The 232587-nt window shown below is 41.9% G+C and overlaps 4 protein-coding genes across 7 annotated transcripts; 2 read left to right on the top strand and 2 right to left on the bottom strand.

Annotated features, from left to right (window-relative positions):
- Nucleotides 1-11262: 11262 nt before the first annotated feature.
- On the bottom strand, nucleotides 11263-86511 carry LOC129329053 (netrin-4-like). Its single transcript, XM_054978451.1, has 10 exons — nucleotides 85517-86511; nucleotides 76237-76778; nucleotides 60119-60382; nucleotides 37598-37724; nucleotides 35151-35339; nucleotides 28402-28615; nucleotides 27278-27414; nucleotides 23493-23561; nucleotides 22141-22311; nucleotides 11263-14446 (listed from the first exon to the last, which is right to left on the bottom strand). Exons 1-10 carry the CDS (start codon nucleotides 85641-85643, stop codon nucleotides 14292-14294), a joined length of 1995 nt encoding a protein of 664 aa, XP_054834426.1. The 5' UTR covers nucleotides 85644-86511; the 3' UTR covers nucleotides 11263-14291.
- Nucleotides 86512-90459: 3948 nt separating this feature from the next.
- On the top strand, nucleotides 90460-154442 carry UROC1 (urocanate hydratase 1). The gene is made up of 20 exons (XM_054975836.1): nucleotides 90460-90731; nucleotides 108370-108500; nucleotides 109766-109859; nucleotides 112310-112369; nucleotides 115292-115420; nucleotides 117069-117130; nucleotides 117730-117796; nucleotides 119306-119449; nucleotides 121613-121701; nucleotides 122619-122681; nucleotides 124829-125008; nucleotides 128229-128326; nucleotides 130291-130363; nucleotides 131936-132057; nucleotides 137256-137326; nucleotides 138103-138201; nucleotides 142929-143028; nucleotides 144473-144554; nucleotides 152132-152231; nucleotides 154183-154442. The coding sequence occupies exons 1-20, from the start codon at nucleotides 90606-90608 to the stop codon at nucleotides 154327-154329; spliced, it is 2037 nt and encodes a 678-aa protein (XP_054831811.1). The 5' UTR covers nucleotides 90460-90605; the 3' UTR covers nucleotides 154330-154442.
- Nucleotides 154443-166209: 11767 nt separating this feature from the next.
- ZXDC (ZXD family zinc finger C) lies at nucleotides 166210-182260 on the top strand. Of its 2 annotated transcripts, XM_054978189.1 has the most exons (10): nucleotides 166210-167479; nucleotides 170621-170773; nucleotides 171382-171460; nucleotides 172176-172306; nucleotides 174404-174574; nucleotides 175534-176219; nucleotides 176924-177008; nucleotides 179013-179167; nucleotides 179794-179895; nucleotides 180206-182260. In XM_054978189.1, exons 1-10 carry the CDS (start codon nucleotides 166285-166287, stop codon nucleotides 180290-180292), a joined length of 2844 nt encoding a protein of 947 aa, XP_054834164.1. In that variant the 5' UTR covers nucleotides 166210-166284; the 3' UTR covers nucleotides 180293-182260. The 2 variants fall into 2 exon arrangements, 1 of the variants encoding a protein (XP_054834164.1); XR_008596904.1 differs by lacking the exons at nucleotides 179013-179167; nucleotides 179794-179895; nucleotides 180206-182260 and having other exon boundaries at nucleotides 175534-176368; nucleotides 176924-177009.
- Nucleotides 182261-183601: 1341 nt separating this feature from the next.
- Nucleotides 183602-223165, bottom strand: CFAP100 (cilia and flagella associated protein 100). Of its 3 annotated transcripts, XM_054977247.1 has the most exons (17): nucleotides 222944-223165; nucleotides 221971-222077; nucleotides 221180-221338; nucleotides 216057-216140; nucleotides 213466-213572; nucleotides 210424-210616; nucleotides 205576-205643; nucleotides 203914-204077; nucleotides 203133-203213; nucleotides 197591-197775; nucleotides 195181-195355; nucleotides 194476-194542; nucleotides 189867-190018; nucleotides 189170-189305; nucleotides 188746-188948; nucleotides 185756-185849; nucleotides 183602-184387 (listed from the first exon to the last, which is right to left on the bottom strand). In XM_054977247.1, exons 3-17 carry the CDS (start codon nucleotides 221244-221246, stop codon nucleotides 184274-184276), a joined length of 1890 nt encoding a protein of 629 aa, XP_054833222.1. In that variant the 5' UTR covers nucleotides 221247-221338; nucleotides 221971-222077; nucleotides 222944-223165; the 3' UTR covers nucleotides 183602-184273. The 3 variants fall into 3 exon arrangements, with proteins under 3 accessions (XP_054833222.1, XP_054833221.1, XP_054833223.1); XM_054977246.1 differs by lacking the exon at nucleotides 221971-222077; XM_054977248.1 differs by lacking the exons at nucleotides 221180-221338; nucleotides 221971-222077; nucleotides 222944-223165 and having other exon boundaries at nucleotides 213466-213606; nucleotides 216057-216136.
- Nucleotides 223166-232587: the final 9422 nt, after the last annotated feature.

Below are 232587 nucleotides of genomic sequence, written 5' to 3'. Positions count from 1 at the left end.
TGAACAGAGCATGGTTTCCAGTTCTGAAAAACACCAGGCTAACAAAACATTCTATCCCCAACAATAGCCCTGCAGAGAAGATTAGCACATCAAGTACCAATCCATATGCAAAAGAACCTCCTCAGGATACAGTGAAGCCTCCCGCCATTAGCATTCCACACCCTGGGAAACTCTTACAGGATGACTCAGCTCAACCCCACCCCTCCTGAGTAGATACAAATGACCTACATCTTTTCCATACTGTGACACTGAGAGATCTCTGTCTTTTGGTGCTACACCTCTGAAGATGCCAGCCACAGCTGCTGGCGAAACGTCAGGAACTACAATGCCAAGACCACGGCAATACAGCCCGGAAAACCCACAACAACCATCGTTCTCCGGCCGTGAAAGCCTTCGACAATACATCAAAAATACTAGATGTTAGTTAATTGTGAAAGAATGTAAGGTTTGAAAATAAAAACAAATGTCTGTGTTTTTTTTATAAATTTTTTTTATTGGATTAGACACATATAGAATTTATTACAATCATTCCCTTAAATTTTCCAATTCTAACCCCCTCCCTTTCCCCCCCTTTTGTTGACTTCCAACAGTTTTCCAACCCCTTGTCTATTCTCCCTCTACTCGTTTCAAACTTATTGTACTTATTATAATATACTTTCAAACTCTTCTAAGCTTATCTATAGTAACATAGTGCTATCTCTATTTTCTTCCCAAATGGGTAAAAATATGACAATCTTAACTTATCTTTTTCAATAATAATAATAATCATCATTTTGGTATTCTGTACTCTATCTTACTCTTTCTAAGTACTTCAAACTTTATGCATAACTTCAAATACTTCTATAAACATTGCATACATTTATTATAAATCAATCAATTTGACTTATACTCTATATGATACTCTTTACTTTCTTTTACATGTCTTGTCCTTTTTGATTAACTAATTTCTCCATTATAAAACTATCCAACAAACAATTCATGTACACATTCAGCAAAAGTCTATCAATTAGACCTATATTATGTATGCTAATGTATATTTATTCTCCATTGTACAGTTATCTGCTGACATAAAAAAAATTAATTAAATTCTATCCTTATAATCCTTATGATAGTAACACTATTGATACCCAACTATTCATACTAATCAAATAAAATAATTGCTTAGAATTTTTTCACTTTACTCTCTCCCCCCGGTATAGTCACTCCCCTCTCCTTTTGTTATATTTCAGTAATTATCAAACTGCCACAGTCCTCCCACCTCCCATTTTTTCACCAAATATCGTTTCAGCCTCTCCCAGTCCGTGTTAAACTGTCCCGGGTCAAGGTCTCTCAATTTTCTTGTCATTTTATCCATCTCCGCCATGTACAGCAATTTGTAAATCCAGTCCTCAATAGTTGGCACTTCTTGTACTTTCCATTTCTGCGCATATAAAAGTCTAGCTGCTGCTGTCATGTAGAATAACAATGTCCTGTGTTGTGCTGGAATATCTTCCATTCCCAAGTTCAGTAGCAGGAGTTCTGGGTTCTTATTAACTTGAAATTGTAAAATCTCACTCATTACTCTTATTATTTCCCCCCAGTACTGCCTAGCTACCTCACAAGTCCACCACATGTGATACAGAGATCCCTCATGCTTTTTACATTTCCAGCATTTATTAGATGTATTCAAGTTCCCTAGCGCAATTTTCTTTGGTGTCAGATACCAACGATAAATCATTTTGTAGAGGTTCTCTTTGATACTGGTGCATGTCGTAATCTTCAATGTATTTTTCCACAAATATTCCCACGCCTCCATTGTTATTTCTTTATTAAAATTTATAGCCCACTTCACCATTTGCACTTTAACTACTTCATCTTCCGTATACCATTTTAACAGTACTTTGTATATCTTAGAGATTTCCTTTTTTTCTTCTTGTAGAATTGCTTTCTCTAAATCTGAGTTCTCCATTCTTATCCCTCCCTTCACACAGTCCGAGTAATAAAGATCTCTAACTTGTCTATATTGAAACCAGTCATAATTTGGAGACAACTCTTGTTGCGTCCTTATTCTTATTTTAGAAAGTTCTATTCGCGTTATCTCCTTGTACGTTAAGCACTGTTGTTCATTATCAACCGTTCTCGGATCTATTACTTCATATGGAACCACCCAGGAGGGGATTCCTTCTTGCAGGTAGTCTTTGTACTTCTTCCAGGTTGAGAAGAGGCTTCTCCGAATGTAATGGTGCAAAAACATAGAATCTGCTTTTACTTTATCGTACCATAAGTATGCATGCCATCCAAATAATTTTTTATATCCCTCTAAGGCCAGCAGTTTGCGATTTTTCAGCTTCATCCAATCTTTCAACCATACCAAACAAATTGCATCGTAAAGTCTCAAATTGGGCAATTGCATTCCACCTCTTTCCTTTGCATCCTGTAATACTTTCATTTTCACTCGAGGCTTCCTGCCTGCCCACACAAACTCCGATATTTTCCTCTGCCATTTGTCAAACTGCTTAGAGTCCCTAATGATTGGTATTGTCTGTAACAGAAACATCACTCTTGGCAACACATTCATCTTAACTACTGCAATTCTTCCCAACCATGACAAGTTCAATCTATTCCATTTAATCAAATCCTGCTCTATTTGAGTCCATAATTTCTCATAATTATTCTTGAATAGATCTATATTTTTTGCAGTCAGTTCAACTCCCAGATATTTCACCTTATTTGTTACTTCACAGTCTATTAGTTCCATCAATTGCTGCTGTTTTAACTTGGTCATATTTTTGCATAATATCTTTGATTTCTTTTTGTTTACATAAAAACCTGCCAAGTCTCCAAATTCTTTAATTTTTTCTATTACCTTAGGCATGTTTTCAATTGGATCTTCCACAATTAACATTATATCATCTGCAAATGCTCTGACCTTGTAGGAAAAGTCTTTTATCTTTATTCCACGGATTGCATTGTCTTCTCGAATCTGTATCATTAAAATTTCCAAAACCAAAATAAACAACAGTGGAGACAACGGGCAACCTTGTCTAGTACCTTTGCCAATAATCAGTTTTTTAGTCAACTTGTCATTCACCACAATTGCTGCACTCTGGTCTCTGTAAATTTCTTTCACTGCTCTTATGAATCTTTCTCCCATTTGTAGCTGTTCCATAGTGGCAAACATAAAGTCCCAGTTCAAATTGTCAAATGCTTTTTCAGCATCTACAAAGAAGAAACCAACCTCCTTATCACAACGCCTGTCGTAGTATTCAATAGCATTTATAACTGTCCTTAGATTGTCTCTAATTTGTCTGTTTGGTAAAAAACCTGCTTGTTCTTCCCCAATAACTTCGGATAGCCATCCCTTTAGTCTCTCTGCCAAGACCTTCGCAAAGATCTTGTAGTCATTGTTAAGTACAGAGATAGGTCTATAGTTTTTAACATTAGTCAAGTCCTGTCCTTCTTTAGGGATCAATGATATATTAGCTTCACTCCAGGTATCTGGAATTCTTTGATCTCTCAGAACACCATTGATCACTTCTTTTAATAGTGATGCCAGCTCATTGACCATTACCTTGTAAAATTTAGCTGTAAGTCCGTCAGGTCCCGGCGCCTTCCCCAAATTTGTTGACTGTATTGCTTTCCTTATCTCTTCCTCTGTTACTTCACTGTTCAATTTAGCTCTCCAATCGTCCGAGATTACTGGAAGCTTAATTTTCCCCAAATATGTCACTATTGAATCTTTATTCACTTCTTTTTTGTCATACAATTTAGCATAAAATTTATAGAAAGCTCTACTTATAGCAGTCTGTTCCAGATGCACTTTATTGTCCTCACATGTTTTATTAATTGTCTTTTTCTCCTTTCTCTTCTTCAATTGCCATGCCAAGTATTTCCCAGGTTTATTTGCACCTTCAAACGACTTTTGATTCATTCTTTTAAGATTCCATCCCAATTCTTTATTATTCATTGCCGTCAACTGCTCTTGAAGGATTTTAATATCTTGATAGATTTTCTTTTTCCCTGGTCTTTTCTTTAATTGTATTTCTTTTGCTTTTATTTTTTCCATAATCTCCTGTCTCTTCTCCTCTCTTATCTTTCGAGCTCTTCCATTTAATTCCATTAATATGCCTCTAATTACTGCTTTATATGTATCCCATACCTTGTTGGTTGGTACTTCTCGATTCATATTATGCTGTATGAAGAATTTAGTTTCCCTTCTCAACATCTCCATATTTTCTCCCTCTTGTAACAAGTCCTCATTTATTCTCCATCCTTTCCTCTTAATTCTTTTTCCAAACTTCCACATTACTGGGTTATGATCTGAGCCTATCATGGGCATTATTTCTACATCCTTAGTCCAAAGCACTAAGTCCTTTGAGGCCCAGATCATATCAATTCGTGATAGGGTAGAATGCCTTGCGGAGAAAAATGTATAATGTCTACCTGTGGGATTCTGCATTCTCCACACATCTTCCAAAGTTTCCTGTTGCATTAATGCAAAAAAAGTCTTTGGTAATAGTCCTCTTTTCTTTTGTGCAGTTACTGATTTTTTATCTTGTTCTAAATTTGTAACTCCATTGAAGTCTCCTGCAAGGATTATCTGATCATAAGAGAGTTCATCTAATTGCTTCCTTAAATCCTCAAAGAAGCTCTCTTTTGCTCCATTTGGTGCATAGATTCCAATCACCAACACTTTCTTTAAATTCCATGTACATTCCACTGCTATAAATCTGGCTTCCGCATCTCTAATCATTAGCTTTGGCTGTAGCTCCTCTCTTATGTATAGTACCACTCCCCTTTTTTGCTTTTTTGAGGCCGCTACAAACTCATTGCCCAACTTGCCCAATTTAAGATATTTTACATCCTGATTTCTAATATGGGTCTCTTGCAAGCACACAATATCACATTTTTGTTTTAATAGCCAGTGGAAAATACTTTTTCTCTTATTAGGTGAATTAAGTCCATTTACATTCCAAGATAATAGTTTACACTCCATATTCATAGCCTTGTTGTTGGTAAGTCTTTTTCATTGTCTCTCATAAACTTTTCCATCTCAAATTCAGATCTGATGCGCTTTTTCACTCCTCCGAATTCGAAGGATATCCCCTCCGGTAATTCCCATCTGTATCTTACTTTCATGTCCTTCAAATTCTGAACTAGAACTTTATATTTTTTCCGATCAAGCAGCACCGATCTGGGTAACTCTTTCATGATGATAACCGTCTTGCCATCAACTATCAATGGATCTTGAAACTGCTCGCTCACTATCATTTCTCTTGAATTCCTTGTCGTAAATTGCACAATCACATCCCTTGGTAGTTTCCTCTGGGTCGCCAATCTGGAATTTATTCGATACACCACATCAAGGATAGCCACAACCTCCTCCTCCTCCTTTCCCAGGTATTCAGCTAACACCTCTGTAACCTGTTCTTGTGCTGTCTTTCCATCTATTTCCGGCAAACCTCGAAACCTCAGCTGCTTCTCCATGTACTTGCTCTCCGCAACTGCCATCCTTCCCCTCATCGCTCTCATATCCATTCGTTGCGTCTCTGTAAGATTCTCCACCACCTTCTCAACTACATTAACTTTTTGCTGCGCTGCTTGCAAGTCATTTTGTATTGTTTCCATTCCCTTCTTTACTTCTGCCAATTCATTTTTTACTGTCTCTTTCCCTCACCAACTCCTGTTTTGTCTCCTTCAATTCCTTTAACATCTCCAGAAATTTTTTATCCAGGTTCTCAATAGCCGTTTGCCACTCTTTTTTCGACATCGTGGGGCTTGATTTACCTCGCTCCCACGAGTCTGCACGTTTCCTTAGCTCCGTGGCGTTTAAGTTTATGTCCCTCTAAATTAATTTAACTGTCCCGATTCTTAAAAAAAGCAAAAGATGTTTCAAGAAGTCCAAAATGTCGGGCGTCTTTTCTCTATGGTTTTTCTGTAGTCTTTTTGCAATCCAAGATGTCCTACTTCCTCTCCTGTTGAAGCCAAAGTCCTTCCCTTTTCAAAAATGGCGATTCCCTTCTTCCTGTCTCCAATAAGGGTCGTCTCTCTCCAGCAGCTCTATCACGCACTTCCTGTTTCCCGTCTCTCCACTGCAGCTCTCGCGATGATAGAAATTTTCCCACAGCCTGCTATCACTCTCTGACCACAGGTATGAAAAACAATTGTCCAGTTTCTTTAATAGCTTCATTTAACTTAGTCCTTTTTCTAAACTATTTCTTGCTGGGTCTTCCCCTCATTATATTCCGTCTGTTGCAGTTTAAAGTTTCACTTTAAAAGTTCGTTACTTTAAGTAATCCATCCCAATTCGAGAGATAGTGATCTTTACCTTTTCAAGCGTCTTTCTGGGTTGTAATCACTGCTTCGATCTCAAATTCTTTTCCACCTACTTTTCCCCTGTTGAAGCTTGGGCATGTAGGTCTTATGCCAGCCGCACTGGCCCCGGTTCTGCCGCAGAGATTTTAGCCGACCTGTCTTAGGGTGGGACCTCAAGGGACGAGAGAGAATCCTTAGCGCAGAACCCCCCCTCGCCCGAGATTGACGCGCCCTGAGGTCTTTGAGCGTTCTTTGCCTGTTCTCCGCCTGAGAGCAGGTGGCCGGGGGCTATTTGTGCCCCTCCGGCCGCTGAAACGGCAGCCCGGTCAGCTCTGCACTTAGAGCTGCGTTAGACCTCCATGGATCCCAAACCGGAAGTCGCAAAAAAAAAAAAAACAAATGTCTGTTGAACATTTGCTGAGATTACAAAAGATGCTTCTTTGAGGTAACTCAGTTACCTATTATCCAGTTACAGTGTGTAAAAATCATATGAAATGTGGATCCATTCTCTGTGGCATGTCAAAATGAATTTCTTCATGCTATAGCTCATTGGAAGAATGTTACAATTATTCAATATACTTTAGGTTAGGTAAAGCACTGTATGCTGTAAATCTTTTAAAAAGAGGGTAATGGATTTTCTTTGGTTTATAGCTTACATCACAAAGAATAGAGGCATTGTTTGTATTAATTATTTGTAGGGGAATTTATTAGCTTTTCAACAGTGCATTAAAGTTTGAAATTGGTCACTTGGTTCATGAGTTATAGCTCAAATTCTAAAGATGAAAAAAAATTGGCTCTGGCCATCTTGATGGCATAATAAAAAGCTTATGCTACCAATCAGAATGGGTTATCCCATCAAAACATAATACAGAAACATACATCTTTCAGAAAAACATGAAGTTTTGTCACCTTATTTGATACCAAAATGTCAATTTTTGTCTCTTGGCCCACAGTCTATTTTGGATGAAGTGACTACATCCTGTCCGTGTAGCTAGTCCTTGCAACAAGAAATGTCTTCTTGTTTCTGCTTCTGCAGACTTACTTTCTTTGTTATGGGGAGGGTATGGGGCTGCCGGTTGCAGCGTGACTTGCACCGTTCTGTGCTGGTACATTATATTCCATGACAAATATCTCCTTGCTATTTCAGGGACTTTTCTTGCATTTTGCTTGAATGTTGATGGTCTGAAGTAGGTTGCCATTCCAGGCATGGTAATTATACTTTGAGAATGTAGAATGTCTACAGAAAAATGACACTAGAAAACATGCCAAGTATAAAATCAGCTGGAATAAGTTTGGCTTGCTTACATTCTGTTGATTATACTTTTTTATTTTTGATCCAGACAATAGCCAATATTGGAAGTTAAAATAAAGCTGGTAGACCTCATTCTATTCCCTGAACTCTGTTTTTTAAAAAGTTTCAGAGGACTATAATCTAGGGAAATGCCCTTATTAACTCTCCCCCATCCCAAAACAATGTTTTAGTGCCATAGGTAATCCCATCTCTTATACATTTCTGTTCTTTTTTTGGAACTAGTTTCTGTACTGTATGTATTCTTAGGTTGTAGAAGTAGTATTACTGAACTGTGTCTCATCAAGTGCAACTCTGTTGACTTCTTCTAGGAAAAGGGTACACGGTTGCTGACTCCTGAAAGTGCTAACTACTTTTCAAGTGTGAAGTGTTACACACCTTGACATGTAGTAGTCATTCTTTTAACAGAAGGGATGGCCAAGATTGATTTGATTCAAGGTTACCCAGAAGGTCCATGTCATTAAAATCCAGTTTTCTGGGCCTGAAGCCCCAATAAACCCTGAACTTATTAAACTACACTCACCCAGAGAATGGACACCTCTGATACTTTTTTGTCTCTATTGTAGTTTAGCCTCAATCAAAATTCAACAACAATCCGTAGTTGGAGGCTGACCTTACTTGAAACTTGAAACCCTATCTGCTGGCTGATAACAGTCAAATACAGGAACCCCTCCTGAAATAATCCATAGAAGGCCCTAAAACCACACCATTCGGTAGACTTAGTAATATTCTGGTGTGGCAGAGAGCATATTGGAAAACTACTCAGTCCTGGGAGGTGTATAATATTTTAAAACTATCATATTGGGTTTGGATCAAATTATGTATTAATGGCATTGTAATTTTCTGTATTTGATACTCTTGATTCTATTAAGCAAAGGCATAGCTAATACATATCTCTAGCATGCTCTAAAGTCATGTTGAATCAACACCTATTGTCTCTGACACCTGGCATAACCACTTTACCTTGGTGCTCACTGGGACTCCTTAAAATAAATATATTTTTACAGTGGTATTAATATAAGTAATATTTCAGCACTCGTCTCTTTAGATGAGAGTATGAAGCTGTAACATACACTTGTAAATAAGTCTAATTTTTCCTAGTCCTTTTTTCAAGTGCTGTCTGATACCTTAGCTTTTCACCAGTCAGCTGTTAGTTACTCTTGGAACGGATTACAGCTATTTTGAGAGCATATCCTTACCTAACAGTGTGAAAAGGTTTATCAGTCTGTGTACAGAATAGTCAACAAAACAGGTGTTGAAAGTGCTGAAGTGATAAACATTGGCGCTTAAGCAGGTGACCCGTGTGGATGGAGTTTCAAGTGAGTATGTCAGAAACAGAGACCACTTGCTAAGAACCTCCACTTGAGGGCTACAGAGGACAACTTATTGTGTGAAGCACTTCTTGAAAGGGAGGCTGCTTTCATGGTTTGATACGCATCTGTTTTTCCCCTCTGTGTGTGTGAGAGACAGAAAGAGAAATCCCCCTTTATCGTGCTGGTTTGTTGCCTTTATAGTTAGGATTTGTTATATATAATATTTGCAGAATCTGAGTGTTAACAGATATCTTAATATTTTACAGTAGTATGTGAGCTCCTTTTCTGTGGGTTTATCCAAGGTATTGCTGCTATCCTTTAAATACTATAGGAGCACCATGATGAGCCCACAGAAAAGAAGTTATCCAGTTAGCCTTGTTTGAATGCATGATAGTACAATCCTAATTGAGATCAGTGGGGTTAGAAGGTTGTAACTCAGCTTAGGATACTTTGTTAGCCCCCATTTTAGAATATGAAAGCAGTTCCAGCAAGTGAGGGGGATGGGGAAGCTTCCTCACTACTATAGAACTTCTAGATATAAGGAACAGTAGAATGGATGCAGCACAAAATTTCTGCTTACACTAAGGCACCCTTATTGTATCCCTACTTGCATTTTCACTAATGCAAAGTCTTGTACAACCAATTTTAGGGCATGAGAGAGAGAGAATTGCTTGTAGTCTTCTGCTAGCACAATTGCACTAAGTCCATCCATGTCTAGGGGTGTGCACACACACACCCCCCACAAAAAATGGTTGAGCCAGGTTTTACGAAAACCAGAACAATTCAGTATCCCTAAAATCTGGGTAAAATTCAATAAGATTAGAGAATCCCAGTTTATCCAGTCATTATTCTCTATGGTGAATCAGTGGCTGGGAGTCATTTTTCAAGCAAACACCACCTATTTTCCTGGAAACCAACTCCTCCCTGTCCACTAAAGACCCCCCCCAGTTTTAGGAAGGTCCCATTCTATGGACCCCTGAACAAGGTGCCCAAAGCCACTCTCCGTTGTTATGGTGGGAAAATTTCCAAGCTGCTCTCAGGCAAAACCCACATAGGAAAGGCAGCCACTGGCCAAAGGCAACCTCCCAAATGCAAGAGAAAGCCCAACAGAACCAAACTGAAGCAAGGGAACTCTCCCAGAACCCCAGCGCACCCTGAACCCAGCCACTTTCCATTTCCTATGATGGGAAAATTTCCAAGCTGGAAAAATACACAGGGGCAAGGCAACCACTGGCCACTCCCAAATGCAAGTTGAACTCAAGAGAAAGCATAACAGAAGAAATCCCCCCCCCCGAACCAAGTGAAGCAAGTGGAACAACATCAAACCTGAGAATCATGTCAAACCAGCAAATTCCTCCAATGCCAAACTGAAGCAAAGAACACTTGCAAGCCCAACATGACCAGTGTCATTCACAGAAACCAGGCTGAACCCCAGGGACAAGGGGAACATCATCAGCCCTACCACAGCAGAACCACCAAACACAAGGCAATGGCAAGCAAACAGTTCTTGCAACTTAGTATTAGATGGATCCCTCTCCCAAGGAAGGACTCAGAAAGTGGCGGTGGGGGGGGGGGGCATAATTATGGGAAACCCAAGGTCTGTCTTTAGTCTCTGTCCTCGGTTCTGCAGTCTACACCGCCCCTCTCACTGGCTTAGAGAGCCTCAAGACAGAGCTGCAGGCTACAGCAGCCCTTTATCGCTGACCATCCTGTTCCCTCCCACCCCTACAGTGTTAACATTACACACAAGAACAACACAACAGCATTCCCTAGCTTCATAGTGTTTCTGAGGCTTTGTCTCTGCTTGTTTGTGGCACTTATATGGTGTGTCAAATTCTCTACTTTCCCTAACATCTCTCTGAATCTTCCTGTTTCAGTGGCAAGAGACCACCAGTTAAGTCTCTCCAGTCTGACTCTGCCCAGGAAAGAATAAAAGATAGCCCGAAGAAGCAGCCAACTGTTGTCAATTTTAACCAAATTAACCCAGTTAATCTGGCTCACTTTGATCTAGCTTCCCAGATCCTATCTGGGATTCTTTAATTCGATTTGGCACAGATGGATTTTGCTGGATTGGCACAAATCCAGCTATATAGCTGGATCACGAAAGTTGGATCGCACACCCCTAGTTTCCACTTGCTCATCACTAGGTTCAAGCCATTATCTGCTTTGAAGAACTTTTTTCAGCATGTAGTAAACCATCAATGGTGTTTATCTGGATGGGATGTACACTGAATATATGTAACCTCTGTAGTTGCAGATCTCATCTTCACAGTGCTGTGATGCTTCTCGTATTTCCTGTTCTGTGTTGCTTGGCATTCTCGTAGTCCAAAAGCACTTGAAACAGTATCAATATCTTAGTTTACTTTTTAAATTGAAATAAGAGTACAAAAAGATGGCTGGCAGCCTCATCATTTCTGAGCAATTTACAAAAGTGGATAGTGTGTGGTCCAGCAACTCCCTACTCTTCTCTGATTTCTCTCCCGATGAAGCACAAGTGTTCTGCTTGTATGGAAAGTGTCATCATTTCTCCTGCTGATGATCCAAAATAGAATCAACTACCTGTATATTACCTGTATATCTAGAAAGCTGTAGCCACAGAAGTGGAACGTCTAACGGTTCCTTTGTATGAACAGACAGCCTTGGCTTCAGTAAGACTTAGCTAAACCTAGCTCTTTTGGGGACCGAACATTCCTGGTCAGAACAAAACATGATGAAGTTGTGTTACATTCAGGCAATATAACATACATGTACAGATTATAAAAATGCATCTCACTTGAATAACATTTTGCTGAGAAGGTTTGAGCAGCTAGAAATGTCATCTGCTCATAGATTATCTGAAGTAGCTATCGGATCTTAAACAAAAGGAAAGGCTAATAGTGTGTCAAAGAGCTAGGCCTATTGTAAATTGAAATGCTAGAGCCATGTTTTTAACATCAGACACTTTAACATCAGTCCTCTTAAGCCAGAGCCTGAGCCCTTCTTCTCTTCCACGTTTTTAGGTGACCTTAAATTAATTTGTTTTGCAGCAAGTGAATGGTATTCAAAGCATTCTTCATAGGTTCTAGGACAAATGTGATACCTTATAATGGGAGACTTCTGCATACAGTCTATTTGGTTAATGTAACAAACTTTGTTTTAAAGATGGTTGTTGTGGATTTTCCGGGCTGTATTGCCGTGGTCTTGGCATTTGTTTTAAAGCTCTGGATTAGCAGTCTTTTTTTTTCTTTGGGGGACAGGCCTCTCTCATCATTCAAGTTAAGACCTAAGATTTGTGTTGCTTCACGGTGCCATTCAAAGCATGATTTCTTAGGGTGCGCCACCCAAGTCATTGTAGAAATGCACTCATGGTCTTTAGCACAGATTAATCAATTTATCTGGATTATGTGGTGGGGGTGGGCACTGCATGTTTATAGGTGAAGTTGGTTATGCACAATGCTTGATTGGCAGGAATAACTCTGATGTCACTAACACTTCCTCCTTCTCAAAACAAGGTTTTCAAGGTTTTTAAAGCTGATTGTTTTTTGGGGGGGGGGTTAGAGGGAAGGTGATCATTTTTTTAAAGGGGAGGTATTACACATATATTCAATTATGCATGCATTACTTAGAATTTCTTTAAGAAAATGGCAGGCAGCTTTACAGAGGGAGGGGCAAGAGACTGAATTTACTTTACTTTATTTATGCCCCACCTTTCTCCCCAATGGAGACCCAAAGTGGCTTACATTCTCCTCCATTTTATTTTATTTAAGATGGGGAGAGAGTCAGGCTTGAAGTACAAGGGAAGAGACTGCGGGAAGGCCTAACTGGGATGATATTTAGAGGCTCTTAAGCCTCTGAAGTAAATGATCTCACTTCCTATTCATACAGCTGTGTGTAAGCTTTCTGCATGGAAAACCACAGAAATATTTTAACTGCAGTTGTACTCTGTATAATACTGAAAAGTACAAGTAAATGCTGAGAAGCCATAAGCGCTTCTTTCTTTCCCTCTTCTTCAAGACCATTCTCCTGTGTGCCTGATTGGTCAGGACGTTGAGTATTACCCACTGGTTTCTCCATGCAAGGAATACTATCTGGGTGTTGTACGCCTGCTTGCTTGTTTCCTTTTCCAGCATTAACAAGCAATAGGGACAAGGTGTTGGGCTCCTTTTGGGATCTTCAGGACCCTGGACAAGAGAATCATTCATTACAAGCTGCTATAGCCAATAACAGCAACCAGCTGATGAGTATCTTTACAGGAAAAGACTATGAGAACAGAATTTGATATGTTAACTATTAAATATGATCTTTGAAAGAGTAGGTCAAATTGTCCCTGCAGCTATCCCTAAAGGTAGCAATTGTTTCCCTTCAGTCAGCAGTCCAGTATATCCCATTTGCCACATTGTACCACCACCTGCATTGCTTAGGGCAAATAGTCTTTTTTTAATGTACACAGAACGGTAAGTTGCTGCTGAGCTCTGCCTTGACAAGGTAAAACTGAATTATTTTTAGCAGCAGCCCTTTAAAAACTAGTTTAATGTATTGGATGTTGGTGGGAAGGCAACCTTAGAGGAGGCCCTTGGTGTGGGTGGGCTCAACCTTAAAATCAGATGTAGTGGGGCAGGAGAGAGAAATGAGGTTTGAGAGAATGGAAGCCCATAGAAGGTAAACCCGTGGATCCCTAGCACCGTAAAATTGTCCATTAGCCAACAAGTATATAATCCCTAGGTCTCCAGCCAGCTCTTTTCCCCACTAGTGGAGGAGGAAAGGGGAAATCCATTTTCTGCAAAAGCATATGCTGCTCATGCCCCAAATGTGGAACCCATGGAAGAATGCATCACAGAACCGCTCCTGGTCTCCCTTTAGCCTGCTTCTCTTGCAAAATGCAGACTTTTCTTAAGAGAACTCTGGTGCAAACAACAGAGGGCACAACATACTGGAGTCCAAAGACTCATTCTGACTGTAGACTGTAGACCAACCATAGTCCATTGCATGTCCCAAACTCAACAAATTCGCTGCTTCTTTACAGACACTTTGGGAAATGACCTGCAGAAACAAATACTTAATGCAGCAATCTTACATAATAACTTCAGGTTGATTCTTGGAATTGTCCACGCTCATTGTGGCTTGCAATCTTGTTTTTGGACATGGAGAATGAAAGTTTTGGAGATCTATGGAGGTTAGCCACAATCCTACAAATACTGAAGGCAGGGGGAGGGAGTTGTCCTTTGATTCATGGAAGGAAGAAGTCATGGCACAGGATTCCTGCCTAAACCACATACTGAGAGAAGATGGGCTTGCTGTAAAAGTTGACTTAGCTAGGAATGTACTGGCTGAATGACAATAAGAGAGCTAACTAGGCTGTTCACTGCAATATTTCTAATGTGTAAGGTTCATGGCTTTCACTTTGAAAGGTGAGACGATTTGCATCCAGTTCGAAGCATGTCTGCCACCAGCTTCCCCCAGTGAGCTTTCCAGGGCTTCACTAGGCTGTTCATGTTCACTAGGAGTTTGTTTGTCCTTGTATCTTCCTGTCCTGCTATCAGGTAGTCTACACCTGGGGAAAAAAAATCACCAAAAGTGTTAGAATAAAATGATAAATAGTGATTGCCCTTTTGAAACCCTACAGACACTGTATTTCAGGGGGAGCTGCCATTTCAAGCATGCAAACATTGCTACCTTAATACAAATAACTTTTCTCTTTCACAGTACAAGCTATGCTTTCAAAAACTTTCAGCAATGCCTGATGGTATATAGAGTGCACAAGCTCTAAGAAAAATGTGAATTCAAGTGAATGAGCGTGCAATTTAAAATAAAGGTAGGTGGGAGAAAGGGACTAACAGTGAAATCCTAAGAATAAACTGCTGGGAGGGCATCCTATTGAACAGGCCCAAGTAGAAGTCTGAGTAGACCTGCTTAGGAATGCTCTCTATGGTTTCCAGTTGACAACCCTGCCCTACACATGACAAGTCTAGCCTACTTTTGTGCCCTTGATTGAAATAAACAAGTGAACGTTTTCCCAGCATGGAGATATCCCTTGCTTAGGTCTGTCAGTATTCCTAAAGACTCAGTTACATAAGTTGCTTGAAAAACTGGCACCCTGGGAGGAACTAACTGGGAGGAACTAACTGAAGTATATCCACAGGCTGGGAAATGTGACTTTCTCTCCCTTTTTCTGCTGAAGCCCCAAATGCTCCCTGAAATGCTGTTCATGAGAGACAGTACACTTAGGAAGAGCACTGGGGTGGGGGGAGGCAGACATTTTGGGCTGCTGCAGCAGAGGGAAGATGAGAAAGTGATGCTTTGTGGGGGTGGAAATCCTCCATCCCATAGAAACGCTTTGTGGATCCAAGCTACTGCATTTGGCGCGCACACCCTTTTAAAGGTTGTCTTTTATTACAATACATCACTCCCAAGGTAGCAGGTTTCATTGAGTTAGTAAATGACAGATTCAAACACCTTTAGCTTCTCATTCTTCCTCAACCATTTGCATTTGATCTAGCCACCCTAGTATGTTTGAAATAATGTAATTAAATGTTTCCATTTTAAAGAGCAGTAAGAGTTCTGTATAAATGTCAACCGTCTCCAAAATTTCACCTTTTGGATTTAGTTCCCCAAACTAAATATTTGCATGTGAGACAACATGATATAAAAGTACCCCCACCCCCACCTTTGAGAAAATCTGCCAGATCCCAAAGGCCTCTATTGCCAGTCAGTATTTTCAGCTGAGGAACAAAATAAACACAATGATTGCTGTACTTTAGTGTTCTGATTGGCTGATGAACTGCACTGCCCAAAGGAGCCAGCTTCATCTGTGTGTGCCATGGAACTGGGGCATGGTGGCTGCTAAATGTAACAAATGCTAGTTCTGTATTTTTCCTGGTATAACAATGAGCATCCCACCCCCACACACAATAGTGTAATCATGTCCAGGAAATGCAGCCACTGTTCCTGTCAGATTAGAAGCGTTATTTTTCAAGAGTGAGAGGTACCTGAAATGGGGCTGTTGGAGGGGGGGGAACTCCCTCCCCCCTTCATTTATAGCACTTGCTGGTAAACAGTTCCCAGCCTCTTGCCCCATATCCTGTACAGTTAGTGCTTTTCATACTATAGGCAGAGAAGTTTCTCTTTGTATCCTGCTCTGTAACTGTCAAGCTGAGAGGTGAAAGGGAGGCAGCTTATACTGGGAACAATAATGTCAATGGGTTGGGATATTGGACAAGAATGATGAATGCCATCACCAGCATAACCTGGACATGAATGGCTCAGCTGGGCTACATCATGATCCAGTCTAAGGTCCTTGGCTTCATCTACCCACGGAAAGCACTGATATTTCTTTCTATTTCTCCCACTCAATAAAACTCACCACAGGAGAGCCAGTTTGGTGTAGTGGTTAAGAGCAGCAGGACTCTAATCTGGAGAGCTGGGTTTGATTCCCCACTCCTCCACTTGAAGCCAGCTGGGTGACCTTGGGGCAGTCACAGCTCTCCCAGAGCTCTCTCAGCCCTACCTACATCACAGGGTGATTGTTGTGAGGATAAAAACAACACCCCTTTAAACCACTCTGGATGGGCTGTATAGAAATTGAATGTGGTGGTGGTGGTGGGTGAGCTCAGGGGTCTTATTCAGAGGGTGCAGGAGAGGGGAAGGTCTTGGGAAATAAACACGGATGTCCTAATTTATTGTTTCTTCAGAAAAGTAGACGAGCACATCCGTGGCTGCGACTGTTTCTGCTTCCATGACCTCACTTGAGAAGGTACAATGGCAATATTGATTAGGAATGGAAAGCAAGCTCTATTTAAGTATGAAAAACACAGAACATTTCGGGGCTACATCCCTGCTACTGCTCAATAGCCAGCAATACTCATGGTGTTATCTTCTGTGAACTCCCTCTCTTTTATACACTGAAGGCTAGGATTGCCAAAAAATTCACCACAATAAAAGGCACTTGAGTTCAGGTGGAGTTCAATGGAGCTGTAACAGAGTGCAGATTCTGTTTCAGGGAGTGCTGGAAAATCCCAGAAAATAAGAAACATCTGCCATGCCTATTAGAAAGAAGATGGGTGGCAGAAGGGAGCCGGATGAATGGAGAGGAAAACTCTGACTAGAATTTTGCAAAGAACTGGTGGGTAGAGTTGGACTAAGTGAGGCGCAGGAACAAATCCATAACATAAAATCAACTAGGTGACTGTCTCTGAGCCTAGCCTAGCTTGCAGGGTAGTTTTGAGGATGACACGGGAGAATTTGGTGTACCCAGCTCCGAACACCTTGAAGGTAGGAGGGTAGAGATATAAATGTAACAATTACTTCAAAGATTATGTCCAGAGAGGATATTAAGAATGCCTTTTAAGCTGGTGTATGTTTCTAGTGCAGGGTAGAAAATACAAGAGAATGAATATTAAATCAGATATATATATTCCAACAGCTTTAGCCAATGAGATATTTATATTTGAATGACAGCTGTGCAACTGCACAGTAACTGATTCAACCATCACTTAGAAAAATGGCCAAAGTGCCAGGAATCTGCAGATGACAAAAAGCTGAGATGGAGAAATATATTAGAAGGGGAGGATACAGCTAGAAACACAAATCTCCTGCACATTCCTTCATAGCAGGGTTAGGCATTCAATTGATCAAAACAGAACCGGCCAACTGCCTGGAAAAATAGCATCACATATAATAATTAAGCAAGATTTGGGTCCAGTAATACCTCAAAGACTGAGTTCCAGGGTATGAGCTTTTGAGAGTCAAAGATCCTTTTTCGAAAGCTCATAGCCTAGAAATCTAGTTGGTCTTTAAGGTGCTACGGGATATGAATCTTGCTCTTCTACTACAGACCAACATAGCTACCCTCCTGAAACTATATATAATAGTTAAAATATTTCATAAGAGTTGTTTATTATAGCTTAATTAAAAATAGAGAGCCTTAAACAGATTTTGGAAAACAGAATGTTTGCAACTTGTTTAGCAGGATATTTACCGATCAAATTCCAGCTGCCATGGTGGATAAGGGCAATCCTGAGCATAGTATGTAATTGATTGCCCTTCATGTCTTTGGCTTGCTGAATAAAGCTTACTGGTGTTCTGACAATCAAGCTGTTATGAGCACCAAAAGAAGCAGATCAGCTGTATTAAAGGAAAGAAGATCTGGAAAGGAAAACCAATGAGGTGCTTTCCATTCCCAAAGAAACCAGGTTTTTTATGGCCAGGTAAATCAGGTAGGAGTATATGGATAGCCAAATACTACTCTGTTTGCCTGTCCATAGGCATACTCTTGATTTGCTTCTATACCACAGCATGATACTCTGGAAACAATGCAAGACATGAAGGGTAGCTTTTTGACTTGCTAAATCTTACCGGCAGTCTGTTGATCTTTCCAGCCCTACTTCACCTTTAGAGCATAAAGGGAAAATGGCTCTTTTGACTTGTTTCTACATTTCTGTCTTTTTATTATTCACACAGAAAGCAAGCAAGATTTAAAAAGAAATCCATGTTGTAATTCCATGGCACCACACCATAAATTTAGTTTTATGATTAAACTGTAAGGCCATGAGATTAGATATGAACTTCCTGTCACCAGCCAGGGAAGAACATGCAGTACAATGCCACAGAGACAGTTGGGCCGGGAGCCAGACTGCTGTGCACAGCAGAAAACACTGTCGACTGCAGAGCCAGACTGGACTAGCAGAGGCGAGTGTGGATTATTTCCTTGTCCCTTCCCAAAGACACCTTTCCTCTTACTGAAAACAAAGGGACAGGAAGCAGTACTTTGTGGATTGCCAGAAAGAAAGAGAATGGGGTGTGCACCCAAAGTGGATTAAAGTATTGGGAAGTATGAGATGAGTGTGGATAAACAAATATTTCAGTGTCTCACAGGTCTCTGATTGATACATTAGTGGCTCAGACACAGTGAGATGAAATGAACAAAGTGCTGGACTTGACCTTAGGAGACCTGGGTTCGAATTCCTGCATAATCATAAAGCTCACGACACATTAATAACACATTAAACTTTTCTCTTGTTTGTTCCCAGGTCTGGCTGACAGATGACGTGCAGAAGTTCCATGATCAGAACTCAGTTCCCAGGCACTTAGTGATCATGGCAAACAGAAAAAGCGGGCTTGCGCCTTCTTCTTAGAGCCATTTCCCCCAACTGGAAATGATGCTGGGAGGCTGCTATTTAATATACAAGAAACCGGTGTGGAGGGATGCTTGAGCCCTTCTCCCTGAATGCTGGGATCTGAATCCAAATCAGGCTCCCATCTACTTGAGAACCGAATTCCAAGCACATAACTTCCAAATGTGTTGTTAGTTGACTAGATCAAGGACAGACCTGGAAAAGTGAAAGGTATAGTTCAACCCTCATAGTGTGACCTTGGGCAGGTCACTTTCTCTCTAACTTGCCTCATAGGGTTGGTGCAAGTATGGAATAATCTCATGTATAACTCTTTGGAGCTCTTGGAGAAAGAGTAGGATATAAATATGATGAATGTTACTCCTCTTACCTCTTAATAATTATAATGTGTACTATAACTGCTGCAAAAAATAGCTGTTGTACTTGGCTCTATGTAACTTTACTAACTGGCATTAACAAAATCTGTGATGACCAGCAATGTTAAAACTACAATATAATATGAGGCATGTGTAAACCCATTTATCTGATTCACATTCAAGAAGCTTCATTCAGTTCAGTATCAAAAGATGCTTTTGCTCAAATATTGAGATTTTTTTTTCATAAAGGGCAGAATGTGAATGTAAAAGAATGCCTCTAGTCCTCTGAGATGGACACAAACTCACCCACAAACTTGCCAATACAAGCCCAGCACTCTATCAAACATTATTTGGTTTCAGCCCACAAGGTTGTGGGATCAGTGCTTTTGTGCAAACAGGAAGCCTCTGTTTACTGAAAAACAAACCTGAAAGAAGACTGGTGCAAAAGGTTACTGAATCAAAGGGAGTTGCTGTACCGAGAAACAAGGTGGATGGTGTAATACAACATCAGCCTGGCCTCAAACAATAGATTTTAAAAGCGCTGAATGTGGTTTTGAGAGAGGTTTCACATCTCATATGGTGCACATGAGAGTCAGTGCGGCGTACTGGTTAGAGCATCAGACTGGTGTGGGTGTGGTGTGGGTGTCCTAAATTTGAACACACATGAAGCTGCCTTAGAGTGAACCAGACCAATGGCCCATCTACTCGGACTGGGAGTGGCTCTCCAGGATCTCAGGCAGAGGTCTTTCACATCACCTACTGCCTGATGGACATGCCAAGGATTAGACCTGCATGCAAAGCAGAGGTTCTTCCATTGAGCCACAGCCCCTCCCTGGATTTACTGCATCTGCAAGTTGCAGTGAAAAGATTTCTATGTATGCCCTTGGACGCAGGATCAGATCCCACTCAGGCATAAAGTATACTTGGTAATTTAGAACAATCTAAGACACAGGAACATTGTGAAAATATAATATAGGAGTTAGGGGATTGTATACGTCACTCGGAACTCCTTGGAGGAAGGGTGGGATAAAAATGTAATTAGTTAATTAATGACCCACCATGGCTTCTGGATGAACTGGCTTTATAGGTTTTTGAAGCAACACAAAAGACAGCAAAACTTGTTTGCCAGAGGTGAAAGTGTAATGCTTGAACACACCATGAGTGGCAACACCTGACAGAATTTGTACAGTCATTTAGAGGAAGATTGTCTCAAACTAATCGTAGTAACTGATTAGGTTATAAAGGCACTACTTTTTTCCCCCCAGCCAGTGTGGACGAGTAATTAAGTTACACAGGATGAATCATCTGGCAGTGACTGATCAAGGGAAGAAGGCAAGACAGTTGTGAATCTCGATGGTGCAAGCCTGTTCATTCTAACCTAATGGACCACATAAGTAAACCACGGCATTCTCTGGTCACTTTGATTTTAAAGGGAAGATACGGTTCAAAGAATATTCCCAGGCTTTGGTTTGAAGAACATGGTGCATCTAATTTCCGAGCACAGCAGTTCAGCTGGAAGAAATAATGCAAAATACTCTGTCTCTGTGATGGTGGTTATGCTACAGAACCCAACCAGTCATCTGAAGCAAATTGTACACTGTTTTAATATGGCTAGTTATTTTTAACATTATCTCACACTGACCTAACGTGGAACAAATGTGAACCACCTTGTGACAGGGTAACCCACATGAACATTAAGAGTCCTTTTCCGGAAGACGGGAGGGGGGGGAACTATCCCTCCTCCTATGAATTTGCAATTTACACAACCACAGAGACAATGGAAGCATTGTGTGAAGCAGTAGTCTTTGCAGTGCTTGCTCATCATGAGTAGATCCACTTGTCAGAAGGGCTCCAGTTTGCTCTTTGCTGTCTGAAACGCACTAGAGCCATTACCCACTAAAAGATCTGCATGCGCAGCCCTGCACTGAAAGCAGATCCATTGAAACAGAGTTCATTCTGTCATTTCAGGCACGACTCACTTTCCAAGGTGGAGCTTTAATCAATTATCTGTTCCAGGATTTCCTGTGCTGCGTTTATATGAATCAGTGGCCTGCTGCTCCCAGAGTCCAAAGCATGTTGTCATAGCGACTCTGAATATTATCAAACTGCCTTATGCCAAGTCATGTATTGGTCCACCTAGCTCAACAATGACTGCCAGCAGCTGTATATGTCATCTGGAGCTGGAGCTGCAGTGAATGAACACATGATCTTCTGCATGCTGTACCACTGGGCCATCGCCCATGGGTAGATAGGCTGTGTGAGAGTGGTATGAACCTGGGTTTACTTAGTCTGCATCTAATATCTCGTCTACTACCATTACACTGTGCTGGCTTTCCAGCTGAAAGCTGTCTGTGCACCAGAAGCTGCTGAGGTACTGGAATGGCCTCAGCTTGCGATAACGGACTAGATACACTCATTGTGTCCAGGACAGAATCAGCACACTTCACAGGATTTATTTATTATATTTATATCCCACCTCTCTTTATGATGTACCTAGTTTTCTGCATCATACCTTGTGACTGCAACAGTGTGAGATGCAGTATGTTCTACAGTATGTACTACAAGGAGGTCCTCCACATAGTGCCCTTCATGTACAGAAGAAACTGGATTGTGCCCATGGATTTTTCATGCAGTGACAGCATGTTGCAAAGCACTGGATGAATTTTGTGTACAGCAAGACCTGCACAGATGATGCTTCGGGCAAAAAATCTGCAAAACACTCCTTTTCTGCAGAAACAATGTCACAAACAAAACATACTAACCAGGGTTGAGAATAGGGCATGTACATCCCCTGTTGGTCCAAGACTCCGGATAGATGCTCCTGTTACTCCGAGTGATTTTCACGTTGCCTGATTTGAGAACCTTCCTCACTTTTACTATGACTTCTGCATGAGTTCCTTTGTCATGAGCTGAAAGAATCTTTGCTTTTATAACTACCAGAAAGGAAGAATGCAAACACTGTTAATTTTACTCACGCATCAACTGAACGTATGTTACTGTGCTAATGGGCAGACCTCAGAAGCACCACTACGAGATACATGAAACTTCTTATTAGCAGGAACGTTTGTCTTCAGAGTTCTATCACAGAATTTGGATTTCTGTGCATCTTAGCTATTATTTCTAAAAACAATCAGGCTTATTAACCCTCATGGTAATGGGGAAACTTGTGAAAAGAGTAGAGCTGCTGCATATCTATAGCCCTTCCTTATTGGCTTTCACTCATGTTCTTCCATACATCATGATTTCTCATCCATCAGTAACATTTTTATCTAGGGTTGCCAGCTTCTTTACTGGTTCTTGTTCCTGTGTTGTTAATAGCAGCATCATTTTGTGGACAGCAGTGCTTTAAATCCATATAGTGAAAAGCTTCAGTGACTGATTTCTGCACATTATGCTGAAGTTGAAGGCATCCTAGATCATTTTTTTTTTGCTGGTCAGTATAAAATCTGGTTCTTGCTATCAAAAATGGTCAAAATTCTTCATCGGCTAATGGTTGTGTTTAGAATAAAACTTTAGATTTGTGAATGAATGCAAAATATGCAAAATTTTATAAACTCCCCCTGAATATTTTATATCATGGTGGCTACGCAATGTAAGGTTTGTGGGTGAGATCTTAGCAGCCAAGGCATTAGAAATCTCACGAAGAGGTTCTATTGTTGAAGCTAAGCAGGACTAGTTCCTCCAAGCTATTTGCATGGGGATCATATAGAACATACCCAGAGTAAGACAGATAAAGACGGGGATATGTATAATAAATAGGGTTGCCTGATCTAGGTGATTCATGGGGTAGGGTATGGTGATGTCATATGGAATAGCAATATTAGCAAATAATAGCAAGCAATATTAACAAGTAATGTACAGTAGCTATCATACACAAGTATGTATATAAATCTTAAAAGAAGTGATCAGCTGTTGGGCTAACTGATGGCCCTGAGATGTCAACATTCTGCCTGTGGTCCTGAGAATAAGCCCCAACAATTTAAGCTTTCTGGCTGCAGAATTTAGGTTTCCCTGATCAAGCATTTTATTTTTGGAAGGTAAGCGATCAGAAGAGGTTCTAGTGCTTCAGTATTCTCTCCCATTTAAATGACAGAAAGTGTTTCACATTACTTACCATAGTCATATTTCATCTGGCAGAAATTGGTGACACTTCCTAGTATTCTTTCTTTGCACACACACTTTTCTAGGCAGGAAATCACCAGCCAATATGTCAAAGGTACACATCACATTGTGAAAGAAGAGGGGGAGGGAAATAAAATAATTTTCATGTACATTTTTCATGTACATATTGCTATTTCCTTTAAAATATTTGTTATATATCAGTGCTCCAATTGGTTTAAAATAAAACGATAAAATGCCATAAAATTTACAAACATGTAAATCCAAAAAAATAAGATATTGAACATATGAATTTCGAAATCAGATACTGGTACAAATAAAATCATTTCACATTCTAAACAGCTCCAGACTTTGTCTGTACTTGGACAGGGACACTTTTGAGAAGCAAAGTGCTTCTGGAAATTGAACAGGCTCGTTTCCTTTGGGTCAGTACTAGTACTAACAAATGAAGCCTGCCATCTTCTGCGTGCTTACTTGATGTACGTCCCTTCAAACTCAATGAAACTTACTTCTGAGTAAAAATCCATAGGTTTGAGGGCATATTAGAAAATGATGTCTCTCAGGCACAACTAGATGATCACTCTTACTGAAGAAGAAAGATGGGAGGAGAACTAAACTAATAGCACAATCCTAAGCAGAATTACTTTGGTTTAAGCCCATTGATTTCTTTCTTTCTTTTAAAATTTTTTTTTATTAGGTGAGTATAATATAAATGTTTACATTTCCCAAATCTGCCCATTCTTAATCTGTTCCCCCACCCTTTCCCTCCCCCCTTTCTACTATAGACTTCCAACAGCTTTCCAACCCAATATCTAACTACTCTGTTTAATATTATTTGGCTATTTAGCAAATAAATTGTTCTCTTAACTCAGTTACTATTTCACATCATTGTCCATATTTCCCCCTTGTAATGATCACTAACTCCTCCCTTAATCAAAAACTAAAAATTATCTAATGCCCATATCTCCCCTTTTACGTCCCACTTTCTTTCTATATATTGTTTCAATTTCCCCCAGTCTTTAAAACATTCTTCTGGATTTTGTTCTCTTAGCTTTCTTGTTAATTTGTCCATTTCAGCCATACGTAGTAATTTTTGTATCCAGTTCTTTACAGACGGCACTTCTTGTGTCTTCCACACTTGAGCATACGATATTCTTGCTGCCGTTGTCATGTAAAATACGAATGTTCTGTCTTGTGGAATAATTCCGTCTAAGTTCAAGTCCAGCAAAAGCAGTTCTGGGTTTCAATGGGTTTAGACTAGAGTAACTCTGCTTGGGATTTCTCTGTTTATGTGATGCAAGAGATCTATGATATGGTCTCTTGATGTCTCATTGCAAGTAAAAGTGGTAGTCAGAGGGGGATTCTTTGGATTATAGCTGTGATGGCAGAATGAGCCCCTTCCTATGCCTTTTTCTGCATAGAAATGGCACTCCCCTGCGATTTGATGTGCATTGTTTTAGTGGAGCAAGCCTCAATGCTTTTGATGAGTATTATTTAGAATTGTGATCCTACTTAAGATCTGAAGTCTTTAAATTAACTTAGCAGAGCTCATTATCCTACAAGTGCAAGTGATGTAAGGCAATACCCAAAGTTTTTAATCCCAAACTCTGCATGAAATTGCTCATTTATTTCAATATCAGGCATTTTATGCACAGAGTATATTTTTATATGTTCAAGTGTGTGTGAAGAGCACGTGCTTACCAATCAAAGCAACTTTATTTATAGGGATGATGATAAAGGTCAAACAAGTTTGAAATATATCCCCCAAAGGGTGGCCTGCCCACTAGGCAGACCTAGATGGCTTCCTGGGAGGGGGCAGGGGCATCAAAAGAGGCTTGCCATGAGCAGAGCCCCTGGCTTGCCTCCTCCTACCTTGCCCCTGCAAAAATCAGAGAATGGGCCCAGCCCAGTGGCTCAGAGCACACCTGGCCTAGTGCAAGAGAAGCATACCCAGGCCAGCTGGTATGTCTCATGCTTGTCTTCCCACACTCTCCTGCCTTGCCAGAAAATGACTTCATTTTCTGGCGTAACAGGGGGACACGGGAGTACTCCCCCCGCCCAGGCCAGGTGAGAGGAACTAGAGGGGGCTGGTGGAAACCCTAGTTGTGACTATGCACTCCATGTTTGGTTTGAGATTCATGGGCAAATGAAGATGTCATCATCTTTATGAGTTGCCATTGAACTCAAAGTGGGTTTTTTGTGTGTGTGGGTGGATTGGAATGCATTCATTCCACAATTATATATAACATCTTTATTCCCCCTTTGTGCATGGTCAGATACTTATTTATATTTATATTTATATTTATATTTATATTTATATTTATATTTATATTTATATTTATATTTATATTTATATTTATATTTATATTTATATTTATATTTATGGGGTACCACTGCCATACCTGCAAACAAAAGTATGAATGGGAAACTTCTTTTTTCCTGAGCTATGTATCAACTGCAGGCTGATTTTATGGCAAAGCCCAGGGTTAATAATTGCAGATTTCATATATTTGTTTTTTCAAATCACTCAGACTGTCCTAGAGAGCACGTGTATAGAGCAAGTGATAGAATAAGTTTGATCTCTGAGCACAGCCTAGCTCCCTGGGCAGATATTAAAAACCACAAAAGGCAATGGGGAAGGCAGCACTCTGCGGGCATGACCTCTGTGGGCATGGGAAATGCAACAGCTTGAAGCAAATGGACTTTTCCTGCCTCACTCTCCCCACTCCTTGCAATTGTTTTTGCAATAATGCCTGCCTTTGGTCTCAGCTGTCTAGCTATATTTAAATCATCTCAATGAAGTGGATTTCCATGTTATATTAAAATAGAATGTTTAATCACTTAGTCTGATGAATTTCAAAGTTTCCCACAACTTGTGTTAACGTATGTTATATTGTGCCTCAGCTTAATTTGTACATCAAAACTATCAAGGTTAGTGAATTGCCACACAGTTGCCCATTCTCATCCTCCCAGGTTTCATTTATGTTATCATATCAAACAACTGATTTTAAAAGAGGTAAGTATCTTTGCCATGGAAATCTACAGACTTTAGTCCCCAGGTATCCAGATTTCTGTCTATTTTCAGCCTTTTCTCTAATCAGTCTTGCACCCCCCTCATTTCCCCGCTGCATCCATAACAACCCAGATTTCCAATACCCAGTGTCTATATTAATTTCCATAGTTTACATATTATGCATATACTTTTAATATAAATCTAGCATCCACAACAGGTACATAGAGTGCTTTTTGTGCTCAGCCATTGTGTGCATGTGTTTGCACTTCTGCATGTCTCTGGAGTGTTTGGACATCACCACCCTGGACCCACACTCATCGGGACAGGTGGTATGCTTTATTATCGTGCTCACACTTACCTGTACATCAGGACTCTTAAGAATATCAGGTTCATTTAGGGTAGTCAATATTAGCATTTCCAGTATTGTATGTGTATGATCCTTTATGACATGGAGTGTGTAAAAGTGAACCCCTTGTTCTATTATGTGTAGTCTACCTCTTAGTTTGCACCTTTATAGCAATCCCATTGTTTGTCTATTAGTAGTAAAACCCCATATCATGCTTGAGTTTTTTTTTTTTGCTGTTCCTCAAATCTCACATTAATATAAATCCAACCCACAGGGCCTTGTATATATAAGAAAAGATCCCAATATAAGTTAACCCTAGTGGTGCCGGTCTGCACTCTGGATGTGCTCAGAAGGACGTTTCTGGGGCCAGAGAACAAACACATGTAGCCATTTGGGTAACAGCTAGAACACAAATACATACCTGGATGTCTTAAGGCAGAAAATCCCTGCTCATGATCATTCCATTGCCACTCATCTTCACTTTCATTGACTTGTGTTTGGATGAGGTCAGGGATTCTTCCACCAATGGGAACATCAAAAAAAGCCTGATTGTCATAACTGGGAAGAGGAGAATGGAAAGAGCAGAAAAGGTGCTCAGATTATAGAATGTAACATTTAATCACCAGGCAGCCTAAACATTGAATCTTTGTCATAGCCAATCCCTAGCTAACTTTTATACAGAAATATGCAATTATATAGGCTGGAAAAGACCCCCAAGGATCACTCAGTCAAGCACTGCAGCAGCATTTGATGTATCTAATCAAAGACAACCTTGTCTTTATCCAGACTACTAAGAAGGATCTTGAGTTCATTCAAAACTCCTGTTCGTTCACAACTTTTCAGCTCCACATAAATTAGTAGTAATGGTTAACTTTCTGGCAACCTCAGGATATGGAACTGCATTTTGGAACAACTTTATTGGCCATAACACGCAATTCTGAAGGACTACCTCTTGATCAACATATCACTGAACCATGGCAAGAAATATCTTTAATGGTCATTCATAAAAGCAGTGTATGAAGCTATTGTATCAGATGATGTCTGCAGTAATTATATGATTCAATGAGGCCAACTCCATGTGTTGTCTATATGGACTTTCAGCAGACATGTCCTGGGAGCTCCCTGCTGGGAACTTGATTTCCAGATATGCAAATCTGAATGGTATCATGGCACATGGGAAGAAGAAGCTTCCCCACTATTACCATTTCCCCAACTTTGAATAGCCCCCTGGCGCTGATGTTTGTCCGCTGGGGAAACTTACATATATTGATGCCCACACTAAAGTTTCCTCAGTGGGGGCACTGGGGGAAGGCTTCAGAGGCTTCCTATGCATCATGCATTCCAAACCAAACTGTCCTCAATACACATGGGAACTGAGTTTTCAGCATGGAATTCCAGGCATGCTTCTAATCGAAGGACCTCATTGCAGCCATGTCCTCAACGTGGACTTCGTACCATGTGAATCAACTCTAACCCTTCTTTCAATTAGAGTTAAAAGCCTAGGAAATTGTACCCAAACCTGCTCACAATAAGGAATTTGCATACCTATCAAGACACTCTCCCGTGTGCTTGTCACAGTCCCTGGCACAGTCACAAGGTTGGCAGCCATTTTCTCCAAAGCCCCAGTATCCCATGAGACACCTGTCACATTTTGGCCCTGCAACACCTGGCTTGCAGAAGCAGAAGCCTGTCTTTGGGTGGCATCTCCAGCTCTGGTTGAAGGTTGTGTTCATGGAGCCCACTGGTTGGCAGGAGCAAGCTAAATGAGAAAGTGTGGAATGCAACTGAGTTTTATAATCCCACAGTCATCTATACAAGTAGGACTTCTGCAACCAAACAATTCTTAAATGCAACATGTATTATGCCCAGTATGGAATGTACTAACCATTCTCATGGATCATTCTTAATAGAAAGATTGACAGTGCAATCCTATACAGAGTTACTCCCATCTAAATCGATTGATTTCAATAGGTTTTGAGTAGAATAATTCTGTATAGGATTGCCCTGACAGTTTTCCAGCACAGCCCCAAATGATCAAGAGATGCAAATAAAGTTGGTTAGTCTTAAAGGTGCTACTGGACTCTTTTTGATTTTGCTACTAGAGATTAACACGGCTACTCCTCTGCATCTATGAAAACAGATCTTGGGAAGACACTATAGTTCAGTGGTAAAGCACTTGTTTTGCATGCATAAGGTCCAAAGGTGCTATCTCTGACAAGAGGTGTGCACTTAAAGAAGCATTACTTTCAATGACTGGTAGACCAGACCTTTAGATTCATAAGCTATGTCTACCTCCTATTGAAAATAATAGCCCTTTAAACTTCCAATGGCCAAGGCAGCTCTGCCTCCTCTCTCACCACTACTGCTACCTGCTTGGGGATGGGAGAGGGGAGAGCCTCCAGCTAGGCTTGCTGCTGCTTGGCCATTAAAAGTAATGCTGCTCTAAGCTTTAAAGGAACATTAATTTCAACAGAAGGTAGACCTGGCCTCCAAATCTGGAGGCTGGTTATATTGCCTGTTATTTAGAGCTGTGGTTCTCAACCTGGGGCCATATGGCCTCCCAGGGGGCCCCAGGATATTCCAAGGGGGTCACAGGTAAAAATTTCAGTTTCCTAATAAGAACTGCATGTGTGCATTTTGTGTGGCTGTTTATGCTTATTTGTTCCTTGGCTATTTACAAACAAGACATTGAAATAGCTACCTTCAAGTACAACACCTTTATTGGCATATAAAATAGCTACCTTTATACCGGTAGGGCCACAGGAAGGAAACAAGGTTGGAAGGGGGCCACGGTCGGAAAAAGGTTGAGAAACACTGATTTAGAGGACCCTCAGCTGTTCAGGGGCACATCTTCTCCTCAGACTTTAAAAGGCCATTTTTTTCCAATAGGGATAGACTGGCCTCTGGAGTTCAGAGGCCAAGTCTTCCCGTAAAAATAAAGGATTTTTAAATCTTAAAGGGCCATCATCGCACCATGGATCAGATATGAATAGTGAAAGGCTTCCTGACACAGTTCCAGATATTTCTGATATTTACTGGGGGGGGGGGGATCTGGAAATGTCAGGAAAGACATTTCCTGACATTTCCAGAAAATGTCATTACTAGGAAATGTCAGGTATTGTATTGGGTCAGCTATTTGTGTGATAATTTACAGAGTTGCTGCCTGTCAGAATATGCAGTTCAGATTAACAACCTGAATTAGTGAAAAGCAATTTCACATGAAATTGAAAAGATATAAGCATTTTAGTCTCTTTTAGGATGGATTCATATGTACAGTATTCTGTATTTTTGATAACATTGTTACCTTTAAAATTCCTTAGTAACATTTTTAATTTTTTTATGAGTATCCTTTCAAGTCAAATTTGAAAACAGGCAAAATGGAAAGTAGCATTTTTAGACCAAGATGAAACCCCTAGAGATGCCCTGACTTAGGCACTGAGCTTCTGCTTCTTTATCTGTTCTAACAAGTTGGCAATTTGTGCTAGTGCTTTTCCTGGACAGATGACAATGTAGACAGAATGAATGGCAAGAGGTTGAGATCACATCCATTGGCTCACCACTCTCCAAATGCCCATCTATCTTCTGAACAGATCCTATGCATGTACAAACTGTCACATGTTCTGTGTCTATGGGCTATATTCCCAAAAATTTACAGAGCACAGATGATGTAGAAAGATCTAATGTGCATGTAGTTAGTACACATGTGCACAGATGAATATGTGGAAGTTTGGAGTAAGGTTCAGAGAGCATGGGCCCAACATCCTTCCGTATGTTCATTCTACTTATGCTGTCATTTGCACAAGGCTATTGCCTCTTCTATTACTGAAAATCAACTCTCTCCCCCCTCCCCCCCACATCATTTCTGTGACATGACCTGAATGGAAGGTACAATCCTCAGCTGCTATGCTATCCTACAGATAGTCTGCTTAAATCTCACTGAAGTCAATGGAATTTAAGCAACCCGATTGAACATTGGACTGCAGCCACCCAGACAAACACGTGTGCAATCTGGCTGTCATTCAGCCCTAGCCATTAGTACCAAATGAGCATAAAAAAGATCTGAGATAAGCAATATGACAAATGATAAGAAATACCAGGCCACCTCATATTTATGTGTTATAGTTTTGGCTAAGAATTCTCAGATTTTATAGGAATGCCTATACACAGGAAGTCAGCAAAGCTAGAATCAGAGTGTTCAAATTGTTATACAACACATTTCCCCCCTCATACTGGTGATTAAGAGGGAATGTGCTCAATTATTATGACTAATGCTGAGAGATTCCTTCTGAGTCTGAGCAGTGTCCAGTGCTCTTTTCTTCTTGGGAGCCTGAGGGCATGTTGCAGCTTAACAGAGGGGCTTTGCTTTGGATGGAAGAGCACTCTTAAAGCAGGCTTTCACTAGGGATTAATAAAGTATTTCATTCAGCTTTTCCATTTGCTTTCTTTCCCTAACCTAGTGTCCACTGGAGAGACAGGGAGAGTTTCTGATTTTCCCCCTCCCAAGTATTTCTTCCTTCATTCTCACAGTGGAGCTGAGAACCACACATTGCTCACTCCACAAACATCTGTGCAATCTGCTGTGACAAATTTGTTATTTTCCTCTTCAGTATTTCCCAGCATCAAAACAAGAGCATATTTAGCATGAAGCTTCTTAGCCAAGATAAGCTGAGTATATGCGTTCCTGGTATGTCTCAATTTTCAGGTCTTTAGCTCATGACCTGCAGGATATGTGCCATGTATGAAGAGTTTGTGGTTTGGAGCCAACTGAAGAACAGTCAAGGGTATCTTAGAATGCAAGTTCTATCTACTGAACAGGGAGCAGACTTGTGTTCTCTATAGGAAGGTCTGTACCAAGGGAAAGAAAGAAATGGCAGGCCTGAATCTAGACATAAAAAGCTAAAGAAGTCTGGAGCTGGCTAGCAAGAAGCAGTCCTGAAAAGATGTAAGGATGTGCTGTTGCTCTTTGTACTCAGCAGACCCAAGACACTGGGGCAGAGTCCTAGATCATCTAAGGCAGGCTACAGGCAAGCCAAAGAAGCCTGCAAAGTCAGAATGGGTGGAATCAGAAGTCATCCCCAGGGCTCACAATGGCATGGTCTCTAGTTGCCCACCATTAACGTTCTGTTAGGTGCTAAATCTGCCAGTGCATAGGTTCAATTACTTCCTAGTAGAGATAGGCATGAACCGAAATACGAACCATAGTTCATGACGAATTGGGCTGGTTCGTGGTTCACCAGTGGTTTGTCAGAGCACATTTCTGATGAACCGCCACGAACTTTAGGCTGGTTCATTTGGTTTGTTTTTTGGTTCATCACTGCAGACAGCCTGGCGCCGATCAATCAGTTTCCTAGGCAACAGGGGATGGACTTCCTGCAGACCTTCTGCGGACCCGGAAGTGACAATTTGCTGACCTGGATGTGACATTTTCACGAACCAAACGAACCAGTTCGTGAACTGGGGCAGGTTCGTGAAAGTTCATGGTTCAGGAAATGCAATGAACCATGAACTGCACAGTTCATTTTTTCCAGTTTGTGATAATGCAGTGGGACCATCTACCACCTGAGGATGTGGGAAACATTAAACAACAATTATAGGAAATAAAGATTATCATTGGTCCAATACATAAGGTGATTTTGCCAATGACACTAGGAGCCATCTAGATCTGAGACAAGAGAGGTGATTAAGATTTCTCAATTTTTGTTGTATTAGAAAAAGCTAATTAGCAGTGCCCATGTGCTTGCTTTGAAGACCTGGGAAGGGTCACTGGGGGAGGGTGCATTTAACCCTTTCCTCACAAGCTTTTCCTTCCATAGAACTAATTATAGTTTGGGTGGAGAGCTATTTATATCCTGAAAGAGGTGTAGGAGAAAAGGTTAAACCTTCTTTCCCACAGCATCAAAATAGTCTTGTGGGATTTAAAAAAAAAACATGAGAAATTCAAATTACAGATCTCTTGCTTAACATCTAGTTCAAGTCCTCAAAGCACTTGATGATTTTAAGTCTCTGATTCAAATATAAAACCTATATTGATTAGAATGTATATGTATAAAATTTTTAAAAACTCCAGTTTTTTGTGTATGCATATGCAAACACAAATATTGCAAGATGTAATCAAAGGATCTTTTAGAGTCACAAGGAATACAACATTGGTTAACATGTGCATGACCGATGGTGAAGGTATACCACTAGATGCATTTTTGTTTCATCAGGCATTTATATATTTCCAGGAGATATTGCCTCTGACAGTGTGCTGTGTTTCATAGACATTTAGAAAGCAAACATGTTCCTCATTCTTTCTATACATTTCCAAAGACAGGTCATGCTTTTTTCCTATGGTGCTATCAAAAGAAATGGTCCTTATCTGGTAGCTCCAGATGGGGAACTTTCTGGAGAGTTGGGGTTCAGCCTGGGAGGCTGTACTTTGGGGACAGGAGGAAAGTCAGCAGAGATGTGATGCCCACCCCCTGAAGCAGTCATTTTCTTCAGGGGAACTGATCTCTGGACATCAGTTGTAATTCAAGGAGATCTCCAGGCACAGCCTCAAGGTTGGCAACTCTATCAGCTGGCGAGTGTAAATGAATTTTTTTCTTTTGTGCTAATGGAGTTATATAGCTCAATTTGAAATTCTGTAGTAAGACTTTCTGATATACCAAAATCACATCAGTATTACAGGAAATTACTAAAGTTCTAATTAGTAAAAAGTGGCATTCTGTTGCTGTCATAAGTGAGCACTTCTTCTATGCTATGCATACAGTTTGCACATCTGCATGTTTCCTGGTGCGAGTATGCAATTTAGTACCTGAATTGTTCCTGAAACGAAATACCACTGCATGTGTTACCAAAGACAAAAATAAAATGTCACCTCAATATCAAATACAGAAGGTAAATATTCAGCAAATATTTGAAGTGAAAGTCTCACATAAGCATTCACACAAGTGAATTTTGAAGAGAATGTTTCCGAATAAAGAACTGGGAAGGAAGGTGAACTCTGAGGAAAACAGATATCCAGTTTGACCTCAGCAGACTAAACTATGATTTACACAGGTTGATTCCTCAGAAAGCTTTACTTTGTTGTTCTCTAAGGTTTCTTCCTTCAGTGATTATCTAATAATACATCATGTTGATTACAGAACCTTTGCTCCACTGTCAGACTACAGAACTTGGACACAGAATCTTTCAACCGCTATAAGACTTGAAACTTAATCTTGTGGAACAGTGACTTTACAAAGCTTTGCTTTCATCAAGACTTCTCAGAATAGAATAAAACTATCAGAGAAATCCATAGGTGTGTCACCCAATGTGGTGGGGCACTCCAATAGGTTTTTGAGGCAGCACCTCATTCAGTCTGCTTTCATGAAAGGTTAAAAGTCCATGAGCAGGGGGCCATGGGGGCTGAGCCAGCACTAGCATTCAGGAAAGGCAAACACAAAAGAGCAGAAACAGAGAAAGGGCTGTGAACAGGCAGCTTAAACTCTGTCAGGGTCTTGGCTATGGCAGGAAGTAAAGCATATGTAACCTGGATTGATATATCAAAGCAGCAGCAGCACACTAGAAGGGATGTCACCCAATTAAAGAAAAAATAAAATAATTTTTAAAAATGGGGAAAAGGAGCACAATTTCACAAGAGGAACGACAGACATATATGCCAACCTCAGTCTTGCCCTTCTCCGTGCTTACACAGTTTACTTTTCAGAATGTATTTTCTGTTATATATCTGTTAAAAATTGTACCCTTCTTTGTTCTGCATTTAAGGCAGCTTACAAAAGGTAAAACCATAAAAATATAGTAAATTAAACAGCCAATATAAATTTAGCATTAAAAAAATTTCTACTGCCCCTCTGATAAAAATCTCAGAATACGATTGGCAAATGCCTGACAAAAGAGCGCTGTTTTGCAATGTTCATGTGTTGATCTGTTCATTCGTTGCCTTATTAATTTTCTTTAAAGAGTTTTTAATGCAAAATTTCTCCGGAGATTTCAAGGAATGGATAACATCCCAGGGGGCCAGGCCTAGCTAATCAAATCTGGGCTGCTTACTATTGTGGAAACCCTAAAGTAAGAGATTGCTGACTCCAGAGCTTGCTGCTTGAGAGGAATAGGTACATTATTAAGGAAACAACATGTAAAAGCCATAGACCAGTCAACTTGGATTAGATGTAGCCATGGATGCCGTTTTTAAGCCTTGAAAGGCAACCAGTATGCTTTAAAAATAACTTTTAATGTGAGGAATGGATACATTTTATCTCCACTGCATCTATTCTTCTTTTCTGTTACCCTGGGCAAAAATAACTTACGCTTGCAAATCTCTGGGGAAGACGTGGGTTTTCCTCTATCTCTGTAAAAACCAGGCTTGCACCTCTGGCATCGGTAGCCCTCTGTGTTGTGTTTGCAGTGGTCACAGACACCTCCGCTTTGCTTTCCTGATGCCAGCCAGACACCCAGGTCAAAATGGCAGCTATCGGCATGATTATGACATCGGCACTCTGTTTAGGTATGGGGGTGGAGAATAACAAGGAACACATTAGTACAGACAAATATGATTTATGTGTGATTAACATTTTTTGGCCATGGATTTATTTAGTCATAAGAAGAGAGGGAAATAATACGAGGAAGAACATTTTTGCCTATTGGGTAACATCTCTACTGAGGATTGTTTCTCCTTTTCTATTCTAGGTACCTTATAAAGGTTAGGCATGGTCAGAGGCACGAACCCTTCATCAAAAGCCAATGGGCTCTTGGCCCTTTGGAACTTAGCCCCTAGCTAGCAGCCTGTGTCTTCAGACAAGCCAGCCAGTGTGTCCAAGATCGGCTTGAGATGCACTTGTTTTTTTGTATGTGTGTGTGTTTGCTGTGCACTGGTACAAATACTTAAATATTGAGGCTTCTTAATGAGAGGAGGAAGCCCTGAAAAAAGGTGAGTAAAGAAAACCCAATGACAAGAGCTACTTATTGCTTTTAAACATCCAAAACCTGCGGGACCGTCTCTCCACATATGTACCCCTGAGAGCATTAAGATCAGCAAATAAGAACTTACTGGTGGTCCCTGGCCCCAGGGAGGCCCAGCTGGCCTCGACCAGGGCCAGGGCATTTTCAGACCTGGCCCCAACCTGGTGGAATTCTGCCAGAGGACACCCAGGCCTGCCAGGATCTTATATGCTTTCAGTGGGCCTGTAAGACAGAGATGTTCCACCAGGTGTACAGTTGAGGCCAGTCTTTGATAGTTTTAGGAGCCTCCCTACTGGTCTCCTGCCAGGGGGGGCAAAGTAATAATCTGCCTCCCTATAAGCGCCGTCACCAGATTATTATAAACTGTGGCCCCAACCTACCCCTTCTGTTCTGCTTTGTTTTATACCATGATTGGGGAAATTGGAGGGGGCCCACCATCTGTTTTTGTATGCATTTGTGGTGTTTTTTGGTTTTTAAATGTATTTTATATGTCTTAATACTCATTGAGCATTTTACTATAACCCACCCTGAGCCCGTTTGTGGGGAGGGTGGCCTAGAAATAGAATCAATAAATAAAATAAAATACAAAAGAACAATTTAACAATGGGGGATTTCAATGGTAATACAACTGCTGCCCTTCGTCTATGCTTATCTGCATAAAAGATTGCTAGGTTTTGCATTGAGAGTCACAGGAAGTAGGCCTGCTTTGTTTAGTCTCTTAATTTTTCCATTTTGTAATCATTCAGACATGAGACACTTTGATTCTGCCCCCCCATGTTTGAAAAGGGGCAGCCCAAGAAATGATGATGTTTGAAAAAACATGCAAAAAACCCATTGCATTTAGGAGTTTCACTTGCGTCCTTGTGCAGATAACTATGAACATTTGAAGCCAGATTAATAGGACAACCTTGGTGTTTATAAAGTAATAACAGCTTGAAAGATGTAAAAGGATTTTTTCCATTAATTCTAGTAAGAGAACTGGGATGTTAATAATGCCTTTGGGGTTGCATTTGGCCTAAGGGGGCCTATATTGGTTTTAAAAAAAAAACTAACTAGTTTAAACTGTAATCTCTTGGAACAGTGATTCTATGCATTTGTAAATAAAAGTAAGAATGAGTAGCGACAGACACATATCCGTCCAGGTCACTAATTACTCCATAGTTCTAAAACAAAAGGATCTCTGGAGTTTGAATCTGGATTATGCACACCACAGAGTCATACAGTTCTGAACAGTGTTCCCTGTAGCTGAAGTTTTTCTTTTAGTCCAGTTTCTTCTTAACAAACATTAAAGCAGCTTAACATCTACAGAGGGGAAATCATTTGAGTCTTACCAACAGTTATTAATACATAAAATACATGTTGAAATAGTGGCTAAGCAATTAGGGAAAAAACAATACAGACTAGCACCTATTGATGAAGTGGCATTAAAACAAAACAAAACAACCATTGCAAGTATTGCCTCCCACCCACCCACGCACCCACCCACAGCATACTAAAGCTTTTGGGAACAATGATAAGAATAAAGGGGGAAATCTCTCTGAAGATCTGCTCTGTTCTTTGTGAAATCTTGCAGCGCATCAAGAAAACCAGTTGCATATGAAAGATTATACACATGCACATACTGTGACTGGAAGTTTTCCTTGCAGTTACTTAGCAATCCACTCCCCATCTGCTGCTACAGCATCATAAATCCAGACAGAATGAACTGGCTGTAATAGGGCTTTGCCTGCATGGGGAATGATGTATTACCCTGCAACTCACTATCCCTACCCCCCTCTTCCCCAGACCCACGTACTTCGGCATTCATTCGGTGCCCCTGTTTTTCCATCTCCTGACTCCCATGGTCGGTCATTGTACAATGGTGCACACCTCTCACAATGGTGTCCTGCAGTGTTGTGTCTGCAAACACACTTCCCATGGACCTGCCAAAAGAAGGAAAACACATTCAAGCAACTAGAAGCACTAAAAGGATGGGAGAACTCCAAATGGAGTCCCGTGGCTGCTTTCTCCAAGCATATTGCTTTGACTCTTCAATAGCATTTTTTTAAAAAAAACACAGCCCCATTAAGTCCAGCATGACTAGTGGGGATTCTTATCAATGTGTGGTCTTGAGAAATCGTAGCATTTATGAAGCGACCAACAATTCTTTGAACATATGTAGGAAATGTCTTATGTGTGCTAAGAATAAAAGTTAACAGCTTGAGAGTGCTTCATTATGCTGTTCAGGCTGACAAACTCTTGCCCTCTCCTGAGAGTGACATGGTATGAGCAAAGGTATGCATGTATAGTATTCTCAGGAGTTTTCTGAATTTTTTTTTATAAATGTAGTGTGACAGTACAAAGGAGCACCAATTTATTTATTACAATGTTATCCCACCATTCTCCAAGGGTCTCAAGGCAGCACACATCGGCCATTTCAACATGCCCTTAAAGGGACAGCCCACTCACAGAATGCTGGCGACGTCTCCATTTGCAAAACATTTGCAGGCCATTTGGCTTCCATTTTTCACTGCCTTTTCTGTGACCATGGAAAGTGCATTCTCAGAAAAGGCACCAAAAAAACAGAAGCCACATAGCCCGCAAACATTTTGCCATGGAGATGTCTAGATTCCTGTGGAAAAGCTACTAGTGTTCCGTGAGTAGGTCATCCCTTTAAGGGCAAGTGGAAACAGCCATTGTTTTCCTGTCCTCCATCTTATCATCACAATAATTCTGGGAGGTAGATTAGGTTCAAGTGAGAATCCACAGTGACATTTATAACAAGCAGGGGTCTTCCCAGGCACAGGGATATTGTGCACATTCAAATTACATTGGTTCAGTGCTCAAATTGCTTCTCTAACTCCTGAGTTCTACATAGTGAAAAGCTGCATCTGCTGCAGAATCAGTTTTCCCCAGGTATTTTGTAGGGCTTTCTTCCTGTGCACGTACGCCCATGTTTTTTCAAAGGGGAGTTGATAGCATTTTTTTTGACACATACAATTTTTTTTTCAGTGGAAGCCCTGGTTTGGCCTTTTGCCCTCCCTTTTATTTCTCTGCATGCTGACTGGCTGAATGTCAATGTCCAAGTACTCCCTCCCGCTCGCCACTCCTCCCCTTCAGCTTTCCTTATTGGAAGAAAAAAAAGTTAATATCGTTATGTGTAGTGTTATTTGTGCATGCTAACCTAAACAGTATGAAGTAATTCGACAATATCTGCTCGCCAACACAAGCTGTGGAAGACGACATTTTGTACATTAATCTCCATTTTTCTTGTTTTGCTGTCCAATTTTTTTCCGATGCACTTTTTAAAAATTCTATAAGTAATGTTATAATATTGTTACATTGCAAACAATTTCTTCCCATTTTATGTCTATTTTCTTTTTAAAAAACTGTATCCAAATTCAAACTGACTTCAAGGAAGATCAGTGATCTGTATTGAACATATATTTTGTAACTTAACATGGTCCTCTGATGTCATTACTCAGTTGTTGTGCTACATATGAACATATGGCTGGGAAAAATGTGAAATATCTCAACTGGAACAGCATAATGCCCTCTAACATCCAAGCATTATATAATGTTATAATGCATGTGCGCATGCACACACATTAAGGAGAGGCCTACACTGACGAAAACGCTGATGTCATCAATGTCCCCCATAAAGCCCAAATCAAGAATGGGGCATTTTTCTAAAAGCAGAAAAAAACCCAGACAACACTTCAGTTCGATTCACTCACGAGCACAGTGACATTTACTCAATTCACTCACAAGCAAAATTACAGAAGCCCAAACTTGAGCCAATCTTTGTGGACCAAATACCCAGTAAACCTGCTGTAAGATGAGCATGTGGGAAAGCCCATAGTCTGACACTCTCACAATTAAACTAAATTCTAGTTACTACACTACCAGTGAATTCTGTCGCCACTTCTGACTTCTTGATATGAGAGATAAGAAATTTGATTACTGAGACAAATCAACAGTACAGCTCTACCTTGGGGTAATCAGCTGCTATCCCTGGTCCAAATCCCATTCTTCTAAAGGATACCTGCTGGTTTCCCCCATGAGTTTCTAAAGCGTAGGTAAAAAAGGAAGCAACTTTTGTGGGCTACTTTGAAGAAGAGGCATTGACCATTACCCAATCCTCTCCTTTCAAAGTGCCTGGCAAAATTAATTGCTCACCAAAGCCCAGTTCTCACTGAGGTGATAAAACGGTGTCTTGGGGTATACCGTTTAAGGTTGCTAGGAGAGAGCTTGCATGATTCAGAGCTCCTCCGTGTGAAAGAAAAATAATCAATCCCCACATCAAACTTGATGACATGAAAAGGATTCTTGCCCAGCCTTCTTTATTCCTAACATTTAGAGAGAAACATTTATATCTGCAGGAAACGTTTCTATATGAAAGAGCATTCAGTCATGGACAAGGCCGGTGTCTCCATTGAGGCAGGTCTGGCAACTGCTTCCAGCGCTGAGGCACTGGAGGGGGTGCCAGGGGTGAGGGCGCATGCTGCGGAGCTGGCGGCAGAAGCACGCAGGTGGCTGAGCAGGAGGGATGGGAAGCCACCCGCGCACTGCCCCAGCCACCTGCCACACCTGGCCCACAGCTACTGCAGCCTCCTAGCCCTCCCACACTGCCGCTGCCGCCAGCATGCACCCCTGGCCAGGAGCAGCAGCTGTGGGCCAGGTGCGGCAGGTGTCTGGGGTGGCACATGGAAAAACGGAGCAGGAGAGCTGGGAGGATATGCGTCCACGTGCATGAGCACGCCTCCCCAACCACCCGCTGTGTGTGGTTAGGAACACATGTCAGTGGCGGCAGCACGGGGCAGTCTGAGCGGGCAGCCCTCCTGCCCACCTGCCCTGCAGTCCAGGTGCGTGTGCGTGCATGCGAGGGGGCAGGAGCAGACCTGAAGCTGCCCCCAGCCTCAGGCACCAGAAACCCTGGTGCCGGCCCTGGTCATGGAAGCTTCCATTTTCAGATTGAAGTGGTATAGATCAGGCATGACATGACTTTACCACTTCATGAGATTGAGTGGTAGGCCCAAGGATGATGTCTGCAATTCTCTGAGAAATTGATACTTATATATTGGTTCTTCATCTGGATCTTCAGACATTGATGGTGATGTGTGTGACTAGTTTACCCAAGTTTTTTCATATGTTGTGAGTCATTATCCAAAGAACTGACAAAATTCCAGAGACAGAAGAAGGTGCTATAACTTGCCTTGAGACAATTGCTGCCTCTTAACTTTTGTGTTTTCAAAAGTAATAATGGCCCATCTTGCAGAGTTGTGCTGAGGACTAAGAAAAAATAACTCCCCATCCTCAGTTATACATATACATATGCAAATATAACCAGAACACCATTGTACATGGTAAGACTTTTTTCGGTTTGGTGTTTGCTGTTCCTCACAACTAAAAGTCCTCTTGTGTTACATGTAGGGTTGCCAGGTCCCCTTACCCTCCTGGTTTGGGAGGAGGGGGACCCAGCACTCAACTCTAGGACTTCCTTGTGCATGCGCTTTGCTCATGGATGCGCTTCTGATGCATTCTGCCAGGAATGATGTCATTGCACAGATCCTGGGAGTGCTCCCGGGCTTCATGCCAGATCGATTTGGGCCCTAAACGGAACAATTTTTTAAGATTCAGCCTGGCACAAAGCCTGGGAGCACAATGACATCGTCCCTGGGAGTGATATCATCACACCATGTCAGAAGAGTGTCCCAGGAGGCCTGTTCCTGTGCCTTTTCCCCCACCAGCCAAGTGAGTGGGGGTGGATGTGGAGGCTGGGAGCGGAGGATCCCCTGCCCCTACTAGGGGACCCACGTTAAAGGCACCTTTAACGTGGGTTCTGAAGGTATAGAACCAATAAAGTCGTATCATTGTGTTTGTGGCTTCTTGGACTTCCTTGTTTGTGCTATCTTTGAAGCCACCCCCTCCCATTTTTTTCCCTACTAGGGGACCGGCAACCCTAGTTACATGTACTGCTTCTTTTTTTTAATAATTTTTTTTATTTTTAATTACTAACCTCAAAAACTACAAAAAAGGGAAAAAGGGAACAGGGGGAAAGGGAAGAAACAACATATAAAAAACACACACTACATCTACAAGTATTGCATTCCCTTCATAATACAATTGTTTAAAGTTAAACTTTCTAATATGCTATTAGATTGGTAGATCTTATAAAATACGAACTACAGTCAGGATCAGGTCTTCTCCCCCGCCCCTGCATCTGGGTCGCAGCTCTCTCTGAACAGCTACAGTAGCTGCGCTCACTCCCTCCTCCCCATTCCCCCCTTCAGATTCTAAATCCTCTCCTTGCTGGAACTCTTGATGATTAAACACAAAGTCCCTCAGCTGTACTTCCAATGTTATCTTGTAGGCTTGGTCTTTATAACTGAACCAGATACCTTCCGGAAATAACCATTTGTATTTTATTTCACGCTTCCTCAGAAGAGCTGCAAACCTTTTATATTTGAATCTTCTTTTCCGAGCTAAAAATGGAACGTCCTTCAATATCTTAACCTTGTTACCCAGAAAGTCCAAGTCCACATTGTACGAATTATATAAGATGGTGTCCCGAGTCTTCTTAGATGAAAAATTGATAATAATCTCGCGAGGCAGCTGACGCTTCGTTGCATATTTTGAAGATGTCCGGCGGACTTCCAGAATATCGCTTTTTAACTCTTCTTTAGTTGCCTTTGCGAATGACGCCAAAAGTTCCGACACCAAATCCTTTAAGTTTTCACTTTCCTCCTCCTTCACATTCTGAAGACGCAATACCATCTGAGCACGATCCACTTGTAACCCTATCAATTGATTCTCCAAAAGCTTTACTTCTTTGTTGCTTTCATGAGTACTGCGTTTTCCCGAGCAGACTGCTCTGCCCCAGACACTACGTCTTTAATGGTTTTCACTTCGTTCTCAACTAAGCCAACCCTTTGACCGATTTCATTTAGCTTATCAACAAAGGGCTTCATAGCTTCAACGACCAACCGTTTAACCACCTCTTCAAGAGACTCTCCTTTCCCCTGCAAAGCAGCCGAAACAGATTTGCCCACAGCAGGGCTCTGCTTTTTCGTTGCCATCTTTGGGGGGGGGGGAGTCCGCCAACTAAGTTCCAAAACTCAATGAAGGGGAAGATATCCGAAGCTTCTTAGCTTCAACTCCCACCAACCCTTCACATACGCTTGGAATGACAGAAGGGATTCGCTTACTTACAGGCTTTCACCTTAAATCTGCTTGTTGCCGTTCTCCATGGCCCGGCAGCACGCGATGTGCTGTGCAAGTCTGCCAGCCTCCGTAGGAGCAGACGGGCAATTTACCCCCTGCATCGACTTCAGGGGGCTCTTCCCGCAGCGCTCCGGACCCTGACCCCCTCACTGGGAGTCCTGGGGGTTAACCCTCGCAGGTCAACCACCCGGTCAGGCTGCTCGGGCGCTTCCTCCCGGACCTGCGGAGAGGAGCGTCCGACATGGCCGGGAAAATGAAACCAAATTCGTTACATGTACTGCTTCTTTGCCCAGTCACATGGCATCTCCCATCCATTCCAATATATATAGAGAGAGATATACTCAATCCTGTTTGTACAGAAGGAAGTAGCAATGATTTTGAGCCTGAAAGTGATGTGTTCTAAAATAATTTGGATGTTTTGTGAGTAGCTGCAAGATTTGTGGAATTCTGAACTGAATCTTTCTCATCAAATGTTATAAGAATGAAGTGTATTCACTTGCTCTGGCTCTGCTGCCCCAGGGTAATCAGATATACTTGAATGTTAGCAGAACAAGAAGCGTAGAGAAGTTTGCCAGCCTCCAGGTAGAGACTCTGGAGTTCTCCCAGAATTACAATTTATCTCTATACTACAGAGATCAGTTCCCCTGGAGGAAATGGCAGCCTTCGAGGGCGGACTCTATAGCATCACATCCCCGTTAAGCTTCCCTTGTCAAAATTCTGCCCTTCCCCAGGCACTGCCTCCAAATCTCCAGGAATTTCCCAAGCCAGAGCTGGCAACCCTGTCATAGAGAAGGTCCTAAAAGAGCCTATCTTATACACGCTAAGTATTGTGGTTATGTGGCTGCCCTTTTGGCTCACTGCATATTATATACAAAAGTGGAGACTGAGATTTCATTTCTGACTGTGGCATGGATCTAATCTAAATCCATTTAATCTTGCTACTAATGCCAGTGATATTTCTCCACAGTTGTTTCCTGAAAAATCAAAACTATTGTGTTTCATGTCCACTTCTAGTCCCTGTTCACATCACTACAGGTAAGACGAGCTGGTGAGAGGTGAACATAAAAGGAGGGGGAAATATTGTTCCTTCACACTCCTCTCTCCTGTCCTCAGCTGTTACCAGTTCACTACAGTAATTTGTCCCTCTCTCCACTCATTCCTAATCCTGTCAGATCAAATATGGGGACAGGCTGTAGCTGATGCCATTGCTCCTCTGCAGCCAGCTGGCAGATTTGCTGTGGCCAGAGCGGTTGGCTGCCTCCTCACGGAAGACTGAACACAGACTTCAGGGTATGCATTTCTTTCACTCCCTCTATGCCCTTGGCTCTGGTCAGCCTCAGGGGGGATATAGGGTACAGAGCGCATTATACAGACTGTCTCCAGAGGATCATATAAGAAAGTTGTCTGTATTCAGAATCCTAAATGTGATTAGAACTAAGTTAAAAGGATCAAGTGGGGAGAAGAGAACAATTGATTAACTGTGGCTTCTGAATTTCAATATACTAAAACTTTAAAAAATATATTATCAACAACAGAGACTGAAAAAAGTTGGATATGTTTAAAAGAGAAATAGAAAGAAAAAACTTCTAACACATGCCAAAGATAAAACTCTGAATACTAAACCTTGTGGAATCTTAAGTACTAGAGTTGCTAGTTCTGGTGGGTTGGGATATTCCTGGAGATTTGTGGGGTGGAGCCTGGAGAAGGCAGGTTTTGGGGAGGGGAGGGATGAGGCCTCAGTGAAATATAATGCCAGAGTCCACACACTCCGAAGTCACCATTTTCTCCAGGACAACTGATCTCTGTCATCTGGAGAGCAGCTGAAATCCTGGGAGATCTCCAGCCACCACCTGAAGGCCAGTCCAAACCCCCAAAGCAGCCATTTTCTCCAGGGAAACTGATCTCTGTGTAGAGTTGTAACTCTGTGTAGAGTTGTAACTCTAGCAGATACAGCTACCACTTGGAGATTGGCAGCCTTATTAGGTACATTCTGGTGAATTCAGAAGTAAAAGTTTTGATGTTGAATGCATCAGCTTGATTAATAGACATGAGAATCACAGTAACTGCATTTCTGTTCCTGTTAACAGATATGTTGAGACAGACCTATTGCACTACATTTATTAATAAATTGGAAGTAGAAATAGAGAACAAAACTTGGCAATTTTGTAGATGATACAAAATTGGGAAGAATTGCAAATGTACAAGATACATGGGATTTACATTTTATAAAGTATTTATGATGGCTATTTTAACATTTGAATGGACTACTATAAGAATACCTAATCACAAGGCTCATTTGGAGGGGAAACGCACAAGAACACAGTTCTGGCATTTCCCCAAAGAGGTCACATGGCAGGTGGCCCCGCCCATCTGACTCTCAGCCATTTTGGGCCCGTTTCAGCCTGGATTGGGGCCGAAATGGCCCGTATCGGGCCTCTGATGGGTGGTGGATCACTCTCCTGCTCAGCAGCGGCCTGATCCTGACCATTTTGGGCCCCTTGTCGGCCATTTTCAGCTCCTTTTGCCATTTTGGGCCAAATTTTGGCCCTGAATGGCCAAGATTGGGTCCAAAAGAGCCAGGATAGGTGATGCCAGGGGTGTGGCATATGCAAATCAGTTATGCTAATGACACACTTCTGGTGCTAATAGTGATTCTGCTAATGAGTTATGCTAATGGGTTATGCTAATGAGTTCCTCCAGCTCTTTTTCTACGAAATGACCCCTGCCTAATCAGATTCAGAGGATGCCGTACTAGAATGTCCAGTTATGTATTAACAATGGCTTGGCTCCTAAGCTGTGTGATCAGAATCATGGAAAGCAATTGCATTGTCTCCACCTGTCATTGCAGTCTTTGTGCTAGGGTTGCCAGGGCCCTTTACCCTCCTGGTGGAAGGGGGTACTCGTCTATCCTGAGTGCTCCTGGCTGGCACGATAACATTGCTTCCAGAAGTGACACCATTGCACCCACCGAGTTTAAATGCAGGCCTCTGAGGAAAGGAGGAGGGGGCCTGGGGGTGGAATGAACTGCAGTTTTTAGTCAGAGTGCTGACAGAAAGTGTTCCTTCTAGTTGAGTCAGGAAAACTGTGTGGAGCCTGAGAGTTTTGGAGAGAGAATTAACCAGCCAGACTGACTGGTTGAGTCTTTGGGTGTCTCAGAGAAATAATTCTGGCTAAATCAGGCAAACTGTGTGGAAGCCTGAGAGCCTACTCCGCAACCATCACATTTATGTTCCTATAAATAAATTTCTACTTTTGTTTAAGCAGGAAAGTCCCTTTTACCCCCTCACAGCTATCCTCATGTGCTGACTGTCCGATATTACCTATATCTTTTATTCACTTGCAGTGTGTAATCTGCCTTGGATCTCAGTGAGAAAGGTGGACTGTATGTAAATAATACACTGCTTTTCTATTAAATTTTCAAAGTAATGTATGGCGTTCAAAACAAGAATGCTAGAAATTTTACAGCCAATGCATTCAGTATTCAAACTTTTCATGTTCAGCTATGGCAATCAGACATGAGCTGATCACCACTAGATCTGTTTGGCATGAACAACTCAAATATTTGCCAAACAGGCTTGCATCCAGTTTTTGCAAAACTGCACATATAAAAATGCTGTTGCTCCAAACAGGCCAGCAACCATTAACATCACCAAAGAGTACTCAGATGAACAAGAACAGTAGGGTTTTTTAAAAAAATGATCATTTATGACTGATTTCTATGATTTGTGACTAGGGTTGCTTGCTCCAGGTTAGGACATCCCTGGAGATTAGAGGGATGGAGCCTGGAGAGGGCAGGGTTTGGGGAAGTGAGGGGCCTCAATTAGGGTATAATGCCTTAGTCCACCACCGAGTTCTAGGGCAAGAGAAACACAATTTGTCTCCCATAGCATCCCCACATTTATTTATTTAATTACGTTATTTATAGTCCATCAGGAGATCATCAGCCCCCACCACAATAGTCAATTCTTCTCCGTTAATCTGCTTATACTAGCAGAAAAAATATGAGGTCTTCTCTCCTTCCACATACGGAGAGCATCATCATGATGGGCCTTTAGCAAGCAATAATAAGTAGCATCTTGAATGGGGCCCAGAAGCCAACTGGCAGCGAGTGCAATTGAGCAAGAATAGGACTAATGTGCTCCCTGTGTCCTGCTCTTGTCACAATGCTTTAATTTCTGGAGCCCAATCAAGAATTCCTCTTGTCCACAGCTATGATCAGGATGGTAAAGTAATGGAAACTGGAGATTGGAAGGGGGGGAGGATCACATTGGCTGAGACATTTGTGACACAGACTACTGTGATGCAGACTTTTGTATTCCCATTTGGTTTCACCTCATCCTTCCTTCCTTTTATGTGTACTCCACTTGGCCTTTTTTATCTTGTTGATGAGTGCTTCTGTTGTTGCTGTTACTTCTTGGCTGCCATTTGTATATTGGGGGTGGGAGGGTTATTCCCTTTCTGAATGAAGGCTGCACATTGGAGGCTTCCCAGAACCAGGCAACTGTTGCTGATTTTTGTCTTTGGGCTGCATGTTCACTTTGTAATATTGCCAAAGCTTTTTTGGGCACAGAGATTTGCATGTAATCAACAGTAAGTCATTTGCCAGCCTCAAGGAAGGGACAATTGTTCACAAGGGATTTCTTGAAAAATAGTAAAAATTCTCATCTGCACTGGACTTGGACACAACTTTTTGCTCTGTGAAAAGTGTAATCAGTATAAAGGGGATGAAAGCATTACTTGAATTGTTGTTGATTACTCTAATGAATGAAGAGGAAGCTTGGGACTGTGTGCATGAGCAAGTATGAAAGACCTAGAGGGGTTGACTAAAATCTAAGTACAATTGCTGGGTGGAAGGAGAATTGGGATTGTGATGGAAGACAACGCACCATTCCAGTCTCCATGCACTGATTGTACCTTCTGCATAGATTCTCTGCATGTGCAAAAATACAGGGTACAGAACACATGAAGAAAGCTTATACATATATAGGAGAAAAGCATATCAACACTTAGAAATTGTGGGTGTTACACGCAAGCATACTGCTTCCCCCCACTTGATACTTCGATTGCGCCTAGTTTTTAGACACTTGCACAGTACTAGAGATGATATTTTAATATTTATTTACTTCCTTCATTTATACCCTGCCTTTCTCTCCAGTGGGAATGCAAGGCAGCATACATCATTCTCTTCTCTTCCATTTTATTCTCACCAACAACCCTATGAGGTCAGTCTGGGAGAGCATGACTGGCCGAAGGTCACCCACTGAGCTTCCACAGCAGAGCAGGTATTTGAACAGGGGTCTCCCTTAGAGCAGAACCACAAGTGACGAATGACACAGGTTGGACACTTGTCAGCTTCCCTCAAGTTTTGATGGGAAATGTAGGCATCCTGGTCTAGAAGCTTGGCTCTCTGACTGCTGTCCAATGGACTTTTCAACTGTCACTTGTCCAACATTCCGCCAAGCTGCCTACATTTCCCATCAAAACTTGAGGGAAGCTGGCAAGTGTCCAACCTGTGCCTTTTGTCACTTGTGGTTCCGCTCTTATTAGTCTGACATTCTAACCACCACACTACTTTGGCCTCTGCCATTCTTTCACCTTTATTTAGAGATAACTCTTGGGTACGTGAACAAGGAATTCATGGTGCTCCAGTCAAATACTCTTGCTGACTTGAGTCACTGAAGTCACTGAATTTTTTTACAGAACTATGACTTGGATCTTTAGATAGATAACAATTCTAACTAGCATTGCCAACCTCCAGGTAGTAGCTGGAGATCTCCCAAAATTTCAACTGATCTCCAGGCTGTAAGAAATTAATGAAGAGAGTTTATTCAGGAACTTTGACAGAAAGGAGATAAACAGAATAGATACTAACTACCTCAGTAAAAAGGGAGGAGGGACTTCTGGGGAAAAAGCAGGAAGTAGCCTAAGAATACCAATCTGGAGACATGCAGGAAGGACAGAAGAGAGGAGGAAAGAAGGATCCCACTCTGCCAACTATCTAACTGTCAGACCCGCTGCCCCTTGCAGGTATTCTGCGACTTTTGCCTTCTCTATACTCAGTACACAAGACATTGTATTTCCAACACAGGCAACAGGGATCAGTTCCTCTGGAGAAAATAGCTACTTTGGAAGGTGGCCTCTATGGCATTACATCCCTCTGAGGTCCCTCCTCCCCCCAACCCCATCCTTTCCAGGCTCCACCCCCAAATCTCCAAGAATTTCCCAACCTGAAGCTGGCAACACAGATATTACAGGAATATTTGTTCACTCATCTAGAGATGAAGGAGGTGTCAATAATGCCTTTTATTGCGCAGCAAGAATGATTTCAAGGTCTGCAATGCAATTCTGCTGCTGAAATTAAACTCCCTGCTTGATAACAGATGGCCTGAAGCCTACAATTAAGTTGTTCTAAGTTCCTTTGAGGAAGACGGGGGAAGCAAAATTAGCAAATTAATATTTTAAAAATTTCGTGGCTTAAAAAGCAATACAAACTGAAAGTTAATTTGAAGCCTTTATTTATGATTATTTGGGACTGAATGCAGAAATCTCAAGAGAATTATAGAAAAACTGACCAGCTTTGTTTTGAAAATGTCATGACCGAAATTTTAGGAGGCAATAGATACTTAGATAAAGCAAATCTTTTATGAGTTTTTTCCCCCAGGCAGAGTTGCTTGAAGCTGTTGGATATATATTTTTTAAGGTTTGGCATAAATACAGGCTACGGTTTTTGAAGCCTCCCTAGCAAGATCTTTGATTTCTTCACATTTTTAAAATGAACATTAATGGAAAGTTTGTGAACATTCTGATTGCTCTGTATTTAAAGCTATCAATACACAGGATCTACAGACGGAACTGTAAGCTGTTGCTGGGAAAGGGCTCAGAGGCAAGGGAAACCTTACTCATGCCATGGAAATCAGGCTACAAATGAGAAAGTGCCATGATCTTCATTTCTCAGATATTATTTTTTTCCTCTGTTGGGAAAAGGAAGCAATGGCTAAACTTATTATAGAGGTCCTTTCTCTCTAGACCTATCAACATAACATCAGGGGGGGGAATGAGGAGCGCACGCATAACGCCCTGATCTATACTCCTCCTTACCTTACTTTTTGAAGAAGGAAAGAAGATGCTTAGCCTCCATCTTGCCTGTGCAAGAAAGGACCTTAGCCATTCCTTCACCAATCATGTCCTGAGAGGTGAGGGGCTGCCTAGTTTCCATCTTGCTCTACTTAAAGCAGAATGTTACCTAAACCCCAGCTTCCTTCTCTCTGTGATTTTATCACAGATATTACTTATTAAAAGCATAGTATCCAAAGGGTGTGTTATTTATATCATTACTGTTAATATTCAACTTCAGAGAAAAGTTGCCTTTAACACTAACCTTGACTGAACCAGAATTGAAGACAGTAGATATAGTCCTGTAATGGTGAAGATGAAGGAAAACCAGATCAGTTCTCATCTACTAAACGTCTTTGATTGTTTTAAATGAAGTTGATTAGGTGTTTTTTTTTTTAGTGTTTAATAGTAAAACATTCCTTTGAGGGGAAAATCGGGACAATTAAGCCACTTTACTAGCCTTTACAAGTGTTTCTAATCAAAGAGCTCTGCTGGCAGGATTAGTGCTGATTTTTCATAAGAGATCAAAGTAGCAGAACTGCACAACTGAGTGATTCCAAAAGAAAAAAATCCCAGTAATCAAGCAGTTAAACAGCCAAATAAATCTCATTTTAAGTGTCCCTTACTTTTAGTAAGATGGGTTGCTTAAAAGTTAGCATCCAGTAAGAAAAGCAGTTAATCTATCCTACAAAATACAGAATTTACAGATGAACCAAAGAGGATTCATCCAGGAGCAGACTGGGACATGAAACAACCTTGGAGCAAGCCATCCTGAGTGGTCCCCACTGTGCTACAAGCCAGCACTGCAGGGCCACTCAACATGGTGGGGCCAGTGATGGGCATTAGCTCACTCACTGCATCCTCCCCCCCCCCCACACACACACTGAAAGCAGTGCAGAAGGAGGCAATTTTTGAGCTGACACCGACTGCCATTGCTGATGAGAAGTCTGAGCCAAGTAGCTAGCTCTTGGCTCTGCTTGCTACTCTTCAGCAGCAGCCCTCTAGGGCAGCAGCCTACCAGAAATTTCCTTGTTAAATAGTCAGTCCACCACTGGGTTCATCCATGGCTGTGTTGTGAACTGCTATACAAGGCAATATGTGCACACTTCAGGTACCAAGGTGGAATTAGAAGGTGTAACTCTGCTTAGGACTGCATGGTATATTTCCTAAACATACACAACCATGCATATATATTTTTTTAAAGCTGAACAGAACCAAACTATCTCCCTACAGCATGACTATTGCCTATCCTACAATATGTGAGCCATAAAGGAATTGTGGAAATATTTTACAGTGTTGAGAATGTAGAGAGAAAGAATCAGATTTCTTTCTTTCCAATAATGCTACAGCTTGAGGTTACTCAGTGAAGATGAGGGGATCACACAGATTCAGTAGTACTTTTTCACATAACACATAATTAGTATATGGAATTCACTGCCACAAGATATAGCAATGGCCACTAGCTTAGACAGTTTTCAAAGATTAGTCACTGTCATAAACAGAATGCTCGTCTAGATGGACCATTGGTCTGATCCAGCAGGGCCCTTCTTATGTTCAGTATTGGTAAAATGTGGAGACTGCAGTTATTAACAACTTGAATATTCAGTTTAGGCCAACAGGAAAGTTAATTTCCTGAGGACTAAGATTCATTTAAGGAACTGATTACTAAAGAATAGCATTTTAAATAGGGTTGCACTGAATATATACTGCAATATTTGTTTCACAAGGAGTACATTAGATACAGTCAAGCAAATTATCAGGGGAGGACTTTGCCAATGTTTCGTAGTGTTTTGATGCTGCTCCGGGTCTTGTTGTTCCCATGTTGTCTTTTGCTTCTTCTCTAAAACATTTTTATCTTTCTTTTATGCCCTTGTCCTTACTTGCTCTCACATATTTAATCCTATTGTCCTTGGAGAGCAGCATAGCCATTAGTTGTCATTATATACCTCACTCTTCTCCCCAAGGAAGCCAAAGCAACGTACAACAACAGTGTTCTTCCTCCTCCATTTCGCCCTCAAAACAACCTCACAACACTCTATGAGGTCGGTTAGGCTGAGTATGTGTGGCTGGCTCAAGGTCATCCGGTGAGCTTCTGTGATTTGAAACCGGGTCTTCTAGATCCTAGTCTGACAGTCTAAACACTACACCACGCTGGCATGCTATAAGCTGCTGTGATGCAGTACTCTAAGAACAGGATGCCATAAGCATTGCTTAATTGGATCAGGCCCCTCTGGTTTCATCAGTGGTTAGCCAGGTGCTTCAAAAAACTCCCAAAAGTTGCTTTCTTTCCACACATAACAGATGGGGGAGAAGGCGGGTAATAGTGCTACAGAACTCATAAGCCATATTCTTCAAGAGGAAATTCCCATATCTTAGCATTTAATCTTATTTAGACAGTTGTGTAAAAGAAGATGTAACATTGTGACTAATTACTCTTAAGAGTTGGTTCAAAGGGAACCAAAGCAGGGAACGGAAAGCTTTTTAAAGACTTGGACATTTCTTGAGAACTGGGCTGCTCTCCCATATGTCCTCCACTCTCCATGCTTTTCTCAGAGGGCTTGCCACCTCCCACATACTGTGTGCCGGTGCCAGGAAAAATGCATTTTGAACAAAATGATCAGATTTGAAAAGCAATAAACATAGTAGGAAAAGCCCATTCTAGGACAAGGTCTAGCATGGCTTAGAATTGCAGATCTCAACTGGTCGTTAGCTGTGGCCGCAGGTACTGTCACAAAATATATATGGTAGCCACAGGTTTGTCTGTTAGAATTGTTAACTATAATAACTTTTATATATTTTAATCTTTATGTATTTTGTAATCCACCCTGAGCCTGCTGGAAATGTGGGGAGGGCAGAATAAAAATAGTAAATAAAATGAAAAATAAACAGACAAACCTGTCCCTGGTCCCCAGACCTGTTCATGTCTCACACTCCATTTACTTCATTGATGCACAGGGGTGTATGGGGCCTACTATAATGGAAGCCAGTGAGAAGGGTATACTTCTAATACCTGTTGTCTCTTAGGTACCTTCCCCTTTAATAGTACTCTTGATCCTTTTTTCCTGTTACAATTATTCTCATTGTTCCTGCTGGCTTGACTGTGCTTCCTATTTGCCTCTGCTTTGGCTTCTAAGCCTTAGCGGCCACAACCAAAGTCTCCAATAGCTACAACTGGTTGTGAGTATGTAAAACAAAAATAGTAAAGAGTCCAGTAGCACCTTTAAGACTAACCAACTTATTTGCAGCCTAAACTTTCGAGAACCACAGCTCTCTTTGTCAGATGCACAAAAATATTATTGTTCCTGCTGCTTTTAAGGCTATTTGGGAAACATTTTCCTTACATACCTACCAACTGTATCATCAGAGAGGCATAAGAAGTTCAAGATGTTTTTGATGTGCACCGTTTGTGCAGCATTTTAATTTGAGCAGTTGTGAACAACTGGAGTTTCTAGACATTAGTCTAGTGACCTCTGTTCTTAGGTTCTAATAGGCTGCTTCTTTTTACCCTCTAACATTCCTTCCTCTTGTTGTTCTTGAGCAGCAGAAATGAAAAGAATATAACAATTGTATGGAATAGCATCCCTACCAGCCTTGACCGCTGTCTAAAAAATGTAGCATGCTACATCGTTGAGAATTTGTAGTTCCAATCCCATTTATCCCACTTAAGGGCAAGGGGCTGTAGTTCAGTGGCAGAGCATCTGCGTAGCATGAATAAGGTCCCAGGTTCAATCCCTGACCTCTTCAGTTAAACGGATCAGGTGATGTGAAAGACCTCTGCCTGAGACCCTGGAGAGACACTGCCAATCTGAGGAGACAAGACTGACTTGGAGGCACCAATGGCCTGATTTAATATAAGGCAACTTCATGTGTTCCTGTGCGTTCATATAATATGCAATGTAGTAAAATCATGTAGGTCACAATGACAAAAATGATTAAATGGCAATGTGGGCAGATGAAGCTAAGAAAGAGAAAATGATAATGACAAAAATGGCACTGAAAACAACGTCAAAGAAAGATAGGGCTGTCAGTCCCCTCATGGGAGTAGGGGATCCCTCACTCCCAGCCTCCGCTCCACTGCCACCACTTTTCTGGCCGGAGGGGGAGGGGAAGGCATAGGGAACAAGCCCAGGAGGCAAAATACCTCCTAGGCAAGCCCTCAGCAGGTGCACTTCCGGCAGGGCACAATGGCATCACTTCCAGGAGTGACGTCATCATGCCAGTCACGGGAATGCTCCCACACTTTGCTTAGGGCTGATGACATCACTCCTGGAAGTGATGTCATGGTGTTGCTTGCAGGAAGATTTTCTAACAGGTAAGTGCTGGGAGGGTAAGCGGACCTGGCATCCCCAAAGAAAGTGAGTATGTTGACAAGGATTGCATCTGGCCAAAAAAAGACAAAAAGCAAACACAAAATGAGAGAATTTAGCTTTGGCTGGATTCTAATTTTAACCATAAGTGGATAGAATAAGTGGATCTAATGGGGAAAACATAAAACAGGAAGGCTGCCCCTTGCCCCTCTCATTCCTTGCCAATGTTTTCCATTGTATCACCTTTCGGCACCACTTTTCTAAGTCTCTCCAGCTCTGTTTTAGCAAAGTTCAGGTTAAAAAATGTCAGAGGAGAAAAAAAATGTAGGTAATGTAACCCGAACAAGCTAGTTGGTTTAGCCCAGTAGGGTGGAGTGAGTATCTGGAGCTGAGCAGCTGAGGAGAAGGCAGTGGGTAAATGGGCTCAAATTGAGTCCCACACTTAAAGAAAATTTCTATACAATGATGTATTGGTGGTATATGACTCCTGACAAATTAGCGAAAATGAGTAAACAAATCAACATCAACATCAAACAAATGTTGGAAATGTGAGCAACATGAAGGAACATTTTATCATCTTTGCTGGACTTGTAAAGCTAAACAATTTTGGTCACTAATTCATATGATAATACAAAAAATATTGAAGATTACTATACAATTTAAACCAGAAGCCTTTTTGTTGGGATTAATAAGATAAACAGTTAGAAAACCAACATGGTATTTTATTTTTATATATGACTATGGCAGCTAGGCTTTTATATGCGCAAAAATGGAAAAGTACAGAATTGCCTTCAATTGAGGACTGGATAATGAAAATAATGAACTTAGCGGAGATGGCTAAACTTATAGCTCTGATCAGAGATAAAACATTGTCTATCTTTATGGCTGGAAACTCCTTATTGACTTTCTGCGTGAGACAAGGAAAAATGAATTGATGTTTTGTGGTTTTGATTTTTAAGAAGATAAACTTGGAAAAATAAATAGAGGGGGGGCAGTATTGGAAAAGGTAAATTTTGGAGACATTAAAATTAAAAATATAATGTGTGTTAAAATATGATAGGTATGGTAGAGAAAAATGGAAAATGAAACATGTATTATTGTTTTTTGTTATTTTTAATTTCTGTCTTTCTTGGCTCTTTTGTACTCTTTTCTTCACTTCTTTTCTTTATTTCTTTGCCCTTTTTATTGGGCTTTTAATTCTATTAATAAAATTAAAAAATTAAAAAACAACAGACAATTGGTTTCTTGGCTGAACTTAAAGACATTATTGGCTGCAAGCTTCTGTTCTTTGTTGCACCTGTGCATTTGGTTAAAAAAAATTGTATTGTTCTGATTGTTGAAAGGTTTGGTTTAAAAAAAATCATAACTTACACTTGTGTTGCAAGTTTGGTTTCTAAATTAGTCTCATAGAACCCAAACAAAAAAGAGGTTATATTAACAACAAATGGAATCTTAATAATCTAGTTTGCTCTGTGCTGGAATTTGTAAATGACTAGTACTTTCTCAAACTTCATGCTGTATAAAGTATACAATGAAACACTTGTTGCTCTGCAAGCAGAACTCTATCCATACACAACTATGCTGGAGGAGAGAGATTCCAATTTGGGTTCCATCTACACATTACAAAATCCTCATGTTTGTTGGGGGACAACATGAGGACTTATCCCATGTGTGATGGGAGTTTTGTGACTTCCAGATGCAGTCTCTGTTAGAACTTATTTATCCAGACCAACAGAGGGTGCTACAACAAAGACTGTATCTAGTGAATAAGAAATTGGAATTGCAGTTTCTGGTCAGAGATCAGAGAGCTAAGGGAGGAGTTACAGTTGCTGCCAGTTTGTTCCACAGTTGCTTGTAATTAAAACCTGAGTCAGTGAAACTAAGCCTCTGCTCTTCTTGAGTGAACCATCAAAGAGACAGTGACCACAGCCAAGCCTAGCAACTGGTTGGAGGGTTGGATGGGGAAATGAAGTGTGTGTGTGACTATGCTTTCGGGGAAAACCCAGAAGTGACGTAGGGTAGCTCTAGGAATTGCTGGGAAGTCTATGGTTTTATCATGTTTCCAGCAATTCCAACACTACCTAACATCAATTACTTCCAGGTTTCCCCTGGAAGTGACGAGACACAGCCAATGCCACTTTTTTCCTGCCAAAATCAGGCTGCCAGCTGGAGGCCTGGCAGCCCTAGAACACAGCACGCAGGAAGGATTGGCTTTCGCCTCCCCTTCCTGTTGTTTTCATGTCCACAAACTGCCCCATGGAGTTGCTATTGGCTCCTCTGTAAAAATCACATTACTTGCATGGCTCCACTTATATTTTACAATGGAGCCAATGACATCTCCACGCATTGAAACACAGACACACATCAAAGTCTCATATGGGTATCCCCATGTCTATTCCATTGTAACCCCCTGAAAAATTTCCCTATGGTGAATGCTGCCAAATGCACATTTTTTTTCATTTATTATACGCTGTTTGTACAATCTATAGTACAATATATTGATGCTGGCCGAAGGCTTAAAAAAGCTGGCATTATTGCTTCTGCTTTGTTTTCTGTACTGTTTTCATGTATGGATTTGTATTGTTTATATTATATTTCTCTATACATTGCTTTGAGCCTGGAGTTTTGCAGAGAATAGCCATATCCCCCTCTTCCTAATAAATAAATAAATCAGTCCATGGGATCATAATACTAAGGGTCTTTCTCACTGAAAAGGAATCATTTGTTAATGTATCTGTGTACATTCCAGGATACATTCTTCCCATTGTCTTCTAGGATATGAGCAATTTGTGAATTTTTTGTTAAATACAACTGTGCTGTGTGATGTCATTTTGTGGCATAGCAAATCCTGTTTAACTACAATTAATGGGAAATAAGTAAAGAGAGAAATACAACAATGGTTTACAAAACATATGCCAATTGCGTGGGACATAATATGTTTTCCTTTTTGATGGGCAGAATGTTTATTCTTCTACCAGCTGTATTAATTTAACATATTATTCATCTTATGACTCTTCACTACTGGTTTATTTAGCAGTTTGCTTTCCTCTTACCGACTCATTCCTTAAGTGGGTCCATATTTGCCGTGGGTGGAGTAAAATAACATCTTTTGTTGCTAGGATACTTGCAAGATAGATTTATACCAGAGCTGAAGCAGGCTAAGAATTTTACTTAAGATACTGCAAAATTTTACAATATTGCCTTCTAAAGCCACAACAATTAAATGGAAGTCAGGAATGTCCATTTTGACAGAAAAGCAACCAACATTACAAAAATCTAGAAGGACATGAAATTAGTTGTGAAAGAAGTCCTTGACTTTATAATGCCGGGCTATGCCAAGATGAAAGCATTTCAAACTAATTTGGCTCTTGGATTTCTTTTGAGAGCCAAAGAACCTTAAGAGACTTGGCTGAGTTCAGCTGCTGACGTTGTTGCTTCTGGTCAGATGGCTTGAACTTTGCTTTGGAATCTGAACTTGGAGCACACCTTTCTAAATATCCCTGAAAAACAAGCTTTGCTTGTCATTACTTCCAGAACTCTGTCTTGATTGAATTACATGATTTTCTTTTAAGATTCTGGTACAAACTCGTCATACATTCTTCATTTGTGTCTCACTTCTATCTTCTAAGGTCCAGATAACCAGTTGCTAGCATAGTTGTCTGGCTTTCAAATCTTGGGGAATGATTTTGGGTGCCATAGCTCCAGGTAGGGTTGCCAGATCCCCTCACACTTTTGGCAGCGGCGGGGGGGGGGGGACCCAGCACTCACCTTGTTTTCCCTGTTTGTGTGAAGCCTGATTTGGCCTGTTTGGGGCCCAAATTGGCCTGCTGTGAAGCACAGGAGTGCTCCCGGGCCCTGCGCAATGATGTCACATCCCAAGAGTGATGCCGCCATGCCACTCCAGAAGAGCTCCTGGAAAGTCTGTTCCCCCACCTTTCCCCCCTGCTGGTCAGATAAGTGGTGGCAGGTCCCCCCACTGGGGGACTTGGCAGCCCTAGCTCCAGGGTTCACTTTCCAGAGATGCTCTTGTCAGTGTGAAAAGTGGGGCCATAAATAAACCAGTGGTGAAGAGTCATAAGATGAATAATATGTTAAAAATGTTTAAAAAATCAAGGGGCAAGCCATAGCTCAAGGGTAGAGCATGTGGTTTATTTGCAAAACGTCCCAGCTTCAATTCCTGACACCTGCAATTAAAGGGTTCATGTTATTAAGTGAGGGGAAAGACTTTTCTCTACCTGAGGTTCTGAAATGATCCTGTTAGTAGAGCAGACTGTATTGAGTTAGATGGGCCAATGATCTGGCTTGGAATAAAGCAGACAGTGGGTTGGATTCAGATTAAATTTCCCATCAGCGGAACAGAATTTTCCTACCTCAACTTCCCACTGCATTCTACTGAGCTCCCCCAAATGCTCTCCTGGAGTTTAGGGGACCCTGAGGAATAACATGAGGGGAGTCTGCAGTGGGAAGAGAGAATCAGTGGAAGTTGCCAGTTTAACTTGATCCGGCACAATGATCTTTACAGTTTTGTACATGTAGGCAAATTTAAGTCACACAATCCACATGACCTTTGTAAATATGCCCTCATTCTGTCATTTTGTTTAAGATATAATTATAAAACTTGTTCCCAGCTTACTCTAAAAATGACTAATTCTCAGGCTCCTTATGAATCTGGCATTTCTCTAGAGGTAGAAATAAGATTAGAACTGAGAGCAGCTGTTAATCAGGAGAGGATTTAACTCTCCTCTTTCATTTCAAAAGAAAGGAATTATGTTAAATCTACAACACCTAGTATATTGTTGGTACTAAATCAATGTTAAACAAATTACAAATAATTTTAAAAATTCACATGCATTGAATTTGATCAGATATTATCAGTTTTGACAAGTATTTTAAGTTGAAGAAAATACCTTTTCTAACTATTCTCACCAGATATACCAGGCTTGGTAACATAAAATGAGGTTCATTTTAGAGCTCTTAGTATCAGAACTGCTATGCTAAACTGCTATGCTAATAATAAATCTTGTCTTCACAAGCAAGGATTGTCAGCATGTTTCTGAGTTATCATGGTGGTGACTTTGTGAGGCTTCTAAAGACAAAAGACCCAGTTATTGTAATGTAATGGGGTTTGTCCCACTAAATCAAGGGCTTCCTTGGGAACTGATGACCTTTCGATTCCAAATTCACACCAAAGAAAACCCCAATTAAAATGAGTAAAGTTTTATTGTCCTAAGCAGATTATTATCTTACATTCTCCAGGAAGGCACAACAAATTAGTAGGAAAAATTATGAGTTTTTCCCACCCAGCAAAGTTTTAGGATTGATTAGCATGTAATGTCACTGTGCCAATTTCTGCTCTCCCCAGCAGTGGCTCCAATGGAAATAAGACAGAGAGGACAAAAGTACTTACTATTTTATCTCGCAAATCCATATGATTGCCACTTGTATGTATCACCAATGTTATATGGAGTCCTCTCAACCAAAGCAGTTTTTCTGCAATAGCCCTATTATTGTAGTATCCTATAAACCAAGCCTCAGTTATAACTAGGAAAGTCTCAATCAGATTTTGCTTTATTGCTTAGAGATTTCTACTGTGACACTGTTCAAGGGCTTCTAGTCTATATAAGCTTAGCTACACTATTAAAACTGTTGGAAAATAATTGGGTATCAGAGGGAGGCATTGCAGGAACACTTACCACATTATCTACGGCTCTCGTCCCGTTGGCAAGTTCACATTCTTCTGCATGGCCATTACAAAAGCAGCTGCCCCGGACAATTAGATCATAGATGGCATAGTGAGCAAACCTGTGTGGTTTCTCCAGAAGTCCTGAACCTTGGCAAGGACACTCTTGTCTCTTTAACAAGAGAAGTCGCAAGTTGGTAAGTTTCAGTAGGTCTTGTGCTTCAGGACTGTATGGGTCTTCAATCTTGTTAGCAGGAGTTAAGGCACGAAAGATCACCTGGAAGACAAAAGTGAGGGAAAAATATATAAATGACACTGTGTACTCAATAGCTACGTTATTAGAGTTGCCAGGTCCCTATATTCTACCAGGGAGGGGAAGGGATAAGGATCTCAGATGCCTGCTAATGGCAGGCAAATTCCCAGTGGTTTGCCCCCTCGGCTTTGGTCTGCCCAGAGATCGCCCATCACTAGCAAGCACCCTGGAACATGAATGGCAAGCACACTCCCAGCAGATGCAACATCACTTCCACATGTGACATTGTCTCACTAGCCACAGGAATGTTTCCACACTTGGTTTCTTTGAGAATCGACCATGTGCAGAGTGCGGGAACTTTCCCACAGCTGGTGTAACATTGTCACTTCCGGAAATGACATCATCATGCAAGTGCCAGAAGCATGCGCACAAAGAAACACACGAAGAAGGCACAAGGTAACTGCCTTCCCCCTCTCCTGCTGGTAGAGTATAGGGACCTGACAACCCTAGCAGGGAGCTGGCACTTAGTGACTTCTACATGTGTGTCTTCGCACGCTCCCAGTGCTTAGAATCATAGAGTTGGGAGGGGCCATACAGACCATCTAGTCCAACCCCCTGTCCAGTGCAGGATCAGCCTAAAGCATCCCTGACAAATATTCATCCAGCCTCTTCTTGAAAATTGCCAGTGAAGGGGTGCTCACCACCTCCCTAGGCAGCTGATTCCACTTTTGAACTACTCTGACCGTGAAAAAGTTCTTACTAATATCCAGCCGGTACCTTTGTGCATGTAATTTAAGCCCTTTGTTTCGGGTCCTACCCTCTGTTGCCAACTGGAACAGCTCCCTGCCCTCCTCCAAATGACAGCCTTTCAAATACTTAAAGAGAGCAATCATGTCCCCCCTCAACCTCCTCCAAACTAAACATTCCCAAGGCCCTCAGCCTTTCCTCGTAGGGCTCAGTCTCCAGACCCCTGATCATCCTTGTCGCTCTCCTCTGCACCCTCTCGATTTTGTCTACATCCTTTTTGAAGTGAGGCCTCCAGAACTGCACACAATACTCCAGGTGCGGCCTGACCAAGGCAGTATAGAGAGGGGCTACGACCTCCTGCGATTTCGACGCTATGGCCCCTTTGATACAACCCAGGATTGAATTGGCCTTTTTGCCACCACACCACACTGACTACTCATATTTAGTTTACAGTCCACTCTTACCCCAAGATCTCTTTCACATACTGCCCAGAAGTGTATCCCCCACCCAGTATTTGTGCTTCCCATTTTTGTGGCCCAGATGTAATACTATGCACTTGTCTTTGTTGAATTGCATCCTATTCACAGCTGCCCACTTCTCCAGAGTATTCAGGTCTTGTTGAATTTTAATTCTATCTTCTTGGGTGTTTGCTACTCCTCCCAATTTGGTATCATCAGCAAATTTAATGAGCAGTCCTTCCACTCCATCCAGATCATTGATAAAAATATTGTGTGATGACATCACTTCTGGAAGTGAGTTGTCATGACAGCTGCTCCCACACTCTGTGCAAGGCTGATTCTCAAAGAACTGGCCCCAAACAAAGCGTGGGAACACTCCTGCAGCCGGCGTGACGATGTCACTTCCAGAAGTGATGTTGTCATGCCTGCTGGGAGCATGCATGCTGTCCATGTTCCTGAGGTGCCTGCCAGTGGTGGGTGATCTCCAGGCGGCCCAGAACCTCCCATCAGTGACCAGGGAGTGGTGGAAAAGGGGGGAAACTACCGGGAGTTTACCCGCCACCAACAGGCACCTGGCTGGGATCCCTATACATTATTAGGTTGGCTTTATAACTGCCATATCTTCTCCCAGAGAATGCTGGGAATTGTATGCTGGAGAAGATACTATTCATTCTTCAACAGGTCTCTGCCTCCCTCATAGAAATACAATTCCTAGGATTTACTGAGGGGAGGAAATGACTGCTAAACTAGTTTTCCCCATCTCTTCAGGGAGCAAAGATTTGCAAATGGTCCTGGGTTCAAACCAGAGATATCCCTTCTTCCTGGTAGAAATGGGCACATTGCCCAGCCTGTGTAACCAGTGCAGGTGCTTACACATTCCCTGATCAATGAAAGCATGAGAAAAAAAACACAGGCCCTTTCCGGGCAGCTGTCCGCATTCCCCTGATGAATGGAACCATGTGCAAATAGCCCATTCTGTGTACCACAGGTGCCCAGCATTCTTTCGATGGACAGAATTAAAGGCCAGTGACCAAGTTTACTCAATCCACGTGCCTGCCTGAGCTTGGTTAATGGAAACAAAGGCTAACGGACTGGCTTATGCAGCTCAGATAGCACTATTCCGTTGTTGGTAGAGGAGCACTGAAATGAAATCTCAAGTCAAGAACTAATGAAATAAAACATCAGAGACTGACATTTCCCCTTCTGAAGTACAAAACCAAATTGTCACTCTGAGGCTAATATTTTAATTTCAATCCAGAGGACTTGTGCACAAATTTCACTTTCCTTCTTTACTGCATTCTCTAAAGATTACTACTACATTCAGCTCCATATCAGAGATAGGCAAACTTTTGGACCTGGATGCCAAAACCCTGCAGCATCTACCTATTAAGATGTCTGTGTGCAGGCACACAAAAGGGAGTAGATAAGGGCTCTCCTGGGCCGGACACACTGGGGGCAAACTAAGCCCCAGTGGTAGCACTAAAGCTAAGCCCTGGGCTTGCTTCAGTGTCTCAGGGAAAGAACTAACCCTGCATGCTGAGCAAAATGATTGAGTGTGCTGTTCTTCGGTACACATGACAGGATTGCCTACCTCTGCTCTAGAGACTACCCTCTAAGGCTCAAGGTGAGAAGGGAAAGAGCAGAGGTCATGGATCCCAAACATTTTTTTAACACTGAACTGGAGTCACATTGTGTTGGTTTGGCTGTTTCACTAACAACCTCCCCCCCCCCCCCGTTTTTTAAGTAATCTACAGTAAAAAAAGATAAGTACTCATCTTTTGCCTATCTTCCTTCTTCAAAGGGCCATAATGGCACAAGGGGATCCATTTCAATTTGCAAACACACGTGACGGTAGAAAAGTAAATTCTCTTCCCTCCCTTTGTGGCCACAGTCTGAACTGGGGCACCAAGAGATGTAATTCTACTTTAAAAGATGCTAGGAAGATCCAATCATGGATCTCCCAGAGCAGGGGTCTGCGACCAATGGCTCTAGAGCCAAATGTAGCTCAGCACAGAACCAAATATGGCTTTTTTTTAAAGAAAGAAAGAAAGAAAGAAAGAAAGAAAGAAAGAAAGAAAGAAAGAAAGAAAGAAAGAAAGAAAGAAAGAAAGAAAGAAAGAACATTATGTTAAGTAGGAAAAGAGGAAGACCTAACATGAGATGGATTGACTGTTTTAGGAAGCCATAGCCTTCATTTTACAAGACTTGAGCAAGGCTGTTATAGGGTTGCCAGGTCTAGGTTGGGAAATTCCTGGAGATTTTGGAGGTGGAGCCTGGAGAGGGCAGGGCTTGGGGAGGGGAGGGGCCTCAGTGGGGTATAATGCCATGGAGTTCACCATTCATAGCAGCTATTTTCACCAGGGGAACTGATCTCTGTTGCCTGGAGATCAGTTGTAATTCTGGGAGATCTCCAGCTACCATCTGGAGGCTGGCAACCCTAGGCTGTTAGGATGTTTTGTACGTCATAAATTCATAGGGTTGCCTTACAATTGAAGTAATTTGATGGCACATAAACACATACACATTGGATGGGCAGATGGGATGCTAGAATAACCAATATATTAAGGGAATAGCATACAAAGATTGCAATGAGACTAAAGAGATTTTTCATCATGTTTAATAATAATAACAACAACATTCGATTTATATACCACCCTTCAGGACATCTTACCACCCACTCAAAACGATTTACAAAGTGTATTATTATCCCCACAACAAAACACCGTGTCAGGTGGGTAGGGCTGAGAGAGCTCAGAGAGAGCTGTGACTGACCCAAGGTCTCCCAGTTGGCTTCAAGCGGAGGAGTGGGGAATCAAACCCGGTTCTCCTGATCAGAGTCCTGACACTCTTAACCACTACACCAAATTTTACAGAAAGGGAAATTATAGATGTCAATAAGTACCAGTGATTGAATTGCAAACATTTATAGATTTATACCAGTGTATTAAACCAATCACACAGGGTACTCCTTTGTACATTACTTATTGTGAGATCTTGTGTGTGCTACTTCCTGATAAAGGTCGTGCACCAATGGGGGTTGGGGTTGCAGAAACTTTGTGGATTATTAATCAACATGCCAATGATCAGTAATGCTAAACTGTATATTTTTATTTATGCAAATGAATGTTTTTATATTGGCTCTTTGTTGATCTGTTGCACTTAATTTTGATGTTGTTTGACTGTTTAATAATAAAAAGTTACAGACCCCTTGTCTGTTTTAAGCCTAATATGCATCTAGAAGGATGCACTTATTTGAATCATACCTATCCAGGTGCTTGGGGCAGATAAGAATGGCTTAAAGAAAAAGATATACAGAATAGGCTTGTTAAAACATGAGAATGTGGCAAGTGCTGTAGATGTAACCATCAGCTGGTTTAGCTTTAAACATTTTAGAATGTATGGATTAATTTAAACATTATTTGGACCTACGTTTCCTGAAATCCATTTGGCTATTTTAAATGTAAAAGAAATATAAAAAATGTTAATACTTATCTAAATTGATTATACGAGAGGTGGACAGTTTCTAATCAAGACAGATAACAAAATATTTCACTACTGATGGAACGGCTATAGTGCAATCAATTTTGGCGTTAATACTGCCTGCTGGCATGAAGGCCTCCTGGATTTTTGTGATAGCTTGGGAAATTGCCAATTCTCCCCATAGAGTTATTACTTTGTAAACATTTTGCAATTTGCTTAACGTCTCAAAAGTCCCTATGAGCCATCAGCAATCTGTCCATCAGCCAGAAAGCTAATGGTGAAGGCCTGTCCCAAAGGGTTCATCTCCTCCTTTTATGGCACTCCAGTCTTCCACACCAAGGTATGCTTGTATGATTTATTCATAGCTTATTTATGGATGGAGCAGTCATGTCAGCTGTCTGTTAATGCAAAAGACATACATCACTACTGACTGAGAAGCAGTAATGGCCTATTCTCCCTAGAAGATAAAATGACTAAATTGAGGCTATTGTACTCTGTGGCAACATCATGAGAAGACAAAACTCACTGGAAAAGTCAGCAATGCTAGGAAAATGTGAAGGCAGTAGAAAAAGAAGAAGACTAATATGAGATGGACTGATTCAATAAAGGAAGCTACAGCCTCCAATTTGCAAGATCTGAGCAGGGCTGTTAATGATCAGATGTTTTAGAGAATGTTAATTCATAGGATTGCCATGTCAGAAGTGATTTGACGGCACATAACACACTCATTAGCCAACTGTAAAAATGTATTCCAAACTGAAGACATGAATGTTTCTTGCTAAAAACAAATACATGTTGCTGACATTTCATCTTTCCATCCAGGCCTGGTCCAAGGTATGTTGCTGTCCCAAACAAGCCCTACATCACCTTTTCCTATAGAATGTCTCAACAATCCTACTAGCACAACTGGAGTTTGGCTTGAACCTGGCTGCTGCCAGTGTGGGTACAGAAATAACAACAGGCATAAGCTATGCTTCTTCCAAAACACCAGTAGCAGCTAGGATTAGCTGAGCCCCAGTGCTGCTTCCAGCATCTCACTTGGATCTGTCAAACAACAGCATGAGTCCAAGCAGTGCTTTCTCCCACTGGAAGTAAAGTCCTAGAGGCTCATTTTGCACCTAGCTGGCAGTAGCAAGGGTCCAGGAGGTACTGTTCACATGCCAGTGGCAGCAAGGGTTGCCAGCCCCCCCCCTTACCTCAGAAGTGGAGGACAGGGAGTTGCAAGGCAGACACAGGTACACGATCCAGGCTCTTTGTACATGAACGCTCCCCATAGGCCCTGATGATGTCATTTCTAGTTGAAAACCAGAAGCTACAAGGTATTAGTGGGGCCAAAATTGACCTCAAACTTGGCATTTTTGCTATGTTTGGGGTTGATTTGCCCCTGCTGAGATCCTATAGCTTCCAATTTTTCCATCAGAAGTGTGTAATCAGAGCCTCCAGAGCACACACACCATTTCATTTAGTGCTCCAGTGGCTCCCAGTCTGCCTTACCCTTCTCCTCCCTGCCAACCAGGTGAGTGAGGCTGGGGGCAAAAAGTGGGGCTGGGGGATAGACATGAGCACAAGCCCCCCCAAAATTAATGAACCTGCGGTTCATGGTTCAGTGCTGCCAACGAACTTGAACAAATGAACAGTAACGAACATTTCCTGTTACCGAACCAGTTCGCGGTTTGTGGGCATCGGAACGCCCCCCCCCCCCCGTTGCACTTAGAAAGCCCATATTCACGGGGAGTGTTTAGCAGGCTCTCCTCCAGCCAGCACCCAAGTTTGGTCAAGATTGCAATAGGGATCTTGGAGTTATACCCTCTCCAATCCAAGGCCCCCAGGAAACTCCCACTTGATACAATTAGAGCCACCAGTTGACATTGGCCCAGTGTACAAGGGGTTGGCTGTCAGAACTGCCTATCAGGGTTTGCAGGGATGAGATTGGAGTGCCCATGGCTACAGAACACACCCTTCCCCCTCCCTCCCCCCGGGTGTCTTCTCTCATGTAACCAATTGTAACCAATTTGCAGCTCCATGGTTGGAAGGAAGACCTGCTGATCAAGGTAAGCTGGGCTTCGATTTGGGTTTCCAGGGCAACAGAAGGAGTGCAGACAGAGCTCAGGCATCCCCCCAGCTCCATTTCCAAGGGAATTGATTGATGGTGCCTGACTGTCTGGCTTCACGAACTGTGGGTGAACGCAATGAACTGGGCTTCCAACGAACACTGGTTCGTTGGCCATGCACCCTCACAAACTGCCAGATCACGAACAGATGATCAGGTGGTTCGTCGGTTTTTTTGGTTCATAATGCGGTTCATGCCCATGTCTAATGGGGGATACTCCACCCCAGCTTATGAGCTAGTATCCCTAATAGCAGCTAGGTTCAGTTGTGCCCAGCTCCTGAGTGGTGTTGGCACATTTCCACATTGTGGTTTCCCAAACAGCTGTTTGTTTCTCTTGGGCAGAGAATGGACTCTGCCTCTATCTCCTCAAAGCCCATGGGTTCCTTTTCACCTGTCTTGATTATAAATGCCTTCAAGTTAGCCCTGTCCTTACCTATATGGCTTTCTTTTGGTGCTTCTGCTTGTCAATCTGTCCTAAGATAGCCGGAGACGGTCCTCTGCCCCACAGAAGCAACGTCTTAGAGGGCATGTCAGGCCAGAGGCAAGAAAGTCACAGTCTATGGGAAGAAATCCTTCTGCCCATGGAAAGCACTGCAGTGGATATAAGCCTTGCATCAAAGCAAGCAAGGCAGGAGGGGTAGGCACAGGGACCGATGGAGGAGAGGAAATGCAGTAGTTCAGGGATGCATCCTGGCAACTGTAGCCCTCCTGCTATTCTGTTAGCACTTGTCTTATTAGGCCTCCATGTGCTTGGCTGCCTACGAGCCAGGGCCAACAGACTGGAAGCACCCTCTGAATCCGTGTGGAAGCTCTCAGGCTCTTCTCATCCAAACTGAGGCTGAGCCCAATGCTTTGTTGGGATTCCCATTCTTATCTCCTAAGTGCTACTGTTTGCAATCACTTGGCTGTGATTTGTAATAAAATGGAGGATGGTGGTCCCTGCATGCCCCTGACCTCTAATAGCAAGGGGTTTCAGAGTGCCCTGAAGCGTTAGGGAAACTAAAGCTGACAAGCATCAAGAAAGGGATTTTTTTCTCTCTTCAGCAGCTGGCCCAGCTTCTCATTGATATTTTATCTCCAGCCAAGAGGGTCATCTTCATTCCAGAGCCAAGGTCTCAGATATTTGATTTCCTGCCATTTATGGTTCCTGTTTTGATTCTCCACCCCAATGCAGATAATTCTGTTGTTATAACCTGATCTCCTCGTCTGGAGTAGATGTGAAAAGATGCAGTCACAACAAAAGCTCCTGTTATCGGGAATTCAAACCCACATAGTCAAGGAGGATGAGTTAGTCATGAATTCAGACCACTTCATATGCATGACCTCCCTTGGCAGGATATTTTTGTGCAGAAGAAAGGGATTGCTGCAGACCATCCTTAAAATGTGACAAGCACATCAAACAAATGCAGGGGGAAGAGATACAAAATGATAAAAACAAAGAATGGAACAGGAGTGATTTGGCCATTAGGGTCATGAGGAAAAATCCTGGTGAGTTGATGCCCCCTAGGGGGGGCATCTCCTGAGTGCCCCCGAGAACCCTCTGCTGGGCAGAGGCAGGAAGCTTGTGCGCAGCCTCACTGTCTGCTGTCCCAGAGGGCAGTTTTGCCAGGCTACCTGGAGAGGAGCAGTCTAGCAAGTATGTCTACAAGGGCAGAGAGGCAGGCAATATGGTGTTTGGCCTTGCCAACCACTGCCTGAGTGCCCTGCTGCCAGGCCAGTGGGAGGCGAGCAGGCTGGTGAGGATGCAGCAGTCAGACAAAGGCTGGTAGTGCAGTATGTGGCCTTGTCTTTGCCTGCCTGGTGAGCTGAAGTGCTTCCATCTTCTCTTGGGCAGCAGGCCCACCCCTGGGTAGGACTTGTATGATGATGTCATAATTATCTGAAAGTAAAAGAACTGAGAGTGAACCCATCTGTTTCCTACTGACAGTGTAGAGCAGCTGCAACAGGGATGGCACCTGGAGGCCTGGACTTAGCCCTGTCCCCCATGCCATTATCTGCTGACAGTATCTAAAGGCTACTGTGCAGATGACAAATGGACAATCATCATGATAAATTATCATCAGTCCACAAGCTTTTAAAGGTGCATTGCAAGAGTTATCTTTTAATTACTGAGCTTCTTGGTCTGAGAACTCACTAGGGAATTTGTGATGGGCTGTTTATAATTATTTTCTATTTATACCCCACTTTTTTCTTACTGCAGTGATCCTCAGGATATCTATCATCAACTTAAATGCAATTAAGAACTTTCTCCCAGGAAAGTATCCTTAGGGCTGCACTGTAAATAAGTCAAGTGGGTGAGAGTAAAGAATGCTGTTGTAATTCAACATGTTGCTGAAGGACAAAGGAAAACCTGAGCTTCAAAGATGTATTATATGTCCAGATTGCGAGGATGAGCTATACTTATTTTGCCTTTGCTCACATTGCTCATTTAGTCTGACCACTGCATTTGAGAGAGATTTTCCCACAAGATGGTGACTGTACTGCGGCAATGTGTAAAGTATTGCTCTGTAAATCTGCTGTCTCAAAGCAGCAAATTTATCCGGCATAAGTTATCATGTGGGTCATGTGATATGGCTGTCTGGGCGCTGGGACTATGAACCATTAAGGTGAGTGTACACACATACATAGAGCCATTAAATAGTAACTGCATTCACTGACTGCCATTCTCAGCTAGATTTGAACCTGTTACCTAGAATGAAGATAAATAAGTGGGTTCTAGATAGGCTTTCTAGTCCCCTGGTAGGGGTGGGAGATCACCTGTCACCAGCCTCCACCTTCCCACCTTTCACCTGGCTGGTGGGGAGAAAAAGGTATGGGAATGCAGTGGTGGGGGAGGGGGTAAATTGAGTCCCCACACTCTCTGGAGCACCCCTGCATCACACTGGAACGACATCTTTCCCAGCACACAGCAGAAGCGGCTCCAAATACTAAACTGGGGGGGGGTCAATTTTTAAAGACCCCCCCCCAAGTTTAGTATTTGGGGTCAATTTGAGCTTCCCCCCCCCCACACACACACAACTCATGTCCCCCTCTTTCACCCCAGGGGATGTGGCAACCTTAATTCTACTTCAAGTGACGCCTGAATTCTCCCTTGATGCTGAAGTGACCAAACCGAGGCTATCATATTTTAGTCACATCATGAGAAGATAAGGCTCATGGGAAGAGAGAATAAAAATGGAAGGCAGTAGGAAAAAAGGAAGACTCAAACTGAGATGGCTTGACTCAGCAAAGGAAGCCTTGGCCCGTAGTTTGCAAGGTCTGAGCAGAGTTGTTAATGATAGGATGTTTTGCAGGTCATTGATTCAAAGGGTCGGCATAAGTTAGAACTGACTTGACAGCACAACGTATCACACACAACACCTAGAATGAACTCTGATGGGGAAAAAAAGAAAGTTTATCAGCCTGTTGCACTAACTGAGGCCACAAAAAACATACGAGAAATATGTAAGTGCTCCTGACTCTGAGATCATTGAACAATGTGGAGAATATCACATGATATGAGAAGGACCACCGAATTCCTTAGGAACCCACCCACCCACTGCAGTAATCTTCCCAGGCCCTGCTTCAGGTGCCCCTGCCCTTCAAGACTAGGCAAATAGCAACCCAGCAGAGGGCCTTCTCAGTAGCGGCACCGACTCTGGAACTCTCCCCTTAAGGAGATTTACCTGTCCCCTTCTGTTGGCGTCTTCAGCCGGCAGGTGAAGACTTTTTTGTTTCACTTGGCAGCCCCTCAATGATCCCTCCCCCTTCCCCAACGTTTAACTGGTTTTTGCATTCATGTTAAGCCCTTGTTTTAAATTGTTTTAATGATGTATGTATGAACTGATTTTAATGCTTAAGATGAGATTTTAATTTGTTAGCTACCTTGGTGTCCCTATGAGGGCAGAAAGGCTAAAATATTGTAAATAAATAACAATTTTGATGCTTTAGGAGCACTGAAACCTGGGCTTTTTTTCTGGGAAAAGAGGTGGTAGAACTCAGTGGGTGCCCTCAGAGAAAATGGTCACATGGCCGGTGGCCCCTCCCCCTGATCTCCAGACAGAGGGGAGTTTAGATTGCCCTCCGCACTGCTGAGCGGCGTGGAGAGCAATCCAAACTCCCCTCTGTCTGGAGATCAGGGGGAGGGGCCACCGGCCATGTGACCATTTTCAAGAGGTTCCGGAACTCTGTTCCACTGCGTTCCAGCTGAAAGAAAGCCCTGACTGTAACTAAATGTGACCAGATCAGTGCCAGAGTCAGGGGAGGAGTTTCTTTTCAGGTACTCAGAGTTTTCTAAAGGAACAGTAAGGTTTAAATAAATTCTATAATACATTCTATAAGTTTTTTAAAAAAAGAGCACATCCACCAGATTTGCTATCTTTGATAGGGTCAGCCTTTATTATCCCCCCCCCCCTCCGCTTCCATTTAGATTTGACAAAAGAAGCAGGCACTTCGCCAGGCGTTTATATAATGATGCAAGGATGAGAAATCTATTCAGGAACTGATGTCAGGAAGTGCACAAATAATGCTTAAAAAAACAGTGCCTATTCCTGGCTAGTTTACAAGTTGTCAACCCCCCCCCCCCCCCGCCACAGCCAAGCACGCCGATGCAGCTTATTTAAATGCTGCTTGAAACAGAATTCTTTTACATAGTACAAATGGAAGAGCCTCTTGCTCTGTTTTGCATTCAGCTCCCCTAACCTTACCATAGAACCATGTTCCCCTTGCACACAGGAATACCCCCTTTAAGCCTTTCCTTTTGGGAAGCTGAACCTGGTGGTGCCATCCACATGTTTATTCTGCTGGGGTTAACTGCTACCCCCATGCTTGCCTCTGCATTTTCTCTCCTCTGCAGCTCAAGTTCAATGAAATGCTGAACAGACAGCCCTAGTCATAACATTTGGGCACTTGCCTTTAGGAGCAATTAATCCCTTCACCGATCTTTTCCAGCTGGAAGTAGGAGTAACGAAAGAATTGTGATCATTCTCTCTCTGCCATGTTGGCCACAGCAGATCGGCCAACTGAAGGGCCCTGTCATTCAATAGGTGGTTTTCGGGTTGCCACCCTTCCTTGCCTGACTCAATCAGTTAAGATATGCCAAGTCACAAATAATAACAACAGCTGAAAACATGTGTAGCTGTATTCATGGAGAGTCCAGGGCGTATGTATATACATGAAGCAACTTAATACAGGGTCAGACCATTGGTTTATCAAATAGAGACCCAGTTTGGTGTAGTGGTTAAGAGCAGCAGGACTCGAATCTGGAGAGCTGGGTTTGATTCCCCACTCCTCCGCTTGAAGCCAGCTGGGTGACCTTGGGTCAGTCACAGCTCTCTCAGAGCTCTCTCAGCCCCACCCACCTCACAGGGTGATTGTTGTGAGGATAATAATAACGCACTTTGTAAACAGCTCTGAGTGGGTGGTAAGTTGTCCTGAATGGCAATATATAAATCGAATGTTATTAAATACTATCTATTCTGACTGGCAGTGGCTCTCCAGGATCTTACACCGTGATCTTTCATATCACCTACTACCTGAGGCTTTTGCATACAGACCCTGAGGACTGAACCTGAGAGCTTCTGCGTGCAAAGCAGATGCTCTGCTACTGAGCCACAGTCTCCAAACAGATGCTCCATCAGCATTGGCCTCAGGCATTTTGGTACATGAAAGTTCACCTCTGTACTCTCCCCATCTTCTTCTAGTTCTCTGCCTAGGACAAAGTCTGTCCCCTGATGCTGCATGAGGAGATCTCCTCAGGCTTTGTGTTGTGACCTCATAGAATATTCAGGAATCACCACAGGGATATGAAAATAACTTGGTGAGGTACATGATCTCAACCCCTCCACCTCTTGTCAAGCCTCTGCTTCTTTCTTTCCACTTTCCATATTGTGTTTCCTTTTTGAGTCCCGATTTGTTCGAGAGCACAGTTATTCGGCTAAATGTGAGGGAGGCTCCCTGACATGCTCCCCCAGAACCATCATTTGCTTTCTTAGCAGTAGCTGGTATCTCAGTTCTGGCTGCCAGATTTGTTTGGAAAAAGGCAAAGGGCCATTTGTTCAGACCCATCTTCTTACAAATCATTTTTCCACTCATTCTTTTTGCGTTGACTATCTGTGTTCATTGTGCAGACTTAAGACTAGAGTTGCTAGCTCTGACTTGGCAAATTTGGGGGGTGGAGCCTCGAGAGAGCAAGGTTAGGGGAGGGACCTCAGCTGGCTATAATGCCTTCCCAGGCAGCTGTTGAATTGATCTCTGTCACTAGTAACTCCAGGAGATCTCCAGCCACCATGTGGAGGTTGACAGTCCTAGGATCCCACACTTAGTCTTGAAGAAAGCTCTTGTATCTTGCTGCAGTGATGGGAGGAGATGTTTCTTCAGAACTTCCTTTTACCAAGCAATTACTAAAAGCACAGTAAAGGCGTTCCAAGCCAGGAACTGGCAATTCTAATCATGTTCTTATTCTTCATCACCACCCTGTGTTGGGCAAGGATGTTTGCACAGGTAGAGTTCACAGGTCTACTGTACATGTTGCATTGCATGCTATTCATTGCATGGAAGCCCACACAAAAGACAGTTAACATTAGGCAGAATTCATGCTTGTGGTGCCATCAAAATGGCAGCCACCAAAGGATCCCATCAGTATGATTTCCTGGCAGATTGAACCACCAGACAGGCTTGGGTAGGGCTGCCAGGTCCCCTGGTAGGGGTGGGGGAATCTCCTCTCCCACTCTCCACCCCCTGGCCAGCAGGGGGAAAAGGTGGGGGAACAGGTCTCCCAGGAGTGCTCCCAGTGCAGCGCAACGACATCACTCTCAGAAGTGAGGCCATCGTGCCGTGCCTGGAGTGCTCATACAAGGAGAGGAAAAAGGTAAGTGCCGGGTCCTCCTCCCTCCCCCCTCCGAGGGTAAGGGGGCCTGGCAACCCTAGGCTTTGGGCCATATTTCATTACTCTGACAGCAGTGGCAGCCAGAGCTCAAGCAGATCTGAATTTAGGCTGCACTGAGGTTTTAGGGAAAATATCAGAAAATGTGTTTAAAGAAGTACATGGCACCTTCTTCTCCAGATCCAAGATGGGTTGGGATAGCGGAGCCTGAGCAAGACTGCCTGGCAAGGCACATTTAACATGTTTCTATAGCAACGGGTTATTTTATTCATGCATGGACAACTCATCTTCCCCCAGTGAATTCAAGTAATGGGTTCACTCTAGCACACTTCATTGGTGTCATCTGTCACACAGATGAAATAATGAGGTTTTGATTGTTTAACATTGGGTCTATTCTAATAAAAATGTAAACAAAACAAGCGAGCTAATAAATTCTTCATAACCTGCACCAGAATGGTATTCTGGTAAGTAGTTCCTGCTACTTTGAAGACAAATGTTGCCATCTACAGCCTTCCACTGATCTAAACTTTGTCTTCTGATAAGAGACTTGTGTTTTCATTTCCGGACGCTCTGCTTTATTATAAAAAAATGTGCTACTAATCACCCCACAGCTTTAGCACACACACTGACCATATGAAAAAAATCCTAGCATTTTCCCAGTCCTATTTCTATTGACTCAAGACCTCAGGCGTTAACCTTTCCTTGTGCTTTGGATCACATCTTGCATCTGACTAGCCTAATGTGGGCGAGTGTAAAATGAAGGCTAGACCACATGATGCGACTGCAGGGCTTCATAAAGCAGGCCAGATGAAGGCTTTTATTGGAACAACTTCTATTGGTAGCAAAGAAAACAAGCTTTTCAAACCCCTCATGAGTATCTGTGTCTGCACTGTCATCACCAATAGAATTTGCTCTGTAACAAAGCTGTATTTGAATCCCTCTCCAATTTTTAATTAAAAAAATAGTAACTGCATGTATTCCCATGTTTTAAGCTCCTGCTCATATTTTCCACTGGCAGAAAGCACTTCCACCAGTGGAAAGGGGCGGGGGAGGGGGAGAGACTTTCACAGAAAAGCTCTTCCTATTGCAGAACTGCACTTTGTTATTCCCAGGGGCATTGGTGGAGGGGGGGTCAGAGAACAGGTTGCCATTGGAGGAGGGAAGCAGGAAAATTAGACTTCTGTGGATGCCACTCACACCAGATGGGATTAAAGCCAATGATTACAATGGGTCCTACTGAAAGTGGGTCATTTTGAAAGGGAGGAGAAACAAGATACATATGACTTGTCCAGATAATAGAAGTTTAGGGGTATTAAGGTTTGCCTGAAAAAGAACTTTACTTCTAAGGCTGCAAGACATACTTCCCTGGGCCTGGACTTACTTCCAAGTAAGCATGCATAGGATTGGGCTGCACTACTGTGTATGGAAGGTGCTACGCCAGGCTGGAACAGAATAGGGCTACAACCCCAATTTAAATGTAACCAAACTATTATCTCCTATTTGTGTAACATTACAAATCTGTGGCATATTTACATATTTTCCCATGCTCTTATGTTGGGCCACTAGTTGTTACCTGTGACTAGTTGTCTGTGGCTGTAGCTAGATCAGGTGCTGTATCTTTCTAAGCCATCTCAAACTTTGTTCAGCATAATTTGAGCCCACTGGCACCTAAAAACCCAACAAGATTTTAAGGATGTAAGTTTTCAAGGGTCAGTGCTCTCTTTGATAAAGGAGGAGGAAAGAAAAGCCCCTCCAAGTGGGTGGCACGTGCCAGGCAGACACTTGGACTAACACTGGTTAATTCCCAGATGCATTATAGGGTAAGACAGAGCAGTACCTGCTGGACAGCAGGGCTATTCCTCCACGTCTTAGAGCAGAACCACAAGTGACAAAAGGCACAGATTGGACACTTGTCTGCTTCCCTCCAGTTTTGATGGGAAATGTAGGCAGCTTGGCGGAATGTTGGACAAGTGACAGTTGAAAAGTCCATTGGACAGCAGTCAGAGAGCCAAGCTGTGAGACCAGGACGCCTACATTTCCCATCAAAACTTGAGGGAAGCTGACAAGTGTCCTATCTGTGCCTTTTGTCACTTGTGGTTCTGCTCTCACATACATCATGGTGTCTGACAAAGGGAGCCTTGACTCTCAAAAGCTTAAACCCTAAAAATCTTTTTTAGATGGCTCTTAAAACATTTAGCATACTTCAGTTACCATCACTTACCTCACCTCTGGTGCAAGGTATCACATCTGAGTACCTGGATGTACACACAGAAGCTTCCTCTACAGTATCATCAGGGAGCCCAAAAGTGGCTGTACAGTTGACGGAAAAGTATTTGTAAGGCCTCCATGTTTGCCCAAAGTCTTGGGACCTCTCTAGCACCATGGCTGCTGGACGAGGTGACTTGAATACCACTATGACGTGGGTCAGGTAGACCTCCATTTCAAAATCCAGCTGGATTTCTTCCCTGTGTACCCCTTGTGCAGACTGCCACCAGGAAGCCGGGTTGAGAAAGAAGTCATCAGTCATATCCTGAGGAAGGTGAGAGTTATCAGGCTGGTTGGCATTACACTTGGTGCACCTGGGCTGCCCACATCTTTGTGGCACATGATGGAGAAGGTTGTGGTCTGGGTAAAAACAGTATAGTTCAGTGCTGTTCTGCCCACAGGTGGTAAGTGTGACCGGTGTCCTGCCTGTTGCTAGATTCCCCACGGGAGGATTGCAGGAGTGCCCATCACAACGGAAAGCTCGAAGCCTTGCTGCATCTGCAATGAGAGCACACGTTCACAAATTATGCAGAATCAATGGCCTACAGAGTTATGTATCACTCTCCCTGATTCCTACTGACCACCTAAGTGCAACCTTCATGCCATTCTCTCCCTCGGTGCCTTTCTACTATCCTTGTACACAGATGCTAAATTATCTAATACTGAAGGTCATAGTCTACAGTTGACAGGAGATCTCCTAGTGGTGACAACGGCTTAGAAACCTTCCCCCTTCCCTTCTCCTGTTTGTTTCTCCCATATTGTTGTGATTTATTTCTGCATTGAGAGGTGCTTCCGGTTCCCAACAGCAGGACAGAAATGAATGAAAGCATCTCATTTGGGAAGTAGACTAAATGGTGCAAAATCAGAACACCTTTCCAGTTACACTCAAATGGGCATCACTTATTGTGGTCACAATTGTTTAAAGAGGGTTGGCAGAGTGAAGACAAAATGAATACGATCTGTTTGGTGATTCCCTATGCACATAACAAGGAGCAACTGCCAGCAGGGAGAACAACTTAAATCAGCCTCCATGTGGTTGCCTCAGTTGTGCGCCTGAGTTCTGATAAGAGGCAATGTGATGGTGTTTCATGAGGTAAATGATACCACCATGCTGAACGCTGGAACTTAAACTACCCATAGGCTTATACAAGATAGAGTAACCAACCAGGAGGTACCCCCAGTATACAGAACAAGACAACTCAGTGGAAAAACCACAACTGGAAGGAATGCAAAGTCAGTATCTATAACGTTTATTCAAGTGGAAAGTGACTAGTGTTTATTCAAGTGGAAAGTGACTAGTGTTTCTGAATAAATACTTATATACTCCTAATAAATATTCATACAAGTATAATGTTCCAGTATTCATAAATAGTTACAACAAAGTAGCTTGATGTTGGTGTCAGCCGCATAAACACAGATTCTCTAATGTTAAATCAATGTCTTTTCCTTTTTAACTACAGCTGAAGAGAAATCTTCAACCAGATTGGAATTCCACAGGTAAGTAGTCCAATATGTATATTCTTTAAAGCATTCTCAATTAGGAAGGAAAGGACACAGAGGACCTTCTCTGTAGAACAAGGTGGGAATTCCACAGGTAAATCTTACAGTGATCCACACACATAAATATTTCCTTTCCAATGTAGGTGGAGATGATAATAATAATAACATAATAACATTCGATTTATATACCGCCCTTCAGGACAACTTAATGCCCACTCAGAGCGGTTTACAAAGTGTTATTATTACCCCACAACAATCACCCTGTGAGGTGGGTGGGGCTGACAGAGCTCCAGAGAACTGTGACTCGCCCAAGGTCACCCAGCTGGCTTTTGTGGAGGAGTGGGGAATCAAACCCGGCTCTCCAGATTAGAGTCCCGTGCTCTTAGCCACTACACCAAACTGGCTCTGATGTAAAGATTCAAGAGACTCTTGTATTCAAAGAGGTAAGTATTTCACAGATAAGATTTTCAAAGTATCAAACTCTCTAACGGAATCTCTTCTTTTGCTTTGCAGGTGGAGACAAAATAGATGGAGAGGGACCTGAAGGACCCTATTGCCCAACAAGTGGTGTTAGCCGTATCTATCAGGAACGCCGAGAGAATGTGTTGAATGTTCCTATGAGAATATATTGTGTTTATGGGTGGAATGACTTTATCAGACCCTGATGATGTACTTGGTATGAAACAAGTTGGAATATCTAGCCAGCCACTTGTCCTTCGGGTCCCTCTCCATCTATTTTGTCTCCACCTGCAAAGCAAAAGAAGAGATTCCGTTAGAGTGTTTGATGCTTTGAGAATCTTATCTGTGAAATACTTACCTCTTTGAATACAAGAGTCTCTTGAATCTTTACATCTGTAAGATTTACCTGTGGAATTTCTACCTTGTTGTACAGAGAAGGTCCTTTGTGTCCTTTCCTTCCTAATTGAGAATGCTTTAAAGAATATACATATTGAACTACTTACCTGTGGAATTCCAGTCTGGTTGAAGATTTCTCTTCAGCTGAAGTTAAAAAGGAAAGACATTGATTTAACATTAGAGAATCTGTGAACTTTATATGGCTGATACCAACATCAAGCTACTTTGTTGTAACTATTTATGAATACTGGAAAATTATGCACTAGTCACTTTGCACTTGAATATACTTTATATTTATAGATACTGACTTTTGTATCTTTGCATTCTCTCCAGTTGTGGTTTTTCCACTGAGTTGTTTTGGAACTTAAACTACAGCATCTGAACCAGTAATGCCAGAAAATCCATGCTAAATTTGCATTGGATTCTGAAATCCCAAATAGACCCTGGTGATGACGTTGAAACCAGGAAAAAGTCTACAGGACTTTGTTGCTACCTGTTAAGCTTATAACTACTCAAAGCTTTCTCATTCCTGGACTAGGGCTGGCTGAGATGCTTGTTCAGTCAGCCCCTGCAAGATGCCTCAAGCTGATCAGGAGGATGTCAGTAGCCAGGTTACCTTATTCAACTGTTTCTGTCTTATCTCTCACTTCAGTTTCTGGACTTTGGCCCACTTCAGCACGCGTTTGCTGAACTACTTTACCTTTTGTTTATAGACTTGTTTTCTGTTATATTTCCCACCCACTCACCCCCACCGCACCTCATTGTTCTAGCTAGATGTTGATTATATCCTCAGGATTGTACCTCAGGCTCATTTTATAGCTCTGACTACTCACAGGATGGGACCCAGATCATTAATGCCCTTCAGCCATAGGCTGTGTCATTCTGGTCTTTGTTTTATCATTCTACAGGCTTCTTTCAGTACATATCTTATGAACTCAGGACATTTTAGGTTACACATTAAGGAAACCTTTGTTAAGTATGAACGCAGCTCCTCAAGTTGCCAAGGAGACTGTGGAATCTCTCTTTTGATGGCTGCCAAAAACTTTTAGGTAGGACTTTGTCCAGGATACTGCAGCATAGGATAATATGCTACAGAGGAAATGGCTGCACTAGATAATCCACTTGAGTCTCTTTTAGTGTTCTAGGTTTCTCCAGAAAAGGTCAAAATTCAGGACATATTATTCAATTCTGAACTGTCTTGACAAAATCAGGGATTTGGGTCTAAAGAGCTGCAAGAGGAAGTAAAATAGCTACAGGTTCTATTTTGCAAACACTTGTACACATGCTAGAGAAAAGTCCATGCCATGCTACATCTGAGTCTAAAAATTTTCAAGCTTCAGCTTGTATAAACAGAAGACCACTCTTGCATTTAGTTTCACTTTTATCAGGCAATGCTCTGCCACAGGAGGAAAAACCTTCCACGAGAAGAAGGGCATTTCTGGCTCCAGTCCAAGAGCTTCTGGAAAACTTGCATAGGTCAGTTGAGCAAATAAGCTGCATTGGCCCCTCTAAAAATATGGAAGCTGTTTCTTTTTGTTCCTGTAGATGAGATCAGGGAGTATTTTGTTGAATTTCCTACCAGCGTTTCATGGAGCATGCAAAACAGGGAAGAGCACGGTTGGTTTTCTACTCGGTGATCACAAGGAGGTTTATCTGCCATGCCTGCTAATGCAGCAGCTTCAATAAACAGCTCCTGTATGAACTGCTATGTCATAGGAAAAGCAAAGGAGAGCAAACAGCAAATGAGCAGAGGGGAAGGGGAGTGGGAAGAGAGAGATCACAATCTGTGGTTGATTAAGAGCTTCAAATGAGAAGAAATCAACGCTACCAATAAGGCAGCTCATCCGTCACTCTGCTATTCCTTGAAATGTGGGGTCATAGCAGTGGGGCTCCATGGGATGAACAGTCAGGCAGCCAGGGACTTACACTGCATGCCAAAGGGGCTCTTTGAATAATTCATAAAAGGCCAAACAATCACAATTTGAGTGCACTCCCCACCCTCACCCGCCCACCCCGCCCCGCCTCTGTGTCATTGAGGTTGATTGCGGCTCGCTCTCCTGATGGAGGGCATGGCTCAATAAGCCATGCCGTTAAACGGTTTATGTATTCACTCCATTGTCCTAGGGGAGCTGCCTGGCCGCGGTGGCTCCTTGTTGGAGGACGGCTGGCAAATGGCGAGAGTGTCTGGTGATGAAGGAGCCGTTCCATTTGGAGCGAGTTGCACAGCTGGAAAAACCTACACACAGACAGCCTCTCAGATGGGTAGTGGCTGATATCAGATGATCTCAAGTGGGCACCACATGTTAACCCCTTCATGTTACTCTCTTTAGAGGCATATATGAGGCAAGTGAACTGAAAGGCTCCTGTTGAACTTAGCTGTATATGAGCTTGAAAAGAGGGAATATGTATAATATCCTTCATGTTTCCAATGATGGGTTGACAGTCAAACCACCAAATATTCTATGCTGGTAACCTTATTCCTGTGTCTCTTTGGTACTACATGATGAAATATAGGGGGGGGGGGCGGAAATAAATAGAGAAGTAGAGAGAAAAATCTGGCAAGCCTGTGCTGGCAGCTTACCATTTTTATGTGGTCTGCTTCTTTTTTACTTGGATCACCAAATGTGATTTACATTCATGAAGTAAAAGTGCATACTAAGTTCCAGTGTAACTGATCTGTGGTAAATGATTCCGAACTTGTACTGAAGAAGATTAGAAATGCTTTGCTGGCCATGACTGAGGTCTACTGAGCCCAACTTTTTTTTGCAATCAGCAGGTGCAGGGGGAGGGTCCACCGGAAACTTGACCCTGCTGTCTTCTGCCCACCCCTGCTCTATACTGCAAGAGCACCATCTTTTGGATAAAGTTTGAAATGACAGAACTCACTGAGAACAAGCGTGAATGATACTGCAGCTCTTGTGCCTAAAAGACTTTTTACACAAATGGCTGGACAGATTCATCTATAGCAGCTTGTAATACACATGTTCTGCCTCCTCTTTCAATTCTTGCTTGAACAGAATGCTTCCATTGCAGCAATCTTGGTTGAACCACCTGTGCTCTTATAGCACAGCAGATGGCTTAGGTGGCATTAAGCTATGATCTTTTGCATACTTGCCTGCGAGTAAGCCCCACTGAACACAGTCGTAGACCTGCACAAGACCTGTTATTAGGCTTTTATGACTACATATTACAGACAGGATGAACATACTGTATGTTCCTTTTGAGGGGGATACAAAACAAGGGGATTCTTATCAGTTCAGCTCTTAGACAAAGATTACGCTGCTAGTTTTAATCCTTGCTTTAGAAAAGGCTATTTTTGTCCAACATGCCACCTCCTTTGGTACTATGTTACTGTAAAGAGGAGGTGGGACTTCTATCTGCATTTCACGCACAAAAGTTAAAGATGAGTGCATAAATCCTACAAATATTTAAGTCAAAGTGGAACACAGGAACTGTAAAGTCAAAGTGTGAACAGAGCAGGCCTGACATTATACCTTCCCCATGTCCTCTCCAGAGTAGCATAATCAAACGTGTATTTGAGTTCCCTGCTGGGAACTGAATTTGCAGGCATGCGTGGGGATCACAACACAAAAGGGGAAGGTACTTGAAGCTTTCACTCCCAGACCATTTTCCTGACCTGAAACAGCTCCAGGGGAGCAGTATTTGTGCTACTGGGAAACCTAGCTGTACATGTGGATCACCTAGCAGGGCAAAATAGTGCTTTTGCAGCTACTTCAGATTAGTAAAACAGCATGTGACGTGAAAAGCCCCCACTCCTTCTGTGCTGTGTTCCAATTCAAATCCAGCCAGCACATGCCTGGGATTAAATTCTTATCACAGAACTCACAATACACATATATGATCATGAAGACTTGGAGAAAAAACATAACTTGTTGTTAGGACCACACTATGAAGGAAACAAAACAGCAGCATAGGCTTCAGTCCATGTTATGTCTTTTCCCTTTCACTTGGCTGATCAGTCATGCTCCAAAGTTCTGGGGACCTAAATGCTTCTTGCCACCATGGCTCCCCCGCTCCCCCGACAAAATCTTATTAAGTGTATATGCTTTTGCTCACATTCCTTGTCTCTTCCTTTTGTGTCCCTCACTGTCAAATATGTAAGCATTTTGGGGCAGAGATCTTTTTCTTTTCTATTGAATACAATTAAAGAAAAGTGAGTTGTTTCACACACGCAGCATAATGACTCATCAGAATGGACTGTACAGTTTCACTCTACAAGTTTTGAATGTTGCTCCTGTGTAAAACAATTCCCTGCAAGTAGAAAGTAAACACAGAAGGGAATAGGATGGACTTTAATCTTTGTCATTTATATGGCACAAGGTTATTTTTAATGCAGAGGAGTTAGCCGTGTTAGTCTGTAGTAGCAAAATCAAAAAGAGTCCAGTAGCACCTTTAAGACTAACCAACTTTATTGGAGCATAAGCTTTCGAGAATCACAGTTCTCTTCGTCAGATGCATGGACGGCAAGAAGAAACTGGTCAGATATATAGGTGGAGAGGGGAGGGAGGAGTAGATGCAAGCTACTACCAAGTAGTAGCTTCTGATATGGAGATCAGTTTGCTTCTGTTAAGGAAGTCAGTTACTTCTGATAATGAGATAACCATTCATAGTCTCTATTCAATCCCAGCCTGACTGAGTCAAATTTACATATGAATTCCAATTCATCTGACGGAGCATAGTTGTACTTGTAAGAATTTGCTCTTAAGTAGACCTGCTTAAGATCACTCCAAGTGCCACCTATGACATGCAGACTGGTGATATGGTTGCCAACTCTGTGTTCAGAAATTCTTGAAGATTTGGGAGGTGGAACCTGGGGAAGGTAGGGTTTGAGGAGGGGAGGGAATTCAGCAGGGTATAATGCTTTAGAGCCCAACCTCCGAAACAGCCATTTTCTCCAGGGGAATGTTCTCTGCTTTGTGGAGTTTGGTTGTAATTCTGGGATATCTCCAGGCCCCACCTTGAGTTTAGCAACCTTAGACACTGTCCATTCTGCCAACTCTGAACTCTGCCACATTATCCCACCCTTATTCAGCTGCATATGTAGACCAAGACTCATCTCTTTAGATGAGTTTTAATTGACCAATCAAATATAAATGTCTAAATCCGTAAATGAACTAAACAATCCTTCAGAAGGAGAAAAAGAGCATTCTTTCTTTGCTTTCAAGTGGTGCTCACAAAAGATGCCACCTTGGAAGAAGCTTTCCCTTCTTCCATGAGTAGGGAGGAATGGCCTTTCTAAGAACAACAGCCAGGATCTCATCAGTTGCATCTGGAAATGTCCAAATTACTTGTGCTTCATGGCATCACTCTGAACAGCACACTACTCTGTACATCCTGCAGGCGGACAAGCAATGGGCAGGGAGGCGTTGTGTTATGCGGAAGAGCACAGCAGCTGCAGAGCCACCTGTTGGCTAGGGAAGGGCCTGGTGGCAGGGTTCTTCAGAGGAAGCAGCACATGGGGGGGGGGGGGGTGCATGCATGAAGGAGGGGTGGAAACAGATCACGCTCTCTGTATGATGGGCACTGGCCAGTGCCACCCTCACCAGAACTATTCCCTTCTAAATCCGGTGACGCCAGTGGGCTTAGAAGGGTATAGGATGTTATGCATCTCCAGCCTCAGCTCAGCAGAGATGGTAGCTCGAAACAGTATAGAAATGTGTTGCTGGGGAAATAACTGATAAGAGGAGAGATGTTTTTGTATTTTGGTTACATAAAGTGGTCCATTGTGAAAACCAGCATGACGTAGTGACTTTAGTGCTGAGCTTTGACCAGAGAAAAGGTGTTCAAACCCATATGAAGCATAATGGTTGGTCTTTGTCAGTTCTCTTGCAACACAGCCTACCTCTTAAGGTTGTTGCAAAAGTAAAATGGTGAGAGGAGCTCAATGAATGCCACCATGAGCTTTTCGAAGGAATGGTGGGATAAAAATGTGATCGACATTTATTTAGTGCATTTTTATCCTGCCCTTCCTCTATGGAGGTAGGGTACATACCCCATCTCTTATTTATTTTCAAAACAACCCTGAATGTAGGATAGGCTGAAGTTTCTCAAGAAGTGGGGATTCGAACCCAGGTCTCCTTAGTCTAGGCTGCACAATACTAACTCTTAAACAAAATACTTACTTAAGCTGAAGCTTCTGCTGTGCTGCTGCTACTGTTCTTCCTATGAAGCTGTATTTAGCCACTGTGCCAGGCGCTGTACCTAAACTCTGAGTACTGACATTCAGACATGCACCAAAAGCTGATTTCAGTATTTCAAACTCATTGCTCAAATGCTGGCATTTCAGAGGCAATTCCCTCCCAAGAAGCAAGTCTAGAAATCTGAGTATTTAGCAAAATTCTGTTTTCTTTCACAATAGTTGGAATTTGAAATCAGTCCCCAGAGCATCCATTTTAGCTCTATTCAAACCCCAGGACAGCCATCAACTCATTGCTGTCATCAGAGAATCCATGCACTCACCATGCCGTCTTTAAAATGGGAGCAATGGTGAAGAGTGGTGGGGTGGAAAGTGCCGTCAAGTCATAGCTGACTTATGGAGCCCCCTGCCGGGGGTTTCAAGGCCAGAGACGAACAGAGGTGGTTTGCCTTTTGCCTGTCTCGGCATAGCGAGCCTGGGTTTTTTTTGAGGTCTCCCATCCAAGTACTAGCCAACGGGCTTGCCTGGAGAATCCAGGTCAGGGCCAGCCGAAGAAGGATACCGTTAAAGAAACACGATCGTCTCTAGCCTGGGTGACAGGGTCAACCAGACGTCTAAATGAATGACGGAACAAATTTGTTTTTAAAAAAACCAGCCTCGGATCAGAAATTGCCAAGAGCCGCGCCACGAGTGTTCGTGCGTTTGTTTGTTCGATTTATCTTACCTGCTCCGGGCTGGCCCCAAATAACGTACTCCAGCAAGACGATCAGCGTAATGCTTTTATGTGGCGCGCCTCCGCCAAGGAAATCCATTTTCTCCAGCGACGCGAGAAGGCAAAAAGATGCAGGCATATATACAGAAATACGTCTAACACCCCGGAGCCCACATGGCCCACCTTCCGTTCAGGGCACGGAAGACGGCCGGCTTTTCCTCCTTCGATTTTCCCTCCCCGCCGTCGGTTGCCCTTTCCCGAGCGGGCGGGCGGGCGTTCTCCAGCGCTCCTGGTTTCCCTGCGTGTCACTCGCAGCCTCCCAATAAACAAACAAGCCCGTCCGCCTGTAGGTGGAAGCCCGTCTCCTCGCTTGCCCCTCCGGAGAGTAGGCGAAGTTCACGCGCCTGGCGCAGCGAGCCGGGAAGGGGAGCCAAGGATGCGATCTTGCGGAGAGGCGGCTTTCGATTCCCCTCGTCCTTCGGCTCACGGGCGTGCGAAACGCGGGCGGCGCAGCCTTTGTTTGGGTTCCCCTAAACAGCGCCTTCTTCCCTCTCCGAGATCGGCGCAGGGAGGGATCCGAGGGGACTTCCGTGGGTCAGATGCGCGCCTCCCTTACACAGCGATAACATACGCTTATTGCTAAAACCCGCGCCCCCTCTCGCTGCCACTTTCTGCTCCGTAGAAGCTAGCGGCACAAACAGCCGCGGGGGGTGGGGGGAGGCTCGACTAGAATCGTGCCGCTGTGAAGAGTTTAGCTCAGCGGGATCCTGGCATTAGAACGCCCCGGGCGCGACTCAGAACAGACATCAGGGCAGCGGCTGGTCTTTAGGGGAAATGACACCTCCTTCTTTAGCTTGTAGATTCTTTCCAATAAGAAACACTTTCTTTTTATTACAGGGTTAAGGTTATCGGGGAAGGGGGCTTCAGATGAGGCTTGATTATCTTCCAGGACGGATCCGTCTCTTCCTTCGCAGCGCTCTACCCCCTCGCATCCTAGCGTGGCTGGCGCTGTCTAGCTACAGAAAAGAGGATTATCACATGTGAGCTTCTTCCCACTCTTTATATGGCGGGAGGGGTCAGAGGGCGGGCTCTTAAATAATTTCCACGCCCCTTCTGGCTTGGGTTTGTTGTTGCCCTCGTCCAACGCACATGTTCCTAGATGCTTGCTAAGCCGTCTTTTTTCCCCCTCTTGCAACAACCGGGCTGAGCCGGAGGGACTTGCGAGCGCTGAGCTTGTCAGCTTCTGCAGTTCCTCGGATTTCTATTTCTTGTTTCTGTGCCTTTAAATTAAATGCCTGGAGAGAAGCGTGCGGGCTGGACGTCTTCCTCCCGTACACCGGCATGAATTTGTGTCTTTGTAGCGCCCTCTGTCGGACGAGACTGTAAATGTTATTTGCCGGCGGTTTTTTGCAAGCTACAGAGAAGGGGGCGGGGGCGAATTCCGGATGCGGGGCTGTGTTAGCGGATAGCAGCAAACGCTAGTCCAGAGGCCTCTCAGAGACAGGCTATCAATTTTATTGCTGCAAAAGGTTTGTGAGTCAGAAGTCACTTCATGTGGATGAGCTCTGCACCCCCAACGTATATGGAGGTACCACTGGACTTCTATTTCTTTTGGTGAGGAGAGAAAGGAAGGGAGGCAGTTTTAATAAAATATGGGTGTTATGGGCCACACCTCTTGAATTCAACTACCTGCCTTTTCCTTTTGCCAGGGTGAACTCACCCTACTGGAACCATCCATTAAATTCTGAGATGCAGAACTGACTTGGCTTGGGGCTATGGCACCTGAGGAGGAGGGTTTTCAGCTTCCCCTCCTGAACCATTTCTCTCCATCCTGAAATTTCCCCAGCAAGTTGTTATTTGCCCTGTGGAAGCTGGTAAACTGGTTTCATAGGGCCACTGAAGTCATGAAAATGGCATGGTGGAAGCTTCACCCCCCCCCCCCCAAATGCCAGAGTAACCATCCAAATTACCCTGACCTGGATAGCCCAGGTGAGCTTGATCTCATCAAATCTCAGAAGCTAAGCAGAGTAAGCCTTGGTTAGTAATTGTATGGGAGACCTCCAATGAAGACTAGTGTTGCAGAGGCAGGCAATGGCAAACCACCTCCGTTAGTCTCTTGCCATGAATATCCCACCAGGGGTTGCCGTAAGTCAGCTATAACTTGAGGGCATTCTCTGCTCCACCCATCCAAATTAAGTTTAAAAAAATGCAGTGTGTGTGTATCTTTCTCAAGCTTAGGATCCATTTATTAATTTTTTTATCTAAAAAATATGTTCCACCTTTCTTGGAACTTAGAGTAGCTTACAACACATCCAGCTTAAAAGCAAACAATAGTAATCTATTAAAGCATAAAATAAAACAATTAAAAAGTCACAATAAACACAGCTCTACCTCCAAGTTTCTAATGGAATAATCAAAATCAAATGCCAGCAGAAAGCTCTCCAAAAGAAGAGTGTCTTACAAGCCTTCCTTTAAGAACATCAGGGAATGAACTGCAAATGTTCCCTAGTAGGCTATTCCCCATATGAAGGCAGACAATTCAGCAGCATTAGGCTGCTCACACTTGCCCCATCTATGCCTGCCCAATCTGAGGTTCTGGCAGCGAGCTTCTGGTGGCAGCAGTCACTCCTGCCTGCCTCACACAGGGTGAGGGCTGCATGATCTTGCTTGGACCCTGGGAGAAGAAGATTTGAAGACTTTGTCTGCTTCTACATAGTGCTAATTCTCCATGTCGTTCATGTCTTTGCTGTGAATGTGGAGATGTTTGCAGCAGCAACAGTGCATTCCATACAGCCCAGAAAATCCACAACAACCATCATTCCATGCTTGTTTTTAAAAATATTTTGTAATTTGTCTTGTGTCTCGGAGAGAAAGGCGAGTTATAAATTAAGTAGATAAACTGGTATTATTCTATAGTGATCTTGCAATTGGCAACTTTAAAAAGACAGGAAAGATTCCTCCAATGGAATGGGGTGGGGGGGGGGGGAGAAAGGAAAATGGTGTTGATATGGGTGGGATCTTCAAAAATATACAGCTTTTCATCCACACAGGATAAAAAGGTGCTTTGACCATAGGCCTTGCAAAAAAAATTTCATCATACCAGATCTGAGAAAGATCACACTAAAGCAGAGGCAGGAAATGGAAAGGAGACAATTAGGAAACAATGCTTTGTAGATGCTAAAAAAAACCCCACCCTTCTGGTTTGGATGCCAACCATAAGAAAACCTCCAAATGGAAGCATCCTTTTATGACTGTATCCTGCAAACCTGTTGCGTAATGCATAGCCTTGCTATCAGGTTGCACCAAACAGCCAAATATGCAACCTAAATAACCAACATCTAGAATTGCCAACTGCCCAGAAGAAAAATGCCTGGTCCTTTAATAAAAGCTTAACTTGTGAAAATGGACAGTAGAAATTTTCATGATATGGAGGTAAATATCATCACCTAATAAATAATACTACAATGAAACCACTATAACAGGGACAGGACATTTTTTTCTCCAGGCAGTTGGCAACCCTACCAAAACCACTTCTCTAACCACTGTAGGGCAGAGTATTTCTCAGGAGCAGGGTATTACCATGGTTGCCCATGGGTGAAGCAATATAACATTCTTGTATATCCCTTGATTATTTGCTGTTGCTAAGATGGTTTTCTATTCACCTTGAATCTAATTTGATATGTAAATCTAACCAGTAGAGTGTGAGGGTGTCTTGATTGCACTGGGATCCTGAGCCACTGTGTGAGGGGCCAGAGGAAAGATGGAAGAATAAGCTTCAGCCATTTTCTCTGCTTGCATTAAGAAAGGTATAAAGGATGATTGCATCACTTGTATGGAAGGAATGCCAAGAAGAGAGCGCTAGATACATATAAACCCTCTGGATTATCCAGTTACTGTAATCACTTTGTAACAGGAATAGAAAGGCTACATTGGCCAGGATGCTTATTTACATGACAAATGGCTTTCATTCACACTAAAAACATCAAGGTGTTTTAACACAGGAAGCTCAATTTGCCTTGAAGCCTTTATCTTTCCCCCAGATAATGCAGGGAGGCTCAAAGTTGCTTTTAGCACCACATATGAAAACATCCATTGAGCAACGTCTGAATACTTGCTTATTAGGTGACATAAACGTAAAGGAACAAGATTTGCAATGTCTCTCAGTTCAAGTTTGTTTGGGGGGGGGGGTCAACTGATTTTTTAAAAAAAAATATTAAATTTTTATTTCAGTTAAATCAAAAATATGATCATACAATCACCTAAATTACACATCTGCTATCACCTACTACTAAGTTTATCTACATAAAATAAATATCATAATTTAAGTAATACACAACAAAAAACCATAGAAAACATAAACTAAACATATTTAAATATAAACACAAACTAAAATCATTCAAATCATATGGTTCATATATCTATATCTATTTAAATATCTCTATTCTATCTTTGCTATCTATCTTCATATCTAATAGATTTTGTTACATATATTACAAACATATATTGCCGATCTCTTTGCTTTCTATTCTAATTTAAGATTAAATTTATTCTTACTTATTCTTGATTTCCAGCTAAACAGTCAAAAATACTTCCAATTTTTCTTGAAATTCTGAGATCGGTCTATTATGTATATAAGACGTTAGATATGCTATTGTCGCATATTCATGCGATTTGTTCTTCCATTCCTTCAAAATCTGGACATTCTCAGTCCAAATTTTTGTAAATGTATTTGGGCTTCAGGCTTCACATTATACTAAAGGTAATGTAAGTTTGTGGGATTTGTGTGCACAAAGAACAGGAGCAGGCTAAATTTGGTTCACCGTGATATGGCAACAGCATGTGCAAAGAGCAACCAGAGAATAAACAGACCTGTGAATGATTCTTTAGGAGGAGGAGGCTGGAGGAGCCAATGGAATTGTATGGGACTAAGACAATGAGAAGTACTTGTACAAAAGCTGGAGAGCTTTCTTCAGGTTGCAACACAGAGTCACTGTAGATCCTCTAGAATTTTCCAGAGACTCTACTTTTTCAGCCTACTTCTTAGTCTACCAACAGGAACTCTCTTGAATGGTCTTTCTCCTCTAAAATTTGCTGACAAGCCATGTCCAGCCTGAAAGAAATTTGTGGTGGGCTTCCTCTGCACACTCTTCCTAAGAACAGGGGCCGAAAGAATGGAGTCCCCCATGCTCCAGTGAGGACTCCCAACCTCACAGAGTATGAAGAACAGGTAAGAAAATTTGCAACTCTTCTCCACAGCCTCTCATCGGTCAAAACTGGCAGAGCTGCACCTTCCAGTGGTCTGCTGCCTTCTCAAATACAAGAAAACAAAGCCATGTTTTAGCAGCATTGCAGGTAGTGTTCCTTTATAAAAGAGATGCAAAAACCATAAACATGATACATAGAATTAAACTATCAAAAGTGCAAATTAATTGTCAATGTCTTCTTGATCCTTGTCCAGCCAGTCATCCTTTGCAAGACCACAGCATAATCCTTCCACTAAATAGCAGTGGGTAAAATATCTTGGCACAGACTAATTTGCAATTTCCATTTAATAGGTTATTGATAAAGAGACAGATCTCTTAAGTTTATAAAAGAACCTCATGTCTTTTATCTCAAGTCTCTAGAGAAACCTGCATATTGCTAAAGAAACAGCTTATATAAGCCTAATGAAACAGGACATGAAAAATCCCAAATGCCACTGAATTTATCTGCCACTGAGTTTTAATTTTATGTATTGTGTTTCTTGTTTTTGCATATCTTTTATAATGGAATAATTGCATTTATAACGTTTTGAAAAGGGACCACTGACGGAAGACAATACATCAGAATGTGTTTAGCTTTTTATGGATTGTAATAGGAATGTTCTGCAGGTTGTAGATATTTTGTTTTGTTTATTTATTCAAGAATATTGTTGTATAGATTATATTGGTTTTGAAGAGTAGACTTGATTTTTACTTGTTCCTCAACCTTTTGTGGTTTGATTTATGTGTTTGGTTGCAGTTTACTTTCCTCATTTTGTGTGTGTGTGTGTGTGTACCTTTGGGAGGTTTGAAAAAACAAACAAGCTACAGAGTCATGGTCAAGGCACTTCCTACATTTCATGATCCCTTGACCCTCCCCTCCAGCCTTCTACATTGTATTTGATGAAGGGAGCTTTGACTCTCAAAAACTTACACCCTGGAAATCTTGTTGGTCTTTAAGGTGCTACTGGACGTATATCTTCTTCTTCTACTGCAGACCAACGTGGCTACCTGCATGGCTACCTGAAATTATTTATTTACTTCATTTATACCTTGCCTTTCTCACTAATGGGGACCCAAAGTGGCTTTCATTGTGTTCCTCTCCTCCGTTTTATCTTCACAGCAAACACACTGTGCAGTAGATTAAGCTGAGAATGACTGGCCCGAGGTCCTTCAGCAAGCTTTCATGGCAGAGCAGCAATCTGAGCCTGGGTCTTGCAGATCCAAGTATTTAACTGCTGCACCAAACTGACTGTCCTTCACAAAGCGAATGCAGAATGAGGTCCTCTCACACTCTGAAAAGTAGCCTCTATGCCACAAAAATATATGCTTCTTTTTAAAGACTTTAAAGTGCCACAAGACACTCTTTGGCATACTTTTGGCTCTTTTAAAAATTATTTATTGAATATCCTGCTTTCCAGCCCAAACTTGGCTCTCAATGTGTCTTACATCTATTTAAAACCAATACAGATAATGATTCAGATCTATATCTCTAAGACCCCTTGGGACTTAGCTGAACTTGAGCCGGGGAAAGGAGAGTCCATGGGTCTCCCCCTTTCATGTCATGTTCTCTTCACGGTGGCAAAAACTGGACTGTCTGCTGGAAGCTACTTTGAGGGCTTACAAGCCAGAAGGAAAGCCAGAAGGAGTTCAGACAGAGTTCAGACAGTCCATGCCTATGTTGCCAGGGGAATTGATTGAAAGGCGCCAGACTGTCTGGCTTTACGAACGGCTGACGAATGCCATGAAGAACGAACACATGTTCACTGGGAACGGGGCCTCACAAACAGCCTGCTCGCAAACAGTGGATTGCGCTGTTGGTAGCTTTTTTTTGTTCGTATTGCTGTTCGTGCCCATCTCTATTTATGATGGTGGAGTTTGCAAAAAAGACTTCCTAGTGTCCGTGATTATGATAAGCAATAATTGATAAACAGTCTTTTTCATGTACATAGAGTAAAGGTAAAGGTAGTCCCCTGTGCAAGCACCAAGTCATTACTGACCCAAAGGGGGATGTCACATCATGACATTTTCTTGGCAGATTTTTTACGGGGTGGTTTGCCATTGCCTTCCCCAGTCATCTACACTTTACCCCCCAGGAAACTCAGTTTACCAACCTCGGAAGGATGGAAGGCTGAGTCAACCTTGAGCCGGCTACCTGAACCCAGCTTCCGCCAGGATCGAACTCAGGTTGTGAGCAGAGCTTGGACTGCAGTACTGCAGCTTACCACTCTGGGCCACGGGGCCTTCATGTACATAGAAATTTTTGTAAAATTAGTGGACTTGAATAAGAAGCTCTGTGGGTGCTAGCCAAGTGTTTCAGTTTTTAGTATTTTATTAATAGCCATCTCGCTCTCTGCTTCCTCTTGTTCTTTCATTCATAGTGTTTGTCTGCATATGGCTGTACGTTCATAAGACTTTTCCACAAAACCAATCAATGCAAACTGGAAAAGACTCGCTCCACTTTTCAAACCAGGCATCCTAAATCTGTTTAAGTTTTTTTAAAAAAGCAACTGCTATCGAGCTATCATGGAATTGTCTGTTTAAGAGACATTGATACCTGGCTTGTCACTCTCAGCTGAATGGAGGTTCAATTACTAATATCTTTTGGGGTGTGCAACTGTTTCTTTTCATTTCCATAACCAGGCATAATCTGTATTGAATAACTGCTAAATGTTATTCATACTGCTTGCCTGTCAGTTTCTTTATGAACGTCACATATCTAATTCTGAACTGGGCCATAGAATGTGGATCAATAAATCCACAAAATGGAGTTAAGGAAGATAGGGGATATGTTTCTATAAACCTGCAGAAAGCCTCAAGTTTGGAGAAAAATCTGAAATCTAGCAACAAAAGATACAGGAGATTAAAGCTCCTCAAAATATTTATTTATTTAATCACATTTCTAGACCGCCCTCCTCATCAGACGGGCTCAGGGCGGTTTAACAACAGCTTAAAACAGTAAAAACATTATAAAAACATTAAAACATCATATCAAAACAATTAAAATTGGCGGGTATAAAATATTAAAATACAGCATTGTCCTGCATGGGTGGTGGAAGGTCTTCAGTGGTATGACTGGAGAGAGGACAGCCTAGCCCCCACCAAATGCCTGGCGCAACATCTCCGTCTTGCAGGCCCAGCGGAAAGATAACAAATCCTGCCGGGCCTTAGTTTCCTCAGACAGAGAGTTCCACCAGGTCGGAGCCAGAACTGAGAAGGCCCTGGCTCTGGTAGAGGCCAGGCGGACCTCCCTGGGGCCAGGGACCATCAGCAAGTTCTTAGTGGCTGATCGAAGCAACCTCCGGGGAACATATGGGGAGAGGCGGTCCCGAAGGTATGCTGGGCCCAGTCCGCATAGGGCTTTATAGGTCAACACCAAAACCTTGAACTGGACCCGGTACTCAACCGGTAACCAGTGCAGCTGACGGAGGATAGGTGTTATATGAGCCATGATTGGTGCTCTGGCAACCACCCGTGCAGCTGCATTCTGAACCAGCTGCAGTAATAATAATAATAAAAATAATAGAAACAATGCTTCTAGCTTTAAGAAAACAATGCCCACTGAATTGGCAATAACTTGGAAGTCAAAACAATCCTGGAAAGGATCTTGTCCCCCTCCCATCATGTGCTCCGGCAGTGATGCCAACTGGGCAGCAGGAGAAAAATGGAGGGGGAATGGGAGGTGATCGCTGGTGCTGATATACAATGACATCACTTCTGGCACAGTGATGCTATAACCAGCCCTGTGACATCATCAGGACTTGCTTCAATGCATTCTGTGTTACTGAGTATTTTATTAATAGCATCTCACTGTGCCTGTTTGAATCTTGGGATTTGGAATACCAGGGATCTGGTAAAGTTCATTCAGTTCCATCCTGCATTCCGCACTTCCATATTAAGAAAAATAAGAACATGCTGTCAAGTTACTACTGACTCATAGTGATCCTGTCCACAGGACATTCCAGGCAAGAGATGAGCAGAGATGATTTGTCATTGCCTTCCTCCACATAGCAACTCCAGTCTTCGTTAGTGCTCTTCCATACATGTATGAACAATGGTGACCCTGCTTAGCTTCCAAGCTCTGATGAGCTCAGGTTAAGCTGGGCTATCCAGTCTTCCACATTAAACTACACTGCAAAGTGATGTCATTACATCCAGCAACATTGGTACATGGCTGGTGAGGAGGGCCCATCCCCATTGGTGAGTCTCCTGTCGGTTCACAGCCATGGCTGTGGAGGCTACAAAGGAAGAGAAAGAGGAAATAATGTGTGTGTGTGTATACTTCTATGCAAATCCTTGTAGGTGACCCACTTGTTACTATTATATAAGAAATTTAATATTAAGGAAGGTTAATAGACTGAAGACACTGGCAATTGGGTATGTGCTCAAGACTTACTGGTTTACTCTCCCATACTTTCCGTAGAGAATACAGTATAGTCTCAGCTGAAATATATGGGTACTTATTTTGGACTACATTAAGAAAAGTAACTTAATGTGGAAATGTGGAGTGTAGAATGAGGTTGAATTAGGGATGCTAGACCCCTAGCACTCCAAATCCCAAGGTTCAAGCAAGTAGAGTAAGGTACTATTAATAAAATACTGTGTCACAGAATAAAGGCCCTGAAGGTTGCCCACCGGCTTAATCTCAGAAGGTGGGGGCATAGGAAGCAGGGCATTGGAAGATAATCATAACTTGTAAAAGAGTAGGCTGACCTTCAGACATGCTAGTCTGAAACCATATAGGACTTTAAAAGTCAACACGAACCCCTTGAATTGTGCCTGGAAACAGATTGATAGCCAGCATAGGTGGACTTAAGTGGCAGGGTCCCTCAAACCCACTACAGAATACCCTAGCTGCAGTATTCTGCACCAGTTAAAGTTTCAGAATACTTTTCAAGGGCAGCCCCACGTAAAGTCCATTGCACACAGAGCCCCATACAGAGTAGATGTAACCAGGGTATGTACCTCAGTGGTCAGATCTTTTCTCATCAGGGAAGGTGGCAGTTGCCTAACCAGTTGAAGCTGGCAAAAGGCACCCCTGGCCATTGCTGCCAACTGCTTATCCAGCAGTAGGCCTTGGTCCAAGAGTACACATAAATTATGGACCTGTTCCTCCAAGGGGAGTGCAACTCTATCCAGAACAAATAACAACTTAAAATCCAAGGTCAGACCTTCTGCTTACCTGTTGCACTCCAGTTTATTATAATAATAATATTAACAACAGTGTGCTTATATACCAGCCTTCTGGACAGATTAGTGCCCACTTGGAGTGGTGAAAAAGTTAGTGTTATTATTATCCCCACAGTACAGCTGGGGCTGAGAGGAGTGGCTTTCCCAAGGCCACCTGCAGAGTTAATGGCAGTAGTGGGAGTCAAACCAGCAGAGTGCTGATTCACAGCCCAACAACGTAACCACTATGCTACAGCAGCTCTCTAGTTTATTACTCCACACCTTCTCTAAAACTGCCTCCAAGCACCAGTTGAGGGTTTCTAGCCACAAGTGTGAAACAGAGCTGAGTGTTATCTGCATATTGGTAACAATCAACCTCAAATCTCCAGATGACATCATCCAGTGGTTTCATGTAGATGTTGAAAAGTATATGGGACAACATGGCACCCACAGGACAACGGCCAAGTGGCTGAGCAGCAGTGCCCCAGCACCACCTTCTGAAGCCTACCCTCCAGGTAGGACCAGAGTCATTGCAAAATGTTGGCCCAGTCTCCATCTGAAAAGGTGGTCTGGAAGGATATCCTGATTGATGGTATTGAAAGCCACTGAGAAGTCAAGAAGAATCATTGGAATTGCACTCCCTCTGTCCATCTTCTAGAATAGGTCCTCTACTAGGGCAACCATGGCTGGTTCAATCCCATAACCAGGACTAAAAAAGGATTGAAAAGGATCCAAACAATCTGCTTCATCCAGGGATGCTTGAAGCTGGCCAGCTATAACCCCATTCGATCACTTTGCTCAAGAATGGAACACTTCAGACTGGTCAATAGTTATTGAAATCTATAGAGTCCATATGCGCCAACATAAATCGTTATTCACAGGTGCAGCATTTTTTATGGTTATTCCATTTGAAGAGTAATTGGTTTCATCTTCAAAAGCACATTTTAAGAAGAACTTCCTAATTTTTGCAAGCAATTTTAGCATTTTTTTGTCTGGGGCATTCAACGTTCACATATAAGACATCATGATTTCAAACAAAGTTAGTAGGGTTGCCAACAAGCTTGGAGAAAGTGTCTTGAACTTTTAACAGAGGAGTAATGTGTGGAAATCGGCTGCTGAAGCTTTTGGGCACAGATGAAATAACATTCCATTAAGCCTTGATTAAAGGAACAGGACCTTTTTTTCTCAATAGGGGTGTGCAATTTGAAATATCCAGTCTGAAAATGGGGGTGTGTGACTCAGTATATGTGAGATTCATGGATATATCAGTATTGGTGGTACCGATTAATCCTGAAAATGTTCAGAGGCGCCATTCCAAAGGTCACAGCGACTTGTGTTTCCCAGCTAAAATAAAGGGAGGGAGGAAGGAGGTGATTCTCTCAGGCAAATGGCATCACTTAACTGCCTGTACAATTGAGAATCTTCATGATAGCTGGAAAGTGGGGAAAACAAGCTGCTGCAACCAGCTGCAGCTTTAGGGCAAGAGGTTTGGGGAGTGCATGCTTTCTGCTGCCAGGTTGGTTCTGTTGAGATTCTCTGGTTTGGCACTGATTCTGTCGGGCTTCATTGATTTTCTTTGGTCGATGGTTGCTGTTGTTTGTTTGGCCAAGGTTTCTTTGACCTAAAAAAAGCATTGGATTCTCCCCCATAGGAAACAGTGGAGAGTAGTGGGAGCACCTTGTTCAGGGGCCTGTAGAATTGGCCCCTTGACCCAATCTTCTTGAAACTTGTGGGGGAGGTCTTTGGTGGACAGGCAGCACTTATTCCATTGCAATTTTGGTTTCATATGCTTCAAAAGTAGCTCCTACATCCCCGTGGAAAGATCCCCCCGTAGGGAATAATGGACCCAGTTAATTTCAGAATCCTGAAAAACAACCAGATCCAAATACAAAATTGATATCTAAAGACCTGAATATGAGGAATACCAATGGCTTTCCTGATACCTGGATCTGAAAAACACTTTTTAAAATGCACATCCCTAGTTGGCAGCTCAACTAAACTCCCCTCTGTCTGGAGATCAGGGGGGCAGGGCCACCAGCCATGTGACCATTTTCAAGAAGTTCCGGAACTCCGTTCCACTGCGTTCTAGCTGAAAAAAAGCCCTGGTTATTATAGTCATTATCATTATTATCTTAATAGTACCATGTTACCAAGCTTGCTTTTGCTAGGAGAACAATACCAGTTTACATAAACTGATATTTGCAGCTGTTCATTCTCAATTTATATATGCAATAAACCTAAACTATTCCTATAGTTTCTTTTCATGTTTTCTGGCAATAATGCAAAACTTTTATGAGAGACTTATCCATGTTCTCTGGGGTCTTCTAAAGAGCTATGCAATTATTTTTTTCCATTCCCTGCTTAATCTCCTTGGATAAAAATCGTATCTGTAAGGCTTTTTTCTTATATATTTCCTGACTTTTGCATCCAAGCCTGTTTGGTTGCTTGGGGCAAGAAACAGTAACATCCTCCTCCAAGGGTGATCTTTTGAGCTCCTCTACTATCTACTCCAAGGAAGACATTTCCCCCCATCTGGCATATTATAAAAGGGTAGCAGGGTTAATCAGTTGCAGAAAGCCCACAATAATTTAACAATATGATAAATTTAATTTGTTAGTCTTTAAGGAGCCACAGGTTTCTTTGTTCTGTTTTTGCCTTCTCCTGCCAAGGAAATGTCTGTACAACTTTATGTACATTGAGCCTCTCATTTATACTAAATATACCTTATCATACTTTGAAGCTTCTGCACATGTAAAATTTGAGTTGAAACAAATCAACCTCTTTGAATTCATAAAACTAAGTTGGTCGTTTGGGCAGGATTATTCTCAAAAACTGATGTTTCTAAAAGCTGGCCACCTTACCAGTTCCTCAGATTGTTGCTCTGCTATTTTGAATGCCACCTGATACCAGATCCATTTCCATGTGAGTTCACTGACATAAAGAGTTCAATTAGTTGCCAGGTCTCTCAAGTCTCCCAGTGGGAGATTGGGACGCTGGCTCCTGCCCTGTCACCGCTCCTGCTGTCATAACCATGCGCACGCACCCAGCGTGTGTGATGACATCACTTCTGGGAGTGATGTCATCACGCAGGGTCCAAGAGCACCCCGCGTGATGATGTCATGCATGCTGGGGAGGGGCAGAGAAAGTGGGCAGCTCTCTCTCTCTCTCTCTCTCACCGCTGCTGTGTCCCTTGTCCCTGCCAGCATGGTTGTACAGGGGCAGTGGCAGCCACAGTGAGAGAGCAGGCCTTGGCAACCGCAGCTCACTCTCTCGCCACTGCTGCGCCCCTTGTCCCTGCTGGCACCGGCTGCACAGGGGCAGCAGTGGCTGTGGTGAGAGATCGGGCTGCGGTGGCCCCAGCAGTGGCAGTGAGAGCGGCCTGCTCTTGCCACCACCGTCTGCTCTCTCTCTGCTGCCCCTGCTGCTCTTGTGGCATGGGAGCATGCCCCTCTGCTGGCCAGGTAAGTGGGTGTGGGGGGGGAGGTAGGATTGGGGGATCCCCCGCCCCAAGCGGGGGGATGGCAACCCTAAGTTCAATATAACATAAAGAAGCTAGGAATGAAGTTTGCCTCCACTCTGATATAGCAGAACACAAATATACAGCATCTTCATGGTTTCAACTGTTTGAATACAGTACAGTCCTTTATGAATGGGTAAACACAAGAAGAGGCTATTTCTCCTTTCTGAAATAGCAGGTGCTTCAGTATGTCAGGGGCTACAGAGAGTAGATCCTCTGACAATGTTCTCAACTATTAGGCAGGCAGTCCTTAACACAAACATATATATTGTAGGGCAACTCAATCTTCCATTCGGTACCAGGAGGCCAGATAAGACAATTTTATTGGACAAATATTCACAGAAGCATTGCATAAAGATTATGTGTTGTGTGTATCTACTAAGTACTCACATGCAACGTTCTAACCTAACTGGCTAGGATTGTCTCTTTTCAGCCCACTTGGATCCCCCAGACCCTGTACATGGAAGGAAGGCTTCAAAGTCTTCATGAGAGTTTTCTGGGGAAGCAGGAGAAGTACCTGCCTTTTCCAGAAACACTTCTGTTGTTTTTGATTGTGAGCTACTTATTGCTTGATGCGGCAGTCCCCTGAGAGGAAACTCCTGCCATTTTGTGGACATTTTGGGTTTTTTTGTAAAATCTTTATTGTTATTATTGTATTCTTGTGGACATTTTGTCATTGCTTGCTATATGTGGAGATGAGGAGATATAGTCCTTTGGGATTGAGGCTAGTGCCGGTATATTGCTAAGAAAAGCCTTGCTACTAAATCTTTTGGAAAGCCTTTGAAAAATGTTTTATCTCTAGATATAAAAATAGTATGGTGCATTCACTAGTTCTAGAGTAGGGCAGGATACCTGGGTATGAATCTCCACTTGTGCCATGAAGTTTACTGGGTGACTGTAGCTCTCATTCAGCCTATCCTACCATAAGGGGTTGGTATGTGGAAAAAATGTGATTATGCTACCTGCACTCCTTGGAGGAAGTGTAGTACATAAATAAGAGGGATGAATGAACATATTTGTGGCTTATGTACCATTACTCCATGAGCTTTAACACAATGGTACACATTTAATTCATTTGACTTGGGATTCTTGTTAGAGTGTAATGGGCTATTGCAAAACAGGTGCTATCTAAATGTGAAAGCAGTGAGTGCAGCATGAGAAAAGAATGCCTCCCCACCCAACATGGTAATCAAGAAACTCTTCATTATGTCAGCAGTTTTAGGGTCTCATGTCTTTGGGATATTAATGACCCAGTTCTCAATTAAGTACACTTGCTAATGTCTAGTGCAATCAATTTTGTTGACACCGGATGGAAGGGTTTAAGAGGGTTTTTTTTAGTTTGCAGCAAACTTTCCTCCCCATTTTTATGGCTGATATACTTAATAAAAATAATGTTAAAAATTATCACTGACTTTGGCTTGATATAAAGTAAAAACACAGCAGCTAAGTCACCCACCCCCCCAGCTGAGTTTATTCATCAGAGCTGGGAACAAAACAGAAAGTAATTCATTAGCCTGAAAATAAAGGAACAAAAGGGGAACTGTAGTAGGAAGCAGGACTGTCTCTGAAAGACATGTAGTAGGATCTTTCCTGTCGAGATGGATTTGGGTGAAGGGGGAGGTAATTTAACACTTTTCTAAGTGAAGTGTGGAACCCCCATTTCAATTCCCCTTGCAGTTAATGCAGTGGCAGACTGGCTAGGGTGTCAGCTTGCCTGATGACAAGTGGGCCCCCTTAAAATATGTTAAAAATCCCCCGATTTAGAAGAATCCCACAGCGGGAGAAAAATGGTGGTTACCAGGGGATGCTCTAGAATTTCATTCCTCCTAATCTCTATGGTAACATAGAGTGGAAGGCTAGAGCGCCCTGGCTGCTGGAGGGCTGGTGGCTGCCTTCTGTTTCCCCCCTCCCCCAGTTCAGAGCTCATTAGCTCAGTGCAGAGATCCTCGTGGGTTGGCTTCACCCCCCTTCAGCCCGGGGTTGTGGGCCCTGTACAGGGGGTGCTGGAGTAGGCAGTCCTCACCCCCACCAAGCAAGAGGTTTGCCTCCCAGGAGCTGTGGCTATCTACTGTCTGGCTGTCCTCCTGGTGCTCTGCCCCACCACAGGAGAACAGGTGAGTCACCCTCTCCACTTTCTCCCTCTGGGCAGCCAGCGCTGTCCTGTGTGGGTGTGTGCCGGGGGGGTGGGCGGGGGAAGCTGTGAGGCCCAACAGGCGAGTGGAGTAAGTAAGCAAAAGTGTGTGTGCGCCCGCGCGCACGCGCGTGCATGAAGGAGAAAGAGAAAGAGAAGCATGGGGTGGGGTTGGACTGCAGAGCTGGCAGGCAAGTGGAGTAAGCAAGCAAAAGAATGTTTGTGCGTGTGCGTGTGTGTCTGTGCATGGACTCTGTGGCATTGCACCCCACTGAGTTCTCTGTCCTCCCTAGGCTCCATCCCTAAATCTCCAGGAGTTTCCCAGCCTGGATCTGGCAACCCATCCCCCCATCCCCCCAAAGCAGTCTCCCTCCTCCCCCATATCTGCAACCTTTTCTGCCTTTCTTCTTCTACTTCCCCCTTGCAAAAGAATCCACTACCAGCATGGAAAAGAAAAAGCATAAATCTGGATCACTGAAATGCAAAGAGCAACAAGAAGCAGAATGGCAGGAATCAGCCGAGCGATGCAAGTCTATTACAGATTTTATAATACCACAATCACCATCCACATCAATGTACAGATATGTTTACTGCATGGAGTTTAGTAGATTCAGCTACAACAAAGTTGAAGGAACAGACAAGAACATTTGACAATGTTCACAGCAAGGCATTAGCATTTGTAAATAAATGTAATGACAAGATTTCACAGTTGAATATGGATGAAAATCAAACATTGGAAATTGACTCTTTGGAAATAGCATTGCCAGGTAAGAGGCAGAGGAAGAAGAAAAGAATGGCAGATGAGCTTATAGATGATGAAGGAAATTCCTCAGATTCTCTAGCTGATTTTCGAGTAAATGTGTTTAACCTAATAATGGACCCAGCCCCGGCGCCAGGGTTACTGGTGCCTGAGGCCATCCTCATGCGTGCACACAGCATGCGTATAACCCCCCAGACTGCATGATGTCATCATGTGATGACATCATCATGCAGTGACGCTGGGGCCATTGGCCGGCGGGTGGCTCGGGCAGCGCGAGGAAGCTGCCTGTGCTCCGCACGCTGCCCCGGCCGCCTGCAGTCCCTGGCCCATGGCTGCTGCACCTGCCTGGGGCCGTGTGGTGGCGGCGGCATGGGGCTGGCCGGTGGCAGTACGGAGCTGGCCGGTGGCGGCACGGCATGCACCTCTGCCCCCGGCACCCCCTCTGGTGCCCCCTCTGGCCCCATGGACCCTGCCTCACCGCCTCAATGGTAGTGCCGGCCCTGAATGGACCACATTGTCCAGTCACTAGATTCACACTTTGTACAACACAAAAAGTTGTATAAAGATTTGTCCTGCTTGGACCCAGCAAAGTTTAAAGCTATTGCAGAGAAGGGCCTTGAAGATTAAGCATTGGAAGGTATTATTAAGCTGACTGAACAAATCAGCAAAGATCAAGTAATATTGGAATTGTTTTCTTTTACTTTGAACTTTGATCTATTAAAGCTATTGCTTAATGATGATGAGAATATGGATTCCAGTTGCAACAAGTGTAAAATTTGTAGTACTTGCCCATTGAGTGTACTAAAAATTTTGGCATCCAACAGACTTCATGACAAGGCATATGATAACATTTATGAATTTTATAAAGTCTTTTGCACACTATCAGTTCCTCAAGTCCAATGTGACAGGACATTTTCAAAGCTAAAGATGATAAAGACAAGGCTAAGAAATTCACTGTCTGAGGAGAACTTGGAATCATACACGTTGCTATCCATTGAAAAGGAATTGTTAGATGAATTGGATGCAGAAGCAATGATTGACAGATTCGCACAATCATTTAGTGAATTCAAATGATTGCTCTTAATATAGCGGACTGCGTGAAATATGCTTTTGAACTACCTGTTAATGTGTAAAATGTTCAGTACAAGCAAACTATTTAAAAATATCCACCATTTATTTAAAAATTTTTAAAAATTAAAAAATTCAATTATAACAATCTGTATTTACATTTAGTATCTACTGTATACTTCCAGTAATATGTACAATACATGTACACTGTAATTACTAACAAATATACATTTATTTCACAAAAATTTTAATTGTACCTTTTTTCTATTTATGTATTTTTTGAAAATTTTATTTATTTCTTATACCAATTAAATAGTTGTGGGTTGGCCCCCTTTGTCTCCTGGCAACCAATATTTTTAAATCCAGTCCACCACTGAGTTAATGTGGACAAGGAACTATTGAGCAACACAAAAAAGTATGCTAACTACCAGTATAGATAAGTGATTTGTTATTTGCAACTCATGTTTTGGTAGGGACATGTTTATTTTACCTTTTGTAAAGAGGCCAGTGAACATGTAGGCTGTAGAACCACAGTCATAACATTTTTAGGGGCAGGTCCCAAGAATGCCAAGAAGCAACGTGCGGGTACAGAAGGATCTGCTGTGTGTTTCTATTTATACTCCACCCATGTGGGTTGTTCCCACACATCTCATAGCATGCATTGCTTGAGGAGTAAGGGACAAACATGAGAAGTGAACGACTCAGCAGTATATAAGGTTACTCTTGCCTTGCTTCATATCCCATATCTTTTTTTAGAATTGATAGCAATTACACGAGCCAACTGAGGAGGATGGGGGAAAAGTCTGATCTGCCTACTGAAGAAATATAAATATAAAAAAAAATTACCATCCCTCAGAGTACTGTTAAGGTTCCTGATATTTTGGGCTTAGTTATTTAAAACATTCCAGTTTTTCAATATGTGCAGAATACTGTGGGAGGGTGATAAAAACCTGGTCCCTGGCCTTGAGTTTCAGATGAAGGTCATTTTCCTGCTGTAGTTATTCCATTTCTTTTAAAAGATATTCTGATTTTTGCTAACTTAGAGGGTTAAAAGAAAATCTGAAAGCCACACCATTCGTTGAAAGGGGAGAAGTGAGGGCTTGTGCAGATCTTTTTTCCAGCAGTGGTGACTAGTCCCCCCATGAGAATGCTATGAGTCCAACTATCCTGCAAGAAATTTTCACTAGCAAAGACTGGCAGGCTGTTGCATATGCTTATAAGTCTCCTGGCAGCAAATAAGAACATCTAAACATCAGACCATTACAGAAGAACTTAAAAGAATCTGGAGGTTACTTACAACTTTGCCACAGCCAGAAATCAAGAAATAATCTACTTCTAAAGCAGCTATCTCAAGAAGGTGAAGCAGACAATTTATTTATTTACTTCATGAAGAAAATGGATTCGTTTGAAATGTGGTGCTGGAGGAGTTTTGCAGATACCATGGATGGCCAAAAAGACAAATAAGCGGGTACTAACCAACCAAGTCAAGCTTGAATTCTCCCTAGAAGCTAAATTGACAAAACTGAGGCTATCATAGTTTGGTCACATCATGAGAAGACAAGATTCTCTGGAAAAAGTCAATAATGCTAGGAAAAGTGGAAGGCAGTAAGAAAAGAGGAAGACCTAAAACGAGATGGCTTGACTCAATAAAAGAAGCCACACCCTCTAGTTTGCAGGATCTAAACAAGTCTGTTAATGATAAGACATTTTGGAGGTCATAGGGTCTCCATAGGTTAGAGGTGACTTGACGGCACATAACACACATTTATATTCCACCTTTCTCCCTTTTGGAGACCCAAAGTGGCATACGTTGTTTTCCACCTCCTTAATTTTATTATCACAAGAACCTTTTGAGGCAGGCTGATAGTGTGTGACTGGCCCATGGTCCCCCAGCAAACTTCCGTGGTTGAGTAGGAATTCAAATCTGGCTCTCCCAGATTCTATTCTGACACTCCAACCAGTATACCACACGGGCTCTCAGGTGGAGACAACAGGTTGAATCACACATGATATACATTGTTTGAAGACTGTACATGCTACACTGGTGCAGAGCAAACATGTGAAGAAAAGGAAGTAGGATGTCCTCCTGATCCCTCCTGGACCTGACTCAGATGCAGGAACAGATTGCATGCTGTGGCCTGGCAACCCTAGTTGCAGTTGATGCTGCCAAGATGCCAAACCCCAGGGCAGCCAGTCCCTTGCCTTATACAGCCAGATCCCAGAACTCCAGCAACTCAGGATCTCCCTGTACCTGATAGGAATAGCAGAGACAACAGGCCTGCAAGGAGGCAGTTTGATGATAAAACACCAGGCTGACAGCCCAGGCTTCTGCTACTGGCTCCAATCACTGCCTGAGCCCGCTCAGCAGGGAGAAAGGACTAAAAATCTAAAACAAACAAACAAACAAACAAACAAAATATAGTACTTTGCACAATTGGACATCAATCAAACCTTGACTGGAGGGAGCCCAAGAGCAGATGGGGCTTCTTCAAGTTGTTTAAGCTCTGAGCTAAGCAGAGAGTTCAACCAGTCTGCATGGCTCCATCTTCTCTGCTACCAGTAAACCTTGATCCGACTATCTAGACTTTAATCCTGAATTCAGTACTCTTCAAGAGACTGGACCTGGCCTCTAGCTACAGTGCTCACCTTTCTCCTGAGGAATCCATAGTATGCTTCGAGTTCTTGCAATCAGAACCAGAACATCGGATCAGGCCCTGGTAGTGTTGCCAACTCTGCTGGGAAATTTCTGGAGATTTGGGGGTGAAGCCTGGGGACGGGAGGGTTTGGGGAGAAGACGGACTGCAGCAAGATATAATGCCATAGAGTCCACTCTTCTAAGCCACCTCTTTCTCAATGGAACTGATCTCTATTTTCTGGAGATCAGTTGTAATATGTGAGACAGAAGGGTCAAACTGACATTAAAAACACACCAAAATTACATAACTTTATTAAGTAGTGTATATACAAACTCAATTAAAAATATTAATTTTTTTTAAAAACTTTGAAAGGTAACCATATAAAACACATGAGATTAAAATATTACATACATAAAAATGGATGACCCAATAATCAATAATAAAAACATCCAAATAAATAGTAAAACATATACAATAGATGGACTTTGTAGGACTAAATAGAACACACTCGGTGGACTATATACAACTAAACAAACCATATGCATTTCAGCCCCTACAGGCCTTCCTCAGTGGTCAGTATTATAATATATACAGCCCCACACATCCAAGAGTTAATAATAACAATAATACATATATTAAAATTAAAAGCCAGGTATAGCTGTCTGCAACTGCCAAAAAAGAAGAGAATACAAAATTATAATACATTCAAAACCTGTAGATCAGTTGTAATTACAGCTGATCTCCAGCCCCCACCAAAAGGTTAGCAACCTAAGGGCCAAGACACTGTTCTTCCTCTCTTATCATAACGTGGGCAGAGTCTGTGCATGTGGGTTCTATACATGTGCTCTCCCTGTGATTCTGCACATGTTGGATAATGCACTTCCAATCCTCTTTATTGATCATTTGGAATGGATTTTTTCATGTGCGGAACAAAAAATCCACCTCAAACGATTGATAAAGTGCATTGAAAGTGCATTATCCAACGTGTGCAGAATCACTCCCCTGTCTTCCTAGTGTAGGGCATGTGGGCAACCAGCACCCGTGGTTATATAGAATTCAAAAGCCTTCTCCAAGCTAGTATCCCCAATGATTGGCAGAAAGGAGAAACAGTAAGAGAAAAGAGCAAGGTGAAAGAGGAGATGTTTATTGATCCTTTTTGATCCCAATTCCTAACATATGTTTCAAACGGCTTTGTCAGGTGATCTAATAGAGTAGAATTAAAATTAATAAAACATACACATTTCAAAAAATATAAAAATATTTTAAATCAAGTTCCATACCATCATTAAAATCCTTCTAAATAATATCATGAGCATGATATAGGGAACCATATATTTAGACTAATGCATTACAAAAGTTGTTGTTAAATATAAAATACAAACACAATTTATAAAAGCAAAATACTGGATATACATTCTAAAATCTTTGTACACAAAGTATGAAGAAACACAGGCTTAACATTTTCTTTAAAAATCCCTAATAAGGAGGAATTGAAAAACACACACACACACGCACGCACGCGCGCGCGCGCGCGCGCGTCTCCTGATACTCCCTTCCCCCATCCCTCCTGCCTCCAGACAATGAACAGCCAGAATAACTGCAGTTTGGTAGACTTCCATCTGCTCCTAAATGTCAGAAATAATTCTGGTTTCCAATAGGTATGTATGGTGTGTGGTTCAGTAAATTTCTGACTGCATATCCTATGCAAAAATGTCTCCTTTGTTTTTTTGGGGGGAGGGCACTGTAGTCTCTTCTGGCAACCATCCAAGAGACAAAAGCGTTGTACAGGTCCGCAAAATTCTGGTTGTTGGAAACATTCTAGTACATTTGAAATAGCTGCGCATAGAAATCGATGTTTTCTTTTGCACAATATTTGATAAGATGAGCCCGATAGGTTACTGAGCAGGAACGGAGTGTTTTGAGGTTGCATCATTGGTATAAACTTGGTTTGGCAAATTTCTGCTGTCGGCCAGGCATAGGAGCACCCCACAACATTTTGAGCTTGGTATGATGGAATTAAGGGCTGAATATGCCCACAGTCCTGTGAACTACTGCTAGTTCTGCTTGCTGTTTTTGTCTCTTCAAAAGGGTGGGTGCAGCACAGTCCTTGCCAGGATATTATCTTGTTTATATAAATATTATGTGTGAAACGATATCATCCAAAATGTTGCCCTGCCTTGTTTGCTGGAACTTCATAGTTATTACGGTTAATGTCCTTGAATATACTTTTAGGATCTGGGCACATTTCCCATTGAATTTGATAAAATTCAGTGTCTGTGATAGCCACCCACTTAGTCACCTTTATGTTTACTCTTGCTCCTTTTTTCTCCCTCAAACTTGGCAGCTGGCCTTGAAGAACTCCCTGCGTTATTTCCCACCCAACTTGCATCAAGTACTGGCACCAGAATTTGCGGAGGAGCTGAGGCACTATGGACACATTTACATGTACAGGTTCTGTCCCCAGATTGAGATGCGGTAAGGATCTTGACATATACCTGGGAACAATGAAATGCACGGCCCTTTGATAAAGATGTGTAACAAACTGTCAGCAAAGACTGGGGGTACAGCCATTGGCCAAACTAGGCAGGGAAGACCCCGCTTTTCATCAGACAGGCAGGCAGGAACGTGGAAATAAAGCAAAGTAGGCACAGTGAGGTAACAGTCCCCAAGCTATCAGCCCACCAGAACTTTCCCCAGTGCCTTAATGTCCAATTCGCCCTTGCTGAGATTGTTAAAGCTACAGACTTCCAGTAAGAACTTCAATGAACAATGCTATTCCTATTGGACAAATCTATCCATGAAGTACTCTTGAAAGAAAAAGTATTAGGAATAATTTTTTTTAAAAAGCATATGTTGGCTGCTTAAAATCTGCTCAAAATAATCAAGTAGTTTTTAAAGCATTTCAGAATTGTGTTGCTGCCTCTTTCGTGCAATTAATGTTTATGTTTGGCTGACTCCATAAACTGGAATAAAATTGTGCATTGTTATGTTAAAAAAATTAAAATGGCTTCCTAGCCTGGCAAAGACCACACATTTTCTTTCATTCTGATGAGAGTAGTTAAGGATATACATCCATGGGACCAGCTGCTAAAACCATTCAGTTACATAGTTCAAATGCAAGATCTGAAGTTGGTCAAGGGATTATCTGATTATTGTAGCTGGCTGCCCTAATTTTTCAGAGAAGTGAGTTTCCATATGGCCATTCATAATCCATATGCAAATAAAGTGTGATTTCCCTCCCAGAAATGAGGTAGATTGAAACTGATAAATACTACTGTTGCTACACATCTTCTAGTGATGTGATTCCTGGAACATAGGAATGCTATTTTGCACTTGATTGTTTTATGCAATGGGAATGGAACAAAAGTATATTTTGGCTGGCACAAACACACTTCTGCCAGCGGGTATGTTTGATTTCCCCTGATTCTCCTTCCTACTGCAGATCCAGCACTTTTCTTGGAGAACCCTAAAACCTAGGAGCAGTGTTTTGGGCAATTGTGCGGGGCTATAATGGGAAGAGGGGAGCTCTGTTCTGCCGATGGAAGCTCTGCTAGTAGTGGATCATGGTATCCAGACTTCTGAATTCTGATGGGAGTGCTTCCAAAGCATTTTGTGTATATTCATAAAAAAGTGTCAATTCCTGGACAGTGTAAAGCAAGTAATTAAAAAACTATGTGAAAAATCAATGTTTGTTCTTATTATTCTGATGTAACTTTAAAAGGCCTTTTTTTATATTTCAGAGCTTACCCCATCCAGGAATATCCTTGCCAAACCATACAGGCTGCTGCAGTAATGCACATGATCATGAATAATCTTGATCCTGCAGTAGCCCAGGTAATGAAACTTCAGTTGCTTAGTCCTGGAAAGAAATCTGATAGTGATGTTAGTAGACTGATCCTTGTGAGTTAGCATACGTGATCCCCTTACACACTGCCTCCCACTATAAACTTCCCTTCACAGGTTGGAGCTTTATAGGCAGTTAAAGGCAGTCACAACAATACACTATCCGTCTAACCTCTATTTATCAGGCAGAGAGCTCTGTCCCAAATCCACACTGGGTCCTTTCGCTCCTCTTCCCAGAGGCTCCACCACCAGACAGGCAGCCAGCTCCCTGTATTCACTACCCTTCACCCAGCTGCTATCCAGAACTATTAAGGAAAGAAGGCTCAGTGTTTACTTCTTCTGTATGCTGTCACTATTTAATAAATCAGGCCCATTGGTCTTGACCTGACTGCTTGATGTTCATATGTATGTTATTTCCCCTCAAACAACAACTTCCAGTTAGCTGGGCCTTAACTGAACGAAAAACATTATTTACAAAATGAGTGGAGAGATTCAAACAAGCATTTTCAATGTTCTTTAAATATGAATTTATAACCCCACTCTCTCAAAATCAGTGGATTGTTACAATCTCTGCTTCCTCTCCTCAGCAGCTTCCAATCCTTCTTCCTCACTAACTGCCTTAATAGCTTCCAATTGACTCAAGCCCCAGCATTCTGCCAGCTCTCACTGGCTATTCCCCAGGACAGGCGGAGGGGTCATGTCCATCACAGCATATATCAGTCCCTTTTTAATTATTCTGAAATGGAGAGAATGTCTCATTTTTAACACTAATTTGAATTACGAAGGGTCAGCATAATATTGGTCACTTTGAAATATGTACCTAAGCCAATAGACTGCTGAGCCCACAGTGATGAGAATAATAGGGTATCAGGAGGAGTCTGTGACTTCTAGCCATCCTTTACCTGAGTCAGTCACTTAAATGTCCATCTTTAGGGATGCCTATTGTAAATTTTAAGTATGTGTACCAGTTGTGTTCATACTAGCACCTTGACACAGTTTTACAGATGAAATTACCACCCGACATGATACTCCTATTGATACACTAGGTTGGATTTTAAGATTCATGAGCTCATAGAAAGATTATTTACTGATGTAAGTGGAGGACTTTATGCTGTATCCTAGTCTCAGGTTTCAGAGGGGACTATGAGAGAATCAGCAACATAGAGAGGTCAAGGGTCTGTCAATACTTACTCCAGAACTTCTCTATCTTGCACTTCTCCCTGTCGTTATAGCCCCCTCTATCACCAAATAACCACTTCTGATGGTTAATGGACCCTTGAGAACAGCATGGAATGCAGTGCATGGGGATGCATCTTGAATAGGAAATTTGTGAAAATCATGGAATTCCCCACTGTGTGAGTGGAATTTTCTTCTGCTTGCAGAAGGGCATCTCTGAATCCACTCCAATGTCCAGTGGTATTTGAGTGCTAAAACCACGTTTTGGTAGCGTTGAAACATCTTGCACTAGTTCTGGGCATTGCAAGGGGAAGGGAAAGGAGTGTTGCCTTTTTAGAGACCGCTGTTCCATATCTTCACTCATGCTGACTATGATGGAGGCAGTGTTTGGACTAAACTGGGTTATTTAGAGTAAACCGTAACAGCCTGACCCTTGCCTAACTCTATTGGTTAGGAGTCTCCAGAACTGGTTCTGTGAGGTAAAACAAAATTTTAAAAAGCCAAAGTGGGCTGGAAGGTGCTTTTGTCAGCTGTGACGTGAGCTTATCCACTGCTCACAATTGTGCTTTTTGTGCGGAATGTGAACTTCTGGAAGAGCAATGAAGCAGCACAAGGCAACGTGAATGGTGCGTCATGATAGCAGGACCACAACTAACAGACTCATAGCACAAAATTAGCAGAAAATTTAGGATGTGTGAAAATGGCCAAGCTCTCCTTCTTATAAAGAGCCAATTTATTTTCTCAGCAAGCTGAGCCTTGATTTAGGTGTGTGGCTTTAGTCTCTCACCTGTACTATAAGGATAAATCTAGTCTACCTTTCTTGATTACTGAAAGGAGTTCAAGATAATGGACATGAAGAGGTGTGAGTGCTTATGAAAAAAGGGCATATAACGCTTACTGTTAATAGTAATCAGTTTTAAGTTCTTCCAGTTTAAATGGGGAAAATTGATTATGTCTGATATTAGTAAAAAGGCAATTTTCATCATTCCCAAAAAGAAAGTTCCTTATTTTGATGGCTGTATCAGCTATTTCATAGCAATGTGATAAGTAAGCAGCACAATCCAAAACAGAGCTACCCCTTTCAAGCCCATCCTTAGAAAGGTATAACACTGTCTAGGATTGCACTGTCTATATATTTAAGATTAAATTTTCTTAATTTCTTAATGCGGATTTTGAAGAGAATTCAATAAAAAATATGAGATTACTGCAAAGGAGCTGTTTTGAAATGGCAGGTACTGTTATAATGACAAATGTATTTTCTGCAGTTTCCACAAGAACTTGTAACTTATGGAGGAAACGGACAAGTCTTCAGCAACTGGGCACAGGTATGGTGCTACAAATTCCACAGTATCATCTTGTTTATACTACTGAAGGGTTGCTTTTCTGCACTCAGCTGCAAATGGAATTAACTTGGAAGTTCCACAGAGCACTTAATATGTTAACTATGTTAACCATAAAAATCTGCCTTCTAAGGAAAGCTCTTACTTCTCAAAAGTGTTATGTTCAGCACAGTTTCTACTTCTCCATGAAAATTTCCTTGTCTTTTGTTTTCAGTCTAAAGTACTTCCTTTATGAATTTATGAATCAGTTATTAAATTATCAGTTCATGTTTCTGTTGGGAAAAGGGGAGGGTCTTAAGAACACCTTTTTCACTTTGCAGCTAGCTAAGTACTTTTTAAAAATGTTATTGTTTATGTTAGTAATAATGTCATGACAAATAGCGATAATTAAATTGTGTTAAAATGATTTGTAGCTTTGATTGTCTATAAAGTGGGGAAAAAATCTCCCCATCTCCTAAAAAAAGAGTTTAAATTTACAATTAAATCATTCATGCAGAGAGAGAACCAGTGAGAGAAATGGGAAGTAATTATGCTGGAAGGGGGAGGAGGGGGAGAACAGTTTAAAGGGCTGCCGGTCATCCTGAGAAACTCCTTAGTGCTGTGACTGTCCCCATGTTGTGTTGCTGCCACTGCATTTTAAATTTTAAAAACTGCCATAAAAACAAGTAGAGAAACAGCACAGGAACACAACAGGATTCTAGCAACACTATCCAGATAACTAAGTGAATAAACAAACCCAAGTAATGTCCTTTTCATATGGGCTCTTTAACTCTGGCTTTTGAAGGCATTTAAAAAAAAGATTTCACATACATTAAGAATAAAATGGTTACTAACGCTTTAATCTGGGTTTTCCAAAACCTGTTTTGCTCTGATGTCTCTTTGTTGTTGTTGTGTTTTATCCTTAAGGTGTGTGAAGCCTTAAAATCTATTTGTCTAAATTGTCTTCAGAAGGTAAATTGGGTTTAAAGAGCCCATAGGAAAGAGACCTAAATGTCCACTATGGAATGATAGAGTTAGCTTTAGAACAGGTAGAATGGTGATCTTAATGAATAAAGGTGTCTCTCTGAGCAGGTGCACTTTGCTCACCATTTTGAAAAAACACAGTTGCCCCTCTCCTAATCTGAGTTTACAAGCAGGGGTCCCACGTTTCAAGGCAGAATGGAGTCCTCTCATCTTTCTTTTTTGAATTAGCCATTGTGCTTCCTAAAGACACGTTAAGAACGAGCTTTTGTGCCTAGCGCCTAGCTTTCTTCAGGGCATGTATTGCACCGCAATACACAACACAACATTTGGAAACATGCTATCTGTTCCTTTGCTCCAGTAGTCTTGTCCAATTTAGATATGACTCAGATATCTACCAGGAGTTTCACAGCAGAACAAACAATACTTCTTTGTCACTGGTTACTTAAGAATAGCAATTTGATGAATGATTTTATTTGGTTGTGACAAGGACAGTTTGTTCCTGGCATTATGTGTCATGAAAAAAGAGACTGTATTAAAAACTTTTTTGTTGTATCAAAGTTCTGACTCCAAATGTCATTTCTGGTGTGTCTTATCTACATTGCCCCTTCCTTTCTTCCAAGAGGTTTACTGAAGGACATCAGTTTGCGTTTGTCCTGACGCACAGATTTCCCTTCCAGTTTTATAAAAGGCTGGGAGCATCTTTGAATCAATGAAACTATGGTGCTTTACATTTGTTCATCATTATTTCTCAATAAAAGTGCCAAAGTTTGTATTATATGAAGTAAACATAGATTATTTTATTCTTTTCTGTTAATTGTACAACATGTTTGCTCTAAAAATCGATAGGGTGTTTGCCACTATGTGACGCAGGCTATATGTTATACATGCAGTGCCAAAGCTTACATGCATTAATGTTTTGGTTGGAATATTATGGCTACATTTAGGCATGATTAATTAAATTCCATACTTTGGGGCTATCTGCTTCACAAACTGAAACCAGACATTTCTCAAACACGCATTATTGCAATATACATAAGGAGCACAAACACAGTACAGGTACACACATGTTGTCCGGGGATTCCATTGATTTCAGAATAAAGGGAGGTGAGACAGGGTTCTCTTGTGCCTAAATCAACATCAAGGAACACAATGGGCCAAGCTACACATGACGAATGACACTTGAACGGCAAGTGTATTTCTCCCTGTTCACTTGCCCTCCACTCAATCCACTTGCTGTTCAAGTGTCATTCGTCATGTGTAGCTTGGCCCTAAGATATCAGTATTCATGCGTTTCTGTACCACAATTTAAATGGTAAGAGAAGATATGTAAAAATGATCAGACTTTGTGGATGCGCTCAAGAGGCTAATTCACCTCACTTGCTGGCTGCATGAATGGGTTCTGAAGGCAGATTATTTCACAGAATTGAAGGGCCATGCAGACTCCAGTAACTTCCACTAAAACAGGTTACTTGAGGGGTACCCAAGTTAGACTATTGCAGCAAAACTAAAGAGGAATCCAGGCACACCTTAAAGGCTCACAAAACTTATTCCAGCATAAGCTTTCATGAGTCAGAGTTCACAAGTGTAGCAAAAAGTAAAGCCTCATCGGGATTCAACCCAACACTACTCTCAAGTAACCTTCCTGCCTCTGATTATATAGAGGTAAATCTTTTATTACTATCCTTTAGCATTAGGATTTGGAGGGCAGAAAGGAAGTCTCAAAATTAGCTGAGCCACTTCAAACTAATGGTCTGGAGATCAGTTGTAACTCCAGGAGATCTCCAGCTTCCACCTGGAGACTGGCAACCCTAGTTGCAACCCATTTCTATTAGACAGGCCTGATGCCTTCATATCTACTTTGCCCTTTAAAAGCCCCTAATAACGTTGGCCAATATAAGAAAGAAATATGATGTGCTATTTCCCCCCCTCTTCTTTCTCCTTCAGTTCTGGCTGGTGATGCACTATTTGTCTGAGATGACAGAAGAACAGACATTAGTCATGTACAGTGGGCATCCTTTAGGACTCTTCCCTAGCCATCGCAATGCTCCACGATTAGTCATCACCAATGGCATGGTAAACATCATGATCATTTTATCCTCTGTTCATCTTTGTCTATTATCAGTTGTCATTTCCATACTACTTTCTGGCATATGTAGCACTTAGAGTTTATTTGGCTTGGTAATAGTTTTCCAGCCTTTCTTATGGTGCTTTGCCACTAAATATACTGGAAAGAGTAACCCCTTCAAACTCATACTCCTCAAGAAGTTATAATGGGATATGGGGTTTTCTGCGCCAGCTTCCCTTTCTCCTGTATGAAATGGGCTGCTTGACTTAGCCCTGAGCTATAAGGACAATGACAACAGGTTTAGGCTTGCCCGATTAGCTGAGTAGGCTCTGTGATGCTGCCAGCATCACATTGGCAGGAGGTTGGGGATGGGGACATGGGGGGCATCCAGTGTTGCTGGGGTCACTATGACACTTCTGAGGAAAACCCAGAAGTGACATAGGGTAGTTCTACATAGGGTAGTCTGTCCCTTTCTAGTGATTCCTAGAGCTAACCTACATTACTTCCAGAGATCTGAAGTGATTTAGCGATGTCAGGAGAAGAGGATTGCCAATGGGAGACATTCCGCCATTGTAGAAGAAGGCCAGGCAGGCCACTTGGCTTGTCTTCCTCCACAGCTATTTTAACCTCCTCATCTCCCCCCACCCTCACCCAGTCCTGCCCTTGACTTGAATGTCTTCATGTTGTTTCTTATACTGGTGCAGTAGTAAGCCCTGTGCATGTCCTATGCTCTTAATTTGGCTACAGAATTCTCATTGTAGTGGACAGATGCAGTTGACTGCATTATGACCACATACATTGAACTAACATGCACTGGCTTTTGACTCAAGAGTAAAGACCCCAAATACTGGTCATTAGGTTTCCAACTCCAGGTCAGAAAATTCCAGGAGATTTGGGGGCAGATCCTGAAGATGGCAGGGTTTGTGGAAGGGAAGGACCTCAGTGGGGTATAATGCCATAGACTCTTCCTCCAGAGCAGCCATTTGTTTCTGGGAAATAGTTATAACTCTGGGAGATCTCTAGGCCCCAGCTGGAGGGTGACAATACTACATGATAATTGCACCCATGTTTCTTCTTGTTCTTGGGCCAAAGGCACGCTTTTCTTCTCTTTGTCATAATCTGCTTATTGCTTGAGAAGAAAGAGGAGGGACATAATATCATAATTATCTGACTACTAGTCTCTAGCATTCTTGGAATTTCATGAATATGACAAGGGCTACACTATATTTCCTGTAATTCAAAATATATAGTGTTGAATCTCACTTGCTCTCAAAATGGAAATAAGAACAAGGTTGAGTGGATTTAGCTAGATAGTGTGTAAATAGAGGGGGAATCTATTCCAAAACAGAGATTTTCTTCTCTCTTTTCACCTTTCTTATCCCACAGCCTTTCTTATCGTTGCTAATCCTTCAGGTAGACTGGAGTTCTCCTGGAGTAACATACGAGTCACGATCTCAAGAAGACTACTAAGATCAGTTCCCTGGAGAATATGGCTGTTTTGGAGGGTAGACATTATGTCATCACATTGTTGCTGCCCTCCTCTTCCCAAACCCCGCCTTCCCAATGCTCCACCCCCAAATCTCTAGGAATTTCCCAGGCTAGAATTGGCAACCTTACCTGTTCTCACTGCTTTTATTTTCCTTTTTCTTTGTGTAGGTCATTCCTAACTATTCCTCCAGAGATGAATATGAGAAACTGTTTGCAATGGGGGTTACAATGTAAGTTGTCTTTAATAATTGTTCAGTAAGCTTCCAAGGTCTGCTTTCTGCTATTAGCACGGGACCTGGATTTCATCTCAACTTGTATAACAGGAAGTGCTGGTGGAGAGTGCTGTCAAATCATAGCTGACGTGGCAAACCGTGCCAGGGTTTTCAAGTCAAGAGACTAACAGAGGTGGTTTGCCATTGCCTGCCTCTGCATAGCAACCCTGGTCTTCTTGGAGATCTCCCATCCAATTACTAACCAAGGATGACCCTTCTTATTTTCTGAGATCTGACAAGATCAGGCTTTCCTGGTCTGTCCAGCTCAGGGCTGTAACAGGAAGAACTTACTGTCAAAGTTAAGTTACTTTTCCTAATTAATTTGCAAGGATTGATTTGTCTTCAGAACTCTGGAATTTGGGGAAAGGTTATGTTAGAGAGGCAGGCTCTGAGAAGGAATGAGGCTCTGTGATGAGAAAGAGCTTTGTGTGCCAAAGCATACAATTCAATGGGTAACTTTGAGTTGCTAAGCTAATGTAGTGAAACTATTTTGGTTTTCATATAGGGTTGTACAGAGTTGAGTGAGAAAAATATGTTGTGTGCACTGTTATTGACAGGTATGGACAGATGACAGCAGGAAGCTACTGCTACATTGGACCACAGGGGATAGTCCATGGAACTGTGGTGAGCATGGCACCATTGAGCAGCACATATTGTCTGTAAAAAGGCAGCATCACCTCTCACTAAAAATATACCTTTTAGCTATGGTTTTCAAGTTGCAGATGTGACCCCACTGGCTATAAAATTATAACTTTTATACCTAAACCAGCAATTCCCTGTCTATGTGAGGCAAGAGAACTGCCTGTATATGGAGGTTCATTAAACAATTAAAGGCTTCTGTGAGCCCAGATCCCTCAGTCACATAGTGGGCTGATCTCTGTCTCTGAATGATCCATTGGATTCCTTTCTCCTCTCAGGCAGCCTCTCTGGGGCAGGCAATTCTGCTGTGTTTCTGTATCATGTGTGATTGGAGTGGGTGCATTCCCAAATGACCAGTGACATCTGTAAGTTTTGTTATTAACATCTAAGTGCAGCATTAACCTCACTGTGTGCCACGAGCATGGATCCTTGATATGCTGGCCTTGCGCACATAGAAGCCACCAATTAAATTTAAATATGATGATGCTGCCCACACATGGGTAACTTTCTCTTTATTTATTTACTTCTTTTATACCCAGCCATTCTCCCTAATGGGGTCCCAAAGCCATTATACCCAGCCATTCTCCCTAATGGGGTCCCAAAGCAGTTTACATCGTTCTCCCCTCCTCTGCTTTATTCTGACAACAAAATATGGGGATGGGTTGCCTAGGTTAAGGCCAGATACCATTGTGGCCATATGAGCCAAGTATGAGGCACAGGCAATGAATGGAAGATGCTACACATGAGTATGGGGGTGAAGATGGCCACAACTTTACTGATAACAGCCATTGGAGCATTGACACTGCCTAGGGCACAGATTCTCACCACTGAGCAACTCGACTGCCAATCAGTGGTGACTACCCCCCAGACTGCTTGCTGGGCACCATCTGTGGGATGGCAGGAGATGTAGCACACCAACAGGGCGTGACCCTGGCTGCTCTCTTCAACCCAGGGTGAAGCTGGTTGATGGCCCCCAAGCCAAACATCTCTCCTGTTGGTTTCCCCCAGATCCCATAAGGGGCCCCTGAAATGAATGAGACTTGCAGCACAGGATTGTCACTGTGTGATTGAGGGTAAAAACTGTGTATGAAACAAAATGTTTTTTAAAAATATGTTCTGTTAAGCAGAGCTTCTGCCTGAAATCTTGGTTACTATTATTAGCATTATGCATAGCATCACTCCCTGACATTTGGTTGTTGGCTGCACTTCCTGTGGCAGCCATTTTGTGATTACACCCACCACCCCCTGTCAGAATTCTAAGAATCGCTCAGGTTCCAAAAGGTTGGGACCCCTGCTGTAGAGGCTCTCTGATTTAAAAAGCAATCTAAGTTGTTACAAATCCAGAAGATAAATAGTCTTCGAAGCCTCCTTCACTATAAGCTTTATATGATGCTTTTGCATTGTTATCATTTCAAATGGATGTTACAAAAGTATTGTCATTGGAAGAGCTTGGCAAAGGGATTGGTAACTGGCTTCTTCTGCCATGTGCTTTAGCTAACCGTGCTCAATGCAGGTCGTCGCTACTTAGGAGCTGAGAACTTGGCTGGGAAAGTATTTGTCACGTCAGGTCTTGGAGGAATGAGTGGAGCTCAAGCAAAGGCTGCAGTCATTGCTGGCTGTGTGGGAATTATTGCTGAGGTAAAACTGCTTATGTTGTATAACTCTGATTAGGAGAACCCTTTTCCCCTTGGTTCTTCTTTGCTGAACTTAATTCTAACAATAGCTCTTCTTGGAATATCAAAACCCCTTGCAACATGGTACATATTCCCACACCCTCAGAACCACTTTCTGCAGTTGTATAGTTTTATAGTAAGAGTTCAAACCAAGAGCACCAGAATGTCTCATAAATCTACATTTAGGGAAAACTAGTTTTTGGATGTTTTATCCAGTGTATTTTCACTCCTGCTTTGTGAGAAGCAGCCATTTTAATTTTATCCTTTGATATACTCCTTCATATAACCGCTCCTGCCTAGGATGAGATCAGTTCTAAATGAAGTTGTTCTAGTATCAGCCATTCTTGTACCTGAGATTGGATTACATACCACTAATGCATTCAAAACTGAGCACATTTGTTTTTCTATGCCAACATCATATTACTGTTCAGGCAGCTTATTTAAGAATATTGTCTGGGAATTTAATGTTCATAATAAGTATCCATGAAAGTGGTAGGAAACCCTTCCCCAGTATCCTCCTTTTGTTGGATACCAACTCTTTCTGCTTCCTTTCAGGAACAGACATACAACATTTATAATATAAAATGGAAGTCAGTAAGGCTGAATTCAGACATCATGACAAACCTCTTTTTGCTTGTGACAATCATGAATGTGGCTTCTTTGTTATGCCTATACACTTCCTCCCTTTTCATCTCTCCCCCTCCTCCTCTTGCATATGGAGCACAACTAAAAGCTTCTGGGTTAGATATCAATCAAGCTCCAATTTGCCATGATGTCTGAATGCAGGCATCTGGGCACACGAGAATGTGTTTCTTCCTTACAAATCTTATTTTAAACTGCGATTAAACCATGGTTTGTGAGGAAGAAATTGACAGCAATTTCTCCAGATGACTACACTGATTGAAAACTTCCAGAACTTGGAAGCTCTGAGGGCCAAACTAGATGTGACATTTGTCACATCTTCTCCATGGGGACAGGTAGCCATACACCAACTGCTGATCCCCATGAAGAACTGCCTCCAAAAGTGCTGCAGGGACCCGGTACTGGTTGAAACCATGCTGCAGGGGAGAGGAGAGGCTCCTACCCTCCCTGCACTGTTTCCCCAACCTAAAACACAGAAAGAGGGCATTATTTGACCCATTGGATGGCTGCACAAGCAAGTGGCAATACACATGCAGCTGCCTGATGGGGCACATAATGCCCCCTGGTGCCATTTAATGTTGAGGACATGGTGTGGGGATAAGAGTACCTCCACCCCCTGCACCATGGTCTCAACTGGAATTGGGGTCCTATGGCACTTTTAGAAGCAGTTCTCATTGGGACAAACAGCTGGCATATGGCTGCTAGTTCCTTTGGAGAACATGTGACAAATGTCACATCTAGTTTAGCCCTTAGTTGCTTTCTGTGTATGAGAGGAAGATGGGTAGGAAGGAGAGAGCATGCAAGAATGGAGAAGAGGCCATGTTTGCACCTGTAGTCACAAACAGGCTTGTCATGACATCTGAACGGGGCCTCAAAGCTTCAGTTCATGAGCTTAAACATATTTCTCTGTTTGGGATAAGATTGTAGCTTTAAACTGGCTGCAAACTATGTTATGAATCCCTTACATGGTTCTTTAAATTCCTTATTTGGTGAGAAAATGCTTCTTCTATTTAAAGTAACAAACTGGTCTTTTAAAAAAAATTCCAAGAGAATGAGAGAAATGTGCAGTTAAAACGACATTTTGAAAAATGTACATTCCATTGGGGAGATTATAATTCAAGTTGCATGGTGGTCGAAAGACAAACCATCTCTTGCTAGCTTAATAAAATTTTCTCTGAGGAGTTGAAATGTTTTCAAGTGTAACAGGGTAATACCAGGTTTATAGCTGGGTCATTAAAAAGGGCAAAAAAAAAAAAGGACTTCAGTGACACAAGTAATTTTGTCACTGATGATGGAAATCTTGCTTTCAAATTGTCTCTGCTAGGAATGTCACAGAGTCAAAATCCGTGGCTATGAACAGCCTGTTCCAAGCCAGATCTCAAATCTACACAGTATTGGTCAGACTCATCGCTAAACAAGCTGTTTATAACAAGTGCAAAATATTCTAAGGTTCAGCAGTCACTGCATTTTTTGTGCAATCTTTCAGGTTGATGAAGCTGCACTCTTAAAGCGTCACAGGCAGGGGTGGTTGATGGAAATCACCAACAGTCTGGATCACTGCATTGTTCGGCTCAGGTACTGTTCAAGAAACTCATTCCTTCGTTTTTCACTAATTAGTTCCAAATCCCACTAAATTGCTTTCGGAGTCTTTTGTGCATGTGGAGAATTGTAATCAAATGTAGGCGTTTGGAAAAATTACAGTTTGCATCCTCCCCACAAACCAGGAATCTGTACCATGGCTTAATCCAGTTTGCAAGGAGGAAACAAATCAATATGATTCTTTTATTATAGTCTTCCAGTAGAATATGAGAAGTATTTGGACCTACCCAACAAAGACTCATATCATCAGCTACTTTTTACTTGGTGTAAAGAAATTGCCTACACAGAAGTAATATGTGAATGAATTCTTTGGCCTCAGATTGGGACACAGATCAGCCTAAACATTTACTCGCTACCTTTTTAAAAAAAACCACACAGCATAAATGGCAAGAATTGTCTGCCTATGTGTTTTTATACAAAAGCCCATGACATCTTATTAGGTATTGTGAGGCTTAAGTTATTAACAAAGTTGCTGCTGAATTTTTGGAATTTGAATCACCAAAGCATCCTTAGCTACACTGATGCCTGCTAAGTCAATGACAACTACATTAGAGATGCTGTAACATCTATGCCTGGATGCTAAATTATAACATCAAAAAAGGATCAGCCAATGACCTGAAGAGAGGCATTGAAGACAAAGTCAGAGATTGAGGAGGAACTTGCAAGACTAGAGAGGAAAGGAATAAGGAGAGGTTTAGAAAGTGTCAGGAAAGGTTCAATGCTTATAGCCTGTGGGCTGTGAGTATGCTGGTGTTTATAGTGATGCCATTTATAGAAATTATCAGTTGCTGAAATGGTTTATTAAAAATGTTTATCCTGAACAAAAATTACCTTATCTGCTAAGACTATTGAGATAGTTTTTTAAAATTCAGTTTATTCTTAATTTTACACAGAGAAGCCAGGAAGCATAAAGTGACACTTAGTTTGGGATATCATGGGAATGTGGTAGATCTTTGGTAAGTAACTGATAACTGATCTGTGATCCTCTTGACAATGATGTACTAATAAAGAATTACTGCAAAGTTCAATGTGTTGTGTAATAGCTTTGTGGCGTCTCTTCTAACCTGTGATTCTATTACATATTTGTTTGTGTGTGAGAGAAAGAACAAGTACCAGTGAGTCAAAAGCCATGAACCATTGTGTCCACTACTTTTCCTTTCCTTTAATAACTTTACATTTCCTTTACTTATTAAGCTAATTATCCAACAAACAATACTGTCCTGTAATTTACCATTCTAATCAGCAAAGGGTGAAGCCTTCCTAAAGACAGTTTATGCCCCTTTCCACATGGTCATTTTTCAGTGGTTCAGATTCCATTCTGCTTCCCATGATCTCCAGAGTTCCACACGTGCAAGGGAGTCATAGTATGCAGAATCGAATCTTGTCCGTCTTTCCCCCGAGTATTCCCCCTGAGGACATACCATGCCTTTTTTTTTTAACAGCACTTCTGAGTTGCTCCTGGTGCGTCATATGTATGTGCAGAACTCTTACTCCCTTTCAGTTTCTCCTTTCTTCCCCCCTTTCCTTTCCCCAGGAGATGACTGGTTGGCCACCCGCCGGTAACCACTCCCACCTTCCTCTGCTCTTCATTCTCCTTTTCCACCATTTTAAAAATTAAACAAATGAGGTAGTAACGCTGGAACGTTACTGCACTTATATTCCTTCAAATTTGTAAATTCTAAATCTAAAACATCTAAATCTTGAGCACACAGGGAAGTTTACAGAGAAGCATTGTAGTGCTGCATCCTCTCTCAAATAGCTGTGGAAACCGCTTTCTCCCTCTTCAGTTCTCCAAATTCCTTTTCTGCTTTTTTAAAAAATTAAACAAATAGGGTAGTAATGTTGAAACATTACTGCACTAATATTCCTTATCATTCCTAAATTCTTAATCTAAAAAACTCATCTTAGCTGGCACACAAGGAAGTTTTCAGAGATGGTAGCGCTGCATCCTCCTCTCTCAGGTGGCTGCGGAAACCGCTTCCTCCCTCCCCATCCCTCCACATGCGTTTTTTTAATTTTCCTATTTGGCGTTAGGAGAGGCCTGAAACAAGCCCCAAGCAAATGAGCATTCAATCCCCCCCGCCCTTGGGGAGAGTTGCAACACTGTGAGGCATTCCTGCATTCTACCCCTTTAAGCAATATGTGTGCTGTTCCCCGACTGCAATCCACATTCTCCACTGATCACTTTTTTGGTTTCCTCTTTCTCCCTTTCTTTACCACCAGGGATCATGTTCAAAAATAAAAAACTAGTGAGCATAAGACTGCCCAATCAGCAAATATAGGGACAGGGAGAAAAGCATGGTGGTGAACAAACTGGGCTCCAACATTGTAACATTACTATCCATGCTCTGATTTTTTTTTTTAAAAAAAGATGTCAGCTCCAGCCCCCACAAAAGGCAGCTTGAAACAGACACTTCTCAACTCGTCTAGAATAAGAAAGCAGACACCAAATTGCCTTGAGGTGCAGACACCAAATTGCCTTGAGGTCATGCAGTGCAGAATGCTAGGAACCCAAGCCGATTCAGCGCTGATCGGTGTGAATAAGTAGGGTGGGCTTAAAGTGTGCGGTGCAGAATGGGCCTATGAAACCTTCCTCAGAATTCAGAGGCTTTTCCGTTTTGAATTTTGCTGAACCAGGTGGTAGGATACAGGGTCACTGTGTTTTGCCTTACATGATCCAGCCAAAATTAATCACTTTTTAACCTCACTGATTTCAGTGGTCCAGAGGAGTTAGCTGTGTTAGTCTGTAGTAGCAAAATTGAAAAGAGTCCAATAGCACCTTTAAGACTAACCAACTTTACTGTAGCATAAGCTTTCGAGAATCACAGTTCTCTTCATCAGATGCATGATGCATGCATCTGACGAAGAGAACTGTGATTCTTGAAAGCTTATGCTACAGTAAAGTTGGTTAGTCTTAAAGGTGCTTCTGATTTCAGTGGGACAGTCATCCATGTACCACTGAAATCATTCCTCATAGCAAAAGCATCTTGGCTAATGATACTATGCCCACGTTGTTCCAGGTGCGCTACTTTATAACCATTTTCCATATTAAAATCAAGGTAACTGACCTAAAGTTATCTACTTCCTCTTTTTCTGTGGGCAGGGAGAGACTTGTTGATGAATTCAATAAGACTGGAGAGCTGTTAGTTGATTTAGGATCTGACCAAACATCTTGTCACAATCCATTCAATGGAGGATACTACCCAGTACAGCTGAACTTTAAGGAAGCTAACCAGCTCATGGCTAGCAGTCCAGAGGAATTCAAAGTTCTTGTGCAAGAAAGGTACTTAAATACTTTTTACAGATTTATTTGCTAGAAATGTGTAGATTGAATAATTTGTCTCCGCTCAATATGGTCAGATGTCTCCTGCAATATTTTGTTTAAATTCTGGAGTAGGGTAGGAAGCTAGTTTTGGAATGACTTAAATAAAATCAGAATCTACACTGTTATGGTGAACTCAATCTGAAGTAACATCTCTGCTTTTAGCAAAATGCTAAATGCTCTGCTTTATACTGAGTCAGAGTTTTGGTCTATCGAGATCAGTATTAAGATAGATCAAGATGAGTAGTCGTGTTAGTCTATCTGTAGCAGTGGAAAAGAGCAAGAGACTAGTAGCACCTGTAAGACTAACAAAAGTTGTGGTAGTGTATGAGCTTTTATGAGTGAAGAAGCTCATACCCTACCACAACTTGTGTTAGTCTTATAGGTGCTACTGGACTCTTGCTCTTTTCCACAAGATCAGTATGGTCTACTCTGGCAGTTGCTCTGCAGGGTCTCAGGTAGAGGAGGTATTTCACATCAACTGATCTTTTAAACTTGCAACTCTACCACTGAGCTGCTGCCTCTACAGAAAGCTGAAAGAAAACTCAAGTGTACACGTATTCAACAGTAAGTCAGTCAGTTCATCATGATTAAGTAAGAAATTGTAGTGTAATATTCCTAAGCCTGCATTCTTCATTTTCTCCAATATTTGTCTTCCTGGTTTCTTATCTTTAATCCTTTGGAGAGAGCATTATGGTACCCCCAAAAGAAATGCAAATAGGTTTCTACTTCCAAGCAGCATGCACTAAGGTTTGGTGACCTGGTTGATGAAAAGTGAGTGGTGGAAGGTAATGAAAAAGGTCACATTGAGGAAAGAGATGTGGAAAAACAGCTATGCCCAAGCATATTATAGGCATATTGCTTGTCCAGAATGTACTGCCTCATGGCCAAAGGAAATGTCAATATGTACCATGCCTGTCCCAGACCCAATAACCCAAGGCAACCCACATCATCATTATTCTAAATCATCTATAATAGGCTGTGAGTTAGTTCAGAATGCATCATCAGACAGTAAGAAATAGAAAAGCCATTTGTTTGCCTACATGTAATAAATATGCATTACAATGGTCATTTGAAAACCTTGATTTTTGATGGTGGCAGTCTAACTCACGCAACTGGCAAACGCACAATATTCCTTGACTTAAGCCAAAACACCAATGCAAATTAATCAGATGCAAATGAATCACTGCATGAAAGAGCTTTCATATGAAAATGTTATGCTTGTATTACATTCATGAAAGCAAAGGAGAACTTGAAAGGGGGGGAAAGAGTTAAACTGCTGGGAGGTTTGGGGATTCAGAGGGAAAGAACTGGAGTTCAAGAAATGGGAAATTGAAGTCAGTCTACAGGTCTTTGTGAGAAAAAAAAGAAAAAGAAATACTGTGGTTGATCTCCGAGCAAGGCAAAAACATCCTTGCTCATGGAGGCAACTTGAAAGTCACTAATTTCTTCAGTTTTTGTTTTAAAATCTAATCAGCAAATGGCTGTGCAAGAAGTGGGATTTTGTTTCTGAGAACATTGCAAATGTTAAGTGACACGGCTGTATTGATTTTGAGCCATAGCCAGCTGTTCATTTTTCCATTCCATAATCACCGGAACTAGGAATTAAAGAATTAGACTCTATAGATTAGCAGTAATAGTTCTCTTCCTGCTGCTTGTCCCTGTTAGGTCTCTGTTTCTGACATGATGGTCTGGGAGTCAGAATTTGTTCATATTGATTGATACTGTATGGTTCAAACTAGATGTGACAGGAACAGACCCATTTGGTTATGCCAGAGCCTGCGCCAGTCTGGTTCAAGGAATAAAAGGGATGTGAGGAGGAGGGGAGCTGAACTTTCTCCCCTTCTGTGGCAATCCAGGCATTTTCCTCCCAATTGGCTCAGTTCTGGTTTCAGAGTCCAACTGGATAAAAAAAGAGAAAGATTTTGAGTGTTGGGCTGCAGAGAAGCCACAAAAGGGCAAAAGTAGCTCCCTGTTCTTTACATGATTGGAGCATAGATGGTTTTCCATTGTTGTATAGGGTTTCTGCACGCCACTTGAGGCTTCATCTTGGGGACAGAAACTAATGTTCCTGTACAGAGGTTTTCATTTATTTATGAAATTTCTTTCCCATCAATACAGGATACATGATACCTTCATCTCTTCATAACAACAATGTAAGATGAGTTAGTCTTAGAGGCAGCACAAGGACACCCTCTGTTTGTTTTGCAGCTGAATTTGGTGCAGAATTAGTATCTGTGAGGGCAGGATCCCCTGCCCATCGGAGGAATTTGATTTGCACTGTTATTGGTGAAGTTTTAGGAATTGAGATCCCATTGGTACAAGGGTTAGGATCTGAACTGTTATAGGACAATGCAAACCTTCTATTATAAAAGGGTACCAGGAAAGAATACCAGGATGATAGAATGGAGACCAGGAGTTGGGTCCAGTTGACTCAGGTGTTCTGAGATCTTTGGTTATTATTGCTCAAACCTGGGTCATGAGTGTAAGGACCTTTGGAGGGTCATGCAAACAATTCTTGATTTATGTTCTTCTGCAGCATGCAGGCAGCCAAGCTTCTTCCTTTTGTAAGTGTCTGGAGAAATACCTGTCCTAACTGTGAGACCCTACTTTGACATCAAAATGGATGTATTTTATTGGCACCTTGACTTCAGAACACCACAGGACATCAGATTGCAAAAAGACACGGGTTGGGGTGGTGGTGGGGAGGTATTTCATAGGGCAACATGATATAGCCAGTCATAGTTAGCCACATGACTACATCACTAAGAGAAAGTAAAGCTAATTCAGAGTAAGGGTAATATGAATCAATAGGCTTTGAACTTGCTGTTATTTAAAAAAGACACCATAAATTATCTTTCTTTTTCTCAACTAAAGCAACAACTGATCAGTGAACAGTAAAAAAAATGAAGAATTGGGCTGATCTTTTGAGACCCCCCCTTCCTTAAAACCCCTTTTTAATGCCAAAAAGGGTTGTTTGGAGAACATTTGTTCCAACCTTAGTTTGAAGTCATTCAAATGTCCTCATTCAACCAAGATCTTGCACTGTTCAAACTCCTTCCTTATCACATTATCCTTGTCTTTCAGGAAACATTAGTTGTGTTAGGGCTCACATTATTTTTTACTCCTTATAAATTGATGGATTTGGGGGGGAAATTATAGTGTGGCCTTTTGTCTTTAGTCTGAGAAGGCAGGTGGCTGCTATCAACAAACTGTCTGACCAAGGAATGTTTTTTTGGGATTACGGAAATGCTTTTCTTCTAGAAGCTCAGAGAGCTGGTGAGTAGATATTTTGTTTTTTAGACTCAAATTAGGTAAGACTTACATTTGGTTGGGAACTACAGATAATTCATTTCTATATAAGGGATGCTACACATTTACAAACTTCCTTCATGGGAGGCAGGCTCTTGTATATGCAGGAATGGGGCGAAGTGAAATTTATGTGGCGCATGACAGCAGCACATTCAAGGCCATATTTGGGTTTTACATTGATTACTACCTGAAAGGGTTTTCTGTGTTAAAATTTTGTTACTCGCCAAATAGTTCCAATTTTTCCATACAGCTCATTCTTAGCCACTACAAAGCTATGTAAACTAAAGGCTGAAGCTGCTTTAAATAGCTAATCCAGTGTAAGAAAGGAGCAAAGCTTCTTCTTGATCTCTTTTGGCATGGACCGTTTAAAAGTCCACAGACAGGTATAGAAGGATGCAATCAACCTTGAAATTCATGGGTTTTCTTTCTTTATACATTTTTGTTGGAACTAAAAGAAACAACAATTATTACCTGCCATCCATTAAAAAGAGGAATCTCATATAACCAATATATATGAGGGGTGTGCAAAACGAAACAAACAAGCCAGGAATACACTCGGAATTCATTGTTTCATTTCATTAAAATGGCTACTGGAACAGTGAACCAAATCTGGGAAACCAAATTATAATGGCATATAACTCCCAGCAAAAAATTGTGTTTCATTTCAGTTCCTATCATGCAATGGCAGCAGCATGCAGACAGGCATGGCAGCATCTTGTTTTCCATCATGGCATTCAACAATTGGATCTCAAGAGCAGAGAGCCCTTATGTTATAAGCTCTAATTAACTCCTTTGGTGGGAGGGGGGATGCACACAACGCACATGAATGCATCTTTTCTGGGGCTACCTGGGCAACAGCATTTTCTCCCTGCCAACTGAGTCCTCACAAGGGGAGATCCTTTCCCACTTATCTGTGCATCTTGGTAGGCAGGGTGCAAGTGGTCTGTTCAATTAATTGAATTTGATAAATGCCCTGATAGAATTCAGTCATAGGCTGCACTCCTAAAGACACTTCCTTGGGAGTAAGCACTACTGAAAAGCATGGGATTTACATCTGAGTAGACCTGTTTAGAAGGGGAAGCTGCATCTTGAGTTTTTATTTCTGGCACTGCCTGGGCACTGGTCTGTTTCCCTCACCTTCTTCAGGGTTGTGAGGAAAAGTGCTGTCGGGTGGGGTGCATTAAAAGTCCTGGAAGACTTTGATCATAGGCTGCAATTCTAAATACACTTCCCTGGGAGTAACCACTATTGAATTACATGGGACTTACATCTGAGTATACCTTTTTAGGGCTGATGTGCATCTTGGTGCTGTTAGCTACAAAAACAGCTGCTCCAAAGAGCCTCTAAGGTCTCATTGCAAAGAATAGGCTTGAAAGTCATGATAACAGAATAAACCAAATTAGATCCAAATCAGCAATGCCCCACCCAGAAAACACCAATAATGGTAAATAGTTCATTCAGAAACCCTGGATTTGAAAGTGAAAAAAAATTCTCAGTACATATCCTTAATACATATTTCAATCCTTCTTAATACAAAACATTATTTTACAAATATTTAAGATACAAGCCATCAACAAATTGTTACTTATACTAATATCTAAAACTGACAGTTTATTATTCATAAGGGATAGAAATTGTGATTATCTAGAAAAAGTAGGCCATTTCCACACGGCTTACCTTATTCTGCAAAATAGCGAAATCTCGCACGAAATCTCATGCGAAATCTCACGAGAAGACGCTGTTAGTGCGTCTTCTCGTGTGATAACAGCATCTTCTCGCGAGATTTCGCGTGAGATTTCGCTATTTTGCAGAATAAGGTAAGTCGTGTGGAAACGGCCATATTCAAATATAATTTAAGATACTCTCATATCCACACGGGGTGAGAACGGACAGATTTTCTTTTTTATTTAATAACCAAAGTTCTTTTGAAGGTGCTGATGTTGGGAAAGAAGGAGCCAGCAAAGGAGAATTCCGATATCCTTCCTATGTTCAGCACATTATGGGGTAAGCAGGGGAAAGTAGGACATGGAATACTAAACTTCCAGTTTAAAAATTAGACACTAATGTGTCTGCACTTTGGGAGGGAATTAGAAAATGAAGAAGGGGACTACTGAATGAGCTGCCAAATCTGAGGTGACTTTCCCCTAGTCACTTCTGTTTTTCCATATGTGCTCAGATGCTTAAGTGAATAAGTAATTCATAAGACCTGTGCATTATATACTGGATTCTAGATTGTAGCAGTTCTCATATCTTTTGAGAGGCCAGTCATGTCCATCTTTCATTTATACAGGCTCACACATATAGGCAGGCATGAGGGAGATATCGGAAAGGTTTTTTAACCATAGGAAAGTACTATGAGAATCAGTAATGAAAGGTGGAACACAATAGTTCAACTGCGTATATACAGGCTGTTTCATATCTGTTTGGAGTATTTGGGAGAAGATAATCCAGTGAATTCAAGCTAGGCATAAAATACCTGGCAATCATGGGAATATCCACAAAGGGAGAAAAAAAACCCCTGACTTTATTTTGGGTACTTCCTAAATTTCTGATTTAATGCTACACCATCAAACCAAAAATTTGGAAAGCTAGTGTTTCAGCAAGACCAGAGTAATTCCCAAAGGCTATGGACTAAGCACGTGGATGAAGGAGACGGATCCACTGAAATCTGTTGCTGCTAAGTACTGTCAATGTGATTAGCATTAGTGTGAAAAGTGGTGAATGTAACACAACAGCTACAGTGTGACTATGACTAGGCATGCAGGATTGTCAGGGAGTGACCCACAGACTAAACCTATCCCTTGAGGATGTCATCTGATCTCACAGCAGCCTCCACCACCATTTAGCAACTCTGAAGCAGCAGTGCTATGAAGTAGTGATAGAAGAGGCAGCCAGGAGAGAGGCAGGACACACTAACTGGAATGTGCATTAAAGTCCTTTGTGTTGTGATGGTTCAGAAATGTTGCATCGCTGTGAGTATGCTGTTGCTTCTGGCTAAGCTGCTGCCCCCTGTGAAGTTGGAGAGCACTCAGAGTCTTCTGAAATGACAAAGAGGACACCTGGGCAGACTCCAAATTCGAAACATCAGGTAACATACAATAAGTGAGAGTCTGCTTCAGAAACCTTTGCTTTGGTGCAAAGGACTCTGGTTTGCTCTCCAGCTTCACACACCTGGATCTCCCATCCTTCTCTTGTATCTGTTTCTTAGGACATAGGTGGTGAGTGCTATAGCAAGATACATTTGCCTAAAGGCAAAGGACAGCAGGGAGGAACTGTGGATGATTATAGGTGAATCATAAAATACTCTCCTTTGATTAAACTCTTGGTCTTCTTTCAAAACATATTCATGGCAGGTGTGGTTATGATTATACATGCACAATGGCTTATGGCTGTTTGGAAAGCCTTATTTAAATTCTGAAACAAAGGTCCAAAGAGCCTTGTGTTTGGATTAGTTTGTTTGAAATGTTTGAAATTCTTCCATCTTCAGTTAATGAAAGAAAAGCATTGCTAACCGCCAGGATAAATATCGCAGGAATTTGAACTATCTTCTAATCTTTAAGCGTATTCTCTTCCCAGTGACATTTTTTCTTTGGGATTTGGCCCATTTCGGTGGGTTTGTACCTCGGGCAGCCCAGAAGACTTGGCAATCACTGATAGTATTGCCAAATCAGTGCTTGAAGATGCTGTGCTTCAGGAAGGTGGGGCATGATTTCATTTTCAAACATTATATGAATGTAGGAACGCAGCTAACGTTATTTGCTAGGTGGGCTTGCCATATTTCCAAGTGGGGTTTCACAGGAATGAATGGAAAACTCATGAGGTCTGTAGCCTTGTTGCCAAGTTCAAGTGTTTGTATGTATTTAATATTTACAAATTGTTAGAATCAGAAATTTACAAGTGGAATGCAACCAATTACTTTCAGAAGGCTTTGCCTACTTCTAAAACACTTTCTTTAAAGAGATACTCATCCTTTACTCTGTGTATCTGTGGGGTCATTGAAGCCTCTAACTGTAGCCTCTATTTCTTGGAATGGAATAATGAGTTTAATTAAAGGCTAATGAATTATATTGGATAGAATAGTGGACTTGGTATGGGGAGATTTGGATTCAAATCCCAATTCAAGTCTGATCTAACTCACAGAGTTCTTGTGAGGATAATATGGATAAAAAGCAATATACATTACCCTGGACTCCTCAGAAGAATTGGGGGGGGGGAGATAATATACAGTGCAACATAATCATACCCTTCTCAGCCTATATTCTTAAATGTATATGTATATTGGAAGTATTATGCATGTCCTTGGCTAATGGACCATATCAGGGAATTTCAGAAGAAAAATAGCTTGTGTTTTATAGATTACAGCAAAGCTTTCAACTGTGTGGATCATGAAAAACTATGGGTGGTTTTAAATGAAATGGGTGTGACACAACATCTGTTTGTTTTGATGTGCAACCTGGACTCTGGACAAAAGGTGGGGAAACAGAAGAATTTCCAATTGACAAAGGTGTCAGACAAGGATGTATATTATTTCCTTATCTGTTCAACTTATATGCATAACATATCATAAGGAAAGCTGGGTTAGACTTAGATGAAAATGGAGTCAAAATTGGTGGAAGGAATGTTAACAATTTGAATACGCAGACTACACCACGTTATTAGCAGGAAATAGTAAGACTTGAAACAACAAGCGAAGGAGGAATTTCCAAAGCAGAATTGCAGCTGAACATCAAGAAGACAAAAGTAATGACTTCTGAGGAATTATACAATTTTAAAGCTGACAATGAAGAAATTAAAATTGTTAAAGATTTTCTATTCCTTGGCTCATTCATCAGCAAAAAGGATCATGAGATCAGAAGGAGATTGAGACTTGGAAGGGCAGCCAAGAAGGAACTAGAAAAGATCCTTAAGTGTAAGGAAGTATCACTGGAGACTAAAATCAAGACAATTCATTCTATGGTATTCACCATTACTGTTTATAGATGTGAAAGTTTGATAAGGAAGAAAGCTAACAGGAAGAAAATTGATTCATTTGAAATATGGTGTTAGAGGAAATTTTAACAGAGACCATGGCCCATCAAAAAGATGTGGGTTCAAATCAAGCCTGAATTCTCCCTAAAAACTAAAATGACTAAACTGACGCTATTGTACTTTGGTCACATCATGAGAAGAAGACAAGAGTTGCTGGAAAAGTTGATAATTCTAGGAAAAGTTGAAAGCAGTAGGAAAAGAGGAAAATCCAACATGAGATGGACTGATTCAATAAAGGAAGTCATGGTCTTCAGTTTGCAAGACATGTACAAGGGTATTTATAGGACATTTTGGAGGTAATTAATTCATAGGGTCACCGTAAGTCAGTAGCAACTTGATGGCACATATAACACATACCTCTCCTTGGTACTGAACACCATAGAGGCCTGCCCCTGACTATTTTTGATTTGAGCAGTTAGGAGATAGTCTCACATTAAAATGACTCCATCTGTACGACCACTGTGGTCCACCACAAAAACACCATGATAAGTAGGAGCCCTTTATTCTCGTAACACACATACTCCCTGAAGGGAGTATGACATCTAGCCCAGGAAATATTGCCTTGCATTTCCCACCATTCAAAGCCAAAAAATATTTTAGTGCATGATAAATCTAGGAGTATGTGTCTCTCACAATAAAATGACCCCTGGAATTATATGTATGTATATATAAAATGACATTTTAAAATCCAGCTGACTGAAGCAGATTTGGAGGCAGCTCTATTACTGGCTGGGCTGTTGTGCTTGGCAGAATTCTGGAGAGAGGAATTCAGTGAGAAATGAAAGCTGAACTTTAGTGGAAAAGAGGCCTATTAAAATTACCCTTTCAGAAAAACTTCTTTGACCTCCTTGTTATTGAATGTTCTGCTCGTGGTTCAGCTATGCAAGCTCAAAGCAGTACTTCAGCTACAGTCCTAAATTTGAATTGACATAAAATCACATCCCAGAGATTTTTAAATATGTGCTGTGCCATTTTCATGTCAAAGATAGCCAAGGCACACAATCAGATTTGTATGTTGAGAAAATGAGTTCACTACCAAGTTTAACACATGGGTGAAGTGTGTGATGAGCTTGTTATACGTTCAGCTTGTGACCCAGGCTGAATCCACACGTCCCAACATAGTGCTAAACTATCAGAAAGATAGTGTCTTCCTGGCGTGATTTCTGATGTCATCATGCCACGATTCCGCTCTCATGGTGTGATGATGACATCAGAAATTGTGCCAGGAAGACGCTATCATTCTGACAGTTTAGCAGTATGCTGGAACGTGTGGATTCAGCCCCATTCTATGTTAACCATCCACTGGAAAGTGGCCAGAAGTAGCTTGAATGCTAGTGAGTTGTGTGGATTGAATGACGAGCGGAGCCAACACACAATGGCTTTGATATTAATTAAATTCCATGGGGGTCCCATTAATCTATAATCTCACTATGTCAGCTAATACTTTGAAGTGAATGGTTACCTTTAGTGGCTCATAGGTCAAAGTGGCCATTTGATAAGGAGCTGCAGAAGCTTATTTGTTGGGCTACTGGGGCATTTTTGTTGCTTGTGCATGTAGTTACTACAATTACAAAGCAAGTTTCCAGTTCTTTGAATTTGGGGCATTTCTTAGTAAGATTCACTTCTAACAGTCAACTTCATTTTGAGGAAAAGAAAGGTGAATTTTTATTAAATAGAGCTTGGAAAGGAATGCTAAAGCCCATGGCTGACTTTTGCATGTCAGCTGATAACTCCTGTGAATAAATTGCCATAGGTGGAAATTGTCTTATTTATTTGTACCATTTTAGCCATAAAGCTTTTCACAATTTCACAATTTCTCAGATTTTGCTGCAAATCATCAAGTGACAAATAGTTAAGTGATTTGTGAAGGGGTTGTGGCTCCTTGGCTCCTTATCATTCAGAAGGGTCCAGGTTCAATCCCCAACACCTTCAATGTTATAAAAAAGGAAAAGGCAGCAAGTGGCATGAAAGGTATTTACCTGAGAGGCTAGAGGGACACTGCCAGCCAGCACAGAGAGTACTTACCTTGATAGACCAAGGATCTGACTCAGTAGAAGGCAGCCATGAACATATGAAGAGGCCCTTAGATTGTGTCTTCTTCATTGCTGTCATGAAGCAGTAAGAAGAGCTGTACAATATGGAGAAGAAAGAAGATGATGAAGTATAGTTTACATAGACATTTGCTGAACATTAGCAGCACACTTCCAACACGGACCACTTTTTTCTGCTCCAGTTTGCACTATGGGAAGGCAGGAAAATATGTTTGAAGGATGTATTTTGGTCACTTCCTGGAACACTCTTAAAACCAAAATTAGACTCTTGAAAAGTAGTCAGAACCTCCAAAGCTACCCGTTTTGTTGTTAAGGTGACATGGGGTAGGTCCATAAGAAGTTGAATACGTTCTGAGAAATGATGGCTTGGCTAGATTAGGGCTTAGTGGGAGTGAAGCAATATCAGCTACATGAAGAATGCATTCCCTGCACTCTTGGTATTTGGAGAGGATGAGATGATGTAAAAATACAATAACAAAAAGAATTACTCTTAACGCTAGGGAGTCAACTTCTTTGCTGGCAGAGAGAAAGTGGATGAGATCACAACGTACTTTTAGTATCTTCTAAAGCCTAAATAAAGATCAGTAAACAGCAGAAGCAACAAAGTAACCTGATACAGGAATAATTTCATGGATGGAGTGGCAACATTTTTTTTAAAAAGCACAACAAATGAAATTCAGTTATTCAAGAAGGGCTTTCCAACCTTCCCAAAGAAAAGTTATACAAATAAAAGAGCAGTAATTCTACCTGGGAAGAGGAGACACAAGATTAGGAGAAAAAGTGCTCAAAATCTTTTTACAACATAATGGCACAAGTGGTACTTACAAGTGATAGGAGTTAGCATTGCTGTTCTTTACCTGGTGCTAAAAGCCATCTCCCCCCCCCCCTCCGATTCTTCTCTGTGACTTTTCATGGAGAATGAATACTCTCCTCATGCTCTCTGGTCCTTCCAACAGGTGGTAAATGCTGGCTATTCGGCATCAGTACTTGATATCAAATTATTCTGGAATTGGTCTGCTGCTCTAGTCAGTGTTTAACAATATGCAGGAGAACATATTTGACAGCTGCCACACAGTAGATGTCATTCTCTGACAATATCCAGTACACAGAAATCAATGCAGTAATGATAAAGCTGGTGAAATTTTGTCCCGATTCTACGCAGTTCTTCATATTCATGAACAAGACATGATAAGGACGGGCAGTAAGAAATGATCAGGATTATGGGCTGACACCCATATGAAGAGAGGGTTTGAGTCAGGGAATTCCCATGGCCATTTCTCATCTGACAGTTCCCTAATTGTGCTCTAAGATATTTCTTCTATTACATGATACAAAACCCTGTTTAATTTCTTTTTGATTTGTCTACTAATGTCCTTGCATATGATATTTCCATAAGAGTTCTGTAGTGTAAGCTAGGGAAGCAGCTGTTTCAGCCTTGATTGTTTGTTATTAAAAAGACCGATGTTTTAATCCTCACTGTATAATTTAAAGCATTTTACTGTTGAGCCATAAGCATTAAGAATGTCTCTTTCTTGGGCATTGGCACATATATATTTTACAGGCCCCTTTAGCAGAAGATTTTACCAGGTCATGAATACACTGTCCTTTCTTCTTCCTGTGGGTAAGCCTAGTGAAAAGGCAATAGATCACATTTTTTCCTCTAACACCACCAGTGAGATCATCTTGGAGCTGTACATGTCCATCTCTTTTTTATGGATCTCATACAGCTGATCTGCATGCTGCCCCTGGAGCTACTACATAAATGGCTGTGCTGTAATAATTTTATGAGCCATTTCATTGTTTCATTTTTTTTGTAGTGAGTGACTCTGTGAAGCAGCAATACCATGATAACATCCGCTGGATTGAAGAAGCCAGGAGGCACAATTTGGTATGTGCACCATAAAGTTCAGGGAACCTAGGCTGGAGAATAGGTCTAGATATGGATACTATGGATTCAGCCCCAGTTTGTCTTTGACAATGAGAAATTCAGTTCCCAAATTTATGTGTGCATCTGTTTTTCACAGGGAGTTTGCCTGTCAGATTTATTTAAGTTCATTTATATTCTACCTTATCGTAAACGATTCTCCACAGCCTCCACTGGAGGAAACGATTCTCCACTGAAATGTTTAATTCAAAGTAGTAGTTTTTATTTGTGTAATTGTGGATCACACAAAACTCTGATTCCATTCTAATTGCCCTTGATTGAAACACTGGTCATGCAAAAGATAGAGCCTCAGCTGAATAAAGTGTAACATTGGGAGTCGTCCTTGGGTCTCTTGGTGCTAGGAAATCCAATGAAATACTGAGCACAGAATGTGCACAAGAAGCATCAAATATACTCTTTGGCATTCTTTGCAGTCATAGTTTCTTTCCTATTCTATAATCATTCCAGATCTATTCTTCTTATCTGAAAAGAGGAAAACAGTTAATATTGGACATGGGTTTTAAGTTGTCAATATGCTGGTTTGAGGCAGTTAAATATTTTTTAAAAGGTTTTCATTGTGTGAGTATAGATAAAAACACAGTGCAATGGAAATTGTATTACTTTAGTCCTGAGAAATGGGCAGCTATCCTTGCATTTTTGGTTAAGGCTTGGCTCTGGCCATATCTGGATCATGGAGATAAGCCAATACACTTTATTGTTGCAATATTTCTACTTTCTAGGTTGTAGGTTCCCAAGCCAGAATTTTGTATTCTGATCAGAAAGGCCGTGTAGCTATTGCAGTAGCTATTAATCAAGGCATTGCTGAAGGAAGGATTAAGGTACAGTCTCTCCATATTTTTCATTCAATGTAGCCTGAGGATTTTGATCTAAGATTGGTCTGGAAGAGAAAGAACAATAATGTCTGACAATTTAATGGGAATGTTAACACCATATTGACAGGATCAAAATTCAGATGGAAAATATGGGCAAAGATTTTTCATATAAAATACAAATTGCTTGAAGTCAATATATCTGTAGTAAATTAACGAGAGTAATAGTTTGAAATGAGCTTGGCTTTTATACTAACGGTGTGCTCTGCTGATCCTTTGTGACATTTTATAAGAATTCTCAACCCTGTTCTTTTTTCTGTTCCCATCTAGAATGATCAATTGTAGCATTTCCACTAAGTTTCATACATGGATATCCTTCCTGCTTTTTTTCAGTCAGTCTAGAGATTATTCAAGGAGGGCAACAAAAGTGTTTTTTTCTCTTTTGCGTACAAACACTGGGAAGCCATTAACAGCTTCCTGTTGTTAGGATTCCAAGGTGCGAACCAGAAAACTTGTAGCCTTATAAGTGAATATGGTTCTATGTGAATTCAAGCCTCAGAGCCCCCTTTTGGTACAGCAAGGTACAGCGTCAGATCCCAGGAATTATAGGCAGTATAAAGACTCTGGATAGGCTCTTCTTGGTGTAAACACTAGGAGCCTGGTCTTCTACCTTTCTTGGTCAACAGTTTAATAACTTCTGATTGCTGCACTTCATGCTCCAGCTTTCCTAGCCTAGAAAAGATCAAACCCAAAGCTCAAGCTCATGCCCATGGTGGAGAACACACCATCTGAGTAGAGAATCATGTATGGTGGCTCACATTTCCAGTGTGTGGCTGTGATATTCTGAAGTGCTTGTCAAAGACGGAAATTGCACTTGTGCCGCCCTCCATACTGACTTTGAAGCACATGAGGTTTCCAGTACAAGATGTTACCAAAGGTAATATGCCTTGAGAAAGCACTCATGTCCATCAAAAGAATTATTAGACGTGACTGTGAGGTCAGCAATTGGCCTAAACATATTCAGTCCAAACATACATGCAATACCATGCATCTTTCAGTTCTCCAGCTGAATAATCATAACATTGTAAAGACTCAGTCTGGTAAGTCTTAACTGAGTCATGTCTGTTTATGTTACTCTGAAAATGTTTATTGTCATATTTTAAATACCATTGATCATTTTTGGAGCTTGCAGAGAGCCCATAAGTATAAAACAGTTTTATAAAACAATCATAGCCCAAGAGACAAAAACTAACCAAGGCTATGCAGTGCAAGGTCAAACTCCCATACCCTTTACTGTGTATTGTGTCTCTTTTTAAAATGTTATCAAAATCTTCTTTTGGCCATTGGCATCTTTTTTAAGATGTTATCAAAATCTTCTTTTGGCCATTGCCATCCTTGAAATGAATACAAGTAGACCGCAGACTTTGCTAGAAGTACAAAACTAGACCAAACTCTATATCCTATCAGTTTAGGACCAAACTAGATGTGATGATGTGTCAGGAGTAGAGATGGGCACGATCTGCATTACGAACATAAAAAACCCACGAAAATGGCAATTGCGCGATCGTGAGCCGGCGGATCGTGATCGTCCAGCAGTCGGGAGAGGCCTAGATCATGGCGTTTGGGCTCGGTTCGGGGATCCAGACACTCAGGCGTCAGCAATCTATTCCCCTGGCAACGGAGCCAGGGGAATGCCTGAGCTCTGTTTGTCCTCCTGTCGCCCTGGAAACCCCAATGGAAGCCCAGCTTTCCTTGATCAGCAGGGCTTCCTTCCAACCACGGAACAGCAAAGCAGTCACAAGTTGGGAGAAGACACCCAGGGGAGGAAGGGGGAAGGGGGTGTTCTGTAGCCATGGGCACTCCAATCTCATCCCTGCAAACCCTGATAGGCAGCTCTGACGGCCAAACACAGACCTCCTGTGTTGCTGAATGGGACCCATGCTTATAAATAGCCATGGTCTCCCAGGCTGTTTCACTTTCTGCTAGCAGTGGAGTGGGACAGAGCTCTTGCTTGCTACTTGATAGCCTTTGGAGAGAGAGAGACTGAGAGAGTACAATTGTGCTTGGCTTTAGTTGATAGGGATCTATCTCCTCTGGTTCCAGGGCTGCTGCCTGGCTCTGAGGCCAAGCTCAGTGGGCACCTCGGCTGAGGGCTCACATTAGTGCTTGATCTGGTCAGGTCCTGTATCGCTGGGAACAGTGGGGCGCCCCTCCGCTGCAGCCTCCACGATCCACGATCCGGGTTCAGGAACGGGATATGTTTGTTGCTGTTTGGGAATTCAGGATCATGGCCTGCACTGAAGCATGATCCTCTGGTTCTGTAATTTTTTTTGGTTCGTGCCCATGTCTAGTCAGGAGGTCTGTGAATAGACCTCTTTTTCTCTTAATATGCTGCATCCAGGGTGTTGACTGGAGTGGGTCATAGGGACCATATCACTCCAGTCTTGGCCCATCTAAACTGGCTCCCAATTTGTTTCCAGGCACAATTCAAGGTGCTGGTGCTGACCTTTAAAGCTTTATATGGTTTGGCACCATATTAATTGAAGGACCAACTACTCCCTTATGAGCCACAGTGGTCATCTTCAGAGGCCCTGCTTCAAGTGACCCTGCTTTCTGAGATTAGGCAGGTGGCAACCTGGAAAAGGCTCTTCTTGGTCATGGCACCAAAACACTGGAATATGGGAGTGGAATTTATGGGTTTGGAATTTAGATTAAAATACTGATTTTTGGCTGGTTCAGTGAAATCTAGGTATTTGAATAAAAAAACGCATGTATTCCAAATGTTAACTGAAATAATTTCTTAAATTTTGCCATTGTTTACTATGGGAAAATCAATCTCGGGGCTATCCAGTAGGCTGGAGGGGGCGTCATTTGTCAACCAACCTCACCAGACTTGGTGGGAACCTATTCTTTACTGTTCTCTAAAACCTCCCAAGGTTCATGAAGATTGGACCCCAGGGGGCAATTTTATAAGCCCCCAAAGAATGTTCCCCCCACTCTCCATTATTCCCTAAGGGAAAAATATCTGGGAGCTATCTGGGGAAGATGGGGGTGGCATTTTTTCAAACGAACTCCACCAAATTTGCAGAGGACCCACTCCTGACTGTTCTCTAAAGTCTCCCCAAGGTTCAGGAAGATTGGATCTCGTCATCCAATTCTATCAGTCCCTTAACAAGGCGCCCCTAGCCTCTCTAGTGTTTCCTATGGGGAAATAGTTAAAGCTGACTCCCACTGCAGAAACACACTGAAGCAAGGCTGCCATGGCCAAGGCACACTCTCAAATGCAAGCTGAGCTTATCCCAGAAAAATCCTAACAGAACCAAACTGAAGCACAGGAATGAAATCCTCTCACAACCAAAGTGAAGCAGGGGGGCCATCCTCACATTATAGAATCACATCCATTCCACCCAAACCAAATTGAAGTAAGAGACACTGTTGCAACTTAGCCCAACAGAAGCAAATGAATGCCTTGTGCTTGTAGCTGGGTATTGCTTGGTTCTGGTCTTTAGTGTTCCCCCACTGGCTGAACCCAGTGCCTGGCTGCTGTGAATGACACTGGTTCTGTTGAGCTAAGTTCTGGTGGGCTTCCCACCAGAGTGGAAAGGGGACCTTGTTCAATTGGATGTCGGGGTACAATCTTTCTGAAACTTGGGGGGGGGGTCTTTAGAAAACAGTCAGGAGTAACTCCCCTACAAATTTGGTGGAATTTGCTTGAAAAAATGCCCCCAGCCCCCCCTAGAGAGCCTCCAGCTATTTTTCCCCATAGGGAATAATGGGGAGTGGGTGGGGGCATCATCTTTGGGGGCCTATAAAATTGACCCCTGTGGTCCAATCTTCATGAAATTTGGGGGATGGGTCTTTAGAGGTCAGTTAGGACTAGATTCCCTCAAAATTGGTTGACAAATGACTCCCCCTGCCTACCAGATAGCCCCTGGTGTGATTTCCCCATACAATATAATGGTTGAATGTTACCAAAATTTTTCAGAAATAGCTGAACTGCATTAGAGAATCAATTTGGAATGCAGAGATTTCCAATTTTTTTCTCAGATTCAGAAAAAAGTCAGATTTGCCAAATGTTTTTGGTGCATATTCTTTCTCTGGAACTCTCTCCTAAGGGTGACTCATCCCTTAGGAGTAAATTGCATACATTCAAATTCAAGGGTGACCCTTCTATTGCCATCTTCAAACAGTGAGTGCAGTCTTTTTTGTTTTGTTGGATTACCCTCAGTGATCCTTCCTTACGCCTAATGTTTTACTTGTTTTAAATGTATTAATTGTTGTTTTTAAATCTTTATATATTTTTAAAGCTCTGTTTTTAACTGTTGTAATTATGTATTTTGGTTGATTTTAATGGTTTTACAATATGATTTCTGTATGAATATTTTAATTTGTTAGCTACCTTGGTGGCCCTTGTGAGCACACAAAGGCAGGATATAAATTTTGTTAAATTAAAATAAATAAATGAATCCCAATATAGTTCATCCCACCTTGCTTACAGATGGTCCTGCCTTTATTGAGAAACCATAGCATTATTTTAGCTGCTTAGCTAATTCACTTAATATAAAATTAAGTGGATAATGAAAATTCTATATCGACTAAGTTCTTTAAATAAGAGACAATCTATTTTCCCATTAATTGACATAATCTTCACCAGTCTTCTAATCTTTTCTCCTTAACAACAACAACAACAACAACAACAACAACAACAACAACAACAACAACAACAACAACAACAGGCACCTGTTGTTCTTAGTCGAGATCACCATGATGTAAGTGGGACAGACAGTCCTTACAGAGAAACGTCAAATATCTATGATGGATCCGCACTTTGTGCAGGTCAGCTGTTACATTAAACCAAATATTGTATGTATTCATTAGCTGAATAATAATAGGCACTCTTATCCTGAAGTTTTCCTCTGGTAGGAAGAATTGCTATGTATGTTCCCTGTTACCAAGGGATGGACGGGGCTTCACATGTGTGGCCTTTACACATGCCTTTCCCAACCTCAAGGCAAAGGATCAACAATTGTGCTGTATGCACACAAACTTGGGAGCCATATTTTGGGTGAAATTGTGAAGGGGGTCAGAGATGGGGGGAGGGACTTCGAATTGAACTAGATTTGCATTTTTAGTGAACATATACATGCCAAAAGAAAGCAAGGAAAGAAAGTAGATGTAAAGGCAATGCATTAGACTTGGGGAATATCCTAGCACTAGTAAACTGCATAAATTCAAATCACACAAATTAGGGGAATTAGCAATTAACAAATATTTTCAACAATTCCTAGTGTAAGCCCTCCAATTAAGGGATGTCTTCTCTCAAAGCTCGTCCAAAACCTGGTTTCCATCCATGTTGTTATGCTAATATCATGTCCCCAAGAGAGAGACAAGGAGGGAGAGGGTGAACAAGGAGGAGGAAATGCGGTGATGGCAAGTGTGGAGAAGAGGAATGGTTTATGGGATTGAGGCTTTTCTGAGCAGGACTTGGAAGAAGGGATAAAGCAGGGATGAGGGACAAGGGAAGCCAGATCTAGGCAAGGAGAGTAGGGGAGAAAAGGAGGACGGTGGTGGGTAAAGAGAGAAAGGGAAGGAAGTTTTATTTGTTGCCTGATCCTGTAGCATGAACAGGATCAGGCAACATATGAAACTTTCCTCCTTCTTCTTGGAGTTGTGGAATGGCAAGAGAATGATCCAGGTGGAGTAAATCTTTTCTCCTGCTGAAGTGCCAAAATTGTGTTAGGCTGCTTGTAGATCGACATTTATTGGAATGGTGGACCCATTCTAGAAGTAATTGTGTACTGGAGATGAATAATTTCTGTCCAGTGTCAGACAGAGGAAAAAATGTTCTCCAAGTTTGCAGTAGAAGCTAGCTATGTACAGCAGAGGTAATCATGATCTGATATCCTCAGAGAAGTTTTGCTTCTTTAAAAAAAATTCAGTAAAGGAGTACTTATTGAATAAATCTACATATTGCGTTTTGAAACATGAAAAAGGCACATCGCGTGTTGGAAGGGTAACACCCATGACTGACTCAGGATTGGGTATATGAGTATGAACACCCATCTTTTGTATACCAGAGTTGGGAGGAAGCTGCATGGGAGAAATACTGCCTCCTCTTCTAAGCCTTATATATTTTCCAGAACAAAAATGTTGAACAGGAATCAGATAGTCCAGCTGTAATTGGCTGGATTTTAAATAGGAAGGGTTTCCATGTTTAATTTTGTACAAGACCCTAAAAATTCCCGTATTTTAGTTGTTTATTTCCTTTTCTCCCCTGCAGATATGGCTGTTCAGAATTTTGTAGGAGACTCGTTTAGAGGGGCTACTTGGGTTGCCTTACACAATGGTGGTGGTGTTGGCTGGTAAGGAGAACTTGAATTTGTCATAACGAGGTACTGTCAAGTGAAAACTGTGTGAGTAAAGTAGCACCTTAAAGATGCATCTGATAAAGAGAACTGTAGTTCTCGAAAGCTTATGCTACAGTAAATTCGGTTAGTCTTTAAGGTGCTACTGGATTCTACTATTTTGCTACTTCAGACTAACACGGCTACTCCTCTGCATGTATGAGTAAAGGAGGTAAAGAATTATAGGATATGTGATGCAGCAACAGTACAAGGAAGTGATAAATGAACTTCCCACAACTCAATTCAGAACTGGCTTAGTGTTTCTGAGCTTTTTCATTGAGCATCTAGATTCATAAATCGCCATGGAAGAATGGGTGCTTATCAGTAGTTACATCACAAACCATATCCAGGAGGTATTCATGAAACTGGTGCTGTCACATTTCACAAAATAATCACAATAGCAATGAAAGTTCTACTAAGGAAAGGAACCAGCATTTTTCTAAATGCAAAATAAAGAAAAAAGAGCTTAGGAAATCTGATATCCTTACAACAGAAGCACAGCCTTGAGGCAAGATATGTGGGTTGTATGTACAAATAAGTTACAAATACAAATATGCATTGGTTGTGATAAAAGGAGAAAGAATGGTCATTCAGCCTCTCTGACACACATGGTTTTCTTTGGTCTTAGCTACCTCTGGGAAACTCAAACAATTTATTGTGTGATCTAAAGTAGCTTTGCTGGAGTTTGCAAAACTCTTCTTAACTGAGGCCCAGTGTTGTATGATTCTCTTTCATTGATATCCAAATGTTTTTATAGACTCAAATGTGTTTTGGAGAGTGATTAGAACATCATGATTTGGAAGCCTCCCTTTCCTAAACAAGAACAAAACGACTTAAAGATTTTTTTAAAAATAAATTCTACACCCAACACTATGTTTATATGTGTATGTACTCAAGAGAGTCAGTGGATGTGATGTATTTAGATGCCCTTCAAGTCGCATTTAAAACCTATGACCTTCAGACCCCAATATAACGGCCCTTATACTAAAATGCAGCAAGAGATTGTTGATGTAAAACAGGTCAAGTGCCAGCCACTCCCTCCCCCTCCCCAATTAGCTCTGGTATTTTAAAAAAAGAACAGCAAAGGAGGAACTTGATGAAACAAATCTTTTTTCATTGAGCACTAAGCCTCCAACAGTTCTTAGGGCAGGAGAGCCTTTTTAGTTGTTAGTTGGGGCAGACACCCTGTTTTAGTCTATCTCATTCCCGCAGTACCTATCTGTGTGCTAGATTCTTCAATCCACTCTGCTCTTCTGTTTCTGTAGTACTGGTTGAAAGAGAAAACTGTGAACTATTTTCAGTAAGCCAAGTTAGCTTCCTATGGTGATAATGGGTTGTTGTGAAGATAAAATGGGAAACACTTATATGCTACTCTTCTCAAAGGATGCAAATGTAATAAATAAACAAACTGTAATAACTGTAAATAAATAAATGTAATAAATAAATAAACTGAAAAGCCAAGTTTTGTTTTGGAGGCTCACAGTGCAACTGCTGCAGTTATATAACAAGCTACATATAGCTTGTTTGTCACTCACAATCTTGGTTCAAAGCATTGTTTAGTTTGCAACTGAGCACATTAGCTTCTTGTTTTTTAGTTCTGCCCAGAGACAATAGATCATGTAACCTGTTCTTAACGTGTTAGCAATGTAATTTAAGTCATGTTATCTAGGACATCTCGTACTTTCTCATTGCTGTTTTCTACTAACTAGTAAGTATGTAAAGTCTCATTCACATTGCTTTGTCTCCCATGTAGACTGTCTGCAGTGCAAATTAGAAGGTATTAAGGTATGCTAAATTTTGTCATTTAGGGAGATCAGATGCATCTAATCCCTACAAACACCCCCAAATAAGCATCTTTTTAGCTTTCAGTTTTTCAGTTTTCCATCATCCAACCTTCATAATTAAGCTTCTGGTATAAGTAAGTCTGAGCATGCCACTATTACTAGAAAATGATAAATAAGTTACTAATATGTGCAGCAATGTGTTTATCATTGAATAAATACTTGGATTTTATCAGTCATCTTTTCCTATGGCAGTTTTATTTTGATAAGGATTTTGGATGATTTTAATTCTTCCCATTATCAAAGAATTCCTTGTCTGTGTTTTTATTTGTAGGACTGATCATCATACAGTCCAAATTGAGATAGATATAATTTCCTCACATGAATCTGCCACATTTACTGTTATTTGGACCATATATGGAGTTACAGTTACACTACGGAGGACCACAATTATAGCAACTTGGTTCACAAATCCTGTTTATTACCAGGAGGCCAATGTCTTGTAGCAACAGAGAGACAGAGGCAATTTATCGATTGTAGTACACAGTCCACAGTGTGATGTCTTGATTGCAAGAGGGGCCTGGAGTTCTTTGATCACCTTGAATGGAGACATCTGGAAATTATAGGAGGTAGCTTAGGTCAAAATGCCACATGTTTCTTTAATTATGTGAATATATGACCCAGTGCTAATGAGGGCAGAGCACTCTCCTATAAAAGTGAGAAGACTTGTTGGAGAACCGGACTTAACAAACATGGTTAGTTGTAGATCTAATTTATGATTTTTTTAGGAGTCTTGGAGAGAGAAAATATGGATCTCACTGGCTTTGGATTTGTTGGTGTGGCTATGAAAATATGTCATAATTCCAGATTTGGCTCTTGGATGAAAAACCTCAACACTGATTCTTTTCAAGGATCAGTTGGAGATATTTGGGGTACAGAATTAAGACAGTAAACTTGGGAAATGGAAATGACATCTTTCAAATGTCCTATTTAATTATTTCATTACAAAGATGTCAGACCTAGCTTTCATTACTGGAAATATTTTTTCCTTTTCTGTTGCAGGGGTTTCCCTCCTCTGCAGAGCAAGTTCCTCTGGCATTAGTTGTCACTTCCAGTCTTACAGGAGAAGTCTCTCTCTGTAAGCTGGAAAGTACCTAGCACCAGAGGGACATGCTCTGCAGTAGAAGACCACCTGGGGTCTTCCATGGCAGCACTGGGACTCTCCCAATTTGTTTCAGCTCCTACGCATCATGCTGGATCTGATTTTTGGGGCGGGGATTCAGGTGGACCTGGATGTTATTAAAGTGGTGCCGTGGTCAGAAACAGAAAATGTGAAGATAGGTGGTTGGAGCATACTGGCTGGTGTGAGTGTGAAAGTTTTAGAAATGTTTTCGTTTTAGAAAACTAAATTATTTAAATTATAAATTCTTAATAAATACACAAATACATATGAGCAAAAAACAGGAACAAAGCCACAAAGAATCATAGAATTACATGGCCTCAGTGGTCTAAGGTCCATGTAATCCAGTAATTTGGGCAGGATATTAAGAATTCCTTGTGTTTGAGCTCTTGACTGCAGTAATACAACTCCCAAGATTCTAGGGAAGCCAGGTCTTGTGTTTTGTGGGACGGTGGATGGTGAGGAGGAAACTGTAGAGGAAAATGAGGAGTGATCAGTGTCACCAGTGACTCATGACATCTTTTCTGGTGAGATGGTTAAAACTGAGAGTTTTGGGCAAATACTAGAGTATCACCAGCGATGTAATAACATCACTTCCAGGTTGCACCGGAAGTGACATCACTGGTGACATCATGATATTGCCAGTGAGCTGCCCTGGTGATTTTGCCACTGATTGTCAGCTTTAGTGAGTCTCCCATTAGTTGCCAACCTTGGGCTGGCAACTGTACAAGGTTACTGTTTTGAAAGTGGTAAAAACTGGATTACATTTACAGTGTAATAAATGTATCCTTGATAAGCCCTTTGGATCTGTTTATGGAGAACTTTCCAAGGATATCACCTGCTGTCTTCAGGTTACACCTGATCCAAGTATTCTGGAAAGGGAAAAGGCAACAATAACTTGAGTTCTTGTTTCAGGCTCAAATCGTACATTCCATCTATGACCATTTAAAATGCTGTTTCACCCCAAATGCAGCTGCTGGAATTGCTTTTTGAAGGGGAACAGCAGCATGGGAGAGGGTACCTTTTAACCCTTTCATCCCCTGCCTGTTTCCCCACTGAGGAAAAAAGTATGAGTTCCCAAAAAATAATCCTGAGGGGTAAAAATGGCTTGGGCTAGATTTTTTTTACCAGAGGAGAAAACCACTGTCCCAGTGTTCCATTTTCCCATTCAAGAAAAGCAGTTGCAGTGGTTGAATTTAGAAAAGGGGAAAAACTTTTAAAAACTATTGTGGAAGAGGACATAACATGTAGTTCTGAGTAACAGCTGCATCCTCCATATTTGAAAGCATCCTTCAAAACTCTGTTTTTACTCTTGTTGGTTTATTACCATTTGAGCTTTTTTAAATGTTTCAGCCATAACAGAAACTAACTACTACAGAATACATTATAGGTAATAGTTTTCGGTAAAGCTTGCTTTGTCCTGTTAATGAGTAATAAAATGTATGGTTGTGGTGGAGATAGAAAAGAAATTCCGATCTGTATTCATGAGTGTCAGTACGGAGCCTAATGATTTTTGATAATTATATTCCCTGCTGTCAGACAGAGCTCAAGATCTTGCATATGATCCAGTAATACAAGGCATTCCTTACCACATATTTTGTATGAGCTCATTTGTCTAGTATAAAGGATGAATGATAGAAGAACAAACCCTGGTCTTTTAACAAATAGGGCAAATTCATACTCGTTGTGGTTTTGCATGTAAACATCCACTGCCACCAGGTCTGTCATTATCCTCCTTCCCACTCCTGCCCTTGCTATCTGTGGCTGATGATAAATTCTCTAGCAGGCCATTGCTGTGCCTTTGTTCTGTACATACTTTTGATACAAAGTGTTCAGTTATAATAGTTACCATCATTTGTGCTGTCTGTAACAAAGAACTGTGGAGCACACAGGAGAATAGGAGTCGTTCTTTTTGGATATGTCTATGTCAGCCTTCCAGAAACAGAGGTGATGTTGCTGCTGTAGGAGGAAGACATAGATTTCCGATTAGGGTGGATGAGGCTTTAAAGAGAACAAAACAGCCAAAAAAGATCACTCATCCAACACTTTGTAGTCCAGACTGGTAGGTAAGCTTTTCAGACAGCTTGACGAGTGGATGCCAATACTACCTTATTTATTACATTTTCATTGGGCTGCCAAAAGGGAAGTCATTTATTGGCCATTCCTTGGCAAGTAAACATACTCTTACCTAAAAATCTGAATTCCCTGATCAGGTTTTAGATCTGATTTTTTTTAAATACAAAAATTCATGGCGGATCAGTCCATCAATAGTTGTAAGGAAATGGAAACCTAACATTCAGTATCAATGTACCCCCGGGTATAGGTGCTGAGATCATTGTACAAGGGAAGGCCATCATCTTTATGCCTTGTCTGTGAGACTGTGTGGTGTAGTGGTTAGAATGTCAGACTAGGGTCACATTTAGTTCTCCATTCTGCCACAAAGCTGGGTGCCCTTACACCAATCCCTTTCTCTCAGCTTTACTTACCTTTCAGAGGGCAGGTATGAAGACAAAATGGGGGAGGGAGTCCCACTTTAGCAAGGCAGTTCTTGTGATTTGACAAAAAGACAATGTGAAAACAGAGCCTTCAGATCCCAAGCCACAATTGTCCCATGGAAACTATGAGAGTGACACGTTTTCAAATCACACTCTCCCCTGATCCAGCCATGTATCACCTGGAGGGTCAATTAATATCCCAATGCCCCTGAATTCCAAGCCACTGTGTAATAAACTTAAATAACCATAGCCTGACTTTTAAGAATCCCAGTAACTTTAGCTACTTAATCATCAAGCATGCTGGCATTTACACTGTTTGTTTAAGCAAGTTCTTTCTGGAGCATCCTGCACTCTGGAGAATTATAGCAGGCTCAGTTGCTGGCATTGGCCCTTGGGTAAGATCTGAGCAGTGTGGGAAAGTACAAGCGGGTGGTTCCTTATCCCACGCTAGGGTTCTGGCATAAATCAGGGGTATGTAAAAACATTAAGTTGGATTTTGAGTCAAATTGTTGGTCCTTAAAAAACTGTCATTTGAAAGCCTGCTTTAATGTCAGAACTGAAGCTAGATGTCAGTTCACAAGCTGTTTCCTTGGGTTTTATGGGAAACATTTTTGGGGTGCAAATTTCCCTCCACCCAAATGGGGTTCAATTAAAAGGGTTGCACCCCAAATTTAAGGCAGATCGGGAACGTATCCCAGTCCTACAGGTGATTAAACTCTCATTTGGAGAGTGGGCAGAGTGATGCTTAAATTGGGCTATGGATGTGCTTTTCCCTTCTACCTGGGATCCTCAAGCAGGAAGGGGGGGGCTACTTTTAAATAAAAATGGAGCCCTTGGGCAAGGGAATTAAACTCTGCTTCGCTAACTTACCTCACTGTATTCCAGTTCTTTTACCATTTTTTCCTGATACTGGAGATCAGCTTGGCTGTGAGAAAAATGTGGAAACCACTGGAGTAAGATGCAGTATGTGGCAAGCTTTAGCTCCCCTGACCCATATGGATTTTGCTTAAAAATAGACCATGCCACTTCTCACTTTCTTTACACAGAATAGGAGGGAGTGCCTGTTTTTTCCCCTACTGAAACTAATCATGTTTTTTCATGAAATTGCAAACATTGCGAGATCTCAAGTTCTGAATCAGCAGTTCTCAGAGATACTATCTTTTCTCGTCATTATCTCTTGCATATCATATGGTTTGGTGTATGCGTATATCATTGGTGAGGCAAAGCTGTAGCTTCTGCCTCTGTCTTGCCTGGGTGTTCACAAGGCAGGTGGGTGCCCATCACTGGGTTTCTTCTTCTGCCTCCCTCAATCTGTGCAACGCTGTCTGCTTGTACACTGTCAGCTAGTACAAAGTATTTCCTTTGTGTCTTGCAGGCATGCAGGTTGGCTTGCACTGTCTGTCAGGCAAAGATAGAGGAGACCTGTGTCTCTATTCCCTCAACCTACTTTCTAATAGATATAAACAAAGTCTTCCCCCAGCCTGCCTAGCACATGCATAGCCCAGAAATAATGGAAAAATCAGGCAAGTAGCTCGCATAGAATCAGAAAACTCTCCCCAAGACAGCAAGTTGGTACAATGACTGGCAGAAAGTGGAATTAGTGAGTGGCAAATAATGTCAGGTAGGACAATCCTGTTCAGTAGAATCTCTTCCAGTTGGAATAGGTCTCTCCCATACACTTATCTCCTGATGCTGAGTCACTTCTTCCCCTCACTGCTCCAACCTCCTGCCTTCTGCTGTTTAGGATGACAAAGCAAGATGACAGGTACCAAAATGCCCTAAATTCTGCCCTAAATTGATTTACACTCTTCTGAGCCCACTGACTTCAAAGGTATGACTCAGGAGGACTTCATTGTAGCAGTCAGATCAGAGGGCTTCCAAATATTACAAATAGTTTTCGTCAGATTAGGATCTTTTACTATATTTCTGAATGGGATGTTGTTCAGTTAGATTGTGATTAGCATATTTTAATTTACAACTTCCCTTTTCCCCGAGTGTGCCTATGACAAGACTGTGATGGCTTCTGATTCATTTCAAGAAAAAAATCAGGAATGCAAATATTTTTGTTTTATTTTAAAGGGGAGAAGTGATAAATGGAGGATTTGGCCTTGTTCTGGATGGCTCGACACATGCAGAAGAATGTGCTAAGATGATGCTGAGCTGGGATGTTTCCAATGGAGTAAGACAACTCATTTCGTGAATATTATGAATACTGAATTGATTCAATGCCTAGGAATGCCATGATATAATGTCTAGTACACCACCAGTTCTATAACATATGGTAGAAGAGGTGATTTTATTCAACAGCATTCCTTAGTTTTGAAATCACTCAAGTGATCTGTGTAACTACAGTTCATATGACTGTCATTTCTTTCTGGATTTGCTTGTTTAATGGACTTATATTGGAGTAACTCTTCTTAGGATTTCATTGTTAAATTGGTGGGTGCTGTTCACATTTCCCTGCCTTTTCTATGTTGGTAATGCCAAGAAAAATGGTGTTTCAGAAAGCTGTGGTTTTATGCAGTGAAAAGATAAAGGCTTTCTCTGTGGGGGCTGGTGTAATTTAAAGGATTCTGAATCTTCAATTTCACTGAAAATTTGATGAATTCTACTGCCATAACTGTTGTTGTAAAAAAGATTCCTCTGAATATACTCCCTTGATGCAGGTAAATCATATGGTAGCATTAATCTCTAGGCATTTGCCGTACAGTATGACCCTAAGCAAGATTTGTTTAGCAGATATAAAAATTAGGAATTAGAACCATTTGGTTAGGTACAGTTTGCTAAATGGCAGGCATAACTCAGAGAGGAAGAGAAAAAGAAAGAAATACACTTGCTCATTTTATATCCAATATAATCAAACTAGAAACAACGCCCATTGTGTGAAAAAATACAATGAGCTCTAGAAAACTGATTTGATGGGCTCCCTCCTAGTGGCAAGCGGGCGCTTCTCAGTGGCCTGGAGACAAGAGCGGGAGGGTGCAGAGGGGAGGCACCAGGAGGAGTGCTTAGGCTGTCGATTCGGCAAGTCTATTCCTGGCGGCACACGGACACTTTGCACTGCAGTGGCCTCGAGGCCAGAGTTGTCGGTAGTGCACCAGCATGAGGATAAAAAATGAGTTGTCACCAATATGGCTTGCCTTTTATATAGCAGGATGAACAGGTTGTTAGACAGTGTTGCCTCTCCTTTTCCTTCTTGTCCCTCAACTTTGAGTCTCTCTACACAAGTCATCTTACATGAGGATGCTCAAGTGTGGTCTTATATTCAAATGTACTCTGTCTCCCTAGCAATACGTGTGTATCCACAATGGGAGAACAAGCGTAAGATCTTTCACTTGAGCGTGCCCATAAAAGAGTCTCTCTAAATGAGACATTTTACACATGAAGAACACATGTTGGGAGATGCAATGGTAACTGGGAAGGGTAGTTTAAAAAGACAGAGCTGGCGGCAAGACAAAGGCCTTGCTATACAATGGGGCTGTGTGAAGGAGCTGTGAAATGCCAGAGGGGAAACTTCAACCCATTATAACCTCTCCAGGTCCAAGCCTGGATGGCTCTGCAAGGCAGTTCGAGCTCTTTTCCATTCCTCGCTGCCCTCTGGTTGTGATCTCCCCCTTCGTGGGGAGGGCGGAATAGAAATCCAAAGTAAATAAATAAAAATAAATAGTTTTAGACTGGAGATGTAAACACCAGGAGGCGAAAATGAAATTAACATTTCCAGGAGGCGAAAATGAAATTAACATCTCCAGCTCTGTCTTTTTAAACTATGCTTCCCAGCTAACATTATGTCTCCTACACTTTATGAACATGCGCTGCGGCGTCTTGTGTAGAGAGAGACCCTGTTTCATCTCAACCTCATGCAATATGTAGGTTTGATTCTCTCTGGCTTCCATCAGATATCCATTTCTGCAAGTGCTGAGTAAATATTTTAGAAGCCAGTGCACACTTTTTATTTTTAAAAAGTTCTAAGGTAGAAGAGTCAGATACTGATAAATCAAGGAGTGAAAAAAAACAGGAACTTAACCCATTTGGTTGCATTTTCCTAAAATAACCAGTGTACAGCTGGGAGAGGAGGAAAAAATGAGAAGAAATACAGTGGCTAATTCTCTCTCTTTTGTTCATATGTGCAGGTTGCTAGGCGGTGTTGGTCAGGCAACAGCAAGGCATATGAAACCATCTGCCAAGCTATGGAGCAAGACAAGAAACTGAAGGTCACCCTTCCATATAAGGTGGTGGATGATAACATCCTTAAACAAGCCCTGTTAACTTTACATTAAATTCCTTTATTTTGCTATTGAACCATGCTTTAAACATTGCCCTCTTTCTGCTTACAAGCATTAGTTTATTGTGATTTAATAAATACTATTAAAGTCTGTCTTCAAGGAAAATATTTCCATTTTTATCATTAGAGAAATCCATCTACATATATTCAGCATCAATGTAAATCTTTCCAAGCACATGATAGTAAATGGTTCGTGGTGTAAGATTTTATTTAGCATGAGCAGTAGAGCAGAAATGCTGAACACACACACTCATCTGACCATCAAGAAATCTTAGCTTCTACTATTGGAAAAGGGTATATAATTTAAGAGCTAGAAAGACACTTGTATATTTTAATTCCATTCTACCACTACATAGTGCTGCTTCCAGTAAGTCAGGTAGGGAAGGGGGAGATTTAGCATAGTCAGCATTTATCATAGTTATTATCAGGACATTTTTTTCTGAGAAAAGAAGTGGTAGAACTCAGTAGTACCATATGCACGCGCACACGCTCCCAGGACTGTGAGATTACATCACTTCTGGGAAGTGATGTCATTGTGCAGGGTGTGGCCACCCCCAAGAGCGCTCCCATGATTCAAGTTCACTTGCCTCCCTGCCCCAGGCCGATTCGGGCCCAATCCTGGTCATTTCGGGTCAGTTTCTGCAATTTTTGGCCTATTAGGGCCCAATTTGGACCCCAAACAACCAGGATTGGGCTGCTACCGGGCAGGGGAGTGTTCCCCCACCTGGCAGTGGCCCATTCCAGGCCAATTTGGGCCCAAAACAGCCAGGAGCAGGGGGCAATTTTGAGAACTGCCAGAACGCTGTTCTGGAGTATTCCAGCAGAAAACAAACCTGAAGCATATTTAGATATCAGTGTTAGGACTCAAGACTGTAATGGATCTTGAACTAGTGACCTAAGAGATATCAGTGATTTGGTCCATATACCACCAGAGTTCTGACCAAGAAGAGAGCTGCAGTGCTAGCACCTTCATCTTTCTTCTTCTTGGCCTCATCCTGCTTTAAACTGCTCAAGAGGTGGGTCTGACACTTACTGGAGTGTGTACCAAGAAAATTTCCATTTCAGTTTTGGTTCCAGGGATGGGGAAATGAGGCTCTGGGGCAGCTGTTTTGATGCTTAACCAAAAACAGCATCAACTGTTAGTTCCTCTCCTAGTCTAAACCATTGATCAATGAAGTTTTCCGTCAAGCACAATAACACACACACTACAACAATGGCACCAAAGAAGGTGAGGGTCAATGGGTGGGGCAGTGGCAGCAGGACATTCTCAAGTAGGAGAACACTCCAACCAGTGCAACGCAGCAACAACCCTGCTCCATGTTCACTTTTTTCTTTTTCTATAGGACAATAACTTATTACCTTTGTATTCTGCTGTTTTCTGTTACTGCTATGTTTCCTTGTTCCCATGATGAGGAATAAATCTAAATCCTTTTTTTTTTTTGATGCTCAGTGTCCCACTCAAAACAGGATGTTCTTGCTGCCAATCTTCTCCATCACCCAAGTGCAGGCAGGCAGAATGATTGGGTGGATTCTTGGCAAATTCACGATTAATAGTTATTAGAGTTTATACACATCCAGTTTAAATGCAACCAAAGCCTATATTTATTTATTTACGTATTTGTATGCCTTTCTCACTGAGTCTCAAGATGGATCACACAGTGTAAGTCAAATACAATCAACAGGATGGGACATCCAATAAAGCAATAAGGTCTGGATTTCAGAAAACTGAAAGCAAGCAGAAATCTGAAAATTGAGCTGAGGCAATGCTTAAGCATTAATATGACATGTTATTGCAGAAATTACATAGTAGGATCATACTTAGAGCTACAGACAGAGTCCCTGTCCTTTTTACAAAGTTAATACAGCCCAAATCACCTGGGTAAAAAAGCCTTCCTGAATAATTCAGTTTTGCTTAGTCTGCAGAAAGCCAGGAAGATGGGAGTCTTTCTTTATCTCATCAGGCGAGCTGTGCCATATGTTGCAAGCCTGAACAGAGCAAGCATGTGTATGAGCAGTTGTTGATTTTAAAAAACTCCTGGACATAGCTTTTAAATCTATTTAGCTTCATCACTGACATAATGACATTGAAGGAGAAAGGGTAGGATAAGAATAGATAGGTGGGCAGAATGGATATATAAGTATTAATATAATGGCAGCCAGAGGTCCATTATAGCATTGGCTGAGGCAACGAAGCCTTCTTCCAATCATGTGGGTTCCTCACAAACATGACTATCAAGCCACCAGAAGATACTAGATGAAGATTCCCACCTGCATCCTTATCCAGACCCAACCCAAGCATCCTATGAAAACAAATCACATAACTTTTCCAGCTTCATGGGTCCCCATTGGGTGACCATGGCCTTTTGATTTATTCTGCACGCCCCTGCCCTCGCTTGTCCTTCTAACCTATATGCCATATTTTATCCTTTGCCTAAACTTGTGCAAACAGGCAGAATAATTAAAGTGTGTGCCAAATCTCTACTTATGTACTTTCTCCACATTCTTTGCTGGTTAACTCTGAACCATTCCTGTGTTATTATATTCACATTATGATCAATATATCTAAGTCTCAACATAGCCAAATCTGTGGCTACTTATTAGAGCCATGAACAGACAAGACAGATCTTTCTACAAACCTGAAAAATACCCCTGATTTGCAGAAAAATCTGAAATCGGGGCGGGGGGGGGGGATACATTGGGAGGTTAACTGCTCTCCCCAAATCATAAAAGCAACACCTGTAGCTTTAACAAATGAATGACCTCGGTGGATATTGCTAGGCAACTGCAACAGTATTGGCCAGCCTTTCAGCCTTGGTTCTGTCAGTAAAAGGCCATAGAGGGGGCAGAGCCCTTGTAAGGGCTCCATTGGGACCAAGCCCAGCAACAACCACCAGATGATTTGCTGCCACATGACAGCTATGACTCACTACTGGTGGGTCAGTGGGCAAGGTGGCAAACCCCTGGGAGTTTGCCCACCATTGGTGGGCATCTGGGAACCCTACCAACAAGCCCTAGCTCAGAGATTGGGGGAAACAAGCCCCTGGCTTTACTGGACTTTACCTGAGAGTCAGTGGGGCTTAGCCTCCCTCAAAAAAGTTACAAAGGTACCTGGGCCAAACCGGACTGGGTACTGGTTTAGATTGAAGCCAAGAATCAAAGAAACACCACACATTTATGATGAATATTTTGTTTATCATAGTTTATTTAAAAATTATATTTTGGAATGTGTATAAAAGGATAGATAATAAAGATTCAATGAAACCTAACCGTATACATACGTGGCAGAGTCATTTGCCATTCTAAGCCATGGTGGTAACTTGTAGGTATAACACAGCATTCTTAGGATGCATGATGTTTCAAAGTCCAAGGTATCAAGTCAAAGTCGTAGTCCATATGGGCCTCAAAGAGAACCCAACACCAGAGGCAGACCAGGGGCTGAAGGCGACATAGGCAAGAACTGAGGGCCAAACTACAAGTGACGCCTGACTCTAGTTGGACACTTGTCAGCTTCCCTCAAGTTTTGATGGGAAATGTAGGTGTCCTGATCTTGCAGCTTGGCTCTCCGACTGCTGTTCAATGGACTTTTCAACTATCGCTTGTCCAACATTCCGCCAAGCTGCCTACATTTCCCATCAAAACTTGAGGGAAGCTGACAAGTGTCCAACTAGTGTCAGGAATCACTTGTAGTTTGGCTCTAACTTTCCCAATTTATGCCCAATTGTCTGGCAACCTAAGGAGACTTTATTAACCAATCACTGTCCAGCAATGACATAGATCAAGTTGGGTTGCCGTGTTAGTCTGTCTGTAGCAGTAGCAAGAGTACAGTAGCACCTATAAGACTCACAAAATTTGTGGCAGGATATGAGCTTTTGTGAGCCACAGCTCACTTCTTCAGAAATCTCATATCCTACCACAAATTTTGTGAGCCTTATAGGTGCTACCAGACTCTTGCTCTTTTCTACAGCAATGACATATGAGGTTGACACTCTGCAGCTACATCAAGCCAGTGTTGTACGCGTGCACACCATCTTCCCATGAGAACTGCAGCTGAGTCAGATAAGCCTAATTTGGTGGAATACTCAGACTTATCTCTAACCTTGGAGGCCTCAGTAACAGCACCTGTGCTGCATGATTGTACAGACATTCTCACAGTGGCAATGCTTACCCATAATTCATAAAGACTCTGGCCAAGCAGGCTTCTCTCTTCTGGTCAAGCAGGCTTGTTTCTTTACAGATGCTCCCTGCAAGACTCTGTGTGTTCCCTGCTTGTACTTACAAAATTATGGCTATCTAATATATCATGTTTGGTATGCTGCCCTTCCTCCAAGGAGCCCAAGGTGGTATATAACAGCTAGCATGTTTTAACTTCTGAATAACCTTATGAGGTAGTTTTTTATCCTTAAGATTAAACATTAACAGAATTTCAAGTTCAGCATCAAACAAGGATCAATTGCACCTGAAGTCACAGGTTTCTTCCCTTCTATTAATATGCAAAAATGGATGGGATAGGATATATATGCTCAAGAGTCTTTTGCTGTGCTGCACAGCTGTTTTATTCTTACACACAAATTCTAACCGATTGTCTTATTAATTGGTGTTGATATTAGTTAGCCAGGAGGAAGTGAGTTGAAAATAATGTCATTTCTGTGTGCACTCTCTGCTGTGTTGTGTTGCTCATGGTCTCTGTTGGCTGGATTTCTAAATTTTGGTTAACTTAGTGAACTTCATTCTCTTCTAAGGTCTGCAAATTCCCCTCTCCAACAGTATCAGCAAGCAGTTTTCTGATGTGCATATATGTTTAATTTCTTGTGGAGCAATCTATATCACATATGTATATTCTCTGTCACATAGACATAACACCACCTTTCCTGCCATTTGTATGAATTTTCAAAACGCTGTTTGCTTCTTTGGCTAGTTTTCAGTCCTTTGTCTTATTGGAAGAACAGCCTTTTTTATGAATCATGATTGGACAGGTTTTCAATCTTAAAACCAATATATGGATAATTAAAGAATGGCGTATTCCTTCCAACTGGAATGAGCTAACCATGGGGTAAAGTTCTTTCCTTGCCTAGAAACAAGATATGGCTGTCTCTATCTTAAAATGGCTTGAAAAAAGGACTTTCAGGAAACCATGAAAATGGGGGCCTTGCCTAGCCTAATACCTGACCATGACTTTATATTTTTCTATTTGTTAGGCTGCTTGCTATTTCTAGAAATTTTTTCCTGATTTATTTTATAATAAACTTGATTTTAAGATTTCATTAAATATTTTACCACTACCTACCTAGATTAGCTCTGGCTCATACTTATCTGATTTTGATACCCATATAACAGGGCCTTTATAAGGAAATTTCAGGTGTTATCCGCCAATCTAAATAATGTGTATTTATGTCTGACACTTAAACATCTTTGGCAATGGCATGAATGGCTTGCCTCCCTTCTAGCCTCTGATAAATTATAAGGCTTGAAATAGTCGTGTTTCTTGTATGTTTTGGGTAAATAGGAGCTCATGGATTCTCCTTGAGAAAAATTATATAGATAACACGTTCTTTCAGAAAAGTTGGTTTTAGGATACAAAAACCTGTGCTGGAATAAAATTGTATTGCCTTCAAAGTCGCCGTAAAACTTCTGTTTATTTTTGCTGTAGTATACTAACACAGCTACACCTTTGGAATTTCTCACCTGAATGTTCACCTATTTCCACAAAGTGACTCTGTGAGCAAGAAATGTTATGTGGCATTTATTTGCACAGGAGAGTTGAACTATATGACATTCAGCTCTTTTCCAGCCTTACTTTCCGCCAAATCTTGAGTTATTTGCAAGGGTTTTTGTTCCATTATGGTTTTGTGCCAGTGGAATGCAGTTCAAAATAAGCTATCAATGAATCACACCTCAATGACGAGTCTAAGCTAGTTCTGCAGTGAAGACTGAGGACTCCCTGTTCTCAGCAACAGGTTTTTTTAAGTCAAAGATTTTACAATATCTTGACAAAATCTAGAGTAAGCATGTTTTATGATCAATATTCTTCATATGACTGGGTATATTCATATAATATTAACAAAAGCAAGTATGTAATTATGCTAGATTCAGAGAAACAAGCTGATAATTCGGTATAAACGATCAACACATGCACTAAAATGTGTGATGTGCATGTGTGTGTATATAAATAGTTTATTGGTTGGTCACTCATGGAACACAATAGGAAAGAAACAATGTACCTTAATTGAATGGCACTTATATGATGGTAGATGGCCTGCTTTAGCCAGGACAGATTAACTAGTAGGTTTGCCATGCTGTAGCACAGGGGCACATGAAATTAGAGATGCCACAGGGGAATGAGACTGTTCTATCAGCTTTCATCTATGTTGATTCTGAGAACTGATTTTTCCTCTGGCTCTGCAAACTCATGTCTGTCAGTCTCTCCCTCAATAGCCTTACAGCTAGAGAGCAAATGGAGCATTATACAGAGATGTTCTTCAAAATGAGGGAGAGATGAAAAACATTAGATACTGTCAGAAGGCCTATCATAGTAATTGGCACCCACTGAGGAAAATAATAACAGTGAAGTGTGCTTATCCACATTTGTTAAGAAACTTTGCCAATCTTTTGTCATGGGCCCAGGCTGTATTCAGATGACAAGCCCATTGGATAACAGATCTATCAATAGTAATCAAACTCCAAACTAACAACATTGTGGAATATTTTTGGCCATGGGGGGTGGTGGTGGTGGTCAGCATTCCTATTATTCCTCTCAATGTTTAACCAAAAATCATGCTACTGAGCTGGTGAGCAGTTAGTGAGCTGCTTAAAGATATTTTCTTTCACTGCGCCCTCCAATCAGGGACATTATGGCAAATGTCTGAGGAGATCCTGGCTGTGTAAGCAGAATAGCCTGCTGGCTATGGTGATAGAATTGCACTCCATACAAAAAGAAGTTTCATGGAATGGAGAAACTGAAACTTTCTTTCCAAAGGCATGACCTGTTTCTCAGGTGAATGTCAACATCTTGCATCACACTTACTTGGTGGCCACTGACAATAGGTTCTCACAGTCGTATATGTTTTATTTATTCTACTTAAATACTGTACTAAGACTGTCTGCATAGTATCAAAAAATCCCTAGCCAAATGAACCGTGAAGTACACACTGTGATTAATCTGAATTGTTTTGTCTGGAAAAAGAACAGCCAAGTCACACAGCCCTAAGTGCAGGAGCTGACACAGCCTGGGCTTTGACCTGAACCAAAGTACTTGTCAAATTCTTCAGTTTCTCCCCCTGTTTTCAATGGGAACAGAAGCAGCCTGATATTGTATTCCATCCCTCAAAGACGACTAATTTTGATATGAAATATATGACCACTGTTACTGTCAGTCCTAATGTTATTCTCAGTCCTTCCATGCTGTACATGAGTATAGCTTACATTATGAAAAACTATTTCTGTGGAATTTGTTAGGAATAACAGGCTACCCAATTAACACCAATTTAGTGGTGTTTTATTTCTCATTTTTCATTTAGAGCTGTGTTCTCTAACAGCCTCCCAAGGGCAGACAAGGCCAAAAAATGTCCTGCTCTAAAACATATGGAGATAAAGAGGGCGCACAACAAAGGGCAAGTAGTTTACAGTGCAATCTTAAGAGCGTTTTCCTGGGAGTAAGCACAATTGAATAAAATGGGACTTACTTCTAAGTAGACATGCTCAGGATTGCTCCCATGGTCACATATCTTTACTGCACACAAGGGAATCATGACTGAATGTCACAAAGACGCTGGAATATCAAATATAGAGTACACCATTTTCTAAATAACAGCATTATTAAACATTAAAATTCAGAATTGCAACAGTGGATCAAGTATTGCTGCACAAAGTTTTCTGAGGTAGTATAGCACCCCCTCCTGTTTGTAGTACAGAATAATAATACAGCCAAAAAGTTGCATTTAATATTTCTTGACCAGCCCAGAAAATGTCACCAGATTTTATAAGAATTTAAAGGAACAACACAGAGAAAGTTAATTGTTCCTTGGAGTGGAGAGACCCAACATTTTTAAAAAGTTGTTTAAACACATGCCGTATTCTGATAACATTTATGTTCAGGGCACTTCCTACAGTGGGTGAGGTCTGGATCAGGAGAAGGTAGTTTGGTCCCAAGCTTCTGCTTGCTAGGAAAACCCACCCCTTAATCCTGAGCATATGAAAAATGGGTGTAGTTACTCAGTGGGGAGGAGAAGTCACACCACACATTGCCAGAAATACCTTTAAAAAGTATTCACATATTAAAGGCTTCTAGGATGAGGTACAGTAATCTCTACTTAAACTGAAATCCAGTTTGGGGGGGAGTACCACTGATTTTCACATTTTTCTAACCAATAACATTGAATAAAATTCCTTATGAATGCCTTAAAATGATATCACAATCAGCACCTCTCAGAGGTCAAGAGATCACCTCACTACCATTGCTGCCACCACCCCTTTGCAACTCCTGCATAACCTCCACCCTGGCATGGTTCCCAGCCTCCACTGCTGCCCTGGGTTTGTTCCCACCCTCCACAGCCACCAAAAGGAGGAAGTGGGTTGGGATGGGGAGGGTTAACTCTTCAATGTATTTTTTAATGTTTTCAGATTTTTGTTTAAACCTGGGGATTTCTAGTTTGCAGAACTGTTTTCTGTCAGGGTGGCCCCATCCAAGGAGTTAAGTATTCAGACATGTGCCACATTTGGCTATTAGAATATACAAATGGGGAACCCACAAGGACTTGCAGTGGGGCATCTCATTTTTTCCTTTCCCATGATGTCCTCTCTCTCTTGCCTGCTTCCTTCTCTCCTCCCCACCTTCAGCTTTCCCTCCTGCCAGCAGCCTCTCCCCTATGGCCTAGTTGCACGCGCCTGCTGAACTTGGCCCAGTTGCATGGTGAGGAACCTGCAAGTACTTGTGGATGATACTTCACTTTTCCCTGTATCCCCCTTCACATACTATTTCCTTTTTCCTTCTTTTGCCAACCTCTATATACTCAACTTTCCATTCTTCCTTCTCTCCTTCAAACCCATTAAACAACATATCTTTCATGTGGCCTCCACCTTCATTTATATTTATGAATTCACTTATACCCCGACTTTCTCCCTAGTGGGGATCCAAAAGAATAAATAAAATTATCCTCACAAAAACCCAGAGAGGTAGGTTAGGCTGAGAGTGTGTGATTGGATCAAGGTCACCTAGTGAGCTTCCATAACAGAGTGGGAATTCAAAACTGAGTCTCCCAGATCCAACTCTGAAACTAACTACTTCACATACTGACTTTTGTTGTGTGGTGCAGGGGGAGCTGCTCTTTAACAGCAGCAAGCAGCCAGGCCTGGGAGAGTCATGAAAGTCATCTGGTGTCAAGTCACTAGGTGGTGGCTGGCAGAGCTGGCTCTGATGAGTCCTTAGGGTTCCCAGTTCTGTATTCAGGGAGGCTTGTCTGGTACAGCCTCCACATGGTAGCTAGAGATCTCCCGGAATTACAACTGCTCTCCAGGCAACAGAGACAAATTCCCCTGGAGAAAATGGCTGCTCTGAAAGGTGAATTCTATGGCATTATATCCCACTGAGGCCCCTCCCCTCCCCAAACCCCGCCCTCTCCAGGTTCTACTCCAAAATTTCCAGGAACTTCCTGCCCTGGCCCTACAAGTCCTCCCTCAAAGGCCAAAAAGCCCTAGCGCCCTGCCCCTTCTTTTTCCTGACAGAAACCTTGCCTGGAATACTGGCTAAATAGTTATCGTTGCCTAGCCACTGAGAGCATCTGGTTAAAGCAACAGTTACACCTCTTATCATTTTGGGTTTTTTTAGCCCCCCCCCCCGCAATGTATTTTTTAGATTTCAGATTTTTCTGCAAATCTGAGTCACTTTCAGTTGTGTAGGAAGATCCGTTGTGTCTGTTTGTGGTGCCAATGTCTGGACTTAAGTATCCTCTGATCAGAGCCACTTGGCTATTAGTATATATGATGATATTGATTCATAGTGCACTACAGATGGTGTAGCCCAGTAAAGGGACACAAGTTTTAAGCTGTATGATAAATGTCATCTTCTTTCAGTCCTGTCAGTGTATATCTGTGACTGTATAACTTGTATAACCTGTATATGTATAACCTGTATAACCTCATTTGAAGATATTGTCCCCTCTGTGAATGTGAGCCCCTGACCAATTTGTTCTTCTGGCTTCCCTCTGATAGGCCCTAGTCATAACTGACATTATCATAGCAGTGCCCGCCCACCCATCCCTGGCAAAACAGCCTGTTCCTATGAATGCTTATGTAGAAGTAAAAAATAAACAAGAGTCTAATGACACCTTAGAGATTAACAAGATATTATTGTATCAAATGCCTGTGTTGAACCAAAGATTAGGATTTCAGTTTGGAGTAGGGAATTCCTGGAGATTTAGAAGTGGAGCCTGGGGAAGGAGTGGTTTGGGAAGGGACCTCAGCAAAGTGTAATGCCATAGAATCTACTCTCCAAAGCAGGCTTTCCCTTCAGGGGAACTGATCTCTGTAGTCTGGAGATCAGTAGTAATTCCAGGAGATATTGATGAAGACATAGGTGCTAGTCCATAAAAGTATATGTTACAGTTAAATTTTGCAAGTCTTTAAGGGGTCACAAGATTCCTATTTGGTTTTGCTGCAACAGACTAAAATCACTATCCTAACAGAATTCTTTGGAAGCAAGTCCAGTAATTCAAAAGGGCTTACTTCTAGGTTAAATGTGCACAGAAATACTGATTTACTGTTGCTAATTACAGGGCAGTTCAATAGACTAGAGTAATTCTGCATACAATTCTACAGTTCGTGAATTAGCAGCTTTAAATTCTGTGGGATATGGTTGTCAACTCCAGGTTGGGAAATTCCAGGACATTTTGAGGATGAAGCCAGGGGAAGGCAAGGTTTGGAAGGATAGGAACCTCAGCGAGGTATACCATAGAGGCCACCCTTCAAAGCAGCCACTGTCTCCAGGACAACTGATCTCTGGTGACTAGAAATCAGTTGTAATTCTGGGAGATCCCTAGGCCCAACCTGGAGATTAGTAAGCCAATGTGAGACTTCAGGAAACATGCATAGGTTTGTTCTGCATGTTAAAGGCAAATTGTTATGGCAAGTCACCCTGCTCCAGATTCTTATCTTCATGTGTCCTTCGTTTCTTATTTCCAGAGGGGTAGACTGTAGCTCAAAAATAAACTTGGGAGTTTCAGTACATTGAAAACTAATAAATTTTTATTCTATTATAAACATTTTATGGATTAGGTCCACCTCATCAAATGCATGTAGTGCATCTTCACTAAACAGACACTTACATACAAGTTATAAGGACAAAAAAAAGTTTTAAAAAACATCTGTGTTTTGCAGTAATATTTAATATCTGTTCCATGCTATTCCGACAGCATTTTGGTTGGGAAAGAGTTAATAATAGCATTATATTTAAATGTTTCCATTACTAAAATATTGTTCGGAAGTGTCTTAAACCCATCCCACTGTGTTTGGCAGTAATATTGTATCATATCGCTTTCAATACAAGGCTCAAAGACACAAACTGAACTTCCTGCAATGCACGGCCTTTTGTTTAAAACATCCCCACCTCCCATAACCTCATAGACAAATGTCTGTGTCCAGTGCAGTGGCTAAATGCGTATGTCGAAGAGGGTTCTAGTCCACCAAAGTTTAAGCTGGACTACAAACATGTCAGTTGCTCTTTTAAAGCGCTACAGGACTCCTGTTTCCTTGTAAACTTCTCGAGTCCCTTTTCCAGACTCCGCTCCAGTAACACCATATGCTCAACGACCCGGCCTGGTTCACAAAGTGATCCTCCCTCCGGGTTTTCCACCGTGCCGTAGTAGCCCCGGCTCCTTTCCTCGTCTCCGGGTTTCCTCTTTCGCCCAGCCGGCTCCGCCCCGCGGCTCCGGTTTCAGCCGCTGCTACAGGGACCCCCAAGATGGAAACGCAGGGGCTGCTTGGCGCGGTGGAGGCGGCCCAGCCCGAGCCTGGCACCCAACAACATGGCGGCAGCGTCGCCGGCAACGACGGGGTTCCCTCTTCGGCTCCTTCCGCCTCAGGGCCCGTTCGCCGACAGCCTCAGCGGCGTGACTCGGCCGCAGCAGCAGCACCAGGAGGAGGCCTGGACGTCGCGTTCCCGGTTCTGCTGCTGCTTGAGGGGGAGAAGCCGCCGGAGCCGCCGCCACCATTGCCGCCACCGCCGCCTCCTCAACTGCCGGCGGCGCCGCCAGGACCCTCCGCCGCTACCTTCGCTGCTCTTCAGCCGGGCGCTGGGGGCCCCGGGCAGCAGGACAGTGACGCGCTGCTGCTGGTGCTCAACTTGGTGCGGGGCGGGGCCTCCGGGAGTCTCTCGGGCGGCCCCCCTCAGGACCCGCCGCCGCCGCAGCAGAAGAACGCGGGCAGCAGCCGAGGGGGAGGCGAGGCGCCGCTTTCGGCCCCTTCCGAGGCGGGTGGGCGCCAGCAGAAGCACCCGCAAGAGGACTCGGGCGCCGGCTCTTCCTTCTCCGGCACCCTGACTATCAACAACCAGAGCCTGCTGGTGCGCTTCGAAAACGGCCTCCTCAGCCTCGGGGGCCCCGCGCCGCCTCAGCCCCCCAGCTCCGCCGCCGAGACTCCCGCCTCTGCGCCAGCCTCAGGCAGCGGTGGCGGCCAGGCACGCACTGCCGCGGCCTATCCCTGCCCTGAGCCCCGCTGCGCTGAGATCTTCTCCCGCAAGCAGTTGCTGCGGCTGCACCGGTTGTCGGCGCATGGCGCAAACACCACGGCGCCTCAGAATGGCGGCGGCGGAGGAGGAGGAGGAGGAGAAGCGGAAGCCTCTGCCGGCTCGGGCCGGTCGGCGCGTCCATTTTGCTGCCCGGTTCCCGGCTGCGCTTGGGCTTTCGCCACCGCCTACAAGCTGCGGCGCCACCTGCACTCGCACGACAAGCTGCGGCCCTTCGCTTGCTCCGTGCCCGGCTGCACCAAACGCTTCACCACCATCTACAACTTGCGGGCGCACGGCCGGGCCCACGAACAGGAGGCGGCGCACAAGTGCGAGGCCTGCGGGCAGCGCTTCCCCAGCGCTGCCCGCCTCGGGGCGCATCAGCGGCGGAGCCATCTGGAACCCGACCGGCCTTACCGGTGCGAGTATCCAGGTAATAGGCCCTTGCTTGGCCCTGCTCTTCAGGACTTGCCACTCAGTTCAGTCTTCAGGTGTGGTTGTCGAGAAGGGTGGCCGCTTTAGCAAGTGTGCATAGAAATGAAACCCTAACAAGACCTTTCAGACCCTCGGCCAGTAGTTTGTTATTGTGGGGTAGGAGTAGTAACGACTCATTTTTAATTAAAATGCGAGTTCTATCCCTTGTAGGTTTTACGGTTGCATTGCAGAATATGGAAATGCATTAAATAGCTCCGAGGTGTAGTCAAGTAAACGTTGGTACCTAAAAGATGCATAAGACTACGCCAGGATAAATTTTAGTATTTATTGTATGGATATAAAACTCATTCTCAAAGAGATTCAGTTTTTGCCACGAATGGCTGTAGGAGTCATGTCCTGTTACAGGCGTCTGCTCCCTCACCTGAGTTGGCCACCATACTACCAGGCTCACTTCTCACTGCTGTGCTAGCTGAGGGGCTGACCTGAAAGCCAGAGTGTTGCTGAAAGCCCTCCACTCCAGGGTCTTGTGTCTTCTTCCCAGCACTCTTTAGTCAGTTATGAATTCCTGCTCCAGAATGGGGCCAGAGATGCCAAAGGCAGAGAATCCCTACACTATGCCACTGACCTGGGGCACACTGGGTTGGTTCCTCCTATTTGCTTTTGAGTACTATTTGATAGTTGGCCGTGGGTCTTGTATGTGCCCAGTACATTATGCATTGAGATTTCTAAAACCATCAAAGTGCACAAGATATAAAGTGACGGGTTGGTAGGACTTCTAAAGGTCGAGTGAGTAGGTGGTGAGGATTGTGGGACTAGAGTTCCTTCCCCTGCCCAGTTAAGGTAGCATACATGGTTCTCCTACCATTTTTCCTCATGGGGTCCTGTGAGGTAGGTTGAGCTAAGGATGGGTGACTGGCCTTGAGGTCACCTACTGGGTTTCCTGCCAGAATTGAGGGTTTGAACATAGACTACCCAGGTTCTTCTATGATAGTTGTGATCACATTGATTCTTCAGTGTGCAGCCATGGAGGGTAGTGAGAGAGACTGGGGATTTCCAGGAAGGATGGAATAAGCCAGTGTGGTGTAGTGGTTGCTGAGACACCCAAGTTTGAATCTCCAGTTTGCAAGGGAGATTCACTTGGTGACTTTGGGCCAGTCACACACCATCAGCCTGGCCTACCTTAGGGTTGTTGTGAGGAGAATATGGAGAGGAGACTGATGAAAGCTGTATTGTGTCCTGATTGGGGAGAAAGGCAGGGTAGAAATGAAGTAAATAAATAAAAAAACAAACTGGGGAGAGATACAATAGTAGGTGTAGCTGACTGCTTCTTGTTTTTCTTCTGATGCCATCTTCAGTGGCAGTTGGAAGCTGGAAGTGCGTTATGAATGGGGGTTTAATTTTTTTTTAGTTTCCCGCACTTGTAATCTGACTGAGAAACCTATGTTGTTGTTGCAGTAATAATGACAACATTAGCTTATTAGCTGAAACAACTTTACAGTGCAGTCCTAAGTAGATTTGTACCTTTCTAACTGTTCTGAAATCAGTGGGCTTAAGAAGGGTGTAACTAAAAGTGTACTGTAGACTGGGTAGACGATACATTGAAGTTAAAAAAGACTTTTCTGCTGTCCCTCCTTAACACACCAAAGTCGTGTTTTCATGATTTATTTCAACAGTAAATGATAATAACAACATTCGATTTATATACCACCCTTCAGGACAACTTAATGCCCACTCAGAGCAGTTTACAAAGTATGTTATTGCTATCCCCACAACAAACACCCTGTGAGGTGGTTGGAGCTGAGAGAGCTCCAGAGAGCTGTGACTAGCCCAAAGTCACCCAGCTAGCTTCAAGTGGAGGAGTGGGGAATCAAACCTGGCTCTCCAGATTAGAGTCCTGCGCTCTTATCCACTACACCAAACTGGCTGTCTTAACAGTGCAATCCTAAGAACACTTTCCTGGGAGTAAGTCTCATTGAACAGACCTGACTAGGATTCTGAGTAGACCTGCTTAGGATTGTTCTCTAAATCATCCTCATTCTAAGGCTCTCACAAAATAAGACTTTCTAGCTAGCAAGCACTTGTTTGAGGAAAAGAATATTAATTTTAATAAGAAAAATGATGTAAATAAAGTGATGAACTACAGAATGCATGAAAACCCACATGATTATATGTGATCTGCTGTAAGTCTATTTTACTGTACTAAATGCCTGAGTTTATTGTAGTGTTAACTGAGGAGATTCATTTTTATTGTCTCCTGGGGAGTTCAGGGTACCCTGTGAGATATGAGTGACACTGATAGCTTCAAAGGCTGGTGTGCTTTGTGGTTCGAATTCAAGCTTCCCTAGTTAAAGTCTAGTGCTATGTCATACCATTGATGAAAGTGTAACTTCAATAAAATTGTTCTGGAAAATAATTTTTATACAAGTAAAGTAAAGGTATGTGATATTTTATCTTGAGAAATTGGGTAAGAAGATAGTTCCTCAATATAAGGCGTCTCTCAGATCTCCATTTTTACAGTGCAGAACATGGTGCAGATTTACCACAGTCTAAGCCTGTTAATTCCAGCATAAGATTGTGCTGCTACAATGTTAGTCTACTACTTTACCAAGTCTATCAAATAATTTTGTCCTCCAAAAATGATTAACCTGATGTCTTTAGGATGTCTTCACCATCTAGAATTGGAGATTTAATGCCATGGTCATGCTCCTAAACTTCTAAAAATAAATAATCTTTTGCTTTTGTGCTATATGCTACAGTTACAGTGGGTGCTCTAATTATAGAATGTTTCTATTCATGTGAATGTTCCTGATGAGACCAAACCTTGTACCCATTTCCTTGCTGAGGGAATAAAGATTAGAATTATGAAGAAGCCTGTAGTCCATCTCTCACTGTGTGCATGTTTTGGAAGGAAGGGAAGTTGACATGTAGCAGCTCAGGAAAAGTTACTACAGCTGCTATTAATTTAAAGCAATATTTATTGTAATACTATCAGCAGATTTAGCCAGTATTAGTTTCTTTGCAGTTAGAAATGTGATAATCGCCACTGGTGTTCTAGGTTGTTGTAGAAATTGTATAACAAGTTGTATTGCTGCTTCTGCTGTTCTCTAAAATCCAATCTATTTGTTTCCTCTTTCTCCAGGTTGCGAAAGGACCTTCATAACAGTGAGTGCATTGTTTTCCCATAATCGAGTCCACTTCAGAGAACAAGAACTGTTCTCCTGTTCATTCCCAGGATGTAGCAAGCAGTATGACAAAGCCTGCCGACTGAAAATCCACATGAGAAGTCACACAGGTATGAAGCTAGGTCATTGGTTATAGTTGACAAGTAGCTACCTTGTAAGATAATTCTATTGAATTACACAGTGCTCTGGTTATTGAACACTTTCAGAGGAAACTCGAATCATGTTAGCTGAAATACTTGCACATAGAAACAGCAGCACAAAAGACTAGTGAACAGAAAATGTTTCCATTTCCCTACTATTGCCATGTTGCTCTTGGTTACCTTGGTTGTTCAGAACTTGAGCATCATGTAACTTGAAATTACATAAAATGGGCAAATTGGTGAATGTTGATGAATAGGAACAAAGAGTTCCTTTGTTGATTTGTATAGTGAGGCTTCTCTGAAATTTGGAAAGTTTTTATTTGCAAATTCACACAAGTAGAATTCTTTAAACTGTCTTGCAGTCATTTTGTGGCATTTATTGCTAAATTTACAGCACAATCCTAAGCAGAGTTACTCCAGTCCAAGCCCACAAAATACAGTTATCAACTAAATGAAACATAAAGGCACCAGGATTATAAACCCCTACAGTAATATTCTGGAAAACTATAGAGAGCAAATGTGTTCCATTTTTTACTTGATAAGGTATGGTAACTTATGGTTTTTGTTTTTCTCTGTAGGTGAAAGGCCTTTCATTTGTGATTTTGAAGGTTGTGGATGGTCTTTTACCAGCATGTCCAAGCTATTAAGACACAAAAGGTAAAGTTCTTAATTGAACTTCATTGATGTTTTTCACACAATGATTATAATAGCATGATCATTGCACATAGTTGCTTGCAGAACTGAAAGAAGGGTGTCCGCAATCTAAACTTTGACAGCAGGGGAAGAAAGGGAAATGAAGAGTGTGAGCAGATGCAGTAATATGTAGTTGGACCTTTCACCCAGGGATGGGTCATGCCTCTTCTCATTAAAAAAATACAATTTTTTAAATCTAATTTTTTTGTCTAATGCCCTTAGACCCAGTTTAGTAAACTTACATTATAGTAAATCAAGTACATATGGTTAATATCATAAAATCATAGACCCATAGAGCTGGAAGGGACCTGAAGGGCCATCTAGTCCAACACCCCACATAATTCAGGAAATTCACAGCTGCCCCCTAGTGACCCTCTGTCCCAGTGCCCAGAGGAGGGCAGAAAACCTCCCGGATCCCTGGCCAATCTGGCCAGGAGGAAAATTCTTTCCTGATCTCAAAGTGGTGATTGGCATTACCCTGGGAACATAAGAAAGGGCCATGAGAGCTGAGCTCTGGTTCATCCCTTCCTGTCATCCCTCTCACAAGCTGCCTAAATTCATACTGAATCATAGTATCAGCATTGCTAACAGTCAATTAGTTCCACTAACATTTAATTTTTTCTAGATTGTGCCCTTGGTGCTTGATGATAATATAAAATTCATTTAATTTTTGTTGTAGGAAACATGAAGATGACAGGCGATTTACGTGTTCTGTAGAAGGCTGTGGAAAATCCTTCACAAGAGCAGAACACTTGAAAGGCCATAGTATAACTCACCTTGGCACAAAGCCATTTGAGTGTCCAGTAGAAGGTATTACCTGAACTTACAATCCTATAGGCATGTCTTCACTTCCTTGGATTCCAGTCATGCCTCGAGGACCAAAGTAGATGTGATGGTGTCAGTATTGGGCTGCTGCTGAATCCGTATAAAGCTTATGAGGGAAGGGGGGAGTATAAAGTGCAACAAGGGTAGGAAGTTGGAGTGAAGTTATTTTGATCTGCTGTACTTGTGTCCGGAAGTAGACCTTGACAGGAAAAGGTATTTTTAAAGCAATTTTGGTATAAAAAAATCAAAGTTGAATCCTTTAGCTTCCATTCAGTTTATATGTTAAAATTGTTCTCCTCTTCCTCCCCTTGTAGAAATTTGGTACAGTCTGTTTTAAGCTATACCACTGTTGGGTCAAGTTTGGTCCTTAATTGTATGCAAGTTGAGGGGATTCCTAGAGCATTACTGCTACTTGAATGAAACATTTGCAGTGCCATATTAAGTTGGCTTAGGGTAGTCTTTTAGTCTGTCAGAAAATTTCAAGTTATTCGAAATTACTGGCATTGAAATTTGAGGTCTTGTGTGAAGTTGAGAATTTTTATGGATTTTGTTTAGCATTCATAGGATTCTGCCATCTGAAGAATAGTTACTAATCTTATATGTGCCTGCCCAGCAGCTCCACTCCCTGCTCTTCTGTATGGACAAATGGTGGTTTGCATTCATGCATACAATCCAGAGTTGCTATTACCTTTCTTCAGTTTCTTGGTTCTGTGTTACCTGACAAGCTCATTAACATTTTCATTTAAGTATTTCATTTATGTTTTAAAAAAAATGTGCTGCCTTTCATTCTCCACCAAGGATCATTGAGGTGGCTTTTGATCACAATAAACACAATAAAATAACATTTTAAAATTGCTAGTAATACAGCAGTCAACAAAAGCAATAAAGCAAAGGCAGATCCAAACAAAACATGTAACAATAATCAGCAAGGATGAAATAGAAGAGCCAACAGTGTTCAGTGACCACTTTGGTGAAACACATGAAATCAGGAGTATCTTGACATAGCACTTAATTGAAGCAGAGAACACCAGACTGCAGAGAGTTCCAAAAGTTGGGTGCTATGAGTGAAAAAGGCCCTTTTTCATCTTCCTGCTTGCAGCATTACAGGCTATGATGGGTCATAGGATGTGTTTATCCAAGAGTCTTGATGATACGAGACACGAAAATGTAGGTAGTGGTATGGTGAAACAGAAAATGTAGGCTTGAGTATTCATGAGAAATTGTCCTGCTTGCAATCTTGGTGGGTACTTTTGCAGCACTAAATTGGATGGTAGACAACTATTTTGGTTGTTTGGCATATTGGGCACCATTCTTTGCATATAATTCTTCGTTTGCAGTAATTTTGGCTTGCTCTGTAAATGTTTTGTCCAGTGGTGGTTATGAGACCCACTTTTAGTATGTAATGAGTATAAAAGCATACTTGATGCCAACTTACGGTTGACATGATGATAGCAGGAGATTTGTGATCTGATCTTGTGCAATTGTTTAAAATAATAGCCTTGAAGAAAATTGGGCTGTGGCCTTGAAAAATCTAATCCTCTGTAGGAGGAACCACAACCCTTGTGCTGTCTTTGCTCTGGGTCCAATCTAGTATATGTAAGTCAAGATGAACAGTGCTAGAGCCAATTTGGCGTAGTGGTTAAAAGTGGCAGGACTCTAATCTGGAGAGCCAGGTTTAATTCCCTACTCCTCTGCTTGAAGCCAGCTGGGTCATCTTGGGTCAGTCACAGCTCCCTCAAAGCTCTCTCAGCCCCACCTACCTCACGGGGTGATTGTTGTGAGGATGATAATAACACAGTTTGTAAACTGCTCTGAGTGGGTGTTCAGTTGTCCTGACGAGTGGTATATAAATTGAATGTTGTTGTTATTAAATCAGATCATATTCTATTGAGGGAATTCTGGAATTTTTTCCAGTTTTAATTTAAATTTTCTAGTTTTCTGAAAAGCCCACATTCATAGATCTCCAGCCATCTTGTCTTCAATTGAACCTAGTAGAATGTCATTCTTAATGACTGAAAATGTTTGAGTTTTTATTATAAATGAAGAGAATGGTAGCACCTAAATATAAATGTTTTATTTCAGGTTGTTGTGCAAAGTTTTCCGCACGCAGTAGTCTCTACATTCACTCCAAAAAGCACCTTCAGGATGTGGACTCATTGAAGACCCGCTGCCCCGTATCTAGCTGTAATAAATTGTTTACTTCCAAGCATAGTATGAAAACGCACATGGTCAAACAACACAACTTCAGTGCAGGTATTGTCTCTTAATTATTGGAATATATCTGTGGTTATTTAAATATATCTGGTATCTGCAATGAATCAATACAAGAATGTGCTAATAACTGAAGCCTGATCTTTTCAAGACTATTTTTTGTCTTCTGACATGGAAATGTAATATGTAGTCCTGTGTTTTTTAATTAGGAAGTAAATCTCATTGTGCTGAACTGAGCAGGGTGTCTAACATTGCAGCCTGAAAAATACTTTGGAAGGCAAAAAAAGTGATGTAGAAGTTGAATGTCTCTTCCTCCACCTAAAGCCTCAGTGCATTTCTGCTGTGGGTTCTGCATCCTTTCAAGAGAAGATTTAATATGTATCGACTTTTTCTAACTTATGGGACAATCTGGCTGTTAACTTGGGCATTTATAGGGACTATTTGAGTGTCAGACACTTTCTTCCAGATGCTGTAGGGCTGATTTATGTGTACTGTACTGGTTTGATTGCCACTGAAAGTTGCTTTTGTGTAGTAAAGGTTCCATGTGGCTGCATGAACATTTGAATTGGCTTTCTATATGGTCAGGTCAGATTGTATGATTGGTATCCATTCCAGCCCCTGGGGAGATGTGACACCAGCGGGTGTATTTTCCACTCAGTTTGTCACAAAGAGGAAGCTGAAACACACCACTGAGCATTTAACAGATGAAAGTGGGTTTGGACAACGCAACAATGTGGATACATATGAAGTGGCCATTTATTTCTTACCAGGGAAATGGCAGGAAATGAAAATGGCCTGAAACAATAGAAAATAATAATTACTTTTGGCTTTGGAAATAGTCAGTATGAAAGATGTTTTGGGTGTACTGAGTTGGGCAGTTGGCTGAAAAAAGTTGTGGGGGGATGGCTCTTTAGTCAGACAGCAGGGCAGGATTTATTGTTGGTGTTGTCTTCAAATGCTATGGTGTTGGTATTTGAATGTATTCTAAATTTTTCTTTCAGATCTCTTAAATCAAATGGAAACTATCAGTTCCCTCACGCCTAGCAGTGAACTCACCAATTCAGGACAAAATGATCTCAGCAATATAGATCTTGTGTCGCTTTTTTCCAGTGTATCAGGGAACAGTTCTGGAATTTCAACTGATATGGCTCTGACAAACTCTGGAATTCTCACTATAGATGTTGCTTCTGTGGGCTCCACTCTTGGGGGCAATCTTTCTGTTGGTAGCAATTCTCTTGGTCAGACAGTTGACCCGCTTATTTTAGTGGCTAGTAGTGACATTCCACACAGCCTGGATAGCTCTCTTCTCTTGGGATCCAATGCCACAGTTTTACAGCAAAGCACTTTAAATTTGGATGATGTACAGACTGTAAATGCACAGGCCTTAGGCTCACTAGCATCTTTGTCCACAAAGAATTCCAATCAAGATTTGCATGGTTTGACCTCCAGCAATAACTTTTCTATAGACACAGCCACTTTGACCCCTTCCAGCAACCTTGGTGGAAACAATGCTCCTGAATTACTGGCTTCAAGTAAAGCAGAACAGACTTTGCTTCCTAGCCTGGATGTTGTGGGACAGCAAGAAGGCAGTAAAGTGGTGACTCAGTTTGTGTTCTCCAACCCTCCAGGAAGTTACAGTGCACAGAAAGAAACTGATCTGAGCATGGTGACTGGCAGCTCCTTTCTGGTATGCAGTAACTCTCAGTAACTCTAGTTTTCATTAGTGTCTTAGCTTTGAGGATATTATGTTGCCGTGTATGAACCATCCTTTCTACCAAATCAAATGGGTTTATGGAATGTCTGCCATGAATGAAGTCGCCGTGTGTTTTGTACAATGTAAGTGGCATAAATTGTAGTTGCCTGTAAAAGTAATGAATCCAGTTAAACACTGTACACCATATTTGAATGAGATAGTATGAATATTTTTCCAGCTGAGATTTAGTGCAAGTATGTCTCTCTTCAACTTATTGTAAGAACCTAAAACTGTGGGCTTGGTGAAGAAAAGAATGCTCTGAAAAATGACCTCTTTATCTTATGTGCAGTTGTTTAATATTGCCATTGAAATTGAGCTCCTTTAAGTTGAGGTAGGATTAAATATTGGGAACAGCATGAAACAATTATGTGTAGAATTTGGAAAGATAGGGTTAAGTTAATTAGCTTGCCTTTTATGTACTCTGAACTGAAAGATGGGATGTCATTACTTTAAATACAAACAGTCTTGAGCTGCAAAGTGTAGGTGTGTTAAATTCTAGATTGCCAACTCTGATGGAAAGATGCTTGAGACTTAGTGCTGTGTTTGGCAAAGTGTATATATTTTCTGAATAGGAACTTAATTTTAAAACTTAGTCTCCCTAGTTTTGGTGATATGCATAAACCTTCTTCTCTCATTAGGAGAGTGGTGGGTCTGCAAGAACTGATTATAGAGCCATTCAGCTTGCCAAGAAAAGGAAACAGAAAGGAAATGAGAGCGACATAGGTGAGTAAATGATCTACTCTGCTGAGTTTCATACTGCTATGGGACCAAATGTTTGAAGATCACAAGAACTTTCATACATTATAATCTTATCCAGTGGGTGGATTCTTGGCAGCAAGCTTTGTCCACAGTCTATACATGTTCATTGTAAAGTATAAATATCACCGTTTTAAGTTGTCATAGAATCATAGGGTTGGAAGGGACATTCAGGGTCATCTACTCCAACCTCCTGTTCAGTGCAGGAAATGCTCAACTACCTCCCCCTCCACATCTCCAATGACCCCTGCTCCATGCTCAGAAGATGGCAAAACACCATCAGGATACCAAGCCAAACTGGCCTGGGGAAAATTGCTTCCTGACCCCAAAGTGGTGATTGGCATTACCGTGGGCATGTAAGGAGGGGCCATGAGAATTAAGCACTGATGTAACCCTTCCTGCCCTCCTTCTCATGATCTTCCTAGGTTCACAAGATCATCAGCCCTACTTTTCAAGGTTCTTATTCATAGTATGCACTTTTTGATGAACACTTTCAGGTTGGGATGGAGTGTGTCACTGCAATCCTGCCCCCCCCCCCAATTCACGATCTGTAGGTAAAATGTATGAAGACTCAAGAACATCTCTTGTAGTAAAAAATATAGACTGATGAAGAAGCAGTGCAGTAGATTGTCTTGGATTCTGTTGGCAATGGAACATTCCCTTACTGCTTAGAAAAATAGTCCTGTGATGCTCTTTGGTACCCGTTAATGTGTGAAATTTAAGACCATGTTCAAGGTAACTTAGCAGAGATTGATTTTCTTGTCTTTCTAAAATACATGGTTATGTAGGAAACAGTAATTATAATTTACGATACAACCTGATCCTCGCTGTATTTCTTTTAAAAAATCAGTTGACTACTGTGTGACAATTTTATGTATCTATATGCTCAGCTATGTAGTCTTGAAGTTTTGGCATAGTAGGGAAGGAAAGGCATAATTGACTTATGTGTCTAAGTTTCCTATACTTTTCTGTTTTATTGAAATTTAGTGTGCAGTGGCTTGATTCTCTGTCCCTATAATTGGTTATATTTGTAACTATTGTTTGAATAAAAGTAAGGCATTCATATTTTCATAAAATACAACAGTTGTTTCATGTGCTAAATTATACATAATGTACATACATTGTTAAAAGTGACGTAAATATAAGTCTCAGAAGTATTGTATCATACTTCTCATATATATAAAAGGGGCAGATATAATTAAGGGGCAGGTGATTTAGGTAATTGTGAAAAGAAAGGAGACTTGTGAGAAACAGTTGTGTTTACTTTTAAACAAAATTGTTTTTCTGTATGCTTAAATAAAAACATTACCATTGTTTCTTTATGTCTGCATCCCTGTTAACATTTCTTGCATTAAAACTGGTAATTTCTTAATGAATCTAATAAGTTTCATTCAGTGTGATAGATGTAGTCCCTGAACTTGGTGGATATCATTTTAGTAATTTTTTTTTATATGCCCAATAATTTCATAGCATTATGACTAAATATATGACTCTTGAACTTAAAAAGAGTCTTGGTAATGTAGATGGCAGTATTGCCTTTCATGTATTAAATGTAAAGGGAAGTCTACTTGGACTGGTTATAAAATCAGTGAGGGATAGAATTTTGACCATCCAGCTCCAGAACTTTATAACACGAAGCATCCTTGTTACTTGATCATACCTCGTGTGATTACAGTAAAATCCTAAACAGTTATGCCATCTAAACCTATTGAAATAATGGGCTTTGACTGGAGTAACTCTGCTCAGGATTTCACTGTTTATGTGCTACATTTGATATTTAAATGGTCTGGTTTTATAGGTAGAAACATTGATTGTTCTATTCAGAGGGGTTTGCCCTCCCTAATGCTTTATTTAAAAGTACAGCTACCTAACTACAACTTTATTGGTCATTTGGCTTTGTATTACAAAGTCCTTTGTCCATGGTAGCTTCTCCCATTTTGTTTTGTATTACAAATGTCAATTTTATTTCAGGAGCCCCTACCTCTGGCATAAGAAAAGGCAAAGGAGATAAAATTAGTCCTTCTAGTCATGGGACTCGGTTGTGTAACAGTGTTTTGCCAAATGGAGGCTTACCAGTAAGAGAGTCACCAGCTGGCACACAGTATGTTCAGATGCCACTACTTCAGGTGAGAATTCAGTATCTGAGAGGAAGTTAAATCTACTCATTAAAAAAACAACAACACTGTAAAGCTGTTTCAAGTTTTAAAACAAATGGGAAGTACTACTATTGCATTATTTCATAGGCATTAGTAACATCACCAGTGAATGAGCAACCTTGTGAGAACTTGGCTTAGAATTGAATTTTATGAGGGGAAAAATAAATCACATAGCAGAATTACAATGCACATAACTTTTTTTTCTCTAAGAAGAGTGACAATTGCTTTGTCTAGGCAGCATTTTAGTATGCCGTTTTTGTTTTTATGTAACATGTAGAGGGTGATACACATAGGAGAATAGACCAGATGAAAATTACTACATTTTCATTTACTTGTGTGTTCCCAGCTTCATATTGTGAAAATGCTAAGATAATGATTTCAAATACATGAGTGGGTGATATTATTTCTGTGCCTTTCACAAGTATTAGTGGATTTCCCAGTTTCAGTACGGAGAGACTTAACATTTCTTCAGTACGTAGCTAGTAAAGTGTATTACCATCTTCAGAAACTTTCTCTTGTTTCTCCTTTTTAAACTCCTGCAAGACAACAAGGTTTTTTCATGGCTAGAAACTTGATTTGTTTTTTTTTCTCCTTAGGATGATTCCCCAGGAGAGGGAGATCTTCCTTTCCAGCTCAGTTCTCAGTCCTCCTCTTCACATTCACAGCTGACAGTGGACTTGCCTGTTCATATTCTTCAGGTATAGCTCACTCATGTTGCAGAGTTGAATATCAAAAGAAACACTGGTCATTTGGCTTTAAAAAGGTTGACAAATAATACACATTTACTGCAAAATGCCCTTTTGTTTACTTTAGGTTTATGCTGGTGGGTGGTTGGGGTTTTTTTGTTAGCAAGCATTTTCTGCCTTCATAATTTTGAATGTGATTTTTTTGGGAGGTAGTTAGAATTTTCACATAGGTGCTTATCAGAGAATTGAACTGTCATATGCGACGTGAAGCAGTGACTGTGAATTTTTGCATGAATTCAGTTTTTTACTTTGTTTTGAACAGGAACCTCACAATTCCAATGAAGAAGATGCCAGTTCCGATAATTCTCAATTTACAGGAAGTACCATTAATTTACAAGATCTGGAATGATAGTCTTTGGAACAGAAACATCAAAATGTTTACAAAATGCAGCAGTGTCTTGAGAATAGAAGAGTATATTCCTTCTTTTAAAAGAAAAATAGGAGCACACACTCATCAGTACTGCCTTGTGGTTTGCTTGATGGTTATAGTGCAATGAAAATCTTGTTCAGTATATTTTATTTGATAAGGCTCTTGGAAATCTTGGTATGTTCTCTCTTGTGATCAGAAAAAGGTGCTTGTATGTGAGTGAGATCTTAATTTGAGTTATGCCATAGATGTTTTAAAATACTTCCTTGGATTAGCTTGTACTGGAATGGATATCCTCAGTGATACTTCTACTGACCCAATATTGAAATGCAGTAACAGTTACACTTGTTTGTTTTTAATCTGTTTTGCTACAAGTGAATGGTGGTAGGTGTCCCAAGCCAAATACAGAACTAAAATGAGTTGAAGGCTGCTCTCTTTCCACAAACTGCTTTTTGTTAATAGTGTTGAAGAATACAGTTGTAAGGAGACTAATGCAAAGGAAAATAGTACAGTGCTCAGGAATAGCACACATTGAAGTTTAGTTGTTTCTTGTTGCCTCCTTCCCTGATAATCTGCATTTTTTTCTGCAGATCTTGGATATGGCAGCTATACTGCCTACTCTGCATTGAGTAGTCAGATAATGATCCTCAGATCTTAGAAAACAAGTAAAAATGGCTCACTTTAGGAGGCTTTTGTGTAGATGGTGGCTCCTACCCCTTTGATTATGTTTACAGTAATACAAAACAGTGTATTAACAGTGCCAATTCATCTGAAGCTGCCACTTCTTAATTACATACAGTCCAATCCTGTGCATGTTTACTCAGAAGTAAGTCTTACTGAGTTCAATGGATTTTACTTGGAAGTAAGAGTAGAAACTATTGCACCTTGACCTGTTTGCCACTCACATATATACTTAACTGCTGAGTTGCACAGAGCCTCCAGATAGTGTCCTAAAGTGTGATACGTGAAGGGAAATGAATTTTTGCCTGAGCAGGAAAGTGTATTTTAACTAAATAGGAAGCTGACTTTTTACAGAAACAGCAGACTAAGCATTAATGTTATTTTCATGATGTGCCCAAATGACTATAACATTATAAATAGGATTCTTTTAGAGCATGGTGTCTGTGGATTTTTCTTCCCATTAAGTGAGAGTGCATATGTGCTTCCGTTTTTTTACAAAGTAAGAGGTCCCACAGATAAACACCTTCTATCCAAGTTTTCATATATTTATTTGCAACCATGGAATGCCATAAGAAATATGAAGATGACAGTGTTTGGAAACAAACTTCCATAGGTTGATCCTCTCCCACATTGTATTATGCATTAGCCCAAATGTTAGCAAAGTTTGGGCATGGTTGAGAATGAGATTGCCCTATTTTACTACACCGCTTACCTAAACTTACTTAAGGACAAAAGCAATGAAAAGAGGTTAATGACAGAACTTTTAACTGGGCCTGAAGAATACAGTAGAGGCAGTATCTTCAGTGCTGGGAACTTTTACTAGAGACGCCAGGAAGTCTGTCAAACTTGGAGGAGATAGACTTTGACTTGTCTTGGTCTCAGACTTGATTGGGAAGATGAGAAGGCCAGAATGGCCTTGAAAATAGAATTTTAAGAGTATTAATATTTATTATTTTGGAGAATGAATCTTTTAGCCTATTTCAAATTTGAGAGGCAGGGTTTACCTATCACTTGTTTAAAATGTGGTAATTAATTCCTGTGCCTTTTGAACTCCTATTTCCAGGATAATGCAGTTGTTTGAGATTGAAATAATTTTAGAAATTAGCTCACTTCAGATTCTGATTTTCTGGTATTATCTTTAAAAATGTAATCTTGCTGAACCCGATGTATTGTCGAAGGCTTTCACGGCCGGAGAACGATGGTTGTTGGGTGTTTTCCGGGCTATATTGCCGTGGTCTTGGCATTGTAGTTCCTGACGTTTCGCCAGCAGCTGTGGCTGGCATCTTCAGAGGTGTAGCACCAAAAGACAGAGATCTCTCAGTGTCACAGTGTGGAAAAGATGTAGGTCATTTGTATCTACTCAGGAGGGGTGGGGTTGAGCTGAGTCATTCTGTAAGAGTTTCCCAGGGTGTGGAATGCTAATGGCGGGAGGCTTCACTGTATCCTGAGGAGGTTCTTTTGCATATGGATTGGTACTTGATGTGCTAATCTTCTCTGCAGGGCTATTGTCGGGTGTGGAGTGTTTTGTTGGCCTTGTGTTTTTCAGAACTGGAGCCCATGCTCTGTTCATTCTTAAGAATGAACAGAGCATGGGCTCCAGTTCTGAAAAACACAAGGCCAACAAAACACTCCACACCCGACAATAGCCCTGCAGAGAAGATTAGCACATCAAGTACCAATCCATATGCAAAAGAACCTCCTCAGGATACAGTGAAGCCTCCCGCCATTAGCATTCCACACCCTGGGAAACTCTTACAGAATGACTCAGCTCAACCCCACCCCTCCTGAGTAGATACAAATGACCTACATCTTTTCCACACTGTGACACTGAGAGATCTCTGTCTTTTGGTGCTACACCTCTGAAGATGCCAGCCACAGCTGCTGGCGAAACGTCAGGAACTACAATGCCAAGACCACGGCAATATAGCCCGGAAAACACCCAACAACCATTGCTGAACCCGCTTGATTTTCACATTGCTGGTGTTGTGTACTATGAGACCAGTGGCTGGAACTGTTACCATACTTCTGTTTACAACTTGTGCATAAATTATTTTTCATGTTTATGAGATGAAGTCTTTAAAGCCAGAAGGGTGAAGATACTGCTAATCACTCAAGTCCTTTTTTTTTTAATCGCTCAAGTTCTGTTTAGGACAGACTAAAACAGTGATTTTTTTAAAAAAAAGGTAGCATTGAAAGAATAGCTGGGTACATTTTATCCACTGAAACTGTCACCTCAGGCTCTTAACTTGGTGGATTTGTTCACATGCTTACCTGGCCAATAAGCAGAGGCAGCTTCAGTGTGAAGCTTGTACAGTGAGGAGGCCAGAATGTGCCTAGGCCAACGCTACACAATATTCTATCCTTCCACCATTTTTGAGGGGGAAGAATTTGATTCTCTGTGAATATATGTGCTCATGGAGTACCCATCCAACATATTACCTTAGATGCTTGATTGTGGGGGCAGATTCTCACTCTACTAGGTGAAGAGGGTCACTGGCTGGGTAAAAGTGAAATGAACCCATCTAAAGTGATGCTCCCTTTTCTTTTTTTTTTAAAGTCAGTGTTTTTAAGGAGCGTGTAACTGTACTTCTAACAGGTTTATTTACTTGACTTTGTAAATCCTTGTAAATTTCTAATGGCTTGAGGGTAACCTACCCTAAAATTTATTCCAGCAAAGTCCATTGCTGGCAGTGGACACCTGAAAATGCTGAGATAAAAGAAGTAATAAAAACTAATGTCCAGTTCTTCATTCCCAGTTGAGTTTTTGATGTGGTAATAATTTCTGTGCAGTATGTTTATTGCAACAAAACAAATTCTCAAACTCTTGCAAGTTTTGAAGTTTACAGCTCTGAAGAGAAGCTCCAGATGAAATCCCTAAATACTTCATCACTTTCATTTTTGCATTTACTGAACTCAGTGCTGGGGTTAAAGCATCTAATTGGAGCTGAGGTTTTTTATGTTGTATCTCTAATCTTGGAGATCTTATTTTACTTTTAGCAGTTTCATTATTTTGTTTATGAAAAGACAAAACTGAAGGGGTTTGAGTTACTAGCTTAAAGCAGTGCAGAAATGGTGGCTCTTCTGGCTTTGAGTTGGATGAGCTAGGTAACTAAAAATATTAGATTTCGTTACCTTCAAAAAAAATTTATTTGACATAAGTAACTAAAAAACCCAACCACACTTCTCCTAAGCAGCCTGTACTACCGTAACGTGTCAGACTCATTGCAGCTCTTTAGAGCAGCTCTCTTGCAGCTCTCTTGCAGCTCTCTCTTTGTCAAGTTCCTAAGAAAAGTAGTATAGCAGTTCCTCTTTTTCCTTGTCGATCAGTCCTAGATCCTCATCTTCTTTTTCCTTAAAGGCTGGGGGCTCAGAGCGGAACACCAGTCTTCTGCCAGTCTGAAAAGATACAGGAAAAGCATGCACAAGAGCCGCTAATGTTTGGTGCTTACTAAGCAGATGTTGATGGCTGAAACTGTTTCATCTTCAAACTAATATTATTTTAAAGAAAACTATTTTAAGATCTGTCCCATAAGTACAGCTACGAAAGTTTAACACAGTAGCTTATTTTCACTCTTGCCTAAGAAGCCTGTTTCTTCCTCACTAAACTTGGAACTCTTGTAACATGTCCCCTCTACTACTGTAATAGAAAAGCTTTGTAAATTGCCGCAAAAAGAGTTCGTGGGCATTCCAATATTGCAACAGCCTTCTCATTAGAAATTCTTTTGGAGTAGGCACTTCCAGGGAAAGCAAACAAACAGGGAATTCAAACTTAATTATGCCACCGCAGCCTCAAATAATGGTAACTTCTAAACTTGAGGGGGCTGTACAGTTACTAAAAAAACACTGGGTACCTATTGAAATATAACTACATAAACTCATTGGAGAAGACACCAGCAAGATGGTCACACACACACACACCGGCCAGTTTTCTGCTCAGCTCCTGAACAATAACTGGCCACAGGCAACAAAAGTTGTCACTGGGAATGCCAGTGCCTTTGCAGCAAAATCCATATTTGGAGTAGAGTGTGTTAGACTTTTTCACTGCCAGCAGCACCCCAAATTTTAAAGGATGACAAGATGGTTTGTATTGTAATGACTCAGACATGTTGTGTCAGGATTCTTCAGACTGCAAAAGGCCAAAAACCTCTAAAAGATCCTAATATTACCATGTTCAAAGGACAAGTTCTCACTGCAACATAGATTTTCTCATCCAAAGCAATCCGGATAAAACAGGTCTTGCAAAAGAACTTTAAAAATGCCAGGAAGACCTAGTGTCATTCATATACATTGGAACAGTTTTCAGAGTTGGTTTACTTGATTTGATGGTTGGCCAGAAATTCTATACCTGAATGCCTTCACTACTCTAAAGGACAGTGAGTTTGTGTCAGGTATATCTTACAAATCCATATTACACAAAAAAAAATTAGGGCAGTCAGTTTTCCTACAGCACAGTGATGATCAAGAGTGATGACCATCTGTTCTCTTAGTGAGAAAACAAATTCTTTTCAGGATGTGACTAATTGATGAAAAAGGAACCCTTTGAACCACTAAATAGGCTACAGAAAGTAGAAACATAAGTATACCATGTGTCAACCTTTGCTGACCAGCAGCATGTAAAGCCAACCATCTAAAAGTTGATTTGGACATGTATTAAAAAGGACTTAAATTTAAGAAAAGTAAATAGCTACAGAACAGTCTGTATTTAAATTCAGTTAAAATTCTGAAATGATGTCCACAAAATTACTAAGGCTTTACTGGGTTTACCTTTCTCTTAACTTCAGCTTGTGCTCTTGCCAGTGCTCGTTGCAACCTTTCTTCCTGCAGTGCTCTCTGCTGTCTTATCTTTTCTTCTCTCATCCTGTCAAAATTGAAGGAGTAGATTTAGGGTCAGCCACACATTTCAACACAAGGGCCCAGAGAGGGCCTTTTATGCATAGAATGCACAGGGGTAGCAATTTTTCTTTCCTGTAATAGCCTCCTGTGCTTCATGAAATGCTGCTCTGGAAAATTTCATGTTGCCTTTTAAAAAGGGGTCATGAGGGTTTTGATTCTCAGCTAGAGCTGCTGTTCACAAGAGGGTCTGTCGAGTGTCAAGGGAGTTTTAGGCTTCATGTTTGCTTTGGCTAAATACTGCTAAGCTTCTCTTGCCCTTTGGATAACCAGGGCCAAGCATGCCAGCTTTTTTGCTTTCATTCTGTTAATAGGTTTACAAGCATTCAGTGAAATTGTACTATTTTATTTTGTTATTTATCTCTATATATAGAGATATATCTATCATCTTTCTCACTGAGACAAGGTGGATTACACTGTACACAGATTAAAATTAAAACTAGTACAGATTAAATTTATACTCCTATTAAAGTAGTAGTACTGACAATCAAATTAGTTATTTACTTAACCGATATAGCAGCTGCCTGTGCATAAATTTTTAGTACATGAGGTAACTGTTAGAGTATCTTTGCTGCTTGCAAAAAAACCAAGTTATCTCTTCCAGTTTGTAGCCAGAGCTAGGTGAAACTAGTCTTTTTTTCAAACTACAGTTCTACTGACAATGTTCAACAGAAAAGCAGTTACAATGTAATTTTTAGATTCTGCTTTCCATAAAATTAATGGAATGTAGTGTACCTATTTATTTTTGAAGCCTTTCCCCCCATACATTAAAAAAGTAACCAACAGTTAGTTCTCTGATACATTCAAACTCTGATACATTCAAACTCCACCACTATCCAGCCAGCAAAATCTGCTGCTAAACCTGTGAATACTCATTTGCACCATCCTGAAGTGCCAGGATGTATGTTTTAATGGGGGAAAAAAGTCTTGTCATTAGCTGTTGCACGACTAAATGAACTGTTCAATGAAAGCTGGTGCCTGTGCTGGTCTTTCTGAATTTAATTAATTTAAAACATTTCTTTGCCGCCTCTCCACCCAATGCAGGGCCCTCAAGGCAACAAACATTTTAAACATTAAAACAGCATTTTAAATATAGATATATAAAAATATTTAAAACCAATAAATAAAACATATAAAACACATAGGCACACAAAGAGGCAGGAAGGCTAATAAGAGTTAGTGATGGAAGGCCAAGCAAAATAAAAAAAAAGTCTTAACCTGCTGGTAGAAGATAACGATAGAGGGAGACAGGCGAATCTCCCTGTGGAGGAACTTCCAAAGTTTAGTGCCATGACCGAGAAGGCCTGACAGAGCGGTCCCTCAATGGAACAGGCTTCCTTGGGAGGCAGTGAGCTCTCCTTCTTTGGAGGTTTTTAAGCAGAGGCTAGATGGCCATCTGACAGCAATGCTGATTCTGTGAACCTGGGCAGATCATGAGGGGGAAGGCAGAATGGGTTACATCAGTGCTTAGTTGTTGTGGCCTTCTTACATGCCTAGGGTGATGCTGATCGCCACCTTGGGGGTCAGGTAGCAGTTTTCCACAAGCCAGTTTGGCTAGGGATCCTGGAGGTGTTTTGCCATCTTCTGGGCATGGAGCGGTGGTCACTGGGGCAGTCGGGGGGGGGGGGAGTAGTGAATTTCCTGCATTGTGCAGGGGGTTGGACTAGATGACCCTAGAGCTCCCTTCCTACCCTATGATTCTAAGGCCCTTTCTCAGGTTGCCGCCCATCTAGCTTCAGATAGCAGGGGTGCCTGAAGCAGGGTCTCTGAAAGTGACCAGAGTGGTTGGGGAGAATCAGATGGGTATAGGTGATCTGTATGGCATCATGCTGGCCCCAAACCATATAGGGCTTTAAAGGTCAACACTAGCATCTTGAAATTGCACTCAAATGCAAAGAGAGAGCCAGTGTAAATGGAACAAGACTGGAGTGATCATGATGACATGCTCCAACATTCTGTACCAACTGACTTCTGGATAATGTTCAAGAGCAGCTCCACATAGAATGTGCACTTCAGTAGTTTAGCTGGGCATACATCACCGTGGCAAGATCTTTTTTGCCCAGGAAGGGCTGCAGCTGGTTCACCAGTCACTGCTGGTGAAAAGTGCTACTGGCTACTGCTGCTGGCTACTGCTGCCACCTGTTTATCCAACAGGAGACCTAAGGCCAGCAGCACCCCAATCATGACCGTACTCATTTAGGAGAAGTCCAACTCGATGCAGAACAGGAGACATCACCAATTCCTAGACACACACTAGTAGTACCTCCATTTTGTCAGGATTAAGTTTCAGTTTGTTAGCCCTCATACATTCTGAAACTGCCTCCAGGCGGTTTCCACAACCTCCCAGAGATCTGCTAGAAGTGCAACAGAAAACTGAGTTTCATCTGCATATTGGTGGGAACTCAGCCCAAATCTCCAGATGATCTTTCCCAGCAGCTTCATATTGATAAAAAGCGTGGTGGCAAGTTAGAACCTCGAGGGATCCTGTAGGTAAGGGGCCAAGCAGCAGTTTCCCTGGCATTATGCTTTGACATCTACATGCGAGACAGGACTGAAAGCACCACAAAACAGTGCCTCCCACCCTTCCAAAATGAGGTTCAGAAAGGATACCATGATTGAGGGTACCTAACGCCACTGAGCAGCCCAGGAGAAATAACAGGGTCACAGACCCCATGTCCATTTCCCAGTGCAGGTCATCCACCAGGGCAATGGCCTTCGGTCCTGTAACCTGGCCTGAAATGTTACCACTTTCAACCCTTTTTGTGTTCCTTATGCAGGCATTAATCCACCACAGGTCATACAGATTTGCCAGCTCTCAACCGGATAGGAACGATAAGGAATTTTGAATTGGATTTCGCTCTTACCTTATCCTCCGTTCTTTTTCTTTGGCTTTCTCAGCTTGTTCTATTTTTGCTTGAGGTACTCTCTCAAGACACTCCAGCAAGTCATCCAGTTGGTGTTCTATAACACCTAGCATCTGCAGAGTTCCGAGATTTGCCTCGTTTTCTCCAATGCAGCGTCGATAGACTTCCAATACCTTTTTATGCAAGCTCACCAGCATTTTGTCCTGCAGGAGAAAAACAGCATTAATCCTTGAGCACTGACAAAGCATCTAGGAATACATGTTTACTTTGTACATGTTCATTTTTGCAAAATGTGGGCCATTTTACTGGGGAAAGGGTGTCACGCTGTCATTAGTGGCAGTTGGCAGACATTTATTCGTAAACCACATATGTCTTCTTATCCAGGCCAATGTTTCCTCTTCAGTTACTTGATTGACTTGCACACCTGAACCTCTGCTTTGTATTCTCCAAAGGAAAAGACTCGTGCTTTGAGTTCTAGGTCTGCCGCTGTCTCTTCCTCTTTAATAATGTTGGCTTGAAGTGTGATTGCAAGTTGCTTTAACTGCTCGATCTCCTTGTCCCTATTCAACAAGAAATTGGAATTTTAAAAAAGGATTTCATACACCATGTAGGAATTCTATGTAATTATTGGCAAGTTTCACATGAAAGTTCATTCAAGTTGTCCATTATGTTAAGTTTTCTGAAAAAGGCACATTGGATAAAGTGGATAAGGTAAGCTTGGGTAATGTGCAAGTTTGCAAACCTAATGCAAGACAGACAGTTCACAAAATAAATGAATGCTATGTGGCTCTCTTCACAGTAACAGTAAAAAAGTGCGAAGTGGTTTTGTATCTCATAAGTTGGTCCCTTTTTCCAGTTTGTTTTTTAATGGTAGATGGGACACTAACATACACTTACAATAACATAACATTGTAATTTCTCCATGGCGGTAGTAAACCATTTTACGTACTGGAATAAAAACATTTCTCCATGATGTGGGATAGAACTAGCAATGTGGGTGGTTTGTTTTGACAAGATATAGCATTTAGGAAGCATCCTTTATCATGCAATCCCAAATCCACTGAATTCAGTGGGCTCAGAAGGGTGTAACTCTATTTAGGATTGTACTGTTAAGCACTTACATTTTATTGCGAGTAGTAGTCAGAGTATGCCGAAGTTCATCTAGAGTTTCCTCTGTCTCCTGTGAATTCTGAATTAGAGACAAATTCTGTTCCTCTAGCTCAGTGAAAATATTTAGCAACTGGTGTGGATCAGTAAAGTATATCTCAGGTTGCTGCAAAGGAAAATTTATAAAGACCTATGGATTTTTTGTTTATTCTCAGCAGAGAGCATGCAGAACAAGAAAGATGATTCTTACCCTTCTGGGTTTTTTTTTTACTTCTTATTCCTTCACCCTACCCTCCTGCATGTGGATGATTGGTGGAGCACTGAACTGACAAAGGTGTGGTAAAAGTGGACGGAAAAACTGGCATGCCATGTGGACACTCTGGCCTCTGACTACAACCACAATAACACATGCTTAGCACTGAAAGCAATCACTTGCTCTTGTTACTAGAGATGGGCATGAACCGAAATATGAACCAAAATTAAGCATGAACCATGCCGGTTCGTGGTTCGCAAACTGCTGTTTGTCATATCCCATTTTTGACGAACCGCCACGAACTTTAGGCTGGTTCATTTGGTTCATTTTTTTGGTTCGTGACTGCAGACAGCCTGGTGCCAATCAATCAATTTCCTAGGCAACAGGGAATGGACTTCCTGCAGACCTTCTGCTGGCCCAGAAGTGATGGTTTTCTGACCTGGATGTGATGTTTTCACAAACCAAACAAACCGGTTCGCGAACCAGGGGCAGGTTTGTGAAAGTTCGTGGTTCGTGAAATTTGATGAACCACGAACCATACGGTTCGTTTTTTTTCCGGTTTGTGCCCATCTCTACTTGTTACTGCCCATACTTGCTCCTCACATAGTTCCACATACTTTACAAGAAACCTTGAGGCAAAAATGTGCTGATATGATTAACCCTTATGTTGCATCCATATATTGTATTTTTCTCACATAGGTTACATAGAATTAAGAGCAGTTTCCCTTAGAAAACAGACTTATGTTTATACTGTACATGGTCTTAAAGATTTCCTTTTACTTGGGTAAAAAAACCTTCTCCATCTTATATTTCCATGTGTGAATTGTGAATGCCCGCTATGGTAAAAACTGCAAGATAATATGACAGAGTGAGGAAAATATTAAGCTCTCATGACGTTGTTTATAGATAAAACAATTCCAATATACCCTGTAGTAGTAGCAAAAGTCAAAGAAATCAGCATTCTTTGGAGCTGCTCTACGCTTCTGATTGTAGCCAGATAAATATATTGGGCCAGACAGGGGCAGATCTACTATGAAACGAATGAAGCTTAAGCTTCAGGGCCCCTAATCCTGGAAGTGCCCGCAGCAACCTTTTTCTTCAATGAGTGAATTTTTCTACAAAATTGATGGGTTTTGAAAAGTGTTTGTTGTTAAAATAAGGCTTTTTAGTGACAGATTCATAAGCCAATGGGTTGAAGCACTTAATATCGACCTTAGAATATGCTCTAATACCTATTTCATATGGCCTCAAAATGTCCCTGTAATTGGTCAACTTTCAAAATTTTCTCAGAGGCGTGTAGCACCCGAATCCCCAGCTGTTACCCTATAGTTGCTGGTTGAAAAGGGGCCCCCATAACAGTTCAAGCTTCAAGGTCCCAAAAATGTAGGTCCGCCATTGCAGTCAGACAAATTGTCATATTCTAGAATAGTGCTTTCCAGCATTTTCGGTATGGTGACCCTTAAATCTAAATTTATTTGGTATGGTGACACATTTTAAAGAAACAGAGCGTGCAATAATCAATAAAACTGCACAAGCTGGGGACCCACTTTCATAGGTTTTGTGACCCACTTTGGCTTTAGGACTCAAAGGTTGGGGGACAGTGTTCTAGAATAAAATGAGTGGCATCTAGTAGTAAGGACTTTTCAGGAAGTATCCATTCTTAAGCATAACTGGAATATTACATGTGAAATATAAAGAAAGATGCAACTTTAAAATGTGGACTATAACTTCAATAAATAGATTTTTAAAACTCCTGACAAGTGAAACTGAAGAAACTTCACCCTCTTAATTCAAATGTGGCAAGCTTGAATTGCCAATGACCAAACAAAATTGCTTGGAGGGAAAGACTGAACTTGCCCTGCAAATTCCACCCCTGGATAAAGTCAGCACCACCCCTGGATAAAGTCAGCAGTGCACCCATTAGTTCAAGACAAGATCCCAGTCACTGGCTCTTTACACAGCAAAAAAGCCTTCAGTGCCTTTTTGGGACTTGCTTGAGCTACGCATTCTTGGAGGTGAGTCCTGTGCCTTGTCGTTTGTTTCCATAGGGCATACTGAGTTCTAACATTTTATAGATACAGTTCATTACAATTCAGTGGCCTGTTCTTTTATCATCTTCCCATTTTTTTTAAATAATCAAGAGTCTTGTAGCATCTTAAAGAAGGACAAGCACTTCCAGAATAAGTCTTTAAAGTAATGTTTTTGTTTAGGGTATTTTTACTTGAAATTCAGTTAACTGTACTCTTCCTCAAAAGAGATCACTTGATATGCTGAGTCCCTTTTTGCCCAAGAAAAAGCACAAGGGAAATTGAGGACCAAAGTGAGCCCTACTAGGAGACTGAGGGCTTGTTTAGCACTCCTTTATCTTAAACAATTGTGCAGAAGATAGAATTTTAACACATATAGCCTCTCTCAGATCTGAAAATATGTACCTGCCAAAAATGCATCAACTGTCCCGTTATTAACGGTACAGGAGTTCTAATCAGAAAGTCATGTCATCTATGGCTTGAGAAAACAAAATTCCAGTGGCACCTTAAAAGACCAATAACATCTATTTCAATAGGAACTTTTGCAAGATACAGCTCACTTCTGAACTAGTGAGCTGTGACTCACAAAATTTTTTATTGAAACAAATGTTGGTTAGGCTTTAAGCCACTGGGCTTTTGTTTTATTTTCCTACAACTGACTAAGATGGCTACCACTTTGCTATCATCTATGGCTTGGACATCTCTCTTGGCTGTGCTGCTATCCCTCTTTTCCCTAAATGAAATGTAAAGGGGTTGATTGAAAAGAGAGATTAGTATGAATTTCTCATCCCTGCTATTTAATTTAAAATCCCTGTACTAACTTTGCTACTCTCTTGTTTGAATCCCATGATTCTTTGTTTTCTGATTCCTTGCTCTGAAATTTTATCTTAACAAGACTTTTTTTGGTGTGCCAGTTTGCATTCTGTTAGACATATGTACATATAAATTGTGTATAAAAGCTATATAGCATGTTTACAATTCCCAAGAATTGACAAAAACATCTGCAGAAAGCAGGGAACCAAAGTTGACAAAAACCAAAGAAGAAATGAAATAGGGCACAATTGCTCATCCCTAATTTTTTTAAAAAGGTACAATTACTTTTCACCAAATAAAAACAATGGCCTAAAAATTAGCATTCCCTAGTTTTTAAATTGTTGAACACAGGCAAAGTACCCTTACGGAGGAAATCAGTCCCCTCAACTGAAATATGTCATTGCACCGAATACCAGAGAATTTTACTTAGTTAAGTAGTTTATACTTGCCCAGAGTGCCAAATTGATAAGACTGGTCACTGTCAATAAAACTGTCCTTTGCTAGTCCGTTTTTTAGCTTTCAAAAACTTTGATTCAGGCTTTTGGGCCTAGTCAGGCCGCAGAAAAGAAACCTCTGAAATGTACTGAAGCTTTGAGTTAACAATTTCCTGAGAGAGAAGGAGATGGAACCAAGGCACACAGGTGTGGATGACATTAGGGGGATCAAAGAGATTCAAAGCCAGGGATCCGGAGGGAGGCTCTCCATTTACATTCCATCTCCTTGGTGCAAGGAACACTGGTAGGAGCAAGTTGCTCTGAGCTGGAACCTGTTTCAGCTGCAGAGAGTCATAGTCACATGTGGGCAGCCTGGCATTTAAAATGGTCTTCATATTAATTCTTGCTGCTTACAAGCCGTCTTGAGGATTGGATTTGATTTTGATCTTGAGGATTTGGATTTGACAACCAGCTCTAAGTCCTTTTGTTCCTGGTCTTTGAACTTTGGAGTTCTGTTAGACTTTCATGGTTTGCCCTGACATCTGTGTTAGGGAACCAAAGCCTGTTAACAATTTTTAGAGTAGATATTTAGCTGTTATTATTCTTTCCTGTACTGCACACTTTTTATATTTGCAATTTTTTTGCACACTTCTTAAAAAAACTTTATTAATTATACTTTGGTGTTATTTGGGTTTTAGCTTATTTGGCTTCAGCTACCAAATAACTGCTTTTGTGGAACTCAATCTGCAGGGATCCTACCTTACAGAGCTGACTTAAAACCCAAAGTGCTGGAAACTCTGTTCTTTGGTCTCTAAGGTTAGAGTTAGCTAGGAGGGACTGGTGATAGCTTGTTATCCTGGGAGGCCTTTGTCCTTCAGAAATGTGCTTTGTCCTTTGAACCCCGCCCCCCTCCTTTTCTGGGCTCCTTGAGTACTTGAGGAGTCCGTGACCGTCAGAAGTCACTTCTCCTACACAAGGCTCATTAAAGTGAATAGATTTGCTCAAGAGTATATTCAAACAGCATCAAATACAGTAAAGCCCCAGTTAAGTAAATCCAAAGTGATATACCAAAAACATTTGATTCAAGGTCTCTCACCTCATTATCTTCCTCATCTGACAGGGTTAAAGAGTCCTTGTCATCTGTTAAAGCAGTTAGAGTGCTCCTGTAGAGATTATTCCTGTGTTAAACACTAGCATAAAACGATTGCATACGTTTTAAATGAAAGACAATGTGTTTATTTATTTTGTTCTATTTCGGGTCCACTCATTTGCATGGGACAAACAGCAGTCTCCTCCCATCCCAGCATTCTCCTGTTTGTACCTTTATTTTGTGTGTGTGTGTGTGTGTGCATATAATCTGACAATCTTCATGTATCTGACCAAGTGGCCCCTGGCTCATAAAAATTTATGCCATGATAAAGGTGTTAGTTTTTAAGGTGCTACAAGACCCAATAGAAAATAAAGTACCCAATACTAATATCTAATTAATGTAATGGGGTCAACTTCAAATGGCCAAAGAGGAGGATTCTTTTGAGGATGGCATGGACGTGAAAAGTGACAGACAACAGCTCTATATTTGTAGTGCAGATAAGGCTTCCATGAGACTCATGCCTGGTAAGTCCCTGCTCTGATGTGCACTGACCATGCCACAATCTTACTGCCTTTGGTAGTTTTCATTTCTTCTAAACTGAGAAAACTAAAGTGCAGCCCTTCATTTGCAAGGCAGGATAAGATATACCTTTGTCTGACTGATGGTTATGGAAACCCCAGTTTGCTTACTTTTTCTTCCCCTGACACTTACGCTTTTCTGCTTTGCTGGGTTTTAAAGTTTTGCCGAGAGAACATTCGGCTTAATCTGACAGAATCTTTTCTTGGCAGACTTATGCTTGGACTCCGAGACAAGCTTTGGTCTGTGGGGCTCAAGTCATAACTGGAACGCAGTATTTTCTGTTTGCTCCTGCTTTGTTGTTCCCGGCCTGAGCATAAGAAGAGCAAAACTCCATGAAGGGTATATATGTATGTTTGGCACTTTTATTTACCAAATAGAGACATCAAGGGGAAACAGGGATCGTGAGAGAGGTTAAAATTTCGCAAAGGGTGAAGAAAATGAATTGGGTTTCTTTTTCAAAACACCAGAATTGATGGAGGTCACACAAGTGATTTAGGAGACACAAAAAGTATTTCTTCACACAATGCCTAATTAACAGGGGGAAATGTGGAATAGCTGGCTTAGGCAACATGGACATATGGTAATGGCTTTTAAAAGGCATTAGACAAGTTCACAGATTAAAAATTTATCACCTTTTTCTGAAATTTTGAAGCCATGGAAATTTAGGGAGAGATTGAAATATAAGCAGTACTTCTTATCAAACCTAAACTTTTTAACTGATTGAGCAATATAATATATATCTATATATATATAATATTAAAAATGCATAATTTATCATTTACTTAGCACAGAAAATTTTACTCTATTCATTTTCCGTAAGAAAAATTGCAAGTATGCCCAGTATTTGAAAAAGAATTGCAAACTGCTGCATCCTCTGCCACCATAGCAATGTATCTTTAATTTTTGAGAAGAAAAAAAGACAGGGGGAAAAATGTAACCCAACAAAAGAAGGGTAGGCGAAAAGTTTGAGACAAAAACAATGCAAAGTATTGCTCCAAAGGTAGTACAAAACAATAAGGAACCTGTAAAAATATACTAAAATAAATAATGCAAAAATGTAGTTAAAAACAGTGTGGTTCAGCATAGGAGTACCATACCATTGTATATTAAAACAAAGAGTTTCCAAATATACAGGTATTATTGTACATTTATCACCATATGAATAGAACCAAAAGCATTTCAACTTAACGCTTCCTCAGTGGTATAGTCTCATGCAATGCACCCCATAAATATAACTATTTGATAACAATGTGCCTGACCATGCACTAAATGAACATAAAGATATTTATAAACAATTGTGGAATGAATTAATTCCAAATCCTCCCATGAAAAAAACATTGAATCCAATGTGGGCAACTCATAGGTAGGTAAAGGTAGTCCCCTGTGCAAGCACCGAGTCATTACTGACCCCATGGGGGGGGGCGTCGCATCACAACGTTTTCTTGGCTGACTTTTTGTTATGGGGTGGTTTGCCATTGCCTTTCCCAGTCATCTACACTTTACCACCAGGAAACTGGGTACTCATTTTACCAACCGCAGAAGGATGGAAGCCTGAGTCAACCTTGAGCTGGCTACCTGAACCCAGCTTCTGCCAGGATTGAACTCAGTTTGAGCAGAGCTTGGGCTGCAGTACTGCAGCTTACCACTCTGCGCCACAGGGCAAATCCTCCTATGAAAACAACATTGAATCCAATGTGGGCAACTCATAGAGATGGTTATAAGTTCTTTTGCCAATGAATCTACTTAGCACAGTCAGGAACATTCAAACAAAACATGGAATGTATAGCCACAGCAGAAAATGAATGCTTGAAGCAATGCTCTGCATTGTTTTTTGTCTCAACGATTTTGATTAACTCCACCCCCATATCTTTAATATCTGTAATTTCTGCCATATGAGAGGTAGGAAAAAATAGGTGTGGAACAAATTCTGTAGTAAACAAAAGAAAGTGTATTATTTGGACAGAAACTCTCAGAGACTCACAATAGGTAGGATTGCTATCAAGTTTGGATGTTAAGCTAAACTTGTAACATTGAAAACATTGGCGTCTTTTAACAATGTATTATCATTAAACACATTAAACATGTATTTATTGTTGACAAAATTATTTACATTTAAAACAAATCTTTTAAATGTATATGAAATCTCTATAGTATAAAAAAATTATTTTTCAGTGCCCCCCCCCCCAACATTTCCTAATATTTCCTCTGGAAAAACTGATCTTTTTCATGCTATGCATTTTCAGTGTGAAAAACCTTGTTAAGAAGCACTTGACTCATTCAAAAAGAGGATATATTTTATTTCAGGCTCCCCACCCCCCACCCCAGTGTTCCTTCAATTTTTTCAGGTTTTCCACTGGAAAAATTGAAAAAAAGTCCTTGGGGAAAAATGATCTCCCCAAATTTCTTCCCCCACCCCTGACCACATCTCTAACTGCTTCATCCCATAAAAGTTCAATAGGACAGTCAGGTTTGGAGGCAGTATAGCTTTAAACACTGGCTACTGGGGATCAAAGAGTGGACTGTCCTTTGCTAGACCTCTTACCTCGGCTTATACTGGGTCCTAATTGGGCAGGTTTGTCATCTTTAACATCAGGAATAACTTTCAGCACTTTTTCTTTCTGCTGCTTTTTTTCATGGCTCTCCTGCCACTCTTTTGGGGACAGCTGGAAGAGGAAGTCCTTGAATACCATGTATTCATGCAAAGTGTCTTCAAATCTGGCTATCTCGCTAGGAGGGAAATGGGTTGGATAAATAAGTTACACAGAGACCTCTAATGGCAAAAATATTCAATTTTTAGATTTCAGGTGTGGGTTTCCACAGAGGACTAGTTGGCAGAATTGAAACATGGCACCCCATTTGTTTGCACTTTGGGCTGAGTCAAAGCCAGGGAAAGGAGTGATACATTTCAGAAGTTGGCAGTCTATCTGCACCAGGAGAGCCTTGTGACCTCACACTATGACTGCTGCCAGGGACGCTTTGTATAATGGCCAACCCAATGGCCAAACCCATTGAAAATGGCACTTGTGTGTGTACATTTTAAATATTGCTAAACAGCAATCATGACCACAGTGTAGAAGATTCAGCTCTTTCCCCTTGCACCATTTTCCTAATTTCAAATCCCCTTCCTCACCCTAGAGTGGATATTTATGCCATAAGAGGAAGCTACGGTCAGTTTCCTCCTAGTAGGTTGGACCGCAGCTCAAAGGTACATGATAAGGTGGGGAAAGGTCTGTCAGGAAGAGTTTAACCCCCTTTCTCACAGTGCTGATCCTAATGGAGTACCCACAATTTTAAAATGTGCTGGTGTCAGTTTTGACCCTGGGATGTATAAACATGGATAAACTAGCATCTCCCTGAAACATAAAGAACCCCTTAATACAGTCGCATTGAGACTTCTTAACCACTGAAATGGTACTGGATAAGCCAACTAGTTGAATCCTCTACCACAAAGCAATTCCATCCATTCATTATACTTGCACGGCAGAATGTGATGTTTAAGGGCAGGTGCTCTGTTGCTAGATATCTGTAGGGCAACCTGATCCACATACTGTAAGCTAAGTAACAAATTGCAGACAAAGTAACAAATGGAAGAATGAAGGTTCCCAACTTGATTTCAAATATAATTTACTCTACCAACTTCTGGTTTTTTTCCAGCTTTTGCTGCTGAATATTCTCTGAGGGCCTATTTGCCAAATATTTGGCATCTGCGTTCAATATCCAATAATATTTTTGGTCAAGATTGTCAAATTTTAACTGTCTGATACTCAATGGCTGGATCTTATAGAGAATTTCTGCAAATGAAAGAGAGTAATTGTTGCTGATTCACACATCTCATTACAGACCTCTGCCCCCCTGCCCCTCTTGTGGGACCCCTTGTTCCCCAGGAACAGTTCTGGGGGGCATTTGGGGCTGTAGCAGGAGGTGGAGAAATGTTCTATAGGATCCAAGCCAGAACCTGGTAGTTGATCTGAAATGTTATTTAATAATTGATAGTACCAATGGCTGGTGCATAACGGTGTATCTGACTTCCAAATATCTTGCCCTCAGGGCACACGTCATATCAAGTTGTTTATTAAGGAATAATAGATCTACTACAGCAGGCCTTCACATTATAGAGGATTCTGGGATGTGTTGAGCGCATGCCATTTTTGTAGGGCGTTTTTAGGCCTCAACTATTGTGAAGTGAATGTGACGCCTGATATTCCCCTGTGACTGCACATTGAAGATGCAGGTTCTTACTAGTCAACTGAACTGACTTTTGAGGAAATTTGTCCATCATTACTGACCTCTTCATTGAGAAACTCTAGAAGCTTTCAGAGAACAAGATTAGATATCAGGATTTCCTAGGCCTAAAGACAATTAGCAAATGTCTGTCCCTATTACATTTGAGAGCTGACATACAACAGTATTTAGTATATGAAAATTGGCCAGCTATGGTATTTTATATATAAAAGCATTTGATAGATAATATGAATAGTAAGTAGCATTTAGCAGCAACAGATTCTGTGATTTTCATATCTGAAGTCTGACAGAATTCAAGGAATTGCGATATGGCAACATAGCTAAAACACTTGAATTTTCATTTTGAGTTAAATATTCTATATAAAAAATTTGAATTTGAATTCATAATTGGTAAATTTGACTAAATATGATTATTTACAGATCCTGGTTTCAGCTCTAGTTATGGGCTAACCCAGCCTAGAAAAAAGTTCCTGTGTAGATCAAGTACAATGATGATTGAGATTCAAAACATGAATTAAACAGATCCATGGAGTGATCTTAAAAGAGATTTTTTTACTAGGAAGAGGGCACAATGCTGCCTTGAGCAAACAGGAAAGACAGGGTACAAATATTTTAATAAATAATAAAAATAAATCACCATCTAATATCCTGGCTTCGTGTATGTGTGTGAAGCACCATCTAGTAGGCTCGCCAGGTGGATTTCAGCCCCAAATAGGCCAATTCTTAAAGAATCAGCCCTGCAGAAAGTGCAGGAGTACTCCTGCTGCAAATGCAATAATGTCACTTCAGAAATGCTGTTATAGTGTGCCAGCCAGGAGCAGATGTGCGCACACAAAGATAGAAGCCATGGGTAAGTACCGCCCCCCTACTCAAGTTGCCAGGGAGGCCTGGCAACCCTACCATCAAGTCGCAGCCAACTTATGGCTATCCTATAAGAGTTTTCAAAGCAAGAGATGAAGAGAGGTGGTTTGCCATAACCTGCCTCTGCATATAACCCTGGACATCCTTGCTGTTCTCCCATCCAAGTACTAATCAGGGCCAGCTTTGCTTAGCTTCTAAGATCGGATGAGAATGGGCTAGCGTGGGCCATCCAGGTCATAGGAGACTGGCTTTAACTGTGTAAAATGCCTGACAATCTGGCTGAGGGAGCCCATCATCGCAAGCTGGGAAAGACCCCCATCTTAAGCCAATTAGTATAAATGTATAATATCAGGAATAATACCAATTAAATCCTCACAGAGTTGTGAGCAAGACTGGAAATTTCTCAGAACTCTTTCATGATAGAGTTCACTTTTTAAAAAACATAAAAAGAAGAGAGAAATTTCATTATGTAGAAAAGCCCAACAGTGTGCAATTTGTAACGCTCGTGATGTTTTTTCTCTCCCTCTCGTTTTATTGGTGTAGTGGTTAAGAGTGGCAGGAGTCTAATCTGGAGAACTGGGTTTGATTCCCTACTCCTCCTCTTGAAACCAGCTGGGTGACCTTGGGTCAGTCACAGCTTCTCAGAGCTCTCTTAGTTCCACCCACCTCACAGGGTAATCGTCATGAGGATAATAATGACACACTTTGTAAACTGCTCTGAGTGGGTGTTAATTTGTCCTGAAGAATGTTGTTGCTGTTGCTGTTATTTCTCTTTTTAAACTGAATATATCCCAAAGAAGAGTTCTTAGGAACTCAAAAACACGTTCAACATTTTGTGACATTTTTAATTGGATCTACCAAAGAAAGTGGGTTTTTTTTTTGTTTCTGTCATTTTTTTAAATTCGATCACCAGCACGGGTATCTGCAGTGTTTGTCTTCTTAACCCCAATAGACCAACAACTATAGGAAGATGTCTCTACAGGTAAGGCCCTTGTACAGCCTGGTAGGCAGGAAAATGGCATTCTGAGGAAATCCCAGCTCTCCTGTAGATGGAAACTGTGGGGAACCATGATTTGTGGCTCTGGCTGGTCTTGAAAGGAGACTGGAAAAGCAATTTAGATTGGAGTGTGTGCAGAACTTATTTAGGTCTGGGGAGTGATGTTGCTTGAGTATTCCTAGTTTCTCTGGGCTTATGGCTGTGCCCTTGCAATTCCTTCTCATCTCCGAAGTAAGGCACTAAATAGATACTTTATGTACCATACATCTTCACTGGCCACAAACTTCAAGGAAACTGACATGCAGCTGCTATCTTGGGTTTTCTCAGGAAAGAGGAACAAAGTCCCTGAAATATAGCACTGATTTGCTGATACAAAGCAAAATTTAGTGCTGATTTTCTGTTACAAAGTAAAATTTCTATTAATGGAACTGAAGGAATGAACAAATAATATAAACCAGTTCCCAATTTTCTCACACCCTCTAGTTTATGAAAACTAGAATTTAAGATGGGTGGGTTGGACTTTATAGATAGAAAGAAGCTTGATTTTCAGTGGCTGAGACACCCACTTCAGTGATGCCATGTAAGTAAGTGACTGACATTCACTACTGTGGGGAAACTTTTAAAAAATGATGAGTGGGAGAGCACTAACTTAACTGTTCTGAACTCCTTAGTGGAACTGTGGGATAAAAATAAGCAAAAGCGTTGCATTCATGAATTCTCTGGGTGACTTGGGCTTGGATCCTAAGCCTTGCTTCTACTTGTGCTGCACCTGTGGCAGAAGAGGTCCTCTGCTGTGGACCGCACTCCTCCAGCACTAGGATCTTTTGCTAACACAAGTCAGGAATCTTTCAATGAGCTGAAAGCGCTGCACAGCAGAGGGCCACCTCCACAAAGAACAAGGTGTGCAAATGGAAGCAAGGCTTCGGATCCCAACCTTGGAATTCCCTGACAGGATTCCACAGTGGTTTGCAAATGTCTTCATGGTTCCTTGCAAAGTAGACATCCACTGGCTCCACACACCCACCAGTCATAGGGATGCCAGCTCCCTTGGGGTCCAAACCAGGAGAGGGGATGTGGTGGGGGGAGTGCCGGTGTCTGCTTAGCTTTCGCTCCAGAGCACTTCTACATCATGCCAGGAATGACATCATTCCCATTGCAAAAATCGACCCCAAAGTGAGTGTTTAGGGAAGATTCTCACTAAATCACCCCAGGTGCAACGCGTCACTTCCAGCCAGGAGAGAGGCAGTACAGGGGTAGCAGGGGGTGGTGGTGGTGGTGGAGGCTGGGGATGGGAGAGGCTGGCAACCCTAACCAGTCATGATGCTGGGCAATTTGCTAATAATCATAATGCTGTGTTATGGAATGTTCCAGCCAAACAATAACCACTGATAACTTTTCTCTCCAGACGTGATATGGATGGGAAACTATTAAAAGCACTACAGATCACCAGGGGTCATTCAGGAAGAGACAACTTCTTGTCTATTTAAGCCTTTCAGGGCTTTAGAGGTAACAAGAAACTCCTGGAAAATCTCAGGGAGCCATGCAATGTACTCCCAGCAACCCACTCTGTAAAACTTCATGTACAGCACATGATAGGCTTGCTGTTGTTGTGTTTTAATAGTTGTTTTGTAAGTCATTTCATTGTTGAAGTTTAGAATTGTGCCCCATTAGGGAGACTGTCATCTGTTGCTGGTGGGCAGACTAAGTCCGTCTATACTGGAAAGGCAGAAAGGAGGGCAGGGAAAAGGAAGAAAGATAGAGGAGAAAGTAGAGCAGGAGCTATCTTAGGGACAGAAGACTAAAACCTGATGGTAAGCACCTACCTTCTGTTGTCTCCTTGCCTGCATCAAGCTACAAAACCATGAACCAATCACACCCACATTATGTAGATCAATACTTCTGGATACAGAGGGGGAGGGGTAAACCCAACCAACCCTGAAACGAGTGATATTATCAGCTACAGTATTTTCTGCACAATTGCTACCTCTGGATGTTCATCATTTGCGCTGTCAGTTCTCGGATCTCAAGTATTTTCTCCAACTTGGCTTTGGTTTCTTTTTCAGCACTGGAGAAGAAAGTACAAGAATAGGTAACTAAAAATTGCTGCAGAAATACTGAGAATAGCATTTGCATAGGCACGAGAGATAAGCGGTGGGATAGAGGTGTAGTTCTCAAAGAAGACAGATCTTTCTAAAAAGACTAGGGCAGATGTGAACTATTTCCTGATGCTTTTCTATACTTGTTGCCCAACTTTCTGATATATGGATGTGTGAAACCCATTTATACAGAGTAAGCCCACTGTTACATCTAACTCATTATTGTCTACTCTGATTGGCAGTGGCTCTCTAGGGTCGCAGGCAGAAAAAAGTCTTGTCCAACATTTGCTACCCAATATCCTTTAGCGGGAGATGCCAAGGATTGAACCTGAGAGTGGGACCACTGGTAGAGGGTAGCTAGTGTGGTGTAGTGGTTAGAGTGTTGGACTAGGATCTGGGAGACCCCAATTTGACTCCCCACTCTGCTATGGAAGCTTGCTGTGTAACCTTGGGCCTGTCACACACTCTCGCTCTTCTTATTTACTCCTGTAATATTGGGCAATCTTTATGGTGCAAACCTTTCTGATCCCCCCTCGTCTCCTCAACAGTCATAAGTGCTGTGTAAGCAGAATCTCGTAGGGACTCTGAATGCAAGATATTTGTCTGTTGCTTCCCACGAGCTGACATTCCCACTAATGCCAAATTTCAGTGTTCAGTATGTAGTGTTACATTTTCAGGGCTTGTGCAGAGTTTCTGTCATTCTCCTTCAGGAACTCATCAAACATGGCAGCATCCTTCTCTAGGTCTTCCTCAGCCTTTTCCAGCTTGGCTTCCTCTTCCACGGCCAGCTTCTCTAGCTTTTGAATTTCATCTTTCTTTACAGTTACAGCATACTGAAATGAGAGAGAGAGAGAGAGAGAAAAGAGGCAAGTCTGTTGATTGATGCAACATGGGACGTTATTCCAGTTGTTCATGATGATGAACTCCACCTTGGTTCATCATGAAGGCTGAAGATCTTAAACACCCAACCACCTTTGTAAAGTCAGAAAGGAAAGAATTGTAAAGCAAGAGTACAGCACTGTTTTTCCCAAAGCTGTATAGGAATTGAATGGCGACAGCAGAACAAATTCCTACAGACTTCTGAATTCCATTCAAATAGATTTTCCTAGAGGCAAAGGTTTTTTGGGGGGAACTGGACTTTTATTTAGTCCTACATCAGCCGTTTTCACACGCCCGTAGCCTCTAGAAAATCATGCAAAACTCACAGCATGAAGCATCTTCCTAGCGTGATTTCCCATCATGATCCCATTTAATGGTGCGATTTCTGACATCATCACACTATTAAACAGGAAATCGCACTAGGAAGACACTTCGTGCCGTGAGTTTTGCGCAATTTTCCAGAGGGTTACGGAGGTGTGTGAAGACGGCCATCTTCCCACCTTGGGGCATTTCTGTTCTTCAGAGATGAAACCCCCCTTCCCCGCCCAGTGTAACTGTAGTACATGGTTTGTTAGAAATATGCTATCTGTGGGAAGAAGGTGAAAGGTAATGCACTTCACATATAGTAACTGTTATTACATTTGAATCAGACAACCCTCCTAAAGCTTCCTGGCATGCAGAAATTCTATCTCCCATTCCTTTAAAATGACCCACATGTGCATGGTGGCATATTATGTGATGGTAAAAGCTGGGGCCAGTGCAGCATAGTCCTGGACCAGGATTGTGGAGACAGAGGTTTTCCCCCCTGCTCAGATATGAAGCTTATTGAGTGGTCTTAATCAGCCTAACCTGCCTTATGGAATTGCTGTAAGGATAAAATGGAATGTGGGAAACCATGTACACCCCTTTTTGCTCCTTGGAAGTATGATACAAATGTTCAGGAAAAGTACGTTGTGCAGGCCTCTCAGAATGCAGGCAGAGGCCACACACCAAAAACTTCCTCTCTTGTCAAAATTTCCCTGCAGGTGGAAAGTTAGTGCCTCTACTTAGTCATTTGAAGGCATTTGTATCTCACCTCAAGGTACTTATGTTTGAGGTTTTCCCTATGCATCCTCCTGACGAAGGAACAGTGACTTTTCCCAGACGGTCAGTTCCCAGACTGTAATGGCTGAACAAACATCTGAGCCCAGTTCTCCCTGGAACATGTGCAATAAACATGTTCACTCCACCATACTATTCTTGCTAGCCTTCTGGAATCAGTTGATAGACAACACTGGGTTGGAATCTGCAGATCTGTTTCACTAACAGCAGCACTTCCTTGGGGAACAAGGAGCCTTCCCCTGGTGCAAGACTGTTGGTGTAACTCTTAACAGATCCCAGGGATCCAACCCATTGTTCTTAAAACCATGAGACTCAAGCATAAGGTTAACCCCTGAAAGGGAAGTGAAATACCTGCAGCAGGAACATTTGCCGTTTCTGATTGATGTAGTCGTATATAGTTTCTCTTTCTACAACCTGGTCTAGTTTAAAAGAGAAGCAAAGCTGTATAAGCAAGAAGTAGAACAAATCACCAAGGAAAATGCAGTGTGGCATTTTGTGCAACGTGTTTCCAACAGGCTTTTAAAAAATCTTTTCACTGAGACTATGAGAGGTAACTGCAATTAGGAGTCAACTGGCGACCTGGGTAACATTCTTAACAGAGTGCACTCTATAAAACTTGGAGAGTGTTGAGAAATTATGGGGGCAAATAGGTCCATGCTGAACTTTAGGAAGCCCCTTCTCTCCACTTGCAATGGCTTCTGACAGCCAGCAGAGGAGATCTGTTTTATATCACCTCACCTCACCTAGAGGATAAAATCCCAGATCCTGGATTTCTCCCCCAAGCCCTCTAAAAGCCAGTTTGGTGTATTGGTTAAGAGTGGCAGGACTCTAATCTGGAGAACCCGGTTTGATTCCCCATTCCTCTGCTTAAAGCCAGCTGGGTGACCTTGGGTCAGTCAAAGCTCTCTCAGAGCTCTCTCAGCCCCACCCACCTCACAGGGTGATTGTTGTGGGGATAATAATAACACACTTTGTAATCTGCTCTGAGTGGGAGTTAAGTTGTCCTGAAGGGCGGTATATAAATTGAATGATCTTCTTCTTCTTCTTCTTCTTCTTCTTCTTCTTCTTATTATTATTATTATTATTATTATTATTATTATTATTATTATTATTATTAAAAAGTGTCAAAAATGAAACAGAAAACCTCACATTAAAGAGTTGGCTGATAGCTATCAGGGACAAGGGCCTTATGTGTTGGAAGTCTGTAAATCATGTGCATGATGTATCATAAATATCTACTTAAGCCAGCATGGTGTAGGGGTCAGAGTGTCAAACTAGGACCTAGGAGACCCAGGTTCAAATCCCCACTCTGCCATGGAAGCGCCCCGGGTGACCTTGGACCAGACACACACTCTCAGCCAATCCTACCTCACAGAGTTGTTGTGAGGATAAAATAGAGGACAGTTAAGAAATGTAAGCCACTTTGGGTCCCCATTGGGGAGAAAGATGGGATATAAAAGAAGTAAAATTAAATTAAAGAAACTTGCCTTGACCAGAGTACTGTTTTCATGTCCCCAATTTTTACCTGTGGCTTAAGAGGAATTTGATGATAACATTGCATACTTGAGGGGAAGCAGCTGATTAAAGATTAAGAATGGCTAGGTTAGACAGTCCCTTCTGGTGCCAATAACTGATCTTTTAGATCCTGTAACTTGCCCTGTTTGTCCCTTGTTGCACTTCCATTTTATCTCAGCCCTAAACTCTCTGGGCAGGGCAGGTCCACTTTTGTGCTTCATTCTGCTTTGACCCTAGTGTTGACAAGGAATGTTAAGACCCTTTCCACATGGTGATCTTCACATGTGCTGGCCACAGCAAAGTCCTGTGAGCTGGTTGTGTAGATCCACAGCAAAACATGTGATTAGACATGGGCTGGTGGCAGCACATGGTGACATAGTGCAGCTGCTACGGCCTGTGGCTTCTGGTGGATCCCACTGCTGCCAACTCCGGACTCACACCTCTCCCCTGGTGCCTGCCTTCACACCCTTCCCCTGCCTGCTTGTGAGAGCTTTGTCCCTTGCACAGCCTGCTTTGTGATGTTTTGTGGGCAAAGGAAGAATGCACAGGCAGATGAGGGCACATAGGTGGGAGGGCGAGAAAGGGGGCTTTGTAGTGGGCTTGGGGGGCTCTGAGCACTCTCTGCCCTGGAACCAGCTCTGAATTAGACACAATCTCAAACTTTCCTACTTGAGTATTTGTGCTGCTATAAAACTGCAAGCCAAGACTTGCATAAATACTGGATACACTCATAGCAAGGCATTGTGTGAATAGGTCTGTATTTCCAAAGGATTTATGACTTACAAGTGGTGGGGCGGGGGTGATGCTTTGATAAGCTTTCTGTGCCCATTACTGTGAAATAAAAGCCAAGGTGCTCACCAGCATATGAGAAGGCAGAACTATAGACTGGAGATGTGGTCAAGCAAATGTTACACTTGTGCCCTACAGATAGGATTGCCAGGTGTCCAGTTTTCACCTGGACAGTCTAGGGGTTTTTAGACTGTCCAGGGAAAACATAACTAAAAAAAGTATACCTTGCCTGTCCAACCCACCTGGCTAGTGTGCCCCCTGTGCACGTACCACCAATGCAGCTGCTGAGGGAGTGTGTGGCCAGCTCAGCCCAGCCTCCTGTGCACCACTGTCAGGGGTGGGGGAGTGAGCAGCCAGACAGCCCACCCATCCTCCTACATGCCGCTGGAGGTGGGAGTTGGAGTATGTGGCCAGCCAGCCCACTCAGCCTCTGGCACACTGCTGGGGGAGTAAGCAGCCAGCCTGGCCACCCAGATTCCTGCATGGAGCCACCCAGGAGTGGCTGGCTAGCTCACCTGCTCTGAAGTCAGGCAGCATGATGACATCATACTGGTAGTCATGTCATTGAGCCAGGGGCTGGGAGCACACACACATGAAGAACATTACTAAGGCAAATACTTGCCCCCCGCCCCCCTCTCCCCAGGGTCCAGTATTTTTCCAGACCTTGTCTAGCAAACCTATTTGCAGATACTGCTTTTTTCTGCCCTCAGTAAGAATACACCAGGACCTCATTGGTTAGAGTGTCACACCAGGATCTGGGAGACTCAGGTTTAAATCCTCACTATGCCATGAAAGTTCACTGGATGACCTGGGGCTGGTCACTCTCTCGCTCAGCCTAACCTGCCTCAGGGTTGCTGTGTGGATAAAATGGAGGAGGAGTATACAGCGCATCTTGAGCTCCTGGAAGGAAGGGGAGGATGAAAATGTACTCAATAAATAAATAACATGAATTTGCAATCGGTCACATGCTGGAAGATAGTCTTGCCACCAAAGCAGCCAAGAAGAGAGATCAGCAGTGAAGATCTGAGCGCTCTCAACATCTTTCTTTCTCCTTAAAAACAGTTCCTCCTGAGGGTGATTGTGGAATTTGCATTGAGATTGCAGGGCCAGTTAAACCTTTCCCCTCCTAGGCTACTTGCCAGATAAAATTCTCTCCCTTCCTCCCTCTCTCTCTCGCACACGCACACACAACACACAATATACCCAACTAGCTATTAATCCTGGAAAAGAAAAGATTCACAGCCTTTTAAAAAGTAAATTAACATAAGGGCCAAGTTAAATGTGATGGGGCATTGACATCAGTGCAAAGAAAGTGGTATATGAAGGGGAGCAGGATGTAGCTCCTTCAACTGCACATTCCAGTGTTCTGTTTAAAAACAGACCCCAATCTCTTTTTTAAACATGAATGGGTGGATTTAGGCATAAATACACAAGGATTTCCCCCTGCATTTTTTTATATTTTTCTGCCTGTTTTCTTGGGTTGCCAAATTCCTCCCTTTGCTCTTTCTGAAAGTGAGAATGTTAATAGCCAGTAAAATGTAGCTGCTTCCTTCCCTCCATCCGCAGTTTGGCAGAGGGGAAATCTTGGTTGAGGAGTACAATCCCTGAGAATTTCGTCCCAATTGAATGGGATAAAATAGTTGCTGCCAGAAATCTGTTTTCCATTGAAACCAATGGACGTGAAACCTGCATTGAACAACTAAATGGATCGCTTTAAATGCTGAATTTAACAAAACTGGATCAAATCTGTAAAGGGTTGTGTGTGTGTGTGTGTGTGTACGGGAGGTGGGTGGGTGAACAACTATATATATAGTAAGACTTCACTGCTGTTTGCCATGCTGAAGAAAACCCCAGAATTCCAATTTTGTATGGGAAACTGGGAATGATGCCTTTACCACACGGGAGCACTTTAACAAAACAATTTCTCACTGTGATAATTTTGCCGCATAAAACAATGGAGGGGGAGAGAGTTTGTTTGATGAAACTGTTTTGGCGGGAAATAAGAGAGGAGTCCAGTTTGGCTCACATCAAATTCAAACTGAGGCACAGTAATGGAACGAATATGTGCTACTCTTGCCACACATTGAGATATGAGTCCAGTGGCACCTTAGAGACCAACAAGATTTTCAGCTGTAAGCTTTTGAGAGTCAGAGCTCCCTTCTTCAGACCCCTTCTATTTTTCTACTGAAGACCAATATGGCTACTCACCTAAAACTATCCTGTCACACACACTGGCTTCAGGTTAGCATCTAATCCACTTCTGTTTGCATGCCAATTCCAAGCTCTGAAGCCAAGTTCTTCCCCAGCCCTGTTATATGTGACACATTTCCCCCTCTCCTTTCTCTTAAACCAGAAATAGGGGGAAACTGCTCAAAATTACCCCCTCAAAACTACTTTTCTATTGGTGGTAGAATGCAGGTATCTTTCCCCCCAAAGACAGAAAAACAGGTTGGGGACACAGGTAGGTTTGAGTGGAAAAACAACTCATACTCTTCCCCTGAGGATCCCTCACTAAATACCGCACACTCCCGCCACTGCTTGTCATGTACACAAATGAATCTCAGGGAAAGCATACATTTGGGATGGACTATGGCTCAGAAGCAGAGCATTTACTTTTGCAGGCAAAAGGTCCCAGGTTCAATCTTCCACATCTCCACTTCAAAGGATTGGGAAAGACCTCTGTCCAAGAAACCCTGGAGTGCAGCTGCTAGAGCAGATAAAAGCTAATCTTGCTAGACCAAGGGTCTGACAAGTGTCAGGCTGCTTCAGGTGTGTCTCCTGTTACAGACAGATTTCAGCTGGAGGCCCTTTCAACTAGGAATCACCAGAAACTGGACCTGGAAGCTTATCCTGAGCTTTGTTCCCTCTCTGTGGGTCTTGTAAAAAGATCCCTACCTTTAGTGACAGCAATCTTCCATGAGATGCTTTCCCGGAGAGCTTTCAGCCGTTCAGCTTCTGCTGCAAACTCTTTGTCTTCAGCTTCCTCTTCCATCTGGATTTGTCTTTTGAACCCAGTTTGTTTTGCACCCATCATAGTAGAGCAAGTCATTTTCTCATGGACCTTCAGTGTCTTCCTTCGTTCCCGTTCCTAGAGGCAATATGACAGTTAGGGCTAAACTGCATACAACATTATGGGAGGTCTTCAATCACAATCTCTTGTGGATTTAAAAAAAAATAAAGCTAACAGCAGCCCTACAGGAGATGGCAATTTAGATCAGGGTCATGATGCAAGAAAACAGAGTATTGAACCCCTTTCCCAATGCCAAATGCCCCGGCCACTGAAGCTATCATACCCCAGTACTAATTGGGCTAATACTTCCATCCAGTTTTTAGTGACTACAAAGTTTACTTTAGACTAAAAACATATTTCACCAGTTTAAACGGGGAGATTGTGCTATGGAGGCTGACTGGTGGACCTGTATAGATGTACACACAGCAAAAATCAGGAGTAGCTGCCCATATTCTTTTACTATCCATTTTGGCTATGGAATATGTTCATTGCATGATGATGATGATGATGATGATGATGATGATGATGATGATGATGACATTCGATTTATATACCACCCTTCAGACATCTTAATGTCCACTCAGAGCAGTTTACAAAGTATGTTATTATTATCCCCACAACAATCACCCTGTGAGGTGGGTGGGGCTGAAAGAGCTCTGAGAGAGTTGTTAATGACCCAAGGTCACCCAGTTGGCTTCAAGTGGAGGAATGGGAAATCAAACCCAGTTCTCCATTTTAGAGTCCAGCCGCTCTAAACCACTATACGAAACTGGCTCTGGTACTGGTTCTGATGTTATATCCACATAGTAGCTTGATTCAATGCCAGTCTTATTTATGCAAATATAACCAAAGTTTCCTAATAATAACCGTTCATGGAAATATATGCACTTTATGATACTTATGCTCACAATGGTCTTAAGAAGGTAGACCATTAGTGTTTCCATCTCAAAGGTTGAAAGAAATGTGGTTTGCATCATGATCTCTGGAGAGCCAGTGAATTACAGGGGTTGTAATTAGAGATGGGCACAATCTGTATTACGATAAAAAAACCCCATGATAATGGCGTTCACGCAATTGGGACTTGGTGGATCGTTGTCTTCCACGGCAAACGATCCAGCGGTCGGGAGGGGGCTGGACCGGGGCTGGACGGGGTGATCGTGATAGGATTGGGAAGCTAGACATTCAGGCATCAACAATCTATTCCCCTGGCAACGAAGGCAGGGGAATGCCTGAGCTCTGTTTGAAACTTGATAATATTTCCCCTAGCCAGGAAAAGCAAACAGTTGTGAGTGAAAAGGTGGCTTCCTGAGAAAAATATAAGCAAAGTGATTTGGAGAGGACGGGGTTAAGACTTAAGAGAGAGAGAAAACAAGAGAGCCGCTTTGAGCGCGGCTATCAGCAGAAGCTGTTTTGCGCTCCTCTCCTGAGTTCATTCAGTGCATTGAAAGAGTTAACAACACTGAGAAGAGATCTCTCCTCCTGACTGAGTTCATTCAGTGCGTTTTGGAAGACTGGCTGCTTGCTTTTAAAATCGGGTGGGGAGGATTCTATCCCTGCTTTTTTTAAAAAGCTGGTTGAGGCAGGGACGGGTTAAAAACTTCCCCCCCTCTGCTCTAAGTGCGTGCGTGTGTGTGCGTGTGTGAGAAAACGTTCCCTCCCTGAGGGGAGGCGGCTCGTTGCCGGGTTAAAAACTCCCCCCCCCGCTCTAAGTGTGTGTGTGTGTGTGTGTGAAAACGTCCCCTACCTGAGGGGAGGCGGCTCATCGCCGGGTTAAAAACTCCCCCCCCTCTGCTCTAAGTGTGTGTGTGTGTGGGGGGGTGCCCCTCCGCTTTGGCCTCCCCGATCCCAGATCCCAGATCAGAAACGGGACTTGATTGGAGTGAATCGGAGATCTGGGGTCGTTACCAGCGCAGATCCACGATTAGCTTGATCGGTATTTTTTTTTGGATCGTGCCCATGTCTAGTTGTGATGTCAGATTAGGGTCTGCGAGACCCAGTTTGAATCCCTACTCTGCCACAGAAACTCACTGGGTGACTTTGGACCAATCACAAACACTTAGTCTAACCTAATTTAGAGAGTGGTAGTTGTGAGGATAAAATAGAGGGGAGAACAATATCAGCAACTTTGTGTCCCGATTGGGGGAAAACATGGGGTATAAATATATAAATAAGTATCCAGCAGGTGTGTGGCCTATTGAATCCACTATTTCTAAGACCAACACTTCTATCATCAGGCTATGCCCACTGTATTCATTTCTGTTACAGTGATAAACATTTTCACAGTCACCATCACATCACCTTGTAGTGACAATTCAAAGCTAATACTTTCCATATAAGTAGCCATGTCAAGTTGTTATCAAAATGTTTTAAATAAATAGATAAATAATAAAAAGAGAGTCTTGTGAACTGCTAAACTGATAGTTCAATCTTAATCAGAGTTGCAGCCTTCTAAATCCATGGAGGTCAATGGGAGCATAAGAGTGTAATTCTGCAATTTTCTTCTGCCTCATCAGGGTAGCACTCCTGCTCACTGAGGATTTGATCCACAAAACGTGAGCAGCAAGGGAAATGTCATTCTGCTTGTGCAAGCAATAGCAGAAAGGCTGCAACAGTATGCAACACTACAACATAATTTTTAACAAAATAACAATGTTCCTATGGAGCACGTTGTTTGTGTGATTTTATTTAATCTGCTTTGGAAACTATCAGAAGAAATACCTTGTTCTATGTCTTGTCTTGCACACACAGAAAAGACAGTTGGGATACAATCACTTTCCTATGGTACAAGCAGACACCAAGGGAGAAATTTCTGCAATTCTGCAAGCATGTGGACATCTTCTGTCAGATCCAACTGACTTGTCATTTGTGGGGAATTTTGCTTGTGTGTGTATGCGTGTGGCACGTCTCTTATGATGATTTCTACGTACCAATTTTGCTTTTTCTTTCTGTTTGTCTCGCAATAAGAAGATATCAACATCTGAAGGGATTTTGAAAGGGTTTTTATCAAACACCACTTCTGTAACCGTTGGACTTTCTGCAAGAAACATGATGTAGGTAGCAGGGTATCACTACAGGAAACTACAGGAACAGTTATGACAATGGATGATGCTCTGATCTGAGTCCACATGCACTCACTTCTCAGCTGAAAACTGCAACACCAGTGAGGATCTTATCTGGCATAGCCATCACAAAGTAGACTGATGTCTTACCTGTACCTGAAAGATCCTACTTTAATTGTAGGGCTGTGATACTGTGCAGCATTCCGCCAGTTTAAGCCTCTTGATTTCAGTGGACCCAGACTGGAATGGTTCTCCATAGGGCTGCACTGTCAGTTGCTTAACTAGTTAGTTTCAATCAATTAAAAAATCTTTTGGTTGATGAAAAATATGCCCCCTGTTAATGAGGCAGCAGATTTTTTTAACAAGCAGGTTTTTTTTAATACAACTGCTTACAAAAACATCAGGTGTGGGTGCTGTCTTAGAAGAGGCATTCCTCCTCCTCTAGTATACAAGAGGCAAAGGGCTGGATCCTGCGACTCCCTTTCACCAAGTCTTCCTCTGACAGAGAAAGACATCCTTTGACGAAGAAAGACGTTCCCACATCAGAGGAAGTCTCTCTCCACTAGGCAAAGTGATTGTCCTTTGAAGGGAGACCTTGCAGAAGAGTCTTGGGATCCAACCCAATACCGCATCTAAGATGGTAACTGCTATGACACACGTACAACATACGGAAGCAAAAGACAATGCTTTCTTCTTCCGAACTTGCTATGAAGATTTAATTAATCAATAAAATGAATATGATTAAACTGGATGAGATTTGTTTGGGGACCAGTAAGTGTATTCGATTTGTTCTTTTGCTTGAGACTGCCTAAACCTGGTGTCTAAGCTCTCTTTGCTGTCCTTGAATGTGACTGTTGCCCTGTCTTTCCTCAAATTCTATGTAACTGAGATCTGTGTTAATTACATGGAGCTCATACATCAGTTGATATCACAGTATCCCTATTTTACATTTTCTAGCACCAAGATTAATACTCAGAGTGGAAAATGCCTGTCTAATAGAGTAATAATAGTTCGAATCGTGACTGACACTATTTTCTTCTGGTATTTACATTGGGGTCTTTCATTTCCTGCTTGCCTTGTATCAGAATGAAACCACACACACACACACACACACACACACACACACACACACACACACACACACACACACACACACACACACACACACACACACACACACACACACACCATTCTCATGTTATACTTTACAGATTATTTCCAATAGTTCTTTTAATTATTCCAAGAGAAAAATTAACATAGATATTGAAAAAAAAAGGAGTGAGTCCATTCCTCCTCCCACACAAGTACACAACTTGTGCCCTCCTTGCACAACACTTTTATGCCATAATGGAGAGTTACTACCAGCACATGGTATTTGGGGTTAGGCTGCAGTTCTACTGCCAGTACAAGAATACAGCATTAAACGTGCTGTTGTTCCAGAGTGAGGACTCCTAAGATTGCTGTTATGGACTTCATACACAGAGCTCTCATAGGTTATGGTATTACGCGGAAAGGATGTGGCTCAGTGATGGATCATCTGCTTTGCATGCAGAAGGTCCCAGGTTCAGTCCTCAGCATCTCCAGTTAAAAAGATCAGATGGTAGGTAATGTGAGAGACCTCTATGTGAGGAGACCCCGGAGAGCTATTACTGGTCAGATGAGACAAAACTGGCCTAGATAGGCCAATAGTCTGGCTCAGGCTTAGGCAGATTTGTGTGTTGCTGGCTCACAATGATTCAGAATAACAAGAGTAAATCTGTTACTTTTGACTAATCAGATGGTCACCTGCAGGAGAAAAGTATTTCTGTATGGCTAAATTTATGCTAGGTGATGGGATAGACACAATATAGATACAAGGAATATATGTATAATCAACCATTTCAAACCTTTTGGGTTTAATGGAAACCTTTCACAATTCCAAGAACATTTGATAGGCTCCTCTATAACTTCTCTTCTAGTTGACAAGTGGCCATCTCTTCCTCCATTGCATGTATACTCTGAGTAGGGGTAGATTGGCCATTTAGCTTACAGGGAAATTTTTTGGTAGGCCACTGACTGAGAGGTCCACTGGAAGCCAAGTTTAAGCACAGCCAAGCCGCAGCAACTCTGCCAGTGCTTCAGGGGCCATTTGGCTCAGATTACTGGCAAGAGTAATGTGTCAGCTCACTTGTCGTCTCCTGTCCCTGCTGTCAGTTTGAAGGAGAAAGCAGTGAATGAGCTAATGTCCATTGCTGGCACTGTTGACCTGAGTAGTCCCTGCAGCAGTGGCTTGTAGTGCCACAATAGCCGCTCAGCTTGGCATGTTCCAAAGCCATTTTCACTTTCTAGTCAGCTCCCAACTCTGAGATCTCTCCTAGTGAAACCACCAGCCAAATGGATTGATTAAAGACTGGGTGAAAGTTGCATCAGTGGGCAAGAGAGAGGGAAGTGAACCACAAAAAACTGAAAGTATGTCTTACCTGATTTTGAATCTGTGCCAGTCCCAGACTTCACTGAAGGAATGGTAAACACATCCCCCACTTGCTGAGATGAAGACTTTTCCCCTGGTCCAATAAAGATCAAATCCGGCTCTTAGTCATCCATATCAGGAATTAAAAATAAGCGATGGAGCAATGGTGCTCGAGATTGGGGTTCAAAGACTCAAGACCCAGGAACTGCCTCCACCCAAGGGCTGAACTTAAAGAGATGCTAAGAAAATCCACAAACAATTCTTACAAGCATTTTGTATTAATGAAAGCCATGGAAGGGAGAAGGGAAGGGAAAACCTCCCGGTTTTCCAGACCTGCTGACTGCTCTGCCAGAGTAGATGTGCAGGTTGCCAGTATGTTTCTCCTATTGGGTAAAAGAGCAGCTCTAGGGAGGAAACGGCTAAACCTCCTTCCACTGCACTGGAGCTGTGATCAAAATTAGCCTTCTGCCTGCTCCTGCAGCTGTTTACCAAACAGAAGGCTCTCCCAGCCTTCTCTAGTTTGGCCCTCAGAGAAGTGCTTTTGAATGTCCTTTTGGCTTTCAAAATGCGCTCCCAGACAGCCCTGGAAGACAAAGCAGGACAACTTCTACTTCTCAAACCAGAGCTGGTTCAGAAGATTTAGCAAATTTTTATCAGGCAGTGTTCAGATTTTTATCAAGGAAACCTAATAGCAAAACTTAAGCCCTTAGCAATTGGTTTTTACTGCATCCATTGCATCTACTATACTGTGCTGGTGGATTCTTGGCCTCCACCCAAGCTTCCCCTACACTGGGATTTCTCCCTTCTTGTTCACAGGTATTTGCATTGGGCTCAAGCATTTAGCACGAGGCCTGCGCTGGATGTGCGAGCTGAAGGATGAGAGCATAAGGGCTCTCAGCCCAAAGCTGTGGGCCTGGGGTGCACAGCCAGGGCCCAGCCATTGTACACAATGAAGAAGCCCCACTATAGGAGAGGGAGAGCCCCCACAAGTTGCATACTGGCAGACTACGAGCAGTTGGCATAGAAACAATAGTGTTGTATGGATACTTGCATGTTTGAAAGTGAGGAATTTGTGGCATATCTTTGAAGCTGTGGGGAAAATCTTTACCTGGAGCAGAATGTTTGACGAATGTACAATTCCAGAGCAGATAGGATTGGGTAGATGGGAGGATAGGTTTTATCAAAGATGTCCAATATCTGGCATAGATGCTCCTTGCCTATCTTATCTCTATAGCATCCTGAGAGTCCAAGATGCAGCCCCCCCCCCCAATGCGTCTAAATTCTTCTCTAATACTATGCAATACCAGACCAGTGAGGCTGAAAACTGCACACCTCACTGAGATGTTACAGGGAGTTGAACTGGCTTGCATAACAGAGATATAGCTAGAAGAAAATGACATGGTGTGTCGGTCCCAATTAACTTGGCCTGTTTATGCAGTCCTCCACCAATCCCACACAGATGGCTGAGGAGGAGGGGTTGCTGTTATCCTCAGTGAGTCCTTCGACTTCCGCAGAGTCCCAGTACAATCTACAGCTGGCATTGACTGTATGCTCCTTATACTGGGAACTAAGACTAGATTAGGTATTCTGGTTGTTTACTGGCCATCTAGTTCCCCAATAAGCACCCTTTCTCAGATGGCAGAGGTGCTCTTAGATTTGAGTTTGGATACACCAAGACTGATTGTTCTGGGTGACTTGATCAGTCATGAATGCTTCTTGCCAGGACCAGCCCTGGATTTTATAGGTTCCCTGGCTGCCCTGGGCCTCTTTCAAATAGTGACCAGCTCAAACTTTGAGGGAAGGTCTTCTTTTGGGATTGGAGATTTGGCCTGAACCATGGTCTGACCATTATCTACTAAAGGCAAGGGTGAATACAGCTCTGATACCTGTTAAAATGACCCACTCATGGATCCTCCTTAAATCCAAAATGCTCTGGGGGATTTAAAGATTCCAAATGCATTCTCAGTTGAGGCTACAGTGGCATCTTGGAATGTGAAGTTTCTCAGAGCTATTGATAAGATTGCTCCTTGTTCACCTGTCCCACCCTTGGGGCAGAAGCCAGCCCTGTGGCTTTTCACAGAGCTGGGTTACCTAAAAAGCATACAAGACATCTAGAAAGACACTCAGAGAAAACTCATACTGAATCTGATAAAGCATGTTATAGAGTGCATTGGAAGACCTATGAAGTGGGGCTGATAGTGGCAAAGAAACATTATTTCTCTGCAACTATTGCATCAGCTAGTTCATGACCATCCCAGCTATTTAAGGTATCTTAACATCTTCTGACTCCCAAAACTGAACATTTACACTCTGAGGAACAGGCAATTAGCTCTGATACTTCTGCAAAACGTTTTTGCCAGTAAAATAGCACAAATATGCTCTGATCTGGATGCCAGCTGTAATATATGTGAAGTGGGGCAGAAGAAATACTTGTTACATTTTCTGTTCTGCTTGTGGTCCATTTTGACCCAGTTACAGTGATGGACATGGACAGGACTCTGGCATCCATGAAGGCCATTACTTGTGCTCTGGATCCTTGCCCATCTTGGCTGCTATTATCATGTAAATACCACATAATGAGACCTTGACACTCTCATAAATCATTCATTAACTCAAAGCATCTTCCCTTGGCCACTCAAAGAATGGATATCTGCCCACTACTTAAAAAACCATCCCTAAACAAAAATGACGTGGCCAGTTATTCTCCAGTCTCTAATTTGCCCATTCTAAATAACGTGATTAAGAGAGCAGTAGAAGACCATCTCCAGGTCTGGGCCCTTTTCAGTTTGGTTTCAGGATGGGCTACAGGATGGAGATGGTTCTGGTTGCTTTAATGTATGACCTTTGTCTGAATGTAGACCAGGGCTTTTTTTCAGGGGGAACGCGGTGGAACGGAGTTCTGGAACCTCTTGAAAATGGTCACATGGCTGGTGGCCCCACCCCTGATCTCCAGACAGAGGGGAGTTTAGATTGCCCCCTGTGTTGCCCCAGAGTGTTGCGGAGGGCAATCTAAACTCCTCTCTGTCTGGAGATCAGGGGGCGGGGGCCACCAGCCATGTGACCATTTTCTCTGAGGGCAACCCACTGAGTTCCACCACCTCTTTTCCCAGAAAAAAAGCCCTGATGTAGACAATGGCCGCACTTCTTTGTTGTTCCTCCTGGACCTATCTGAGCCATTGAGACATAAGACCATCTCATCCTGTTGAGGCATTTGGTGGCAGAAGTAGCTATCAGTGAATGCGCCTTGCACTGGTTTAAATAATTCTTCATGGAACAGACTCCAACTGTTGGTGCTGGAAACCAGCTATATTATGTGTTGAAATTATCCTGTGGGGTACAACAGGGCACAATCTTATTCCCCCCATGTTATTCATAGCTATGGAATTGGATGTCATCAATATGCAGAGGACACCTAGCTGCATATTTCACTATCCAAATCCCCTGGTGTTGCAATAGAGGTACTGAGAGCAGGACCACAAGTGACGCCTGACACAGGTTGGACACTAGTCAGCTTCCCTCAAGTTTTGATGGGAAATGTAGGCATCCTGGTCTTGCAGCTTGACTCTCTGACTGCTGTCCAATGGACTTTTCAACTGTCACTTGTCCAACATTCCGCCAAGCTGCCTACATTTCCCATCAAAACTTGAGGGAAGCTGGCAAGTGTCCAACCTGTGTCAGGCGTCACTTGTGGTCCCGCTCTGAGTCACTGCTTGACAACTGTGGTCAGTTAGTTCTAATCAAACAAACTGAAACAGAACCCAGACAACACAGAAGTGATGCTGGTTAGGAAAGTGGAGATCTTGAAGGACATTGTGCTCCCTACTTTCAATGGGGTTCAGTTGACTCCTGCAGACTCAGTTAAGAACCATGGGGTTATGTTGGATCCAGCAAGTTAATGCAGCTGCAGTAATGCCTTCTACAAGCTTAGCCTGGAAGATGGCCTCCTAACATGACAGCTGATCTGGCTACCTGGATCCATGCCACATTAATATCAAGACTAGACTACTGTAATGCATTCTCCATAGGTCTCCCCTTAAAGTCAATTATGAGACTCCAGTTGGTGTAGAACGCTGCGGCTCGATTATTCTTGGGAGCTAGATGGAGCATGCCTATTACTTCCATTCTGCAATCATTGGCTGCTCATCAGTTACCAGGCTCAATTCAAGGTTTTAGCTACCACATACAAATTCCCTCAGGGCCTTGGTCCCTTGTATCTGCAGAACCATCTCTCTCTGTGCCACAGCAGCTTCATCTGAACAGAGCCTTCTGAAGGTGCCACCCTGCAAATGGGCAAAATCACCACCTTCCTGTACCTGTGCATTCTCTGTCATGGCCACCACCTTAAGGAATGGCCTGCCTGATGAGATTAGGAAAGCTCCCACTCTCCTGGGCTTCTGTAAACTGTGAAAAACTGAATTATTCAGGAGGGTTTTTTTTACACAGATAGGAGAGCTGTTCTGTAAGGAAATGAGATGCATTGGTAAAGGGACAAGGATTGTAGACTATACTACTGTGTACTGTCTGTTGTGTGTTCCTTCTGGGTAGTTCTGTGTTGTTTAACATGCCAGGTTTAATTGTTTATGCTTGTTTCAGCATTGTTTTCAGCTCTGTATTGGATGTGTTTTTTCCCATTTCTGCAAATTTGCATTTTGCATACCCTAGTGCATTGATTGGTGAATGACCCAGCTGCTGATCATATTGACTTATACTGTGTAATCTATTCTGAGTCTCAGTGAGAAAGGTGGACTATAAATAACATAAATACATCAAAATAAATAAAATATGGGCATAGGGAGGGAATCTCCTGGGATTCTCTGAGGCAGCCCATGCTTCAGATGACAGGCGCAGACATATCCCAGAAATTTCAACATTGCCCACAAAGCACCTGTCCCATTCATGAGAGCTGGAAACTAAGAAGCAATATGAATAAGGCCATCATGTAGTTGCAAGGATTTCCTCTTGGAATCCAGAAACACAACATCAGCACATCTGGCTGCTTGATAGCAACAAGAAACCTCCTGCAGAGTCTATACACACAGGTCTACATAGAAGCTAACCCTATGTTCAGATGTGAATTCTAAAACAAATAGTGCCAGGTACATTATTCAAATACTAGGGAAGAAAAAGTCTTACTGAAAGTATGTTCAGAGCTATTTGGGTCCAGAGTAACACTTGAGCGTCCAAAAGAGACTATAGACATGGTGGTAGAATTTTGATCGGACAAAATACAGGGTAAGGTTTCCACAGGACGTTGCCTTCCCTATGGCTTTCAATGTGTGTTGTGTTCGCTTCCTAGAACATATGCAGAAAGCAGACATTATCTTTAGCAGAAAGATGACCATTCATACCTGTGCTGTATATTTGATAGAAAAAGTTGTTCTGGCGAAAGAGACACAAACCAGTGGTTATCATTTACTAACCATGCTTTTGCGCAAAGTTCACAAAACTATTTAGGAGATAGATTAGAAGTGAAGCTAATTCTTGATGAGAAAGAGAACGTGGTATAGTGATTGATGTTGGACTGGAGAGACTGGAGTTCAGATCCACACTCTGCCATGAAACTCACTAGATTACTTTGGGCAGTCACCATCTCTCAGCTGCCGTACTTCAAAGGGTTGTTGTGAAGATAAAATGAAGAGAGGAGACCCATGTAAACCACCCTGAGTTCCAAGAAGGACAGAAATAAGAAATGGATGAATGATTAGACCTGTCACGTTTAAGGGGAAACAGAGCACCCAGGCCTTTAACAGCTACATGATAAACAGAAGAGCGCAGGTTTTCCCAGCGTGAAACAGTTTTGCTTATGAATGAAAAGTGAAATCTGAAGAAAACGACATCCTTCTAAGCCCACTGCCTTCAATGGTCTTAGGAGGTGATGGGGGAATTTTAACCCAACACTCTTAGCCAATTGTAGATTTCCTCACTTAGAAAAAAACTCAAGAAAACTCTGCTTTAGGAGGGCACTGTAAATCTCCGCTGCCATAAAATTTAACGACATAGAAGTCTAGTCAGGGAAAAGGATGCTGCTGCCCTGTAATTAATAAAACAAAATTTCTATTAGTCCAGATCAAGGTCATTAACATTCACAGCAAAAAATGCATACGGTATCATTACATTTTGCAAACTACAAAATAGTATATATTTATTTTTAAAAATTATCATTCCTTCATAAAAGGATGAAGATTTCTGTATGATTCAAAAGCCTGCATATTCACTCATACAGCAACAGAAGGCTTCAAAAATATGCGATCAATTTTACTGAAGTCAACTGACATAAACCAAGTACCTAATGCCTAAGAGACCAGTCCCAGGATTTAATGGGATACTTTTCTTACTGAAACAAGACCCACATTTGCACATTACAGCACAGGATTTTTAAGTTAATCCTTCAAGATCCTAATTACTTAACTAACAAGAATATTGTGAGAACACAGGAAGATCACACAGGGGAAACATGTATCAAATATCAGTGCTTTGAATGAGCATACTGTCCTAAAAAGCACAAATATATAAATCATCTGTCACAGTAAAAACAGTAACTGGGCTGAGAAAGGACTGAAAATATTTATAAACCCCATGACGGGAATTTGAGAGGCAGCTGAATTACCGTAGATGTAAATATTTTGGAAGGGAAACTTAGTCCACAGACAGCTGGATGTTCAACGTTCCCCCCACTTTTGAATGAAAATAAATATTTGTGGCTGGATGGAGGCCAGGAGGCCAGAATGCTACCGCTGAATTAAATCCAGCAAGATGCACCTTTTAACCATTATAATAGGCTTTCATGATCTTCACTGCAATTCTTCCCCACAAAAAATATTTGCTTAATAGGTTTTCCTGCTTTCAAATAACAGGAGCCTCTCCAATGCACATAATTAAATAAAGTACATTGCTCACCCTGAATTATCTGTTCCGAGTGAAATACTGGTAAGTATAGAGAAGGAAAACTAAATCCAGTTACTACAATCTCAGCCTGGTCTTCTCACTCTCCCAAGTCAAACGCCTCATTTAGCTGCAAACAACAGTCCTCGCTTGAGATCCTCTTTGAGCAACTGGATTTAAGCAGAGGGGTGCCTTTAGACGGGAGACACTCTGTGGCGTCTGAGCATTCCGCCACGTCCATTGTTCCTCACTCTTGTTTACGTTGCTGAGGAAACCATTCTTTCCAGTTGCCAGGAGACGGTGAGGTCATAAAAGACAGAAGGTCTGTGTCAATCTGGAGAGCTTCGAGACAAGCATGGAGAGATGGGCCACAGTAGCAAGAGTTTTGATCAGGCATCTGACGAAGAGAACTTGATTCTCGAAAGCTTATGCTACAATAAAATTGGTTAGTCTTAAAGGTGCTACTGGACTCTTTTTGATTTTGCTGCTACAGACTAACACGGCTAACTCCTCTGGATCTAGTAGCAAGAGGGACCTTGATGAAAGTACTGTTTACCTTAGCTGTATGTAAGGCATTAAGTTCACACAGTCCAGGAAGTATGGTGCCCTCAAGTCAGAGTTGATTTATGGCGACCTCTGGAGGGGTTTTCATGGCAAGAAACTAACAGAGGTGGTTTGCTATTGCCTGCGTCCACAACCCTAGTCTTCCTTGGCAGTCTCCCATCCAATTATTAACCAAGGCAGACGCTGCCTAGCTTCTGAGATCTGATGAGATCAGGCTCACCTGGATTATCCAGGTCAGGCCCCAGGAACGGTAGATATAGAAATAATAATACATAGTAAGAAGTCTAGTGGCACCTTTAAAGATTAACAAAATTTTCTGAGTCAGAGCACCCACTTCATCAGATGAGTGAAGTGTACATCCAAAGCAGTTATTTCTACCCTGAGTAGAAATAACTCCATACATTTGACAAAGTGAGTTAATAAACTCAAACTAGAATAAATTTTGTTAATCTTTAAAGGTGCCACTGGACACCTATGCAAAAGATGCATAACCAGCCGTGAAAGCCTTCGACAATAAGATGATAATTATTTGAATGAACACAAAAACTGGTGCTTTTATATTGCAAGCCTTTGAGGCTAAACAGTAAATGTTTGCCTTGGGTATATTTGAGGGCTCTTAGAATTAGAAGTTCACTTTAGCAAATTTTATCTTAGTTAATTTGCAAAGCCTTTTTTGTAAAGAGCCCAGCTTTGTTCTAGAAGCACCAGTTCTGCAAAGCTTAATATAAGTGAACCCAAGTGGAATACAAGACAGAACTCCTGTGTGGAGGGTGGAATTTCTGGAGGCATTATTTATCATAGTGACTTACACTGTGTAATCGGCCTTGAGTTTCACTGAGAAAGGCGGACTATAAATAACGTACATAAATCATGTTGCTGTGCTGGAGGGTAAGAAAAGCTGAACCAACTGGCATTTCTTTTCTACACAACTATGAAAGACTAGTAACAAAGCCCATTGTGGGAAAAAATACAATGGGCTCTAGGAAGGGGAGGACGGGCAAGTGGGCATTGCCTCCTCCTCCTCTGGGACTGATCCCGGCTGGGTGAAGGGGGGTGGGTGGGCATTGCCTCATACACTATGCCTGATCCCGGCCGGGTGAAGGGGGCATGGGCATTACCTCATACTCCGCTCCTAATCCTGGCTGGTGAAGGGGGTGGGTGGGCATTGCCTCCTGTTCCACACCTGATTCCAGCAAGGTGAAGGTGGGGGATGGGCACTGCCACCTGCTCTGCACCTGATCCTGGCTGGGTGAAGAGGGGTTGGACATTGCATCCTGATCCGTGCTTGATCCTGGCTAGGTAAAGGTGTGTGTGTGGGGGGGGCAGGCATTGCCACCTGCTCTGATCATGATCCCAGCTGCGTGAAGGAGGTGGCAGGCATTGTTACGTGCTCCGTGTCTGATCATGGCTGGATGAAGGGGGACGGGCATTGCCTCCTTCTCTGTTCCTGATCCCAGCTGGTGAATGGGGGGTGGAGATTGCTTCCTGCTCTGCGCCTGATACTGTCCAGGTGAAGAAGAGCAGGCAGTGCTGCCTGCTCCGCATCTAATCCTATACCAAAGGTGTTCCCAAAGGTATGATGTTATTGGTTTATCTTTACAGTTATGATTGGTTAATCCTTATATAAATATTTTTGTATTGAACCTTTGATTGGTATACTTTTCATATATCTATTGTTGTTAATGATTTTTCATTGTGGGTTTCAATTTCATTCCCTGGGAAGTCTTTCAGGTATTCCCACATCTGATCCTGACTGGGTGAAGGGGTGGGTGGGCATTGCTGCCTGCTCCGTGCCTGATTATGGCAGGTTGAAGGGGGAGCAGGCCTTGCCACCTGCACTGCTCCTGATCAAGGCTGGGTGACGTGAGGAGCGGGCATCGCCTCCTGCCTCGTTCCTGATCCCAGCTGGGTGAAAGGGGGATGGGCATTGCCACCTGCTCTGATTCTGATCCCCGCCGAGTAAAGGTGGGGGGGCATGAGCCCAACTAGGTGAATGGGAGGACGAGGATTGCTTCCTGCTCTGTGCCTGATACTGTCCATGTGAAGGGGGTAGCAGGCATTGGTGCTTGATCCGTGTCTGATCCCAGCTGGGTGAATGAGGGGGCATTGCTCGCTGCTCTGTGCCTGATTCTAGCAGGTTGGGGCTGGCATTGCCACCAGGCTGGGGGCAGGCATTGCCACCTGATCCTAGCTGGGTGAAGGTGGGGGGCAGGCACCTGCTCTACAGAACTTTCTCTCGCACACATATATTATCCCACCTCCAAGAAGTTTGGAGTGGTGTGTATGGGTTTCTGCTCTTCCACTTTGTCTTCACAACAACTCTGTGAGTCCTAGTAGACAGTGATACAGATGGAGAGTGGCTGGCCCAAAGTCATCAGGGAAGTTCATGGGCGAGTGGGGATTTGAATCGGAGTCTCCCCAATCTTAGGCCACTCAAGACATTACACTAGCAGTCATCTGGGGTCAACCCCACAGTTTGTACTGTTATGTCCTTCCAGAAAAAGCCTGCAGGAGATAGTCAAACTTGCAAGGAGATAGTTATGTCATTCCCCATCTCCATTTTTTGTTGTTGACTCCCAGCCCCATATTCCCACTTTGTGTTATGGAGGCTGATGGCTAAGCTTCTTAAAACAACACATTTCTTTCCTGTGCCAATAGCATTCCAGATAGTTTTGTCCACTCTGCAGAAACTCTTTTTGCTATAAATGACATAAAATGTATTTTTTTTTAAAAAAAAACTGAAGCCCTGTTTAGCAGATACACAGACATCTTTGTCTTCACAACAACTCTGTGAGTCCTAGTAGACAGTGATACAGATGGAGAGTGGCTGGCCCAAAGTCATCAGGGAAGTTCATGGGCGAGTGGGGATTTGAATCGGAGTCTCCCCAATCTTAGGCCACTCAAGACATTACACTAGCAGTCATCTGGGGTCAACCCCACAGTTTGTACTGTTATGTCCTTCCAGAAAAAGCCTGCAGGAGATAGTCAAGAGGGAGAGTTCAAACTTGCAAGGAGATAGTTATGTCATTCCCCATCTCCATTTTTTGTTGTTGACTCCCAGCCCCATATTCCCACTTTGTGTTATGGAGGCTGATGGCTAAGCTTCTTAAAACAACACATTTCTTTCCTGTGCCAATAGCATTCCAGATAGTTTTGTCCACTCTGCAGAAACTCTTTTTGCTATAAATGACATAAAATGTATTTTTTTTTAAAAAAAAACTGAAGCCCTGTTTAGCAGATACACAGACATCTTTTCCTGTAATTGCTGATTACTTGAATATTGGAGCCAGCACACTGTGAAATTGTTGAATGAAACAAGCAAGAGAAAAGAGACTGATTGTGAAATAATTTTTTTTAAAAAACACATCTGCGTAGGCAGCACAAAAATTCCATGGCGTTCATCGCAGAGATGCATCCAAGTGCTTGTCACTTTGTCATAGAGAGCCTTTCAATCAATTTTCAGGAGGGGGAAAACTCCTTCCAACCAAATCAATCTGTTTAATGTAGGACAAGATGTAAATTGTTAGGTTTAATCTCCGGAGATTGCTAGGAAGTGAGTAAGGATGCTGTCATACTTGAAAGAGAATACAAGATCTTGAATCTGATGCATATTGCTAAAAACCCAAGTGTGATGGACTGCACATTTTAAAAAGCCTGGAAGTGCTGCACACACAGCTGCAGGACTGTTAAGGGTTAATCCTTCACAGAAACAGAGAACTTTGAGCGACAGGCTATTCCAAGGAATCTGGTTGGATAGCATGAGCTAGGAAGAGGCAGCTCTGTTTTTCAGCCCTAGCTGAGAGAGATCCAGTGGAGATTTGGAAGATGGAATCCTAATGGAGAGCAGTTTTAACATGGCAGGAGAACTAGGGAAAAGTTGGCAAGGAAGTTTGGAAAATAGGTGCAGACTTCAAATCAGGCCAAAGAAAAGGGATAGATCTTCTAAGGAAAGGAGATTTTCCCTACCCAGTCAAACAGGGAGGCAAATCTGGAGAATGAAGAGATCTCTGGTCTGGTGTGGCTGGAAACTGCCTGTGGAGGCCTTCAAATATAGTTAACAACCAAAGGAAAACACTTGTGTCTGGAGAGAAGGGGTTTGGGGTACTAGAAAGTGGGTCCCAGCATTCCTAATTCCAGCAGAGAAAGAGAATGCTGAAGGGAAATATACTAGAATGCTTGGGGGAAAACAAAGGAACAAAAGCCTCTAAACATAAGAATGTAAATATCTGTGAAGAGCAAAAGAACTGAAGTCTGTGCATGAACTGATTTTACCTCAGAAATTTTCAGCTCTGATTTCACCTGACCTTTCCCCTCTAAGATAAACTTGTTAATAATTTTTGAATTAAAAAAAAACATCTGGTACCCTTTCTGCTGTTTAAGGATGAGGAAACATCAGCAAGCTTTTAGTTTTTTAAAAAATGCACAGTATTCTTTTGCAGCCTTTGCAGTACTCTCACTTTCCTTGAAATCTTCTTTTTCCTCTGTATTTTATTTAAATATCTCCAATTGCTGAAAAGTTTCTTTGTGCAGCATTGGAGGCTATTTCCTCGCCTTTTTTCCTGGCTGGCACACCAGAGTGGCTTCTACTTCTCCCCAGTCCCCTTCTCATGCTTGTTGTGATATAATGAGAGGGAGAATTATGTTTTACTTGATAAATAGATACTTTTTCTCTGCAGTTTGCTTTCTTCTTTTAGCTAGCTCTTTGGAGAGCTAAAAATGAGTAGAGGCTTGTTCCTCTCAAGTTGATTGTCTTCTGGGATAACTTTGGGTCTCCTAGCAATGACTGGCAACATCATCTCAAAGCATTATGATATAATTCAAAAGGTTTGCCTTTTTGGAGAGTTAATGATCTTATATTGCTTACCCAAAGCTATACCATTATGTTGTTATTCAAAGAACAATATATACAAATTGCTAGAATCTTTTTCACCTTAATAATTATGCCAACTAGCCCATTTATAGTACAGTTTTCTGGTATTCATAGGGTCACCATAGGTTGGAGATGACGGCACATAACACACACACTTTGGGAAATGTCTTGTTAAAAATGTTAGGGTGAGCTTTTGAGCTGCTTGATTGTCTATTGAGAGGACCATTCCCCTTACCTTGTTTGGGGGGGGGTGCACAATAGGTTTTCTCCCCCATTGCTACCTGTCCATTGTATAGTCCCTATACAAAATGACCATTGAGTTCAGTTCCACAGACAAAAGGCAGAAAGATCTAAGGAAAGCAAGAGGGGTTCTTCTGGAAATACCTTTGTACATAGAAATCAATTAAAGAACAAGAATATATTTATGAGAAGAATACTCTGTCTTTACACAATCACAATCATAACTAACTTGTTCACCGCTCTTCTAGACAGATTAGTGCCTCACCCAGAGCAGTGAACAAGTTAGTGTTATTATTATCTCCATAATACAGCTGGGTGGCTGGGGTGAGGAACCATTTGGAAACTTGGAGAGAATGATCTTCTCCACAAAATCTAAAGCGGAAATTCAAAGTAGGTTTCTATTATGCTGTCTTAGGGCATACAATCAGTTGAAGAGAGAATCTAACAGCTACAACAATATAATTCCCTATTTGGCTTCCTGTATGATATATATAGTATCAACAAAAAAATTACTGAAGATTTACTTAAGGCCTACAAGAATTTGGAAAAATAATTGATGAACAATGGAAACAAATATATTGATGCTGGAGATTTGTGCTATGAACTTATAGCAATAGCTCGAAGTCTTCCAAAGTCTGTGCCACCACAAGGATTACTTCTCTTCACACTGCAACAAAAACTCCAGGATAGCATGCCTCGTCACACTTCTGGTGTCAGTAGCAAGTGGTGAATGCCGTTTCTCGAAGCTCAGACTTATAAAAACATACATACACTCAACAATGCTGCAAAAGAGACTAGTTGGTTTGGCAACTATATCAATTGAATATGCCCAAGCATCAGCATTTGACCTAAAGAAATTGGTGACAAAATTTGCAAAGGAAAAAGCATATAAAATGAGTTTTTGATGTGCTTGAAATGGAAACATTCAAGAGACTTAAACTTTAACATCACAATTCAAGGGATTATTCAAAATGATTTGTGATTTGTGTGTGTTTTGTATTTGAGAAAGAAAATCAAATGTATTACTTATTCTTGCATTTTTTTTAAAAAAAATTAGCATTTTCAAGTTTTTTGTTTTTCATTTTTTCTACAATTCATCTGTTTTTGAAAATTGGTTGGGGGGAGGGGGCGCAAGTAGTTAGCCTTGCCTAGGGTGCAAAAAAGCCTGGCACCAGCCCTGCACAGATTCAACACATCTCAGATCCAATGCTTTTCTGTTCACGTATTCATCTTCCAGTCAACAAATGTACATGGCCATATATAGCAACACCAAAGAACACTTCTGTCATGTCTCCTGTGATATCCCTCCTGCTTTGGAGAAGAGAAAGTGAATGTTGAATTAGATCATAATTTCAAGCAATCTTTTGTTCTCAGAGCACTCTAGGTGCTTCATTTTATTTTAATCTGTTCCACTTGAAAGTGTCTGTATACCTGTGCCTCTTCCATGGAGAAGGTCATTTGGACGAGTCCCAATGAGTAGTTGCACATCTTTTCCTGAAGTTCTTGAGGTATGTACATGGAACTTGTATAGGGTAGCCAACATTCTGGAAAAAAAGTGTCCAGTTCCCTTAACAGAACTCATGGGATATTATTTATCAAGTGATATTATTTTAGAGTTGCCAACCTCCAGGTGAGGCCTGGAGATCTCCTGGAATCACAGCTGGTCTCCAGATGACAGAGATCAGTACATAGCTGTATTTAGGGGTGGACTGTATGGCATTATAGCCCACTGAGGTCCCTCCCCTCTCCAAACCCTCCCCGCAATGCTTTCTTTTTCAAAGAGAAAATGCAGCTGCAGGATACAGTCTGAAGCAGAAGAACTGAAAGGTGTGTATGGGGGTGGGGTCATCATCTTTCCCCTCGTTTTTTTTTCTTGAATATGCCCCTAAATCCCCCCATCCTGCCCTGGTAAATATATTTGTGCTTGTATCTTTCCCCTCATTAGAGGCAAATCAACTTCAGGGACAATTTTCTTCTAGAAACAAACACTGAAGGGGAACTGTTGAGTAGACCCTCCTCACTCAGGGGGCTTCAGATTTCAGCTTGAATTGTTGCACTGCAAAGAGCAGCCTCAGAATAGGTCTGCCTCCTTGTGAAAACCTCTGACCCACACCATCACTCAGTAGGGCAGTGGTAGAGTTGCCAGACCATGCCTAGCAACAGGCAGGAGTCTGGAGGTGTATGGACATGGAGGGCACCATCACTTTGCAGGTTTGGGAACGATCAGAAAAAAACTGGCAAAAACCCAGAGGTGCACAAATCTACCATTGACACTGTAGGGAAGCAGGAAAAAAAAACATTTTCCAACAGCGTCAAATCTGGGGCAAATAACCCATGTGGAAACAGCCTTAGAGACATTGCTGCCTCCATTTGATGACTAAAATGTATCACAGGTAATCCATCACAGAGAATTATTTTCCTTTTCTTTCCATGACACAGCAATCCAAATGTGATGACAAAGGCTGGCAGCTTACTTATCTTTTCTTAAAACATCAATAGGAAAGTACAACGTAGGAAACAGTCCATCTATTGTATTGCTGCAGTGCCCAAGTCTGCCACAGGATGTCATCCAGCATGGAGATTTATCCATTTTTTTCTAGAGGTGAGAGGATTTTGGCTCAGTGTGGTCATTCAGGTCTGTGAATGTGTGTGGAAGAGACTGGGATCTTTAATTCCTAACCAGGTAATTCTACACTTATTGGGGGGGGGGGGGTGCAGGAGGAGATGCTTTTTGATTTCTAGGTCATACATTTGTGTCTTCTTACTGTTTAATTAGGATTTTATTGCTTACCTTCCAGCAGGTCAGAGACAAAAAGAGGAATGTGTTTATAAATAGACATGGGCACGATCGGAATTACGGACTGAAAATTGCCCCGATTTTGGCGTTTGCGCCATTGGGACCGGGCTGATTGGTTCCGTCCATGGCTCCCGGTTCAGCGCTTGGGTGGGGCGCTCTATCGGGTCTCGATCGGATCAATCGGTTTACGTTCAGGATTGCAGTCTGCAGACAGTCTTGCGCTAGCCATCTGTTCCCGAGGGAATGGAGCCCCGTGGAAACGGAGCCTGGGGAATGCCGGAGCTGTTTGCCCTCCTTCTGTCGCCCTGGAAACGCGAATGGAAGCCCAGCTTTCCTTGATCAGCAGGGCTTCCTTCCAACCATGGAGCATCCAGAAAAGCACGCGCCCATCTCGTCCATTTGTGAGAAGAGAGGGGAGGGCGGGGGAAGGGGGTGTTCTTCTGTAGCCATGGGCACTCGAATCTCATCCCTGCAAAGCCTGAGAGGCAGCTCTTACGGCCAAACACAGCCCTCCTGCGTAGCAGACCCAGGCTTTATAAATAGCCATGTGCTGCGCAACTAAGTTTCACTTTCCGCTCGTGGGTGGAGTGGGACAGAGGCAAGCTCTCGCTTGCCGCTTTTGGAGAGAGAAAGTGCAAGAGAGAGAGAAAGGGAGCTTTAGCTTTGGGCTTCAGCAGATAGGGAATTAGGGAATAGGGAGCTATCTCCTCTGGTCCCCCCCCCCCCCCGGTGACAGTACCGGCACACTCCCGTGTGGACAGACCCCCCGCCCCCTGAGGGGAGATGGCTCGCCGCCGCCTCCACGGGCCTGCCGGGCCCGGCGGCCGCCATCCTCCTCACCCACCATTTCTTTAGCGCTGGAAACCACGGGGCGCCCTCCCGAGTTGGCCTTCCCGATTCCCGATTCTGTATCGGAAATGGGACTTGATCAGTGAGGTTTGGGTACCTGGGTTTGGCGCCGCCGCGGAATCACGATCAGCTAAATTGGGATTATTTTTTGGATTGTGCCCATGTCTATTTATAAACCCCTGTTCTGCAGCCTGCCTGGTCTCCTGTTACAGGCTGTTGAAGCCCCTGCTTCTCCCCCTATATTCCTTTGCTGTGAAATGCCCTATCCTTCGATGGCTTAAAGGACAATTGTTATTTTGCTTTAAAACATACTTGAAAGCCATGATTTGTCCTATAATA

This window comes from Eublepharis macularius, chromosome 4 (genome assembly GCF_028583425.1).
Source record: "Eublepharis macularius isolate TG4126 chromosome 4, MPM_Emac_v1.0, whole genome shotgun sequence".
In the NCBI taxonomy this organism is placed as follows: Eukaryota; Metazoa; Chordata; class Lepidosauria; order Squamata; family Eublepharidae; genus Eublepharis; species Eublepharis macularius.
Note: the sequence above shows the minus strand (reverse complement) of the source record. Positions and strands in the feature narration are given on the sequence as shown.

Coding starts and splice junctions, on each gene's coding strand:
- LOC129329053 (XM_054978451.1), bottom strand. CDS start 85,643: ATGCCTGCATCTTTTTGCCTTCTCGCGTCGCTGGAGAAAATGGATTTC. Junction 76,779..85,516: donor TTGGGGCCAGCCCGGAGCAG/GTAAGATAAATC, acceptor CTCTCATTGCAG/ATGCAGCAAGGCTTCGAGCT. Junction 22,312..23,492: donor CCAGATGAAATATGACTATG/GTAAGTAATGTG, acceptor CCTTTCTGGTAG/TTATAAAAGCAAAGATTCTT.
- ZXDC (XM_054978189.1), top strand. CDS start 166,285: ATGGAAACGCAGGGGCTGCTTGGCGCGGTGGAGGCGGCCCAGCCCGAG. Junction 167,480..170,620: donor TTACCGGTGCGAGTATCCAG/GTAATAGGCCCT, acceptor CTCTTTCTCCAG/GTTGCGAAAGGACCTTCATA. Junction 179,168..179,793: donor TTCAGATGCCACTACTTCAG/GTGAGAATTCAG, acceptor TTTTCTCCTTAG/GATGATTCCCCAGGAGAGGG.
- CFAP100 (XM_054977247.1), bottom strand. CDS start 221,246: ATGTCTATAGTCTCTTTTGGACGCTCAAGTGTTACTCTGGACCCAAAT. Junction 205,644..210,423: donor GAAGATTGCTGTCACTAAAG/GTAGGGATCTTT, acceptor CTTTTAAACTAG/ACCAGGTTGTAGAAAGAGAA. Junction 185,850..188,745: donor GAAAAAGAACGGAGGATAAG/GTAAGAGCGAAA, acceptor CAATTTTGACAG/GATGAGAGAAGAAAAGATAA.
- UROC1 (XM_054975836.1), top strand. CDS start 90,606: ATGTCCAGCCTGAAAGAAATTTGTGGTGGGCTTCCTCTGCACACTCTT. Junction 128,327..130,290: donor TCTAGAAGCTCAGAGAGCTG/GTGAGTAGATAT, acceptor GTTCTTTTGAAG/GTGCTGATGTTGGGAAAGAA. Junction 130,364..131,935: donor TATGTTCAGCACATTATGGG/GTAAGCAGGGGA, acceptor TTCTCTTCCCAG/TGACATTTTTTCTTTGGGAT.